The sequence below is a fragment of the Capra hircus genome, chromosome 6, assembly GCF_001704415.2.
Source record: "Capra hircus breed San Clemente chromosome 6, ASM170441v1, whole genome shotgun sequence".
NCBI classification, from domain to species: Eukaryota; Metazoa; Chordata; class Mammalia; order Artiodactyla; family Bovidae; genus Capra; species Capra hircus.
This window is the reverse complement of record NC_030813.1, coordinates 6,915,796-7,204,153: the sequence shown is the minus strand read 5'-3', so window position 1 is coordinate 7,204,153 and position 288,358 is coordinate 6,915,796. Positions and strand designations below refer to the sequence as shown.

Below are 288,358 nucleotides of genomic sequence, written 5' to 3'. Positions count from 1 at the left end.
CATTGCAGGCAGTTTCTTTAGTGCTGAGCCACCTGGGAATCCCATAGTACACTGTACTCTGAAGAAAGCTTGAACATGACTTAAATGTTTATTGTTAAAACCTAATTCAGTTAGAAACTGAGTTAATTTCCTACACCCAACTCAAATAATCTTAGTTTAACCATTCTGAATCATCTTACTGTTTTCTTAATTTTTCATTCCTGTTAATGAAATATCAGAATTTTACTTAGTTCAGTTCAGTTCAGTCACGCAGTCGTGTCCGACTCTTTGCGACCCCATGAATCACAGCACGCCAGGCCTCCCTGTCCATCACCATCTCCCGGAGTTCACTCAGACTCCTGTCCATCGAGTCAGTGATGCCATCCAGCCATCTCATCCTCTGTCGTCCCCTTCTCCTCCTGCCCGCAATCCCTCCCAGCATCAGAATCTTTTCCAATGAGTCAACTCTTCGCATGAGGTGGCCAAAGTACTGTAGTTTCAGTTTTAGCATCATTCCTTCCAAAGAAATCCCAGGGTTGATCTCCTTCAGAATGGACTGGTTGGATCTCCTTGCAGTCCAAGGGACTCTCAAGAGTCTTCTCCAACACCACAGTTCAAAAGCATCAATTCTTCGGCGCTCAGCCTTCTTCACAGTCCAACTCTCACATCCATACATGACCACAGGAAAAACCATAGCCTTGACTAGATGGACCTTAGTCGGCAAAGTAATGTCTCTGCTTTTGAATATGCTATCTAGGTTGGTCATAACTTTTCTTCCAAGGAGCAAGCGTCTTTTAATTTCATGGCTGCTATCACTATCTGCAGCGATTTTGGAGCCCAAAAAAATAAAGTCTTACACTGTGTCCACTGTTTCCCCATCTATTTCCCATGAAGTGATGGGACCGAATGCCATGATCTTCGTTTACTGAATGTTGAGCTTTAAGCCAACTTTTTCACTCTCCTCTTTCACTTTTATCAAGAGGCTTTTTACTTCCTCTTCACTTTCTGCCATAAGGGTGGTGTCATCTGCATATCTGAGGTTATTGATATTTCTCCTGGAAATCTTGATTCCAGCTTGTGTTTCTTCCAGTCCAGCATGTCTCATGATGTACTCTGCATATAAGTTAAATAAGCAGAGTGACAATATACAGCCTTGACGTACTTCTTTTCCGATTTGAAACCAGTCTGTTGTTCCATGTCCAGATCTAACTGTTGCTTCCTGACCTGCATACAGATTTCTCAAGGGGCAGGTTAGGTGGTCTGGTATTCCCATCTCTTTCAGAATTTTCCACAGTTGATTGTGATCCACACAGTCAAAGGCTTTGGCATAGTCAATAAAGCAAAAATAGATGTTTTTCTGGAACTGTCTTGCTTTTTCCATGATCCAGCAGATGTTGGCAATTTGATCTCTGGTTCCTCTACCTTTTCTAAAACCATCTTGAACATCAGGGAGTTCACGGTTCACATATTGCTGAAGCCTGGCTTGCAGAATTTTGAGCGTTACTTTACTAGCATGTGAGATAAGTGCAATTGTGCGGTAGTTTGAGCATTCTTTGGCATTGCCTTTCTTTGGAATTAGAATGAAAACCCACCTTTTCCAGTCCTGTGGCCACTGCTGAGTTTTCCAAATTTGCTGGCATATTGAGTGCAGCACTTTCACAGCATCATCTTTCAGGATTTGAAACAGCTCAACTGGAATTCCATCACCTCTACTAGCTTTCTTCGTAGTGATGCTTTCTAAGGCCCACTTGACTTCACATTCCAGGATGTCTGGCTCTAGATGAGTGACCACACCATCGTGATTATCTGTGGGTCGTGAAGATCTTTTTGTACAGTTCTTCTGTGTATTCTTGCCACCTCTTCTTAATATCTTCTGCTTCTATTAGGTCCATACCATTTCTGTCCTTTATCAAGCCCATCTTTGCATGAAATGTTCCCTTGGTATCTCTAATTTTCTTAAAGAGATCTCTAGTCTTTCCCATTCTGTTGTTTTCCTCTATTTCTTTGCATTGATCGCTGAAGTAGGCTTTCTTATCTCTTCTTGCTATTCTTTGGAACTCTGCATTCAGATGCTTATATCTTTCCTTTTCTCCTTTGCTTTTCGCCTCTCTTCTTTTCACAGCTATTTGTAAGGCCTCCCCAGACAGCCATCTTGCTTTTTTGCATTTCTTTTCTGTGGGGATGGTCTGGATCCCTGTCCTCTGTACAGTGTCACGAACCTCATTCCATAGTTCATCAGACACTCTATCAGATCTAGGCCCTTAAATCTATTTCTCATTTCCACTGTATAATCATTAGGCATTTGATTTAGGTCATACCTGAATGGTCTAGCAGTTTTCCCTACTTTCTTCAATTTAAGTCTGAATTTGGCAATAAGGAGTTCATGATCTGAGCCACAGTCAGCTCCCGGTCTTGTTTTTGTAGACAGTATAGAGCTTCTCCATCTTTGGCTGCAAAGAATATAATCAGTCTGATTTCGGTGTTGAGCATCTGGTGATGTCCATGTGTAGAGTCTTCTCTTGTGTTCTTGGAAGAGGGTGTTTGCTATGACCAGTGCATTTTCTTGGCAAAACTCTATTATTCTTTGCCCTGCTTCATTCCACATTCCAAGGCCAAATTTGCCTGTTACTCCAGGTGTTTCTTGACTTCCTACTTTTGCATTCCAGTCCCCTATAATGAAAAAGACATCTTTTTTGGGTGTTAGTTCTAGAAGGTCTTGTAGGTCTTCATAGAACCGTTCAACTTCAGCTTCTTCAGCGTTACTGGTTGGGGCATAGACTTGGATCACTGTGATAGTGAATGGTTTGCCTTGGAAACGAACAGAGATCATTCTGTCGTTTTTGAGAAGTGGACAAATGAACAATATTAGGCATCCAGTAATGTTTATCAAATCTTTATTTGATATGTTTTACTCAAGATGCTTTTACCCACTGTTTCATTTTTTTTAAACTTACACTTTTCTGACTCCTAAAGCATAGTTAAAACTGTACTTGGCGAGAAAGAGTAAAGTTAAAACCCATATTTGGGGGAAGTTGATTTACTTATTTTAGAAGGGGTCAGCAGAATTCATCAATCGCAGATTCTTTTTTTTATTTAACCATTGATTTGTACACTTTATTTTTTAATTACCTCTTTATTTTTCTTTATTGGTCTGTGCTGGGTCTTAGTTGTAGCACATGGGATCTAGTTCCCTGACCAGGGATTGAACCCAGGCCCCTGCATTGGGAGCATGGAGTCTGAGCCACTGGACCATCAGGGAAGAATCACAGATTCTGACAAATCATAGATTCTTTGCCTATAATAGGTGACAGTTCTAAAGGGAATCACCCTTTTTCTTCAAAACTGAGTCTCCGCCTTCTGCCACTCACATGATGGTCCAAGAAAGGCTCACCTGGGGATTCTGAGTGGCCCGCTTAGCCCTGCTGCCCTCCTTTCTCTGCGTGGCTCCTACACCCAGGCTTTCACACTTCCTGGGAGCCTGAAGGCAGACCCAGTCCCAGAGCACCTATGCACCTTGGAGAGAGGAAAATAACAAGAAGTGAGTAGAAGAGAAGATGGTTGGAACTGAGCTCAAAAGAGGAGGGACCCTGGTGTGGCCTATTCTCCACCTCGTTTTACACCTAAGAGGAGCTGAAGATTTTCCAAGGTCTACTTAACATTTTGGAGAAGGAAATGGCAACCCATTCCAGTACTCTTGCCTGGAAAATCCCATGGACAGAGGAGCCTGGTAGGCTGCAGTCCATGGGGTCGTGAAGAGTCAGACATGACTGAGCGACTTCCCTTTCACTTTTCACTTTCATGCATTGGAGAAGGAAATGGCAACCCAGTCTAGCATTTTTGCCTGGAGAATCCCAGGGTCGGAGGAGCCTGGTGGGCTGCTGTCTATGGGGTCACACAGAGTCAGACACGACTGAAGCGACTTAGCGCTTAACATTTAACAGGTTATGAAGCTGACACATACGAAGTGGAGTTAACCACAGAAAATTCCACACTGGATGTAATCGCTTCCATTTTAAAGCGTACCCTTTCTGAGTTGATAAAACAGCATGTCTGTAATTGGACTGCGAAGTCAAGGGCCTCGGTTTGGGTTTTGTCCTCTATTTTACAGGGAAAGTATGGCTTAAACAGACCTGCTCTTTACGCATTACTCCCCTCCTCTGCTAATCTCTTCCGTTCTTCTTTCATTCCTCCTGGCTGCTGCCAACATGCAGATGTTTGGGATTTCCAGTTCCCCATCCGATGGAGTGGATTCCCCATTCCCTGGCACGCGTTTCTCACTCCTGCCTCTGACACATTACGGTACCTGTGCTGGGGGCTAGGGGAGAAGTCTCCCTCCACCCTGGAGAGGCGAGGCCCCACCCCGCCACCGCTTTCCCCTCAGACGCGCCTCACGCTGTCACACACAGCAAAGCCGAAGGAAAGGGGGCGGCAGCTCCATCGTGTTACAGCTCCAAGAAGCCCACTGTGGATTCTTTCTTTGCCTTCCCGTCCCTTCAGCAGCACTAAAGGAGCAAGGAGAAGGAACAGAAGGAAACAGATGACACGCGGCAGGCCGTTCCCAGCAAAAGTCTTGAAAGCCCCCTGAGGTCCCCCAGTCTCTCTTGTCACCTCTGCAGCTTCTAGCTCCATTGAGCAACCTGGGTTACAAAGGCTCAAGAGCTCAACTGTCCCCAGCCTCCCAGCCAAAAACCTAGCAAGGGAAGTGAAGGGGGTGTGTCCCTGCCCACCTCACAGCAGAGAGGAGCTGCAGCCTCGGGGGTGGAGCGGGGCGCGAGGACTGAACCCATGTGCATACTTGCACTTTACTGTGGCAGCTGTTACACAGGGACATTGGGCTTTACGGTCATTTAGGCGATCATTATGCTTTACCTACTTAATGGACTGAATATACAGGGTTCTAAAACCAATACACCAAATAACTTTTGGATAAGTTTCCATGTACAGTTTGGGTCCTGCCTATATTTGGAAAAGCTAAAAGCAGTATTTACTTGAACAATTCCAAGTGCCAAAATATTGTTAGAAAAGAAACACTGGGCATTGTTCTTTCACATAAAAGCAAAAATATATTAAATAATATCAATAACATAAGTCCCTGTCTAGGGACTGTGGAAGATTTAAAGTTATAAGACATTATCAGGCCTTTGGTCAAGGGGAGTGGATACAGTGAAAGAACATGTACTATTTAGTTTAAAGTTCTAGGAAATGAAAGATCCAGAAAACAAGTAATGAATTGCTAAATGAGTGGTTTGGGCAAAGGGCCTCTGTTGGCAAGAAGTCTCCGGCAGTAGAGGTCAGGTTTATACCTCTTCCTTGTATTGGTCACACTCTTCTTTGCCAGCCCTCTGCCATGAAGATGTCTGAGGACCCACAATTGCAACAGCTGTTCCATATTTAACCATATATACCCACGTGTAAGGGCTGTTGCCCTTACATATGGTGGCCGAGAGCCAAAGAAAATTTCTGCGTGACTCACTGTATTCATAATGCTTTTAAGAGGCATTTGATCTCTATTTTCCTTATTGTTTCAAATAGAATTTTATAAAACAGAATACTTGTTTCCATTTATTTTAAAAAGCTCATCTAACCTTGGTGTAATCCCTACATGGAAATTAATTCTATAGATTCATTTTCAGGCTTACTCAAATTATACGTAGGATATATGAGGAATATAGATTTTCATTGTTGTTTTGTTGCTAAGTCATATCTGACTCTTTTGTGATCCTGTGGACTGTAGCCCACCGGGCTCCTCTGTCCATGGGATTTCCCATGGAATGGGTTGCCATTTCTCTCTTCAGGAGATCTTCCTGAACCAGGGGTCAAACCAGCATCTCCTGCATTGGCAGGAGGTTTCTTTACCCCTGAGCCCCCCACAAGAAAAAAGGTTAATTTGGCCTTAAAATATCTTAAGTGAGTTCCCTTAGTTTCCTAAGTCAAAGGCTCAGCATCTTTGAAAAAGGGATAGTAATCATGTTTCCAAGATAGATCTGATGGGGGGAGGTAACTGAGATAATGCCTATAAACGGATGAGCAGAGCACTCAGAAAGTGCCAACTATAATGTGGTAGGTTAGCCTCAGTAACTGCCTTTGAGTTCTTAACTCCTCAGAGTAAGTCACTCTGTGAAAACCTGCCTCCACAAAGCAGAAAATCCCCTCACTACCATGCACCTGTCCCTTGCTGCACCCCAGCATCTCCCCCCTAAGATGGACAACAAGCATGAAGCCACCCTCGCTCTACTCTCCTGAGCACTAGTCCTGTCCGATGGGTTTTCTCTCTCCTTCCCCCACAGGTTTGGTCCCTGAAAGCCAAGTCGTTGCAGACAAACCCAAGTGAACTTTCTGGTCAACCCAATACTAGATATTTTGAGTTAAAACTCTTCCTGAGCAGTCTGCCTAAGGATTATGAGTAGTTTTCAAATCTCTCAGTTGCAAGCGAGCTGTGGTCACTGGTAAAAGGAATAAACAGATATGAAGAAAAACCTCTCTAGAACTGTTTGCCCGTGATCTGGGAAGCACAGAATCTCCACGCTGAAAATGACTTAGAGCCCCAACTCTCTGTCAAATGCAGGAAACCTTTCTAGAATTTCCTAACAAGTAGACTTCCAGGTACTTTTTTAAAACTGTGGGTGGGGGAAATTTCTACTTGGAAGCCAGCTCACTCTGTCTCTAGAAAATCCAAATTGTTAGGAAAATCTTCCCATCTGCTAAGCCACAGGTTGCCTCCAAGTGGAAACCTACTTTATCCAGCTATGATGCTGGTTGTACTCTCCTACTGATTTAGAGTCCAGCAGACCTGGGTTCAAATCCCTATTAAATTATTTATTAGTTTCCTGGCCTCCGGGGGTAGAGTGGTATTAAAGACTCCTTTCTCCCCAGCTTCTTTCACGTTCAGGAAAGAGATGTCCCGATTTGGAGTGTGCAGATCCAAGAACAGCAATTGATTCGCATTACTGGACTCCCTTAATAGTATTATTGTGGGAGGTCTAAGTCTGTACAAGCATAAATGGTCAATGTCCTGTTTTCCCTCCTTTTGCTTACTGTTTTTCCTACTTCATCACTGGAATCTTAGGGACCATAAAGTTGAGATTTGGGTTGAGGTTGGAAGAGAGGGAGAGAAGCAGTTTAGCTCTTTGGTCGTTTGCCTACCTGGTGGCTCAGATGGTAAAGAATCTGCCTGCAATACAGGGTACCTGGGTTCGATCTCTGGGTCGGGAAGATCTCCTGGAGAAGGCAATGGAAACCCACTCCAGTATTCCTGCCTGGAGAATTCCATGGACAGAGGAGCCTGGCGGACTACAGTCTGTGAAGTCACAAAGAGTTGGATATGACTAAGCGACCAACACTTCCACGACTACTAGGAAACTACTTTGGGGTTTGGGATCAAAGCCTCAGCTGATTGTAAAAGTCTGCATTTGCCGGCTTGTATACTATGCATAAACGTCCTCTGGGGAACTCATTGCCCGAGGATGGGAGAGAGTGGGAGCAGAGATAGGATTTAGGGTCCTGGCTGCCTGCTCATCCATCAATCACTGCTAACCTCTTTGAAAATAGAGTTTCCCTGTCTGCAATATGGAGATAACTCTATTTTACAAAGCTATAAGAATTAGAAACAGTATATTAAGGGCTGGACAGTGAGCACATGACTATCATTTAAGTATGTGAAGACAATTATCAGGACAAATACGGCAGTAAATGGCAACTCACAGAATTAAAAGCGGTACCTCAGGTATTATTTCCCCATTGCAGATTTCAATGGGAAAAAAGTCACTCTTATTCCATATACCACACTATGATTACATTAACTTTTCCACAGCTGCATAATATGTGGTCGTTATACAATAAACACAGTCACTCTTGTATTTGAGTTTACTCTTAAACTTTTGTCTGTCTGACAAAATTCCCCATAGCCATTAAAACCCTGTTCAAACTATGAAATCTTCCCTAATCAAGTTCTGCTCTTGGAATATGGGTTAGCCTGGCATGCCATACACACAGGATTTCTACAGTCACAATCACATTGTTCCAGACTTGCTTTCATTGTTAAATCCCCAATGGAAAGAACTATGCATTCTATAGTGATTGGTCCTTAAATGAAGCCAATAGGCAATGGAGTATTATTCGGCACTGAAAAGAATTACTCAGCATGAAAAGATGTGGAGGGATCTTAAAAGCATATCACTGCGTGAAAGAAGCCAGTCCGGAAAGACTATATACTATATGAGTTCAACTGTTTGACATTCTGGAAACGACAAAACTGTTGAGACAGTAAAAAGATTGGTGGCTGCTAGTGGTTGAGGTGTTGGGGCAGGAATGAACAGACAGAGCATGGAGAATTTTTAGGACAGTAAAAATACTTTATATGATACTATCATAATGCATCCATGTCATTATACATTTCTCCAAGCTCATGGAATATATACTACCAAGAGTAAACTCTAATATAAACTATGGACTTTGGGTGATTATCATGTATCAGTGTAGCTTCATCATTTGTAGCGAATATGTCACTCTGGTGGGGGATGTTGATAATGGAGGAAGCTATGCATGAGTGATGAAGAGGATATATGGAAATCTGTGTACCTTCCCCCTCAGTTTTGCTGTAAACCTAAAACTGCTCTAAAAATTTTAAGTCAAGTTTTTTAAAATGTCAGCCAATGAACAGTGAACAAATGAGATCCTCAAATAAAATGCAAATGAGCTTATAATGCTTTTTTCTAATATGATCAGATAGTGTCTACAAGAGAGATCACAAACTAGCCACCACCAAGATGGACATGCCATCCAGATATATTTTGTTTAGTGAAGCATTATTTTAATAATTGAACTGTATGTATTATTGAAAATCAGTAGCTCATCCATGAAATTATGGGTTACCAGCCTTCCTTGTGTGTGTGCATGTTAGAAAGCTTTTGGCTGCAAGTAAAAGACGCTTCAACTCAAACTGGCTTAAAGTCAGGTATTTTCAAGGATTATATGATCTCATTCAGTAGGAAGTACCAAGCAATCCAGGTTGATTGCTTCAGTGCCTAACCATGCCTTTGAGGTGGCAGGCTCTTTATCTCTCTGTGTGGCTATCCGAGTGTTGGCTTCATCTTCAGACTGCCAACAAAGAACAAGACATTACATCTAGATAGAGTTCATGTCCGGAAGAAGAAAAGAGATTTGTTCCTTCTGTGCCCCTTTTGAGGAGCAAAATAATCTTTCCCAGAGGCTTCCAGGGATATTTCCCCTTGCGCTTTGTAGGCCATTCCTGAGCCCCATGCCTGAACCTATGGTTTCCCTGGTGGCTCAGTGGTAAATAATCCACCTGCCAGTGCAAGAGAGCAGGAGGCACAAGTGTGATCCCTTGGTCAGAAAGATCCCCTGGAGAAGGAAATGGCAACCCACTCCAATATTCTTGCCTGGAGAATTCCATGGACAGAGGAGGCAGGAAGGCTGCAGTCCGTGGGGTCACAAAGAGTCGGACACCACTGAGCATGCGTGCACACCTGTTCCCGCAGCAATCACTGACTGAAAGAATAGACTTAGCTGTGATTAGCTTGGACTAATTTTGTAGGAACTTGGAAAGAGATCAACTGATGTATACTACAAATTGAAAAAATTAGAAGCTCTGGCACTATCACAACCCTAGTTCCCACACAGTGACAAATGTCTATGGCTGTTTCCATCCTAAACTTAGGGAACAGTCCTCTATTCACCATGGGTCCTACCTGCCTGGCCTTTGTAAGCATTTGCGTTTACTACACCCGGTTTATAATTTTTTTATCTGGCAGCAGTTTCATGCTAAGTTATGATATTTCACAGATTTTAGCCTATGGATTCTGGAGACACATGATAAATGTCTACAGTGACATGACAATGTTTTGTCCCACAATTTAGTGGTTTAAAACAATAAGCATTTATTATCTCACAGAGTTTCTGGGAGTCAGGAATTTGCGAGTTGCCGAACTGGGTGTTTCCAGCTTAAGATGTCTTATGAAGCTGCAGTCCAAGTGGTGATGGGACTGCAGTTATCTGAAGGCCTGGCTGCGCTAGAGGAATTGCTTCCCAGATCACTCACAGGCTGTTGGCTGGAGGCCTTAGTTCCTCAGCACAGGGAATTCTCATAAGGCCATTCCCAATAAGGCATTGGCTTCCACCGGGGCCAGTGATCCAAAAGAGCGTGAGTGTGACCAAGACAGAAATCACGAAGATTCTTATGATCTAATCTTACAACTGACATACTGTCACTTCTGCCATATCCTATTGCTCACAGAGTAAACTAGAGTAAACTAACTGTGCTACAGTGCAGGAGGGGTGTGAGTTCCAGGGGGTGGAGACGGCCGGGGCAGGGGTGGGGGGGTGGGGTGGGGCTGTCTTTGAGATTGGCTACTATAGCTGCATTCTATAAAACTGTTCTATGAAGGAAATGTGTATATATATTAGGAATTTATAAAGTACTTATTTATTTATTTGGCTGCGTGGGATCTTAGTTGCAGCACGCAGGATCTTTATTACATTGAGCCAGATTGTTGCAGAGCCTGGACTCTCTAGTTGTGCGCACAGGCCGGGTTGTCCGGCAGGATATAAGATCTTCGTTACCCAAGCAGGGTTCGAACCCTGCATTGCAAGGCAGATTCCTAATCACTGGACCACCAGAGAAGTCCCAGACAGACAGATACTTATTTGCAGTGTGACTACATGAATTTTCCCCAAGCTAAATATCTTGGAGGTGTGTTGTCAATTAAACAATCACTTCAGTGAAACATAGGGTCAGCTGTAAGCAAAGATGTCTTAATATCCCTAGAATTATCTCCCACTCTACATCATAAGCTAAGTCAGTCTTGTTTTTTATCTGTTTGCAAGGAAAAAAAAACCCAAAAGATTTTATCAATGAATTCAAGTCTCCAAACTCCTAGTAAAAGACTCCCAAAGTGTACCAGCTGCCTGATAAGACTTAATGTATCAACCAGTGTGGAGATATTAACATTGTAACAGGGACAAAAGAATGCATGGAATGGACAAAGGAATTATGGGCTTTCAGGCATCCCCTGAACGGAGTCCCAGGAGAGCAGGAATTTGGATAAGGAGGCAGCCTCCTGCAATTGTACCACATGTAAGATTGTCCCTAGTAGGATACTGATAAAGAAAAAGAAACATGAAACAAAAATAGCCCTGGTTTAATTTGATGAGAGCGCTTCTCAGTTGCCTCAGTGGTGAAGGATATGCCTGCCAAGCAGGGAGACCACAGCAGGTTTGATCCCTGGGTTGGGAAGATCCCCTGGAGAAGAAAATGGCAATCCACTCCAGTATTCTTGCCTGGGAAATCCATGGACAGAGGGGCCCGGCGGGCTACAGTCCATGGAGTTGCAAAGAGGCAAACACAACTTAGTGACTGATCAACAACAGCAATAACAATTTGATGAGGAGATCACAAAACTTCTCAGTTAAATTGTATTCACCACAACTCCCAGAATTTTGTAATGCAGTGAAGTTTCTTGTCCAAGACATTTAAGCTTCACACATTGCTGTTGCTTTCCTACACACCCTCAAACCAAAAACCCCAAAGCATTAAAAAGGCTCACACTCATGCATAACACTGCTATAACAACTAGAAATAAAATATGCTGGTGGAGCTGAAATTAGAAAGAATTTCTTTTTTCCCCTTCCATAAAACAGTTACATTGTGAAGTACAGTTTGCCCTCATTTGGAGAATGAAAGATAGATAACAGTCTTGAAACAGAGATTCATTGGCAGTATTTATAACTGAGTTGTATAATAAACTCGGGGCATTAAAAATATGATGCTTCTCTAGACTAGTCGTTATTTTTAGAAGGCTTAGAAAACCTCTATCCAGTGTTAAAAGTCTCTACATATGACTGAATGTTCTTTGCTATCCCATGGTCATTAGAAAAATGAAATATGGTCAGTCAGTTAACAAGAAAAACTAGGCACACAGTATCAGTTCTGTTGGAGCTCACTTCTGAGCCTGAGCAAAGGCAACTTCATGGATGTTTCTGGGTTCCATGTAGGAACCTGAAATAAGAAATGTTAACTCACAAGGTTTTGTTCTGTGAAAGAACAGCTATTAATGTAATGCTTATGTCTTGTGAAATGTTTGTCTTCAGAAATGTTTTAGGTAAATTATTTCAAAGACTCAACAATAACTTTGAATAATATTAACCTTTGGAACTTAACTAGCTCAACAGGGCATATAATAATGAAGGCAGAAAGAAGAAATCTGTTAAGAAATAGATCTCTTGAAGAGTTTTTAAATGCTTGAACACTGGAAATCAACACAAAAATCTGAGCAATAACATTAGTTTTAAGAATATAGATAATGCCATAATTTTGGTTCTTGATTGTGATACATAATAGTGTTTGAAAGTTATGATTTTATGCTTCATAATTTTCTATATTTTATTTTCAAAATATGTTTGATAAAGATTTACAAAGAAAGCACAAAGGGCATATTTAGTGGAATCCAAGTGAGCACTTAAAAATATATTGTCTTTTCCGTAATGAATTTTTCTCAAGTGGTTGGATGGATTTGTGCTGGGCTTATATAAGCTCTTGAGTGAGGTACTGGATCTTATTCGTTTCTGGATCCTCATTACTTAGTATAAGCTTCTCAATAAATATTTTCACTGACTCTAGTCTCTTATCTAGTTCTCTTGATGGTTAGTTGTTTATCTTTGTGAGATGGTTGCCTAGAGTTAAATGCACAGAAGGCAGTGAAATGCAGAGTTTTTTCCCTGCAAGTTAAATGAGTTTTTATGGAAAATGTTAATAAAAACAAAGAAACTGACTTTATTTAGAACATTTTATTTTGCTACAAATATGTATCTTCCCATTATATTTTCTTTTTTATGCCCTTAGATGATAGATTGGATTAGCAAATCTAGAGGGACTGTGACCAAACAATTTTTAAGCATCTGGAGATGACTTTGGAGCAACGGCAATTTTTTAAAGTGTTTTTGGTGGTCAGAGTAAATCATGTGCTTAGTGGCTCAGTTGTGTCCGACTCTTTGCAACTCCATGGACTGTAGCCTGCCAGGCTCCTCTGTCCATGGGGATTCTCCAAGAAAGAATACTGGAGTCAGTTGCCATGCCCTCCTCCAGGGGATCTTCCCAACCCAGGGATCGAACCTAGGTCTCCCACATTGTAGGCAGATTCTTTACCATCTGAGCCACCAGAGAAGCCCATCATACAAGTGCAAAATCAATCATGGAATTCACACAACCACACTACTGGAGAATGCTGTGATTTCAGTTTTCATAAATGTCACACTCTAGACCACAGTTCTCATGAAGCTGCAGGATATTAAACAATCTTAAGAAGGATACTGAATGAAAAAGAAATTGTTCTATATAAATCAGCAAAAATGAATATATACTATGTTCAGGAAAAACAAGTAAATGGATCCCATATTTCAGGAAGTCATAAAGTTGAAAAAGAAATGTTATTAACAACATTGCTATATTTAGAGAAGAAAGATATGGTATTAACAATGCTGCTGTAGATGGTCCCTGACTTACATTGGTTCAACTTAATGAATTTTTAACTTAATGGCAGCACAATATGCATTCAGTAGAAATCATACTTCAGATTTTGAAGCTTGATCTTTTTTTCAGGCTAGCGTTATATGGTATAATCTCATGATACTCGGTAGGAACAGCCGCCTTCACGATCATGACAGTAAACAGCCAACATAACGTTAATAACCGTTCTGTCTCCACACAGCCATTCTGTTTTTGACTTTCAGTACAATATTCATATACATGAGCTATTCAATGCTTTATTATAAATTAAACTTTGTGTAGATGGTTTTTCCCAACTGTGGGCTAATGTAACTGTTCTGAGCATGTTTAAGGTGAATGAGGCGAAGCTCTGATGTCCAGTGCATTAGGTGTATTCAATGTATTTTCAACATGCAATATAGTCAGCTTACCCCATGGTCAGTATATAACCCCATGGTCAGTCGAGGAATCTCTGTTGGCAGTTGAGGCATATCTGTATTTCAAAGAGAAACTCTTATTCTATAAACTTGACTATTCCTAAATCTAAGTGACTCTGTAGGAGTTGAGAATTTTTATGGTTGCTTACTTTGTAAAAAAGGGCTTCTCTGGTGGCTCAGTGGTAAAAAAATCTGCCTATGTATGCAGAAGACTCAGGTTTGATCCCTGGATTGGGAAGATTTTCTGAAGAAGGAAATGGCAACCCACTCCAGTATTTTTGCCTGGGAAATTCCATGGACAGAGGAGCCTGCTAAGCTATAGTCTATGGGGATTGCAAAAGAGTTGGACATGACTTAGTAACTAAACAACAATAACTTTAAAAAATGTATTTATTCGGCTATGTTGGGCCTTAGCTGCAGCACACAGGATCTTTGTTGCATCATGTGGGTTTTTTTTTTTTTAATCGAAGGATAATTGCTTTACAGAATTTTGTGGTTTTCTGTCAGACATCAATAAGAATCAGCCATAGGTACACCCATGTCCCCTCCTCCCAGACCTCCTTCTCGTCTCCTTCCCCAACCTGCCCTTCTCCCAGTCACAGAGCCCTTGTTTGAGTTCCTGTTGGCTATCTATTTTGCATACACTATTGTAAATTTCTGTTACTTTCTCCATCCATCTCCCCTTCTCCCTTCTCTCCTCCTCCATGTCCATAAGTCTGTTCTCTATGTCTCTTTCTCCCCCTGAAAATAAATTCATCAGTGCCATCTCTTTAGATTCTACATATATGTGTCAGTATACTGTATTTATCTTTCTCTTTCTGACTTACTTCACTCTGTATAATATACTCTAGGTTCATCCACCTCATTAGAATGGATTCAAATGCATTCCTTTTATGGCTGAGTAGTATTCCATTGCATATATATACCATAGCTTCTTTATCCATTCATCTGTTGATGGACATCTGGGTTGCTATTGTAAACAGTGGTGCAGTGAGCAATGGGATACATGTGTCATTTTCAATTTTTATTTCCTCAGGGTATATGCCTAGGAGTGGGATTGCTGGGTCATATGGGGGTTTTATTCCTAGCTTTTTAAGGAATCTCTATACTGTCTTCCATAGTGGCTGTATCAGTTTACATTCCCACCAGCAATGCAAGAGTGTTCCCTTTTCTCCGCACCTTTTCCAGCATTTATTGTTTGTAGACTTTTTGATGGTGGCCATTCTCACTGGTGTGAGGTGGTATCTCATTGTAGTTTTGATTTGCATTTCTCTAAAAATGAGTGGTGGTGCGCATCTTTTCATGTGCTTGTTAGCCATCCGTATGTCTTCTTTGGAGAGATGTCTCTTCGGGTCCCTTTCCCACTTTTTGATTGGGTTGTTTGCTTTTCTGGTAATTGAGTTGTATGAGCTGCTTGTGTATTTTGGAAAGCAATTCTTTGTCAACTGTTTCCTTTGCTATTATTTTCTCCCATTCTGAGGGTTGTCTTTTCACCTTGCTTATAGTTTCCTTTGCTGTGCAAAAGCTTCTAAGTTTAGTCAGGTCCCACTTGTTTACTTTCATTTTTATTTCCATTACTCTAGGAGGTGGGTCATAGAGGATATTGCTTTGATTTAGGTCATTGAGTGTTCTGCCTCTGTTTTCCTCTAAGAGTTTTATAGTTTCTGGTCTTAACAGTTATGTCTTTAATCCATTTTGAGTTTATCTTTGTGTATGGTGTTAGGAAGTGTTCTAATTTCCTTCTTTTGCACGTAGCTGCCCAGTTTTCCCAACACCAGTTATTGAAGAGGCTGTCTTTGCCCCATTGCATATTATTGCCTCCTTTGTCAAAAATAAGGTACCCATATGTGTGTAGGTTTATCTCTGGGTTCTCCATCATGCAGGTTCTTTTGTTGCAATGCACAGACTCTCTAATTCTGGAGTGTGGCTTAGTTGCTCCAAGGCATGTGCAAGATCTTAGTTCCCGGTCCAGAGATCAAACCCACATTATCTGCACTGCAAGGGAGATTCTTAACCACTGGACCACCATGGAAGTCCCAGTTGCTTACTTTTTATTTGCAAATAATAGAGGCAGGAGTTTCTGTTTTTTGTGTGTGTCATTAAGTATCTGCCACAATTTGTTCCAAACTGAACTTGTTATGAATGCCAACTCGAACTTTACATGAATTAATATGGAGCAAAGTATGAAGACTTATAAATAATAAACCTAATAAGTACTAGATCAAAAACACGTGCTTAATTCTTCAGATCTGTCTGCCTACTGAACCCTGACATTCAAAGCTTATGTTGCTGCTGCTGCTAAGTCGCTTCAGTCGTGTCCGACTCTATGTGATCCCATAGACGGCAGCCCACCAGGCTCCCCCATCCTTGGGATTCTCCAGGCAAGAATACTGGAGTGGGTTGCCATTTCCTTCTCCAATGCATGAAAGTGAAAAGTGAAAGGGAAGTCGCTCAGTCGTGTCCGACTCTTCGAGACCCCATGGACTGCAGCCCACCAGGCTCCTCGATCCATGGGATTTTCTAGGCAAGAGTACTGGAGTGGGGTGCCATTGCCTTCTCCAAAGCTTATGTTAGCAGTGTACAATTCTTAGGCAAAAGAAGAGTCAAAATAACTGTCTTGACAATTTAGGTTAAATAGTGAGTTAACATTAATTGAACACTTATGTTCACTAAGTGAACCACACTATTAACCATAACATTAACCAGATTATCAACCATATATTTAATGCATATTTATTAATATTTCCTAAATCCCATAATATAGGCATTATTATCCCACTGACAAGGGAAGAGAAAACAGGCTTAGAGAGTTTGTTGTTTACTCCCTAAGTCGTGTCTGACTCTTTGCAACCCCATGGATTGCAGCTCGCCAGGCTCCTCTGTCCATGGAATTCTCCAGGCAAGAATATTGGAGTGGGTTGCCATTTCCTTCTCTAGGGGATCTTCCTGACCCAGAGATCAAACCCACCTCTCTTGCATTGCAGGTGGGTTCTCTACCACTGAGGCACCAGGGAAGCCCATAGATTTCAGTACAAATATACAATTCACCAGTTCTCAAAACAAAGCAAAGATTCAGTAGATTTGATTAACTTACAATATTAAACTGAAGGCTAGAATCAGGCTTTAGTTAATTTCTGCTATGAAGCCATAGAAAAGTAGATTTCAGGGGCTTTTTTGAGTTCAGTGACTGAATTTATCAGATGGATCTTCACACTTTAGTGCCAGCCAGATACATAGATCTGACCTGTTGAAAGGCTAAAAAGTCAAATGAGAAGATGATAGCTCATGAGAGACCACCTGAGCTTTGCCTGATCAGCTTACGGTTTTTATCACACAGGTGGGTTTTAATGGCATGATTTGACTGTTATCAGTGCAAGCTCTGTATTCAGAGTTCAAATCCAGCCTAGTAGCTTACTATCAATTTGATCATTTGGGCAAGTTACATAACTTACATAAGCTTTATAAAATTGTTATGAGAATTAAGTGGGATAATGCTTATAAAGCATTTATTTGGGTCTGGCTCTTTGAGAAAGAAAAAGAGAGGGAAAGGGATCAAAAGAATATTAATTAAAAGTGAGAAGCATTTAGTTCATTAAAACAGGTATTTGAAAACTGCTGTTTTTAAACAAAAACATTTTTTGAAGGAATTATGTACATATAAGCAAGTTGCTTACTTCTTTTAGCTCAGTTTACAATTATAAAATGAGTTCAACTCTAATATTTACCTTGGGCTTCCCTGGTGACTCAGATGGTAAAGAGCTCGCCTGCAGTGTGGGAGACCTGTGTTTGATCCATGGGTCAGGAAGAGCCCCTGGAGAAGAAAATGGCGATACACTCCAGTATTCTTGCCTGGAAAATTCCATGGATGCAGGACCCTGGTGGGTTATGGTCCATGGGGTCACAAAGAGTCGGACACAACTGAGCTACTGACAACACTAATACTTACCTCAAGGACACTCATTGGTGATGATTAAATAAAATAATGCACTAACAGCATAATACCTGGCATACAGTAAGTTCTGGATAAATGATGGCTATTAATATTATTGCCACAATTATTTTTATTAAAAAATAAGTACAGAATAGGACATCTTAGGATCAGGGGAGGTGCAATGAAAAAGAACAGGGCTTTTCTGTACTACTTTGTTGACTTTGGCCCCAGATCAGGCCATTAGACTGTCTTCTGAGAACTAGGTAAGAAGAAAGTTTGGACATGTTTTAGAGAAGTCACAGGTTCACTAACAGTTAGACTCAGCCTTCCCAGGAGCCGAGTTAATATTAGGCACTCGGGTTTCAAGTGGTCCATGATTAAAAGCAAGCACAGCAGTCTTCTTCCAAGCAAAAATACAGATCCATAAACCTAAATGATACCTGAAAGAACTCCTACACTTCTGTATTTATTTTTGTGTAAAGAAAGACAAAAGAGATTGCTGGTTTCTGGAAATTTTAAGGAGCTCACCCTAGGCTTCTGCCTGATTTCTTGAATAGTATAATAACAGGCCAAAGGAAGTGGTTTCTAAAAGATGGCAGAGTAAAAGGACGTGCGCTCATCTTCTCCTGTGAAAACTCCAAACTTATACCTCGCTGCTGAACAACTGTTGGCAGGAGAATGTTCAGTTCAGTTCAGTTCAGTTGCTCAGTCGTGTCCGACTCTTTGCGACCCCATGAATCACAGCATGCCAGGCCTCCCTGTCCATCACCATCTCCCAGAGTTCACTCAGACTCACGTCCATCGAGTCCATGATGCCATCCAGCTGTCTCATCCTCTGTCGTCCCCTTCTCCTCCTACCCCCAATCCCTCCCAGCATCAGAGTCTTTTCCAATGAGTCAACTCTTCGCATGAGGTGGCCAAAGTACTGGAGCTTCAGCTTTAGCATCATTCCTACCAAAGAAATCCCAGGGTTGATCTCCTTCAGAATGGACTGTTGGATCCCACCAAAAAAACATATCCCACATCCAAGGGCAAAGGAGAGGCACCAACAAGACAGCAGGAGGGGCGAAACTGTGTTTAGAATCAAACCCCATACCCACTAGAGACACTTGGAGGGCTCAAACAAAACCTTGTGTGCACCAGGGGACCCCACAGAAACTGAGCCAGACCTGCCTTTGAGTGTCTGAGTGTCTCCTGCAGAGGCATGGGTCAGCAGTGGACTGCCACAGGGGCAGGGGCTCTGGGGGCAGCAGCCCTGGGTGTGGCATAAGCCCTCTTGGAGGAGGTCACCATTAATCCCGCCATAGAGCTGCCAGAACTTACACAGGATTGGGGAAACAGACTCTTGGAAGGTGCAAACAGAACCTTGTGTGCACCCGGACCCAGGAGAAAGGTACAGTCTCCCCCATGAGACTGATCCAGACTTGTCCGTGAGTGTCCAGGAGTCTCTGGTGGAGATATGAGTCAGGGGTGGCCTGCTGCAGGGCTGGGGGCACTGAGTGTAGCAATGTATGTGTGGGATCTTTTGAAGGAAGTCACCATTATTTTCATTACCTCCACCATAGTTTGGCCTCAGGTCAAACAAGAAGGAGGGAATACAGCCCCATCCATCAACAGAAAATTGGATTAAAGATTTACTGAGCATGGCCCTGCTCATCAGAAGAAGACCCAGTTTCCGGAAGCTTCCATAAGCCTCTTATCCTTAACCATCAGAGGGCAGACAAAATGAAAACCACAATCACAGAAAACTAATCAAGCTGATCTCATGGACCACAGCCTTGTCTAATTCAATGAAACTATGAGCCATGCCATGCAGGGCCATTCAAGACAGACGGGTCATGGTGGAGAGTTCTGACAAAATCTGATCCACTGGAGAAGGGGAATGGCAAGCCATTTCAGTATTCTTACCTTGAGAACCCGTGAACAGTATGAAAAGGCAAAAAGATACGACATTCAAAGATAGACTCCCCAGGTTGATAGGTGCCCACGATGCTACTGGAGATCAGTGGAGAAATAACTACACAAAGAATGAAGAGATGGAGCCAAAGCAAAAACAACACCCAGTTGTGGATATGACTGATAATGGAAGTAAAGTCCAAATTTGTAAAAAACAATATTGCGTAGGAATCTAGAATGTTAGGTCCATGAATCGAGGCAAATTGGAAGTGGTCAGACAGGAGATGGCAAGAGTGAACATCGGCATTTTAGGACTCACTGAACTAAAATGGACTGGAATGGGTGAATTTAACTCAGATGACCATTATAGCTACTATATGGGCAGAAATCCCATAGAAGAAATGGAGTAGCCATCATGGTCAACAAAAGAGTCCAAAATGCAGTACTTAAATGCAAACTCAAAAACAACAAAATGATCTCTTTTTGTTTTCAAGGCAAACCAGTTAATATCAGGGTAATCGAAGTCTATGCCCCAACCAGTAATGCTGAAGAAGCTGAAGTTGAACAGTTCTGTGAAGACCTACAAGACCTTCTAGAGGTCAGTCATGTCGGACTCTTAGCGACTCCACGAATCGCAGCACGCCAGGCCTCCCTGTCCATCACCAACTCCCAGAGTTCACTCAGACTCACGTCCATTGAGTCAGTGATGCCATCCAGCCATGTTATCCTCTGTCGTCCCCTTCTCCTCCTGCCCCCAATCCCTCCCAGCATCGGAGTCTTTTCCAATGAGTCAACTCTTTGCATGAGGTGGCCAAAGTACTGGAGTTACAACTTTAGCATCATTCCTTCCAAAGAAATCCCAGGGCTGATCTCCTTCAGAATGGACTGGTTGGATCTCCTTGCAGTCCAAGGGACTCTCAAGAGTCTTCTCCAACACCACAGTTCAAAAGCATCAATTCTTCGGTGCTCAGCCTTCTTCACAGTCCAACTCTCACATCCATACATGACCACAGGAAAAACCATAGCCTTGACTAGATGGACCTTAGTCGGCAAAGTAATGTCTCTGCTTTTGAATATACTATCTAGGTTGGTCATAACTTTGCTTCCAAGGAGTAAGCGTCTTTTAATTTCATGGCTGCAGTCACCATCTAGACATGCAGCGATTTTGGAGACCCAAAAAATAAAGTCTGACACTGTTTCCACTGTTTCCCGATCTATTTCCCATGAAGTGATGGTACCAGATGCCATGATCTTTGTTTTCTGAATGTTGAGCTTTAAGCCAACTTTTTCACTCTCCTCTTTCACTTTCATCAAGAGGCTTTTTAGTTCCTCTTCACCTTCTGCCATAAGGGTGGTGTAATCTGCATATCTGAAGTTATTGATATTTCTCCTGGCAATCTTGATTCCAGCTTGTGTTTCTTCCAGTCCAGCGTTTCTCATGATGTACTCTGCATAGAAGTTAAATGAGCAGGGTGACAATATACAGCCTTGACGTACTCCTTTTCCTATTTGGAACCAGTCTGTTGTTCCATGTCCAGTTCTAACTGTTGCTTCCTGACCTACATACAGATTTCTCAAGAGGCAGGTCAGGTGGTCTGGTATTCCCTTCTCTCTCAGAATTTTCCACAGTTTATTGTGATCCACACAGTCAAAGGCTTTGGTATAGTCAGTAAAACAGAAATAGATGTTTTTCTGGAACTCTCTTGCTTTTTCCTTGATCCAGTGGATGTTGGCCATTGATCTCTGGTTCCCCTACCTTTTCTAAAACCAGCTTGAACATCAGGAAGTTCCTGGTTCACGTATTACTGAAGCCTGGCTTGGAGAATTTTGAGCATTACTTTACTAGCATGTGGGATGAGTGCAATTGTTCGATAGTTTGAGCCTTCTTTGGCATTGCCTTTCTTTGGGATTGGAATGAATACTGAACTTTTCCAGTCCTGTGGCCACTGCTGAGTTTTCCAAATTTGCTGGCATATTGAGTGCAGCACTTTCACAGCATCATCCTCCAGGATTTGAAACAGCTCAACTGGAATTCCATCACCTCCACTAGCTTTCTGCGTAGTGATGCTTTCTAAGGCCCATTTGACTTCACATTCCAGGATGTCTGGCTCTAGATGAGTGATCACACCATCGTGATTATCTTGGTCGTGAAGATCTTTTTTGTAGAGTTCTTCCGTGTATTCTTGCCACCTCTTCTTAATATCCTCTGCTTCTGTTAGGTCCATGCCATTTCTGTCCTTTATCAATCCCATCTTTGCATGAAATGTTCCCTTGATATCTCTAATTTTCTTGAAGACATCTCTAGTCTTTCCCATTCTGTTGTTTTCTTCTATTTCTTTGCATTGATTGCTGAAGAAGGCTTTCGTATCTCTTCTTGCTATTCTTTGGAACTCTGCATTCAGATGCTTATATCTTTCCTTTTCTCCTTTGCTTTTCATTTGTCTTCTTTTCACAGCTATTTATAAGGCCTCCCCAGACAGCCATTTTGCTTTTTTGCATTTCTTTTCCATGGGGATGGTCTGGATCCCTGTCTCCTGTACAATGTCACAAACCTCATTCCATAGTTCATCAGGCACTCTATCTGTCAGATCTAGGCCTTTAAATCTATTTCTCACTTCCACTGTATAATCATAAGGGATTTGATTTAGGTCGTACCTGAATGCTCTAGCGGTTTTCCCTACTTTCTTCAATTTAAGTCTGAATTTTTCAATAAGGAGTTCATGATCTGAGCCACAGTCAGCTCCTGGTCTTTTTTTTGCTGACTGTATAGAGCTTCTCCATCTTTGGCTGCAAAGAATATAATCAATCTGATTTCGGTGTTGATCATCTGGTGATGTCCATGTGTAGAGTCTTACTTGGGTTTCTCTTCCCTTGGGTATCTCTTACCTTACTTGGGTTTCTCTTACCTTGGGCGTGGGGTATCTCTTCACGGCTGCTGCAGCAAAGTGCAGCCACTGCTCCTTACCTTGGGTGAGGGGAATCTCCTCAACGCTGCCCTTCCTGACCTTCAATGTGAGATAGCTCCTCTAGACCTTCTAGAACTAACACCCAAAAAAAGATGTCCTTTTCATTATAGGGTACTGGAATACAAAAGTAAGAAGTCAAGAGGTACCTGGAGTAACAGGAAAATTTGGCCTTGGAGTACAAAATGAAGAAGGGCAAAGGCTAATAGAGTTTTGCCAAGAGAATGCACTGGTGTTAGCAAACACCCTCTTTCAAAAACACAAAAGAAGATTCTACACATAGACATCACCAGATGGTCAATACTGAAATCAGATGGATTATATTCTATGCAGCTGAAGAGGGAGAAGCTCTATACAGTCAGCAAAAACAAGACCAGGAGCTGACTGTGGCTCAGATCATGAACTCCTTATTGCAAAATTCAGACTTAAATTGAAGAAAGTAGGGAAAACTGCTAGACCATTCAGGTATGACCTAAATCAAATGCCTAATGATTATACAGTGGAAGTAAAAAATAGATTCAAGGGATTAGATCTGATAGACAGAGTGCCTGATGAACTATGGACAGAGGTTCGTGACATTGTACAGGAGACAGGGATCCAGACCATCCCCACGGAAAAAAAATGCAAAAAGGCAAAATGGTTGTCTGAGGAGGCTTTACAAATAGCTGTGAAAAGAAGAGAAGCTAAAGGTAAAGGAGAAAAGGAAAGATATACCCATTTGAATGCAGAGTTCCAAAGAATAGCAAGGAGAGATAAGAAAGCCTTCCTCAGTGATCAATGCAAAGAAATAGAGGAAAACAATAGAATGGGAAAGACTAGAGATCTCTTCAAGAAAATTAGAGATACCAAGGGAACATTTCATGCAAAGATGGGCACAATAAAGGACAGAAATGGTCTGGACCTAATAGAAGCAGAAGATATTAAGAAGAGGTGGCAAGAAAACACAGAAGAACTATACAAAAAAGATCTTCATGACCCGGATAATCACAATGGTGTGATCTCTCACCCACAGCCAGACATCCTGGAATGTGAAGTCAAGTGTGCCTTAAGAAGTATCACTATGAACAAAGCTAGTGGAGGTGATGGAATTCCAGTTGAGCTACTTCAAATATTGAAAGATGATGCTTTGAAAGTGCTATACCCAATATACCAACAAATTTGGAAAATTCAGCCATGGCCACAGGACTGGAAAAGTTCAGTATTCATTTCAATCCCAAAGAAAGGCAATGCCAAAGAATGCTCAAACTACCATATAACTGCATTCATCTCACATACTAGCAATGCAATGCGTAAAATTCTCAAAGCCAGGCTTCAGCAATACATGAACCGTGAACTTTCACATGTTCAAACTGGATTTAGAAAAGGCAGAGGAATCAGAGATCAAATTGCCAACATCCATTGGATCATTGAAAAATTAAGAGAGTTCCAGAAAAACATATACTTCTGCTTTATTGACTACATCAAAGCCTTTGGTTTTATGGAACACAACAAACTGTGGAAAATTCTTCAAGAAATGAGAATACCGTAACACCTTACCTGCCTCATGAGACATCTATGTGCAGGTTAGGAAGCAACAGTTAGAATTGGATGTGGGACAACAGACTGGTTCCAAATTGGGAAAGGACAAGGCTGTATACTGTCACCCTGCTTATTTAACTTATGTAAGGAGTACATCATGAGAAATGCTGGGCTGGATGAAGCACAAGCTGAATCAAGATTGCTGGGGGAAGTATCAATAACCTCAGATACACAGATCATACCACCCTTATGGCAGAAAGTGAAGAACTAAAGAACCTCTTGATGAAAGTGAAAAGGAAAGTGTAAAATTTGGCTTAAAACTCAAGGTTCAGAACACTAAGATCATGGCATTCAGTCCCATCACTTCATGGCAAACAGATGGGGAAACAATGGAAACGGTGAGAGACTTTATATTTGGTGGCTCCAAAATCACTGCAGATGGTGACTGCAGCCATGAAATGAAAAGACGCTTGCTTCTTGGAAGAAAAATTATGACCAACCTAGAGAGAGTATTAAAAAGCAGAGACATTACTTTACCAACAAAGGTCCATCTAATCAAAGCTATGGTTTTTCCATTAGTCAAGTATGGATGTGAGAGTTGGACTCAAGAAAGCTGAGCACCTAAGAATTGATGTTTTTGAATTGTGGTGTTGGAGAAGACTCTTGAGAGTCCCTTGGACTGCAAGGAGATCCAGCCAGTCCATCCTAAAGGAAATCAGTCTTAGTATTCATTGGAAGGACTGATGCTGAAGCTGAAACTCCAATACTTTGGCCACCTGATGCGAACTGACTCACTGGATAAGACTGATGCTGGGAAAAATTGAGGGCAGGGGGAGACAGGGACGACAGAGGATGAGATCTTTGGATGGCATCACTGACTCAAAGGACATGAGTTTGAGCAAGCTCTGGGAGTTGGTGATGGACAGGGAGTCCTGGTGTGTTCCATGCCATGGTGTCCATGGGGTGCGTCCATGGGGTCACAAAGAGTCAGACACAGCTGAGTGACTGAACTGACTGATTGAAAGGAATTGGAAGAATTCCCTTTCCTCAAACCCTAGTGGATAATCTTCCTAGGCTCCCATGCAGGCTGTTCTTACCCTCTCCCTCCTTTCTCCAGGCCTTCTGCATCATAGACACTCTGTGAGAGGTGCCTGTTATTGTTTAGTCATTAAGTTGTGTCTGACTCTTTTGTGAGCCCCATGAACTCCTCCGTCATGGGATTTTGTAGGCAAGAATACTGGAGTGGGTTGCCATTTTCTTCTTTCGGGGTCTCTCCTACCCAGGGATCGCACCTCCATCTCCTGCATTGGCTGGCAGATTCTTTTCCACTTAGCTATCAGGGAAGCCCAAAGGTACCTGTGTTGTTGTTCAGTTGCTCAGTCTGACAAAAGTTTCTGACTTTTTGACCCCCATGGACTACATCATACCAGGCTCCCCTGTCCTCCACTGTCCCCCAGCATTGTTCAAGTTCATGTTCATTGAGTCCGTGATGCTATTTAACCATCTCATGCTCTGCTGCCCTTTTTTCATTTTGCCAAGGTACCTGTATCCTTAGGCAATTTTTAATAGGTAACTTTTCCATCAGAAAAGGGGGGTGTTACAGTTAATGTGACCATTCATCTGTTGCATTTATTGATTTTTCTTAATGTCAGTAAACAAATTTTTATCATCTCTGTTGCTAACATCTAAATAAGGGGATGCTGCGTAGCCTGGTGGACAGCACAGACTGTCAACCAAAGGGCATTATATCAAATTCCTCCTAGCCGTTCAACAACTCAGATCTTTGCTAGTTTCTCTCCGAGTTGCATCTGGGGGTGTCAGCACCACCTCAGAGTGATGTTGTGCAGGAACAAGAAAAATGCTGTGCTGACTACTTCATGACCACTGAACAAATGGTACATTTTCTGTTTCTTTTTTTTCTCCCTTTGTCTAACCTCATCCTTTGTTCAATATTATTGAAGGACTAACCGTCTTTTCCTACCAAGCATGTTGAGTCAAGCTGCAGCTTTACATTCCAGACTGAAGCAGAACAGTCAGGGAAAGTTGCTACACATCCTTGAGAACATGCTAACCTTTAACAAAACAAAACAAAACCCTTACCCAGTGTGCATTTGTGGCTCTGAAATCTGGTAAATAATGTGTAGTTAAGTAAAATCTCAGCTTCTTTGGGAAAGAACTGAACTTCCTTTGCCTTTTAAATTGGTAGACAAAGGAATTCAGACCAAATTAAAGTGTTGCTAAGCCTTTGAAACATAAAACAAGTAAGATATTACCTCTAAGGGCTAAATTATGCACTGATACTCTTGGGTTCTCACACGAGAATTTTAACTTTTTTTACTTTATTAAAAGTCTAAGATATTTAGGCCATTAAATTTTATCTATGCAAGTCTGTTGTTCTTGTTTAATGAAGGTATCAGTGGTAGTCATTTCCCTCTTCCTCTTGATTTAGAATTCCAGCTGTGGTGACTGTAACACTGTAGTCTGGGTTGATCCCTGAGGCTCCTTACCTATGCTGCAGCCGCAGCAAGGTTTTTTTTAATACCTTTCTTTCTGGAGCACACGCTTGTAAACCAGAGCTTGCTGACATTGCGTATCACCCAGGCTTTAGCTCTTGTCTTTACAATTTTAGGGGCGCTACACCCAGGATTGCCCTCTTTTCTCTACGTCCTCAAAAACGCTGTTTTAGTGGATTCTGTCTGACTTTCCTGAATATCCTCTGGATCAGAACTGGCCTCTACTTTAATCTTCCCTTTAAATTCTCTTTACAGTTAAAGAAACTCTTTCCACGCGGCCTAGCCTGCTGGCTTTGTCTTGGACTTTTTGCCCTTTGTTTACTTTCTTTGGCCACATTCCTTTTCATTGTTGTTGCTGCTGATTTCTTCCCCCACTGTATCAAGTTCACTGATATTTCAGGCCTCTTGTACTTGCTACTCCCTCTTCAAAGAATGCCCTTCTCTGGGTCTTCACAGAGCCACACTTCAACTCTTGGGTCTCAATCAGATACCACCTCTCCAGGTGGCCTCTGGATCTGCACTGTCTAGCTAAGAACTCATCGTCAGCCTCCCCCCAGGTCACTCTCCATCCCACTGAACTGCTCTCCTCCCTTCACAGCACCTACTGCTCTCTGAGGTGATCTTTGTCTTTTACTGTGTTTGTTGCCTGACTCCACACTCAGGAAAGTACGCGCCGTTAGGGCAGGAACCTGTCACTTCTGCTGGCCACAAAATCCCTAGTGTGTAGCACAGTTCCCATAGAGGCTTCATGAGTAATTTCTTGAAGAAATAAATGAATGAATCAATGACTGTCTTCATCCTCTTCTCCACCTATTTAATCTTACCAATTAATCAAGGTCCAATTTTTTCCCCTATAAATATCCTTCGAGATGACTCTAGTCCACAATGTTGTTTAAAACAACGGTCCTCACTTTAAAAGTACTAGGCTACCTGTTATTAATAGTATTCCTCATGACTCTGCCCTAAATTTCAGTGGCTAGTCCTCTCATCTGAATGATTAACCTTGATTTAGGTTGGAATCAATCAGTTTGACCTCATTCAGTTCTGAGAGACTTTTTGGTGAATGAATGTGTGTGTGTGTGTGTGTGTGTGTGTGTGTGTGTGTGTACATGCATGTGCTTAGTCCCTTGGCCATGTTCGACTCTTTGCAACGCCATGGATTGTAGCCACCCAGGTTCCTTTGTCCATGGTATTTTCCAGGCAAGAATACTGGAGTGGGCATTATCAGAGAAACGCAAATCAACACCACAATGAGGTATCATTTCACACCAGTCAGAATGGCTACTATCCAAAAGTCTACAAGCAATAAATGCTGGAGAGGGTGTGGAGAAAAGGGAACCCTCTTACACTGTTGGTGGGAATGCAAACTAGTACAGCCACTATGGAGAACAGTGTGGAGATTCCTTAAAAAACTGGAAATAGAACTGCCTTATGACCCAGCAATCCCACTGCTGAGCATACACACTGAGGAAACCAGAATTGAAAGAGATACATGTAGCCCAATGTTCATCACAGCACTGTTTATAATAGCCAGAACATGGAAGCAACCTAGATGTCCATCAGCAGATGAACGGATAAGAAGGTTGTGGTACATATACACAATGGAGTATTACTCAGCCATTAAAAAGAATACATTTGAATCAGTTCTAATGAGGTAGATGAAACTGGAGCCGATTATAGAGTGAAGTAAGCCAGAAAGAAAAACACCAATACAGTATACTAACACATATATGTGGAATTTAGAAAGATGGTAATTATAACCCTGTATGCAAGACAGCAAAAGAGACACAGATGTATAGAACAGTCTTATGGACTCTGTGGGAGAGGGAGAGGGTGGGATGATATGAGAGAATGGCACTGAAGCATGTATAATATCATATAAGAAACGAATCGCCAGTCCAGGTTTGATGCATGATGCAGGGTGCTCGGGGCTGGTGCACTGGGATGACCCAGAGGGATGGTATGGGGAGGGAGGTGGGAGGGGGTTCAGGATGGGGAACACATGTACACCCGTGGTGGATTCATGTTGCTGTATGGCAAAACCAATACAATATTGTAAAGTAATTAGCCTCCAATTAAAATAAATATATTTATATTAAACAAAAAGAATACTAGAGTGGGTTGCCATTTCCACCCCAGGGCATCTCCCCAACTCAGGGATTGAACCTGTATATCTTGCATCTCCTGCACTGGCAGATGATTATTTATCACTGGGCCACCTGGAGCTCAGGCATTAGCCCCAAATATAGCTCAGGATTCTCAAGAGTACTACCAGCCTCTTCAAGATAATACATTCTAGTGTAATCCCCTCGCCCTCTTTTCATACCAGCCTGCTCCCGACAGTGAGGATTCCAACCCAGACCCACTGCAGAATGGCTATTAACTGATATCAAACCAAGTTAAGCCCTATATGAGGTAGATAAAAAGAAATAAATTAGGTACTTCTTGCTTTTCCATATTCTTTACTTTCAACACCCTCTGTAGCAGTGTACCTCCTGAGTGCGATTCCAAGACCTCCTCTCCTAGGTCCGGCACTTTCCAGCTATTCATCCCTTCATACCCAGAAGATGGCTTCAGGAATACAGCCTCAAGGCTGCAGGTTCTCCTCTCTGCAAGTCTCCTATCACAAACACTGCCTTATGGACAGTGCGTGCCCCCTAAATTGCTTCAGTCACGTCCGACTCTTTGTGACCCTATGGACTGTAGCCCACCAGGCGCCTCTCTCCATGGGATTCTCCAGGCAAGAATACTGAGTAGGTTGCCATGCCCTCCTCCAGGGTTATGGACAGTATCAGATCCTGAGTGTTTGCCAGCAGTTGATTTGATACATTCCTTTGTGCTGGACTAAAAGAACCCTCAGGGCCTCTTCTCCACCTCCAGGAGTCTTAATTGTAGTAGCTTTTTAAGATAACCATCCACTCTGGTGTGTCACCCACAGGAATGAGAGGAAAGGTTAAAACTCTAGACCAGGTAAGAGGTGAAGGAGCGTCAACAGGTTGAGACTGGTGCTTCTGATGAGGAGCTTGTTGAGCAGCTCACATTCTGCTATGTGTGTGGCCAAGGACTTTTTCTTCCAGTTCCCCAGAACTGGATAAAGAAGCGACTTGAGCACAGAGGGTGCAAAAAAACAAAATGATCCACTTGAGCTGTAGATTTCCTATGGTTATTTCTAAACGTCTGCATTCCCGATTGCTCTCTCAGCTTTTCAGCCATTTTCCCCCGGAAGGCTCTCTTTGTCTCTTCCCACACTCATTCCAGTGGTGGTTTTTCTCCACGTCTTACTCAGTCCGCAGTTGCTCTCTCCCTGCCCCATTTGTGTTTTCCCCGTTCCCTTACATGCTCTAACATTTAAAAAAAAAAAAAATCCCTCTTTTGGAATTTGTTATGTATATAATGGACATACCACCTCTGAAATATTCCCTTCAGGAAAGGAATAGAGGGAAAAACAGGGGGAAGAATGTTCAAAGAAGCTTGGATCTGTTTCTCATATTCCTTGTGGGCAGAGGGAAGGGCAGAGTCCAGGCTCTCCTCTCTACAAAAAAACCTGCTCACCTTGAAGGTTTCTCATCTGCCTTGATGGACTGGAGCCTAACTGTCTGTCTCAAGTCATTCAGTTCATTTCAGTTCAGTTGCTCAGTCGTGTCTGACTCTTTGCGACCCCATGAATCGCAGCACGCCAGGACTCCCTGTTCATCACCAACTCCCAGAGTTCACTCAGACTCACGTCCATTGAGTCAGTAATGCCATCCAGGCATCTCATCCTCTGTCGTCCCCTTCTCCTCCTGCCCCCAATCCCTCCCAGCATCAGAGTCTTTTCCAATGAGTCAACTCTTTGCATGAGGTGGCCAAAGTACTGGAGTTTCAGCCTTAGCATCATTCCCTCCAAAGAAATCCCAGGGCTGATCTCCTTCAGAATGGACTGGTTGGATCTTCTTGCAGTCCAAGGAACTCTCAAGAGTCTTCTCCAACACCACAGTTCAAAAGCATCAATTCTTTGGCACTCAGCTTTCTTCACAGTCCAACTCTCACATCCATACATGACCACTGGAGAAACCATAGCCTTCACTAGACGGAGCTTTGCTGGCAAAGTAATGTCTCTGATTTTGAATATGCTATCTAGGTTGGTCATAACTTTTCTTCCAAGGAGTAAGCGTCTTTTAATTTCATGGCTGCAGTCACCATCTGCAGTGATTTTGGAGCCCCCCAAAATAAAGTCTGACACTGTTTCCACTGTTTCCCCATCTATTTCCCATGAAGTGACGGGATCAATTCTTCAGTGCTCAGCTTTCTTCACAGTCTAACTCTCACATCCATACAAGATCACTGGAAAAACCATAGCCTTGACTAGACGGACCTTTGTTGGCAAAGTAACGTCTCTACTTTTTAATATTCTATCTAGGTTGGTCATAACTTTCCTTCCAAGGAGTAAGCGTCTTTTAATTTCTTGAATGCAGTCACCAACTGCAGTGATTTTGGAGCCCCCCAAAATAAAGTCTAACGCTGTTTCCACTGTTTCGCCCTCTATTTCCCATGAAGTCATGGGACCAGATGCCATGATCTTGGAGAAGGCAATGGCACCCCACTCCAGTACTCTTGCCTGGAAAATCCCATGGATGGAGGAGCCTGGTGGGCTGCAGTCCATGGGGTCGCAAAGAGTCGGACACGACTGAGCGACTTCACTTTCACTTTTCACTTTCATGCATTGGAGAAGGAAATGGCGTCCCACTCCAGTGTTCTTGCCTGGAGAATCCCAGGGATGGGGGAGCCTGGTGAGCTGCTGTCTATGGGGTCGCACAGAGTCGGACATGACTGAAGCAACTTAGCAGTAGCCGTGATCTTCGTTTTCTGAATGTTGAGCTTTAAGCCAAAGTTTTCACTCTCCACTTTCACTTTCATCAAGAGACTTTTTAGTTCCTCTTCACTTTCTGCCATAAGAGTGGTGTCATCTGCATATCTGAGGTTATTGATATTTCTCCCAGGAATCTTGATTCCAGCTTGTGCTTCTTCCAGCCCAGCGTGTCTCATGATGTACTTTACATATAAGTTAAATAAGCAGGGTGACAATATACAGCCTTGATGTACTTCTTTTCCTATTTGGAACCAGTCTGTTGTTCCATCTCCAGTTCTAACTGTTGCTTCCTGACCAATATGCTACTGGAGATCAGTGGACAAATAACTCCAGAAAGAATGAAGGGATGGAGCCAAAGCAAAAACAATACCGAGTTGTGGGTGTGACTGGTGATAGAAGCAAGGTCTGATGCTGTAAAGAGCAATGTTGCATAAGAACCTGGAATGTCAGGTCCATGAATCAAGGCAAACTGGAAGTGGTCAAACAGGAGATGGCAAGAGTGAACATCAACATCCTAGGAATCGGCAAACTAAAATGGACTGGAATGGGTGAATTTAACTCAGATGACCATTATGTCTACTACTGTGGGCAGGAATCCCTTAGAAGAAATGGAGTAGCCATCATGGTCAACAAAAGAGTCCGAAATGCAGTACTTGGATGCAGTCTCAAAAATGACAGAATGACCTCTGTTCATTTCCAAGGCAAACCATTCAGTATCACAGTAATCCAAGTCTATGCCCCAACCAGTAATGCTGAAGAAGCTGAAGTTTAACAGTTATATGAAGACCTACAAGACCTTTTAGAACTAACACCCAAAAAAGATGTCCTTTTCATTATAGGGGACTGGAATGCAAAAGTAGGAAGGCAAGAGGTACCTGGAGTAACAGGCAAATTTGGCCTTGGGGTACAGAATGAAGCAGGGCAAAGGCTAATAGAGTTTTGCCAAGAAAATGCACTGGTCATAGCAAACACCCTCTTCCAACAACACAAGAGAAGACTCTACACATGGACATCACCAGATGCTCAACACCGAAATCAGATTGATTATATTCTTTGCAGCCAAAGATGGAGAAGCTCTATACATACAGTCAGCAAAAACAGGACCGGGAGCTGACTGTGGCTCAGATCATGAACTCCTTATTGCTAAATTCAGACTTAAACTGAAGAAAGTAGGGAAAACCACTGGATCATTCAGGTATGACCTAAATCAAATGCCTAATGATTATACAGTGGAAGTGAGAAATAGATTTAAGGGCCTAGATCTGATAGATAGAGTGCCTGATGAACTATGGAATGAGGTTTGTGACATTGTACAGGAGCCAGGGATCCAGACCATCCCCATGGAAAAGAAATGCGAAAAAGCAAGATGGCTGTCTTGGGAGGCCTTACAAATAGCTGTGAAAAGAAGAGAAGCAAAAAGCAAAAGAGAAAAGGAAAGATATACGGATCTGAATGCAGAGTTCCAAAGAATAACAAGGAGAGATAAGAAAGCCTTCCTTAGTGATCAATGCAAAGAAATCGAGGAAAACCACAGAATGGGTAAGACTAAAGATCTCTTCAAGAAAATTAGAGATACCAAGGGAATATTTCATGCAAAGATGGACTGGTAAAGGACACAAATGGTATGGACCTAACAGAAGCAGAAGATATTAAGAAGAGGTGGCAAGAATACACAGAAGAACTGTGCAAAAAAATCTTCATGACCAAGATCATCACAATGGTATGATCACTCACCTAGGGCCAGACATCCTAGAATGTGAAGTCAAGTGGGCCTTAGAAAGCATCATTACGAACAAAGCTAGTGGAGGTGATGGAATTCCAGTTGAGCTGTTTCAGATCCTGGAGGATGATGCTGTGAAAGTGCTGCACTCAATATGCCACCAAATTTGGAAACCTCAACAGTGGCCACAGGACTGAAAAAGGTCAGTTTTCATTCCAATTCCAAAGAAAGGCAGTGCCAAGGAATGCTCAGACTACTGCACAGTTGCACTCATCTCAAGTCATTAGGCTATTAGATTGTTAGTTTACCTCTTACTTGTGCTCTTCTCTGTTAATATTATCATTATTAATATCAATCATAAGAAAATGAAATTACCTATATTCTTTGTTATTATAACCTCCTCTAATCTTGAATTAGGTCATTAACTTTTTGCTGTCATGAAAATAGGGTAGTATGAAATATCAATATATTAAAAGATGAAGAAAGCTATTGCATCTTTTAATAGGCATTCAGTGGGTATTTTGACCAAAGAGAAATGTAAGAATTTTTATAAAATTAATTGATTCCAGTATAACTTTTCACACAAACGAAATGAAATGTATAGTTTCAGCTTTTTGAATGAAACAAAACCTCTTTGAGGTTTGAATAATAAACTGTGTGTGGTGTAATTATAAGATTGTATCTCAACTTTTCTGCTAAGTCACTTCAGTCATGTCTGATTCTGTGCGACCCCATAGACAGAAGCCCACCAGGCTCCCCCATCCCTGGGATTCTCCAGGCAAGAACACTGGAGTGGGTTGCCATTTCCTTCTCCAATTCATGAAAGTGAAAAGTGAAAGGGAAGTCGTCGCTCAGTCGTGTCCAACTCTTAGCAACCTCATGGACTACAGCCTACCAGGCTCCTCTATCCATGGGATTTTCCAGGCAAGAGTACTGGAGTGGGGTGCCATTGCCTTCTCCATCAACTTTTCTAGAAAACATGAAAAAATGCAGCTGCATTTTTTACCACAGTAACATTACAATCACTTGGTCTGTTGAAGTTACAAGTCAAGAAGAAGCCTTTTGTTTCTGCGTATAGATGAACTCTGTGGAACGGCACTGTACTTTTTCAAGCTGTTAAAAATGGGCTTGTTGCTAAACAGATACAGGTTACTATTTAGTGAGGTTTAGTTAGTATCATAATGAGGGCCCAAGGGGGAATTTTCCAAGACAGTTGGGTTTTAAATACACAACGTGAACTTAGCTGGGAAGAAGCATAGACCTTAAAAAAATAAGAGCTAGTACAGTGTATGGATGTGAGAGTTGGACTGTGAAGAAGGCTGAGCGCTGAAGAATTGATGTGTTTGAACTGTGGTGTTGGAGAAGACTCTTGAGAGTCCCTTGGACTGCAAGGAGATCCAACCAGTCCATTCTGAAGGAGATCAGCCCTGGGATTTCTTTGGAGGGAATGATGCTAAAGCTGAAGCTCCAGTACTATGGCCACCTCATGCGAAGAGTTGACTCATTGGAAAAGACTCTGATGCTGGGAGGGATTGGGGACAGGAGGAGAAGGGGACGACAGAGGATGAGATGGCTGGATGGCATCACGGACTCAATGGATGTGAGTCTGAGTGAACTCTGGGAGTTGGTGATGGATAGGGAGGCCTGGCGTGCTGCGATTCATGGGGTCGCAAAGAGTCGGACACGATTGAGCGACTGAACTGAACTGAACAGTGTTCTAACAGCACAGTGGTGAAAGGTAGCAAGAAATGAAAAGCGAATGCAAATGTGCACCAAGTCAACCCAGAGTGCCAAAGCAGTACTCACATTTCTCTAATTAGGGTTCAAATGAAAAGGTAGGGAATCACTTATTTTTTTAGAAACATAATAACTATGAAAACATAATTAATTTCTGGTGGAGAAAAACCCATGAGCTCTATTCTGACTTGTAGCTTAAAAGTCTGCTTTTTGTTTTGTGCCATTCGGATAACAGCTCCCATTACTTCATTCCTAGCGATGATAAGTGAAGTTAATGTGTTGTCTTGTTTGATCTTGTTGAATGATAGACATTTTACATGAGGATACAGAAGTTTGGGGAGGTTAAGTAAGCTGTGCTGCAGCTTAGGAGGTGAAACCAGGACTCAAACCAGAGCACTTGCCCTTCTCCATGGCCCTGTGCTGCCCCTTGTATTGGCAGTTTTCATGCAGTGAAAAGGGCACAGCCTTTCAACCTGCAAACAGATGTGTACAATACTTTGTGAGCTCACTCGTGAAAAACTAAACCAAAGCTAAAATATGAGAGCATTAAGGTTTAAGAAAGCCTAAACAAAGCCAGTGGAATTCAGTCTGAGTTTTTGTCTCATTTCTTTGATAGGTAATGAAATATGGTTATACTTGGGAGCCTCTCAGAAAAGTGGAGACATTCATGGGAAATATGCAAAACACGATAATCCTTTGGACTGTTGTTCTTATAAAATATAGCTATCTCTTTCAGACAGCAACAACAATTAGTCATGACTTACACATTCTTTTTAAGATATATCAGAGTCCATTTAAAGTTCCAAAATGTAATACTCAGCACAGAAATAGAGTAACAGATGTTATAACCAAATTAAGGGTTCTTTCCAGACATCTTTTATTGACGTTAGAGTGGTACAGAGACACATTAAAGCCTTTGAATTAAGTGCTACACTCTCAACCTGAGGATTTGGTGGAAAATAACTTTTGAAATTGATGTTTCAATTTCAACTGCTTGTATACATGCTGAATTGCTTCAGTTGTGTCCAGCTCTTTGCAACCCCATGGACTGAGGCCATCAGGCTCCTCTAGACATGGGATCCTCCAGGCAAGAATATTGGAGTGGGTTGCCATGACCTTCTCCAGGGGCTCTTCCCAACCCAGGGATGGAGCCCAGGTCTCTTAAATCTCCTGCATTAGCAGGCAGATTCTTTACCACTAGCTTGCCACGTGGGAAGCCCTCAATTTCAACTATTCGATTCAAATTGATGTTTCTAACAAGTGGCTTTCTAGTTAATGAATATGTTTACAGATTGCCTTCTTTCTACTCTGTTCTAAAATTTATCACATTTCTGCAATTATTTGCCTATTGTCTCCCTCCCTCACTAGACTGTGAGCCACTGAAGTGCAGGCACTGTGTGGGAACCTTCTTTGTATACCCAGGTCTTGATAATGCCTGGTAACAAGTAGACATTGAAATTTTTACTTTTTAAAACACATAACATAGAAGAGTTTTCAGCCTCAGCACTATTGATATTTTGGGTCATATAATTCTTATTGGGGGGTGGTGCTGTAGCATACATTGTAGGATCTATAACAGCATTCCTCACATCTACTCACTGGATGCCAGTGGTCCCCACCTGCCTACCCAGAATATCTCCAAAAGGTTCCAAATGTCTTCTGAGGGGGACAGGGAATCACCCGCAATTGAAAACCACTGACAGACAAGAATGCACACTCATGCACAGATAAAAACATGAAACTTTTAATATATTAATTTATTTTTTCAAATTTCTTTGATTAGGCGACAAGTACACAGCATACAAGAATCTAAACTATGAAAGGATATATAATAAAAGGTAAATTTGTCCCCCTCTTCCATCTCCCAATCAGTTTTTGTATATTATTCTAGACCTGAAATATCCAGCAGGTGCCACTAACTACATCCGATTGTTGTGAACTTAAGCTGTGGCCTGCTCTAACTGAGATGCGCTAAGTATAAAATCTGTGATGGATTTTGAAGACTAAAAAAGCGTAAAATATATTATTAATAATTGTTTTACATTTACATGTTAGAATGACAATATCTTGGATACACTATGTAAAATAAAATATATAGTTAAAATTAATTTCACCTTTAATAAAGCCATTTTACTACAGCTACTAGGAAATTTTAAATTACATATGTGACTTACATTATATTTTTGTTGTATGACACTTAAAAATAAATTTTCTATGGAATTATAAACATAGATATGCATATATAATGATAAACTTTAACATGTATACATTGTTTTATTTTATACTTAGCATAAAAATTGCATATGGTACTTAGCAAATACTTAATAGATACTCACTGAATCAACAAATAATTGAGTGATTATATGTATACATATACAATTGACCCTTGAACAACTTGGAGGTTAAGTCCAAAATCTGTGTATATTTTATACTTGACCCTCCAAATATGCTTGCTATTCCTCTGAATCCGAGGTCCCATATCCCCTCATTCAACCAGCCTTAGATAGTGTAGTACTATAGTATTAACTGTTGAAAAAAATTCTCATATAAATGGACCCAAACAATTCAAATCCATATCACTTCCACATACTTCATTTTATTCAAATGATATAAATATTTTATTATGATCTTCATTTACTTCATCTGTAAAATGGGCATAATAACAACATTGTTGTGAAAATTAAGTATTTATATAAGAACTTAGAATAGTACCCATCAGATTACTATAATCACATATCACTACCCTTCCCTTCTTTGTTATCATTATTGTTTTTGTTGTTACTATTATTTTAAGTAACTATTTTAAAGATGAGGAAACCAAATATCAGGGAAGATAATGCCCCTAGGTTACACAGCTGGCAACTTGCCTGGTCGAAACTGGAACCTTGTGCTTTGACTTACAAGTTCATGCACTCATCTCCATCTCAGGATGCCTCATTATAGTCACTTAAAAACACACAAAAAAGAGAGCATGCAGTGACTAGATCCTGTTTATAAATTCCATTACCTTGTATCCAGTATTCTTGCCTGGAGAATCCCATGGACAGAGCAGCCTGGCGGGCTGTCGTCCACATGACTGAAGTAAACAGGCACCTTATAAAAGGTACCAGCGCTTCCCAGGTGGCACTAATGATAAACCACCCACTTGCCAATGCAGGAGACGTAGGAGACGTGGGTTTGATCCCTGGGTTGGCGAGATCTCCTGGAGAAGAAAAGGACAACCCACTCCAGTATTCTCAGCTGGAAAATTCTATGGACAAAGGAGCCCCATGGGCTACAGTCCACTGGGCCACAAAGAGTCAGACCCAGCTAAGCGACTGAACACACACACATAAAAGGGACCAAGATCCTTAGAATATTGTGTGTCTCCACGTCAGGATTAGGAAAGTGCAAATCTGAAATATTTTGATATGCCAGTCAGGAAGTGCTCAAAAACTGGATATGCAGGAGCTTTGTGTACCTTTCTGAAACTTTCAGGTAGATTTCTAGTAATTTCAATTATTTCAAAATATGAAGTCTAAAAAATAGTAAAAGCAATGGGGAAATTTAGTTAGGAATGTCAAAACACATATCTCTGTAATTTATGGGTTAAAGAAATTATAGTGGAAGTTGACATTTAGGATTGAGTGAAATGAATTTACTTATCCAAATTTGTGGGATAAAGCCATGATGGCAGTTGGAAGGAATTGCAAAACTTTTAAAACTTATGTTAAAAATAGCATGAATATAATGGGACAAGTGGACATTATGTACCTCCAAATGTGATACATTTCAGGAAGACATGATATCATCTTTTTAGTATTTTTGTCAAGAATATTTCAACTGCTTCTAATTGTGAGGAAGCAGTCAGACAAACTGAAATTGTGGACATTCTACGAAACACCTGGCCTAGATGCTTAAAAATGGTGGTCATGAAAGTCAAAGAAAAAAGCCCAGAACCCTCTTATAGGTTAAAAAAAAACAAAAAAAAAACCACACCTTTTTTTACCTAGAGTAAAAGAGGCTAGGGTAACCTATCACCTAAATGCAATGCTTGATCCTTGTTTGGGTCTTGAATTAAACAAACAAATGAAAAGCTATAAACATTATTCAGACACTTGGGGAAATTTGAATATAATATTCTGCTGCTGCTGCTGCTAAGTCGCTTCAGTCGTGTCCGACTCTGTGCGACCCCACAGACAGCAGCCCACCAGGCTCCCCCGTCCCTGGGATACATAGTATTAAATTTCTTGATTGTGGTAATGGTATCATGTTGGTGTAGAAGAGTGTTTTTATTCTGTGTGGGTGACCTATGACATGGGCAATGATATAGATAGATGATGGTAGAACCATGTGACAGAGGTTAGCCCTTGGACTAGAGGATGAGCACTCTGGTTTTTTTGTTTCTTGAGTGGCTCAGTCGTGTCTGACTCTTGCGACCCCATAGACTATAGCCCGCAAGGCTCCTCCGTCCACGGGATTTTCCAGGTGAGAGTACTGTTCCAGGTGAGAGTACTGAAGCTGGTTACCGTCTCCTTCTTCAGGGGATCTTCCAGGCTCAGGAACTGACCCTTCATCTCCTGCACTGCAGGTGGGTCCGTTACCACTGAGCCTCCTGGGAAGCCCTGCTGTGCTGTGCTGTGCTTAGTCGCTCAGTCGTGTCCGACTCTTTGTGACCCCCTGGACTGCAGCCCACCAGGCTCCTCTGTCCATGGGATTCTCCAGGCAAGAATACTGGAGTGGTTGCCATGCCCTCCTCCAGGGGATCTTCCCAACCCACAGATCAAACCCAGGTCTCCCACATTGCAGGCAGATTCTTTACCATCTGAGCCGCAAGGGAGGGTCCAAAGCCCTGAGAGTTGGGTGTTAGTTATATTGTGAGGTTTTTTTTTTTTTTTAATCATCTCAAGCTTTGAAATTTAACAAACATTTGTTAAGCTCTATGTGCTGAGAGTATAAAGATAAATAAACAAGGCTCTCTTCCCCAGGAAATCCCAGTTTGGTGGAAGAGTTAACATGATCATTGCTGCAGTACCTGCTGGTACTATAGATGTCAAAAAAATAAAAAACACACAGAAAATAAGGAAGAAATTTTGTTAACAAAAGTTATTATCACTATAAAAACTCAAAAATAAAGAAAAACTTAGAAAATTAAATTCTTATATGCCATTGCCCAGAGGTGATTTCGTCAACATTTTGCTGATCTGACTTCCTTTCAATGCTTACTGTGCATTTTCCGTTCTTCCTTTCTCGCTGTCACTCTCACACTCTCTAACGCCAGTGGAGGATGGAAATACTAAATTGAAGTCACCTTGTATTTTCAGTCTTGTTCTCTGACTCCTCCACCCATTAGATCATTGTAGAATCTTTTCTGTGCCATTGAAAATTTCTTTGAAATGTCCATTTTAATGGCTTCATAGTATTCAATTACATTGTTGAAGATTTTTACCATTTCCAAATATTGTCTATTGTAAAGAATTATAATTAGGAAATAATTCAGAGAAAAAGAGTCTGAATGTCAAAGGAAAATGCTACTGTTCATTTGAAAATGGGTGAAATTTAATGTACTCCTTTCATTTATAATGTAGCATGTAATCCTTATCTAATTTTCCAGTTTATAATCCTTATCTAATTTTCTAGTTTATAATACTGCTATATTCAGGTCAGTTGCTCAGTTGTGTCCAACTCTTTTCGAGCCCCTGGACTGCAACACGCCAGGCCTCCCTGTCCATCACCAAATCCCAGAGCTTGCTCAAACTCATGTCCATTGAGTTGGTGATGCCATCCAACCATCTCATCCTCTGTTGTCCCCTTCTCCTCCTGTCTTCAATCTCTCCCAGCATCAGGGTCTTTTCAGATGAGTCAGTTCTTTGCATCAGGTGGCCAAAGTATTGGACCTTCAGCTTTAGCATCAGTCCTTCCAATTAATATTCAGAACTGATTTCCTTTAGGATGGACTGGTTGGATCTCCTTGGAGTCCAAGGGACTCTCAAGAGTCTTCTCCAACACCGCAGTTCAAAAGCATCAATTCTTTGGGGCTCAGTTTTCTTTGTACTCCAACTCTCACATCCATACATGACCACTGGAAAAACCATAGCTTTGACTAGACAGACCTTTGTTGGCAAAGTAATGTCTCTGCTTTTTAATATGCTGTCTAGGTTGGTCATAACTTTTCTTCCAAGGAGCACGTGTCTTTTAATTTCATGGCTGCAGTCACCATCTGCAGTGATTTTGAAGCCCAAAAAGTTAAGGTCTCTCACTGTTTCCATTGTTTCCCCATCTATTATCTACTAGTGGCATTTTATACTGAAATAACAATATAACTTAATGTAAGCTTATCTATTAATATTATAACTTAATGTAAGCTTATATATTAATATTGGGGCTTCCCTGGTGGCTTAGACAGTGAGGAATCTGCCTGTAATGTGGGAGACTCTCTGGGTCAGAAAGATCCCCTGAAAAAGGAAATGGCAACCCACTGCAATACTCTTGCCTGAAGAATTCCATGGACAGAGGAGCCTGGCAGGCCACAGTCCATGGGGTCACAAAGAGGGAACACAACGGAGCAACTAACATTTTTATCTTTTTACATATTAACATGAAATATTTGTTAAAAATATAGATATAGTTCTCCATTTGATTTTTCAACTCCCCAAAGGAAATTTTAATGTAACAATGTATTTCAAGGGAAACATTCTGTAAACATTTGCAAATTATTAAAAATAATTTGCTGTTTTTAAAATTTTTCTCCCTCTAACCTTTACCCCTAAAACTTCTCTACTATGGGTTTTATCCCTTTAAATGAAAATGTCTTGTGCATTTATGTAAGTTTATTTGAAAGATAAATTACTGGAAAGATTTAACAGTTAAATTCACCCATCTTTTTGGGAAAAAGATGGAGTGTTGTTTGGAGAAGTTTAGAGAGGGAAGCCACGCACATGCACCATTCACGGGGAATAACAGCTGATGAAACTGTCTTATAGGATGATATAGCAATACCCATTAAAAACTTAAATATGTATAATCATGTTGCTGGGGATTCCCCTGTGGCTCATGGGTAAAGAATCCACCTGTCAGTGCAGATGTGGCAAGAGTCACAGATTTGGTCCCTGGGTCAGGAAGATTCCCCTGGAGAAGGGAATGACAGCCCACTCCAGTATTCTTGCCTGGAAAATCCCATGGACAGAGGAGCCTGGCAGTGTGCAGTCTGTGGGGTCACAGAGATTCAGACACGACTTGGCAACTGAGCAACAACAACAATAGCCTTGTTGCTGTGGGCTGAAAGTTTATGTTCAATCATTTATATACTGAAGCCCTAACCCTCAAAGGTGATGTTATTAGTAGGGGGGTCTTTCAGGGTTGATGAGGTTATGAGAATGGAGCCCTCCTGGATGGAATAAGTGTGTTTACATCGAGTTGGCCAAGAAATTCGTTCAAGTTTTTTCCATAAAGAAGAAATCTCACCGAGCCCCCCAGCCCCTTGGGCTATAGCGGGTTACAGTGAGTTCTGCAGTCAGAGAGAGTTGTCACGCTGATCTTGGACTTCTAGCCTCCAGAACTGTAATAAATTTCTGCTGTTTATAAGCCACCCAGTCTGTGGTATTTTATTATAGCATCCTGAACAAAGTAAGATACATGTTCTTATTCTTAACATTTTCAAAATGCATACAGCAAACTTTTAATTGTCCTCGGGAGACAAAGAATAAGATGGATAATGAAAACATTAAATTCCCCTGATTTACACACAAGCTTCAGTCCCCCACATCATTAAAGATTTTACTAAATCTTCTAAGAAATGGCAAAATGATGGATCACAGTGTGATCCTCTGCTTTACTCTATCCCCAAACTACTCCTAATAGACATGCTGATTAGTGAAATGGCTAAACAGTTAGCAGCAGTGAGACAGAGTAGAAACAAAATGCTTGCATAATCCCCTAAGAGGACAATCCGTCACTAAATAATTAAGGTTGACTGTGGAGTAGATGTAAATTACGTTTAACAAATCCCTTCTGCTCAGCCCTTTCATTATATCATGCAAAATAGATTGTATGGAGGAAGTCTTTCCATAAATGGTTCATGGTGGAGGAGGTGCTAGTGTTTCAATGGGGATTCTAAATGAATTAAATGGTCTAAATACAGAGAAGAGAAAAATGGTAATTAAAAAGTTACCAAGTGGTTGGCCAGTACTGAAGTCTCCAATCCTCTTGAGAGACTCCCTTTATGTTATCTTTATTCCTACAGAGAAATAGTAACAAATCAAGTTGACTAGCTACATTCACAGAACACATTTATAATCATGCAAGTGTCCTTAAGTGAAGTAAATCAAGCTTTTTACCTCACAGAGTCACAACTCACTATTTTCTTAATGAGCAGGACTTTCTATTGGATAGTTACAGCTAGTCCTGTTTTGAATCTCTGAAAACATGAAATGTGTATTTTAACCTGGGCTCCCCTGGTGGCTCAGTGGTAAACTATCCCCCTGCCAGTGCAGGAGACACAGGTTCGATCCCTGGGTCAGGAAGATCCCGTGGAGAAGGGCATGGCAGCCCACTCCAGTATTCTTGCCTGGAAAATCCCATGGGCAGAAGAGCCAGGCAGGCTATAGTCCATGGGATCACAAAGAGTAGGACGTAACCAGTGATTAAACAACAACAGTTACCTGCTACATTTCCTAAAATTTTTACTTAAGTATATCCGAAATATTACATATGTATGTGTGTGTGTGTGAGAGAGAGAGAGAGAGAGAGAGAGAGAGAGAGAAAGAGGAAAATTGTGACAGTCCCGGAGTGGGTCAGGAAATTGGAAAAGTAAACTTACCTCAACTTCTAAGGTCTATTTCCTCTAACATATGATGGTTGTTTATGTTCACGATCCTGAAGTTTATGAAAAGAAATCAACGCTGTCCTTTTGATGTTACTTTTTATATCAGGATTCATGTCTCATGTTTAAATCCAATTGCCAAGTTAGATAAAATTTATTTTATAGATACCATAGTGTCTGAAAGCATTTCATCTTCTCATTAAATTATTATGTGTTTTAATTTATAATTTCAGTTGTTATTTTTAAATGGAATTCCTTGATGTAAAGTGTTAATTTTTGGAGTATAATATTTTTCTTAGCAATCAATCATTACTGTATTATCTTTCCTTTTCCTTTAACAGATTCAACTTAAAAATTCAACAAAATTTATTGAGAGCCAGCTACTCATTTGCCTAGAGTAGGGAAAATGTCACGTAGTTCAGTTCTAGAAGCTCTTCTATAGAGTGGAAATCCCTCTGTGATGACCTGGAGGGGTGGGATGAAGTGGGATGAAAGGCAGGCTCAACAGGGAGAGGATAAGTGTATACTTACAGCTGATTCACTTTGTTGTATGGCAGAAACCAACACAACATTGTAAAGCAATTATCCTCCAATTAAAAATAACTTAGGGACTTCTCTGGTGGTCCAGTGGTTAGACATGCAGTTTTCAACGTACAGGACACACTTCCATCCCTGGTCAGGGGACTGGGATCCCACACATCATGGGGCAGCTGAGCCCAAGAGCTGCAGCTAGAGAAAGCCCTAGTGCTTTTTCTGCAACAAAGTCCCAGCACAGCCAAAAACTTTAATTAAAATAAATAAAAATATATTGTAGAGATGGAAAAATATATATCTTCTCCTAAGAAAAGTAAAGTGGAAATCTATAAAGGAATCTCCATGCTCAAACAGGTGGTTACAATTTTATAACTTAAGTAATATCAAAGAACTTAACATTTTAAAAAGTGAAGAAAAATATGTTATGAACATCCAACAATTATAAACATGTTAAACTAGTAAAATTGAACTCTAAATTATGGAATTATAGATTCGATTGTTGGAAGGGACTTTATCAGTTTATCTAATTTAATCCCTTTGTTTTGCAAATGAAAAAACTGAGGTACAAACAAGTTAAACAATTCTTTCCAAAGTGAAAGTCGCTCAGGTGTGTCCGACTCTTTGCGACCCCATGGACTATAGGGCCCATGCAATTCTCCAGGCCAGAATACTGGAGTGGGTAGCCCTTCCTTTCTCCAGGGGATCTTCCCAACCCAGGGATAGAACCCAGGTCTCCCACGTTGCAGGTGGATTCTTTACCACCAGCTGAGCCAGCAGGGAAGCCCTTCTTCCCAAAGCTATACAAATTAAATAGTAGCAAAGATGAAGCTAGAAACTAAGACTTCTAGTTTAGTGCCACATACTGACTACCTGATACGAGTGAGTGTGAAGTCACTCAGTCGTGTCCGACTCTTTGTGACCCCATGGACCTGATATGAGCAGTGTATAATTTGTATCCCCCCCAAAACTTTAACCTCTAAAAACAAACAGAATAATAAATAGTACATAAGTAAGTAGATGCTGATATATTAAAAAGATACCATGTAAAGCATGGTTATTTACCTGGTAACTATGTTAAACCAACTGTGTTAAAGTATATTAGACCACAATGTTTTAGGTTATGGCCATCTTAAAATTTAAAACTGCTTTATAAATTTCTTGTCTTTCAGTAATCTTCTAGGAGCAAGAGGTAAGGAGTTTTTTAACCAATCACTCATTTTCAAAACAATAGCCTTTGCAACACATTAGAGCAGTCAATAATACTTACTGAACATTTTTTACTGCTGGGCCAGAGACTATTCTAGGCCATGGGGATGCAGTGGTTAAACAAGACAACGAAAATGTCTGTTCTTACAGAGTTTATATTCTGAGGAATGGGCATGCACAAGTCTGCACATATGCATACATGCATGTGCAAGCATGTGTGACGGGGGCAGACGAAAAATAAAGCGGAGATATCGTAGAGTGATAAGGGCTGTGAAGAAAAATGATGCTGTGATAGGCTACTTTAGATCGGATGGTCAGTAAAGGTGTCCAGAGGAACTGAGGCCCAAAGGAAATAAAGGGCGAGTCAGGAAATATCCCAAGCCACAAAACCAGACACTATTGTAAGGGATTTAAATGGCAGATAAAGTTGGCACACTAAAGAAACCATAAAAGAAGGAAAATAATCAGTATAAGAGCAGAGATAAAATAGAGGCCAGAAAAACAATGGAGAAAATAAACAAAGCCAAAAGCTGGATCTTCAAAAAGAACAAAATTGACAAATCGAGTTGGTGATGGACAGGGAGGCCTGGCGTGCTGCGATTCATGGGGTCGCAAAGAGTTGGACATGACTGAGCGACTGAACTGAACTGAACTGAAGCTAGGTTGACAAAGGAAAAAAAGAGACAGAGAATACATAACCAATATAAATAAAAATGGGATCATTATTACCAATTATATAGGAGTAAAAAGATGATGAGAGTGCTATGAACAATTATATACCAACAAATTAGATGACTTAGCTGAAATGGATAAACTCCGTTTATTTAGAAACACAAAACCTACCAAGGTTGAAACCTGAGAACTAACTAGTGATGAGATTGAATCAGTAATCAAAAATCTGACAAAGCAAGCCCTGGACCGTGGCTTCACTACCAAACCTTTAAAGATGAACTAACACCACTCCTTCTCAAACTCTTCCAAGAAAGTGAAGAGGATGGAACACTTTCTGACTCAATCTATGAGGTCAGAATTACCAAAGCCAAAGACCAGCAAGAAAGGAAACTACAGATCAATATCCTTTATGAGTACTGATGCAAAAATCCTCAATAAGATACGAGCAAATAGAATTCAGCAGCATACGATAAAGATTAAACACGATGACCAAGTGGGATTTATTCCTAGAATGTAAGGATAGTTCAACATATGAAAATCAGTTAATAATTAATCAATGTACACCACATTGGGCTTCCCAAGTGGCGCTAGTGGTAAGGAACCCTCCTGCCAATGCAGGGGACATATAAGACGCGGGTTTCATTCTTGGATCAGGGAGATTCCCCAGAGGAGGACATGGTAACTCACTCCAGTATTCTTGCCTGGAGAATCCAATGGACAGAAGAGCCTGACAGGCTATGGTCTATAGGGTTGTAAAGAGTCAGACATGACTGAAGTAACGCATCACAGACACATGCCCAGACACCTCTCTAACAAAGTGAAGGAAACACACACACACACACACCACACACACACACACAATTAATTTCCTTCAAGAACTTTTCCTTTGCATTCACAGCTTCGCTAAGTGGTCAGTGCAAGAGGCTTCACTTTTGGCCTGTCTTGGCTTTCTACGTGCCTTCGATACTACACTTAATCATTTCTAGCTTTTACTTTATTTTTAACATTTATTTATTTATCTGCATCAGGTCTTAGTTGTGGCATGCAGGACCTTTCTTTGGGGTGCAGGCTTCTCTCTATTTCCCGCAGTCAGACTTAGTTGCCTCGAAATATGTGGGCTCTTAGTTCTCGGACAAGGGATCAAACCTGTGTCTCCTGCATTGGAAGGCAGATTCTTAATCACTGGATCATTAGGGAAATCCCTTGATTTGTTTTTTAGTGTTTTATTTGTGTTTAAAGGTGCTACATATTTTATTATACACATATATTATTCATTCATTTCTTCTAATTTAGTACAATTTTTTTTGCTATTACAGAAAATAATCTTGTATACATCCTGAACATGTCTCCTTGTACACACTGGTGATGATTTCTTCAGAGTATATATCTAGAAGTTAAATTCCTGAGAAGCAGTGTGTGTGCATCTTTAATTATACTAAACATTGCCAGATGCTCTCTAAAATGATTATACAAAGTCATACTCCCACCAGCTGTACTTGAGAGTTTGTTTTCCTATGTGCTTGACATTCTTGGTATTGCCAGAATTTTCTTCTCTGTTAATCTTACAGGTTCACAGTGGAACCACCTTATTTTTTTCCCTTTTTTATTGACACATAGTTGATTTGCAACATTGTACAAAACTCAGCAGAGTGACTCAGTTTTACACATATATACATTCTCTCTCTCTCTTTTTTTTTTTTTTTGTAACCAAAACTGTAATCCCAAGGATTCTCACAAAACATATTACAAATGACAGCATGAAAAAAGAATCTTGCACTGTAACTCAGTTCAGCTCTACAATGTACCCTTAAACTGGCAGGACATTCGGTATTTTGAGTAGTCTCAAATTTCCAAATAAAGAACATTACAAAGAGCTATGTATTCTTATACAGCAATCACAGAAGGAACTTACAACCTAAAGCAAAGGGAAACTAACTTCTTTGAAACTTCTTAGATTCTACACCAACTGGACAACCTTTTGTCCAGTGTGAAGACTAGTGGAATTTTTAAATCTCTAATCTAGTTTAAGGGTGCAACTTTAATTTTTCCAGCTTTTGAGTTCACAGCAGCTTTTAAAAACCACTTAACTATAGCTGCATACCGTATCCCAGCTATGTTGAAAAAAATCTTCCAAGTTTTGCCAGTTTTTGTTTCCATAATGTTAAACATCAACTTTACCTGGGCAGGAGTTAGAGGTTTATTATCAGCCTATGCGAGACTAAAATTCAAAGCAAATTAAATTTTGTTTAAGGGAACATTTTAAAGTAACAATTTTTGATATTACATGCCTCATATGATCCATTTCAAACCATAGAGAATTACACCTTTGTGTGTCACTGTTGAAACAGACAAACAAATGTGAACGGCTAAAACATTTAAAAAATGCACCAAGCTTATGCAGTCTCAAACAAAACTTGAATTTTCTGTACTTACTGCTGTCAAATGAAGTTATTTCCTGTACACCACTCCTCTTGCAAACTGATCTTCTATTTCCTTTCATTTGACCTAGATCTGCTGTGAGACCTAGAGAAAGATCAGGATGGCTTTGTGACTTCTCTCCCGGGACAGTGATCTCTCTCTTCTCCTATCTCTGGAAAGGGACCAGCTCCGGCTGCGGGAGAACCTTCTCCATCTTGGAGATCCGCGTGGAGGTGGAGGACTCCTCCCCCGATAATCATCTCAAGGGCGACGACCCCAAGAAGGAGGTGCGCCACGATTTCAACTTCCCTTTTCACCATTGGATAGTTCCACTCTTCTCGACAGCCCCTCAGTGTTCTCTCCGTCTAGCTCTGGGACAGCATCAGCTGCATCTGGGGGATCTTCAGATTCAACAAAAGCAAAGCCAGGACGGTTTCTAGCAACCCACACACTTCGGAGTGGTCCATAATAGCCAAAAGCTCGTTCCAATTCAGTCTTGTTACCATTGTTTCCAAGATTATCTACATAAAGTTTACAGTCCAATGGACAGGAATCGCGATGCATTTCGAGATCTTAGGTTAGAAATGCAGAGGTTCAAATCCACAGAACTTAAGCTTGGTCTTCCCGCTCCTCTCCCGCCAGCGTTCCCAGATGCGCCCGCACACCTGACGTCCACGAAATAGCCTACATTCTCTTTTTAAAACATTCTTTTCCACTATGGATTATCCCAGGAGACTGGATATAGCTCCCTGTGGTGTACCGTAGGACCTTGGTGTTTATCCCCAAATTCCCAGACCAACTCTCTTCCTTTTCTCCTCTCCCTTGACAAGCACAAGTCTGATCTCTCTGCCTGGGAGTCTGTTTCTGTTTTGTAGACAGGTTCATTTGTGCCATATTTTAAGTTCCACCTATAAGTGGTATCATATGGTATTTGTCTTTCTCTTTCTGGCTTACTTCACTTAGTGTGATAATCTCTAGTTGAATCCATGTTGTTGCAAATGGCATTATTTTCTTCCTTTCTTCCTTTCTTATTTTATGGCTGAGTAGTTGTAAATGTGTACCTCATCTTCTTTATCCATTTATCTGTCATTGGACATTTTGGTGGTTTTCCTGGTTTGGCTGCTATGAATAGTGCTGCTATCTTTTTGAATTATAGTTTTGTCTGGATAGTTTTGCGGGGTTCCCTGGTGGCTCAGAGGTTAAAGCGTCTGCCTGGAATGCAGGAGACCCGGGTGCGATCCCTGCGTCGGGAAGATCCCCTGGAGAAGGAAATGGCAACCCACTCCAGTACTCTTGCCTGGAGAATCCCATGGCAGGTGGAGCCTGGTAGGCTACAGCCCATGGGGTCGCAAAGAGTCGGACACGACTGAGCGACTTCACTTTAACTTTCTTTCACTTTTGTCTGGATATATGCCACAGTATCTTTGAAACACAATAAAGCAAAGCGCAATGAAACAACCTATGTCTGTACCAAGAATAACCTTTAACACTTTTGAGAACGTAGTGAGATTTTACTAATTCAGACAACAGTAACATCATAATTCATACACTGAAATAATATTTGCATTGATAGTACATATTTTTTGGCATTCTTTGGCATTGCCTTTCTTTGGGTAATGAGTTTGAGTAAACTCTGGGAGTTTGCGATGGACAGGGATGCCTGGCATGCTGCAGTCCATGCCAGGTCACAACTGAGCAACTGAACTGAACTGAACATATTTTTTACAAAAGAACATACTTTAGAAACTAAACATATAAATCTGGCTCCAAAGAGCATTATAAAATATTTACCTTTACAACTGCCTCTGTGTTCAGCATTCAGTCGTGTCCGACTCTTTGCACCCCCATGGACTGCAGCGCACCAGGCTTCCTTGTCCATCACCATCTCCTGGAGCCTGTTCAAACTCATGTCCATTGAGTCAGTGATGCCGTCCAACCATTTTATCCTCTGTCGTCCCCTTCTCCTCCTGCCTTCAGTCTTTCCCGGCATCAGGGCCTTTTCTAATAAGTCAGCTCTTCACATCAGGTGGCTGAAGTATTGGACCTTCAGCTTCAGCATCAGTCCTTCCAATGAATATTCAGGATTGATTTCCTTTAGGATTGACTGGTTGGATCTCCTTGCAGTCCTAGGGACTCTCAAGAGTCTTCTCCAGCACCACAGTTCAAAAGCATCAATTCTTTGGCACTCAGCCTTCTTTATGGTCCAACTCACATCCATACATGACTACTGGAAAAACCATAGCTTTGACTAGATGGACCTTTGTCAGTAAAGTAATGTCTCTGGTTTTTAATATGCTGTCTAGGTTTGACATAGCTTTTCTTCCAAGGAGCAAGTGTCCTTTAATTTCATGACTGCAGTCACCATCTGCAGTGATTTTGGAGCCCAAGAAAATGAAGTCTGTCACTGTTTCCGTTGTTTCCCATCTATTTGCCATGAAGTGATGAGACCAGATGCCATGATCTTCGTTTTTTGAATGTTGAGTTTTAAGCCACCTTTTCACTCTCCTTCATCAAGAGGCTCTTTAGTTCCTCTTCTTTCTGCCAAAAGAGTGGTGTCATCTGCATATCTGAGGTTATTGATATTTCTCCCGGCAATCTTGATTCTAACTTGTGCTTCATTCAGCTGGCATTTTGCATGATGTACTCTGCATATAAGTATAATAAGCAGGGTGACAATATACGGCCTTGATGTACTCCTTTTCCAATTTGGAACCAGTCCGTTTTTCCATATCCAGTTCTAACTGTTGCTTCTTGACCTGCATATAGGTTTCTGAGGAGATAGGTGAGGTGGTCTGGTATTCCTATCTCTCTAAGAATTTTCCGGTTTGTTGTGATCCATACGTCAAAGCATGGTCAATGAAGCAGAAGTAGATGTTTCTTCTGGAATTCTCTTGCTTTTTCTCTGATCCAGCAGATGTTGGCAGTTTGATCTCTGGTTCCTCTGCCTTTTCTAAATCCAGCTTGAACATCTGGAAATTCTCAGTTCACACACTATTGATGGCTAGCTTGGAGAATTTTGAGCATTATTTTGCCTGCATGTGAAATGAGTGCAATTGTGCAGTAACCACCTCCATACAGACAGTTATATGTTGGCAGTTACCTCTGAAGCTGGCCACAGTAAATATTCAATAATCGTTTGCTGAAAGAATAAACATTTTAAGTTGTAGTCACAGAGCAGCATAATCCATTAATGAAGCAGTGGATCTTCTGTAATCCTCTACTCAATCTTGTGCTTTGGTTATAAAAGTATGTTGTGGAGAATTAGACTATAAATCAGATGTTTTCACTACATCTAAATGCCTCCAGCAGGTTTGAATGAATGATGCTTCTGTTGATAGAAATAAGGAAATTTTAAGACTAGGATAATAAGAATCTATTAGCTAGTTCACAAGTAATTCTTTTTTATTTTTCTTACCTTTGGACCTCTAATACCTATTCTTACCACACCCACCCCCACTTCTGACAATCACCAATTTGTTCTCTCTATCTATGAACTGTTATGTTTATTTTTTAGATTTCACATAAAAGAGATCGTAGAATATCTGTCTCTGACTTATTTCACTTAGCATAATGCCCTAAAGGTCCATCCATGTTGTTGCAGATGGCAAGTATTTTTTTTTTCATTTTTAAATTTGTTAAGCAATCTCAACATACTTGACACACATATTTGTTTGTATATATACACCACATCTTCTTTACCCATTCAGTTAGATTGTTCACATATCTTGGTGGTGTAAAAAATGTTACAATGAACATGGAGTTGTATATCTTTCTGAATTAGTATTTTCATTTTCTTCTGAAAATACCAAGAGGTGAAACTGCTGAACCGTATGGTAGTTATATTTTTACTTTTTGAGAAAACTCCATACTGTTTTCAAAGTGACTGCACCAATTTGCATTCCCACTGACAGTTCAGAAGGGTTCCCTTTGCTCCACATCCTTGCCGACACTTGTTATTTCTTGTCTTTTGAAAACAGCCATTCTAGGAGATGTGAGGAGATACCCTACAGTGGTTTTGATTTGCACTTCCCTGATGATCAAGGCGGAGAAGGCAATGGCACCCCACTCCAGTGCTCTTGCCTGGAAAATCCCATGGGCGGAGGAGCCTGGTGGGCTGCAGTCCATGGGGTCGCTAAGAGTCAGACACGACTGAGCGACTTCACTTTCACTTTTCACTTTTCTGCATTGGAGAAGGAAATGGCAACCCACTCCAGTGTTCTTGCCTGGAGAATTCCAGGGACCGGGGAGCCTGGTGGGCTGCCGTCTGTGGGGTCGCACAGAGTCGGACACGACTGAAGTGACTTAGCAGCAGCAGATGATTAAGGATGTTGAATATCTTTTCTTGTACCTGTTAGCCGTCTGTATGTCTTCTTTGGCAAAGTCTCTTTTTAGATATTCTGTCCATTATTTAATCACATTGTTTGTTTTTTGGCTATTGAATTGTGTGAGCTCTTTACATTTCCCGGATATTAACTCCTTACCAGGTGATTTGCAAAGATTTTCTCTCAGTCCATAGGTTGCCTATTCATTTTGTTTATGGTTTCATTTACTGTGTAGAAGCTTTTCAGTGTGATGTAGTTCTACTTATTTATTGTTGCTTTGTCACTTTTGCTTTGGGTGTCATTAAAAAAATTGTACCCAAGACCTATGTCAAGGAGCTTATCACTTATATTTTCTTCTAGAAATTTTATGGCTTCAGGACTTATGTTCAAATCCTCAGTCTATGTTGAGCTAATTTTTGTGTGTAGTGTAAGATAGTAATCCCGTTTCATTCTTTAGTATTTCCCTGTCCAACTTTCCCAACAACATTTGTTGTAGAGAGTGCCCTTTCTTCGTTATATATTCTTGGTCCTTTTATCAATGGCCCCTGTGTGTTGGTCTGTTTCTGTGACCTCTGTCTTGTCCCATTGATCTATGTATGTGTTTTTTTCCCAGTACCATGTTTTTATTTGTAATGCTTTATATTGCAGTTTGAAATCAGGGAGCATGATGCGTTCAGCTTTTTTTTTTTATTTATTGAAGAATAATTGCTTTACAGAATTTTGTTGTTTTCTGTCAAATCTCAACATGAATCAGCCATAGGTATACCTATATCCTCTCTCTTTTGAACCTCCCTACCATCTCCCTCCCCATCCCACCCCTCTAGGTTGATACAGAGCCCCTGTTTGGGTTTCCTGAGCCATACAGCAAATTCCTGTTGGCTCTCTATTTTACACATGGTAATGTATGTTTCCATGTTGCTCTCTCCATACATCTCACCCTCTCCTCCCCTCTCCCCATGTCCATAGGTCTATTCTCTATGTCTGTTTCTCCATTGCTTCCCTGCAGGACCATTTTTTTATATTCCATATATAAGTGCTAGTATACAATATTTATCTTTCTCTTTCTGACTTACTTTACTCTGTATAGTAGTCTATAGGCTCATCCACCTCATTAGAACTGACTCAAATGTGTTCCTTTTTATGGCTGAGTTGTATTCCATTCTGTGTATGTTCCACAATTTCCTTGTCCATTCATCTGTTGATGGATATCTAAGTTGCTTCCATGTTCTAGCTATTGTAAATAGTGCTGCAATGAACAATGGGATACCTGTGCCTTTTTCAATTTTGGCTTCCTTAGGGTATATGCCTAGGAGTGGGATTGCTGGGTCATATGTTGCTTTTATTCCTAGATTTTAAGGAATCTCCATACTGTCTTTCATACTGGCTATATCAATTTATATTCCCACCAACAGTGTAAGAGCATTCCTTTTCTCCACATCTTCTCCAGCATTTATTGTTTGTAGACTTTTTGATGATGGTCATTCTGACCAGTGTGATGATGTTTTGATTTGTATTTTTCTAATAATGAGCGATGTTAAGCATCTTTTCATGTGTTTGTTAGCCATCTGTCTTCTTTGAAGAAAAGTCTGTAAAGGTCTTTTCCCTGAATATTCTGGAAATTAATCATTTTCCAGTTGTTTCATTTGCTATTATTTTCTCCCATTGTGAGGGTTGTCTTTTCGCCTTATAGTTTCCTTTGCTATGCAAAAGCTTTTAAGTTTAATCAGGTCCCACTTGTTTACTTTGTTTTTATTTCCATTACTCTAGGAGGTGGGTCATAGAGGATCTTGCTTTGATTTATGTCATCAAGTGTTCTGCCTGTTTTCCTCTTAGGAGTTTTATAGTTTCTGATCTTACATTTAGATCTTTAATCCATTTTGAGTTTAGCTTTGTGTGTGGTGTTAGGAAGTGTTCTAATTTCATTCTTTTACATGTAACTGTCCAGTTTTCCCAACACCATTTATTGAAAAGGCTGTCTTTTCTCCATTGTATATTCTTGCCTCCTTTGTCAAAAATAAGGTACCCATGTGTGCATGGCTTTATTTATGGGCTTTCTATTTGTTCCATTGGTCTATATTTCTGTTTTTGCACCAGTACCATACTGTCTTGATGGCTATAGCTTTGTAGTATCATCTGAAGTCAGGAAGGTTGATTCCTCCAGCTCCATTCTTCTTTCTGAAGACTGCTTTGGTTATTCAGGGTGTTTTGTGTTTCCATGTTAACTGTGAAATTTTTTGTTCTAGTTCTTTGAAAAAGCCATTGGTAATTTGATAGGGATCACATTGAATTTGTAGATTGCGTTTGGTAGTATGGTTTCACAATATTGATTCTTCCTACCCAGAAACATGGAATATCTCTCCATCTGTTCCTTCTATGCCCATTTTTTGAAGAGTTTTAATCATAAATGGTGCTGAATTTTGTCAAAGGCTTTTTCTGCGTCTGTTGAGCTCATCATATGGTTTTTATCTTTCGATTTGTTAATATGGTATATCACATTCATTGATTTGTATATATTGAAGAATTCTTGCATTCCTGGAATAAACTCAACTTGATCATGGTGTATGAGCTTTTTAATGTGTTGTTAAATTCTGTTTGCTAAAACTTTGTTGAGGATTTTTGATTCTATGTTTATCAGTGATATTGGCCTGTGGTTTTCTTTTTTTGTGTTGTCTCTGTCTGGTTTTGGTATCAGGGTGATGGTGGCCTCGTAAAATGAGTTTTGAAGTGTTCCTTCCTCTCCAATTTTTTGAAGGAGTTTTAGAAAGACAGAATTCTCCTGTGAAGCCATCCTGTCCTGGGCTTTTGTTTTGGGAGAGATTTTTGATCACAGCTTCAATTTCAGTGCTTGTAACTGGGTTGTTCATAATTTCTATTTCTTCCTGTTCAGTCTTGGAAGATTGATCTCTTCTAAGAATCTGTCCATTTCTTCCAGGTTATGCATTTTATTGCCATGGAGTTGTTTGTTAGAGTCTCATAATCCTTTGTATTTCTGCATTGTCTGTTTTAACCTCTCCTTTTTCATTTCTAATTTTGTTTATTTGATTCTTCTCTCTTTTTTTCTTGATGAGTCTGGCCAAAGGTTTGTCAATTTTGTTTATCTTCTCAAAAAACCAGCTTTTAGTTTTATTAATCTTTCATTTGCTTCTTTCATTTCTTTTTTCATTTATTTCTGCTCAGATCTTTATGATTTCTTTCCTTCTGCTAACTTTGGGGTTTCTTTGTTCTTCTTTTTCCATTTGTCTTAGGTGTAAAGTTAGGTTGTCTATTTGATGTTTTTCTGTTCCTGGAAGTAGGATTGTATTCACGTAGAACTGCTTTTGCTGCGTTCCATAGATTTTGAGTTGTCATGTTTTCATTGTCATTTGTTTCTAGAAATTTTTTGATTTCCCTTTTGATTTCTTCAGTAACCTGTTGGTTATTCAGAAATGCATGGTTTAATCTCCATGTGTTTGTGTTTTTTAGTTTTTTTCTTGTAATTGATATCTAGTCTCATAGCATTGTGGTCAGAAAAGATGCTTGATATGATTTCAATTTTTTTTAAATTTACTGAGGTTTGATTTGTGACCCAAGAGGTGGTCTATCCTAGAGAATGGTCCATGTGCACTTGAAAAGAAGGTGTATTCTCCTGCGTGTGGATGGAATGTCCTGAAGATATCAGTGAGATCCATCTCATCTAATGTATCATTTAAGACTTGTGTTTCCTTATTAATTTTCTGTTTTGATGATCTGTCCTTTGGTGTGAGTGGGGTGTGAAAGTCTCCTACTATTATTGTGTTCTTATCAATTTCTCCTTTTATATCTGTTAGTGTTTGTCTTATGTATTGAGGTGCTCCTATGTTAAGTGCATAAGTATTTACAATTGTTATATTTTCCTCTTGTATTGATACCTTGGTCATTACATAGTGTCCTTTGTTATCTTATAATCTTCTTTATTTTAAGCTCTATTTTGTCTTATATGAAGATTGTTACTCCAGCTTTCTTTTGCTTCCATTTTCATGGAATACATTTTTCCATCCACTCTATTTCAGTCTATATGTGTCTGTAGGTCTGAAGTGGGTTTCTTGTAGACAGCATTTATATGGGTCTTGTTTCTTTATCCATTCAGCCAATCTGTGTCTTTTGGTTGGAGCATTTAATCAATTTACATTTAAAGTAATTATTTCTATATATGTTCCTATTGCCATTTCCTTAATTATCTGAGATTTGATTTTGTAGATCTGTTTTCTTCTCTTGTATTCCTTGACTATATAAGTCCCTTTAACTGTGGAAAATTCTGAAAGAGATGGGAATACCAAAGCACCTGACCTGCCTCTTGAGATACCTATATGCAGGTCAGAAAACAACAGTTAGATCTGGACATGGAACAACAGACTGGTTCCAAATAGGAAAAGGAGTACATCAAGGCTGTATATTGTCACCCTGCTGATTTAACTTATGTGCAGAGTACATCATGAGAAACGCTGGACTGGAAGAAGCACAAGCTGGAATCAAAATCCCTGGGAGAAATATCAATAACCTCAGATATGCAGATGACACCACCGTTATGGCAGAAGGTAAAGAGGAACTAAAGAGCCTCTTGATGAAAGTGAAAGAGGAGAGTGAAAAAGTTGGCTTAAAGCTCAACATTCAGAAAATGAAGATCATGGCATTTGGTCCTATTGCTTCATGGGAAATAGATGGGAAAACAGTGGAAACAGTGTCAGACTTTATTTTGGGGGGCTCCAAAATCACTGCAGGTGGTGATTGCAGCCATGAAATTAAAAGACACTTACTCCTTGGAAGAAAAGTTATGATCAACCTAGATAGTATATTCAAAAGCAGGGACATTACTTTGCCAACAAAGGTCCATCTAGTCAAGGCTATGGTTTTTCCAGTAGTCATGTATGGATGTGAGAGTTGGACCATGAAGAAAGCTGAGCGCCAAAGAATTGATGCGTTTGAACTGTGGTGTTGGAAAAGACTCGAGAGTCCCTTGGAATGCAAGGAGATCCAACCAGTCTATCCTAAAGGAGACCAGTCCTGTTCTTTGGAAGGAATGATGCTAAAGCTGAAACTCCAGTACTTTGGCCACCTCATGCGAAGAGTTGGCTCATTGGGAAAGACCCTGATGCTGGGAGGGATTAGGGGCAGGAGGAGAAGGGGATGACAGAGGATGAGATGGCTGGATGGCATCACCGACTCAATGGACATGAGTTTGAGTGAACTCCGGGAGTTGGTGATGGACAGGGAGGCCTGGAGTGCTGTAATTCATGGGGTCACAAACAGTCAGACACAACTGAGCGACTGAACTGAACTGAACTGAACTGAACATTTGTTGCAAAGTTAGTTTGGTGGTACTGAATTCTCTTAACTTGGCTTGTCGGAAAAGCTTTTGACTTCTCCATCAATTTTGAATGAGATCCTTTCCAGATAGAGTAATCTTGGTTATAGACTTTTCCCTTTCAGTACTTCACATATATCTTGCCGTTCCCTTCTGGCCTGCAGAGTTTCTCCTGAAAGATCAGCTGTTAGACATATGGGGTCTCTCTTGCACGTTACTTGTGCTTTTCCCATGCTGCTTTTATATTCTTTACTTGTGTTTAATTTCTGTTAGTTTGATTAGTATGTATTTTGTGTTTCTCCCTGGGTTTATCCTGTATGGGACTCTCTGCACCTCTTGGACTTGACTATTTCCTTTTTCGTGTTGGGGAAATTTTCAACTATAGTCTCTTCAAAAATTTGCTCACACCCTTTCTTTTTCTCTTCTTCTGGGACCCCTATAATTCGAATGTTGGTGTGTTTGATATTGTCCCCAGAGGTCTCTGAGATTATCCTCAGTTCTTTTCATTCTTTCTACTTTATTCTCCTCTTCAGAAGCTATTTCCACCATTTTATCTTCCAGCTCACTGATTCATTCTTCTGCTTCAGATATTCTGCTATTGATTCCTTGTAGAGTATTTTTGGGAGAAGGCAATGGCACCCCACTCCAGCACTCTTGCCTGGAAAATCCCATGGACAGAGGAGCCTGGTAGGCTGCAGTCCATGGGGTCGCTAAGAGTTGGACATGACTGAGAGACTTCACTTTCACTTTTCACTTTCATGCACTGGAGAAGGAAATGGCAACCCACTCCAGTGTTCTTGCCTGGAGAATCCCAGGGATGGCGGAGCCTGGTGGGCTGCCATCTATGGGGTCGCACAGAGTCGGACACGACTGAAGTGACTCAGCAGCAGCAGCAGAGTATTTTTAATTTCAGTAATTGTGTTGACTCTGTATGTCTATTCTTTAATTCTTCCAGGTCTTTGTTAATTGATTCTTGCATTTTCTCCATTTTGTTTTCAAGAGTTTTGATCATCTTTACCATCCTTATTCTGAATTCTTTTTCAGTTAGTTTGCCTGTTTCCTATTCACTTTTGGACTTCTGTGTTTCAAGTTTGTTTCTTCATTTGTGCAGTATTTCTCTGCCTTTTCATTATTATTTTTTTTAATTTATTGTGTTTGAGGTCTCCTTTTCCTAGGCTTCAAGGTTGAATTCTTTCTTCCTTTTGGTTTCTACCCTCCTAAGTTTGGTGCAGTGGTTTGTGTAAGCTTCGTATAGGGTGAGATTTATGCTGTTGTTTTTTTTTTATTTTCCTCTGATGGGTAAGGCTGAGTAAGGTGGTAATCCTGTCTGCTGCTAATTCTGTTTGTGTTTTTGTTTTGTTTGTTCTTTGGATGAGGCATCCTGCACAGGGTGCTACTGGTGTTTGGGTGATTCTGGGTCTTGTATTCAGTGGTTTCCTTTGTATGACTTCTCACTATTTGATACTCCCTAGGGTTAGTTCTCTGGTAGTCTAGTGTCTCTGAGTCAGTGCTCCCAATCCAAAGGTTCAGGGCTTGATTTCTAGTCAGGAACAAAATTCCACAAATGATTTGTTATGCCATTAAGTGAGATAAAAACACATGGCCAAAAATGAGAAACCAAAGATGAATCCCAGACTAACGGCAGTTACATAATCAGCAAATAATAATTAAAATCATGGACTATACACGTATACAGATACATCCGTAGGCAAAATCAAAACAGTCCAACAAAAATCAAGCACAATAGAGTGAGTGACCTGGCGAACAAAGGAAACCAAAAATTATATCTATCAGTTAAGAACAAAGCTAACTAAAGCACAAACTGGAAAACAAAACTAAAGGAAGGGGCCAAGTTTGGAATAAAGCAATGAAAACAAAACTAACATATGTTGAGAGGAAAGGTAAGAAAGAAAAGAAAGAAAGAATAGGTATGCAAAGCTAAATAGAGATAGATAAAGAAGATTTATATACATTAAAGATAACTGCAAGGGGAAAAGAACAGTAGGAAAAGCAAGCAAAGTAATAAATGCAGAAAAAACAATAATAAGTTTTAAAAAATTAAAAAAGAAAAAAAAGAGGAAAGAAAAAAAAAGGAAAACTCCATATAACTGCAAAGGCCCAACATAGAGGCAGAAGTTTATAACAGCAATAAAAAGTGTGATTGGAAGAAAAAAAGAAAAATCTCAAAAGCGTAATTAGATTTCATAGCGCCAATAAAATCGACAACTACAACGGATGTTGGCAATTTGGTCTCTGATTCCTCTGCCTTTTCTAAATCCAGTTTGAACATCTGGAAGTTCACGGTTCACATACTGTTGAAGCCTGGCTTGGAGAGTTTTGAGCATTACTTTATTAGCGTTTGAGATGAGTGTAATTGTGCAGTAGTTTGAGCATTCTTTGGCATTACCTTTCTTTGGGATTGGAATGAAAACTGACCTTTTCCACTGCTGAGTTTTCCAAATTTGCTGGAATATTGAGTGTTTCACAGCATCATCTTTTAGGATTTGAAATAGTTCAACTGGAATTCCATCACCTCCACTAGCTTTGTTCATAGTGATGCTTCCCAAGGCCCACCTGACTTTGTATTCCAGGATGTCTGGCTCCAGGTGAGTGATCACACCATTGTGGTTATCTGGGTCATGAAGATCTTTTTTGTATTGTTCTTCTATGTATTCTTGCCACCTCTTCTTAATATCTTCTGCTTCTGTTAGGTCCATACCATTTCTGTCCTTTATTGTGCCCATCTTTGCATGAAAAGTTCCCTTGGTATTTCTAATTTTCTTGAAGAGATCTCTAGTCTTTCCCATTCTGTTGTTTTCCTCTATTTCAGTCAAACACTGGCCCCCACATTGAAAGTGCTGCATCTTAACCACTGGACTGCCAGGAAATTCCCTAGTTTTCAGTATGTAAGCTTTTCACCTTCTTGGTTAAATTTGTTCCTGAGAACTTTATTCTTTTTGATATAAATGAGATTGTTTTCTTTAGTTCTCTTTATATTAGTTTATTTGTGTACAGGAACACAGCAAATTTTTGCATATTGATTTTATATCCTGCAGCTTTACTGATTTTGTTTATTAGCCCTAACAGTTTTTGGTGGCATCTTTAGGGTTTTTTGCATATAATATCTTGTTATCTGCAAGTGACAGGTTTACTTCTTTCTTTCCAATTTGGATGTCTTTTATTTCTTTTTCTCACCTAATTAGTCTTGTGTAGGATTTCCTATACTGTGTTGAAAATAACTGGTGACAGTGAACATCTTGGTTTTGTTCCTCATCTTAGAGGAAAGACTTTCAGCTTTTCACCATTGAGTATGATGTTAAAGGTCCATCTAGTCAAGGCTGTGGTTTTTCCAGTGGTCATGTATGGATGTGAGAGTTGGACTTTGAAGAAAGCTGAGCACCGAAGAATTGATGCTTTTGAACTGTGGTGTTGGAGAAGACTCAGTCCTGGGTGTTCATTGGAAGGACTGATGCTGAAGCTGAAACTCCAGTACTTTGGCCACCTCATGCGAAGAGTTGACTCATTGGAAAAGACTCTGATGCTGGGAGGGATTGGGGGCAGGAGGAGAAGGGGATGACAGAGGATGAGATGGCTGGCTGGCATCACTGACTCGATGGACGTGAGTTTGGGTGAACTCTGGGAGTTGGTGATGGACAGGGAGGCCTGGTATGCTGCGGTTCATGGGGTCGCAAAGAGTCGGACACGACTGAGCGACTGAACTGAACTGGTGATGGCAGCTGTAGGTTTGTCAGCCTTTATTATGTTGAGGTACATTCCCTCTATTCTCATTTTGTTTAGAGATTTTTTTGTACATAGATGTTGACTTTTGTCAAATGCTTTTTTTTTGGTTTCAGTTTAAATGATCATAGTTTTTATCCTTGATTTTGTTAATGTGGTATGTCACGTTGACTTCATTGCAGATATTGAATGATGCTTACACCCCTGGAAAAAGTCCTGCTTGGTCATGGTGTATGATCCTTGAAATGTATTGTTGAAATCAGTTTGCTAATATTTTGTTGAGGATTTTTGCATCTACATCCAACAATAATGCTGCTGCTGCTAAGTCACTTCAGTCGTGTCCAACTCTATGCAACCCCACAGACGGCAGCCCACCAGGCTCCCCCATCCCTGGGATTCTCCAGGCAAGAACACTGGAGTGGGTTGCCATTTTCTTCTCCAATGCATGAAAGGGAAAAGTGAAAGATAAGTCCCTCAGTCATGTCCAACTCTTAGCAACCCCCACCCCATGGACTGCAGCCCACCAGGCTCCTCCATCCATGGGATTTTCCAGTCAAGAGTACTGGAGTGGGGTGCCATTGTCTTCTCTGATCTGTCAATAATACTGACCTATAATTTCTTTCCTTTGGTATCCTATCTGGTGTTGGTATCAGAGTAATGCTGACCTCTTTAAATGAGTTTAAAAGAGTTTTCTCCTCTTCTATTTTTGAAGAGTTTGAGAGGGATTGGTTTAATTGTCTTTTGAATGTTTGGTAGAATTCATCAGTGAAGTTTTAAACTTTTGTTTGCTGGGAGGTTTTTAATTACTGATTCAGTTTCATTACCAGTTAATTGGTTTGTTTAGATTTTCTCTTCCATCATGATTCAGTCTTGATAGGTTGTATGTTTTTAGAAATTCTTCCATTTCTTCTAGGTTGTCCAATTTGTTGACATGCTATTGCTTATAGTAGTCTCTTATGATCCTTTGTATTTCTGTGGTATCCGTTGTAATATCTCCCTTGCATTTCTGATTTTAAGTAGTCCTCCTTTTTCTTTACTTTTTTAATATTAAGCATGTAAAAATCAAGAAAGAAAATGTAGTTAGAGCTGACTAATTCCAGTGGTAGCACAATGATAAGAGATTCTAGGAATTCCTGCAGCTCTGACCCACTCTAGGGTTGTTTCTTAGCTCCTATCTGTTCCTGAAGCTGTTTTACAAATGTGCCATTAAATTTATGACTTATCTTTTCAACAAATTCTCCTACTTGCTTAATTTACCTTGAATTCATTTTGTTGCTTGCAGCCATGCTTGTATTCATAATTTTCACTATTTTAGAATATTTTCTTAGGATAGATTTGATAGCATTGGGATTATTGAGTAAAATTTCTTGATGGTTTTCTGGCCATTTATATAAGTACTTTTTGTTGTGATTGCAGAGGCCAAACTAAATAGAAAAACTTTTCTTACATCTGCCGTGATATGAACATTCTGATAACACAGGAAATGGCAAAAGTAATTGCTCTCATTGCAGTCTATGCAATTTAGAAGAAGAAAAGGGAATTACTTTTTTAATCATTTGCGCACATTTCTGTGGTAATAGGCAGCTGTTGTTTTAACTTTTCTAATGAGATCATTGTAACTGGGTCCATTAGTAAGATGAGTTACCAATAACCCTAAGATGCTTCATAGCAAAGACAGACTTGTGCATGTGCGTGAATGTGTGGGGTGACTGTTGGGAGAGGTGGAAGGGGTCTGAAAAATGAAGGGTAGGCTGGAAAAGAGAGAGAAAAGAGATATAGTGGAAATGTGCAGGCCATAGATACACTAACCAGTTTACCTCTCAGGCATGCATAAAATAAAGGCTTCAGTTCTAAAACTGATTGATGGTAATGATTCTTTCCAACCTAAATTGTTCCTTCTATAAATTAAAAAAAATTTTTTTCTGTTACTATGTATTTAACTTCATTACTCTGCTTTGAAGTTCCAGTTACCAATTGTAAATACAGTTGTGGATCTTAATAAACATTTGTTTAAAATCTATTCTAGTTCCATTCCCTCATTTACCTTTGGGAACTTCTGTTAAACACTATGACAAATGCCTAAGAGTTGCTGGGGGGAAAAAGCCAGACTAAATTTGACCCTGGTCATCTTATTATTTCTTTGTAGCCTTACCCCTCCATAAAGACTAACGTTTATCTTTCAATCGTTGAGAATTCTTAGCTTCAGAATTCTTACCTTCAGAAGACAAAGTAACCTTTGTCTAAGCGTAATTTTTATGGTGTGGGACATTTAACTTACTTATTAAGAATAAAGCAAATGAAGTCTGTATTAAATGAAAAACATATTTGTGACTTTCCGTGAAGGTCAGGGCAACCACATTCTAAAATCATCAGCAATGCTGCTTGGTTTAAAGAGTTAGGTCTATTTCACATTTTTTTAAGACAAAATTTTTTAATTTACTTGGAGAGAAAAAGATACACATTTTGTAATGTAAGCTTTGAGAGTCACACTTCTTTTCTGTACAGACACAGCTCAAAATTTGACACACTCAGTATTTCAAGATATTATTTATATGTGTAATCTAAAATATGACACAAATGAACATATCTATAAAACAAAACAACTCACAAATACTTTGGTAATAAAAATATGAAACTTGCAATTTTTAAAATTGGGCTTATTTATAAAATTTTCAATATTTTATATGTTATTTCTGTTGTATCAGATCTGAAACAATCTTCACATTTTATTCACACAATAGTCATTCATTCAAATAAGGCATTAATTGAGCACCTACTACATACAAGACAGTGAATAAAGCAGAGAATGAAAGAAATGACCTGCTCTCATGACGCTAATACTCTAATGAAGGATGGAATTTTAAATAAAAACATATAAATATATTATAAACCAAGTGATAAGTGTTATGAAAAGAAAATAAAGCAAGATAACAACACTGATGACTATGCTGTTGTGCAAAATTTGCTCAGGATTGTCATTGACACAGTTTATAGTCTCTTTCCGGAAATCAACATAACTTAAGGGTCAGCTAGTAATTCCAAGTGCCTAAATCCTTCAAAGAATCTATCATATCTAATATTTAATGCACACACATTTCTTAGAGAAGAGATTTTCATATTTGACCTGATGAACTATATATCAAAGTACAATGGTGTTTGGTAATATCTGAATAATGAAACGAAGTTAACCAAATATGTTTTACTTTTTGAAATACTGAACATCCTTTACCTGTAAGCAAACTGTGTTGTTAAATTTTATTTTTAAATATGTATTTGAATCTCTGAATGCATTTTCTCATAGAAACAATATTAGGTATAAAGATATATGTCGAAGCTTGTATATTCAGCTGAAGTACAGTTTATTGAAATAGTAGAAAATAATATTGCCTCCAGTTACAGTAACTGAATAAAGTAGAAAATCTATATAAGAGAACCCGATTCTCTTTCTTGAAGAATGACACTGTAGAAAATTATGTTCATTAAGAGGAAAACAGAGAGAACATGAACAGAACATTGAGGGGACTAAAGGGCATGAAAACTTTAGAGGTTTCTTGAATTGGTTATTTTTTATATATAATTTTATTTTAAAGTTATAATTTTCTTTAATTTCTAAGAAACCATGTCATTTAGCACTACTCATATTTAAGTCATAATTAGACTTGACTTTTTTCCCCCTCTCACAAATTAAGAAGAGACAAAAAGAGGGTAGGACTTCTCTTAGTTTTGGAAATAATCAAAGAGGCAAAAAAAAAAAAGCTTATTTATAAGAATATTATATTTTAGCTTTATTTAAAATTACATGGTTGGAAATAAACTCAATTTCCAACAGCAGGAAAATGGTAAAGAAATTTAGACTTGGAATATATTGAATCCACCAAAAGGAAAGTTTCTGAAGAATATTTAATGAAGTAGGAAAAAAAAATGTTCATTGGAGGATAAAAGCCAGTAACAACACTGTATACTACTGTAAGATTTTTCTATAAACTTTTCAACCAAAGATTTGAAATTATTATCTCTGGGTGTAGAGTGATTGGTATTTTAAAGATTTTTTTTTCATTTTTTATTTCTATGATCTGCATTGTTGATTTTCGCATTTCTGAAGCTATTTTTCAGAGTCTGATTTGCATATGAGGAAAAGTAAATGAGGAAAGGGTTTTAGAATAACTGTTAAGCATATTTTAAAGATTGAGTGGGATAAATAATACTCTTAAGAAAAAGAAACAACCGGAAAATATCTGTTTTTACTTAATTCTTCCCTAAGTGAAAGAAATAGCCCGATGGTAAAGACACTCTGGGCAGAAAATCATGGTGGCCCCAGATTTCATGACCTTTGTAACAGGCTTCTATATAAAATTCCTCCTATTGAGCCACATGGTGTGGACCCTGTTTTCCTGATTGGATCCTAATAGTGGTACTTTTCTTCTAAGAAGTACTAAGAAGCGGTACTCCCTCAATAACAAAAATCTGATGTATGAACAAACATGCTTGTTGTGCACTGATCACTTATCTTTGTCTCTTCCTCTGCACCCAAACCCAGCCCCCCATGCCTTTGCGCAGTGTCTCTTTCTTTTCCTTGCATCTACCGCTGGCCATCCCCAGCCAGCAACCAGTGGTCCTAGGGTGAAATCTGAACTTGGATCAAAGGAGTTTGAATCTCTTTCACACAGAAGATTACGGAGGAAGAATCCTCACTTAAATGTTATCCTAGACTCACAGATTTAGAGAACTTATGGTTGCCAGAGGGCAGAATGCAGGGAAGGGATAGGGAGCTTGGGATAGACATGTCCACACTGCTATATTTAAAATGATAACCAACAAGGTGCTACTGTATGGCACATGGAATTCTGCTCAATGTTATGCGGCAGCTTGGATGGAAAGGGAGTTTGGGGGAGAATGTGCTCAGTCACGTCCAACTCTATGCCACCATACGGGACTGTAGCCCACCAGGCTCTATGCCACCATATGGGACTATAGCCCACCAGGCTCCTCTGTCCATGGGATTTTTTCAGGCAAGAATACTGGAGTGGGTTTCCATTTCCTCCTCGAGGGGATATTCCACACCCAGGGACTGAACCCATGTCTCCTTTGTCTCCTGCATGGCAGGTAGATTCTTTACAACTAAGCCATTGGGAAAGCCCATGGATACTATATGGATGGCTGAGTCCCCTCACTGTATACCTGAAAGTATCACAGTGTTGTTAATCGGCTATACCCCATTACAACATCAGTTCAGTTCAGTCGCTCAGTCGTGTAAGACTCTTTGCGACCCCATGAATCGCAGCACGCCAGGCCTCCCTGTCCATCACCAACTCCCGGAGTTCACTCAGATTCACGTGCATCGAGTCAGTGATGCCAGCCAGCCATCTCATCCTCTGTGGTCCCTTTCTCCTCCTGCCCCCAATCCCTCCCAGCATCAGAGTCTTTTCCAATGAGTCAACTCTTCACATGAGGTGGCCAAAGTACTGGAGTTTCAGCTTTAGCATCATTCCTTCCAAAGAAATCCCAGGGCTGATCTCCTTCAGAATGGACTAGTTGGATCTCCTTGCAGTCCGAGGGACTCTCAAGAGTCTTCTCCAACACCACAGTTCAAAAGCATCAATTCTTCGGCACTCAGCCTTCTTCATAGTCCAACTCTCACATCCATACGTGACTACTGGAAAAAACCATAGCCTTGACTAGAGGGACCTCAGTCGGCAAAGTAATGTCTCTGCTTTTGAATATGCTGTCTAGGTTGGTCATAACTTTCCTTCCAAGGAGTAAGCGTCTTTTAATTTCATGGCTGCATTCACCATCTGCAGTGATTTTGGAGCCCCCAAAAAATTAAGTCTGACACTGTTTCCACTGTTTCCCCATCTATTTCCCATGAAGTGATGGGAACAAATGCCATGATCATCATTTTCTGAATGTTGAGCTTTAAGCCAACTTTTTCACTCTCCTCTTTCACTTTCATCAAGAGGCTTTTTAGTTCCCCTTCACTTTCTGCCATAAGGGTGGTGTCATCTGCATATCTGAGGTTATTGATATTTCTCCCGGCAATCTTGATTCCAGCTTGTGTTTCTTCCAGTCCAGCGTTTCTCATGATGTACTCTGCATAGAAGTTAAATAAGCAGGGTGACAATATACAGCCTTGATGTACTCCTTTTCCTATTTGGAACCAGTCTGTGGTTCCATGTCCAGTTCTAACTGTTGCTTCCTGACCTGCATACAGATTTCTCAAGAGGCAGGTCAGGTGGTCTGGTGTTCCCATCTCCTTCAGAATTTTCCGCAGTTTATTGTGATCCACACTGTCAAAGGCTTTGGCATAGTCAGTAAGACAGAAATAGATGTTTTTCTGGAACTCTCTTGCTTTTTCCATGATCCAGCAGATGTTGGCAATTTGATCTCTGGTTCCTCTGCCTTTTCTAAAACCAGCTTGAACATCAGGAAGTTCATGGTACATGTATTGCTGAGGCGTGGCCTGGAGAATTTTGAGCATTACTTTACTAGCATGTGAGATGAGTGCAACTGTACGGTAGTTTGAGCATTCTTTGGCATTGCCTTTCTTTGGGATTGGAATGAAAACTGACCTTTTCCAGTCCTGTGGCCACTGCTGAGTTTTCTAAATTTGCTGGCATATTGAGTGCAGCACTTTCACAGCATCATCTTTCAGGATTTGAAACAGCTCAACTGGAATTCCATCACCTCTACTAGCTTTGTCCGTAGTGATGCTTCTAAGGCCCACTTGACTTCACATTCCAGGATGTCTGGCTCTAGATGAGTGATCACACCATCGTGATTATCCGGGTTGTGAAGATCTTTTTTGTACAGTTCTTCTGTGTATTCTTGCCACCTCTTCTTAATATCTTCTGCTTCTGTTAGGTCCAGACCATTTCTGTCCTTTATCGATCCCATCTTTGCATGAAATGTTCCCTTGGTATCTCTAATTTTCTTGAAGAGGTCTCTAGTCTTTCCCATTCTGTTGTTTTCCTCTATTTCTTTGCATTGATCACTGAGGAAGGCTTTCTTATCTCTCCTTGCTATTCTTTGGAACTCTGCATTCAGATGCTTATATCTTTCCTTTTCTCCTTTGCTTTTAGCCTCTCTTCTTTTCACAGCTATTTGTAAGGCCTCCCCAGACAGCCATTTTGCTTTTTTGCATTTCTTTTTCTTGGGGATGGTCTTGATCCCTGTCTCCTGTACAATGTCACGAACCTCATTCCATAGTTCATCAGGCACTCTGTCTATCAGATCTAAGCCCTTAAATCTATTTCTCACTTCCACTGTATAATCATAAGGAGTTTGATTTAGGTCATACCTGAATGGTCTAGCGGTTTTCCCTACTTTCTTCAATTTAAGTCTGAATTTGGTAATAAGGAGTTCATGATCTGAGCCACAGTCAGCTCCTGGTCTTGTTTTTGTTGACTGTATAGAGCTTCTCCATCTTTGGCTGCAAAGAATATAATCAATCTGATTTCGGTGTTAACCATCTGGTGATGTCCATGTGTAGAGTCTTCTCTTGTGTTGTTGAAAGAGGGTGTTTGCTATGACCAGTGCATTTTCTTGGCAAAACTCTATTAGTCTTTGCCCTGCTTCATTCTGCATTCCAAGGCCAAATTTGCCTGTTACTCCAGGTGTTTTTTGACTTCCTACTTTTGCATTCCAGTCCCCTATAATGAAAAGGACATCTTTTTGGGGTGCTAGTTCTAAAAGGTCTTGTAGGTCTTCATAGAACCGTTCAACTTCAGCTTCTTCAGCATTACTGGTTGGGACATAGACTTGGATTACCGTGATATTGAATGGTTTGCCTTGGAGACGAACAGAGATCATTCTGTCATTTTTGAGATTGCATCCAAGTACTGCATTTTGGACTCTTTTGTTGACCAGTACAACATAGAAAGTTTTAAAAAAAGTTGTCCAAAGCTTCACAGTAAGAGCAGTATGCTCCAAAATACAGCACCTGTTCTTACACATATTGTCTGTGTCACAGGTAATCAAGACCATCTGATCTGGGTTCTGTGCTTCTGCTGGGCAGCAAAAATTTTTACTGGCATTCTAACATTAAATGAGCCCCACTGAACTGCAGGAATCAAAAGATAATTGTCATGCATTTCCTTGTATTTGAAGTACCTTTAAATGAGCCTCAAGAAGAAGCAAACTTTCTTTTTTTAATCATGTGGGTGGTTTCTCAAAAATGTCAAAGATTCAATAGATTGCTTTGTTCAAAACACTGAGATAGAAACATAGTTTCTCCTGTGATTCTTTCTCTTATTATCTTTCTGAATTGAAAAGAAAGAAAATACAATAGTAAAAATTAATTAAAGATAAAAGTTTCAAAGCAATGTGCTTCATTCTGTCCCTCCAGTGCACAGAGCATGAAGTATTTCACTCAGTGGACTAGTGTGACAAAATGGAATTCACAGCCACCCTTGATCTAAAATGCATTGCTGCCTCTAGGCCTTATCTTTCCTTTTATACTCCTTGTGGTGGAAAATCAACAATTACATTGATGTCAAAATGGTGTAGAACCAGATAGGATAATTTCCAGAATCAAAACCCCAAAAGTATATGTGCATCTTTGAGCTAGACCATCACCGACTTGATGGACGTGAGTTTGAGTGAACTCCAGGAGTTGGTGATGGACAGGGAGGCCCGGCGTGCTGCGATTCATGGGGTCGCAAAGATTCAGACATGACTGAGCAACTGAACTGAACTGGACTGAAAGCAATAGTAGGCTTTGTCTCAGTGAACACAAGCCACAGAACCTCTGCCATGAGAGAATGTTGATCTATGTAAAATGCAGATAAACATCAACAAGAGGCAGGCTGGACATCCATTGTCTCATCAGAGCTGCTGCTGATTATTTTAGAATTTTAACTCTTTATAATTTCCCTCAAGGTTTCTCAAACTTTAATTCACTGAAGATTGAACTGATTGTGTCAGTAGCAAAACACTGTTAAATTGTGTTATTATAAACTTGGAGATTTTTTCCAAAGAACTTTCACTTTTATGTAGGCAGTTACATCTTCATCTCTTTAGTCATCCAGAAAACAGTATTTTCCTATTTTAATTTCCTGTGAGGTAGGTGCAGTACTGTTCCAGTTTTATGGAAGACTTTCAGAACAGGTCAGTGACTTAGTGAAGGTCCCATGGGAGGTGAAGGACCTACTGACCCTAGGCCCTGTGGAGGTTTATCTGCTGCTTCACTTTAGATGCTTACAGTGTTGCACCACTTTATTATCCAGGTGGCAATTAAATCTCTTTAAAAAACATGTTTATTTGTCCTTATAATAAATTCCTAAAATGCAGAAGTAGAATTCAGAGGGCCCTCGCAGTTGAATTGCATAAAGCCCCATCACTCCAAGATAATTGTGGTTATATTTTGCACATTTCCTTCCAGTGTCTTAGGACCTTATGTTTTACATATCATATAGAAAAATATAATTAAGTCTGATTTTTCACTGTAAAAGCAATATAGAAAGTTAGGAAAGCTATAGTGTACAAAGAACAAATCAGCAAAAAATTCAAAACAATTGGGTTAGTGACAAAATTTTCTTGTGCTTGTGCTAAGTCACTTCAGTTATATCCTGCTCTTTGTGACCCCCATGGACTGTGGCCTATGAGGCTCCTCTGTCCATGGGATCCTCCAGGCAAGAATACTGGTGTGGGTTCCCATGACCCCCTCCAGGAAATCTTCCCAACCCAGGGATCAAACCCACATCTCTTATGTCTCCTGTATTGGTAGGCAGGTTCTTTACCACTAGCGCCACCTAGGAAGCCCAAATAAAATTTACTATCAACTGAAATTAACTTAATCAGTTTTATTAATTTCTAATTTGCTACATTTTCTTAAGCACATTAAAAAATTAATATTACACATAAAATTAATACTAACAGGCTATAAAAGCCATATATAACTTTACACAAACTTTTTTTCCTGAATAGCAAAAAATTGCAACCACTTGAAAAATTGATCGAATTGTTTAAAATGTATGACATCATCTCATATAAATTGAGAAACATGTCACAGATCTATTTGTATGACAACTTTGTATATTAAAAGGTTAGAGGTGAAAAAGGAAAAACACTTCTATTGATCCAACTTCAGGACAGGTTACTATCATCAGTTAATAGTTTTCAAAGTTGGTATATATACTTCCAAAAATCACATTTAAAGGCAGTAGGTTTACTCTCATCTTAGAAAAAAACCCTAGTGTTCTGAGGGGGTTAATAATATATTTTGAGAAAAAAATGAAGTAAGTGCACATGGCCAAACACACTTGAGAAAGAGTGTATATTATAGTTTGCTCATCTGAAAAAAGATTTGTGTTACTATTTCCTTCTGGAAACATACGAATAATAGCAGTATATTAAAGACTTAGAAATCAAGCATCAAGTGTAACTTTATCTCAGAATTTCTCACATGTATTTGATAAAGAGATTCATCTTTCCCCTGCCCCTCCAAATACTTACGAATATGTCACAAAGATGTCCTGAAGAATGCACTGTGGAAAGTGCAGACAGATCAGTCATTGCCTATTCAGGGTTTCATCCAGTTATCTTGGACACAGAAAGACTGAGCAGTTTGTGAATCATTGCTCTCAAATAACTTTGTCTCACCTGCAGTGTAGTCTCCTATGTCCACCCCAGTATTTCCAGGTGCCCTGTCCTGCTTGCCTATCACCTTTCTGTGTCTGCCGCATTATAGCATCCCTTAAAAACTATTAAATCTAGACACATATTGACATCATGATTCCAAATGTAAATCATTATACTAGTAGTAGTAGAAGCAAAAAGTCTCCGGAGATTTTCCCTGAATCTTCCCTACTCTTTGAAGGGCCATACAACTTACCATCCTTTATTCCTTCTTTCTGTATAAAAGAGGAGGTCTCACTATGCTCTAGATTTAATCTTACCTCTAGAGGCTGGGAAAGAAATTATTTCATCTAAAAAATTTAAAAGCATTAATTCCGAGCTTTCCAATCTGCCTGCTGGAACACAGAGTTGTTAAATGTGTAGGAAATAGCTCCCCCTTCAGCTCCAGGATGGTGGGGCAGGACCTTCAGGGCAGGGAGTTGCCTCTGGCTACAAGTGGCTTCCCGTAACCTTCTCTGGGTGCCTTATAAATGTTATCATATTTTAATTTACCAAGGACTTTCCTGGTGGATCAGGTGGTAAAGAAATCTGTATGCAATGTGGAAAACTTGGGTTCAGTCCCTGGGTAAGGAAGATCCCCTGGAGAAGGGCATGGCAACCCACTTCAGGATTCATACCTGGAGAATTCCATGGACAGAGGAGCCTGGTAGACTACAATCCATGGGGTCACAAAGAGTCAGACACGACTGAGTGACTAACACATAAGGCATGAAAAACATCTGAAAGAAGAACATTAATATGCTAAGAACTTTTGTACACTGAGCCACTTTCCAGTTAGAAAAGAACATGAAATATTAAATAAGAATCACAAAATTGTGGAACAATAAGACATACATAAGTATATATATAAATATAAATATATACATCTATAACATTATTAGAAACATTTTTGACAAGCTCCATGACATTTTAGTAGAGATATTTGCTATGATTAAAGAATATTATTTAAAATATTAATAATGAAAATCATATTACTTCTAAAATATGAGTGATAGGAAAAGATGGTTATAGCAAACATTTTCTATTAAAACATGCATGTGGTTAGGCCATCAAAAAATAGTGCCTTTGAATATTTAGCACCTAGAACTTAACCTTTATTTAATTATATAGTTCACATTGCTATGATTTATTAAGTACAATATGGACAAAAGTGACAGACTACCCAGAAAACTTTAAAGAGTTTTAAGATTAATACCGAGAATACCAAAGCAATTGAAAAAATGCAATATGCTAAGCATGACAGAGCAGCATCTACAAGCTATAATTTGTAGTATATTGTTCACACAAGAATTAATGATAGGGAAAATTTTATTGAATAAAAGGTTTAGTCAGTGAGTATGTACAATGAGATAATACCATCGAACAAAACAAACTGATGCTTTTTAAGCTACCGCGTGACAGATTACATGAAACTCAACAAAAGGCAAAATTTTCACAGAGTATTTTGTACTTTCCAGATTTACAGAGCAATTCTCTCTGAATATTAAACAGTCACATTTTCAAATTTTCACTCCTTTCCTAGACTGATTGATTGCTGGAGGCTAATTTCAAACTAATTTCTAACACTGTCAGTGGAGAACTGTATTTAAAGCAAAGATTTATGCTAGTCAGATATCCATCTGTCTTCTACATAAGGCCATTCAAATCCTCCCAGAATCTGTTTTAAAATATGTGCATCCTTTTTCTGGGAACATTACTTACTCTTCTCCCAAATTAGGACAAACGCTGATTATTCATGAGTCAGATGGCTCTCAAATACACAGATTGCATTTTCTACTCGTATTATAAAGTCCATGAAATGCTCCTCTTGTTTTATTTCATTATTCTTGCCCCTTCGTCCTACCTATTCTCATTTACATTGTCCTTCTCATCAGAGATGTTTACAGTAGTATATTCAATATATGTCCTTAGGCATCCAAAACTATAACCCTGAGAAATAATATTACTTTCTATGTGTGTGTTTTGAATGTACATAAATTGTTTAGCCCCATATAATTCATTCTTTATTTCTAAGATCTATCCATATTGCTATAACTTAAAATGATTAACTACTTACTGCTGTACTGTATTTCATGGCATGTATTTATCACATATGCTGATAATCCATTTCCCTAGGGACAGATATGAAGGCTTCTTATAACTTTCTGCTAACACAAATAATGCAATGATATTATTGTCATAAATGTTCCCTTAAAAACTTGTACACAGTGTAAACCCAGATGAAGGAATGATATGTATGCAGAATACATGGATAATTAATTTCACTAATGTTATCAGTTTGCTCTCCCAACAGTGCACAAAGTTTCTCATGACTCCTCATTCTAACCAACATTGGTATTAGCTGACTTTTAAATTTTTCCCAATACTAGGTTGACTTAATTTGAATTTCTCTGACTTCATGTGAAGTTAAGCATCTCTTCATGTCCATATTGGCTATTTAGACTACTTCTTCCATGAATAGTCTATTTTTACTCCTTGTCGAGTTTTTGTTTCCTTGACGATATTAGTAGTTCTTTATATATTCTATTTGTTAATAATCATTTTTCAGTTTTAAATTTTGAAAATATCTTTTAATCTTCCACAAGTTTGTTAAGTTTGTCTATCATATCCTCTTTGTATAGAAATCTTATGAAAGATTTCTATATTAAGTTATATATGAATTAATTCATATACCACCTACATATTTTTGGGGCTGTGCTGGGACTTCATTGCGGTGCTTGGACATTTCACTGTGATGTTTCAGCCCAAGGGTTTAGTTGTCTTGTGCATGTGGGATCCTAGCTCCTCGACCAGGGATCACACCCAAGTCCCCTGCATTGGAAGGCAGATTCTTAACTTCTGGACCAGCAGGGAAGCTAAGTTTATAATTTTTTAGTCTTGTCTAAACATCCTTACTGGTGATAGAAGCAAGATCCAATGCTATGAAGAGCAATGTTGCATAGGAACCTGGAATGTCAGGTCCATGAATCAAGGCAAATTGGAAGTGGTCAAACAAGAGATGGCAAGAGTGAACGTCGACATTCTAGGAATCAGTGAACTAAAATGGACTGGAATGGGTGAATTTAACTCAGATGACCATTATATCTACTACTGCGGTCAGGAATCCCTCAGAAGAAATGGAGTAGCCATCATGGTCAACAAAAGAGTTTGAAATGCAGTACTTGGATGCAGTCTCAAAAATGACAGAATGATTTCTGTTCGTCTCCAAGGCAAACCATTCAATATGCCCCAACCAGTAATGCTGAAGAAGCTGAAGTTAAACGGTTCTATGAAGACCTACAAGACCTTTTAGAACTAACACCTAAAAGAGATGTCCTTTTCATTATAGGGGACTGGAATGCAAAAGTAGGAAGTCAAGAAACACCTGGAGTAACAGGCAAATTTGGCCTTGCAATGCAGAATGAAGCAGGGCAAAGACTAATAGAGTTTTGCCAAGAAAATGCACTGGTCATAGCAAACACCCTCTTCCAACAACACAAGAGAAGACTCTACACATGGACATCACCAGATGGTCAACACCGAAATCAGATTGATTATATTTGCAGCCAAAGATGGAGAAGCTCTATACAGTCAACAAAAACAAGACCAGGAGCTGACTGTGGCTCAGATCATGAACTCCTTATTACCAAATTCAGACTTAAATTGAAGAAAGTAGGGAAAACCGCTAGACCATTCAGGTACGACCTAAATCAAATCCCTTATGATTATACAGTGGAAGTGAGAAATAGATTTAAGGGCTTAGATCTGATAGACAGAGTGCCTGATGAACTATGGAATGAGGTTCGTGACACTGTACAGGAGACAGGGATCAGGACCATCCCCATGGAAAAGAAATGCAAAAAAGCAAAATGGCTGTCCGGGAAGGCTTTACAAATAGCTGTGAAAAGAAGAGAAACGAAAAGCAAAGAAGAAAAGGAAAGATGTAAGCATCTGAATGCAGAGTTCCAAAGAATAGCAAGAAGAGATAAGAAAGTCTTCTTCAGTGATCAATGCAAAGAAATAGAGGAAAACAACAGAATGGGAAAGACTAGAGATTTCTTCAAGAAAATTAGAGATACCAAGGGAACATTTCATGCAAAGATGGGCTCGATAAAGGACAGAAATGGTCTGGACCTAACAGAAGCAGAAGATATTAAGAAGAGGTGGCAAGAATACACAGAAGAACTGTACAAAAAAGATCTTCACAACCCGGATAATCACGATGGTGTGATCACTCATCTAGAGCCAGACATCCTGGAATGTGAAGTCAAGTGGGCCTTAGAAAGCATCACTACGAAGAAAGCTAGTAGAGGTGATGGAATTCCAGTTGAGCTGTTTCAAATCCTGAGAGATGATGCTGTGAAAGTGCTGCACTCAATATGCCAACAAATTTGGAAAACTCAGCAGTGGCCACAGGACTGGAAAAGGTCAGTTTTCATTCCAATCCCAAAGAAAGGCAAGGCCAAAGAATGCTCAAACTACAGCACAATTGCGCTCATCTCACATGCTAGTAAAGTAATGCTCAAAATTCTCCAGGCCACGCTTCAGCCATACATGAACCATGAACTTCCTGACGTTCAAGCTGGTTTTAGAAAAGGCAGAGGAACCAGAGATCAAATTGCCAACATCCACTGGATCATGGAAAAAGCAAGAGAGTTCCAGAAAAACATCTATTTCTGCTTTATTGACTATGCCAAAGCCTTTGACTGTGTGGATCACAATAAACTGTGGAAAATTCTGAGAGAGATGGGAATACCAGACCACCTGACCTGCCTCTTGAGAAATCTGTATACGTGTCAGGAAGCAACAGTTAGAACCAGACATGGGACAACAGACTGGTTCCAAATAGGAAAAGGAATACATCAAGACTGTATATTGTCACCCTGCTTATTTAACTTCTATGCAGAGTACATCATGAGAAACGCTGGACTGGAAGAAACACAAGCTGGAATCAAGATTGCCGGGAGAAATATCAATAACCTCAGATATGCAGATGACACCACCCTTATGGCAGAAAGTGAGGAGGAACTAAAAAGCCCGTTGATGAAAGTGAAAGAGGAGAGCGAAAAAGTTGGCTTAAAGCTCAATATTCAGAAAATGAAGATCATGGCATCCGGTCCCATCACTTCATGGGAAATAGATGGGGAAACAGTGTCAGACTTTATTTTGGGGGGCTCCAAAATCACTGCAGATGGTGACTGCAGCCATGAAATTAAAAGACGCTTACTCCTTGGAAGAAAAGTTATGACCAACCTAGATAGCATATTCAAAAGCAGAGACATTACTTTGCCTACTGATGTCCGTCTAGTCAAGGCTATGGTTTTTTCCAGTGGTCATGTGTGGATGTGAGAGTTGGACTGTGAAGAAGGCTGAGCGCTGAAGAATTGATGCTTTTGAACTATGGTGTTGGAGAAGACTCTTGAGAGTCCCTTGGACTGCAAGGACATCCAACCAGTCCATTCTGAAGGAGATCAGCCCTGGGATTTCTTTGGAAGGAATGACTCTAAAGCTGAAACTCCAGTACTTTGGCCACCTCATGCGAAGAGTTGACTCATTGGTAAAGACTGTGATGCTGGGAGGGGTTGGGGGCAGGAAGAGAAGGGGACGACAGAGGAGGAGATGGCTGGATGGCATCACTGACTCGATGGACGTGAGTTTGAGTGAACTCCAGGAGTTGTTGATGGACAGGGAGGCCTGGCGTGCTGCGATTCATGGGGTCGCAAAGAGTCGGACACGACTGAGCGACTGAACTGAACTGAACTGATAATAAATGTAATATATTATACTATATATAAATGACATATATTATATATATTAAATATATATAATATATAAATGATATGTATTATATACATTAAATATATATTATATAGCATATAATATCAGAGAACGCAATGGCACCCCACTCCAGTACTCTTGCCTGGAAAATCCCATGGGTGGAAGAGCCTGGGAGGCTGCAGTCCATGGGGTCGCACAGAGTCGGACATGACTGAAGCGACTTAGCAGCAGCAGCAGCAGCAGCAGCATATAACATATATGTATACTCTGCTGATTGTAAGATTCTATTATCTTCATTTCAGTTTATAAGTCATGTTATAATTTTGTATAGCATTGATTTTTTGAAGACTTATTCAAGTTTTTTTAGAGGGATGACTTAAAATCTCCAGTTTAAATTAATTTATTAATTTCTCTCAATAGTTCTTTTCTGCTTCCTTATATAATTGAAAGTTATGCTGTCTGTTGCTGAAATGTTCATATTATATTTTTATAGTTTATTGGTATACTGTTATTCTAAAAGTTACTTTTAACTTCAAATTCTATTTTACTATCATGGCTTCTTTTAAAGGAGATTGTTTCATATTTACGTGATATCCCTTTTTCTTAACATATACCCTTTTATAAACACATTTGAGGTAAGTTACTGAATTGTTTCCCTCCTCCAATATAAAGCCACAGGTCTTGCTTACAGACACTTTAAGATCTACATTATAAGTATATAGCTTCATAGAGGCAGATGAGATTACATGATAATTCTGAGTCAGACACAAAATCTACATTCTTCCCCCAACATGTTCCAGGTACAAGCTTAGTTTCCAGGTTAGCAGTTCTAATGAATCATGGAGACTATCAAAAGGTAAATGGGCAAAAGAGGAGGTAATTATGCTATCTGGGGCTACCTGCTTTTAGAAGAGGAGCAGAGGTCTTATTCAGTAATACTTGTCTATGGAACTTTTGGTTTCTTTGTTGCCGGTTGTACTTGGCCAAGCACTTAGACTGGAACAGGGATGGCCTTGTGCTGTCCGTGTTGACAACAGTAATATCTCAGTATCTTTAGAATTATGGGAAACCATGAGAATTCACCTTTTGGACTGAACCAAACAGCACACCTGAAAACACTGTTTCAGAGCTGATCTGATTCACTGTGAGCAGAAGGCAATGGCTTGACTTTTCATCATAGCCTTGGAAATTTTCTTGGGGCTGGTCACTATGAGATCTACTCCTACCACCTGGAAAATAGTATGCTAGGGAACTTCTTTCAAGTTTCCTAGCCATCCTTATGAAAAGGATGTTAAATAGACAACAGCATCTCGCCACCAAAGCATCCTTGATGAAAAACTTGCACATGTTTGATAACTAGTCAGATAAGATATACCAGCTAGAGTTCATAAAAGACTTGAAATCTGGGTCATATCTCCAACTCTGGAAGAACCAGAGGTACTTTCATCTATGTCAACAACTCTATCCATGTATGCAGCCTTTGCAGTGATGATCTTTAACAGGACCAGGGCTTCATGATTCTCAGGGGTGTTTAGAGGAAACCCTCTCATGCCCCTTATTGGTGCATCTTTCTTTATTCCTCCTTGATGAAGTTCTTTTGTTTTGTTAGACCTCAACTCTAGTGCATTATCTGAGGTTTGCATCACTTCAGAAGTTTCAGAAGTTTTATGAAACACTGCGTCGTGAGCTTGTTGCTATTCTTGATCACACTGAAAACTGGAACTGACTAGGTGACATCTGAGTGGCCAGATTAGTTGATAATGAGATGGGAGAGAAAGGCCCCCCTACCCCTTTGACAGTTTCAGCCTTGACAGCAAGGGGAATACTCAGTTTGACAATATTTCTATTTAAATTCCTTCTCAGTGCCAATTTGTCATCAGTTTGTCAACCTCCTTTACATAACACTCAGTCCCTTGTTTACTAGGCAGTTCCAGTAGTTTAGCTTACGTGTTTGACAGCTTTGGTGGTACTTTTTTTCATTGTTTCCCAGAGCTTGAGGGCCATGTATATACACACTGATTGACATGCTATTAGAGGAGCTCTGAAGAGAAATTTTCAGATGGAAAGCTTAACCTCAACACCAAGTTTCTAGGAAGCTTTGGCAATGATCTTGACAATGGATATGGTGAAGATCTGGATGTAGGTTCTTGATGCCCAGAGGGAAAACAGATGCAGCCTCCAATGGGATGCACAGCTCACCCATGTATCTCTCTGAGAAAAGAAACGGTCTCTTTTAAGAAATGTATTTTTTAGAAACTGTTATATTTTTAATACAGTCTGAAAATTTCTGTCTTGTAATCTGTAAATTTAACGTACTGACATTGATTGAAATTATTGTGATATTTGGAATGTTTTCTGATCCCTTATTTAGTGTTTTGCAATTGCCATATTCTTTTCTTCCTTTTCTACTTCCCATAGGATAATGCATATTATCTTTTGCTAATTTAAAAGTTATATATTTTGTTAAAGTGTTGCACTCAATATGCCAGCAAATCTGGAAAACTCAGCAGTGGCTACAGGACTGGAAAAGGTCAATTTTCATTCCAATCCCAAAGAAAGGCAATGCCAAAGACTGTTCAAATTACTGTACAATTGCCCTCATTTCACATGCTAGCAAGATTATGCTCAAAATCCTTCAAGCTAGGCTTCAGCAGTACATGAACTGACAACTTCCAGATGTACAAGCTGGATTTAGAAAAAGCAGAGGAGCCAGAGATCAAATTGCCAACATCCACTGGATCATAGGAAAAGCAAGGGAATTCCCCAAAAATCTACTTCTGCTTCATTGACTACGCTGAAGCCTTTGACTGTGTGGATTGCAACAAACTGGAAAATTCTTAAAGAGATAGGAATACCAGACCATCTTACCTGCCTCCTGAGAAACCTGTATGCAGGTCAAGAAGCAACAGTTAGAATTGGATGAGCAACAATGGACTAGTTCAAAATTGGGAAAGGAGTACATCAAGGCTGTATTATGTCACCCTGCTTATTTAACTTTTATGCAGAGTAACATCATGCGAAATGCTGAGCTGGATGAAGCACAGGCTGGAATCAAGATTACTGGAAGTATCAACAGTCTCAGATAGGCTGATGATAGATACCACTTTAATGGTAAAAAGTGAAGAGGAACTAAAGAGCCTCCTGATGAAGGTGAAAGAGGAGAATGAAAAACCTGGCTTAAAACTCATTCAGAAAACTAAGATCATGGCATCTGGTCCCATCACTTCATGGCAAATAGATGAGGAAAAAGTGGAAACAGTGACAGATTTTATTTTCTTGGGTTCCAAAATCACTGTGGATTGTGACTGCAGCCATGAAATTAAAAGACATTTGCTCCTTCAAAGAAAAGCTATGACAAACCTGCGTGCTGCTTGCTAAGTCACTTCAGCAGTATCCGACTCTTTTTGACCCCACGGACTGTAACCTACCAGCCACCTCTGTCCATGGGATTCTCCAGGCAAGAATACTGGAGTGGGCTGCCATGCCCTCCTCCAGGGGATCTTCCTGACTCAGGGATCGCACCCATGTCTCTTACATCACTTGAATTGGCAGGGGGATTATTTACCACTAGCGCCACCTGGGAAGCCTATGACTACACAACATATTAGAAAACGGAGACATCACTTTGCCAACAAACGTCCATGTAGTCAAAGCAATGGGGTTTTTCTAGTAGTCATGAATGGATGTGAGAGTTGGACCATAAAGAAGACTGAGCGCCTAAGAATTGAGGCTTTCAACTTGTGCTGGAGAAGACTCTTGAGAGTCCCTTGGACAGCAATGAGATCAAACCAGTCAATCCTATCCTCCCAAAGGGAGATAGTGAAGGATAGGGAAGCCTGGTGTACTCCAGTTCTTGGGGTCGCAGAGAGTCAGACATGACTTGGTGACTGCATAACAAGAATAACTGTATTATTTTGTTCTTTATTGTCTCTTCCTAAACCCGAAAGACTAGACTCAATTGTCTCTACAAATTAGTTGTGCTTACCAATAGGTATGTCTTGCCTCAAACAAGATAAGGACCTTAGCATCAGTCCATTTCTTCTGTTCTGCCTCAGCCCTTCACCAGCACATATTGGTATCATCTAGCATTTTTGTTCAGAATTGATATAAATATATTTTAAATGCTTCTTTCTCATTCTGTTCCTCAAGTCAGTGCTTAATGAACTTATTGTTTATCTTTATATTATTTTGTTCATCTCTAAATATAAATATAAAGTTGTTTTCTCCAGAATTTATTTCTCTCGTGATGGAGTATTTCCTCCAAGAGTCATTGCAAAGAAGATTTCTGAGGGAAAAAGTTTTGCCTCCTTGTATTATCAAGCCCTTACAAATGTAGTTTTCCTAGAAGTAAAAAGTCTAGGTTAAAAGTTGTTTTGCTAAAATCCTTTGAAAATATTAACTCTCTTACCTTCTTGCACCCAGAGTGGCTAATGAAAGGCTAATGTCAAGCTGATTTTTGTTTCTCTATGGGTGATATGCATTTTCTCTCAGAAATCTTCTAAGATGTTTTCTTTATCTTTGATGTTGCAATGTGAATTGACCACTCCCCATCTCCACCCTTTCCATGATCTACCAGGCAATGCTATCCCTTAGGAAACCTTCTATCACTTTTACCAACGTAGGCACTGTTCTTTGCAGCAACTGTTTCCTTCAGCTGGAATTATCTGGCCAGAGTTGGGGTGCAGCGGGTGAAGGAGTAGGGTGCACGCTCAGGGCATAGTCAGCTTGCCTGCCTTAGTTGTTACATGCCACTGTATCATTACCCTGGGCTGGCACTGAGCCGGAGCTAGTGTTTTTCTGCCCTGCAGAGGCAGTGGGATGGGAAATAATCAGCCAGAACAATGTAGGAGAGAGAAAAGGACAACTCTTCCTCCAAGCAAATCTCCATCCCTGATGCCTAGCTCTCTTCACCTGGAGGTCACTGTTCCCTGTGATCATCTCCTTCCTCTTCCAGACACACACACACACACACACACACACACACACACACACACACACACACACACACACACACACAGCTTTTGTTTCTTGAAAGAGGTAGATACAGCCTTAGAAGAAAGCTTTTGTAAATATCCTCAGGTGATTCTGAGACATAGAGAAGTATTTAAACCTTTGGAGCATAGATCAAACTTTTTCGCTCATGATTAAGAAAGTAATAATTGGGCTAAAGAGAGTAAGAGAATGCAGGCACAGGAGTATCTTAGACTGAGAGAAAATGAAATCAAGAAAGAGAGTAAGGTGACCAAAATTCTGGGTGGGAAGTTTCCTGGAAAGAAGTCCAAAACATGAACCTCTTGAATAGTCACCAGCTACCTATATAGTGAAAGCAAGTGGGCTGCTAACTTCTGCTAAGTCGCTTCAGTTGTGTCTGACTCTGTGTGACCCCATAGACGGCAGCCCACTAGGCTCCTCTGTCCCTGGGATTCTCCAGGCAAGAACACTGGGTTGCCATTTCCTTCTCCAATGCATGAAAGTGAAAAGTGAAAGTGAAGTCGCTCAGTCATGCCCAGCTCTTAGTGATCCCATGGACTGCAGCCTACCAGGCTCCTCCGTCCATGGGATTTTCCAGGTAAGAGTACTGGAGTGGGTTGCCATTGCCTTCTCTGGCTAGCTGGATCTATTCGCTTGAAAAACTGTACAGTTCATTAGAAGGGCAGTGCCTGGCTGAGCTACTTTGGATAGCTGTTCCCTAGGGCAGTTGTAAGGTCCTTAAATCATCAGAGAACAAGGTCTAGTCCTTTACCTCTCAGCTAGAGTGTCAGATTGAGAAGAAGCTCTCAAAATGAAGAATGGAATAAAGCCATTTTGAGGAGAGTTATTTTATGTCTGTCCTAATGGCATAGAACAGACGGGGAACAGGATGCTCCCTCTCTGGATTTCATTTTCTCTAGGTCCCAGAAATGTAAGGCATGTTAGTCGTTCAGTCATGTCTGACTCCTTGCAACCCAGTAGACTCTAGCCCTCCAGGTTCCTCCGTCCATTGGATTTTCCAGGCAAGAATACTGGAGTGGGTTGCCATTTCCTTCTCCAGAGGATCTTTCTGACCCAGGGACCGAACCTGGGTCTCCTCCGTTGCAGCAGACTCTTTGCCGTCTGAGCACCAGGACTCTTCAATTCGGGTAAGAACAGATGATTAGAGATCTGGTGATACAGGATGCAAGAGGCCGTCATCACCAGAAGTAGAAAGGGAGGCTGCTGAGAGAGGACCGAGAAGACTCAGATTGTAAATTGATCTAAGAGACATTTTGAACACGTCTTGATCCTGAAAGAAAGGTTTAGAAGCTAGGTTCCCATGATGCTGCTGGTACAACTGAACTGAGCATTATTCTATTATTACTACTACTGTGACTGTGCTGAACCACTAACTCTGTTCCACCCACTCCCCTCCCCCACTGATCTTCGTCTATCTTTCAGTCGAGACAGACTCACAGAATCTGATTAAATTGATGATATTCAGTATTCATCATTTTACTGTGCTATCTATTAAACTACCTATCTGTTTAGATTGCTTAGCTATATCTAGTCTTAAGAAAATTCACCGAAAATAAACTTTTTTAAGACAATGAAAGAATATTCACTAATGAAAAGGGGTCAAGTAAAGAAAAAGGAATAAAAAACTCTCATCACATCACTCTTAGTGGTAGACTAAAAGGTGGCATAATCTCTATTCATTTTCAAGCCACTCTCCAGAAAGTTGTTACTCTTTGATATGAAAAATTCATTGCTATGATTACAGATTTCACATAGCAGCTGGGCTTTAAAAAAATGATCGTGTATCAAGCTTCCATGTGGTATGAAGAAAAATATCCATAATTATCTTAAAAGAATATTAAAGTTTTAAAGGTTTAAACTCCTTTCCAAGTATCTACATGAGACCAGATTTTCTTCATAGACTTTAATCAAGACAACATATCACAGGAAAATCAATGCAGGGAAATATCTAAGAATCCAGCCATTCTTTATTAAGCCAGACATTAAATAGATTTTTTTATCATGCAAAACAGTGCTACCCTTCTTAAAAAAAATATTTTGTTTTGGAAACCATAGTTATTTATCATAAAATATATTGTTTATGCTAACATACAGTGAGATAGTTATTTTTAAATGAATACATTTTTTCTCAAGTTTTTCTCAGTCTTAATTTCTAATTTTGTAATAATGATTGATATAATCCTCACAAATACAAATTGAGCTCATTGAGATCACCTGTTTTAAGAGAGTAAAGAAGTCCTTGAGAGACTTCTTTGAGAAATCTCAAAGAACCACTGAATTATTTGAGAACCACTGAATTATTTCATTCCTTTTGCACTGCAGTTTAGGAACACAGGATACAAATGGTTAGATGACTTGACCCATGCCATAAAGCTACTTCTTTTTCATAGCTCAAGAATTTTTAAAGCCTGGTTTACATTTATAAATAAAAATTCTGCTTTTATAACTTACATTTTTTATTTTACTGAATTCTATTACAATATTACTCCTAGTTATATTAAGGTAACTATAAGTCTCTTTTGATATTTTAAAATTCTTTTAAAAACTCTATACAATGCAGTTTATGAAACTTATCATATATTTTAAGTTTCAGTTTCTTTGAAAATCCTTTCAGAATGAATGGATAAATGGACAACTTTTTTTTCTATTTGTGTGTTCTATTATTATGTTGAGTTCCACAGAGTTTCAAGTAAGTGAATGCTAATAATACCAGAAAGCTCTTTCATTCCAAAATAAGGAATATGCCTTCAATATTCTAATTATGTAACAGATACATAAACTATAGAATTTTAAGTTTATAAGATGTATTTCATTGATTTTCTACTAAAGTTTTGAAGCTATCCTGATATATCTAAGAGTCTTATTCTAAAGACACAATTTAAAATGGTCTGAGACAATTTTTCATCGTAGCTAAATTCCAAATTTATCTTTCGACTTATTTGCAACCCAAAATTAATTTAATAGATGTAATAGAATCCCACCAGTATCTCTAAGAATGTGGCATCCTTTGTGGCATGAACTCTTCTGACGCCATCATGTAATAAATGTGCTGTTCCATACAAATATAGACACAAAATCACACAGCACTTAGAACAAATAGAAACTGTTTTACATAGCATCTTGATGAGGTAAGCTTGTGTTATATCCTTTTAATACAACAAAACACAGCGCTGTGAAAACCTGTTCAGACTTGCCTAGGTTAAATCACAGAATTACTGATGAAGTCAAAGGATAAAAATTCCCATGGTTTCTGGAACTTGTGAAACACAACAATATGCTCTCTTTCATTTAGAATCAAGACATGTTTGAGATATATTAATATATGGTTCCACGTTTTTTATTTACTTCATGCAGCATGAATAGAGGACTTGACTTAGTGGTAAGTAGCATGAGTAGAATTTATCTGAAATCAGAGCTCACTTTTCTTTGTTTCTGTAATTAATTAACAACACTATAAACAGTCCCTTTTGAGGATATACTGAATCTACCAGTAGTTGAATACTCAAAAAGAATTTGCATTTTGAAAAGGAAATAGAAATGTTAAGCATGTAATAAATATTAAGTGACCCCTATGTGCTGGGTATTTGAGATGTGATGAATATGACAGGCAAGGTCACACTTTGAGTGAGGGAAGATGAAGTAAACAAATAATTTCAGCTAGTCTAATGCAAAAAAATAACACACAACAGAGTAATGACAAAATAAAAAATTTAACTTTTAAAATTTAACTATTGTATAGGATATATTAAATTTTTAGGATTAAAAGATGCTTATTCCTTGGAAGAAAAGCTATGACAAACCTAGACAGTGTATTAAAACGCAGAGACATCACTTTGCTGACAAAGGTCAGTCTCTTCAAAGTTATGGTTTTTCCAGTAGTTGTGTACAGATGTGAGCGTTAGACCATGAAGAAGACTGAGCACTGAAGAATTGATGCTTTGGAGATGTGGTGTTGGAGAGGACTCAAGAGTCCCTTGCACAACAAGAAGATCAAACCAGTTAATCCTAAAGGAAACCAACCCTGGATATTCACTGAAAAGACTGATGCTGAAGCTGAAGCTCTAATACTTTGGCCACCTGATGTGAAGAGCCAGTTAAGTGGAAAAAACCCTGATGCTGGGAAAGATTGAGGGCAGGAGGAGAAGACAGCCAGCAAGGATAAGGTGGTTGGATGGCATCACTGACTCAGTGGACATGGGTTTAAGCAAACTCCAGGAGATAGTGAAGGACAGGGAAGCCTGTGAGCTTCAGTCCATGGGCCACAAAGGGTCGGACACGACTGAGTGACTGAACAACATCATAGGATATATCTTTCACTCAAGTGTACAATAGTACTTGTGGAAGTTTTGGCTAGGACTTCCAAAGTTTCCAAAGTGTGGATCACAACCACCCTGTCAGACATGTAAAAGAAGCAGAAGAAAATTGGCTATAGGGCTCTAAACTATTCTGTCTGCTTCTGAGTCCTCAAATGATCAAGAAGTGGTGATTGGGGAGAGAATTTTCAGAATTCACTGTATTCACAGAGTTCAAGGAAGGGAGAGAGAGCTTAGTCCTGCTTAACCTAAATCAACAAAGGAGGCTTCAAGGAGACTATGAGGGAACCTGAGGTCTGGGGAATATGGGACTGTTTACTTTCCATTTGGAATGGTTGGTTAGTTGCTCAAAGGGTCATGTGGCCACTTTGTAATAGGATTTCTGGTTTTCCTGAATTCTGGCAGTAAAATACTTCTCCCAGAGGCCAGTGGGGTAAACAATGTGGTTTTTCCATGAACCAAATCTTGGAAAGCCACTCACTTAGGAAGCCAGCATGGGGTCTTCTTAGATTAAGCCCAGAAGAATAGCCAAGAGGTAAACATAGTCCTCTGCAGAAAGAAGCCAAGTAAATAAAGAAAGCTAAAGAACAGTAGAAAACAGAGATACATTAGCTCTTGTCATGGGAGCCCACGGGGAGAGTAGAGTGGGTCTTGGAAAAACCCATGAAAATGCAAAATGAGAAAGTGTCAATTTTAAGAGACATCCATTGTGGTCCAGTGGCTAAGACTTCACTCTCCACAAGGGAATGAGATTCCACATGCTGCAACTCAGAGTTCACATGCTTCAACTAAGAGTTTGCATGCCGCAACTAAAGATTCCACATGCTGCAATGAAGAGCAAAGATCCCACATGCCACCACTAACAAGTGGCGCAGCCACTTTATTTACATAAAATAAATATTTTAAAGAAAGAAAAAGAGTCAGTTTTAAACATCTGCCAAGTCCAGAAAGTTTCTATACTAGATCATGAATGGTACTGTTGTACCAATTTAGTAAGAACTTTTCCGGTAAGCTGTCCATTAAGTCCCTTCGATCCCCACACTCCTACCTTAGGGGTGGGAGTCTGCAGGTCTTACTGAGATGTGGAGCTGGAGCATCCCCAGGAGGACAGAGAGAAGCAGCAGACAGCACGCTCCTTTCTCTGCCTCTGCAACGGTGAGCTTCACGCCTGCAACTGGCCTGAAGACAGAGGGTAAGGAGACAAGCCTTTACCAGACAGCCAGAATTAAGTTGTGACTTCTTACTTTGATTGTTATATGTATGTGTTAGTCACTCAGTCATGTCAGACTCTTTGCGACCCCATGGACTGTAGCCTGCCAGGCTCCTCTGTCCATGGGATTCTCCAGACAAGAATACTGGAGTGGGTTGCTATTCCCTTCTCCATGGGATCTTCCTGACTGAGGGATCAAACCCAAGTCTTCTTCATTGCAGGCAGATTCTTGCCAACTGAGCCCCCAGGGAAGGGCCCACCCCCCCACAACAAGCCTGTCTCATTGATTGTTATAATGAGATGAAAACTTCAATAACCAGATAACTGTTTCTAATAAACAAGAATGACCAGGAAAACTATGAAGACTGCTTAAGTTTTCATCCAAGGACAAGGGAAGAACCAGTCTCACAGAAAGAGTAGTAGAAGACGATAATTAATTTGCTTTATGAATATATGCTACAAGCCTTGCTGGGTCAGTATTCTAAATACAAAGGTAATCTTCTACGCTTGCAGGCTCAGTGTCCGACTCTTTGCTACCCCATGGTCTGTAGCCAACTAGGTTCCTCTGTCCATGGGATTCTCCAGGCAAGAATACTGGTGTGGGTTGCCATTTCCTACTCTAGGGGATCTTCCTGACCCAGGGATCGAATCTCTGTATAGTGAGCCTCCTGCATTGACGGGCAGATTTTTCACCATCTGGGAAGGCCCAATCTTCCTATACATCTTAACAAAATTTTTCCAAATTATACTTTGCCATATATGAATATGTGTGTACACGTACATACAGAATCACGTGCTTTCCCCCCTGCTATGAAGATGATACCTGTTTTCAAAAACTACCAATTCAGAATTGGGTACAGATGTGAAAGAATTCCTTATATATAATGTCATTTCCAGTTTTCCTGAATTAGTTGACTTACAGAGCAGTAATACTGTGCTACAAATATGGAAACTGTTTATTTTGGCCTAAGATGAGACTACCTAAGTAAGGTCCAGCCTTTAGAGACATATTGGAAATTGAAGTTAGAATCCTATCCAGCTCCTCTCCAGGATGAGAAAATGTCCAGTTTTTTCCCTTCAGTAAAGCTCTTCAAGTTTCTGTGGCCAAAGCTGTTTTTCTCAGCTAAATTTCACCAGGATCAACATGCTTAGAGTTATTGTATATTTGACCCGTAAACAGATGAGAGGAAAAAAAAACAAAAACAGTTGAGATCATTCAAATCGGAGGGAATACTGCATAACCAGTGAGCAGCCAGTGAACGCTAATTCTGCACATTCCTACGTCTTCTGACATAAATGCCCAGAGGAGAAGGCTGGGAAGGAGAAAGTAGGGCGACGCCAGTGATTTCTCTTGGATGCACTGATTTATAATCTAAAACAGATTTAGCATAATAGCCATAATTTGGTCTTAGTATCTGTATTTTTGAGCACATATACAATAATTACTTTTTCATATTCATTTGAAACTTAGTTCTTTGGAATTTAGAAATTTAATTTTAAATACTGTAAAAATTACAGCATTTGCATTGGCTACAAAAATCTGTCATACTTTTTTTTTAATTGGCATATAATTGCTTTACAATGTTGTGTTAGTTTCTGCTGTACAGCAAAGTAAATCAGCTGTATGTGTACTCGTATCCCCTGCGTCTTGAGCCTCCTCCCACTCCTACTTCCCCCATCACACCTCTCTAGGTCATCGTGGAGCACAGAGCTGAGTTCCCTGTGCTATACAGCTGCTTCCCACTAGCTATCTGTACTACACAAGTGTGTAGTATACGTCAATCCATTCCCCCCTCTCCCGTGTCCACTTATATATTATCTACATCTGCATCTCTATTCCTGCCCTGCAAACAGGCTCATCTGTACCATCTTTCTAGATTCCATACACGTGCATTAATATACCATGTTTGTTTTTCGCTTTCTGATTACTTCACTCTGGATGAATATGTCGCCTGTTTTAAAGAATGTATCCAATGAAATCTGTAATTATGGTGCCTGAGTGCTAAGTCGCTTCAATCATATTCGACTCTGTGCAATCCTATGGGCTGTAGCCTGCTAGGCTCCTCTGTCCATGGAATTCTCCAGGCAAGAATACTGGAGTGGGTTGCCATGCTCTCCTTCAGGGGATCTTCCCAACTCAGGAATTGAACTCGCGTCTCTTAACCTCTGTTACACTGGCAGGCAGGTTCTTTGCTATGAGCGCCACCTGGGAAGTTTGGGTATAAAGGTACAAAAATAGTTTTTAGCATTTTTCTGATCCAAATTTCTGGAACAGTGGATTCCTTTATAATAGTACTTTGTAATTTCTGAGACCAAATCTTGTACAGTTTGTATGTGTGTTTTATAAAATACTTTAAATATTTAAAAATCCACCAAATTCCAAACAATCACTAAAAAGTAAGCAGCACTTACTATTATATCATCAATTCCTCTTTGAATATGAGTTTTACGCATTTATTATTTTTGGCCGCACTGGGTCTTCACTGCGCCGGCTTTCTCTAGTTGTGGCAAGCAAGCTTAGCTGCCCAGCATCATGTGGAAATTCGTTCTTCAGTCAGGGATAGACCCTGCGTCCCCTGCATCAGATTGTGCGTTCTTAACCACAAGGAAGTCCCTATAGGATTTATTTTGATTCATTCCAGAACGTACTTTCTTTTTCTAATTGTTTTTAACATTTCAAATTCTGCAGAGAGAGAATACTCAAAGTAAGAATTAAGCTGTAAAAACAAACACATTTAAAAAACAGTATAAAGCTTTAAGGCTGTTAATTGGAGTGAGCTACAGAACAAAACTTCCTATTCTTTAAAAACCACTGAATAAGCTCCCAAAAGTATTTGCTTCATAAACAATTTCATTTCTAACGTAAGTATAGTAACCTTCTTAGAGAAAACCCTACATGCAGTTACAGGTATTTCAAACTTTACAGATTTTTAACTGAACATTTTCTGTGTTACATAGAGACACCTGCATGCGTGCTCAGTGGCTCAGTTGTGATCGACTCTTTGTGACCCCATGGACTGTAGTCCACCAGGCTCTTCTGTCCATGGGGTTTTTCAGGCACAAATCCTGGAGTGAGTTGCCCTTTCCTCCTCCAGGATATTAAGATACACTGACCTGTTAAAATAAATTATAGGAGAGATAAATTAGGGGGATATTGCTTTCATTTCATAGAGATATTTCACTTTATTAAATATTTTATCCCACGGATCTTTAAAATTGCACTATTAGTGTTTTTGAAATAGGAATAAAGATACAGGGAATGTTGAAGAAATTGTATAGAAATAATAAAAGAATTCATAGAAAGTAGAACTATACTGCACTGCCTCCTAATTATGTGTTTTTAAAGCCTCTTACTTTTCTCTTTTCTTGATAATGTAAATGTTTTAAAATATCAGTTCAGTTCAGTTCAGTTGCTCAGTCGTGTCTGATTCTTTGCAACCCCGTGGACTGCAGCATGCCAGTCTTGCCTGTCCATCACCAACTCCTGGAGCTTACTCAAACTCATGTCCATCACGATGGTGATGCCATCCAACCATCTCATCCTCTGTTGTCCCTTTCTCCTGCCTTCAATCTTTCTTTCCCAGCAGCAGAGTCTTTTCCAATGAGTCCGTTCTTCACATGAGGTGGCCAAAGTATTGGTGTTTCAGCTACAGCATCAGTCCTTCCAATGAATATTAAAGACTGATTTCCTTTAGGGTGGACTGGTTGGATCTCCTTGCAGTCCAAGGGAGTCTCAGGAGTCTTCTCCAATACCACAGTTTAAAAGCATCAATTCTTTGGTGTTTGGCTTTCTTTATAGTTCAACTCTCACATCCATGCATGACTACTGGAAAAACCATAGCTTTGACTAGACGGACCTTTGTTGACAAACTAATGTCTCTGCCTTTTAATATACTATCTATGTTGGTCATAACTTTTCTTCCAAGGAGCAAGCATCTTTTAATTTTATGGCTGCAGTCACCATCTGCAGTGATTTTGGAGCCCCAAATATAAAGTCTCTCACTGTTTCCATTGTTTCCCCATCTATTTGCAATGAAGTGCTGGATCGGATGCCATGATCTTAGTTTCCTGAATGTTGAGTTTTAAGCCAACTTTTTGATTTACTCTACTTTCTTCAATTTAAGCCCAAACTTGGCAATAAGGAGTTCATGATCTGAGCCACAGTCAGCTCCTGGTCTTGTTTTTGTTGACTGTATAGAGGTTCTCCATCTTTGGCTGCAAAGAAGATAATCAATCTGATTTCAGTATTGACCAGTGGTGATGTCCAGTTGTCTCTGCTTACTCCTTGAAAGAAAAGTTATGACCAACTAGACAGCATACTCAAAAGCAAAGACATTACTTTGCCAACAAAGGTCCATCTAGTCAAGGCTATGGTTTTTCCAGTAGTCATGCATGGATGTGAGAGTTGGACTGTGAAGAAACCTGAGCGCTGAAGAATTGATGCTTTTAAACTGTGGTGTTGGAGAAGACTCTTGAGAGTCCCTTGGACTACAAGGAGATCCAACCAGTCCATCCTAAAGGAGATCAGTCCTGAGTGTTCATTGGAAGGACTGATGCTGAAGCTAAAACTCCAGTACTTTGGCCACCTGATTCGAAGAACTGACTCATTTGAGAAGACCTTGATGCTGGGAAAGATTGAAGGCGGGAGGAGGAGGGGACGACAGAGAATGAGATGATTGGGTAGCATCACCAACTCAATGGACATGAGTTTGAGTAAGCTCCAGGAGTTGGTGACGGACAGGGAGGCCTGCCATGCTGTGGTCCATGGGGTCACGAAGAGTTGGACACGACTGAGCAACTGAACTGACTGACTGAAGCCAACTTTTTCAGTTTCCTCTTTCACTTTCATCAACAGGCTCTTTAGTTCTTCAGTTTCTGCCATAAGGGTGGTGTCATCTGAGGTTATTGATATTTCTCCTGGCAATCTTGATTCCAGCTTGTGCTTCTTCCAGCCCAGCGTTTCTCATGATGTACTCTGCATAGAAGTTAAATAAGCAGGGTGACAATATACAGCCTTGACGTACTCCTTTCCTGATTTGGAACCAGTCTGTTGTTCCATGTCCAATTCTAACTGTTGCTTCTTTACCTAAATACAGATTTCTCAGGAGGCAGGTCGCAGGTCAAGTGGTCTGGTATTCACATCTCTTTAAGACTGTTCCACAGTTTGTTGTAATCCACACAAAGGCTTTGTCATAGTCAATAAGCTGAAGTAGATGTTTTTCTGGAACTTTCTTGTTTTTCCAATGATCCAAAGGATATTGGCAATTTGATCTCTGGTTCCTCTGCTTTTTTAAATCCAGTTTGAACATCTGGAAGTTCACGGTTCATGTACTGTTGAAGCCTGGCTAAGATAATTTTGAGCATTACTTTGCTAGTGTTTGAGATGAGTGCAATTGTGCGGTAGTTTGAATATTCTTTGGCATTGCCTTTCTTTGGGATTGGGATGAATACTGAACTTTTCCAGTCCTGTGGCCACTGCTGAGTTTTCCAAGTTTGCTGGCATATTGAAGGGCCACACTTTCACAGCATCATCTTTTAGGATTTGAAATAGCTCAACTGGTATTCCATGACCTCCGCTAGCTTTGTTCATAGTGATGCTATGACTTCACATTCCAGGATGTCTGGTTCTAGGTGAGTGATCACACCATCATGGTTATCTGGGTCATGAAGATCATTTTGTATAATTCTACTGAGTATTGTTGCCACCTCTTCTTAATATCTTCTGCTTCTGTTAGGTCCATACCATTTCTACCCTTTATTGTGCCCATCTTTACATGAAATATTCCCTTGGTATCTCTAATTTTCTTGAAGAGATCTTTAGTCTTTCCCATTGTGTTGTTTTCCTCTATTTCTATGCATTGATCATTGAGAAAGGCTTTCTTATCTCTCCTTGCTATTCTTTGGAACTCTGCATTCAAATGGATGTATCTTTCTGTTTCTCCTTTGCCTTTCACTTCTCTTCATTTCTCAGCTATTTGTAAGGCCTCCTCAGACAACCATTTTGCCTTTTTGCATTTCTTTTTCTTGTGGATGGTCTTGATCACTGCCTCCTGTACGATGTCATGAACCTCCATCCATAGCTCTCAGGAACTCTATCAGATCTAATCCCTTGAATCTATTCGTCACTTCCACTGTATAATAGTAAGGCATTTGATTTAAGTCATACCTGAACACCAGACCACCTGACTTGCCTCTTGAGAAATCTGTATGCCGGTCAGGAAGCAACAGTTAGAACCGGACATGGAACAACAGACTGGTTCCAAATAGGAAAAGGAGTACGTCAAGGCTGTATATTGTCACCCTGCTGATTTAACTTAAAAGCAGAGTACATCATGAGAAATGCTGGGCTGGAAGAGGCACAAGCTGGAATCAAGATTGCCGGGAGAAATATCAATAACCTCAGATATGCACATGACACCACCCTTATGGCAGAAAGTGAAGAGGAACTGAATTTCAAGGAGCCTCTTGATGAAAGTGAAAGAGGAGAGTGACAAAGTTGGCTTAAAGCTCAACATTCAGAAAACGATGATCATGGCATCTGGTCCCATCACTTCATGGGAAATAGATGGGGAAACAGTGGAAACAGTGTCAGACTTTATTTTTTGGGGCTCCAGAATCACTGCAAATGGTGATTGCAGCCATGAAATTAAAAGACACTTACTCCTTGGAAGAAAAGTTATGACCAACTTAGATAGTATATTCAAAAGCAGAGATATTACTTTGCCGACTAAGGTCCGTCTAGTCAAGGCTATGGTTTTTCCTGTGGTCATGTATGGATGTGAGAGTTGGACTATGAAGAAGGCTGAGCGCTGAAGAATTGATGCTTTTTGTGGTGTTGGAGAAGACTCTTGAGAGTCCCTTGGACTACAAGGAGATCCAACCTGTCCTTTCTGAAAGAGATCAGCCCTGGGATTTCTTTGGAAGGAATGATGCTAAAGCTGAAACTCCAGTACTTTGGCCACCTCATGCGAAGAGTTGACTCATTGGAAAAGACTGATGCTGGGAGGGATTGGGGGCAGGAGGAGAAGGGGACGACAGAGGATGAGATGGCTGGATGGCATCACTGACTCGATGGACATGAGTCTGAGTGAACTCCGGGAGTTGGTGATGGACAGGGACGCCTGGCGTGCTGCGATTCATGGGGTCGCAACGAGTCGGACACGACTGAGCGACTGAACTGAACTGAACTGAATGGTCTAGTGGTTTTCCCTACTTTCTTCAATTTAAGTCTGAATTTGGCAATAAGGAGGTTCATGATCTGAGCCACAGTCAGCTCCCGGTCTTGTTTTTGTTGACTGTATAGAGCTTATTACTTTTTGGTTGTAAAGAATATAATCCATCTGATTTTGGTATTGACCATATAGAGTCTTCTCTTGTGTTTTTGGAAGAGGGTGTTTGCTATGACCAGTGTGTTCTCTTGTTAAAACTCTGTTAGCCTTTGCCCTGCTTCATTCTGTACTCCAAGGCCTTACTCATTACCTGTACTGAACCTATCCTATAGGATTCATCCACCCTCTTCTGTGCGCTCCAGCAGAACTGATTTTTGCAAATAATAGTCATTTAACATCACACTAACCAATACTTAAATATTTTTCTTCATTTATTTAGTTAAGTGTGTTGACATTACTTAAACTGTCTTCGCATTATTTTATGCTCTTCTCTTTGCCTTGTCTCACTTGATCCCTTATTTTTGTCATTTTGAAAAGACTAGGGATTTTTTGTGCTAATTCTCCAGGTAAATCAAACATACTCCATTCTCTATATTTTGCCAGTTAACACTGACATATAATCTGTGAGATATTCATCTTTATATTCCAGAAAATGAATCTTTTATAAAATATTTTATGTATTTTTAAAAATTTACTTGATTCCACCAGGTCTTAGTTGTGACACATGTGATCTTTGACCGTCATTTCAGCATGCAGGATCTTTCGTAGCAGCATCCAAACTCTTTAATTGTGGCATGTGCAATCCATTTCTCTGGCCAGAGATAGAAACTGGGCCCCCTTCTTTGGAAGCGTGGAATTTTAGCCACTGGCCCACCAGGAAAGTCTCCAGAATAATTTAATCACAATGCCTTTAAAAAAAATCTATCGACAGATGATAAGAAAAACCATCTTAATCCCTATTTCTTATGTAGTCCATTCATTTGACACATGAGGCTTGCTAAATATTCTCTTGTGCTACAGCTGCACTAGATCTTAACCGTTGTCCTGTTGGGCACAACACATGTACAGACTGAGAAACCTGCACCCAATGCCTGTAAATGAATTTCCACGGATGACGTGGAAAATGTCAGATGCTAACTGGCTGTCTCCCATCCCTCCCAAAACAGCTACTTACAACCAACCTTCCCAGTGAAACTCAGAAAAATTAGAGAGTTAGCCTCAACCAGTTCATCAATAAACATTTGTTGCGTTTGTTGCACGTTTGTTGTTTCCAAGGCACGGGGAGAAAGCATTCATTTCTAGTTCTTTAGCTCTTTCCCAAAAAGTTTCTTACCAAATGTATTTTTTAAAAGTCTTTTAAGAATATCTCTTTTTATTTTAGGAGATTTTCTTTCACCCAGTTATAAGTTCATAAAAAGTACAAGAAAAAAGGTATGTTTTAGGAAAATAGATAAAAATTTCAATATACTTGGAAGATTGGGTACATAAAGGAGAATAGAATGGAAATGGGAGGGGTAACAGAGGATTGTTTTGCATATAATGCTGGGTAGTTTAGATTTTAATCCCCTTGAACCTAGAGCTGTGTTATGTAATATAGTAGCTGATAAACCAAATATGGTTAATTACATTTAATTAATTAAAATCAAATAAAAATTTTGTTCCTTGGCTACACCAGGCACAGTTCAAATCCTCAGTGGACACATATGGCTAGTGGCTTAGTGCAAATAGCACATTTCTATAATTATAAAAAATTTTCTTGGACAGCACTGCCCCAGACAGTGGCTGCTGCTGCTAAGTCGCTTCAGTCGTGCCCAACTCTGTGTGACCCCATAGACGGCAGCCCACCAGGGTCCCCCGTCCTTGGGATTCTCCAGACAAGAACACTGGAGTGGATTCCCATTGCCTTCTCCAATGCATGAAAGTGAAAAGTGAAAGTGAAGTCACTCAGTCGTGTCTGACTCTTCACTATCCCATGGACTGCAGCCCTCCAGGCTCCTCCGTCCATGGGACTTTCCAGGCAAGAGTACTGAAGTGGGGTGCCATTGCCTTCTCCACCAGACAGTGGGGAAGCATGTAAAAATATTTAGTGGGGAAGCATGTAAAAATGTTTAGTAGAGTTGGAAGTGATAAATTTTAATTTTTCCACAAATCTCTAGTAAGAATTTGATAGACTGAAAACTGATAGGAAAATTAGCATATGAATCAGGATACGTATCATCCAAGGTTGTGTTTACAGAAATGAAGACTGTGTCTGTGTGAGTGAATGAATGAAGAAATGTCTGTGTGAGTGTTAAGGTCAGGGAAGAGATTACAGTCACAAAGCAGATAAGGAGGCTGAAGGAGAGGTAAAGTGCTTCTTATTTAGCAAAATGGGTGACTGCAGCCATGAAATTAAAAGAGGCTTACTCCTTGGAAGGAAAGTTATGACCAGCCTAGACAGCATATTGAAAAGCAGAGACATTACTTTGCCAACAAAGGTCCGTCTAGTCAAGGCTATGGTTTTTCCAGTGGTCATGTATGGATGTGAGAGTTGGGCTATGAAGAAATCTGAGCCCGAAGAATTGATGCTTTTGAACTGTGGTGTTGGAGAAGACTCTTGAGAGTCCCTTGGACTGCAAGGAGATCCAACCAGTCCATTCTGAAGGAGATCAGCCCTGGGATTTCTTTGGAAGGACTGATGGTAAAGCTGAAACTCCAGTACTTTGGCCACCTCATGAGAAGAGTCGACTCATTGGAAAAGACTCTGATGCTGGGAGGGACTGGGGGCAGGAGGAGAAGGGGACGACAGAGGATGAGATGGCTGGATGGCATCACCAACTCGATGGACGTGAGTCTGAGTGAACTCCGGGAGTTGGTGATGGACAGGGAGGCCTGGCGTGCTGCGATTCATGGTGCCGCAAAGAGTCAGATACGACTGAGCGACTAAACTGAACTGATTGATCCCACTCACTGAAAGAGGCAACATTTTCGGAGCATAATTAAAAAGACAGGCACAGGGAACTCTACTTAGTGCACTGTGGTGGCCCAAATGGGAAGGAAACCCAGAAGAGGGGGATATGTGCGTGAATTCATTTTGCTGTACAGCAGAAACTAACACAACATTGTAAAGCAACTATACTTCAATAAAAATTAATTTAAAAAAACTAATGGATGGGGGTAATTGATGAATTCACCTTATAGCCATCTCAACTTTGAGACTGTGAGGGACATGTTACTAAGATGGACAATAGGCAGTTAGATCCATAAGTTTGGAAGAGTCATCCTCAAGGAACTTAGGGGGAATGCATGGTCAGGCCACTGAAGACGTTTGCTCCCTTGCTCTCCGGACATCCCCTGCACCCTACTGCCTGCACCCTGATCACATGACTGAGCTTCCTGTGAACTTGCCTCAGGCTTCAGCTAGTGATTTAGTGATTGTTCTCATCAAAGGGTGGTGAGGGGCATGCCCCTCTACTGTTTTCCCTAGTAACTAATGAGCCCTTCTGACTTCAGTTCCCTTATAACTGGTTATATATTCCCATCCCCCCAGTGAAGATGGCCACCACGTCTTGCCTGCCATCTGCCATACACCATGAGGTGTTGCTCCAGGACTTCGCTTCACACTTTAGTTCCCCCTCCATTAAACCATTTGTGTCTCTGTTGCTAACTCTGGGCTTGAAGCTGGGTGAGCACAGGACTTGTAGGCCTATGGGATTGAGCCCAAGAAGGGAGATGCATTAATTGTTACCTAGATCTTTCATTTGTTGTTGTTTAGCCGCTAAGTCATGTCAGACTCTTTTGTGACCCCAAGGACTGTAGCCCACCAGGCTCCTCTGTCCATGGGATTTGGCTGGCAAGAAGACTAGAGTGGGTTGCCATTCCCTCATCCAGGGGAGCTTCCCAATCAAGGAACTGAACCCATATCTCCTGCATTGGCAGGTGGATTCTTTACCACTGAGCCACCTGGGAAGCCTGCATCTCTCATTACCTCCTTAAAACAAGTGCCTACAAGTAAAATTGCTTTTTCAAAGAATATGAATTATATTGGGGGAATTTTCAAATTTCTTCTCCCCCTACCCCTGCCACACACATTCCCTAGTGGCCCTTATTTTGTCGTGATGAAGAAATATTACTGATGCACATGTACGGTACTCTACAGGTGTGCTGGTGTGGTCTGGTGTTTTAAAATTCATTGGGAGACAGACTTCAGAGTTATATCCCTTTGTGAAAACTGCGAAAACTCTCTGCTACATGACAATGGCTTTGTAAATACTACAAGGTAGCATACATTTGCTTCTTTATCAGTAGACGTTTCAGGTAGAAAAACTAATCATACAGGGAATTCTAAAGAGACAGCATTTGCTATGGAGAAATGTTGAAGGCTAGAAGAGCAAAAAGTGGAAGGTGAGATTAAATAATAAATTCCTAACTTCAGGAATCAGCTGCCAGCCCTAGAGCTGGTAGGATAGAGTACGGAGATGGTATTTTCAGAGCCTAAGAGCAAAGTCACTTCTGGGGACACCCACCTGAGTGTAGGGAAAGGGAAGGTGGGACCACTAAGGAGGGGGTTTCTCAACTGGCCCTACAACTTTGTAAAGGCCACAGCCATTCCCCCAGATACAGAAGCAGAGAGGTGGAGAAATAAGGGACAATAGCTTTCCCATGTTCCACCTTCTAGTCTGCCTGTGCAGAATTCTTTGCAGAATCTTACAGGAAGCCATCAGACAAGGAAACCTGGGAAATTCAGTCTGTCAACTCAGCTCAACCATCATCACAGAGCAGAGTGTGGGTGAGAATGGGGCTCAAGTACAACTCACTGCACTGCGCTTTACCAGGAAAAAACATTTTCCCTCCTTTTGATAGTAAGCTCCTTAAACAAAAACTATCTGATTTGGTTTTTGGTCACTGATATACCCGAGGGTTGGAGAAGGCAATGGCACCCCACTCCAGTACTCTTGCCTGGAAAAATCCCATGGATGGAGGAGCCTGGTAGGCTGCAGTCCATGGGGTCGCTAACAGTTGGACATGACTGAGCGACTTCACTTTCACTTTTCACTTTCATGCATTGGAGAAGGAAATGGCAACCCACTCCAGTGATCTTGCCTGGAGAATCCCAGGGACGGGGGAGCCTGGTGGGCTGCCGTCTCTGGGGTTGCACAGGGTCAGACATGACTGAAGCGACTCAGCAGCAGCAGCAGCATACCTGAGGGTCCATCATCCTGTCTGTCGTATAAAACGCTCAGTTAATATCAATGCATATTTGAGTGAACAAAATGTCTATTTACATCATTTATTTAGATCAATAAAAGTTCAAATCAGTACTCATGTGACTGGCAAGTGTATTGTCTTTTACAGTATAGGGCCCTTGGAAGTTAGCATACTTTTTCAAGTAGTGCTGCCACTACTCAAAGGATTCTTAGGACTCCTTTTTTGAAACTGCCTTTCAGAGCTACTTATTGAGAAATTCATGATGATTGGTAGAGTCTAGTACTGGTTATTTCCAGCTAAGACAAATGGACATACACAAAAAGGCGATCCCTAGCATCTGACCTCTACAACATGAACCAAGACATGTTTTACGATGACCCACCTGTTACTGAGTTTAGCCCTTTTGGCCTAGCCTGGACCACTTGCTTTTGATCTGGAGGATTTAATACTATTTTCAAAAAGTAAATCCCCTCTTGAAGAATATAGACTTGTTACTAATGTTACTAAGTACTTGCTACAATTTCCAACTAAACATGGAGCTACATGACTTTCTTAGCCTACTTCTGCTAGTACTTTGAATTTGGAATAAGATGATAATATGGTGCATAGCTGTAATAACTTAAGACTTCGTTTTTGCTGCCTTCTATAAAGAGAGGAGAATCATTACTGAGCCCCCTTCTACAAGCATGTTATCTCAGTAGACTATGTTTTTATATCTCAGGGTTATTTCCAGCTAAGACAAATGCACAAACACAAAAAAGGGGTCCCCTAGCATCTGACCTCTAGAATACAACCAAGACTTGTTTTCCTTTGACCCATCTGTTCAAGTCTAAGCTCATACTGCTTGCTGCACAAAAGGCCAGTAATCAACAGGCAAGTAGTTGGGACAAGGAATGACTTCCTTTGGAAAGTCAGTTAAGCAAGAAGAGAGTGGGCTCATGCCCCAAAGAACCATCTTGCCTGAGTTAGAATTTAGGCTTCTTTTTATAGTAAAAGTGGAGGGAGTAAAGTCAAACGCTTTCTGTTTCCTATCAACCTCTGGAGAGGGATGTGTTAATCTCTTTCTCCTGGCAGTGATTCACAGGTGAATCTGCTCAGGATGTTTCCTATGAGAAGGATTTTAGCTTAATGCGCATTCCCTGGAAAGCAGGGTTCCCAGAGATAGGCCATTTATGTATAATTTAAGTGTATAGACAGCATCCCTTTAGTGATTTTTCTGGGCTCCAAAATCACTGCAGATGGTGATTGTAGCCATGAAATTAAAAGACATGTACTCCTTGGAAGGAAAGTTATGACCAACCTAGACAGCATATTAAAAAGCAGAGACATTACTTTGCCAACAAAGGTCCATCTAGTCAAGGCTATGGTTTTTCCAGTGGTCATGTATGGATGTGAGAGTTGGACTATAAAGAAAGCTGAGCCCCGAAGAACTGATGCTTTTGAACTGTGGTGTTGGAGAAGACTCTTGAGAGTCCCTTGGACTGCAAGGAGATCCAACCAGTCCATCTTAAAGATCAGTCCTGGGTGTTCATTGGAAAGACTGATGTTGAAGCTGAAACTCCAATACTTTTGGCCACCTGATGCAAAGAGCTGACTCACTTGAAAAGATCCTGATGCTGGGAAAGATTGAGGGCAGGAGGAGAAGGGGACGACAGAGGATGAGATGGTTGGATGGCATCAGGGACTTGATGGACACGGGTTTGGGTGGACTCCAGGAGTTGGTGATGGGCAGGGAGGCCTGGCGAACTGCAGTTCTTGGGGTCACAAAGAGTCGGACACGACTGAGCAACTGAACTGAACTGTAATAGAGGACAAAAAAAGTCAAAGTGAAAGTGTTAGTCACTTAGTCCTGTCCAACTCTGCGACCCTATGGACTGTAGCCCGTCAGGTTTCCCTGTCTATGGGGTTCTCCAGACAAGAAAACTGGAGCGGGTTGCCGTGCCCTCCTCCAGGGGATCTTCCTGACCCAGGGATCGAACCCGTGTCTCTTATGTGTCCTGCATTGCTATTCCCTGCCTAAAGGGAAATATAAGTAATAATAAAAATCTCAATAAACACCTTCATGGTGGTATGCTTTTAGCTCTGCTTATTCTTTCAATCTTCAGCTCTGTGAAGTAGGCCCTCTTATCGCTCCCACTGTACAAATGAGAAAACTAGAGGCACACAGAGGGTGATTAACTAGCCAAGGCCATTCAGCTAGTAAAGGACAGTCCCAAGTTTAAACTCGGCAATCGGACTCGAGTCTGTGCTTTTAGCAAAAAACCTGGTATCCAGCAATTTTTAAAACGCCAGCACTGGCCACTGGGGAATTACTGGAAAAGGGAATCGATAATACGGCCCACAACTCGGAAACAGTGCTAAAAGACCTAGGAAGCCTGCAGTCCCAGGAGAGGGCAGTGAGAAGCCAGCAGCCCGCGCTCTCGGAAGGGCGGTTACCTTCCGTGACGCCCCGGGCGCCGCAGGACACTCATTGGGCCTCTGCTAAACGGCGTAAAATCGCGGGCGTCCAGGGGGAGGCGGGACTTCCGGGGTCCGTGGCGCAAAATTCCGGCCGCGCCGGAAACACCTACTGAGGAGAGGGTATTGGGTACCCGCCTCCTGAAGCGGCTGGAAAATTTTGTGATCCACGGATTTCGAAGAGAAATTGGCGCAAGGGTTCATCCGCTAATTGCCAAGTTTTCGAGGTAGTGGAAAACAAGTCGGGACATGGACAGCCGCTTGCAGGAGATCCGGGAGCGGCAGAAGTTACGTCGACAGCTTCTCGCGCAGCAGGTCCGCGGCCCAGGGAGGGGTCGCGAATGCGCGTGCGCCGCGTTCCCCGTCCCATTCTCCCCGTTTTTCCGTCTCCTCACCTGCCACCCGGCAGCCCTTTCTGGTCTCGCGACTTTAATCCCAGGACCTCTCTACCCTCTCTACCCCGAATCGTTCCCCTTTCATGTTGTGGCCCTTGCGGTGGTGCTAAACCGACCGCCACGCCTGGTCTTCAGCATCATGTGTGGAATGCCCGCCAGGGGTCTGGCATCCTCAGTGATGAAGATACAAAACTTTGGTGTTTGTGTGTAAGTTATCGCAGTTCACGCGAGGAAAGGGGAGTCGTTAGCCCCTCAATTTCTCTTCACTGTTTAGTCTTTTGTGTCTTTCCTTTTCTTGTATCAGCGCCTGATTCATGAGATTGTGGCTTCATTGTGAAATAGGTTTACAGTGTTTTTTCCTGGGATAATATCTAAAGACCGCATTGGCAGTAGCCTGAGTGTAAATTTTAGGTTCTGCATCATGGGTGTTGCAGTCGACTGTGTTGTATACGGTATCCTCGTCATTACCCACAGCTAAATGTTTGAATTCTTTCCTCAGTCACAACAGATCTCTCAAAGAGGTAGCATTATCGTCACGTAATGAAACACGGGCGCCGGTGGCTAACGAATTTTTCCCTCGAGTCGTTAACCGCTGGGCCAGTAAGTTGAACCCTGGTTTGTCTCTCCAAAGCTTGTCTTCACCGCTGCTGGCGTGTAAATTGACACGTGCTGATTAGTAGAGTACACGTGCGGAAAATGCAGATGCCACCTTTGCTTAAAGTCAGAGGCTGTCTTTTCCTTTCTACCCCTCGGATCAGTAACAGTGATGGGGGAAATGCTCATAAGCTTTAATAAGGAATCTTAATAGTTATTCAAAAATAGTTATTTTTTTTTCTGTAATGAATCTTGGTTTTAGTAAATGAAAATCAAAGATATAGCTTCTTTTATGACATGATGAAAAGATTTATGGTATAGTGTTTAAAATATCGGTGTTTGGGGAACTTCTCTGTTGGTCCACTGGTTAGGACTCTGCGATTTCCTGGCTGTGGCCCGGGTTCAGTCCCTGGTCTGGGAACTAAGATCCCTTAAGCCCTGTGGTGTAAGCCAAAACGAAAAAAGAAAAAGTGGGTGTTTGGAATTAGATCTGTTTCTGTGCCTCTGACATTATGATTTTTTGACAAATCAGGTATCTTTTTCGAGCCTTCTTTATCCCGATTGCTTTTATCATATTATGTTTGAAAATGTCCAGTGGCTCTTTATTAAAACCAAGTAAGATTTTGACACTTAAGTTTTGAATTCAGACCTATATTTGACTCAAAATACATACATAAAAATTATTTCTTGAATGTCTTACTATGTACCAGGAACTCTTGAAGATGTTGGTAAGTCTGCTATGAATGATAGGTTATCCTACCTTTAGAGAATTTAAATAGTGTACAGCATTTAATAATGGCTGCCATTTATTAAGTCCATTTTATGTGTCAAGGGACTTGACAAATTTTTACGTATGTTATTTTATCATACAAGTCAGATGCTATCTGGATCTTATAGATGAAGAAAATAAAGCTCAAAGAATTTACCTTACATGCTGAAGGTGACAAAACTTAAGTTTGCCAGCTTCAGTCGTAGGCCTTTCTGTGCTCTTTCCAATACACCTGGTTCCCTCTTGGAATAACTGGTTAGATAACATTCCACCTGGGTGAGGATGGCCAGTATAATCAATAGTAGACTTCCACTTTACCAGAAGCCTTTTTTTCACTGACTATGTGAACAAGACAGACTGGTTGCTCTCCAGAAAGTTATTTGTGTGATGTAGACATTGTAATTTTTAAGAAGCATCCTTTCTTTCTGATTTCTGTCTATCCTTTATGGCACAGCCCAGGGCAGAACTTTGTGATGAAACTTGGTCTGGAACTCCCTGGTTTAGGCTTTTCTCGCTCTGTGCATCCATTGTCCTGACTGAATGTTGAGGCCACTGCTGTACATCACTAACTCGTACAGACAATTCCAGTTGGGTTAATCTTCTACCCTAATTTTGTTTCTTACCCAAAGTTAGTTTTTAATAAGTTTTTGTTGATTCGTGAACTTCAAAGTAGAGCACAACTCAACATATGTAATTTGCTTGATTTGCTTTTGGCTGCTGGATGAAGATATCAGATGCAATGTATAAGTAAAGTCGCTTAGTCGTGTCCGACTCTTTGCGACCCCATGGACTGTAGCCTATCAGGCTCCTCCGTCCATGGGATTTTCCAGGCAAGAGTGTTGGAGTGGATTGCCATTTCCTTCTCCAGGGGATCTTCCCGATCCAGGAATCAAACCCAGGTCTCCCACATTGCAGGCAGACGCTTTACCGTCTGAGCCACCAGGCAGTGTATAGGCACACACTATGATTGTGGCCATTGATGCTGCCACCAGTAATTTACACCTGCTCTTTAACTTGTAGCTTTGTTTTTAAAAGTAGTATACTTTCAGAGGATACCAAATTGTCATAATTATTCAAATAACATATTTAATCCTACCACAGTGGAAATGGCAACCCACTCCAGTATTCTTGCTGGAAAATTCCATGGACAGAGTAGCCTGGTGAGCTATAGTCAAGGGGGAATCACAAAGAATTGGACACGACTGAGCGCACACATATACACACCCACAATGGAAAGTCTGTTTAATTACTCCAGTCATTCCACAATTTAAAAGAAGTTGGAATACAAGAAGATGATTATGTATGTAAGCACAATTTGATTTAAAATGTTTGTCTTATAAAACATCGTATTCTAATTTAGGCCCTGGCAAGAAATCTCAGTGGTTTATTCACATATTTATTGAGCATCTAATATAAGTGAGACTTTATAATAGCTCCTGAACATTAGATATCAACAGGATAGAGTTCTTCCTCGGTGAGCTAACAGTTCAGTGGGGGAAGAAGAAGACAAAAGTCAACATAAAGTAATTGATGTGTACAAATATAAAGTATAAAATAATATAAATAGGGAATAAACAAAAGTAAAACAAAATTAGTTTGTATTTTGATCTGAATGAGAACTATGATCTGAATGAGAAAATGAGGAGGTAAGAGAAAATGCAAGGAGACTACCTGTTCTCTCTCTAGTGTTCATGGAGAACTCTCTGAGGAAGTGACATGTATTTATCTGAGAACTGAAGGGAGTGGAGTCAGTCACTTTCATGGGAAGAAGGTTAAAAGGCATTTCCCCTACAGGAAGTAGATGTGGTTTCCAATGAAACAGAGTAGGGGTCAGGAAAATTTTACGGAAGAGTTAAAATATCAGGAACAGTTAATATATTGGAAGAGATTTATCATTGGAAAAACCTTAGGGGAGTCATGGAATAGTGTAAAGAGGCAGTGGGAATTAATGTAATTGTGTAATAAAAATTGTTTAATAAAGGCTGGGCTCTAGTATGCTTTCTTTCCTTTTTTGAGCTCAAGGGGCTATATAATGTAGACTTCCTCATGCTTTTCTTGTGCTTAAAAATATTAAGTGATTCCTCATGGCTTGTAAATTGCTTTCCATACCTTTGGTTTGGTGTTTAAGTGTTCCATGAATTGACGCCACAGTTTGTAGCCAGACTTATCTCAACTGGTGATTTTTTTTACATTTGTATTTTGTAGAATTTACCCAACTGCCAGCCATAACTTGCATAACTATTTTTCAGATATTTGGAAAGTTTAGTATTGTGCCTGTAATCATTATATAAAGACTTGGCTTGAATAAAACCAAATAGTATTTATTACAGTATGGGATAAATAAGGTATAGCGCATGAAGTATATGTACTATATAAAGTAAATGAGGTGTGGTACACAGATGGATGAAGAGTGTTTAACATAATGCCTATCAAACTATAAACCCTGTTACCTGCTTTTTTTTTTGGTTACTACTGCTAAATCATATTTTATTATTTACTTTAAAAGAAGATTGGCTCAAGTTAATTGTTTTGATTTCAGTATAACTTAAAGCATAAAATACTTTTCAGCTGTGGAAATCATTCTTAAATAATGTGGTTTTGTTTCAAGGTACTTTCTGTTTTTCCTGGAAGGTAAATATTCCATTTGCTTGCTACGGTAGTTAGGGATTTTTTTTTTTTTAAATATTTGATGTATTAAATGCTGCTGCAAATGGCTGGAAAGGATGCTTAGTGCATTGTGTTCTAATGTTGAGTTTTGCCTTTTCTCAGTTGGGAGCTGAAAGTGCTGACAGCATTGGTGCTGTGTTAAATAGCAAAGATGAGCAGAGAGAAATTGCTGAAACAAGAGAAACTTGCAGGTCAGTAGAATAATGGCTTTTTATAAATGACATGTTAATATTTGCAAAAGGATCATTGCTTTAATAAACAATAATCTTTGGTATCAAGTATGTTGTTATGGTAAGCATCAGCATACCAATTTGGAAAAAATGGATTTTTATTGTCTATGAATTATGAAATGCTTATTTTCTGAATATAAGTAAGTTCTCATTTATGAACCAGTTAGAAAATGGAATATTAGACTGAGAATTAGCTTATGTACCATATATAATTTTATTTTAAAAATGCTTATTTAAAAAAGAATACCCTAAAAGTAGTATTCATTTGATAGTTCGTAAAGCATTTAGAATTTTTCAGTATTGTAGTTACCAGTTAGAACATCAATTTCACTCAAGACAGATTAGAATGATATGTAGAAATTTCTCTTTGCCATACATACCTTATAAAAACTTATTTTCTCATTTGGTTGCTTTCTCAAAAATAAAGTACAGAGTTATTAATCAGGTTATGATACTTCTAAAATTTATAAACCGAGTGAATGAATACTGTTTAGTTAGGAAAAATTTGCCTTATTCTGTCTCTGTAAAACTATCCTTTAATATTAATGAATACATGTATACATCTTATGTATTTGTGAGTGATATTTCAGTTTTAATTTTCAGGGCTTCCTATGATACCTCTGCTCCAAATGCAAAACGTAAGTATCAGGATGAAGGAGAGACAGATGAAGACAAGATGGAAGAATATAAGGCAAGTAGAGAATGGGACAATGTTTTGGTCAAGAAAAAAATAAGTCCTTACAATCTATAGAGTCTTATCTAGAAAAACAAATTTGACAAAAGTTGAATTTTGACAAAATACTGAATGTCAGTAGCATATATGTCACCGTTTATATCAGTGTACTCATTTTAATAGAAGAGGTATGTGGATTAAATCAGGTGATGTATATAAAGCACTAAGCGTAATGCCTAGTAAGCTCTAGGCAACAACATTCTTAAATAAGAGCAAGGAGGTAGATGTACCAGAAACGTTGGATAATTGGATCAGTTTTCAGGAGGCTACAGTACTATCTTTTATGAGTTGTGTTGTTCCATCTTAACAATATAGGATAGTGCAATTAAAATATTTTGAGAATTCATGGGCTAGATAGCAGTGTAGAAGCATTTCTAACAGAGGCCCAAGGGAAAAAACCCAACTTCTTAACTTGTAGTTGCATTATTTAGGTGAAAAAAAAAGTAAAGGGCAAAAAACCTATCTCCATTTTTTCAAATTAACTGTTATACAGCTATATTTAACAGAAGAGAATAAATAGTTTCAGTAAATCTCTTAAGTATAATTACCTAATTTCATAAAAACTATGTTGTGTGTGGGGCTTCCCTGGTGGCTTAGTGGTAAAGAATGTGCCTGCCAGTGCAGGAGACAGAAGAGATGTGGGGTCAGTCCCTGGGTTTGAAAGATCCCCTGGAGAGGGAAATGGCAACCCACTCCAGTATTGCCTAGGAAATCCCATGGACAGAGGGGCCTGGCGGGCTACAGTCCATGCAGTTGCAAAGAGTTGGACACAACTTAGTGAAACAAGATTGTGTGTTGGTTGCATTTGATATATCCTAGTATATAACTTAAATATTTGTGATTATGTTAGATTAAAGCATATACAGTTCCTCATATTTTAACATTTTTGACTTATGAAATAGTGATTTCTTTTGGTTTGCTCTACTGGAAGTAAAATTGCCCCATTGGTGGGCCTATCTTTCATGATTTAAGCTAAATTCTAATAATTTAAAGTTTTATATCTAAGGTAAATCTAGATAACTTAGTCAACAAAATTAGTAGTTATAGACAGGTATTGAGAATGAAAAGGAAATTTTTCTTATAAACATAGCTAATGATGAGAAAGCAAAGACTTCAATGTTTGACTTTAATGGTAATTTGAAAAATTTATGTCTTAGGGAAATAAAATATTTATGAGTGTTAATACTTACGATGTAATACATAAGATTCCTCTTATACATAAAATATCTACTTAATCTTCCTTTTTTAAGGATGAATTAGAAATGCAACAGGAGGAAGAGAATTTGCCATATGAAGAAGAGATCTATAAAGATTCTAGTACTTTTCTTAAGGTAAATAATTTTCAGATCTTTAAATTTTCATGTTTCAGCTTTGTGCCCAAAAAGATTTTAAATACTGATTTATGTTTAAGATTTTTTTTTCAGTTATTGAAGGATCATTATTGTTATAAAATAAAATATCATTTAAAATCATTCATGACATGTTCTTCTGATGCTTGGTTATTAATATCTGTAGATAACTGAATTATAAACTATCATTTCAGTAGTGATGTTTTTTATTTTTTAAATCTGTCAGTTAGCTTATATTTTGCTTGGCCTCATAGTAAACAATAAAGCTCCGAGTTAATGTATCTGCCACCAGAGTGAAAGCTATTAATTTAATTTTGACTTTTTCTTTAGGGAACACAGAGTTTAAATCCCCATAATGATTACTGCCAACATTTTGTAGACACTGGACATAGACCCCAGAATTTCATCAGGGATGTAGGTATGTCTGATTTGTTGGGGATATGTGATGGCTGGCTGTTGGTTACATGCATGTAATTTATCCATTTTGTGGTTTATTTCTAACAAAATTACTTTTTCCTGACTTGGCTTCACCTTTCCATTCATAGTACTTCTTGTAAATGCTCTTTTTCCATCAAACAGTGTAGCTTTTTTCCTTCTTCCTTCCTTTCCTTCATTTTGTTTCTGTGATTATCCCTCATTTTTATTTCGCCTTTATTTATTCCTTCTTTGATGCCCTTCCTTTCTTAAGGTAAATCTGATTTTTTAACCTGTGTCATTTTCCTTTCCTCTAAGAATTTTTTTTAACATTTCTTGCAAGATAGGCCTACTAGCAACAAATTCCCTTAGTTTTTGTTTCTCTGAGAAAGTCTTTATTTCTCCTTTACTTTTGGAAGATTAATTTTGTAAAGTATAGAATTCTGGATTGGTGTTTTCTTTCAGTACTTTAAATATTTTACTTCACTCTCTTTTTGCTTGCTTTTTTCCAAGAAGTTGGATATAATTCTTAACTTTGTTCCATAGTAGTGTTTTGTTTTTTTTTTCCTGGTTACTTTTAGGACTTTTATTTCTATAGCTTGAAAATGATATGCGTAGGTATAGTTGAGTTTTTCTTTTTTCTTTTTTTTGGTATGTATCCTGTTTGGTACTCTCGGAGCTTCCTACATCTGGGGTTTGATGTCTGACATTAATTTCTGAAATGTTTAGTCATTATTTTGTTTATTTTTGATTTCCTCAGATCTTAGTTGTGGCATGTGAGCTCACTGTTGTGGCTCAGCAGTGTGGCACATGAACTTAGTTGTCCTGCCGCATGTGGGGTCTTAGTTCCCCAATCAGGGATCGAACTGTCATCCCCTGAATTGCAAGGTGGACTCTTAACGACTGGCCCACCAGGGAAGTCCCCTCAGTTGTTATTGATTCAGATATTTCTTCTGTTGCTGTGGTTTTTGTCTTCTTCTGATATTTCCATTACACCTTTTGTAGTTACCTCATGTTCCTTGGATAGTCTTTTTTCCGCCCAATTTTTGTTCCCTTTGCTTTTCAGTTTTTGAGATTTCTGTTGAGATATCCTCAAGCTCAGATCCTTTCCTCAGCTGTGTTCGGTCTACCAGTATGCTCATCAGAGGCAATATCCCTGCAGTTTTGAAAATAGCTTGATTAAGATAATTTATGTACTATACAATTCACCCATTTAAAGAATATAATTTAATTTTTTAAAGTATCTACAGGTTTGTGCAGCCATCACCACCATCTAATTTTAGACCTTTTTTTAAAATTGAGGTATAGTTGACTTACAATATTATATAAGTTTTAGATGTACAAATAGTGGTTCACAATTTTTAAAGTTTATACTTCATTTATGGTTAATGTAAAGTATTGGCTATATTCTCTCTGCTGAACATTATGCTTGTAACTTATTATATAGAGAGAAATTTGTATTTCTTAATTCCCTCCCCAATTTTGCTCTACCTCTTCTATCCCCACTGGTAACCACTAATTTGTTTTCTGAATCTGTTTGTTATATTCGCTAGGTTGCTCTTTATTTTTTAGATTTCACATATGAGACACAATATATGGTATTTGTCTTTCCGACTTATTTCACCAAGTATATTTTCCTCCATGTTGTTGCAAATGGTGAAAAAAATAATCACGTTTTTATGGCTGAGTAGTACTCCATTGCATATGTATATGTACCACGTCTTCTTTATTCTTTCATATGTTGATGGGCATTTAGGTTGCTTCCATATCTTGGCTGTTGTAAATAATGCTGCTAAGAACATTGGGTGCATGTGTCTGTTTGAATTAGTGTTCTTAAGATACATACCCAGGAGTGGAATTTCTGTATTCATATAGTTACTTCTATTTTTAGTTTTTTGAGAAAGCAGTATGATAGTTCTGTACTGTTTTCCACAGTTGCTGCAACCAATTTACATTCCTACCAACAATATTACACATCCTTAGAATATTTTTATCTCCCCTAAAGAAACTCAGTACTCTCAGTCATTAGCAGTCAATTCCCATTCCTTCATTTTGGTTTTGATCTGCATTTCCCTAGTGACTAACGATATTAAAAATCTTTTTCTATGCTTATTTTCCATTTAAATAGCTATTTTGGAGAAATATCTAAAAGCTTTTTTTTGGTATTTGACTTTTATTGAAAGAGTTCTTTGTCTATTCTCAGTGTAAGTCCTTTATCAGATATATGATTTGAAAATATTTTCTTCCATTCTGTGGGTTGTCCTTTCACTTCTTTGATGGCGCCATTTGCCACACAAAACTTTTATTTTGATGTAATCCAGTATACTTTTTCTTTTTTTGCTTGTAAGAATGTTTCCATGGTCACAATTTAGATGTAGCACAAAAAGTTATAATGGTGAGATAGGCCAGTTACAGAATGACAAAAATGCACACACTTAAAGAGGTACTTAAAATATCAGTAGTACATATATAAGTACATACGCTTTTATGAGCTACCAAAAATAGTGATTCTCATAGAAGAAGAGAATACAGCAGCGGTTGTCAGAGGCTGGAGAGAGAGGAACATGAGAAGTTGTTGTGCTGCTGGCATAAAGTGTCAGTTGTGTGAGATAAATTAATTCTGTAGATCTTGTTCCGTCGCTCAGTCGTGTCTGACTCTATGACCCCATGGACCACAGCATGCAAGGCTTCCCTGTCCTTCACTGTCTCCTGGAATTTGCTCAAACTCACGTCCATCAAATTGGTGATGCCATCCAACTGTCTCAACCTCTGCCTCCCCTTTCTCCTCTTGCCATCAATCTTTCCCAGCATCACTTTTCCAGTGAGTCAGCTCTTTGCATCAGGTGGCCAGAGTATTAAGAGCTTCAACTTTAGCATCAGTCCTGATGAATATTCAGGGTTAATTTCCTTTAGGATTGACTGGTTTGATCTCCTTGCCATCCAAGGGATCTCAAGAGTCTTTTTCATCACCACATTTCAGAAGCATCAATTCTTCAGTGCTAAGCCTTTAATAGTGCAACTCTTGTAGCCCTGTGTGACTACTGGAAAAACCGTAACTTTGACTATATGGACATTTGTCAGCAAATTGATATCTCTGCTTTTTAATACACTGTCTAGGTTTATAATAGTTTACAGCCCAGGAAATAAAATCTATCACTGTTTCCATTTTTTTTCCCCATCTATTTGCCATGAAGTGATAGGACCAGACGCCATTATCGTAGTTTTTTGAATGTTGAGTTTTAAGTCAGCTTTTTCACTCTCTTTCACCTTCTTTAAGAAACTCTTTGGTTCCTCTTTGCTTTCTGCCGTTGGAGTGGTGTCATCTGCATATCTGAGGTTATTGATATTTCTCCTGGCAATCTTGATTCCAGCTTGTGATTCAACCAGCTCCTTACTTTCCATGATGTACTCTGTATATGAGTTAAATAAGCAGGGTGACAATATACAGCCTTGATGAACTCTTTTTGCAATTTGGAACCAGTCTGTTGTGCCATGTCCTGTTCTAAATGTTGCTTCTTGACCTGTATACAGGTTTCTCAGGAGGCAGGTAAGGTGGTCTGGTAGTCCCATCTCTTGAAGAATTTTCTACAGTTTCTTGTGATGCACGCAGTTGAAGGCTTTAGTGTAGTCAATAAAGCAGAAGTAGATGTTTTTCTGAAATTCCCTTGCTTTTTCTATGATCCAAAGGATGTTGGCAATGTGATTTCTGGTTCTCTGCCTTTCCGAAATACAGCTTGTACATTGAGAAATCTGGAAGTTCTCAATTCATGTGCTATTGAAGCCTAGCTTGAAGGATTTTGAGCATTACCTTGCTAGTATGTGAAATGAGCGTAATTGTGTGGTAGTTGGAACATTTTTTGGCATTGCCTTTCTTTGGGATTAGAATGAAAACTGATCTTGTCCAGTCCTGTGGCCACTCCTGAGTTTTCCAAATTTGCTGGCATATCATCTTTTAGAATTTGAAATAGCTCAGCTAGAATTCCATCACCTCCACTAGCTTTGTTTATATTACTGCTTCCTAAGGAAGAAGCACAAGCTGGAATCAAGATTGCCAGGAGAAATATCGATAACCTCAGATATGCAGATGACACCACCCTTATGACAGAAAGTGAAGAGGAACTAAAAAGTCTCCTGATGAAAGTGAAAGAGGAGAATGAAAAAGTTGGCTTAGGGCTCAACATTCAGAAAACAAAGATCATGGCATCTGGTCCCATCACTTCATGGGAAATAGATGGAGAAACAGTGGAAACAGTGGCAGACTTTATTTTGGGGGGCTCCCAAATCACTGCAGATGGTGACTGCAGCCATGAAATTAAAAGACGCTTACTCTTTGAAAAGAAAGTTATGACCAACCTAGATAGCATATTCAAAAGCAGAGACATTACTTTGCCAACAAAGGTCTGTCTAGTCAAGGCTATCGTTTTTCCAGTGGTCATGTGGATGTGAGAGTTGGACTATGAAGAAAGCTGAGTACAGAAGAATTGATGCATTTGAACTGTGGTGTTGGAGAAGACTCTTGAGAGAGTCCCTTGGACTGCAAGAAGATCCAACCAGTCCATTCTAAAGAAGATCAGTCCTGGGTGTTCATTGGAAGGACTGATGCTAAACCTGAAACTCCAATACTTTGGCCACCTCATGCGAAGAGTTAACTCTTTGGAAAAGACTCTGATGCTGGGAGGGGTTGAGGGCAGGAGAAGGGGATGACAGAGGATAAGATGGCTGGATGGCATCAGTGACTCGATGGACATGAGTTTGAGTGAACTCCGGGAGTTGGTGATGGACAGGGAGGCCTGGCGTGCTGCAATTCATGGGGTCGTAAAGAGCTGGACACGACTGAGCTACTGAACTGAAGGCCCACTTGACTTCATACTCCAGGAGGTCTGGCTTTAGGTGAGAGGTCACACCATCATGGTTACCCGGGTCATTAAGACCTTTTTTGTAAAGTTTTCAGTGTATTTTTACCGCTTCTTTTTATATCTCTTCTGCTTCTGTTCCATACTGTTTATGTTCTTTATTGTGCCCATCTTTGCATGAAATGTTCCCTTTATATCTCTGATTTTCTTGAAGAGATCTCTAGTCTTTCCCATTCTGTTGTTTTCTTCTATTTCTTTGCACTGATCACTTAGGAATGCTTTCTTATCTCTCCTTGCTATTCTTTGGCACTCTGCATTCAAATGGATACATCTTTCCTTTTCTTCTTTGCCTTTCACTTCTCTTCTTTTCTCGGCTATTTATAAAGCCTTCTCAGACAATCATTTTACCTTGTTGTATTTCTTTTTCTTTGGAATGATTTTAGTCACTACCTCCTATACAATGTTATGAACCCCATCCACAGTTCTTCAGGCACACTCTTATCAGATCTAATTCCTTGAATCTATTTGTCACTTCCACTGTATAATCATAATGGATTTGATTTGGGTTGTACCAGAATGGTCTAGTGGTTTTCCCTACTTTATTCAGTTTAAGTCTGAATTTTGTAATAAGGAGTTCATGATCTGAGCCACAGTCAGCTCCTGGTCTTGTTTTTGCTCACTGTATAGAGCTTCTCCATCTTTGGTTGCAAAGAGCTTCTCCATCTTTTCCATCTGGTGAGGTCCATGTATAGAGTTGTCTCTTGTGATGTTGGAAGAGGGTGTTTGTTATGACCAGTGTGTTCTTTTGGCAAAAGTCTCTTAGTCTTTGCCCTGCTTCATTTTGTGCTCCAAGGCCAGACTTGCCTGTTCTTTCAGTTATCTCTTGATTTCCTACTCTTTTCATCATAGGGGCATTCCAGGCCCCTATGATGAAAAGATTGTATAGATCTGCTGTATAGCAAATTGTCTATACTCAGCAATACTGCTGACCATAGTCAACAATACTTCAAAAAATTTAAGAGGGTATATTTTAACTTACTTAAAGATACTTGTTGGGTCACGAAGTTGTGTGTCTGACTCTTTGTGACCCCATGGACTGCATCACGCCAGGCTTTGATGTCCCTCACCATCTCCCAGAATTTGCCCAAGTCATATCTATTGAATTAGTAACACCATCCAACCATCATCCTCTGTTGCCATCTTCTCCTGCTTTCAATCTTTCCCAGCATCAGGGTCTTTTCTAATGAGTTCGCTCTTTGCATCAGGTGGCCAAAGGATTGGAACTACAGCTTTAGCATCAGTCCTTCCAAAGAATGTTCATGGTTGATTTCCTTTAAGATTTGATTTGGTTTGGTCTCCTTGCTTTCCAAGGGACTCTCAAGAATCTTCTCCAGCCCTAATTCAAAAGCATCACTTCTTTGGTGCTCAGCCTTCTTTATGGTCCGACTTTCACATCTGTACATGACTCCTGGAAAGACCATAGCTTTGATTGACTATAAGGACCTTTGTTGGCCAAGTGATGTCTTTGCTTTTTAACACACTGTCTAGATTTGCCGTAGTTTTCCTGCCAAGAAGCAGTTTCTAATTTTATGGCTGCAGTCACCGTCCATGGTCATTTTAAAGCCCAAGAAGAGAAAATTTGTCACTGCTTTCCCCTTTTCCCCTTCTCTTTGCCCTGAAATGATGGGGATGGATGCCATGATCTTGGTTTTTTTAATATTAAGTTTTGAGCCAGCTTTTTCACTCTCCTCTTTCACCCTCATCAAAAGGCTCTTTAGTTCCTCTTCATGCTCTGCCATTAGAGTGGTATCACCTGCATATCTGAAGTTGTTATTTTTCTTGGCCACCTTGATTCCAGCTTATAACTCATCCAGCCTAGTATTTCCAATGGTGTATTTTGTATATAAGTTAAATAAACAGGGGTGACAATACCAGCCTTGTCCTACTCCTTTCTCAATCCTGAACCAGTCAGTTGTTCCCAGTAGGGGTCTAACTGTTGCTTCTTGACCTGCATACAGGTTTCTCAGGAGACAGGTAATATGGTCTGATATTCTCATCTCTTTACTCTTCTACAGTTTGTTACGATCCACACAGTCAAAGGCTTTAGTGTAGTCAGTGAAACAGAGGTAGATGTTTTTCTGGAATTCCCTTGCTTGGTCTGTGATCCGGTGAAGGTTGGCAATCAGCCTGGTTCCTCTGCCTTTTCTGAATGCAGCTTGCTTAAATTTCTGGAAGTTCTTAGTTCATGTAATGCTAAAGCCTGCCTTGGAGGATTTTGAACATAACCTTACTAGCATGGGAGATGAGTGCAGTTGTCCATTGGTTTGAACATTCTTTAGTACTGTCCTTCTTGGGGGTTGGGATGAGGATTGACCTTTTCCAGTCCTGTGATCACTGCTAGATTTTCCAAATTTGCTGACTTATTGAGTGCAGAGCTTTAATAGCATCATCTTTTAGGATTTTAAATACCTGCTGGAATTTCGTCACTTCCACTAGCTTTTTGGCAGCAGTGCTTCCTCAGACCCATGTGACTTCACACTCCAGGATGTCTGACTCTGAATGAGAGACTACACCATCGTGGTTAGCCGGGTCATTAAGATCTTTTTTGTTCAGTTCTTCTGTGCGTTTTTTCCATCTCTTCTTGATCTCTTCTGCTTCAATTAGGTCTTTACTGTTTCTGTCCTTTTTGTGTCCATCTTTGGATGAAATAAATGTTCCTTTGATATTTCCAGTCTTCTTGAAGAGATCTCTAGCCTTACGCTTTCTGTTGTTTTCCTCTATTTCTTTGTACTGTTCATTGAAGAAGACCTTCTGCTCTCTTGCTGTTTTCTGGAACTCTGCCTTTAGTTGGGTGAACCTTTCCATTTCACCCTTTCTTTTTGCTTCTCTTCTTTCCTCAGCTATTTGTAAAGCCTCCTTCTTGCCTTTTTTTTTTTGGGATGGTGGTGTTTGCTGCCTCCTGTACAGTATTACAGACCTCTGTCCATAGTTCTTCAGGCACTCTGTTCACTGGATCTAATCATTTGAGTCTATTTGTCACCTCCCCTGATGTTCATAGGGAATTTGATTTAAGTCTTACCTGACTGGCCTAGTAGTTTTTGCCACTTTTCTTTAGTTTAGGCTTGAATTTTGTTATGAGGAGCTGATGATCTGAGCCACAGTCAGCTCCAGGTCTTGTTTTTGTTGACTCTGTACACCTTCTCCGTCTTCAGCTATGAAGAATGTAATCAATCTGATTTCAGTATTGACCATTTGGTGATGTCCATGTGTAAAGTCATCTCTTGTGTTATTTTGAAAGGGTGTTTGCTATGACAAGAGTATTCTCTTGGCAAAATTCTGTCAGCCATTGCCCTGCTTCATTTTGTACTCCAAGGCCAGACTTGCCTGTTATTCCAGGTATGTCTTGTGCTCCTACTTTGCATTCCAATCCCTTATGATGAATCAGTTCAGTTCAGTCACTCAGTCATGTCTGACTCTTTGTGACCCCGAACTGCAGCATGCCAGGGTTCCATGCCATCACCAACTCCCAGAGTTCACTCAAACTCATGTCCATTGAGTTGGTGATGCCATCCAACCATCTTATCCTCTGTCATCCCCTTCTCCTGCCCTCAATCTTTCCCAGCATCAGGGTCTTTTCCAGTGAGTCAGTTCTTTGAATCAAGTGGCCAGAATATTGGAGTTTCAGCTTCAGCATCAGTCCTTCCAATGAATATTCAGGACTGATTTCCTTTAGGATGGACTGGTTGGATCTCCTTGCAGTCCAAGGGACTCTCAAGAGTCTTCTCCAGCACTGCAGTTCAGTAGCATCAATTCTTCAGCACTTGGCTTTCTTTATGATGAATAGGACATCCTTTTTTTGGTGTTCTAGAAAGTCTTCTAGGTCTTCATAGAACTGATCAGCTTCTTCAGCATTGGTGGTAAGGGCATAGACTTGGATTACTGTGATATAGAAGAGTTTGCCTTGAAAACGAACTGAAATCAGTCATTTTTAAAGTTGCACCCAAATACTGCATTTCAGACTCTCTTGTTGATTATAGGGCTACTCCATTTCTTTTAAGGGATTCTTTTTTTTTTTTTTGAAGGATAATTGCTTCACAAAATTTTGTTGTTTTTTAATCAAACGTCAACATAAATCACACATGTCCCCTTCCTTTTAAAACTCCCTCCCATCTCCCTCCCCATCCCACCCCTCTAGGTTGACACAGAGCCCCTGTTGGAGTTTTCTGAGAAATAGAGCAAATTCCAGTTGGCTATCTATTTTACATAAGGTAATGTAAGTTTGCCTGTTACTCTTTCCACACATCTCACCCTCTCCTCCCCTTTCCCATGTCCATAAGACTTCTCTGTCTGTTTCTGCAATGCTGCCCTATAAATAAATTCTTCAGTACCGTTTTTCCAGATTCTGTATATATGTGTTAGAATACAATATTTATCTTTCTCTTTCTGACTCACTTCACTCTGTATAGTAGGGTCTACATCCATCCATCTCATCAGAACTGACTCAAATGCATTCCTTTTTTATGGCTGAGTATATGTAGCACAAATTCTTTATCCATTTTTCTGTCGATGGACATCTAGGTTGCTTCCCTTAGGGATCTTGTCCACAGCAATAGGTCCAATGATTATCAAAATTAATTTCACCCATTCCCAACCATTTTATTTCATGGATTCCTAAGATGTTGATATTTACTCTTGCCATATCCTGCTTGACCATGTCCAATCTACCTTGATTCATGACTCTAACATTGCAGGTTCCTATGGAATGCTATTCTTTAAAACACCCGATTTTACTTACATCACCAGACCCATCCACACCTGAGTGTTGTTTCTGCTTTGGCGCAGCCGCTTCATTCTTTCTGGAGCTATTAGTTGTACTCCACTCTTCCCCTGTGGCATACTGGACACGTTCCAGCCTGAACGGCTCATCTTTCAGTGTCACATCTTCTTGCCTTTCTATACAGTTCATGGAGTTTTCAAGGCTCGTGTCCTGGAGTGGTTTGCCATTCTCTCCTCCAGTGGATCACATTTTGTCAGAACGCTCCACTGTGACTCATCTGTCTTGGGTGGCCCTTCACAGCATGGCTCATAGCTTCATTGAGTTATGCAAGCCTGTTCGCCATGACAAGGCAGTGATCCATGAAGGGGTCTTACTGCATATACACACCAAAACCAGAGGAACACAAAGAAACTTCTGAAGGTTATTAATATGTCTTACCTTGATTGTGGTTATGGTTTCACAGCTATATGCATATGTTAAACCTCATCAGATTGCATCCATTAAATGTAAGTTTAATGTATAAGGTTTTTGTTTATCAACTATACCTCAATAAATTTATCAAAAAGACTTCAGTAAAGCTTTTTTTTTTTAAGGTTATAAGTAATATAGCCAAATTTCATTATTGGCCTTTCTGCTTTTAAGACATTTTATTTCTCCAAGGCAAAGAAAATGTACTTAGGAAACTATTATGGATTGAGAAAAAGTTGTACCTCTGTTTTGTAGATGATTGAGAGCTGACTCTACTGTGATTGAAACTCAAACATAATAAAATCTTCAAACTTGTTTCATTTGAAATTTGATCTGTAACCACTGATTAAGGATGCTTTACAAAATCTTTCATTTTTTTAATCTTTGATATTAGGGTTGTGAGATATACTTTTGGTTTTTAACTTAAGATGATTATTATTCTTGTAAGGAAGCAGGATAAAGTAAAATAAGATCTTTTAGGAATCTTTGATATTCAAAGCCCTACTTACCCCTACAGTTGTTTAAACAGGCATTATGCTGTTTTACCTACAATCTCTTCTGAGGTTCAAAGATTTAAATATTTTTGAGGACATAGAAACAATGAGGCTCCTGCTTTTAACCTTTCTGGGACTTGGAGGTGTTTTTGAAGATCCTAGGCTTGAAAATGTATATGAGGATTTGGTTTATAATATGTGGAGATCTGAGATCTTTAAAACTGTAAATACTGATATAGGATATGTTCTTAGAGAAAATGACTTGTCTTGGAGTCGGTAGTACAGTGTAGATGAGTAATCAGAGTGAGGTGAGAGCTAATCGACTAATAGGGACTCATTATCTTCCTGCCTAAATTTGTTCTGGGATTGTGTCCATAATTTAAGCCATTTAAGATCGTCAGTAGTAAGGATAAGAAATCTTCATTTTCTCTGCTTTGGATAACTGTCAAACTAAGGGAAAACTGAACAGTCACTAGATCTTTGGGAGAGTTGTTTTTTTGTTTTTTGTTTTTTTAGTGAAAATAAAAGGAAAAAAGCATGAATAAAAAAAATTTCTTTTCCTGAGAACAGAATGTCTAAACTTGATATTTTAAGCAGATTATTTAATACAGTAAGTTTGAAAAATTAAATGGTTAATTGACTTAAACCATCTTGCCTTTAAAACACCTGGGTGTTTGCCTACATATGAAATTAGGGTCATTAGGTATAAAATGTGTTTATGAAGTATTTAAAGATACTCAAAACTAACTTTTTTACAAAGGATGTGAGAATGATAAGTTGGTTGTGTCTTATTTTGTTTTCCTGAGCAGGCTTATCACCTTTGAATTCACTGATACTCAGTTGTATTGAAATTTGGAATTTACTATTTTTCCTCCCCAGGTTTGGCCGACAGATTTGAAGAATACCCTAAACTGCGGGAGCTCATCAGACTGAAGGATGAGTTAATAGCTAAATCTAACACTCCTCCTATGTAAGTGGGGTTTTTTCTTCCTGACTCAGGCTTAAAATATTAGTCTTTTGTCATGTAACCTTTTTGAAGTTTGAAAAAAATTCAGCATCTTTGAAAGGTTAACACACTCTTTCTTCTTTATAGTGAAATGTATTAGTTTGAAACCCTGGCACTGAGTACACAGTAGGTTGTCATTTTATTTGTTTACAGTTTACTGGATAATTTAGAGTATATTTAAGTTTTTTTTTTTTTTTTTTTAGAAAATCTTATTTGTTGTATTCTTAACTGTCTTTAAATGTTTTTACATATCTTTTCTCAAAAATTACGTATTGAAGAAAGTTAGAAAACTTAAGAGAGAGAAAATAAATGAAAGTTAATTATAACTTGGCATCTACGGATACTATTCTTAACATTTTGGAATACAAAAATTCATTTTAACCTTTGCTAACAGAATGATGTTTCCCTCAAAAAAAGTGTTTAATCCTTAAAATTGGAGACTCTTTAGCTTACTTTGAACATGTTATACACTTAACAATTTGCTAAAATGTATGTTATTAATGATTAGAAAAACCACAAAGATAACTGAGTTTGTAGAAAAATTTTTAACAGGCTAATATTTATCATATTTAGAAATATTTTACATTTAAAGTAACTTACGCATGCATGCATGCTAAGTTGCTTCAGTCATGTCTGACTCTTTGTGACCCTATGGACTGTAGCCCTCCAGGCTTCTCTGTCCATGGGATTATGCAGGCAAGAATACTGGAGTGGGTTGCCATGCCCTCCTCCAGGGGATCTTCCCAACCAAGGGATTGAACCTGGGTCTTCTGCATTGCAGGTGAATTCTTAACCGCTGAGCCACCGGGGAAGCCCCAAAGTGTTTTATATTTATATTTAAAATACCTTCATACTGTGTAGAAATAACCATTAAATAAAGGCTGGTAGTAATTTATACTAGATGGCTGGAAAGGACTGTTAATATAAACAGTTGCTAACAAACTAGCAAAAGAAAATTATGTCTAGCTTTAGAAACTTTTTTAGACGGAGGAATTTAAAACAAAACAATTTTTCTAAAGGACAATTGCAGGAAAAATAATGTGATATTCCTCGAAGTATTATGATGATAATGGAAAGGGACTCAGACACTCACATCTGAGTATGGATTTTCAGTATAAAAATGGGAGAGGTTTATGCTCAAGATGTTCCTGTGGGTTCATGGTTTTGCTTTGCAGTATGATTCTATCCATGTCCTCAGGAAGAACATTGGTAGAATATTTTACTGTCTGTACTGAGGAGAGAGATTCCTCCATAAAAAGGTATTTAGTTATTAGCTCATGATGACTTTGAAATAGTATTAGGAAATATTTAAGAAACTTTTTTTCATTACCATCTGTAATCTCTTACTTTTTATGTTTTAATCAAATAGGTACTTACAAGCAGATATAGAAGCCTTTGACATCAGAGAACTGACACCCAAATTTGATGTGATTCTTCTTGAACCACCTTTAGAAGAATATTACAGAGAGACCGGCATCACTGCTAATGAAAAATGCTGGACTTGGGATGATGTATGATGAAACTTTCTACATTGTAATGAATTATTTATTTTTCAAATGAATATATCTTTATTTGATCAGAGAATAATATTATAAATACTGTTTTAGAAATTATAAATATAGATTTATAGTATATATTATGGCTGAAGATGTAAGGTACAGTAACAATTATTATAATATCTTTGGTCTTTCTTTTTGAGGCAGAAGTTGAGCAGGGAATAAGTAAGTTGTCTGTAGAAGCCTTAAAATTCCAATCTTAGAGTCCTTGGATGTATAGCTAGAAATAAGTCTAAAAACAGATTGAATGGTTGATAGCTTTCTGTATTTGGTTAGTTTCAGTGAATGTCAGAGTATTCACACACACATATATATTAGCATAATTTTTACTCGTTAAAGAACTTAACAGTGTAATAGATTTAAAGTATATATAATCTCAGTCTTATATAGTTGCAGTAAAGTTCTGTTTTCCTAAATAAAAGTAAACAAACTGATAGCTTCAGTGAGTTACATAAAGTAATCTTTTTATTGGTCAATAACAAAAATAGCAAATATATATTTATTGAGTACCACTCTGTACTAGGCAACTAGGTACTGGAGATTCAAAGATGAATGAGACTTAGTATTTGGCCTTAAGGAACACACAGTTAAATGGGATAAGCAATGACCTAAATAAATAATTGCAGTATCATTTTGTTAGTTCAGTAATAGAGAATTGCATAAGGTGATCTGAAAACAAACCTGACCAAATTGAGGAAGCTGGGGGACATAAAGAGGAAGTGATGCATGAACAGATTAGCCAGAATTGACCACTGAGAATGGGCTGGGCTAGGAATTACAAGCCGAAGGCACAGCAAGAGCAGGAGGCAGAGAGGTGAGAATGGAGGTCTGTGTGTATATTGATTGTGTTGAAACACAGATGGAGACTGTCTAGAAATGCTGTCTTCTTAGAAGCTTGGACTTTTATCCTGAAGACATTAAGGAATCTCTGAGGGGCTTTAACCAGTTTAGTAAAATGGTCTAATTAGTGTGTGGAGAAGAGAAAATGAAGACTGGAGAGGGAAGAGCAGGTAGAAGACTGTTGTAGTAGTCCGGTTAGAAGATGAAGGTTCCTTGAATTAGGGTGATGGTAGTAAGGATAGAAGGGTGATAAATTCAGTAATGTTTTGTAGGTATGTCTGGTGAGATCTAATGATTGAGATGAAGGAAAGAGGTAAGGATGTTCAGAAGTTTGAGTCTTGGGATAAATGGGTTCAGTTATCACCGGGTGAGAGTCAGTTTAAGAAGAGGAGCAGGATTAGAGGGATTAGGATATGCTGAATGTGTTGATGAGAGGTGTATGAGAGACATTCAAGTGGAGGTTGGAATAGGAGTATGCAACTTAACAGAAAGATCTGGCCATCTCAAAAGACGGATTTTAAAGGGTTAGCATATTAAACCTATGAGAATAAATGAATATGTCTTGAGATAGTATCTCAATTAGGATACAATGTGAATTTTCTGTAGAGCCTCAGGAAACTAAACATTTAAGAGGCACATAGAAAAGATGTGAAAAGAATGGGTCACAGATGAATGAGATGAATCAAGATAGTTTGAATGTCATGGAAGCCAAGGACATAGAGAGCTTCCCTAATTGAGGAGGAGCATGTGATCAAAAGCGCTGAACACAGAAGAGAGGTAAGGAGGGCAGTGGACTCAAACTCTGGAAACTGATGTTTCACAGGAAACTGCTTTGAATCCTTGCATATCCCCTTCTGAGTTAATAGTCGTTACTATTGTTAGTATTACTTACTCTTCAAGATATAACTTCAGTTTTTCTTCCTTGAAGCTTTTCCTATCAGCCTCAATACCTCTGTCACATTTATTTACATTTGTATTTTATTTTACAAGTTTTTCCTCTCCTCTGATAAGTATAATCTGTGTTTATTGTTGAAACACAGAAATATATATTATCCCCAAAACTTAAGGTTAAAGACGTAGTGCTGTTGATATTTAGGGCTGAGAGGTTTTCCAGATAGGTTGTACAAGTTAATATTCGTTCTGATAGTGTTTAAGAAATATCTGTTTTTCCTCATCAAAATTAATATAGAAAATAATCTTTTTCAATTTAGGCAAAAGAAAGTTGAAAAATTAATCTTATTATGTCTATGGTTAGTAGTTAGGTTGAGCTTTATTTTCTCTGGCCAATCTCTAAGATTTGGTCAGTGAAATCCAAGAGTTTAAATTTTATATGATAAACTAATAGAGTTTTTGTAATAAAGAAATTCCATTTTATATGCATATTGAAAAGTTTTGTCTGGAGCCCTAAGAACTCTAAGCTCTTAACCTTTATGTAGTAATAACCTAAAGAAAGTGCCAATAGCTAAATATAAATTTTAAAAGTGAGTTTCTCAGGTATTCTTTTTCATGTTAGAGTCAGTGGAGGTCACTGTGTTTTAGTTAAGAATATAAGCACTTACTTAAAATACCAATATTTAGTATTTATAATTGTAATGTCAAGAGTTATTTGCTTAATGTTCTTCACTGTGTGCCATCACCTACCTTAGCTATGCCATGTATAAATGTGTGTAGGAATGTGTGTGTGTGTGTGTGTGTGTGTGTGTGTGCGTGTTAATGTTTATTCATATTCTTAAGAGAATATTAGATCAGGCGTTATATCAAGACAAAATTGGAAGTGTAAACTGAATAGGTTTATGCCTATTGTAATTTATTTCCACTATCACTCTTAAATAATGTTTCTTTTTACCTAGATAAGTTATAGGTGATATGGTTATGATGCACTCAGGTTAAAGTTAAGGAACTTCCCTTGTAGTCCAGTGGTTAAGACTCTGCACTTCCTCTGTGGGGAATGTGGGTTCTATCCTTGGTTGGGAAAGTTCTACACACCCGTGAGGTGTGGTCAAAGAAAAAAGGAAAAAAAATTTTTAAGTTAAAATTCCTTGATACATGTAACTAATAAGTATTAGCTTGATCCATGGTTTGTGGAACTTGTTAGCTGTAAAAGGAAGCAGTAGAATAAGAATACCATATAAAATGATTGCTTTTGTAGTCATTTATACACACTATGGTAGTGCCCAAATTTAGAGAGTTAATTATTAAAGACCTTTTTTTTTTTAAATTGAGATACTCAGCACATACAAAGTCAACAATTGTAGCCTATTTTTTTTTTTACATTTCAGACCTAAAGTGATCATTACAATGAAATGTGTATATTGATTTATTTTATTTAGAATTGTTCTGCTGGAAACATCATCCTCTACAAACATTTGTGGTTATGTTTTATTTTAAGTTTGCCCCTAACTTTGAGGTAATTTAATCCCTTTTCTTTTCAGTTTCTTTTTCTGTAAATGGTAACAGGTTGCTCTAAAGCTATACCTTATAAAATTCCATAATTCTATAAATATGGTTTCCTATAAACTTTTCATGGAGAAGGCAATGGCAACCCACTCCAGTACTCTTGCCTGGCAAATCCCATGGACAGAGGAGCCTGGTAGGCTGCTGTCCATGGGGTCGCTAGGAATTGGACACGACTGAGTGACTTCACTTTCACTTTTCACTCTCATGCATTGGAGAAGGAAATGGCAACCCACTCCAGTGTTCTTGCCTGGAGAATCCCAGGGACGGGGAAGCCTGGTGGGCTGCCGTCTCTGGGGTCGCACAGAGTCGGACACAACTGAAGTGACTTAGCTTAGCAAACTTTTCATATAAAATCAAGTGTATCTATGTGCATGTGTTCATCTGTGTTGTATTAATATAGGGAAGAAAACCCATAAGAACAAGTTTTAAGGATAAAATTTATTTTCCATTGTATTTCCTAAAGAAAATTAGTACACTTAAAGAACACATATACTGTAAGTGAAAAGGAAAGTGAAGTCACTCAGTCGTGCCTGACTCTTTGCAACCCCATGGACTGTAGCCTACCAGGCTCCGCCATCCATGGGATTTTCCAGTCAAGGTTACTGGAGTGGGTTGCCATTTCCTTTTCCAGGGGATCTTCCTGACCCAAGGATCAAACCCACATCTCCCACATTGCAGGCAGATGCTTTACCATCTGAGCCACCAGGGAAGCATATATTATAAGTATATAAACATATACTGTAAGTCCTGATAAATCTCAGTGCTTGTTCTTTTGGATTTAGAATGAATGGGAAACAAGATACTTCAATGCAATACTGTTTTGGTTTCTTCCAGATTATGAAGTTAGAAATTGATGAGATTGCAGCACCTCGATCATTTATTTTTCTCTGGTGTGGTTCTGGGGAAGGATTGGACCTTGGAAGAGTGGTAAGATGGTGGTTTTTTTTTTAAGTGTTTTTTTAAAATTCATAAGAAACAGCAGTATGTTGTATAAGAAATTTGAAGATTAAGTTTACATTGTTCTTCATTTATTAAATAGTACTCAAATATTCAGAAAGAAAAACTTTTAAAAAGAATATGTAAAAAAAATTTTAATTAAAAAAGAAAGAATATGTAAAAGACAGTACCCCTTAGTCAGTTAACTAGCTTTCGGGATGAAAAATGAAACTACAATTTACTACGATTTCAGGAAGAGAACAGTTTAGAGATTTGAAATTGAATTGCAGCTCCGAAGTGTGCAGCTTACTGTTGTATACTGTCCATTCAGTTCAGTTCAGTCGCTCAGTCGTGTCCGACTTTTTGTGACCCCTTGAATTGCAGTATGCCAGGCCTCCCCTGTCCATCACCAACTCCCGGAGTTCACTCAGACTCCCGTCCATCGAGTCGGTGATGCCATCCAGCCATCTCATCCTCTGTTGTCCCCTTTTCCTCCTGCCCCCAGTCCCTCCCAGCATAGTAGCTAAAATGTATTCTTCTGAGTAACCTTAAGTCATGAATTCGAAATGTAACCCAAATCACTTTGGATAGTAACACAGCATCTAGAACACATAGTTTGAAGGGATTAATGAGAGTGAGAAAGAAGTTTATTATCTGTTTTTTTTAGGTACCTTATATTTATCGTATTCAAAACTTTTTTTGTCTTTTTGGTTGGAGTGTTTTGAATTTCTAAATGGAAACAAAATACTAAAAGCTTTTTTTTTAATACTGGTAGCTTTGTGGCTAGTTTTGGTCTCAGATCTGCTGTCCAGCAGTGAAACTTTGGGTAAGGAGGTATTTACTCTTGTGTGTTTCATTTTCCTCACTTGTTATGGGGTAATATTTATGTTTTTAGGACATATTATTAATACTTGATATACTACCAAGATCTCATTTAATCCTGGTAATTTTAGGAGGTGTCCATTTGACAGGTGAAGAATTTAAGTAGGATTATGTTGAGATAAATTTGTGCTCAAATCCTGAAGTTCTGCAATTGCTTTGTATTTTTTGTATAAATAACAAGTTTGAGATTGTTGGATCACATCATTGCTTCCATCATTTATTAACTCCATGGTAAGACTATAACTGTATACTGGGAATATGTTTTATTGCTGGTATCTCCCTAAGATGCTGAAAAAATCTAAGAAAATAGAAACACGCCATATGTTTTTATAGATATATTGGTATATTTTATAGTTATATTACCCTGTTTAGATCAAATATCTAGCTTTGGGCTTTTCTCCTACCTCTCAGATTAGCTTGAAATAGATTAGGAGGCTTTATCTTATTTATTTATGCATCAGTTTATCATACTAGTGAAAGCAGATTTTGGCCCAAAATAATTACAAAAATAATACAGCATGAGAAATACTCATGAACTTGTGCTAAGTTGATTAAGACATGTTGAATTTAGGCCCTTGTGATACTTCATGAATATCCAGTGCTAAACGAATATTTGGCAACAGGAACAGATAGTCATTGTGATTTTTGAGATTTTAAGTTAAAAATCTAAGTTCCATTTTGAGGTGTATCTCAGTTTATACAATGAAAAGTACATCTATTTTATGCTCTACTGTGTCTTTATTTGTGCTTGATCATAGTGCCAACAGTGTTGCACTGCACAATTTACTTAATTCCTCCTACTTTGCGCTTAGTCAGTGAGGGGTAAGGACTGTATCTTACTCATGGTTTTAATCCCAGCAGCTAGCCAACACCTACATATGGTAGGGCTCAAAATGCTTCTCTGGGTACTCACTTAGCTGATATTTGTTATATGTTCATATATAACAGATTCTAAGACACTAAGATTCAAACCTCTCTATTGTCTGGGTTACATAAAGCTGAAAGTAAAGTTTTATCTTATAAAGAAATATACAGACAATTTTAAGTCTTTGGATTTTTGAGGTTTAGTTTTAAATATATAAAGATAACATTTTGTAAGACTCATTTGAAAGGAAGTTACTGATTAGAACTTCTTAACAGTTTTTAGCTTTATCAGAGGATAAAAAATTGAGGTGGCAAGAACAGTTTACCTTTTGAATTAGTTTAAAGAGGGGCTGATTGTTCTCATATTTAAAGGTCACTCTCTGTTGATGACAGTGGAAGGTAGTATAAAGAATTGGAGTATTATATAGTCTTTTCCATGTTTTGGTATTATATGTTTTTATAATGGCTGTATATTTAAAGACAAGTATTTCTTTTTTTCTGTTTCTACAGTAATACAAAATTATTATGACATCTTGGAATTTAGTGTCTCAAACCTCTAGGAAGTTTTTAATGCTAGTTGATTAAGTATTGTTTATTTCTTTTAGCTAAGGATTTTTAAAAAATTCTCTTATTCCTAGTGTTTACGCAAGTGGGGTTACAGAAGATGTGAAGATATTTGTTGGATTAAAACCAATAAAAACAATCCTGGGAAGACTAAGACTTTAGATCCAAAGGCCGTCTTCCAGAGAACAAAGGTACCGTTTTCTATATTTTAATTATTTTCTCTCAAGCTTTTACAAATGACTCTATGCTGTTTAATTCATTTTGGTGGAAAGGTTCTTCTCTCAGACTTGCACAGATGGCATTGAGCATTAAAGTAACACAGCCAAGTTCATTTAAAAAATTCTATTCACTCAGAGAAGCCTATGCTGTGCTGGAGAAGGTAATGTGTATTCCCATATATCCTATACTACTGTCATTCTCAGTCAGATGTGGGCTTTTGGTACTTCTGACCCCTATAGTTTTTCCTTTCTCTGGACTCAGAAAAAAAAAAATGGCAGCAAGACTCACAGCTGGCCATCTGAGATGAATATTTCTCTCCTCTTCCCTTCTTTTTTCTGGGCTTCCCTGATAGCTCAGCTGGCAAAGAATCCTCCTGCAGTGCAGGAGACCCCAGTTTGATTCCTGGGTCGGAAAGATTCCCTGGAGAAGGGGTAAGCTACCAAGTCGAGTATTCTTGGGCTTCTCTGGTGGCTCAGCTGGTAAAGAATCCACCCGCAATGCCGGAGACCCTAGTTTGATCCCTGAGTTGGGAAGATCCCCTGGAGAAGGAAAAGGCTACCCACTCCAGTATTCTGGCCTGGAAAATTCCATGGACAGAGCAACTTTCACGTTCCCTTCTTTTTTCTACATAAGAACCTGAAGAAACCCTGAGAACCTCTGATTCATAGAACTGCCCTCCTAGTTATCAGGGTTTAACAGTTTATCCTCCAGCCTTTCACTGTTCTGGGAGCTTCAGGGGGAGAGTCTTTTTGAAGTCTTTCTTGGGCTAGAAATTCTTTTTGAAGGGAATCCAAGCCATCCTTGCTATTATTGGTTCATGGAGTCAAGTGAGATTAAATTTATTTAAACTTTACCCTGTTGTCCAGATTAAATAGAGGTCAAAAAATAAACAACAAAAAAAGAAATTGTTTGACTTTCACATATATGTATGTTGAGTATTTTCAGTTTGTATCCTTGCTTAAAGTCTTCTCTCCATTTGAAAAGGCTTACACCTTGTGTGTAGATTTGCTCTTGGATCATGTGAGGCCCGATATAAAATCAGATTCTGAAATCAAGTGCCATGTTTCCATAACTTCTGGAAACAAGTTACTATCAAGAGTTGCAGAGGAAAACATCCCACAGTCATTGACTCAGTTATCTAAAATGTGATGGTCCTGAGTTTAATGTCTAGCTTCCCTGCCAATCTTCGAAGGTCCAGAGATCCAGGTTTTTCCTATTGTGTTTTTGCCAATAGAACTATATCGCAAAGATTCAGAGAAGTAGTATTGTTTTGGAATTTGAAATGTAAAATGTTGTGCAATATGACTGTTTATGAAAAGAAATTAATTGGCCTGTTTTTATTGTTACTTAGGAACACTGCCTTATGGGGATCAAAGGAACTGTTAAGCGTAGCACAGACGGGGACTTTATTCATGCCAATGTTGACATTGACTTGATTATCACAGAAGAACCTGAAATTGGCAATATAGAAAAACCTGTAGAAATTTTTCATATAATTGAACATTTTTGTCTTGGTAGAAGACGCCTTCATCTGTTTGGAAGAGATAGTACAATTCGACCAGGTAAGATCTCAGTGGGGGGAAATGTTAATAGTTCCTTGAGATATAGATGTTAAGAAAGAGTACACGGTCCTTTGTAAAATAAAATGCTTATGACACATTTGACCCCTCTTCTTGGTATATTTTAAGTATACTAAGCTCAGTCTTGTTTCAGTACTCTTTCAGGGTTCTCTTTCCTATCATTCTGATCCTGACAGACCTTTTCTCACAACACCGCCTAAATTAGCCAGTGTCACAGTACTATCCAGACCTTCCACCACTCTTTCCCTCATAGCACTATTACCTGAATTATAGAATCGTTTGGGCATGTTTATAGTCAATCTCTTTAGCACTGCAGTCTCACGGAAAACGAAGCTGTCTTATTTTCTTTTGAACCAGCATCTAGGTTATTAAGTAAATACTGTGTTGAAGAAATGCATAATGGACATTTGGTCCTGTCCAAAATGTCTGTAAGACATTTGGTCCACACCAAAAGGTTCTTGATATTTGGCCCTGTCCAAAATCATTTGGCAGGGACCAGATTTGCTCAGGTTTCAAGGATCTTTTGGTATGAACAAAATGTCTTACTTTTTAGATAGCACTAACCAAATGATCCTGTAGAAAATAACCATACGTTTGTAAAATAAATGACATATCTCAGCCTTATTAGTACTTGGCTTGTCTCCTTACATATATCATGATAAAGTTTTATCAAAACTTTAACTTTTTTACTAAATCTGTATAATATGAATTTACAATTTTGAGAAAAAAATGAGTAGAAAATAATTAAGCTGTTACAGACTGGAATTTTCTTTCAGAGGGGACAGCTTTTGTTTACAAAGTATTGTTGAAGTAATTATATATTCTGTTTCTTCTCGGAAAATATAAAAGTTACTTTTAAGGACATTGCATCATTCAATCACAGTATATAAAATCAACCTGTTTGGTTTTACCATGCTAGAAGTGTTGTTTAAAGCTGAAAGGAGCCAGAATCTTACTTGTTTTAAACAGTCTACATTTTATACAAGGTAAAAGTTGAAGAAGGTACAGTGGAATAATTGGCCTTCAAAGTACATAAGAATTTAAAAGAAACTCTGATGTTCATTCTAAAAAAAGTAACCCTTAAGTTGAGGTAGGTATAATGGGATCCATTCTCCCTTTCTTCTCCCTAGACTGGTCAGCTATTCTCTGTGGGTGTGCTTTAGTGAATACATAGAAATATCTTTGTTTGTAGAAACTGGTCTTGAATTTCATAAACTTCTGTAAAATGATAAAGGGAAAAATAAAAGTGCATTCTCTTTACAAAGAAATATTTTGCGTGTGAAATGTTTTTTCTCTGTGGCTTAGGTTTAGAGAAAATGTTTTCTGTAATTAAAAGTTAAATGGTTTTTCTCCTGGCAGTTTGTTATTCAGAATTGAGTTGCTTAAGTTATCATTTATCATTGCTTTTTGGCTTAATATTGTGGTCAAATAATATGTATCTTAAAACCACTAATTTGTAATTTGCTTTGACCGAATTTAGATAACTGAAAATAATGTAAATTTTTTGTTGTTGGTTGTAGTATTTGTGTATGCTGTTTCTGTCAGCCATGTCTTTACTGATGTTTTTAACTATTCTATGAGAAAGGTATGTTTAAATCTATTAAGATCGTGGGCTTTTGGTTCTGTTTAGTTGTCAGTTTTGAGTTTATGTCTGTTCAAGATTGTTATTAGGTGTATTTAAAATGTAGGACTTTTATGCCTTCCTTGTAGATTGATGCTCTTAATATTATGAATTGTCCTTCTTAATCCAGTTTCTTAACTTTAAATCCTACTTCATCTAACATTATTACAGTGATTCCAGCTTTTTTAGGGGTTGTGTTTACTCTGTATATTATTTCCATCCTTTATTTACAGTCTTCCATATCCTTTAACATACCTCTTGTGATCAAACACAGAGGTAGTTTTCATTAAGTAGGTAGGTTTAATCTTTATCTTTGAATTGGGTTTTTTTTAAAAAATAATTGATTGCTCCCTTTCCCATGTTTGGTTTCTGGGTTTTTTTTTTTTTTTTTTTTTGGTTTTTGTTTCTTTGGCTGAGAGACGTAGGATCTCAGTTCGCAACCAGGAATTTATCCCGTGCCCCTTGCTTTGAAAGTGTGGAATCCTGACCACTGGACCACCAGGGAAGTCCCTTAATTGAATTGTTTGGTGGTGGTAGTAGTGGTGGTTTAGTCGCTAAGTCATGTCCAACTCTTGCAACTCCATGAACTGTAGCCTGCAAGGCTCTTCTGTCCATGGGATTCTCCAGGCAAGAATACTGGAGTGGGTTGCTGTTTCCTTCCCCAGGGAATCTTCCCAACACAAGGATTGAACCCTAACCTCCTGCATTGCAGGCAGATTGTTGACCAACTGAGCTATGAGTCAAGTCTATATTTAATGTAATTTCTTTTAAAAAAATGTTTTTTTTATTCATTCTTGGCTGTGCTGGGTCTTTGTTGCTGCACAGACTTTTCAGCTAGTAGGGGCTACTCTAGTTATGGTGCACAAGCTTCTCATTTGAGTGGATTTTCTTGTGAAATAGAGGCTCTAGAGCAGGAGAACTTCAGTAGTTCTGGCATGTGGCCTCAGTAGCTGCAGTTTCTAGAATACAGGCTCAGTAATTGCAGACGGGCTTACTTGTCCCTCAGCAAGTATGATCTTCCAGGATCAAGGGCAAATTTGTGTCTCCTGCATTAGTGTGGGGTTTCTTTACCACTGAGCCACTAGGAAAACCTTTAATGTGGTTTCTGATATTTGTGGTTGTTCAGTCGCTCAGTCATGTCTGACTCTTTGTGACCTCATGGACTGCAGCACCCCAGGTTTCCCTGTCCTTCACTATTTCCTGGAGTTTGCGCAAACTCAAGTCCATTGAGTTGGTGATGCCATCGAACCATCTCATCCTCTGTCATCCCCTTCTCCTCCTACCTTCAGTCTTTCCCAGCATCAGGGCCTTTTCCAGTGAGTTGGCTCTTTGCATCAAGTGGCCCAAGTATTTAAGCTTCAGTTTCAGCATCAGTTCTTCCAAATTTAAGGTTGATTTCTTTTAGAATTGACTGGTTTGATCTCCTTCCTGTCCAAGGGACTCTACAGAGTCTTCTACAGCACCACAATTCAAAGCATGAATTCTCTGGTGCTCAGCCTTGTTTATGGTCCAACTCTCACATCTGTATATGACTACTGGAAAAATCATACCTTTACTTTGCTGACAAAGGTCTGTATAATCAATGTCTCTGCTTTTTAATATGCAGTCTAGGTTTGTCATAGCTTTTCTTCCAAGGAGCAAGTGTCTTTAAATTTCATGGCTGTAGTCATCATCCACAGTGATTTTGGAGACAGAAAATAAAGTCTGTCACTGTTTCCACATCTCTTTGCCATGAAGTGAGGGGACCGGATGCCATGATCTTAGTTTTCTGAATGTTGAGCTTTAAGCCAGCTTTTTCACTCTCCTCTTTCACTTTCATCAAGAGACTGTTTGGTTCCTCTTCACTTTCTGCCATAAGGGTGGTGTCATCTGCATATCTGAGGTATTGATATTTCTTCGGGCAGTCTTTATTCCAGCTTGTGCTTCATCCAGTCCAGCATTTCTCATGATGTACTCTGCATATAAGTTAAATAAACAGGGTGACAATATACAGCCTTGACACAGTCATTACCCAATTTTGATCCAGTCCGTTGTTCCATGTCCAGTTCTAACTGTTGCTTCTTAACCTGCAGACAGGTTTCTCAGGGGGCAGGTAAGGTGGTCTGGTATCCCATCTCTTAAGAATTTTCCACAGTTTGCTGTGATCCACACAGTAAAGACTGTAGTGTTGTCATTGAAGCAAAAGTAGACATTTGCTGGAACTCTCTTGCTTTTTCTGTGATCCAGTCGATATTGGCAATGTGATCTCTGGTTCCTCTTCCTTTCCTAAATTTATTTTGTACATCTGGAAGTTCTTGGTTCACATACTGTTGCAGCCTAGCTTGAAGGATTTTGAGTGTCATCTTGCTTGCATGTGAAATGAGTGCAATTGTGTGGTAGTTTGAACATTCTTTGGTGTTGCCCTTTTTTGGGATTGGAATGAAAACTGACCTTTTTCAGTCCTGTGGCCACTGCTGAGTTTTCCATCTTTGCTGGCATATTGAGTGCAGCACTTTCACAGCATCACTTTTTAGAATTTGAAATAGCTCAGCTGGAATTCTATCACCTCCACTAGCTTGGTTCATATTTATGCTTCCTAAGGCCCACTTGTCTTCACACTCCAGGAGGTCTGGTTCTAGGTGAGTGATCACACCATTGTGGTTATCCAGGTCATTAAGACCTTTTTTGTACAGTTCTTCAGTGTATCCTTGCCACTTATATCTCTTCTGCTTCTGTTAGGTCCATACTGTTTCTGTCCTTTATTGTGCCCGTCTTTGCATGAAATGTTCCTTTGGTGTCTCGGATTTTCTTGAAGAGATCTCTAGTCTTTCTCATTCTATTTTCCTCTATTTCTTTGCATTGAACACTGAGGAAGGCCTTCTTACCTCTCCTTGTTCTTCTTTGGAATTCTGCATTCAGATGGGTATATCTTTCCTTTTCTCCTTTGCCTTTTGCTTCTTTTCTTTTCTTGGCTATTTGTAAGGCCTCCTCAAACAGCCATTTTGCCTTGTTGCATTTCTTTTTCTTGGGGATGGTTTTAACCACTGCCTCCCTATGTAGTGTTAGGAACCTCCATCCATAGTTCTATACGCTGTATCAGATCTGATCTCTTAAATGTATTTGTCACTTCCACTGTATAATCATAATGGATTTGATTTAGGTGATACATGAATGGCCTAGTGGTTTTCCCTACTTTCTTCAATTTAAGTCTGAATTTTGCAATAAGGAGTTCATGATCTGAGCCACAGTCAGCTCCTGGTCTTGTTTTTGCCGACTGTGTAGAGCTTCTCCATCTTTGTCTGCAGAGAATATAATCAGTCTGATTTCGGTGTTGACCATCTGGTGACATCCATGTATAGAGTTGTCTCTTGTATTGTTGGAAGAGGGTGTTTGCTATGACCACCTTAATGTTTGCTTTACATTGATACAACCTGTTCTGTGTCCCCTTTTCTCTCATTTCTTTTGGATTAAGAATTCCTATATTATTCCAGTGTTTCTTTTTTATTAACTTGTTAGATATTCTTTTATTGTTCCTTCACTGGTTTTCTTGGAAATTGCAGCATGTACCCTTGAATTATTAAATTCTAAATTAAAGTAGCATATTGGTTTTTTTTTAAAGGGTAGGAAGGCTATGGTTTAAACTTCATAGTTTCTTTAGTCTTTTAAAGGCAATTTTTCTCTATATATACAGTCATGCCTGAGTTTTACACACATACTAGATATACAGCTACAGAATGAACTTTGAGTTGTTGAGACTTCTGCTGTACATATACATGAACATCTTGTTTGGAGGTTTAGTAGATGATTTTACTCTCTTAATCAAAGTAAAATATTTTGGCAACAGAGCTTGTGGCAAGCAAATATTTCCTCTTCACTGGCTTAAAAGAAAGTAATATGACTAGATGCTCAGCTGGAGTTGTATGTTTTTCAGAAAGTGTAGATGTCCATAGGTATTGAATATTAAGATTATGGCTGTAGTGTTTGAGGAAATAAGGAACAGATTTTTATCTTCTATCATTAACCTTTGTACTCAAAAATAGCTTTTGGATCTGGGAACAATCTCCAGTGGGAACTGCTATTTAAAGGAAGTAGAAAACTTTAAAGAAACAGCAAAGCTATTTGAACAATAAAAGGGAACATCAAACAGATGGTAATCTTTTAGTAATTGAAAAGCCAGTGTAACAGCATTGAAGAAAATTTTCAAGAGGAAAAAAGATTCAACCTCACTACTTCCAAAAAGTATTATTTTTTTGCATAATACTTTCCAGTCCTCTTGTGCATACAAATTTTTACATAACTGTGTCATTCATCATTTTTTATTTTTCTCAATATTATGTCAAAATATATGTCAAAATTATTTCTACTTTTAAGTAACTATAATGCTTTTAATGGCTTTATAGCATTATTTTAAGTTTTTTTTTTTTTTTAATGTGAGTGGAAGAACCTAAGGAGTAGAGAGAGTAGATAATTATTAAGTATAGCTATAGATATAAACCTAAACAGCAACTGAAATAAAAATACAAATTTTGGTGCCAGTTTGTATTTATAATATTCTATAACTATAACATAATGGGAATTTTCTCCATTCATTTAGCTATGGCCACTCTACCCAGTTTATTACTATACATTATATCTCTGATACCCTTCTGTCTATATCTATACCAGTTGTACAAAGTCTTAGAGATTTAGATTTTAGTTTTTACTTGTAAACTACTATCTGATTCTTTATCTTTGCCCATTCTTGCACAAATTATTTTAGTATTAAGAAAGAATATCCACTTTGGAAAATTATGTAGTAGAAAGTTAACCATGTGAATAATAATAGGAGCAGTTGAGAGAAGTCTGTTCAAGAGGCTATAATTTATTTGGGTCAAATCCTCAAATACATTTCTTCCTCAAGGAGATAGTCTAAGGTATATAACACATACCAGAGGAATAGTCTTTATTATTGCTTTAAATGTTTAAAAATTGATATATGTATCATATTCACTGAAGCCAGGCTAATTTAAAGTTACTTGGTTCTTAGAAATTAAGGATTCAAAATTTTAATAGAACACTGTTGCAGTGAAGAATTTGTGAGTGGGAGGCAGTGTCCCTTGCAGTTTACTTTCTAAAGGTTTACGTCTTATTTATGGAGGGCAATATAGCATGAAGGAGACAATATTAACTATTTTTATTAAATCTTCGAATTTTTTCTTACCTCTTGCTTGTGTGTTGTGTTCCACAGCACCATATGTATAGTAGAAAATAAACCAAAAGCAAGTAAAAGTCTCATAGGTTCAGTTGTCAGTGAGACCACATAGGTGTGCAGTGTATTCTTTCATCTCACTTTTATCAAGGTGTCTACTTGATGGGACATGAAAAGCATCATATGGTTTTATCTGTTATTTTTCTCCAGATAGTAACAGATTTTATCTGTGCACTGTTAGACGATTTAAATGATGAACACAGTTTTATACAAAAAAAAGGCTACTACATTTTAGAATGTGACTGCAGTAAAATATTTTCCATTTTATCATGGACCTAATAGTCTAAGTCCCATCACTCCATGGGAAACAGATGGAGAAACAGTGGAAACAGCGGCAGACTTTATTTTTTTGGGCTCCAAAATGATGATTGCAGCCATGAAATTAAAAGACGCTTACTCCTTGGAAGAAAAGTTATGACCAATCTAGATAGCATATTCAAAAGCAGAGACATTTCTTTGCCGATTAAGGTCCGTCTAGTCAAGGCTATGGTTTTTCCAGTAGTCATGTATGGATGTGAGAGTTGGACTGTGAAGAAGGCTGAGTGCCAAAGAATTGATGCTTTTGAACTGTGGTGTTGGAGAAGCCTCTTGAGAGTCCCTTGGACTGTGAGGAGATCCAGCCAGTCCATTCTGAAGGAGATCAACCCTGGGATTTCTTTGGAAGGAATGATGCTAAAGCTGAAAATCCAGTACTTTGGCCACCTCATGCGAAGAGTTGACTCAGTGGAAAAGACTCTGATGCTGGGAGGGATTGGGGGCAGGAGGAGAAGGGGACGACAGAGGATGAGATGGCTGGATGGCATCACTAACTCAATAGACGCAAGTCTGAGTGAACTCCAGGAGTTGGTGATGGACAGGGAGGCCTGGCGTGCTGTGATTCATGGGGTCGCAAAGAGTTGGACACGACTGAGCTGCTGAACTGAACTGAATAGTCTAAGAAATAATCTTGATAAGGCAGAAATTGTGTGAGATTAATTTTTCAGGTGAAGAACCTAATTCTTAGAGATTCCTCGACCTGCCCTAATGATCAGGAATCGCCACATGCAGGGAACCTCAAAGCACGAGATCTCCATCAGGCATTTACAGTTAATTTGTAGTTCTTCCTGTTGCAGATACAATGTAATCAAACAGAAACCATCCTTATAAGGAAAATTATCTAGCAATGAAATTGACAAAACCTTTTTACCTATAGACATATAATATGTAATGGAAATTCAGAGAGATAATTCATTTCATTAAGATACATGTTTAAAGTGGATGTTGAAGGATGAAATTTTCACCAGGTTGACAGGATAGAAAAAATTATAGGTACAAGGTGATCAGGTTCATTGTTTCAGCAGTGCGATTAGAAAGCTAGTTCAGACCTCATCGTATAAGGCTTCTGATTCCATGTTACTGAATTCTGGCTTAGTGGAAAGCCCAGAAGGTTGTGCAGAGAAGGAATGTGGTTTCAGCTTTGCTTTAGGCTTTCCACTTTTAGAGGAGGAGAGGTTGGGAAAGCATTACCATATACAAGTATGTCTGTTGTATGTGTAGGGGACAAAACTAGTAGAAAAACAAAAACTCTAAGGGTGGCAGAAGAAATGGAAAGATGGTAATAAGTAGGAGCAGCATGGTAGTAGGTTGTATTTCTAAGACCTGCCAGCTGGGTTAACGTGGTTGGAAGAGAAGAAGCAAAAGTTAGTTCCAGGATGTTAATTAGAAAACTGGAACCATTTCTACAAGTAGGAAGGTAATATAAAATTTAATAAATTTTTACTAAGCCAGAACTCAGTGTAGTGTCTAATATTTTCTAAATCCTATTCTCACAGAATGTGAAATATGGATGGAAATGATGATTATGTTATAAAAGTTTTTAAAAGGAAAAAACAAAACATATATGAAATCAAAGACCATAGTTAAATGCCACATGTTCTATGTAAAATATCAATATTGGGTAAGTGATAGGGGCATCTTTGGAAATACACTGGAGATTTGAAATGGCTCCTAAAGATAAGTAAGAGAATTGAGGGGAAGAAAAAGGTTAATGTTTTTTCCCTCCATTTCAGGGTGGCTTACAGTTGGACCAACTCTTACAAATAGTAACTACAATGCAGAAACGTATGCATCCTACTTCAGTGCCCCGAATTCCTATTTGACTGGATGTACAGAGGAAATTGAGAGACTTCGACCAAAATCACCTCCTCCCAAATCTAAATCTGATCGGGGAGGTGGAGCTCCCAGAGGAGGCGGAAGAGGTGGCACTTCTGCTGGCCGTGGGCGAGAGAGAAATCGATCTAACTTCCGAGGAGAAAGAGGTGGCTTCAGGGGGGGCCGTGGAGGAGCACACAGAGGTGGCTTTCCACCTCGATAGTTTTTAGGACACTGATCCTATTAATGCCCCTTCACCTTCTTTCCGATAGTTTGAATTTCACCCAGGAGATGTTTAGAACTCTGTTCCAGCTTGCACTTTGCTTTAGTTTCTCTAAGCTACAGGAATATTTTAATCAACCTCCCTTGCAGTTGTCACTGTCGCGTTTTATTCAGGGTAAATGAGTCATCCTGGCTTTTGTCCTGTGCATGTAACCAGAGTGGAACAACACAAATACCTTCGCTTTCAGAAACGGAATTTAGTCTAATTACAAAGGCTTTTGCTTTTTAGGAATAAAGTGAGCAGTGAAAAAGACCCAGTCTGAAGTATCATATGGGTGCTGACAGTAGTTGATCATGGGCATCCCACCACTGCTGTCACAGCAAATGGGAAGCTGTTTGCAGGCTTGATCGAGTGGAGTTGGGACAGATGGTAAACTTCTCTTAGGGTTTCAACATTTTCTCATTGAAACAATAAAAGAGACTTTTTTCTTTCTTTTTGAAAAATCTTGAGTAAACTCGTATAGTTTGATCACAGAAGAAATTAAGAGACTTGGAACAAAAGCCTCCTCCCAGGTTTAAATCTGATCAGGGAGGTGGAGCCACCGGGTGGGCAGAGAGGAGTAGAGCCCATAGACATACTTTTACAAAGAGGGAAAAAAGTGCTCATTATAATCTCAGTTGTGCAGCTACCGATGACTGTTACTCATGCTTCCTAAGAAGCTGACGAGGACAAATAGCCAAGCAGCTAAGGACAATAAAACTTTGGTGTGATCTTGGATTGACTTTCAAAGCAGTTTCATATTCCTTAGCAAAATAAAAGAATAAAAGCAACAGATACACCTGGTTATCAGGTGCTTGGTTTAAACATTTTGGGGAATAAAGTACTTGGTGATGGGAAAATGACATGCATCTTTAAACTTGTTATGGAGAAAAGGTAAAACCAATTACAGAAAACCCTCAGCTTAAGAAGAGAGCTTGGAAAAATGAACTGCAGTTGCCTTCTAAGGGACTGGTTTTCCAGATAAGTTGTATGAAATTTTATATGGTCATTTCTATACTGTCACTCATGTTTTGCATGAATCTGCTAAATGAAATAATACCATTATTGTTGATAAACATTTTTTATCTTATGTATGATTTTTCTAATGAAACTTTAAACCTTTGAACTTCGAGAGTCTCTTTTCTGTGAGTGGAGTTGTCGTTACCAAATGAAAAAGGATTGACCTCAGATGAGACTATTCTCTTGGTCTGTGAGTAGTCCTTTATGTGTATTGGCTCATAAAATGAGGTTATGTTATATCCTTTAAAGACTCAGTTTGAAGATAGGGACTGAATTATAGGAATATGCTTGAGATCCTTAAAAGCGTGATGAATTTTACTTGCTCAACCTGTTAGACCTTTCTAGTACAGGTAGCATTTGACTAATGTTCTTCTTGATGTAGATATGATGTGGAACTGTTGGTTAGAATTTTTACTGAAATAGTGGTACATTTTCAGCTCCAGTAATTAATAGAGAGAACTCTATTTGTTAAAGGTGACCTGGGAATGAAGAAGACAGATACTCAGTTGTCTAGTGGGAGTCCTTAGACACACCAGCTAGGGAGTGATTCTGTCCTTTAAATAGGACTCTAGCCTGGTTCCTGCTCTGGGTCAGCTAGAACAGAGTTCGTGGTGGGGAATATCGTACCCAAACACTACTGAACCATATTAGACCAGGAATTGTTGCGATGTCAGTCACAGTGTAGAATGAGATAGCACAGTGCACGAGGTGTCGAGCTTTTTAGTGGGGGATCAAGTGTGGAGTCAGACTCCACAGGCTGCATATCCAGAGTTGGATTGGGAATCAGGGCTGCACCAGAGTTGGAGTGGGAATCAGGGCTGCACCAGCTAATACTTTGGTAAGTAGAAGAGCTACCTCCTATAAGTCCTTAGCTCATAAAAACTACATACCTCTCTTATTTGTAAACCAAGTAATTGCTGTGCCACAGTTTCACTTTAAATTGATGGGATTGTAATGGTTGGATGCCTGGGACAGCACACTGTAACTGAGAATGATTCCTTTGCATGTCTCTTAAAATACTTTCTACCCATTTTAGTTGTTAACTTACAATGCTCTGATTACAGCACCTGATTTTTAAAACCTGTACTTTTTTCATTCTGAACTTAAGAACGTAAGATTTAGTCTATAGTTCTAGATTTTATTGATTTGGTATAATTTTTATTAACTTGACAAAATGATACCCCAGTTGGGATTCATTCTAACTGATAATCTTTGATCGGAAAGTCTCTTTTTGAGTGCGCTGTTAAAAACATACGCTTTTGTGTATAAGAAAGGCTTTTCTTAGAACAGTCCTGTATAATCTTGGGGTCCATATAGGACATTAGCATTATCTTTGATGTTCAGGATAGGGACTTAAGTATATGCTGTCAGTTTTTAAGCTATAAACCTGGGACTCTCCAGGAGGTTAGAACATTTATCTGGCAAATTGAGCCCATTGAAGACTCCCATTTCTGAAAAGTCACATTTGCTTCTGCTCTCAAGACGCCCAGTCAGTTACTCATATGAACATTGTTAGGTATACTGCGCAGACAAAATACTACCTCATTTAATCTAGATGTTCTTTTTCTGTAAACCCTTTTTCTAGAATTTGACAAAATATTAAAATGATCAGTTTGAGTCTGTGTTATAGTTCTTCTGTAACTAGAGGGGCTGATGAACAATGAAATCAAATAAGGTAGGTTTTTTCCAAGAATACTTCTAAAAAATTAAATTTTAAGTCAGTGATATAAAGTGCATATAGGAATTAGGTATATAATGTGAATCAGTGAAGCAAGCCATGAGTTCATTTTATAGTGGAATGATGACTGCAGCCATGAAATTAAAAGATGCTTGCTCCTTGGAAGGAAAGCTATGACCAACCTGGACAGCATATTTAAAAGCAGAGACATTACTTTGGTTTTTCCAGTAGTCATGTATGGATGTGAGAGTTGGACTATAAAGAAAGCTGAGTGCAGAAGAATTAATGCTTTTGAACTGTGATGTTGGAGAAAACTCTTGAGAGTCCCTTGGACTGCAAGGAGATCCAACCATGCCATCCTAAAGATCAGTCCTGGGTGTTCATTGGAAGGACTGATGTTGGAGCTGAAACTCCAATACTTTGACCACCTGATGCGAAGAACTGACTCATTGGAAAAGACCCTGATGTTGGGAAAGATTGAAGGCAGGAGGAGAAGGGGACGACAGAGGATGAGATGGTTGGATGGCATCACTGACTCAATGGACATGAGTTTGGGTAAACTCTGGGAGTTGGTGATGGACAGGGAGGCCTGGCGTCCTGCAGTCCATGGGGTCGCAAAGAGTCGGACCACGACTGAGCGACTGAACTGAACTGAATTCTTTTTTTAGACATTTTGAGTGACTTTGACAACGCTATTTGCATATTTAATGTAGGACTATTTACTTTCATTTACTGTCTCCCTTTTGTCCTGTCTTTGCTGCTTTCCCACATGGGTGGATTTTCTTAGCTCCTCTCTAAGTGAGCAGAACAGAGCACCTTAATAAGTAGTCATTGACTTGATCTCAAGGCCATGGAGATCTGAGAGAGAGGTGGCAACAGAGCTCACAGGTAAGGCAGACATCATACCCAGCGCCAACTGATTGTCACCACAGAGGGAGGATGGTAAGTCTGAAATGTTCATGTGAAATCTCCCTAGATGTTGGCAGTTAAAACACTTTGTGTCCTTTGCTTACATTTTCCTTTCAAAGAACTGAAAGTTTTAAAAATTAGTTTGGCTAGCTAAATTCTGCATACATTTTAAATTCTGGCTTCTAAATACTGTTACCAAAGTCACTTAAAGAGGAAGGAAAAAATTTACTTGATTTGGACAGGAAACATTCACTTCGAGAATGTTGTTGGTACACTTTGAAATACACTAAAGAGATTGCAGACATGGACTAATGTTTTAAAGTTGGATATAGGGCTGTGACTACAGCCATTCATCTGTCCGGTGGAGGGAATGTGGAGGCTAGGCCTGTTTGCCATACTTCCTTATAAAACCCCACATCTGCCCCATCTTTTAGCTTAGAATTATAGCTGTTAATGTCATAAAAGAGTACATCATTCTGTGGGGGTTTTTTTTGCATGTTTTTTTAAAGTAGAGGACAAAACGTCAAACTATTTTGCTGGGATACCCAGTTCAGTAGTTTATGCTGGTTAAATTTCCAGGGTAATTGCTTGGATGTCTTAAGGAATTTGCTGTCATTTTATAGGTTTATGCTTTTCAAGATGGTAGGAACATACTTTGATATCAAGTACAAGGAGAGAGTTTGGATGTAATAATGTTGCCCATGATTCAGATAAGCTGCACGGGTAGAGGGATTATTTTGCCTTGTCCAAAAAGCAAGGTATTTATAGTGGTAAATAGGATCTCAAGATTCTAGCTTACTTTTCTACTACTGTATCTTACTGAAATAAAAATCTTACAGCATATAAGTATGATTAAGAGTATTATGCTTATAAATCCAAAGCAAAATTTCAGAAACTATAAGCGCGCATGTAAGCTTGTCAGCTAATTGACTCTCTGAATTTTATTTTATTCTGTTAAGTATTTGTTCATTTGGCTGCATCAGGTCTGAGTTGTGGCACATGGGATCTTTGATTGTTTCTGTGACATGCAGAATCTTTTAGCTGCACCATGCAGGATTTTAGTTGCAACATGTGAGCGCTTAGTTGTGGTGTGTGAACTCCATAGTTGTGGCATGTGGGATCTAGTTCCTTGACCAGGACTGAACTTGGGGGCCCCCTTGCTTGGGTAGTGTGGAGCCTTAGCCACTGGACCACCAGGGAAGTCCTATGACCCCCTGAATTTTACATCCCATCACTTCCTTGAGATGATGCTGATAACATATTGGGTCAGAATGTCATTAGAACTTCGTTGGAGAACATTCCCAATTCTGATTGCTTTAGAGTGATGTTTTTCAAGTGAAAGATTGCCATTCCATCTGGTACCTGCTTTTGCGTGCTCATTTGGTTCTGAACTAATAACTGCTGCTCATGCTCTTAGCAGTTGGTCTTTGTCACAGACTCTGTAATGGCAGCAATATGCTTTCTCAGATTCTAATGTGCAGCACATTGCAAGTGCTCAGTAAATAAATAACCCTTTACTTTTTGTTTGACTAATAATTGGAAGTAATTCCCAGAGGATTTTTAAAATCGTTCACATTTCACTTCTTTTCCCTTTTGCTGTTTCTTTCTTGCTCCGTAAGAGGACTGATTTTCTAAATAGTAAGGATTTTTTTCCTTTCAAGTATTAGAACATCGTCTTTGAGGCTGAGGAAATGAAGTAATTTTCACTGACTTACTACTTACCAGTGGACTTAACAGAATCAATTTCCTTTGGTCTGAGTTTAAAGGCATCTGACTTCCCTTAGGACATTAGTCTTTAAAATACTGTGTCAAATGCAGCCTATTAAAGTAAGGCAGATTAATTAACCACATCTGTATCACCTTGTTGCTAACAGCTTCAGTAAAAAATTAGACTCTTCCTCCTATTTATGAGAGTGGACCTGAGGGAGAGTAGGTTGCCTAAGAGTGAGGAGAGCACAGGATGACTGTGGATGGGCATAGGGAGGCCCCTGGGGGTCTTGGGAAACTGCTGGGGGTGAGTTTCCCTCAGGCAGAGAGGACCTCAGGCAGAGAGCACCTCACCGGGAAGTAGCTGAGTGGCGCACACAGGAAAGTTGGCCCCCGGGCTGCACATTTATTTCTCCCAAACACAGTGTGGAAGCAGAGGAGCCCTGGACTTAAAGAGACTGTAGGGTTTCGACACTAGTCATCAGTGTGGACTGAAGACAGGAAATCTTCCCTGCCAGTTCTATGAAATAGAGATTCTGACTCAGGTTGATTTTTACACTTGATCTTAGCCATAAGGCCAAGAAGCAATTATGCTAATTTTTAAAACATGGGTTGGTTTTTTTTTTTTTGGTATACTAGAGTTTACAGCTGCAAATTTATGTCAACATGCCAAATCTGATTTCCCCTAATTCATAAATGTAATAGCCTTCTTGCTGAACAGGCATGATGAGTCCCTAAAACATTGATTGGGTAACATTAAACCTCATGGGGTATTCTAAAACCGTATTTTTGAAACAGTATCTTTAAAGAAGAGTTTTTCATGGACCTAAGGTATACCCTAGTTTGAAAAATATTTGCTTCAGTCTTATTCTGTAAAAGATCTTAAAATAGAAAATTCTTATCATATAAGAGCTCTGTGTTTATAACTGTTAATATTTTTTAATGTCATGAAAATAAAAATATACCCTGAAAATCCTTGCACAGCTCATACTCTTGAGACCGGATCTGTAGTCACTATTATGATAGTTTCCTAAACTAGACATTAGTATTTTGCTTCCCAAATTGACTTCATTCTTTATGTAGTTTGAAACTGAATTTTCATGGATGACAGTGGCTCCGGAAATCATATTCATAAGGACATACTTTGGGAATTGGAGTTTAGCCTAGACAAGGGACATGATAGGGATACATGGTAGCCTTTGAACTTTCTGAAAACTGTCATCAAGTGGAAGAATTCACCTGTGACCTCAGACGAGTTTGTACAAAAGGAATGAAGTCTGCTAAATTTGATTTTCTAACAGAACTATTCATAAATGGCTGCTTGGCAAGGAGTAAGCTTCTTAGCACATTGTTTCCAAGCAGCGGCCAAGAAACATCTGTTAGAGATGATGACTGGGGATTTCTGTTGCTTCTTTCAACTAAGATTTTTTTTCTTTTTATCCAGATTATTCAGTGTTATGTCTTGTTTTCAGCCATTATAATTTATGTAGTTAATTCTCCCCCAAAGAATTGTCTTCTCTGAAAAATTACCAACTAAACTTTTTGGAAGGTTTCCAGACCTTCAGTGTGTAATGCCTCCTAGTGGAGCTGAAGTTACCTTTGAACATGATCTAAATTTTGATCTCTACTTTTCATGGTTTTATTAATAGAGAAACATGTTTCCATCCAGCAGCATTTTTAATAAAGACTAATATACTACTCCTAATTATTCTCAATCTTATTAGGTTAGATTTCTAGGAAATGAAGGGAGTACCATTTAGTAACATCCTTAAAGATGTGCCTTTTTGAGTGAGTGAACTCTTATTTTTCTCATAGTGATTCTTCAACGTTCCAAATACAGATTCTTGTTTTTGGTTTATATATTAACTAAAGTTTTGATTTACCAGTTAACACAGGTTAGTTTAAGTTTTGGTTAAACCTAAAGCAGCTTGGTTTAATATTTTTCTCATTGAAGAGTTTATTTCAATCTCTGAGACCATCTTTTAATTGGATACTTCTGTAGAATTTAAAGATGCTTGGTTTTAAGGACATAAATTAAGATATTCATGAGACATGTAGTTTTCTTGATTCTTAGCAAGTTTAATGTAAAAACCTAATATTAATAGCCATGGAACTGTGGTGATGGGATACCACTGTGTGCCAGGAACTGTTCTAAGCCTTATATTAACTTAATCCATGAAACAGCTGAAAAGGAAACTGAAGCACAGAAAGGTGGCTAACTTAGCTGTATCACACACCTGTGTGGAGGAGCCATAATAGAAATCCACATGGCTGGTCCAGAGCCTGTGCTCTTAGCCATTATGCCCTCCTGCCTCTCAGGGTTTGGGGCATGGGCTAACTTGCAGAACACTATGGGACAGCACTCACACCATTTTCAGCAAGTAGTCATTTGGGATTCACTGGCACACCTCCATTGTATATTGGGTTCTTCTACCATTGAAGGGTCTATCTAGGTGGCACTAATCACAAAGAACCTGCCTGCCAGTACAGGAGACCTGAGATGTGTGTTCGATCCCTGGGACAGGAAGATCCCCTGGAGGCGGGCACGGCAACCCACTCCAGTATTCTTCCCTGGAGAATCCTGCAGACAGAGGAACCTTGCATGCTATGGTCCGTAGGGTCACAAAGAGTCAGACCAACCGAAGCAACTTAGCACATGCACCGGTTGATCAAAATCTAGTCTCTGTTGTACTCTGTATTATATTCCTTCCTGTGCTCTTGAGTCTGACTCTTGTAAGGGTTTTGTTTGTTTCTGTTTCTGTTTTTCTGTTTTCAACCTTCAGCATTCTTAGAGTTGAATGAAACAGTACTGCCACTTTTTTTTTCTTTCCAATATAATACTGGACTGCCAGTATTTAAATGTCAAATCCCTACCTGTCTTAAAGAACAAAATCCTTCCTTCTGTCTGTGACCCTCTCATTCCTTTCTTGAGCTGCCTCCATCTGTCTCCTATTCCTTAACCTTTTCTCATCTAGCATTTAAGCTTATTGACCCAGTAAAACTGCTCTTACCAGTTCCCCATGACTTTTTTTTCAACTAATTCCAATGTCCCTCTTAGTCTTTATAGCTTGCCTTTGGGAAGCATGGAACTTGCCTGTCCACCTCCATGTACCCCTTTCCCTTGGTGCTGTGACAGCCTCCTGCCACATCATCCACCTTCTCTGGCACTTCCTTCTCAGTCTCCAGGTTTCTGTTTTACTGTCTGTCAAGGATTTGTTGTGCTCTTACTACAGGATTTCCCTATGTTTTTTTTTTTTTTTTTTTTTTTTTTTTCCCCGTTTTATCCACCTGTGTGGCTTTTCCCCTCGGTGTGTAGATGGCTTGCACATTTCCAGCCCAGAGTTCTTTCTTGAGCCTCAGACCCATATTTTTAGGTGCTGTAGTTGGTCTCACTTGCATAACTTACAACGTACCTTCACATACAGATGTGAACTACCCGTTACACACACAGACACACACATATATACAATCTGTTTCAACTCCATGTTTCCTTTTTTAGGGAATGGTCTGTCTACCCAGCTATCCAAAGCAGAAATCGTTTTCAGACACTTCCTTCTCCCTCACTAACTCCAGTTCTTCCCTACCCTTTTCTGTCAAATACCATCATTTTAGTTCAGGCCACCCTACGTGTCCTCAAAGGGACTATTCTGAGAGCTGCCTAAATGGTTTCTCTGCTTTAGTTCTGCCACCTCACAGCCCAAAGTGATCTTCCTAAAGAATGATCTTATCTGGCTTGCCAAAGTTACTTTAAATGTATGCAGTTTGCCTTTAGGCTTAAGTTCAAACTTCCCCTTGACCAGAACTCACTCAGTTTTCTCTTTTGCTGCTTTTTTCTCCTTAGTAAGTAAGTTCCAGTCAACTTTAAACTTAAAATCCTTTAGGTTTATTGGAAGGGTAGTATATGCTGTCTGTCACTGTGGGCCTTAATGCATATTTTTTTCCTTTTCTGGAATATTTTACCAGTACTCCCTATGACCTGGCTAATGTCTACCAAATTTTCCAGGTCTCAGCTTCAGTGTTTTTAAGCACTGTGAAATCTTTACTGACTATACCCTGCCCCCAGCTAGATTACATGAGATATCCCTAATATATATACTATATCACACACGTGCCTGCGTGCTCAGTCACGCCCGACTCTTGTGCAGTCCCACAGATGGAAAGCCCACCAGGCTCCTCAGTCCATGGGATTTCCAGGCAAGAATACTGGAGCAGGTTACCATTTCCTTGATCTTTCTGACCCAAGGATTGAACCTGCGTTTCTTGCATTGCCGCAGATTCTGTACCGCTGAGCCACCAGGGAGCCCATATATGATATATATACATACAGACATATGTGTATATAGCGTATATATATGAGATTTCGTTTGTGGTCTTACTGTTTGTTGTTTGTCTCCCCAGTAGGGGTATAGTGCCTGACACATTGCACACAGCAACTGTGAAATAAATACCTGTTAGGTGAGAACAGATGACCTCTTTGAATAGCACATTGTTTGAGCACCTACCTAATTACTGAGAAGTTTCTTCTTTCAGTTGAGCTGCACCTTGTCACTTACATTTATTGGTTCTATTTTCTATACCCTTGGGAACACACAGGGCAATAATTAGACTTAAAAAAAATTTTTTTAAGTTGTACCTCATGTATAGTTATTATGAAATATTGGCTATATTCCCTGTATTGTTCAATATATCCTTGTACTTTGTTTTATGCATAGTCGTTCATATCTCTTAACACCCTATTCCTATCTTATTCTTTCCACCCCACTTCCCTTTACCTACTGGTAACAGTTGTTCTCTATATCTGTGAGTCTGTTTCTTTGTTATATTCACTAGTTTCTTTGATTTTTTTAGACTCTACATGTAAATGATAACATGCAGTATTTATTTTATGACTTAATTTCACTAAGCGTAATACCCTCCAAGTCCATCCATATTGTTGCATTTGGCAAAATTTCATTCTTTTTTTGCTGTTGTTGCTGAGTAGTATTTCATTGTGTGTGTGTGTGTGTGTGTGTGTGTGTGTGTACCATGTATTTGTCTGTTCATCTGTTGATTAACACTTAGGTTGCTTCCCTAGCTTGGCTATTGTACTGTTCCTTAGCTTAGCTTTGCTGCTGTGTTATATCGGGGTGCATGTATCTTTTCAAATTAGTGTTTTTATTTTTTTTTTCAGATAGATACCCAGGAGTGGAATTGCTAGGTCTTAAAAAAAAAAAAAAAAAAAAGGAATTGCTAGGTCTTGTGGTAGTTATGTTTTTAGTTCTTTGAGGAACCTCCATACTGTTTTCCACAGTGGCTGTACCAGTTTGATTCCCACTGGCAGTATTTGAGGGTTCCCTTTTCTCCATCTTCACCAACATTTGTTATTTGTTATTTGTGTCCTTTTCAATGCTAGCCATTCTAGTAGCTCATTGTGGTTTTGATTTGCATTTCTCTGATTAACAGTGTTGAGCAGCTTTTCACGTTCCTGCTGGCCATCTTTATGCCTTGGAAGAATGTCTCTTCAGGTCTTCTGCCCAGTTTTTATTTGGATTTTTTTGTTTGTTTGTTTTATGAGCTGTTTGTATATATTTAGATAGCATTCCCTTATTAGTTACATCAGTTGCAAATATTTTCTCCCATTTAGTAATTACCTTTTCATTTTATGGTTTCCCTTGCTGTGCAATAGCTTTTAAATTTAATCAGGTCCCATTTGTCTAATTTTGCTTTTATTTCCTTTAGGAAACAGACAAAAAAATTACTGCCCCACAACTTATGTCAAAGAGTGTTTGTCCTTTGTTTTCCCCCAGGAGATTTATGGTTTCTGGTCTTAAATTTAGGTGTTGAATACATTTTGAGTTTGTTTTTGTGTGTGGTGTTAGAGAATGTTCTAATTTCATTCTTTAACATATAACTTTACAGTTTTCCTACCACTATTTATTGAAGAGATTGTCTTTTCTCCATTATATATTCTTGCTTTGACCATAGATGCGTGAGTTTATTTCTGGGCTGTCTATTCTGTTTTATTGATCTATTTGTCTATTTTTGTTCCGGTACTCTAGTATTTTTATTACTATAGCTTCATATTATATGCTGAAGTCAGGGAGTGTGATTCCTCTAGCTCTGGTTTTCTTTCTCACGATTGTTTGGGGCCTTTTATGTTTCCATACAGATTTTAAAATTATTTGTTCTTTTACTGTGAAAAATGCCCTTGGTATTTTGATAGGGATTGCATTGAATCTGTAGATTGCCTTAGGTAGATAAGTTATTTTAACAATATTAATTCTTCCAATCCATGAACACAGAATACCTTTCTATCTGCTTGTATTGTCTTTAATTTCTTTCATCATTGTCTTGTTGTTCAGTCTCTTAGTCATGTCCTACTCTTTGCTATCCCATGGACTGCAGGCACACCACACTTCCCTGGCCTTCACTGTCTCCTGGAGTTTGCTCAGACTCATGTCCATTGAGTCAGTGATGCCATCCAACCATCTCATCCTCTGTCACCCTTTTCTCCTTCTGCCTTCAGTCTTTCCCCCAAATCAGGGTCTTTTCCAATGAGTTGGTTCTTCACATCAGGTGGCCAAAGTTGTGGGCCTTCAGCATTAGCCCTTGCAATGAATATAGAGTTGATTTCCTTTATGATTGATTGGTTTGATCTCCTTGCTCTCCAAGAGACTCTCAAGACTGTTCTCTAACCCCACAGCTCGAAAGCATCAATTCTTCGGTGCTCAGCTTTCTTTATGGTTGGTCCAACTCTCACATCTGTACATAACTGCTGGAAAAACCATAACTTTGTCTGTTCTGACCTTTGTTGGCAAAGTAATGTTTCTGCTTTTTAATACGCTGTCTAGGTTTGTCATAGCTTTTCTTCCAAGGAGCTAGCATCTTTTAATTTCATGGCTGCAGTCACTGTCCACAATGATTTTGGAGCCCAAGAAAATAAAGTCTGTTACTGTTTACACTTTTCCCGCCATCTATTTGCTGTGAAGTGATGGGACCTGGATGCCATGATCTTAGGTTTTTGAATGTTGCTTTCAACCACCTTTTTCGCTGTCCTCTTTCACCTTCATCAGGAGGCTCTTTAGTTCCTCTTCTCTGTCTGCCGTTAGGGTGGTATCAACTGCATATCTGAGATATATCTTACTGATATTTCTCCTGGCAATCTTGATTCCAGCTTGACATTCATCCAGCCCCACATTTCACATGATGTACTCTGAATAGATGTTAAATAAGCAGGGTGATAATATACAGCCTTGATGTACTCCTTTCCCAATGTTGAACCATTTGGTTGTTCGATGTCTGGTTCTAAGTGTTGCTTCTTGACCTGCATACAGGTTTCTCAGGAGGCACGTAAGAGGGTCTGGTATTCCCATCTGTTTAATATTTCCCACAGTTTGCTGTGGTCCACAACAAGTGGATACTCAGAAGCTTTAACGTAGTCAGTGGACAGAAGTAGATGTTCTTCTGGAATTCCATTGCTTTTTCCATTGAGAGGGTAACAGGCATGAAGGTCAGGGGTCTACAAATGGAGAAAATAGGCTGCAAGTCTCAAGACATTTTTTCTCTCTCCCTTAAGCAGCAGGAGGAAACAAACTCTATGGAATTTTTTTTTTCCCTTAAGCTATGCTAGTGAAACTATGTATTTGCTTTGAAATTTGCCCTTCTTCAAAATGGTTCTGCCTAAAACTAACTTTTCTTTTCTCTTGGGCTGATAATAGCTCAACAAACCAGTATTCATATCAACTGTTTTATGGCTGGGGGATGACACACCTCGTGCCGTCCTATCTCAAAAAAGCATATTGTGGGGGAGGAGCCTGGTGTCTAGCAGGGGGGCACTCTCCATCCCCTTCTGATGCAAGTCTATGTCAGAAGCTTCTTCTGTCTCTTTTCATACTTTAATAAAAACTCTGCTACCCAAAAGCTCTTGAGTGATCAAGCCTGGTCCCTGGTCCCGAAGTTAAATCTTCAGAGATCATGAATCTGACACCGTTCACTGTAAGCTATCTTCTTGGGGGCTCATCCGGGATGTTCAGGACAAGGTAAGAACACTCAGAGCTGTAGTCTCTTTGCTTTATCAGTATACACATTTTCTGCTTTATTAACTCTTCAGTGTGCTTGTGTGACTGAATGACACACCCTGCGTGAAACAAGTGATGAGCCCTGCTCTGTGGTTTTGTGGTGCCTTGTGACAACTGAAGGCAGCCCCCAAAAGGGGAACCTTATTGGGGGTTTATACTGAGCTGCCAATGCCAAGAGACACCCAACCTCCCTGCGAGGGGAGCGGCCAGAGATGGGCAAAGCGTGTGGACTGAACTTTCCTTTCTCGGTCACCTTTTCCTGGTCTCTTTGACCACTTCATAATCACCTGGGAAGTTAGAACTACTAACCTAAACTGTCGGACCACAGACTTTCAAGAGACTTGTGATCTGTGCTGTTACTGTGTGCTGTTACTTAGGTCCCAAACTTAGTTGGTAGTCAGGAAGTGCCTCGCTTCGCTAGGAGTTGAAAGTTTGGAAGCTAGACGAAGCTCTAGCTCCAAGAGTATCTCTTGGGTTCCAGGTTACTCAGGAAGTACAGTGGGCCTCTTCCTTTGCTAACACTAGCTATTAGTGGACCAGAGGAGGCTCTCCGGTGGCTTTTGTCCCAACTCCTTGGTTATTCTTTCTGTGGAATCTGTGAGAATACTGGTTTGATGATGCTCAGAAGGAACAGTTTGGTTTTATGTTTATACTGGTCTTATTGTGGTCAGGAATATACTCAGGGTCATGCACAGGCACTCAGGAGACAAATGTTTCCCCCAGTGGTCTTAGCTAGGGAGGTATTCTGGAAGGTTACTTAGATTGCACCCTGGGTGGCATCAGAGGCAAGCAAGGCTTTAATGGTGAGGAACTGGACACTAGTCTGGGATGCCATCAGGTCTGCCCCTGGTGCATCCCCACCCCGTCTCTGTGGTGGAACTGGGAGGGACGAGTATGGTGCCTGTGTTGGTAAGGGACAGACTGTGTCCGACCAGGGAAGGAAAGCTTCAGTGAAAAGTCTGTCTACACCCCCATCTAGAGCAGGGAGGTATGCCTCCAGTAGAAAGAGGGTGCTGGTCGCTTTTTTCTCTCTTACAGATGGTAGCTAACAATTCCAGCCTCACTCCTGTGAACTGTATCTTGAAAAACTGGGATAGATTTGACCCCCAGAGCTTAAAGATGACATGCCTGGTCTTCATATGTGATACTGCATGGCCACGGTACCCACTGGAGGACAGCGAACGGTGGCCAGTTGGATGGTCTCTTAAGTATAATACTGTTTTACAATTAGACTGGTTCTGTAGAAAACAAGGGAGATGGTTAGAAGTAGCATATGTGTTGCCCTTTTTCTCTCTGTGATACATGCCAGATTTATGTCCTAAGGGTACAGATTTGGGTGTGAAACCTTCAGCTCCCTCCTGTCCTCCTACTTTGCCCCTGATCTTGTGGCTCCAAATTGGGCAAACTGAAAGTCAGGGAATCCCCCCAGGAATGGTTGCCTTGATCTCAGTAACAACCCAAACTGAGATCCAAACAGCCCAAGTAGGGTAGAGGTCCAAACAAACTCTGTCTCAGTATGACCTCAAGAGTACTCTGGTTTCAGTAGAAGTTTTCAAGAAGACCATCGAAGTAAGAGAGGCTCAGATAGCAAAAACTAAGGGTGAAATACAGGATGAGATGGAGAACAGAAGACAAAGAGAAAAAGAAAAGCAGATTTCTCCTATCTATCCCTGGGATCGTATGCGTGGAGCAGCCAGAGAGGCTGAGGAACAGCTGCACAAGCTGTTGCCTCTTCATGAAACACCCACTGGGAGAAATAATCAATCTATACGAGTTAATAAGCCCTTTTCTTACCAAGAAATACAAAGAATCAAGGAGGAAGATGGTGGAGGAACAGGGTGAGGAGACCACTTTATCCCCCACAAATTCATCGAAAGAACATTTGAGCGCCAAGCAAATTCCACAGAAAAACTTCTGAATGCTGGCAGAGGACATCAGGCACCCAGAAAAGCAGCGCATTGTCTTCGAAAGGAGATAGGACAAAATATAAAAAGATAAAAGAGGTAGGGATGGAAATCCGTCCCGGGAAGGGAGTCTTGAAAAAGAGAGACCAGGAAACACTCTGGTGGGTCTGTGGCAAGCCGTGGAATCTCAGAGGGCAAAATAACCGGGAGGAAAAATAAATAAACAATTAAAACCTACAGATTACATGCCTAACAGCAACTCCCAGTGGTCCAACAACCCAGATGCTCACATCCCCTACTAGCAAGCCGGAAAGGGACAGGGAGGAGCACGTGGCATTGCTTACAATAAGGACCAGGCCTGAATGCCCTGAGGACATCGGAGGGAACTAGCTTGAGATAGCAACCCAGACTGTGGGATAGCTATCCCGAGATCCCACGAAAAGCCCTAACCACCGCCAGGCACGCTCACAGAACAAAGGACTGAGCAGAACTAGCCAGCTGTGGACTGGCCATCCCCTGCTGGAGACAGGCAGGCGAGGGCAGCCAGAGCCATAAGAGGGCAATCGCGGTCCCAGAGAGGCATCCTGTACCAAACTGCAACCAGTCTTTGTTGCTAACCAAGACCTCTTGGGATTCTGGACGGTTGACATCCACGGAGAGGGTCGCAGCCAGAGATCAGCTTCCCAGAAGAGACACAAGGCTTGCCTGTTGTATACCCAGAAAACCGAGCTGGGACGGGGGAAGGGATAAGTCGCAGACTTAAACTGGGGGTGACTATGCGCACCAAGGAAATGGTCACCTGAGCTGTGCAAAACGCAGCCCCAAGTAAGTCTGTGCCTTTGTAGAGTACCCGAGAACCTGAACCTGAGGGGCTTAGACCTGGGAAGTGCATGCAAACCAGGGCCCGAAGCAGACAGTTTCCAGCAGAGCAACCTAGAGTCTGAGCAGGGAAAGCACACATGCCGTGAGAGAGGGCAAACCCAGTGTGGCTGGATCACTGTGAACACACGCCAGTGATATTTGTTTGCAGTGTTCCTCCCTCCCCAAAGCACGACTGAACAAGCAAGCCTTAAAAAAAAGTGCTCACCACCACGCCCCTTGTGTCAGGGCAGAAGTTAGACACTGAAGAGACCAGCAAACAGAAGAAGCTAAAATAAGCAGAGGGAACCACTTGGGAAGTGGTGCAATAGATTAAAACCCTGTAGTTAGCACTGACTACATAGGAGGGGGCCTATAGATGGTGAGAAGTACAAGCTGGACCAAGGAACTATCTGAAAATGAACTGACCCCACACTGTCTGCAACAGCTCCAGAGAAAGTCTTAGATGTATTTTTACTATTATCATTTTTTAAATTAAAAAAATTATTTTTTTATTTTAAGTCCCCATTACTCCTTTAATTTTCATTTTTATAACCTATAATTACCTTGCCAAAAAAGACCCTATTTTTAAAGCAAACTTCATATATATATTTTATAATTTCTGTGACTTTTTGTTTTTTGTTTTCTTTAATACCGTATTTTCTGACCTCTACTCAAAATTTTTAATCTTTGCTTTTTGGTATCTGTTATCAACTTTGTACCTTTAAGAACCCAATCTTCAGTACCCATTTTTACTTGGGAGCGAGATCACTGGCCTGATTGCTCTCTCCCCCTTTTGACTCTCCTTTTTCTCCAACAGGTCGCCTCTATCTCCCCTCTCCCCCTTTTCTTCTCTACCCAACTTGGTGAATCTCTTTGTGTGTTCCAGGCTGTGGAGAACACTTAGGGAACTGATTACTGGCTGGATCTGTCTGTCTCCTTTTGATTTCCTCTTTTGTCTTCCTAGCCACCTCTGTCTCCTTCCTCCCTCTTCTCTTCTCTGTGTAACTCCATGAACAACTCTGAGGGGTCCAGACTGTGGAGAGCACATTGAGAATTGATTACTGGCTAGCTTTCTCTCTCCCCTTTTGATTTCCCCTCTTCTCCTGGTGACCTCTATCTCCCTCCTCTCTCTTCTCTTCTCCATGTAACTGTGTACCTCTCCAGGAGTCCCCCACTGTAGAGACACTTTTCATCATTAACCTAGATGTTTTATCAACGGTACTGTATAGATGGAGAAGTCTTGAGGCTACTGTAAGAATAAGACTGAAAACCAGAGGCAGGAGGCTTAAGTCCAAATCCTGAGAACACCAGAGAACTCCTGAATCCATGGAACATTAATCAATAGGAGTTCATCAAACGCCTCCATACCTACACTGAAACCAAGCACCACCCAAGGGCCAACAAGCTCCACCCAAGGGCCAACAAGCTCCAGAGCAAGACATACCATGCAAATTCTCCAGCAACACAGGAATATAACCCTGAGCCTCAATACACAGGCTGACCAAAGTCCCACCAAACCCACTGACATCTCAACTTATTACTGGACATTTCATTGCACTCCAGAAAGAAGAAATCCAGCTCCACCCACCAGAACACCAATACAAGCTTCCCTAACCAGAAAGCCTTGACAAGCCACCTGTCCAACCCCATCCATAGCAAGGAACCTCCACAGTAAAGAGGAATCACTAATGCCAGAATACAGAAAGGCCACCCCAAGCACAGCAATATAAACAAGACGAAAAGGCAGAGAAATACCCAGCAGGTAAAGGAACAGGATAAATGCCCACCAAACCAAACAAAAGAGGAAGAGATAGGGAATCTAGCTGATAAAGAATTGTGAATAATGATAGTGAAAATGATCCAAAATCTTGAAAACGAATTGGAGTTATAGGTTAATAGCCTGGAGACAAGGATTGAGAAGATGCAAGAAAGGTTTAACAAGGACCTAGAAGAAATAAAAAAGTCAGTATATAATGAATAATGCAATAAGTGAGATCAAAAACACTCTGGAGGGAACCAACAGTAGAATAACGGAGGCAGAAGATAGGATAAGTGAGGTAGAAGATAGAATGGTAGAAATAAATGAAATAGGAAAAAAGAAAAGAAATGAGGACAACCTCGGAGACCTCTGGGACAATGTTAAACGCCCCAACATTTGAATCATAGGAGTCCCAGAAGAAGAAGACAAAAAGAAAGACGATGAGAAAATACTTGAGATAATAGTTGAAAACTTCCCTAAAATGGGGAAGGAAATAATCACCCAAGTCCAAGAAACCCAGAGAGTCCCAAAGAGGATAAACCCAAGGCGAAACACCCCAAGACACATATTAATCAAATTAACAAAGATCAAACACAACAAATATTAAAAGCAGCAAGGGAAAAACAACAAATAACACACAAGGGGATTCCCATAAGGATAACAGCTGATTTTTCAATAGAAACTCTTCAGGTCAGAAGGGAATGGCAGGACATACTTAAAGTGATGAAAGAAAATAAACTACAGCCCAGATTACTGTACCCAGCAAGGATCTCATTCAAATATGAAGGAGAAATCAAAAGCTTTACAGACAGGCAAAAGCTGAGAGAATTCAGCACGACCAAACCAGCTCTCCAACAAATGCTAAAGGATCTTCTCTAGACAGGAAACACAGAAAGGGTGTATAAACTCGAACCCAAAACCATAAAGTAAATGGCAATGGGATCATACTTATCAATAATTACCTTAAATGTAAATGGGTTGAATGCCCCAACCAAAAGACAAAGACTGGCTGAATGGATAAGAAAACAAGACCCCCTATATATGTTGTCTGCAAGAGACCCACCTCAAAACAAGGGACACATACAGACAAAGTGAAGGGCTGGAAAAAGATATTCCATGCAAATAGATACCAAAAGAAAGCAGGATTAGCAATACTCATATCAGATAAAATAGACTTTAAAACAAAGGCTGTGAAAAGAGACAAAGATGGACACTACATAATGATCAAAGGATCAATCCAAGAAGAAGATATAACAATTATATATGCACCTAACATAGGAGCACCACAATATGTAAGACAAATGCTAACAAGTATGAAAGGGGAAATTAACAATAACACAATAATAGTGGGAGACTTTAATACCCCACTCACACCTGTGGATAGATCAATTAAACAGAAATTAACAAGGAAACACAAACTTTATATGATACAATAGACAGGTTAGACCTAATAGATATCTATAGGACATTTCACCCCAAAACAATGAATTTCACCTTTTTTTCAAGCGCACACGGAACCTTCTCCAGGATCGATCACATCCTGGGCCATAAATCTAGCCTTGGTAAATTCAAAAAAATTGAAATCATTCCAAGCATCTTTTCTGACCACAATGCAGTAAGATTAGATGTCAATTACAGGAGAAGAAACTATTAAAAATCCCAACATATGGAGGCTGAACAACACGCTGCTGAATAACAAATCACAGACGAAATCAAAATATGCATAGAAACGAATGAAAATGAAAACACAACAACCCAAAACCTATGGGACGCTGTAAAAGCAGTACTAAGGGGAAGGTTCATAGCAATATAGGCTTACCTCAAGAAACAAGAAAAAAGTCAAATAAATAACCTAACTACACCTAAAGCAACTTGAAGAAATGAAGAACCCCAGGGTTAGTAGAAGGAAAGAAATCTTAAAAGTTAGGGCAGAAATAACTGCAACAGAAAAAAAAGAGACCGTAGCAAAAATCAACAAAACCAAAAGCTTGTTCTTTAAGATAAAATTGACAAACTATTAGCCAGACTCATCAAGAAACAAAGGGAGAAAAATCAACAAAATTAGAAATGAAAATGGAGAGATTACAACAGACAACACAGAAATACAAAAGATCATAAGAGACTACTATCAGCAACTATATGCAAATAAAATGGTCAACTTGGAAGAAATGGACAAATTCTTAGAAAAGTACAGCTTTCCAAAACTGAACCAGGAAGAAATAGGAAATCTTAACAGATCTATCACAAGCATGGAAATTGAAACTGTAATCAGAAATCTTGCAACAAAAGCCCAGGACCAGACAGCTTCACAGGAGAAATCTACCAAAAATTTATAGAAGAACTAACACCTATCCTACTCAAACTCTTCCATAAAATTGCAGAAGAAGGTAAACTTCCAAACTCATTTTATGAGGCCACCATCCCCCTAATACCAAAACCTGACAAAGATGCCACAAAAAAACTACACAGGCCAATATCATGAACATAGATGCAAAAATCCTTAACAAAATTCTAGCAAACAGAATCCAACAACATATTAAAAAGATCATACATCATGACCAAGTGGGCTTTATCCCAGAGATGCAAAGATTCTTCAATATCCACAAATCAATCAACATAATACACCACATTAACAAATTGAAAAATAAAAACCATATGATTATCTCAATAGATGCAGAGAAAGCCTTTGACAAAATTCAACATCCATTTATGATAAAAACCCTGCAGAAAGCAGGAATAGAAGGAACATACCTCAACATAATAAAAGCTATATATGATAAACCCTCAGGAAACATTATCTTCAATGGTGAAAAATTAAAAGCATTTCCACTAAAGTCAGGAACAAGACAAGGATGCCCACTCTCACCACTACTATTCAACATAGTTTTGGAAGTTTTGGCCACAGCAATCGGAGCAGAAAAAGAAATAAAAGGAATCCAGATTGGAAAAGTAAGAAGTAAAACTCTCACTGTTTGCAGATGACATGGTCCTCTACATAGAAAACCCTAAGGACTCCACCAGAAAATTACTAGAGCTAATCAATGAATATAGTAAAGTTGCAGGATATAAAAGTAACACAAAGAAATCCCTTGCATTCCTATACACTAACAAAGAGAAAACAGAAAGAGAAATTAAGGAAACAATTCCATTCACCATTGCAACAAAAAGAATAAAATACTTACGAATATATCTACCTAAAGAAACAAAAGACCTACATATAGAAAACTATAAAACACTGGTGAAAGAAATCAAAGAGGACACAAATAGATGGAGAAATATACCATGTTCATGGATCAGAAGAATCAGTATAGTGAAAATGAGTATACTACCCAAAGCAATCTATAGATTCAATGCAGTCCCTATCAAGCTACCAATGGTATTTTTCAAAGAACAAGAACAAATAATTTCATAATTTGTATGGAAATACAAAAAAACCTTGAATAGCCAAAGCGATCTTGAGAAACAAGAATGGAACTGAAGGAATCAACCTGCCTGACTTCAGTCTCACTACAAAGCCACAGTCATCAAGACAGTATTATACTGGCACAAAGACAGAAATATAGATCAGTGGAACAAAATAGAAAGCCCAGAGATAAATGCACACACATATGGACACCTTATCTTTGACAAAGGAGGCAAGAATATACAATGGAGAAAAGACAATCTCTTTAACAAGTGGTTCTGGGAAAACAGGTCAACCACTTGTAAAAGAATGAAACTAGAACACTTTCTAATACCATACTCAAAAATAAACTCAAAATGGATTAAAGATCTAAATGTAAGACCAGAAACTATTAAACTCCTAGAGGAAAACATAGGCAAAACATTCCGATATAAACCACAGCAGGATCCTCTATGACCCACCTCCCAGAATATTGGAAATAAAAGCAAAAATAAACAAATGGGGCCTAATTAAAATTAAAAGCTTCTGCACAACAAAGGAAACTATAAGCAAGGTGAAAAGACAGCCTTCAGAATGGGAGAAAATAATAGCAAATGAAGCAACAGACAAAGAACCTCAAAAATATACAAGCAACTCCTGAAGCTCAATTCCAGAAAAATAAAAGACCCAATCAAAAAATGGGCCAAAGAACTAAACAGACATTTCTCCAAAGATGACATACAGATGGCTAACAAACACATGAAGAGATGCTCAACATCACTCATTATCAGAGAAATGCAAATCAAAACCACAATGAGGTACCATTTCACACCAGTCAGAATGGCTGCGATCCAAAAGTCTACAAGCAATAAATGCTGGAAAGGGTGTGGAGAAAAGGGAACCCTCTTACACTGTTGGTGGGAATGCAATCTAGTACAGCCACTATGGAGAACAGTGTGGAGATTCCTTAAAAAACTGGAAATAGAACTGCCATATGACCCAGCAATCCCACTGCTGGGCATACACACTGAGGAAACCAGGATCGAAAGAGACACATGTAGCCCAATGTTCCTTGCAGCACTGTTTATAATAGCCAGGACATGGAAGCAACCTACATGTCCATCAGCAGATGAATGGATAAGAAAGCTGTGGTACATATACACAATGGAGTATTACTCAGCCATTAAAAAAATACATTTGAATCAGTTCTAATGAGGTGGATGAAACTGGAGCCTATTATACAGAGTGAAGTAAGCCAGAAAGAAAAACCCCAATACAGTATACTAATGCATATATATGGAATTTACAAGGTAATGATAACCCTGTATGCAAGACAGCAAAAGAGACACAGATGTATTGAAGTCTTTTGAACTCTGTGGGAGAGGGCAAGAGTGGGATGATATGGGAGAATGGCATTGAAACATGTAAAATATATGTGATATGCAAGTTTGATGCATGATACAGGGTGCTCGGGGCTGGTGCACTGGGATGACCCAGAGGGATGGTATGGGGAGGGAGGTGGAAGGGGGCTTCAGGATCAGGAACACGTGTATACTCATGGCAGATTCAAGTCAATGTATGGCAAAACGAATACAATATTGTAAAAAAACTAAATTAATTTAAAAAAGAATCAAGGAGGATCTGGGAGACTATTTATAGGACCCAGAAAAATATATTAGAGCTTTTAAGGGTATTACTCTGCTTTATGACCTTGATTAGAAGGATGTGATGTATATCCTGGTATGAATGCTAACCCCCAACTCAAAAACTTAAGTTTTGGGAAAAGTGGTTGCTTATGGAGATGAATGGCTTGGTAATGAATCAGTAGGGAAGAGGGAAGATGAGATAGCCACCCTCCCCACTGGGAATCAGGCGGCCCCAACTATAGAACCAGGCTGGGACTACAACACGGTAAAGGAAGATGGGATCAGAGTCAGACTTGCCTGTCAGTGTCCAGGAGTCTCTGGTGGAGGCGTGGGTCAGCAGTGGCCTGCCACGGGGTCAGGGGCACTAGACATAACAGGGCTGTCATAAGTCCTTCTGAAGGAGGTCACCATCACTGCCATTACCCCTATCATAGTTTGGTCTCTGGACAAACTACAGGGAGGGAACATCAGCTGAAATTTGGATTAAAGATTTACTGAGCATGGCCCTGCCCAGCAGAGCAAGACCCAGTCTTCCCCACAGCCAGTCCCTCCCACCAGGAAGCCTCCACAGTCCTCTTATCCTTCTCCATCAGAGAGCAGATAGAATAAAAACCACAACCACAGAAAACTAACCAAGTTGATCACATGGATCACAGCCTTGTCTGACTCAATGAAACAATGAGCCATGCTGTGTAGGGCCACCCAAGATGGATGGGTCATAGTGGAGAGTATTCACAAAACGTGATCCACTGGAGAAGAGAATGGCAAACGACTAGTATTCTTGCCTTGAGAACCCCATGAACAATATGAAAAGGCAAGATATGACACTGAAAGATGAATTCCCCAGTTCAGTAGGTTGAAGCCTAGCTTGAAGAATTTTGAACATTACCTTTCTAGCATGTGAAATGAGTGTAATCGTGCAGTAGTTTGAACATTCTTAGTCATTAGTCTTCTTCAGGATCAGAATGAAAACTGACCTTTTCCAGTCCTGCGGCTACTGCTGAGTTTTCCAAATTTGCTGGCATATTGAGTGCAGCACTTTCACAGCATCATCTTTCAGGATTTGAAGTAGCCCCACTGGAGTTCCATCACCCCCACTAGCTTTGTACATAGTGATGCTTCCTAAGGCCCACTTGATTTCACACTCCAGTTCTGGCTCTAGTTGAGTGATCACACCATCGTGGTTATCTGGGTCATTAAAACCTTTTTCATACAGTTCTGTGTATTCTTGCCACCTCTTCTTAATATCTTCTACTTCTGTTAGGTCCATACTGTTTCTGTCCTTTACTGAGCCCATCTTTGCATTAAATGTTCCCTTGGTAGCTCTAATTTCCTTGAAGAGATCTCTAGTCTTTCCCATTCTATTGTTTTCCTCATTTCTTTGCATTGATCACTGAGGAAGACCTTACCTCTCCTTGCTCTTCTTTGGAACTCTGCATTCAGGTGGGTATATCTTTCTTTTTCTCCTTTGCCTTTTGCTTCTCTTCTCTTCTCAGCTATTTGTAAGACTTCCTCAGACAGCCATTTTGCCTTGTTGCATTTCTTTTTCTTGGGGATGGTTTTAACTGCTGCCTCCCTATATAGTGTTAGGAACCTCCGTCCATAGTTCTTCACACTGTATCAGATCTGATCCCTTAAATGTCTTTGTCACTTCCATTGTATAATCACACTGGGTTTGATTTGGGTCATATCTGAATGGCCTAGTGGTTTTCCCTACTTTCTCTAAGTCTGAATTTTGCAATAAGGAATTCATGATCTGAGCCACAGTCAGCTCCCTGTCTTGTTTTTGCTGACTGTATAGAGCTTTTCCCTTTGGCTTCAAAGTCTGATTTCAGTCTTGACCATCTGGTGATGTCCATGTGTAGAGTCATCTCTTGTGTTGTTGGAAGATGACGTTTGCTATGACCAGTGCGTTCTCTTGGCAAAACTGTTTGCTTTGCCCTGCTCATTTTGTACTCCAAGACCAAACTTGCCTGTTACTCCAGGTTATCTCTTGACTTCCTGCTTTTGCATTCCGGTGTCTTATAGTTGTCTTACAGTTTTTCAAGCACAGTTTTTATTTCCTTAGGTAGTTTATTCCCAGGAATTTTATTCTTTTTGATTATAAGTGGGATTAGTTCCTTAGTTTCTTTTTGTTTGTTGCTAGTATATAGAAAGGCAACAGATTTCTCTATATTAATTTTGTACCCTTTACTGGATTAATTGAGCTCTAGTAGTTTTTTGGTGGCATTTTTAGGATTTTCTTTATATAGTATGATACCTGCAAGTAGTGTTAATTTTTTTTTTTTTTTACTGCTTCTTTTCCAGTTTAGATTTCTTTTATTTCTTGTTTGATTGCTGTAGCTATGACTTCCAGGAGTGTTGAATGAAAGTGGTGAGAGTGGGCCTCATTGTCTTGTTTCTGATCTTAGAGGAAATGCTTTCAGTTTTCATAGTTGAATATGATGTTAGCTGTGGGTTGTCATGTATGACCATTATTATGTTGAGGTATGTTCCCTTTGCCCACTTTCTGAATATTTTTTATCATAAGTAGATGCTGAATTTTGTATTTGTGTATCTTTTTAGATAATCGTGTGTTCTTTATCACTTTGTTCATGTGGTGTATCATATTGATTTTGTGGATATTGAAAACATTTTGTATCCTTGGATTAAATCCCACTTGATCATGGTATATGACCCTTTTATTATTGTATTTGGTTTGCTGGGTTTTTTTTTTTTTTTTTTTTTTTTTGAGGACTGTTTCATATATGTTCATCAGTGATACTGGCCTGATTTTTTTTTTTTTAATATTTTTGTCTGGTTTTGGTATCAGGATGATACTGGCATCATAGAATGAGTTCGTAAACATTCCTTCCGTTGAGTTTTTTTGGAATAGTTTTAGAAGGGTAGGTGTTAACTCATCTAAATGTTTGATAGAATTCACCTGAGAAGTCATCTGGTCGTGTACTATCCTTTGTTACTTTTTTTTTTATTAGTGATTCATTTCACTACTGGTAATTCATGTTTTCTATTTCTTCATGTTTCAGACTTGGGAGACTATTTTTTTTAGGGATTTGTTCATTTTTGCTAGGTGATCCATTGTATTGGCATGTAGTTCTAGTAATCTCTTATGATCCTTTGCATTTCTGTGGTGTTGGTTGCAACTTCTCCTTTTCCGTTTCCAATTTTATTGATTTGGGCCGTCTCCTGATAAGTCCAAGAAAGATTTATTGATTTGTTTTTTTCTACCTTTACTTAGCTCAGGTCTGGGTCACAGGGTGATTGACTGCAGAACCCTAGGGGGGGCCCTGTGGCTAATGCTGGCTCATTAGTGGGTGGAGTCTGTCCAAGAGACCACAGGCTGTTGCCCATCCACTCGTGGGTACAAAGGTCCTGGCTAGTGCTGACCTACTGGCAGATAGAACAGGTCCTGAAGTCTGATTGCAGGGCCCAGGTGTCCCAGAGCTAGGCTGGATTGCGGGTGATCAGGCTGGTTCCTGTTATGGTTGAGTGTAGGGTCGTGGGGGGTCCTGAAGTTTGTGTAGCTTGCTAGTGGGTGGTCAGCTATCAGAGTTGCAGTTTTCTTTTGGCTGGTGTCTGCTTCTTGGTGGGGGGCAGGGGGCGGGGGTCGCTGGGTCCTAGGGTCTCTGGCTTGAAAGCCCTGGTGGGTGGGGCTGGTCCTGGGCCATCTAGTGGGCAGTGTTGTGCCCTGAAGGTCTTCAGTCAGCCTGTCTCCTGGTGGTGAAGCTGTCAGCTGCTGGGCTTGAGGCATCCCAGCCTGACAAGTACAGGATGTTTGGTGGGAGCAGGGCTAGTCCTGAAACTGAAACTAGAGGGAGGGTTCCACAGTGGTGCCCGCCAGCACAGTGTCCTCCTGGCAGAATAGGCCCTCCCAGAATGACTGCCCGTGTCTTCGTCCTCACGGTGGGGGAGCTGCATTGCCTCCTGCCTCTCTGGGAGACTCTTGTAAGTCGGCCGAAGTTCCTACCAAATTCCTGCTTCTACCCCAGGGTCCCGGAGCACGCCAGAGCCTGTGTGTGCCCTTTCAGAGTAGAGTCTGTGTTCCTCAGCCCTCGGGGACTCCTGAAAGGAAGCCCTGCTGGCCTTCACAGTCAGATACTCCAGGAGCTCCTGTTCCTAGTGTGGGGCCCCTGACCCCAGGAGCCCAGTGTGGGGCGCAGACCTCTGACTCCTGTAGGAGAAGCTCTGTGGCCGGCGTTCTCCCATTTGTAGGCTGCCCACCCAGAGTTATGAGACTTGACTGTATCTTGACTTCATCCCTCCTACCCATCTCCTTGTGGTTCCTCTTTATCTTTAGCTGTATATCCTTTCTGGTAGAGTCTGGTCTTTTTCATCAGTAGTAGTTCTGCAGATAGCTGTGATTTTGTGGTGCCAGTAAAGAAGTGAGCTCAGGGTATTTCTCCTCTGCCCTCTTGGCTGATTTATTAGACTATCTTCAAGTGAATTAAGGGATGTGGGCTGGGTTTCTGTTTCATGTAGAGCACGGTGCCTAGAACTGAAACTCACCTAATTGTGGTCTCACCTCAGAGTGGAGTGGGATGTTTGCTGTACTTACTTGATGAACTATCCTTGTTAAAAAAAATAAAGTAGCTCGGGATCATATATGCATTCATCCTCCTATAGGTTCATGTTGACAGACCTCCTACATTCTCTTTTAAATAACTCAGTTTCGTTTTTTTTTTTTCCCCCTAAGATGCAGCTTCATGTACATTTATTTTTTGGACACAAGTTCAGAATCTTACATTTCTTCTTATTAAAACTATTCCAAATTGATCTGAAGCATTATGCGATTAGCTGACTTGTGGGAAGATTTTAATTCTGTCAGTATATTTGTTATTTTTCTCAATTTCACGATATCTACAAATTTTAAAGCATACCTTGTTAGGCTTCTTCTTGTTATTCAGTTGCTAAGTCCTGACCAAATCTCTGTGACCCCATGTACTGCAGCACGCCAGGCTTCCCTGTCCTTCACTGTCTCCCATAGTTTGCTCAGACTCATGACCATGGAGTCGATAATGGTCGATAATCCAACCATCTCATCTTCTGCCACCCCCTTCTCCTCCTGCCCTCCATCTTTCCCATCATCAGGGTACTCTTTGCATCAGGTGGACAAAGTATTGGAGCTTCAGCTTCAGCATCCATCCTTCCAATGAATATTCAGGGTTGATTTCCTTTAGGATCGATTGATTTGATCTCTTTGCAGTCCAAGGGACTGTCTAGAGGCTTCTCCAACACCACAGTTTGAAAGCATCAGTTCTTCGGTGCTCAGCCTTGTTTCTGGTCTGGCTCTCACATCCATACATGACTACTGGAAAAGCCATGGCTTTGACTTATATGAAGCTTTCTCGCCAAAATGATGTCTCTGTTTTTTAATACACTTGTCTACTTTTGTCATAGCTTTCTTTCCAAGGAACAAGTGTCTTTTAAATTTCATGGCTGCAGTCAGACTGCCTACAGTTAATTTTGAAGCCCAAGAAAATAAAGTCTGTTACTGTTTCCATTTTTTTCCCCATCTATCTGCTATGAAGTGATAAGACTGTATGCCATGATCTTAGTGCTTTGAAAGTTGAGTTTTAAGCCAGATTTTTCACTCTCCTCTTTCACCTTCATCAAAAGGATCTTTACTTTCTTTTTGCTTTCTGCCATTAGGGTGGTATTATCTGCATATCTCAGCTTGTTGATACTTCTCTCGGCAGTCTTGATTCCAGCTTGTGATTCATCCAGCCTGGCATTTCACATGATGTACAAACCAGGAAATGGTGAAGGACAGGGAGGCCAGGTGTGCTGCAGTCCATGGGATCCCAAAGAGTCAGACATGACTGGGCAAACGAACAACTCTGTATAGAAGTTAAATAAACAGGGTGACAGTATATAGCCTTGACATACTCTTTTCCCAATTTTGAACCAGTCTGTTGTTCCATGTTCAGTTCTAACTTTTGCTTCTTGACCTTCATACAGGTTTCTCAGGAGATAAGTAAGGTGGTCTGGTGTTCCCATCTCTTTTAAGAATTTTCTACAGTTCATTGTGATCCACAGAGTCAAAGGCTTTAGTGTAATGAATGAAGCAGAAATAGATGTTTTTCTGGAACTCCCTTGCTTTCTCCGTGATCCAACGAATGTTGGCATCTTGATCTCTGGTTCCCCTGCTTCTTTGAAACCCAACTTGTATTATATACATCTGGGAGTTCTTGGTTCACATGCTGCTGAGGGATTTTGAGCATAACTTCACTAGCATGTGAAATGAGTACAACTCTGGTAGTTTGAGCATTGTTTGTCATTGCCTTTCTTTGGGATTGGAATGAAAACTGACCTTTTCCAGTCCTGTGGCCACTGCTGAGTTTTCCAAATTTGCTGACATACTGAGTTCAGCACTTTAACACCACCATCTCCTACAATTTTAAATAGCTCAACTGGAATTCCATCACCTCCACTAGCTTTGTTCATACTAATGATTCCTAAGGCCCACTTGACTTCACACTCTCAGATGTCTGGCTCTAGGGAGTGACATGTAATCACAGATGAAATCCTTAGCCATTTCAAGCTTATTTCTTCATCTGTGAATGGGGCTGATAATAAGATTATGGTTACTGTGAGGAATAAATGTGGAGATGTTCACAGAGCAGCCAGTGCAGTTCTTGGGACATTGTATGTATTCAGTGTACTTAGCTCTTATTAATTACTCACATCACTGACATCAGAGTTGAGCAGGAAAGAGAAGGACAGATACTTGTGTCACACCACTCAAAGCTACTCTCCTAGGTTTATGTATATTCATTAATAATGGTCCTGTTTTTATTTATTTTGCTCACCAAGACACATTGGAGAACTTTTAAATTGCCTTTCTTGAGTATACTGTCTGACATTGCTTTATTTATTTACCTAATTCTTCCCAACTCACCCCCAAAACTTAGTTTTTTAGTGATCCATCCATCCAACTTTTTCCAAGACACTGTAACTACCACTCTTATTTCTTTTAAAACCTCAAAATACCTAAATAATGAATTCTACCTGGTAGTTAAGAGCATATGAAGTGATTTATTGATACTGGTTAAGATCCATTATATACAGGTAGAAACCATCAAAATTGTACAGGGAACCATGAAGAATATTGATAAAGACTGTTTTACAGACAAAATAACAACTGGAAAATAGTCTTAACATACACAACATGTAATTATGAAAAAAACGTAGAACACAAATTGTTCCACAAAATAGATTCCAAGGTTATTTAAAAGTCTGCTATGCAAACCTTAAGTTGAGAAATGTTCAATGGGGTTATATTGTTTTAAAAAAATTAAGTATAATGTAAAAATTAAGTTTTTTTATCCCTTACTGTAAATGGGAGAGGAACCGAGACAACTTTTTACCCCAAATCTATACATTTTGAAAAATAATTTATATGTCTAGCACAAAGAAAATTGAGAATGTTTACAGTTCTGTAAACTATGCCTTTCATGAAATGCAAACTGCATCATTTTTTTTTTAATTGTGCAATCAGAAATAGACTGTTCCCTTTAAGGTACAACTGTACCTCAATTGGCTTTATACCTGAGCACCAAAGCTGAAGTTCTAAAATGCCGTCTTGGAAAGCTATTCTGAAAATGAGCAAGAAATCAAAACTAGACTGTTACTATCCAGAGAATTAGGCACCAAGAAGGAGAGTGTCTCCTTAGAAATGCAGTATTAACAATAGAGAAGTTTCTGTTAATTAAGCAGCTGACAGATCTCCTTGTGAACACAACAAAGGAAATCCACATAGGATGATCCTCCATAAAGTCCTTTGTCTTCTACCAGGAACTGTCGGAAAACCATTTCTGGCTGTTCTCGCTGCTTTACTATCGTCAGCTAGGAAGAAAACAACAAGGCAGCTGGTTATAAACATTTCCTGAATGTGGCTCAATTCTGTATGCTTCAGTTTCACCAGAATTGCATGTCTGTTGTCTATGAGGCCTTGGAGGAGGACAGGAAAATGCCTGTTACCCAGAGTAGAGAGAGGCAGCGCAAAGCCACAAAAATCAAGACATGTAAGTGGCAACAAAGAAACAAAAGCAGAATGTTATGGAAATGGCTTCACAATGGCAGTGACTCGCTGAACCTTAAAGGACAGGGTAGGATTTCCTTAAGGATGTGGGAGTATAGTATTAGGGAGCATTCTACTGGGGAACCACGTGCCAAATACACAGTCCTGGATGGCAGGTAAATTAGCACACACTTCTAGAAGTCCATGGGAGATGACGCGTTTGGGTTTTTGTAGAAAATGTGACTCAACAAAGGTGATGAAGAACAACTGGCTGTGGTGCATAGCATTCACTAGGGGGATGAGGGAAACGAGACAGGAAGCAGCTGCAAGCATCTAAGGTGGGAGACAGTCAAGACCTGAATGAGGCAGTGTAGCTGCTAAGAAGACAGATGGAAAAGATAATGTTCTTAAACTACTGAAATTAATCAAAAAATAATTTTACACCGGTTACATGTGGAAATGGTAATATTTTAGATAAGTTAAAACCTTATCAAAATTGTTTTTCATTTTAATTGTGGCTGCTACGAAGTATAGAATTAATGTGCAGCTTGCATTATTGGACAGTGCTGCTCTAGAGGGAGAGACCCATGGGGAGGAAGCCCAGAAAAAGGTAGTTTGTCATGAATACTCTCAGCTCTTCTGTTGACCCACTTACTCACTTGTATTTCAAGAAGTTAAAGCAGACGATCAGAATGGTCAGAATTTGATATCTGTTGAGCTGTGTGTGTGGTTAATGGAGACAGATGTGCAAAATATTGTCTCCATCTACCATCTGTACAATTAAGAAGAACCAGGGCATCATCTCTCACTTCCTTTTGCCTGGTGAAACCACCCAAAGTGCCTGCAGCTACCAGCTTCACACCCGCTACGGCGAGGAAGGCACGTTCCATATCGGCTGGGTGCAGCTACCGTTTAGAGCTGGCTAATTCCACGTGGATACGGACACATGTGATGTCTTGGCTGGTCCGTGCCAGGCCCTGACACTGGAACAGCAGTGTGCAAAGTCATATTCCATCTGATGAGGGGAAAGAAACTAGCCCCTCCCATAGGAACATCGCCAAGGAGTTGAAAGTGTGCATCCTGGTGAGCCTGAAACCAAGGCAGTTTTCTTGAAAAGAGAAATTTACACAAGTAAACTGTCTTCTCCACCTTTCTCCAGGTGCCGCTAGGACTCTGCCATTGTCTGCTATGGGCAACACCAATGTGGGTCTGGCCTCAGTGAGATAGCTCAGGCTGAGACTGGGCAGAATAAAAACACCATGGAGGGAAGGATTTTGAGGTCCTAGTTTCCTTAGAACTTAATTTTTCTATGGAAATTAATGGAAGTTCGTATTGCTCATCTGGAGGGTACTGCCATTCATTCATTTAGTTTTTGGTTTAAATGTAGTGGTCACTGTAAAACCTTCTCTGATGTGTTCATCTGGCCATGATCTGAAGTAGGAAACGGAAGAGGGGATGAATTTCAACCTTGGAAGAAACTCATCTTTAAGGTAAAGGAATTAATATCCTGCTATCGCATTTGAGTCTCTACAAAGCTGGATCACCCAGCACTTGGTGGAAAGTCTCAGGGAACTGCATTCATAGAAGTGGTGGATATGGCGTCTTGACATGCTGGTGGTCTTCTCATGGACACACCACCCACATCAGAGGAGAAAGTATATTGGGAGGGACTGGGAATCTGGATGTTATTCCCCTCAGTGTTTCCATAGGGAGGGGCGCGGCTCGGTGGGGTGGGGTGGGGTGGGGAGGGAGAGGACCATAAAATGGTCACTGCTGGTCTCCCCGCCACGTTCCTGTGTGCCCTCTCTGGAAGGACTGGTTAATCCAACTGGTCTAAATGGGAAATTCTCTGGGCCATGTTACCAGTGCTTAGAGAATTATTGTACTTCAAAATGCATTTTCTTCTCTCACATTGCCTGTTTCACAGGGCACAGATAAATGACGGCAGTGATCAGGATGGCCCAAAAGGAGTATGCTGAATGAGAGGAGAGCGCCATGGGTATAACTTAGGAGAGCATCAACTTGTCTTCAAGGGGCAGATGAATGAAGAGAAGCCAAAGGAAAAAGGTCAGTGAGAAAGAATCAGGAGAGTATGATGTCTTGAAAGCAGACAGAAGAGAAACATTGAGGAAAGTAGCAGTACTCAGTCCTGTAAAGGGGTTGAGAAGAAAATGTCTTTAGCAGTTTGGCAGTTCCAAGAAAACTGGAGCTGGGAAGGAAACTACAAGCAGTTATTAACATTTCAGGAAGCATGGTGGGAAAATGCCTGCTATGTTTCTAGTGTTCAGTACACATTTGTGGGATAAAAAGGAAAAGGAAGCAGCATCTTGGAGAAGCAGCAGCTTCAAAGAAGGAAGATGTGACAACAGCTTGTAAACTGGAAAGGAGCCAGTGGGGAGGGAGTATTCTAGGAAGCACAAGAAGAAGAAGAGATACTTTGGAGCCTGGAGAACCATGAGCAGGGCAGGGCTAGAATTTCAGTAAAGCATTTGATTTAGGTAATCTGGGAATACACTGTGATAGAAATCTCTTCTTTTCTTTTTTAATTCTCCCACAAATGTAAGACTGTGCTGACAGTGGGCTCCAAGAGGGCTGATTCTCTGAAAAACTAACTAGCATAATCAAGAAGGTAGCAATGCCTTCTGGTTTGATTTTGCTATCCTTGACCCTTTTCTCCTCCTAGTCAATCTGGACTCTTTCAAAGATATAAAGACTCTTTAAATGTGTCTTCATTTCCTTTGTGTGATCCATTTTCAAAGGTTGGAGAAGAAGATGTAAAACCAAGCTCATGGACTGAACAGCCAGGACAGGCCTGTGTCTGTCGTGACCTAGCTGTGCGCCCTGACCAGGTGAGCGCACTCCTTTTCACGTCTGCTAAGCAGCAATGGCAGCTGAGAGGCTGTGGGGGACCAGGTATCTCCTGGATTCCTTCAGCTCTCACATTTCTGGATTTTAATGAGTTTCAAATTCTTTGAAACCCTGAAAATATCAAGGATTTTTCAAACAGAGATACATTTGCAAGTAGCACATAAAAAAATCATTTAAGCGAAAATTAGTATTAATATTATATAATTTCTTATATTTTATTTACATATCATATTTGGTGACTACTCCAGATATTTTAATAACCACAGCTGACATGACCTTGATAAGCAGGTCATGAAGCAGGTGAGAGAAAGCAGAGGAGAGGAAAGGATTTTCATTTTTCCTGAAAGAAGGGGTTACTGAGCACAGGGGTGATCGCCATGTTTAGTCTGGCTCCTTCTCTGCAATTTGGGGCCAGTTGTGGAGATGCAGCCACTAGGACAAAGGTGGCTCATCCTTGCGGTGCATTCTGAACACTAGTTCTGGTCAATCTGTGTGTTGTAAGACCCTAAGATTTCATCACATGTCTCCAGGGTGTTCAGAGTGTTGTGTGAAGAACATGTTTAGTTTGAGCCTTCACTGCCGTCTCTAGGTCCTGCCCTAAAACTGAACCCAAGTAGTGATGTAAAAACAGTTCTGGAAAGGTTTTGTTTACCCAGATGTCCTAGAGATTATAAAGCCCTTTATTCAACTTTCCTAAGTTCTACTAAAGTTGATGCTTGCATGCACGAGTATCTATCATGGTAAAGAACATTGATATAAACTGATATAATATTTATGTTTTGGGGGAACAATAGCCCCACAATACCCTGGTTCTTGTAGAGGCCTGCCTGCAGCTAAGCGTCCTGCACCTCTGCAGGAAGTAGTACAGTAATAGACCACCGTCATCTGTACGTTCCAGGCAATTCTACTATTGAGCTTGAAAAGGAAAACAGGGGTGAGCACTTGGCACTTAGCAACAAGGCATAATTTTCCTGACTTAACAGACATTTTACATTCTTTTACTCACACTCAAAAAAAGCTTGGAAGGACTAGGATAACAAAATTTTTCAGAGATAATAAAAGCTGTAAAAGTCAAATTTAACAAATGCTTTTATACTTCTATAATTTTAAGCACTGAAGGAAAAGTCATTTCAAAGACTTAATAATATCAATTGTTTCTAAGTTAATACTAAGATAACCCATAGTTAATGCATGGTGATAGTTATTTTTGTATGTGTGTAGTTGACAGGTAAGTAAGTATACTCAGAGACTGTAAGTTTTCTATGAGAAATCATGTTATAAAAATACAGGACATGCATTTTAAAGTCTGTAAGGAAATCAAAACACTTGAAGAAAGAAGAAAATCTCATTCTTACCTTCATTGAATATGGCCGCTTTTGTTGGATAATACCCATTATCATTCTGAGTGTTTGTGAGTATGGATTTCCCACCTCAGGCAATAATGTCTAAATTTAAGGAAAATAAAGTTTAAGTTTCAGTACAAGTTATAACATTTAGATAGAAGCAGAATGAGATTATTAGAATGTTAAAGTTAAAAAATATCCTTCCACGCTGTTGGCTTAGTTCATGTACCTAAAAACCAAAAATGTGAAATAAAAATGCATTAAAAATGATTCATACTCATCAGCATAATTTGACACAAACAGTATATGATTTTTGCAAATAATGTCAAGTCACCATGATTTTAATTCCTTTGCAAGATGGATATTTCAAGGCTGTGTTATGAGAGAAGGATATACCTCATTCCTTCAGTGGATCAGCAGCAGAACCCTGAGGCATTACCCCACGTGGAAAATGCCATCCAAATACCACTGTCCCAACATTCAAACCACCAAATGCTGACTTCTCAGAGGGAATGTGGCCTCTTAGATTTCCCTGAAATCTGGGTAATGGTATATAAAAGATAGCACCCACGGCATGTGGCCCCCAGGGGACACGAGAGATCTGGACTTAGATTTCTTTCATTAAGACGTAAATGTTAATGCTTACTTCTAAGCAAGGAGATACCAAGAGCTAAGACAACATCTGTGAGTTAGCCACTGGAAAAGTGAACTGGAACATTTTACCAAAAAGTCACACATCTCAGGAAAAGATCATAGCCAATATTTTTCACAGGAGTTGTTAAAAAGAAAAAAGGCAAGAAATTAATTATTTATATTCACAATCCACACCCTGTATGTATTCTCTATGTGGTCTCTTTAAGACTATTTTTAAATTTTCATTTAAAAAACAAACATAAAATAAGTATACTTTATGTATATATCTCAGAGTGCCAACTGCCTCTAAAAGGAAAGCAATATTTGTTTTTTTGTCTTACTTTTTGAAGAAGGTTGAGAAGAAATATGGAGACATAAGCACAAACCTAGCAATCTGTTGCTTCGTGGTGGACAGACTTTGGCTACTTCATATGTATATTCAACAAATATGCATTAACATTTATTTCATATGTGAAATTTAATGTTTAATATATGACATAAGAGGAGGCTTCCTTAAATTTTATATAAACTTTCTTCACACTTAGTTCTTTGCCCACTGAATTTTAATTTTTAAGAAATTGCATTTCTAATCATTCTTAATTTCAACCACATGCAAACATCTTACTATTTCTAAATATTCATCTTAAAACTAACCTCTTAATGGATACCTTTAACTTCTTTAAAAATATATTTTTACATTCATAATACATATGCAGCTCTCTAAACTGACCACATATCTATTTAACCTGAGATTTTAATCCAGACTCCTCCTCCAGATGCTACGTGTCTACCTTCATACCAGAAATTAAAGCCTTAAGCCATCTGCCAAAACGTGAGTGAGGACTCAGGGAACAAATTCTCTGCTGCATTCTGCACCTGAATTCATAGGGAATCCAGTCAAGCAGAGGAAGACAACCATCACAGCAGTGGGGCTCACACGATGGTCTGCAAATAAGGTATGCAGTCAGTGTGATTCTCAGAGTATACTAGGAAAACCAACAATTATAGTTTAAGAAGAACATCATTTGTGTTCATTCCACATCAAATCTAAGGGTGCATAATTTCAGAAGGGTGCATAATTTGTTTTTGTGGGATGGTCATATCTGTAGCTAAACATGTCTGACAGATTCTACATCCTGGTGAATATGTAGTTCAGCACCAGGGATGAGCCCAGAGCCTAAGACCAAACTCACTTCCCACCTCTGCCACTCACTACTGAAAGAACTTGTCTCTACACCTCACTGGAGATGTCTAGAAAATGTTGATACTAGTATCTGTCTCAGATTTGTTACAAGAATTAAATTAAATAGTGTGTTTAAAGTATTTGGAGCACAGTGATTAACAAATAGGAAATGCTCTGGTAGTGTTGGCAGTCTCTATTAAAGCATTAATTTGGTTGTAGGATAACACTTTATACAAACAACTTTATGCTAGCTAATTGTTATTCATTAAAACATGAAATTCTCTTATATAGAACTACAGAGCTTATTGTTTTGTCTATAATACATGGTTGCACATGAACAAAAAGCATTTAAGAATTTATTACTGCAAAACAAAGAAAAAAATATACCTACCATATCTGTGTTGACATGTGCAAGAGATGGCACGTTAAAGATTCCTTGAATCAGTTCTGGTGGACTGCTTACTCCCAACCATAAGAACATGTTTAGACCATTGGCCAAGAGGAAGATTCCTTCTTCTGAAAGACGGGTCTCAGAGCAGCGAATAGCAGCAGGTAACGTGGTGCTCTTGACATCCAAGGTGTGCTGCGAGGCAGAGGTGAGAGTCAGAAGGCCCTCCTGCTCCCTCCTTCCTCTCCTACCCTTTCCCCCTCCTCCCTCTCAGCTCACATCAATGAGTCTTTGCTCTGCACCAGGCATTCTAGTCATTAGACAGTAATCCCCACCTTGTATAGCTAACCATGTTTTGGAGGGAAGAAAGGACAGCAGATAATCTAAGTATATAGAAATTTAGACGGTGTTAAGTGCTGTGAAGGAAATCTAACCAGTCCATTCTAAAGGAGATCAGCCCTGGACGTTCTTTGGAAGGAATGATGCTAAAGCTGAAACTCCAGTACTTTGGCCACCTCATGCAAAGAGTTGACTCATTGGAAAAGACTCTGATGCTGGAAGGGATTGGGGGCATGAGGAGAAGGGGACGACTGAGGATGAGATGGCTGGATGGCATCACCGACTCAACGGATGTGAGTCTGAGTGAACTCCGGGAGTTGGTGATGGACAGGGAGGCCTGGCGTGCTGCAATTCATGGGGTCGCAAAGAGTCAGACACGACTGAGCGACCGACCAGAGCGACCGACCAAACCGACCGACCAAACCGACCGACCGACCGACCAAACTAAGTGCTGTGAAGCAGGGCAATGGGATAGAGCACACTGGTGGTGGTAGTTTTAAACAGGGGAGTCCAGGAGGTTTGTTAAGAAGGTAACATCTGAGCCAGGGGCCGTGGGCATTCCAGACGGGGGGCATCAGGTGCAGAAGGCCTGAGGCGCAGGACTGTCACGGACGTTCAGGGCTCAGCGAGGAGCCCAATGTGGCTGGAGTACAGAGAGAGAGAGAATACGAGTCAGACAGAAAGCAGGGTGGGGCCCAGGCGGGAAGCAGGTCGGCTTCTCCTGAAGTGGGAAATCCTGAGGTGTTCTGAGGGGCGGAGGGCCATGAACCGACACTTATTTGAACAGCGTTACTCTGACTTCCGTGCCAAAAAGTGACTGGGGGGGCCACAGGTGCCAGCAAGCAGGCTTGTTAGGAGAGGCGACTCTGCTGGAGTCTGGGTGGTGACTGGGCGTGGAAAGAGTGCTGCCGGATGAGATGTGGTGGGTGAGGAAGAAGAGAGTCAAAGGGTGAGCGTGGGCCTTTGGTCCTGAGGAACCGGAAGGAGAGAGGATGACAGACGCATGGGGTGAAGACTGCAGGAGACGAGGCCCAGCGCGCTCAGGGGTGGTGCCCATCACAGCCCACAGAGACGGGCTCCAGGGGCTCCAGCGCCAGCGCTGCGGAGCTCAGGGCGGTGCCGGCTGCAGACGGGAGCTTGAGCGTCGGCACAGGCTGTGGCTGCCGGCCTGACGCAGGTCAGACCCCCGCAGGGCTGTGTGCTCAGACAGAAGAGTCCCGGGGCCTGAGCCCTGGGGGCCCGCACGGGGAAAGCAGGGTAAATAAACCAGCAAAGGCGGCAGAAGGAGAGGCCGGGGAAGCGGGAGGGCAAGCCGGGAAGCAGGTGAAGAGGGCGCTCTAGAGGGAAGGGCTGTCAGAGGACTGCGAGCAGCCCACACGGCAAGTAGGTCTTAGTGAGACCGTCATGTCCGTGTTCCCCAGGGCCCTAGCTTCTCTGGCAGAGTCCAGTTTTATCCGAAAATCAATTATTTGAACGGACGTTCACTCTTTCTAATTGCACTACCACTGAGAGCCTGGGCGTGCGTTTTGATCCAGGAGTCAGAAACCAGCCCTCGGCTGTCCCCGCTATGATCCCGCAGTTATAACCTGCTAGGTCTCGGGGGGGAAGAAGCCGAGGAAGAGAGCACTCAGGGCTATCTTCAGTAAAGAAGCAGAGTACATCACCAGGTAAATTCCCTGAGGGCGTCTGCACAAGGGTCATCAGAACCATTCTGATTAAACGTGGCGACTCTCAGACAATTAATACACTGACTAAAAAATATATGTGTGTTTATCAAAGTCCACACAGATATAGCAGTTGCCTTTCATGCCATAAAGTAGATTTCAACTGAAGCTGGCCTTCCTGACCATTCAGTCTGCCTAATCCGTCAAAGAGGACCCGTTTGGGAATGAAGGCAGAGACGCAGTCACCCGACAGTTCCGTGAGCTGGAGTGCCCCGCCCGGAGCCCGTCTCAGGCCTGCGCTGCGTGTGACACGGAAGTTTCTGGTTAAGAACAAAGGATGATTCTCTCCCGGACGTCTCCAGGAAATGCACCACCACAGCGCGCTGCCTACTTACTATGGGCAGAAGCTGTGGGTAAAAGAAGAGCTGCGAGTCGGCCACGCCCATGGTCATGACCAGCTGCCTCTGGTAGGCCCGCTCGTCCGTGGAGATCTCGGGTCTGCCGAGCAGCACGCAGTTCTTCAACAGGCAGTTCATGTACACTGGCAGGACTTTCATGGAATCCGGCAAAATCAGCTGGAAGAGAGAGACACTGGTTTCAGATGCTTGCTCTTTGCGGAGAATCCAGACCCACTGCACTTCACCTGTAAAAGAGAAACAAGATTTGCTCTCTGAGGATGCAGAGAGCATCCGGTAACCCACATGCAGCACCTGGAGCAGGGAAAGCAGCCCGGGGCAGGCATTCAGTGAGCGGCAGGTGGCTGTCACGCTCTCCAGGGCCCTGGCAGCTTGGCACAGTGTTCCTCAGCACAGCTCTCCGCGGGGCATGTGGTCCCAGCCATGACTCTTACCAGCTGTATGCCTTGCAAAAACTCCTCATCCTCTCTTTTCCTCCATTTTCTCTTCTAAAATAATAGCACCTCTACTTCATGATCCTGGGCGGGTTAGGAGAATTAAATTGTTTCTGATGTGTGCAGTACTTAAAGTAATACCCAGCACACAGTGTCATATACATGTTTATTAAATGAAATGAAATGTATAAGTTATTTCCTAATCTGTATTACCAGCTTCTTTCTACCTCTTGAGTTCAAGAACAGCATTTCCAGCTACCCCTGAGGTCTCTCTTCCTCTGTGCTCTTCCTGCAGCTTAAACTCAGTCACAGACTCATCAGACACTGAAGGAGGACTGTGTCACAGGTTCTATCAAAGCATCAAGGCCTCTGCAGAAGAATGAGCCATAGTCCACATGCAAGATGTCTAATGTGCACTGGGGATGATATACATACAGACAGATAAACCATAATAAGGAAAATTCAAATTACAATACCACTCAATATATATAGAAATTAAAACAGGAAATGTTTTGTGAATTTATTAGGTATGTCACTAAAATCAAACTCCTACAATTCCACAAACATGTTTTTCCTCTTATGTTTCCTGTTTTAGATACTAGAGCTACTAGATGAACCCTGATTTCATTTTTTCTTTACTTTCAATTAGAACACAAATTCTCTCCATTCCTTTATAATCCACCATTATAATCTTTAAAATCCACCTGTACCTTCTTCCTCTCCACCCTCTCTTTGGCTTATGTGAGCTCATTCTGACTTCATTCTAACTGCCTCCAAGTACATACCATAATATGATGCTCCAAATAGTAACACAATTCTAGAAACATGAGTAAAAAAATTACAAATTATTTGCCTGTGTGTTTAACCTTACCAACACAGTTTTACAAATATGGCTAAGAATCAAGAGAGACTGGCATTTCTTCCATTTATAGTAGGTCAGTGAACAACAAAATATCCAAAAGAAGAGCATATACAGGAGATAGATAATCTGCCAATATAAATACCTGGTCTATAAATTCATGATTTCTTTTTAGCTTTCTATCTTAATGATGAAAAAAATATGCACTTAACAGAATACACACTGAAAAGAAAACTTCCCTTAGGGCTCTGTTATTAATAGGGTTTAGTCCTCAAATCCCTTTATCATCACTTCTCATGATCTTCTAAGTAAGGAATATGTAAGACAGAACTTTCTAACTGGTTAAGGAAAATATATTTTAGAACAATTCTACTTTGCAGTTTGTTTTTCCTCTCCACTTTTATCTCTTTTCAAAAAAAACCAAAGACAGATAAATGCATGTTTCCTCATATGACAAAATGCACTTAGAATTTCTTCTCTAGCATAAATTTTTTTTAAATTGAGAAATACTGTTTAACATTATATTAGTTTCAGGTATATAACATAACAATTGATACCTGTATATATTGTGAAATGATCACAATTCTAGTTAACATCATCACCATGCAAAGTTACAGAATTTTCCTGTGATGAGAACTTTTTAATATTTACTCTTGGCAACTTTCAAACATGCATTAACTAGAGCAGCTATGCTGTACATCATATCTCCACTACTTACTTATTTTATAACTGGAAGTTTGTACCTTTTGAGCCCCTTCGCCCAATTTTGCCCACCCTCCACACCTCCCGGCAGCCACTGGGAAGAAGCAGTTTCTTCTCAGTATCTGAGCTAGGTTTTTGTCTTTTAGATTCCCCACATAAGTGAGACCATATGGTGTTTATCTTTCTTTGACTTACTTCACTTATTTAGCATAAAGTATTTTTATTTGACAGCATTTGGTGCTGGAATATGTTTTCAGCCAAGGAAAATTAGGATTAAAAAAAAAAAATTACAAGCCAAGGATACAGGACACACACCATGGCCACTGGAGCCAAGTGGCCCCAGGGCTACTTCTGGGCTAATCACCAGTTACGGATTAAAAATGTTCTTAGATCCCCATAGAGAAGCATGTACGTACAGTTTTTAAATATCTTGCAATTCACTGGCTGTTTCTCATTAATCAGGTCATATTAAGACAGTTTAGAAATTTGTTGCCCTAAATACCACGAAGAGTTGAGCGTGGCCCATGATGACTCTTTCAGGACTAAAAAGTCTGATTAGAGGAGACTACAGAGGGCAGGAGGTACAGAACAGAGAATGAAAGTAAGAAGGAAATTCTGTGATGAAGAAAACTGAGTTAGAGTGAAAGAAAACAGTCAGTCAATGTTTTCGAGGTAGGGAGGAAAATGTGGTAACAGATCAGTACTTAAAACCTTTCCTTGCCTCCCTGATCCTCTCCATAAATAGTGAAATTACTCTCGGGAAGAAAAGGTATGAGTGAGGAGGGAGTGCAAATTCATATGAATCCAGTTTGACTGAATTTGGAGAATTATCTGCTTTGGGTTTTGAGGTAACAGATGTGGTAATGGAAAAAAAAAAACAAACACCATTACTTTCTAGTTAAGGTGATGCAACTTACCTCCTCAAGTCAGTGTACTCCCATATGATGTAATATATTTAAGTTTGGGGCAGTGAGTTGTTATATTTAATAAAAAAGGAAGCTACATTGCTTATGTAAAGTTAAAAAATTGTTTTAATGTTGTTTTAAATTATATGTCTTAACCCAGCATCTATCCTATGACTTGCAGAATGGGTGCCTCCTAAAATTTTGCACCTTAAGCTCCTCTTTTGCATCAACCCTGTGCTGGCCCTGGCAATTCAGTAAAAGCGTATCTCCTGAGGCCCAGTATATATAATGCAAGTACACAGCTCCTTGACAGTCTTGCTTGGACCAAGGGAACTTTGGGCTCTGTAGTACTGAATAGAACAGTAGAATACAAATTTCCCCATGGAAATAATTTCTTACAAGTGAACTATGGAAAGACCACCAAATTTGAAGTTATATTCTCTGAGAAAAACCTCAAGTCTAGCCATTCTGTTAAATAATGGTGTATTTTTAATATATCATTGTTACTAACAGTATTATCATCTCTACATTTTCCCTACTCCCTGATGGATAACGGTACAACTGAAATGTGCTAATGGAGAAAGAAAAATCTCCAGAACAGGAATAATCTTTATCTACTTTTTTCAGAAACAGACTGGCATCAGAATGCTGTCACTCCAGAAATAAACTGTGCAAACAGATCTAGTAGTAAAGGCAAAGCTTATAACTTTAAACCAGAAAGAACCGACCAGTTTTATTTCTTCCCTTAAGCAGGCAACAGATTTGTTTTTAACATAAGGTTTTTTTGAATCCAATTGTTGTTGTAGCAAATAAACTTCCTTAGAGCTCGCTAACTGTACCTGTTCTTCTTCAGCAAGTCCTCCTGACGTGTGAGACACTCCAGACACAGAGCAATGTTTCCAGAGCTCCGAAACAGTGAGACTGGGGGGTACAGTGGTCCTGGCTGGCCTGTACCCAGGAGCTCCTGGGGGGCTCTGTGTAGGATGCTCTGAAATGGGACTGACGCTGAGTTCACTGAAGAGGCAAATCCTCTGACTAACAAAGTGGGCTCACTCACACAGATCTAAGAGTTGCTTCTGTGATTATCAGCAGGAGATGAAAGAATGGGTGGCTACTTTAATCCCTCTGGACAACAAAGGAATTTCTGTAAAAAGTCCAAACTAATAGTCTTTTAATTTCCTGCATTACCCAGATTATGCATTTGGCCCCCAGATATGTCTCCACTATTGTTGCTGCTGAAGGGTGGCTTTAGGTGGGGTTTCAGGTGTCACTGTGGACAAGAATTAACCAGAAAGTCTCCCACCTGTTGCTGTCTTCTTTGATTCTGTGTTCAGATGTTCAATACACAGCTATGAAAAATGGCATCTAGCTATGATGGGAAAGATGATGAAAAAGAGAACAGATGCAAAAATAAATGTGGGCCTGAGGTTCTGCCTTTTTTTTTTTTTTGTCTTTTGTTTTCATGAGTCAGATTTATTTAAAAGATCTAAAATTTCAAGTTATTAGCCAGTTTTTTTCAAAACTCTTCATACCTATTATTAATTTTTTTTTGTTTTTTGGCTGTGAGCATGGGGGGTCTTAGTTCCACAACCAGGGATCAAACCTGTGCCCCCTGCAGTGAAAGCACGGAGTCCTAACCACTGGACTGCCAGGAAATTCCCTATTATTAACTATTAAATACAAAGAACTTTAGAATTTATAAATTTTGTGTTTATAAAATATAGATAAGTCATTTCTGCCATTAGCTTGCGTCAACTTTGATTGTTAATATACCCAAAAAAGTATTTAAGCTTCCCCATTTCACAATGCAATATTCATCATCTATATGCAAAAGAAAACCTGATTTATACTGACATTTCTTACATACAATATTCTTTTGTTTTACATAACGTAGTGACTGTCAGCACAATATGCACACACATTTTGAGGTTCAAGCATGTTGCAAGGCCACTAAGTTTTTTCAGTGTTGGCTGTAAAAATACCATGGGCTTCCCTGGTAGCTCAGCTGATAAAGAATCCACCTGCAATGCAGGAGAGACCTGGGTTCAGTTCCTGGGTTGGGAGCATCCCCTGGAAAAGGGAACAGCTGCCCACTCTGGGATTTTTGCCTGGAGAATCCCATGGACAGAGAAGCCTGGTGGGCTACAGTCCACGCGGCTGCAGAGTCTGACATACCTGAGTGACTTTCACACATAAAAATACTGTGGTCCCCCAGTGGCACCCCCAGTGTTCTCGGTTGCAGTTCACAGGCAGCATCTCAGTACCCAGACGACAGCAGCCCTCAGCAGCAGAGGCCGCGTGAGCAGGGCCCTGAAGACAGCGGGTGGCTTACCTGGCTGGCTGCAGAGGGACTAGCACAGTTCTTCCGGTAGCAGGCCAACATGTGGGCAGTCTGGTTAACCAGAATTTCCCGAATGACCTTCAAGGGTTGGTGTAGAACGGCTTTAAAAGCTGTTTGCACAAAACAATGTAAAGGGCATAAAAGGTTTAGCTCGGAAATGGATCCCTCCAAATATAATCAAAGAACAAATTGCTATTATCTTCAGACCACTCAGCCAGGAATAACAGCATTTTAAATGTTAAAGTAAGGCTCTCCTCTTGACTAAGTATGGTGGTTTAGCCAGTGGAAAACAGCAGCCTACCTATAACAAAAGGTGGGAAATTGGTCCAGATTCGTCCTCAGAAGATTCGACACAGGACTCTACTCACAGAGAAAAGCAAGACCAGTTCACCATCTCTGATGTTCTGAACTCCTATGGACTGGACTGCTCTTCCAAAGCTCAGTGTAGAATTTCAGCTGGGGTTTGGGGCAAGGAGGGGAGGAGCAGCCAGGAAACTCCACCTTGGGCCTCTACCACTTCCTAATTATCTCGGCAAGACTAATCCAGTTCAGTCTCCTGTGAGGGACCCTATTCTTCCATTATCTCTATGTGCACACTCACCATCATGAGTCTCAGGATCACCTTCCTCAATTTCAACTCTGTTGCCCTGGGAAGGACTCAGTGTCCCCTTATTTGTCTAGACTTAGAAATGCTGAGTCGTATTCTTCACCCTCTGTTTGTATCAATTCTGAGTTTACCCACCAGAAGGCTACACCATCCCAAGACCTGTTAGCTACTAACTTGGTTTAACCCACAAGGCTGCTTGAACTACTAGGCAAGGTGCTCCGCACCCCAGGATCAGCAGAGAGTTACCTGACTTGGCGAAAAAGTTGATGAGGGCATCTGTCTCGCAGCTCTTATACAGATCCGCCAACTGGGAGCTGCAGTTCAAGCCCAGGTTGTGAATCCGAAGTCGTCTCTGACCGCTGACGGTTGTGTAGAGCACGGCGCACTGCAGAGGCAACGTGTTTCCTGGTTAGCAGGTCCACTCAAGCTAGCCTGGTCGTACATGCACAGGACAGCGTGCACAGCTCCAAGACCTCTGAACCCTCCAACAGGCCTTTCCTATTAGTGCTGAAGACTAAACAACACCTAAGGGAGAATGATGGCCAGTGATGCACGTGGTGTCCATGCAGCATTTAGCTGGTTTAAACTTAGGTTTTAATGGGGCTGTTCACATGCAAATACCTGTTTGTATTTCCACAACGAGGCTACACTTCCTAGCTTAGATTTTATTGCCAGGGATTCAGGTCCAGAAATAATACCTTCACATTATCATAGTCCTACTCCAGGCTCACTTCACCCAAAAAGAAACAGCTAGCTCTGGTGACAGGTTTTATACTAATGATAAACGTATACATTTTGGTAATGCGAACAAGTAACCATTTCCCCATTTCTGTGATTTTAAAGAACACATTAGTTACTAGAGTTCTTCCTCAACTTAATGTCAACCTTTCCCTTCTTTGAGAGTGAGACTGTTGTCTGAAAACTGACCATTAGAATTTCTCCTGTTTTATGTCAAAGTCTCCATGGCTTCTAGTTAATCTTACTTGCTACAAAGCCATGTTCTGTGGACACTTGCTTCTGATATGATGACCTGTCTCAGCACAGTGTCCGGCGCATGGCAGGGGTGCAGCAAACCCGAAGGGCTGAGGACCGATGCCTGTCGTCTGACCTCAGGTCTGTGGGCTCTCATGCAAAGACTCCACAGACATCATTAGTTCAGAGAAACAGCACAGGAATCAGGGTGTGCAGCATAAACCACAGAGCGCTCCAATCTAGTGGCTTCCACCTTCGGAGAAATGGAGCTGGACTTCCTTATGGAGAGACTGACACAGCTGATGGTCTTGGGAGTCTCCCCAGTGATCACTGTCAGTAACAAACTAAGCAAAAGATAGGAGTCCGTTCTGAGTCACCTGAATCAAGGCTCCAGTGTCTTCACTGAGCTTGTCATCATGCTTGAACTCCACAGTCACGGCCTTGTCACAGTCGATGGCTGCCATCTCTACGTCAGTGGTGTTGTTCATATAAATGCCGCCAAAGAAGTCAGTGGCTCTGAAACCTGAGGGAAAACAAACTTTGTTTCTCCTTATTTCACTGTCATTTTCTTTGTTGGCCTGTTGTCAGTTTCAAGAGGAAGCAATCACACATCAGAGACCTGAAAAACAGCATAAATGGAAAGTACCTGTGCTGGTACGAACCCGCATAATAGCATCAAATCCTATTTTCTTCTCAATATCATTTCTGAGGTCATTCAAAAACTGTTGGCTGTCCAAGTGCATCTAAAAAATAAAGGACGATCATGTCCACCAGGTGGCAGTGAAATACTGAAAACAATTCTTTTTTTTTAAAATCTTGATTAAAACTTAGTTTATCCAGAAATCTTAAAGTTCTGAAAGCCCTTTCAATGTTATTTCATTTGTAATCTTTGATCTTATCAAATCCCTTAGCTAGTTTACAATATAAGTATGTAGCTGTGCAATTAAAAATAATTACATTCATCAAAATAAAGATGATGAACATTTGTCCCATTTGTTGGGGGAACACTTGTTCCCTCTCCATGTTTCCATGTGGAGGTACACACATCAGAGGCGCCTCCTCACCCCTTCTCAGGTGAGGGCAGGTGAGGTCTGAGTTTGGGACAAGGAGCCGGGTGGGCAGAGCTCAGCCTCTTCTGCAGCCTCTGGGTAGGGCAGTGGGGCGGTGGGGGCAGGCAGCCTGCAGGAGGCACGCATCGACTGGCCCTCAATATTGGAGCTTGCAAGGGCCAGGGGTCCACAGGAGATGCTTCTGTCTGCACCCACCCTGTGCCTGGTGGTGTCTGCCTCACGGAGGGGAAAGGAATAGCAAGTCCCACAGACCTGGGTCCCTTCCAGTGCTGACATTCTGATCACCTCTTGACTCAGTTCAGGCTTGGGAGAGGGGATATAATGAACTGACCCCTTCAAACCATAACAATTTAAAACAAAACGTGGTCACTTTAAAAAAGCAATCTTAAATATACTGAATATAAAGGTTTATATAACATATAAACATTTTATAGAAAGTATTATTTCCCTCCAACAAGGAAGCTTACATTGATATTCAAACCTGAGGCTGAATTGAGCTCAGTCTGTTGCCATACCTTAGGAAGCAAGAAAGCACTTTTTTTTCCTTAATTTTTTTAAAAATTCCTTTTTGATTGAAGGATAATTGCTTTACAGTATTGTGCTGGTTTCTACCGCACAGCAACGTGAATCAGCCCTAAGTATGCTTATATCCCCTCGTCCTAAGCCTGCATCGCACCCCGCCTAGGTCGTCGCAGAGCCCCGGGCTGGGCTCCCTGGCCGCACCGCACGTCCCCGCTGGCTAGAGTCTGCCACACGGTCGCGTGTGTATGCCACACGCCCTCTCCTTCGCAGGAAAGCGATTCTTCACCACCGGTCCATCCTTTTCCATCGGCTCCAGAGGTCACATTTGTCGGTTGCCCACAAGGGGGCGCAGCTCTCTCAAGTTCCGAGAGGCAGGAGGAAACCCGGGGGCCCAGACAGCGGGCATTTACCTGGAAGCTGTTGTATTTGTAGAGCGTCCCCCCCGTGAGCTGAGGCACGAGCCCCAGGGAGGCCACGTCCACGTACTGACTGGGGAAGAGGAAGAGGGTCACGCAGCAGCCGTGAGCCACGCAGTCTTTGGCCAGAGAGTCGTAGACGTTGGTCTGAGGCTGGAAAAGTATCTGAAGAAAAGGGGGCACAGAGGCGGAATGAAACCCACGGAACGTTTCTGTTGTTAGTTTCTACTGCGTTCTCCAGGCTGAGGAAGCAAGCCGTGGTGTTCCCCAGGGCAGCGGCTGTGCGTCCGGCACCCCGTGTGCCAGGCGTGTGCCACGCGATGTGCACGCATGTGCGTGGTGTCATCTGACCCCTGATGACTCCAGGGACGCTGACGCCGCTGCCCTCCCTGCACAGGCCGAGACGAGGCGACCTGTCTGCGGTCGCGTGGCCCTGGCTGGACGCCCGCCTCACGGCTCACCCTGCCCGGACTGGGTCCCAGGGCAACACCTCAGAGGGTTTGAGCAAAGCGTATTCTGAGCCCCGGGCCCCTCAGGACTGCCGCCCAGGGGGCTGTCCATCACTTTCACCCTCTACCTGACCTTTCTGCATTTTCCCCCATTTCTCCCATCCCCGTAACAGTCTTACCAACCAGTGTCTTACATGGGTTATACATGAAAAAGCTTGAGATTTTATCTTAATGTAGGTCAGATATCACTTTCCCTAGGAACATATAGTTTCCTCAATTATTTACAATTCACAATCTTCCTTACAATGTACAGTACCCTGGATTTATACATGTAACTTTGCCCCCTTTCCTACACAAATCACACATGGCCTCTCTCTCTATTCCCTTGTAAGAACTGACATGACATTTCAAAGGGAAGCTGTTTACAAATACCTTTTCTTTGTCTGTATTAATCATTTTTTTGTCATCTCTGTTTTTGAGTTTCCCTGGGGCTTCTGCAGTTGGCAAAGAGGAATGGAAGATGAACAGCTTCCCAGGACAGTCTGCTGCCTTTAAAAAAAGAAAGAAAGAAAAAAGACTTCAGTGGGAAAGTTTTATTGTAAGGGACTCAGAAAAATAAAAGTCCTTTCTATGAGCCGAGCACTGTATACATCTCATTAATCCTCACAATAACCTTGTGCCTTATATAGACTGGGAAACGGGCTCAGGGAGGCTGAGAGATCTGCTTCAAGTCAAACAACCTGTAAATGAAAGAGACTATAAATATGTACATATTGGCTGCACTGCGAGGCTTGCAGAATCCCCAGCCAGGACAGAACCCAGGCCCCAAGCAGTGACAGCGCAGAGTACCAACCCCTGGACCACCGGGAATCCCCAGAGAGCCAATACTTAAATGTAGGTCTCTGTACCATGACATTTTAAACACCTGTTAAAATGATGTGTCCAAGTAAAAATACTTTCTCCTTTATCCAACACAAGTCTTTCAGAACCAGGTGAATCCCAAAAGTAGAAGTAAATAATACGATTCCCAGGATCCTGACAGAATAGGAGCGCTTCTTTGAAACCGCCAGTAAACACAGATGACACCTGCAGTGGTGGCCGAGGAGGAATGCGCAAGAACGCAGTGGTGCTGCGGCAACAAGAGGCGCAGGAACCAGCTTTCAGGCAAGAGGACAGAGGCAAAACTGTGGGGTCACGGTGACCCTGCCGACCTGCAGTCTTTGCGAAGTAACAGAGCCCAAGTGGGCGCCATGAACATCGACTCAGCATTAAGATTAAAATCTTATTTAAGGAGCTGAGAAGTAGCCTATGAGCAAAGCTTACTGAAAGTAAGTAACGTGGGTTACTGCCCCCCTGCAGTCCTGCCTCTCTCCAAGTCGCCTGGGCACATCGCTGCCTCGAAACGAAGACAACCATTCTGATCACAGAGGTGGCTCTTCTCCCTGTGATGCCTGAAGGCTTTCCATTACAGGAGAAAGTCCACGTCCCTTTATCTGGGCAGGAAGGCCAGGAAACAGTGGGATGTGTTGCACCAACATTTGCTGTGTGCAGCTCTGCCCCAGACCTTTGCACACATTTCTTATTTCATGCTGACAACCTGGGGAAGAAGGCAATATGGGCTGCATGTTAAGGTCAGGAGAACTGAGGCCCTTCCGGTCTGGCCCAGGTCACACAGCACGGAAAAACAGTTTCAAGGCCCTTTGGAGCCGAGTCTGAATCTGTTTTCCAGTCTAATCTTCTTGCCCTGACCATTCCCTGCACTGGAAGTTCTAACCCTTCCTGCTTTCCTGGAGTACACCATACACTTTACACACCTCTTTATCTTTGCACTGTTCCCTCTGGCTGGAATACATCTCTCCCTTTCTGTGACCTGGAGCGGTGTGTGCAAAGATGGGGTTCAGTGGCACACGCTGGTGTGCCCGGGTCAGCTGCAAAACTTGTTGGGAAGTTATTGTTAATAATAAGGTATGTGGGTTTGTGACTAACTTCCTCAAAAAGCAAATGAAGAGAACTCAAGGTTAGCCCGGTCCTAACGTGTCTCACCACGTGACCTTCTGATGTGCTTTGTGGACTGGGTCTCAGGGGGAGGGTCCCCGCTGACACCCTGGGGAGGGGAGGTAACCCAAGCCCCGTCTCATCTTTGCTGTGTGACTCAGCATGAGCAGCAGTTTTATCGTTGCCCGAGACTTCTACTGATAGTTACTGACAGACACAACATTAATGAGGAGGAGGGAAGCTTCCTTCTTCTTGTGAAGGTGAAGAGCATGGACAGTGGTCCTCCTTGTGCAGACACACAGCACAGGAGACGCACACTCTCAGCACTTTGGCCAAGAGACACACGTTACTTCCAGTAACCGAGTCCTAGTAACATTTCCAGTGATACTGATAACAACACATTAAAGGTTTTGAAATTCCGTGACTAAATTTTTTTCATTTTTATCACTCTTACGAAAGTATTTTTTGTCTTAATTCAAGTAGCAAAAAAGGTATAAAACCTTTCTTAAAAGTCTATCTTCTCCCTGACTTTTCTTGCCTTACCTGCCCAATTTCCCTAAGGAATTTATTGTCAAAAATTCTTCTATCCATCTAGATCTTTGCTACTCATGGAAGGATTGTAATTTTATACCACGGGAGTTAAGATCATGGGTATAGTTCCTATCTGCATGGGTTTAGAATCCCAGCCATTCTATTAGCTTAATGACACTGGGCAAAATATTTAACTTCTCTATGCCTCAATCGGGCTTCCCTTGTGGCTCAGCTATTAAAGAATCCACCTGCAGTGCAGGAGACCTGGGTTCGATCCCTGGGTTCGGAAGATCCCTGGAGAAGGGAAAGGTTACCCACTTCACTATTCTGGCCTGGAGAGTTCCATGGACTGTATAGACCATGGGGTTGCAAAGAGCTGGACACGACTGAGCGACTTTCTCTTTCACTTTCATGCCTCAATTATCTAATTATATGACATAGGAATCATCATAACTATTATACAAAAATATTGAGAGAATTCAATGATCCAGGACATGGTGTTAATCATAATTACACATAAATGATTGCCTAGTTAGTATTATCCATTGAGTAAAACTCTGACGGAAAAAAGATAAAGTATAATATTAGAGAAAAAAATTAAGAAGCCATATTTATCTTTTTTCTTTATATATATAATGGCTATTAATTTCAGACTTAATAATTTCATTAATCACATCCTTTAAAAAATGTTTGATCAGTTCAGTTGCTCAGTCGTGTCTGACTTTTTGCGACCCCATGGACTGTAGCACGCTAGGCCTCCCTGTCCATCACCAACTCCCGAGTTTACTCAAACTCACATCCATTGAGTCGGTGATGCCATCCAGCCATCTCATCCTCTGTCATCCCGTTCTCCTCCTGCCCCCAATCCCTCCCAGCATCAGTCTTTTCCAATGAGTCAACTCTTCACATGAGGTGGCCAAAGTACTGGAGTTTCAGCTTTACCATCAGTCCTTCCAAAGAACACCCAGGGTTGATCTCCTTCAGGATGGACTGGTTGGATCTCCTTGCAGTCCAAGGGACTCTCAAGAGTCTTCTCCAACACCACACTTCAAAAGCGTCAACTATTCAGCACTCAGCTTTCTTTATAGTCCAACTCTCACATCCATACACAACTACTGGAAAAAGCATAGCCTTGACTAGACGGACCTTTGTTGGCAAGGTAATGTCTCTGCTTTTGAATATGCTATCTAGGTTGGTCATAACTTTCCTTCCAAGGAGTAAGTGTCTTTTAATTTTATGGTTGCAGTCACCATCTGAAGTGATTTTGGAGCCCCCTCAAAATAAAGTCTGACACTGTTTCCACTGTTTCCCCATCTATTTCCCATGAAGTGATGGGACTAGATGCCATGATCTTCGTTTTCTGAATGTTGAGCTTTAAGCCAACTTTTTTACTCTCCTCTTTCACTTTCATCAAGAGGTTTTTTAGTTCCTCTTCACTTTCTGCCATAAGGGTGGTGCGTATCTGAGGTTATTGATATTTCTCCTGGCAATCTTGATTCCAGCTTATGCTTCTTCCAGCACAAAAATCTTTGATAGGTAGCAATAAAAGAAAGAGCTCCTATGGCTTCATACACCTTATGTCCCTACAAAATGTTATGTTTCTACCAGAATCTGGTTGTGCCCACATGAGGGTATCATACAGGATTAGACGAGTGACATGTCTTTCTCGTTTCGATGGAGAAAGGAGGAGGGCTGACCTGGAGAACCCACTGTTCAAAACTCAGCTCCAGCGTCCTTTCTTCCGAGAGAGGTGTTCTCATCGCCCTCTGCAGAGCTGCTTGCCTCTACCTCTCTGCCCCCACTCTGCTTTGTAGATGAGGCTTTTCTAGAATTCATGACACCTTATGTGTTCTGCTGTCTTCCAGAATCTCTGGTCCACGCAGAAGGCAGGCCTGCGGCTCTCCTCCCGTGTGTTTCCCTAGCCACAGCGCCCTCCCTGCGCCCGCCTCAGGTCCGGTCCCTCACCCTACAGGTGCCCCATGAATTCCTGTGGAGGGAAGGTGGCGACACAGCATCTTGAAACCAAGCTGCAGCGTTTATGAAGATGACTGAGAGATGAACTCCCCGCATCTAACGATGTATTTGAAGCATAACTGCTAAAGGCCTTTTCCCTCCAACTTTTTGGCAAACTCTGTTCATCTCGTTTTATGGGAAAGTGAGAGCTAACTCAGAAAACTGTTCCGAGGCCAACGTGAAAGACAATGCCAGCAATTCACATACAGTTGGGTTATGAGAGTCAGATTTTAAAATAGGTGCAGATTTTGAAAGACTATATATATGAAAAGAAAAAAACACTGACAGTGCAAGGGGCTGTCGACACGGAAGCGTGTACAACACAAAACAGAACTGAAGGCTTCAGCTGGAGAGTGTGTGTGAGAGCGTTCCAACAAGCCCCTTTTTATCTTTGTGACAGATCTGCGCGTGTTTTATGTCCATTTTTGTCTTCCGTCTTTGCTTCAAAAAGTTTATCACAACTAATCACATACAGCTTTGACTTGGCATCTGTCTGATAGGAGGTAAAGCTAGAATTCCAGCGGGGGAGTCTGGTTCTGCAGCATCTCCACTCGGACACAAATACCAAACGGTGCACTCTGCTGTCCTTTCAGCTTCTCCTCCTATCCAGGGGGATGAGACTCCGGGCTCTGGCCTCCTGGGCAGAATACACTGAGCTGTTCACTGACCTGCCACAGACCTGGACCCAACAGAGGTCCTCTTTGCTCTCCTGCCCCACACCCGTTTTTGGGGAATATTATCAATAAGCATCATGTCTTGCATTACAGAGTTACATCTCTTCTACACACTGTAAGCAACTTAGAAACAGGGACAGGAGTCCTAACACTGTCTCCTAACACACAGGCATTTAGTCGATCTCTGCTGACTGAAAGAACAAGTGAATGAATGATGTGGTCTCTCCAGCATTTAGATGCCACCCTGCAGATTCTCAAAGCTGTTAGCCTTCAGCCTGATGATGACTTCAGGCAGGAATTTTAGTCCCCTTATATATGTATACAAATTTAAGTCTGACTTTTAGCCACACAGGCCCTGAAAGATGATGAGATAATATGACTGTCAGAGGCAGCTGAACTATCACACACATCAGACATTTACACACTTTTACACAAACACACAACACATTTATCCTATTTTTTCTTCATCCAAACCTGATAAAGTTGCTTGAGGCAGAAAGTGCAACCCACAGACAAGCTCCAACTGCACTACAGTAGTTTCTGCTCTGATACAACAAATTATAATCACCTGGAATCTTCCTAGGAGACGCAGAAGAAACAGTTTCCATTAATTTGTTACTTATAGCAATAATCTACTTGTAAAAATACTTTTGAGGAAACAGACAATTAAAGGCACATAATAATAGAATTACTAAGGCAAATGTAGAAATCAGTAGAAAGGTCAGGGAAACTAGACCGTCCATCCTAAGCAGTAGTAGTATTTTTTATTGTAGTTAAGGCTAACACTATGAATTAGAATGCTTATCACAACTGACTCTAGGAAACCAGCTAGTGAATCTTTTCTACACGTTAAGGATTGAATAATGTCTCCACTCTACACAAGAAAGACGCTTTCTTCGTTGTGTTCTTTCTTAATTTAACCGATAGTTTAAAGCATAGAAGAGCTTCCCTGGTGTCTCAGTGGTAAAGAATCTGCCTGTTGATATAGGAGACACGGGTTCGATTCCTGGTCCGGGAATATCTTCACATGCTGCTGGGCAACTAAACCTGCGTTCCGCGGCCACTGAGCCTGCGCCCTGGAGCCCACGTGCCACAGTTAGCGAAACCTGGGGTCGCCAACAAGGGAAGCGACTACAACGAGAGGCCTGCACACTGCAATGAGGGTCGGCCCTGCTCACTGCGCCTAGGGCAACAAAGACCTAGCACAGCTGAACACATAAATTAAAAATAAATAAAAGCACAGAATGAGACATTAAATCATAGTTCAATGAAAAGCATTCTTAGTCCAAGTGTAATGTGAAGTTGGAAGGATCAGTATGCAATTTCCTGGGGAGCTAACTTAATGTGAGGCTATTCTGAGAGGCTGCAGAATGAGTAGCAATTCTTGATGCTGGTGGTTCCTAAATACAGATAATCAGCAAACTGTGGAGCTGATGAATCAGGATCTCTGGAAGTGGGGCCAAAAAGCTGTAGTTTTGAAAAGTACTTGCCCTCTAAACACGTGACTGCACTGACATGAGGTGGGGCGTGGCTGCCTCCCGGGCCTTCTGCAGCCGCGGAGTCCGTTTCAGGGCTGCGGCTGGGGGACAACCTGCCAGCAGGCACGAGGCAGTAACCGCCACCGACAGCATGTCCAACTCTGTCGTTTTGTAAAGGCAGTTCCTCATCTTCATAGGAAGACAGCTCTTTACCTTCTCCAAAAGGAGCTCATTCCACTTTGTAAGAACAGTGTACTTATTAACTCTGACTTCCGATTAGTTATATTTAGATGTTCGTTTCTTCTCTTTAAACGTCAGAGGAAAGGCATATGTTACTCTAACATTAAAACTGCAAGTATAATATAAAAATAAAAAGGAGATCAGCTGAAATGAACTGGCCCCTGCTCAAGGACAGGCAGCTGAGAACACTGACAGTGCGGTCAGCGTGGTGCTGAGTGACCTCCAAGAACACCCTGCTCGTTAAGAACACAGTGCTTTTCCGTCATGTATCATACACCACACTCTGGACACGTGGAAAGCACGCACACAAATTGCTCCCTACATTTCTTCTTTCTAGGATGCTTAGCAGCCTCTAGACCACCTGTGGACTGCCGATGTGGAACCCACTGTGACAAGACAGTATCGCTCCCTTCTAGAAATGATATATGGGGTTGAGCTGGGATTCTGTATGCATATTTTAATGAAGCCTAGATTTTCTTTTATGGATGAAACTTCCTGTGTGTGTGCATGCCTGTCTTTTTAAAAAATTCATTTACTAGCAACTAAAGAAGAGGCACTCTGCTGTCTTAACTAACGATTTACTGGCTTGCGATTCTCCACTCATCTTTCCTCTCAGGCACATGCATGTGAATATACTGTTGCTCCCAGGACGAACTCTTTAGGGTAGAAAGACCTGTAGGGTCATGTATACCTTATCACACATCAGGAAATGTACATATGAATTTCTAGACACCTTTTCGGAGGACAGAATAGCAACAACTGCAGAACTTTCAAACTGAAAGAGCTGGAATAAAATAGGAATTCCCAAAGTCTTTCTGTAGCCCAAACAATGATCCCATGCTGGCTTCCACGGGATGAAACTTAACATCTCCAAATTGCTTTCAGATGTAAAATTTATCTTTAACTTTATATTAAATTAACATGTATTGAGGCTTTTTGAGGGACACCTGCAGTCTTTAATCTCATCAGTAAATACTCTGAAGATCAAAAAACCCAGGCAAGCATCTATACTGGAACCAGACTAAAACGTCTGGACACAAAACTTATGTGGAAGTAGTTCATAAACTTAATTCTGTAGGGTTGTTGTTGCTGTTTGTTATTATTGCTAGCCATTTTATCTTAAAAATTAATTTAAGTGTAAGTTTACTAATAAGAATAAAAAAACCGATTTCAGGAACCAGCTGTCTAGGCCAAAGGTGACTCCTGTGCTAAGCAATAATGATCAAGAGTGAAGCACTTTCCAACCACTCTGCCTTCCTGAAATCACTGCCTTATTACCACGACAATGACCAGGGTCACTTGGGCCCAGCTTCCCAGCCAGAGTCATGCCAACCCCACACCCGCTGGCGTTCGGGAAGGCCCAGCAGCAATTGCTTCTGTCACTGACTGTTGCGACTTTGCCCCTGCATGTTTGAAAACCCCCAGGAAGGAGAGAAATGGGGGTTCTTCTCTTCATATCTGGTAGTTCAGATGTTGTTGCAATAATTTAAAAATAGATCACATAAAGTTCATGTGAAAGCCAAAGGGAGGAGCTAAACTGGAAACCTGACAGAATCAGCTGCTCAGATGCTAACAGCGCTGGAATGTAAACGCTGGGGGTGAGCTGCGGTCCGGCCATTTCCGCCTGAGATTTGCAGGCAAGTGGGGAACAGCCTCCAGCAAGCTGCATGTTTTAATGCAGGCTGTATTTTGTTCATGGATGAACCTTCCCATGTGCGTGTCACTTTTAAAGTTTATTTACTACCAACCAAAAGTGGCTTCTGCTCACCTTTAGGGCTTCCATGCCAGCCTGGATGACAGGGGCAAAGACAGTCTCATTTTCATTAGAGTCTGCAAACATCTCTGGAATCTGATCCAATAAACTATAAGAAATGAACACGCAAGAGGCTTTAAATACTTTGCATATTTATAAAAACATCGAGAAGTAACTCACGAACACATCAAAGCTAAACACATGAGGCGTTTATTTTACACCTGCGGGTGAATCTCACAGGTCCCTCCCTCAGGGAACGATATCCTGGCATGGTCTGGCACCAAAATTCCATGATCTGGTTGGAAAATTTACCAAAATCATGCTCTTTATCACTGCCACTTTCTATTCACCACATTTCTGATCTCTTAGACTCTGAATTATCGAACAGTGGCTACATCATCAGTGAAGATGCTCATCCAAGCACAGGAAATAACTCCTGGGCCGCCTTTCCAGCAAAGAGCAGGGATGGACAGGGCTGAGCGTGAGTCCTAAAACATTCCTCATTTTAGAGACCAGTCTATACTGAGAGGAGACAGACCGAACACAGAGTTTTATAATCCATGTGTTAAAACCCCCTTGTTAATGACAAAACAAAACCTATGTGATTGAATCAAGACATGAACGAACAGACAAGTGATCTGGGTCTAAATTATAAAGCCCTTGGTACTTGCTTGTGAATCACAGATTGAGATTCTTGATAGTTGACAAGGAAACCATCCAACAGAGGGACAAAGACCTCGCTGACGTCTGTCACCACCATCATCTGAGGCTGGGCCAAATTACTCTTTACGTTGAAGAAATGCAAAACTTTGTTATATGTGATAAAACCAACTCGAATTGCAGAAGTTTCTTCTTGATCTTCCCTGTGAGAGGGGGGAGAAAAAAAAGCTTGAGGCTCTTTCATAAATTTATGAGAGAGAGGTTTCTATGAGAAATTCAGTAAGGAATTCGAATTAAATTCAGTAAGGAATTCCATAAAATATATGGAAGATATATTTAAAGTTTTGTTATCATTTACCAGATGTAGATAATACTGAGTCACAGTGGTGGGGTGGGAGATATTTCAAAACTAAGTAAGTTGATAAAGAAAAAAAGTTCTCAAACATCTAGGTTAAAAAAATATTATGAATTTGTTTGTATTTTTCTAACATATTTATTCTCAAGCCATAGCAATTACAAAGTATTCCACCCCCACCACCATAAACAAGCTAGGCTTATTACATTCTTTATAAACAAAGCTCTCAGAAGTCACCAGAAGGTCAGAGTAACAGATGGCATATCTGAATAAAAACACACGTTCAGATGACAAACGGGACAGCTATTTTATCAAGCAAGGACCTGCTCCTCCCCTGTGACTTGTCTTACCCATTCTCAAGACTCAACAGGAGAAGGGCTAGATTTTGAAAGTTATATACCATATAATGGAGAAGGAAATGGTGATTGGCTCCACTATTCCTGCCTGGAGAATCCCACGGACAGAGATGACTGGCGGGCTACAGTCCATAGAGTCACAAGAGTCAGACACGACTTGGCGACTAACCCACCATGCCATATGAACAAACATACAGAGCAAACACATGAAACAGCCACATGTACGGACTGACGATGAAATCACTAGGGAACCGTTTGCGATACTCACAACCAGACAGTTAAAAGCAATACAGACTACACAATTGCAACAGAGAGTTTAAAATTTTTGCAGAATTCTGGGACAAGGCTCTACTCTTCCTGAAAGGAGTATACAGGTATGAATCTTCTCACTCAAGTCTGTCCTGAGTAAATTCAGAGTTGAGCGGTCTGGACTCCAGTTATTTTCTTTCTCCCTCCCCCTCCTGCTTCCTCACCCCTTTCTAAAATAACACACCTGGACACCACTGATGCTCTTACTGCTAATCAGCAGTGGACATAACACGGTGCTCAGGGACGGTATGAGAGCTATAGAACATGGATGCCACTTTCTCTGACCCTTAGATTTCAGTATAACTTACTCTGCTCAGGGAGCAGCTTTTTCGGAAAAGAACAGCTTGGTTTCTAAACTTTGCACACGGCCTGAAGACTTCCCTGGTGGCTCAGACGGTAAAGCATCTGTCTACAACGCAGGAAGACCTGGGTTCAATCCCTGGGTCGGGAAGCTCCCCTGGAGGAGGAAATGGCACCCCACTGCAGTACTACTGCCTGGAAAATCCCATGGATGGAGGAGCCTAGTAGGCTACAGTCCATGGGGGCTCAAAGAGTTGGATACGACTGAGCGACTTCACTTCACTTCACTAAAGAGTTACTTGAGAACAAGAGAAAGGGAAACGGAATGATGTGAAGTTCCAGCAGCTGGTCCCACCATCGACATTCCAGTTTCCGTGATGTTTCAGCAGAGTATAGGCTGACTCTTGACTTTAAATCCTCTTCTATTTTTCTGTTTACTTTGCTGACAGCAGTTGCTCTTCACTGTGGCCTTGATAAATGAGGGGGCAGTTTAAATAGATCCTTATAATCTCTTCCAGAAGCACTTGGTAAATGTTTGTATTCTGGACTCTGGCAACATTTTTAGAAATGGGAATCCTTACCTTTTGTAAGGATTACTACACATACGCAGACTCTCTTACACACACACATCCCCTCCACACCCTAAACCGTATGACCTCAGGCAACCATGACTATACCATACGGCGTCCATGTTCCCCTCTTCTTTCCTTTTTTGTTAGACTCTTATTCCTCAAGGCCAAGCACAAGCCCTCCTTCTGTGAAACTTCCCTTGATGCCACCAACCAGACCTTATTTCCTTTTCCTAACTTCCTGTAACTCCTTCTCAGCTGGCTCTCGGTGGATAGTGTCTTTCAGTTAACATTTCCCGAATCCTCGACTATAAACCAATAAAGGTCAGGGCTCAAGGCTTATGCTCTCTGCTCTGAGGGTCTAGCACAATGTGGGGGATTAGAGGTCTCGTTGAGGATGATTATCATGACGGTGAAACACGTGCTTGGGATGGCAGGTTAGAGCCCAGACTGATAAACTGATTGTATCTTTTCCCAGCTCCAGGTGAGTGATGTTGCGTTGGTAGCTTAAAATCCGCCTCCTGGAAGTATTCACACTACAGGAATGAGCAAACAATGCAAACAAAGGCTTTGCTTATTTCAGAGCACTTTTCCAGCACACCATTGGTTAAGCTCCTGTTTCCCAGTGAACCTCCTATTACACAAGAGAAAAATGTCCAGCAAATCATGCAGGCCATTTATTCTCCTTTAATAGTTGACTTGGAGTCAGCCGAGGCAAAAGACACAAAATTATAGAGAAGAATCTGGATTGCTACTCCCCGTTGGGATTTGGACATTTTTAGTGATGGGAAAAGAGTATCCTGGGATTCATAGGGTTCACTTAAATTCTAATGAACATTTTTTATAAATATCTAATCAGGACATCTCTCATTATTACAAAATAGTAGGAGTAGTGTTTTCACTGGACCAGTTGTTCTTAAATTTGAGAAACAAAGAACTATGCTAAAATTTTGTTCTTCAACAGGATAGCTGCCTTGATAAACCATATCCAGAAGAAAATGGAATCTGTCTCTCCTTCCTATTAATTCTATACAAATTCTGTAAAGTTACAGACAGGATATCATAAAGAACAACGCGGTTTGTCCCCTTTTTCAATGACCCTTTCCCTCAACACTCGCCCCTATTATAATGGGATGAATCTGACAGAGCAACACCGAAGATATCAAGTAACCTGAAGAACTAGAATATTCCAAAATCAAGCATTGTGAACATATTAGCTACACCAGCATTAAACACAAACAACTCAGAAAGAAAGCCAAGAGTTTGGCGTGAATACCAAGTAAAACACTTCAAATCTTTTCTGTCCTTTTCGAGAAAAAGTCAGACAGAGAAGTCTGTCACCCTGGCCATACCGAAGATGCAAATTCGAAGTTCAATAGTAAGGAACGGGCTTTCCCTTCTCAAAAGACTAGCCGAGAGATGAACACACCTTAGACACTCGTGGCAGTGGTGGGTCAGTTGCTAAGTCATGTCCGACTCTTGCGACTCCTTGGACTGCAGCCGCCAGGCTCCTCCGTGCATAGGATTCCCCAGGCAAGAACAACTGGGGTGGGTTGCCACTCCCTTCTCCAGGGGATCTTCCTGACCCAGGGATCGAACCCATGTCTCCTGCGTTGCAGGCAGATTCTTTACCACTGAGCTACCAGGGAAGACCTGACTTAGACATTAACCAAGACTTATACTGTGCTTTAAAAATGCTCTTTGGCACATTACCTGCTTTAATTCAAAGAATGAAACCAAACTGATGGCAATCACACCATCAAAAATATAGTTATCCACACGCACACACACATACAGCCCAAAACAGATTTCACGGAAGAAAACAGAAAATAGATTTGTTTTAACCTAAAAGATGTGCTCAGTCGTGTCTGACTCTTTGCAACCCCATGGACTGTAGCCCTCCAGACTCCTCTGTCCATGGAATTCTCCAGGCAAGAATACTGGAGTGGGGTACTATTTCCTTCTCTAGGGGATCTTCCTGACCCAGGGATCAAACCCACATCTCTTGCATTTCCTGCACCGGAATGGTCGCTCAGTCGTGTCTGACTCTGTGTGACCCAATGGATTACACAGTCCATGGAATTCTCCAGACTAGAATACTGGAGTGGATAGCCATTCCCGTCTCCCGGGGATCTTCCCAACCCAGACACTGAACCCAGGTCTTCCACACTGAAGGTGGATTCTTTACCAGCTGAGCCACCAGGGAAGCTCATTTTAAAAGATAAAGAGAAGGTATTTTGGCTTGAATAAGAACTTTTATGAGAAATATTTGAGAAGTGGCAGGGAATAGCCAGCAGTATATTTTTACTTTTCTCTTATCTTTTGCCAAAGTCACATGTCTGTTCCAATGGTATATAAAAGTTATGATGACACCTAATAGTGTAATTTTATAACTTACATCAATAGGTTATAAGCTGCATATCACCAGTGTGCTGAAAAGGCACCCGGGGCTGGTGAAGTGACTAGACATGTGAATAGTCATGTGAGAAAGTAATTTGAAGCAGTTTGAGAGAAGGGGAGAGAGAGAGACTATTTCCAGAAATCAGAGTAGCTTTCACACTCCTCAAGTGTGAAATTCAGATGTAGTATATTAAAGCGGCCCTGTGAGAGGTCTGTGATCAAAGACGTCATTTTCGGCAGAAAGTCCATCCTTGTGAAGTGTCCCCGAGAATGAGGTAACAGAAACTATAGTCACAACTGTTGGCAGGCAGCAAGGCCTTTTTTTGCCCCATCTTCATCTTGCTCCAGCTCATTCTTCACTGCAAGATTCAGTCTGAAATCACCTCCGTGTTTTTTTAAACATTCCCACTGCTTTTCCAAACCATCTCCTTGAGAATATGATGACTTCAGCTTCACAGATACAAACAAAACGACTCCTGGGAGGTCCAGCACCAGCGCTCACTCGGCTGAGCCTCACTCACGGGCACCACAGCCCCAGCCGCACGTGGAGCAGAGAGGAGGGGCGCCCGAGCACTCACGCAGCCGTGGGGGCTGTGGACAGCCCAGCCCGCAGAGCACCCTTCCAGGACGAGGCTGCTGATGTTCAGGGTGTGGGGAGGGGCGGAAGAGATCAAGACTGGCACACACACTAGGTTTCAGACGGTCTTCCACAGCCTCTTTTCTTCCTTAAGCATGCCTTCCATCGCATAAACAAAGGCTTTCTCCCTGCTCCAAGTCTCCTGCCTAGATGCTAGGTCCAACCCTAAACAAGCTAGTTTGCGTAGGATAAAACATAGTCATGTTTGCTAACACACTTTCCATCTTTCCTTTTATGCACTCCCCCTGCAATGACAAGACAAGTCACAGGTCATAGAGGCAGGAAGGCTGCCGAGGGGCCCGACAGGGAACCAGATGGACAGAAGGAAATTTGGCCACAGAGCCGCACTGGTTGCCATGAGGTCAGTTTTCCTGCGTCCCTTAGAAATACCTACCGCACCAGCAACTACCTGTTTCCACTGGAAAATCAGTGTTTTTGAAAAGGGAAAATGGACTGCCAAGGTTCCCGCCACACTGCTGGGATCTTCCTTACAACTTAGAATGGACTTCTATTAGCGTTTGCTTAATTATTCATTTGTTTGTTTTGGCTCCACCAGGTCTTAGAGACAGCACGCGGGATCTTCGCTCTTTCTTGGGACACGTAAGGGCCTTTTTGTTTTTCAGTTGTGGCATGCAAACTCTTAGTTGCGACACGTAGTTCCCTAACCAGGGGCTGACCCCGAGCCCCCTGCATTGGGACACAGAGTCTTAGTCACTGAGCCAGCAGGGAAGTCCCTAGAATGTGTTTTGAATGTTGCTTACTGTGGCGTTATTTCTTATCAGTTTTCTTTTTCTTGGTACAAAAGAGCACTCTGACTCTTTAAGGATTATTTGATGCTGTTTAAACAATTATCTAATGTCCCCAGTAGCAAAAAATCTCAATGGGCCATTCAGCACTTGTTTTCTGGCCAATAAATTAATTCGGCAATATTGTGTAAGTTACAAAAAGAATGGAAGTTCCCTTACTTTGGAAGTTTCTCCAGCACGGTTTTCAGCTCTTCACATATGAGCTTCACAAGTCCATTCTTGATGTTACTATATGACACATCAATCATGAAGATGAAGGCTGGTGGGTTGGGAGGCTTATTCTTCTACATGAAAGCAAGCAAATCACACACATATAAAGTTCATGCGTTTCATAATCAAATTAAAGCCCCTAGGAACTCTAGAAGGTCATCAGACCTTTCCTTTAATATTTTATGATATAACATCTGTGGAATCAAATCACTTTCTGGAACAGTCTCTGCCACTATAAAAAAGATAAAGCCTGTTTATTTTCCAGGCTGCAACCTGAGTCCCACTACTGAAGTAGACAGGATTATGACAGCTAGCAGAGAAGGTTCACTTTTGCAGGGCTCAGAAGACATTATGACCCCAACTGCCCAAAGGTGGGTACAGTCTTGTGGGGGCCTTGCTTATAACCCTCTGCCTTAGGGGAAGAAATGTGTCTAGAACCCTGGCAAACTGTGCCGTCAACAGTACAAAACTATAATTAGTGTTTGTTTTTAAAACTGAAGTTAAACTTCATAAACTTGATTGATATCATCATGTTCAACTCTTCCCTTATAGGTTCTTTAAAGATATGAAATTAGATACAAAAATATAATTGTATACTGAAAAATTTATACTATATTATCAAATACTTACCTGTTCCTTACATACTTATGGTAAAAAAAAAAAGGTGAATACTGGGTCTTTTTTCTATCTGCTTGAAATAATCACTGTAACATAAAGCAGCTGCTAAATACGTTTTGTAGCTTTTGGTTCCTTTACTGGCTGGTGTTCAAACAGCTCTTAGCAAGGGATTTGTCAGTTGGATTGTACAAAATATTTAGGAAATAGAACCACAGGCAAACATCTTTTGTGACACTAGAGAATAAAGAATTAAGGCTAATTAAATCTTAACTTTAGGATAAATGAAAAATGTTCTAAATTATATTTTAATTGCTACAGTTATAAAATTAGGTGATAATATCTCCCAATTATCTTACTAATTCATCCTATACCCAACTGTAGGGTTAGATGTAACATTTCTCTTATAAAAGTTGTTTGTTAAAAAAAAAAAAAGAAAAAAAATTGTAGGACTTGAAAACTACCAACCTGATTACTTCATAGTTTTGCCACATCCAGAATCAGACCAACAAAGAAATATAAGAATTCTACTGGACTTCCCTGTTTGTAGAGTGGTTAAGAATCTGCCTTGCAGTGCAGATGAGACCAGTTCAACCCCTGGTGGAGGAAGATCCCACATGCCTCAGGGCGACTACGGCTGTGCGCCGCCGCCGCCACTGCTGAGCCCAGGCTCCGCAGGAGAAGCCCGCTCACCGCAACCAGAGAAAGCCTGACGCCGCAACAAAGGCCCAGCTCGGCCCCTAATAAAACAAGTCAGAAAAAGAAAACAACTACTGCTGTCTACACGAGCAATCTTTATTGCCAACCTCTCGATTTCCACATAATCTAATTCCTGACATGCTTATGCCAATTTACACAGAATTAAAACAACAGTCATTCCCACTGATCGAACCAAAACCTGAGACCACGCCAAACACGCCCTACCGCTTTCACCCTCTCTCCGAAGTTCAGCATCCCCAGTTCCCCACTGAATGTCCTCCATTACCTCCAGTCTACACATTTCTACGTCATGCATCCCTCTCACCTGTTTTCTGCATCTTCTTCATCTTCGTCACCTTGTGTGTTAGACACTTCAGTCACGTCTGATTCTTTGCGACCCCATGGACTGTGGTCCACCAGGCTCCTCCGTCCACGGGATTCTCCAGACAAGAGTATTAGAGTGGGCTGCCGTACCCTTCCTCAGGGGATCTTCCCAACCCAGGGATCAAACCCAGTCTCCCGCACTGCAGGCAGATTCTTTACCATCTGAGCCATCTACACAAAACTAACACATCATTCCCTTAAGGAACATTGCCTTCCAACAGCTCTATCAACAACATCACTACACATCAACCCAAAGGCTTGGAAACGTGAAATTAGATGTGACGCTTCCTTTTGTTTTCATCAAGTTCCGTTGATTTATTCTTTCAAAATGCTTCTTTCACATGTCTTACCCCATCCGCCTCTTAGCCCCTGGGAAGCATCTCATCTCGGGCCTTAACACCTGTACTGGCCCCATCACTGGCTGCCTTCACCCAGCACTCCACCCAGGCACCCCAGCGGGCTTTGTCCAGCCTAGCCTTGCAATGGATGAACTCTATACGCTGGTTTACCGCATCATCTCACTAAAACTGCTCTCTTGAAGCTCACAGACCTCCTGGCTGCAAACTACAGCGATCTGAAATAAAACCCAGCTCTCCTCCTCAATCTCCGTCTCTGCAGCTTTCAGCCTGGCAGGCCACTTTCCCTTTTTCAGCTGCCCAGGCACAAGGTGTCATTTCCCCTCCCACTCGTCTGATCTCCTCCTCTGTTTCTCACTTTCTTACGTCTTCCCAAGACACCTTCCTCGCTCTCGCTACCACATGCTCCAGCACAGAATCTCATTTGCTCATTTTTAAGCGGCACCTCTCTATCGGCGACTCCTCAGGTTCCCTCTGCAGGGCCTGTTTCCTGAGCTCCCAGCCAGCATTCTGGTCAGCTACAGCACAGCACGCCTCCCCGGCAAGGCCCCACCAGCGCCTTACGCTCGGAAGTGTAGACAACACTTCTCCCACTGCCGCTAGTCTTCCACAAGGAACTTACAGAGAGCAAGATCCTCTCCAACAATCCGGGCTTTACATCCCTCTCTCTCTCTGGAACCGTCCACCTCCCTTACCAGCCACACGGAGTTAACTGTGAAGCCTCTGCGGCTCCTTCTCGTTCCAGTAACCAAATGTGGACCCTCATTTTCTTTCCTTTTAAAATGATTTTCAATAGCGGTAAAACACAGAAAACAATCTACCGTCCTAACCATTTGCGCTTCCTTGGGGGCTCCGTGGTATAGAATCTGCCCACTAGTGCAGCAGGCACTGGAGACTTGGGTTTGATCCCTGGGTGGGGAAGACCCCCTGGAGCAGGAAATGGCACCCCACTCCAGTATTCTTGCCTGGAAAACTCCACGGACAGAGGAGCCTGGCAGAGCACAGTCGATGGACACAGCCTAGCGACTAAACAAGAACAGCCGCCATTGTTAAGTGTGAATTCTGTGCTATCACGCGCACTCACATTGTTGGGCAACAGTCACCACTATCCGTCTCTAGCACGCGAAACGGAAACTTCATACGCGTTAACAATCGCTCACCACCCCCGCCCCAGTCCCTGTGAACTGCTGTTCTACATTCCTAATTTCTGTCTCTATGAGCTGAACCACTCTAGGTAACGCATATAAGTAAAATCCTACAGTATTCGTCATTTATGCGACTGGCTTCTCTAAGCATAATGTCCTAAACACGCATCCACGTTGCAGCACGTGTCAGAATTCCCTTCGTTTCTCAGGCTCGCTAATACTGCATGGTATGTACACACCGCGTTTCATTCATCCATTCATCCATCTACGGATACCTGGGGTGCTTCCACCTTTTGGCTATTGTGACTAATGCTGTTATGAACACAGATGTACAGATCTCTCTCTCTGAGACTCTCTTTTCAATTATTTTGGGAATATACCCAGAAGCGGAATTGCTGGACCATTTGGCAATTCAATTAAAAAATTTTTTTTTCCTGAGGAATTGCTAAATGACCCTCATTTTCTCTTGCATGTTAACTGGTTAACTACTACATTCACCAAACTCCCTCCTCTCAGGACATGTACTGCTGTCAGAATACAGTGCCCAAGGCACAACAAAGACCCCAGTGCTGCTCCTCTGAGGACAGGCAGCCTACCGAGCCTCCAGTTGGGCACCGAGCCATGTCAGAAGGGTGCTCAGTGCTGCGTGACACTTGAATGAAGGCGTAGATGGGTGGGTGGGTTAACAGCAACAGTTCCCTCTCAGCCTTTGACTGTCCTCATGGCCTACTGAATTAAGAAAATTCTTCAATGGCCTGGCATTTGAAACTCTCCATAATACTCATTCAGCAAACACATACAGAGGCCTAAGAGATCAAAGCTATGCCAAGCCTAGCGGAACATAAAAGGATGGTCTGGTCTCAAAACAACTTCCCAGCTTTACTTCCTATCATGCCCCCAAACACATTCCTCCAATTAAAGTGTTTGCCATTTTCAAAACATTTTCTATCCAGAAGTCACAACCTAGTGGGCCTGGGCCAAGAAAAATATTTCCTTGGCGGGAAAAAATATTTTGTTTGGCACAGTGTTTTTTAAAAATATTTGAATGTGACTGTGTTTTGGGGGAAAGAGGAATATACTCTCTAATTATTCTAGTCCCTCTACCAGGGCCCCACTGTTCATCTACAAAGCCCACCTCACCCCCAAAAGTGCTAACTCGCTTCAGTCGCATGTACTCTGTGCGACCCTATGGACTGTGGCCTGCCAGGTTCCTCTGTCCATGGGACTCTCCCAGCAAGAGTGCTGGAGTGGGTTGCCCAAAGGACCTGGAGTGAGCTGCACATACCCCTGAGAAGCTGCTTCTGCTCACCACTTAGTTTCCCCTTCCGTTTTCACATGTCCATCCTCTGCTCAAATGGCACTCACTTTCTAAAGCCCTTCTTCAATCCTCTCCAAATCAGAAATGACTGCTCATCTGTTTTCTCATGGGACTCCGATTATTCTACTCTCGTAGCATTTCCACTTGGATTTATAATTATGTATTTTTCTTATCAGGTCTCTATGCATGGTAAGAACTGAGATCAGGTTCATATCCTTGCTAGTTTTGGAATTACAACCAATAAGCCTTGGACATACTAAGTATAAAACAAATGTCAAAGTGAACCAAAATTAAATGGAGAAACTACATAAAAAAAAAAAAAAGACTAGTTTGGAATGAAAGTTTACCTTCCAGGTATACTATATGCATAGATAGATACATTCCATAAACTTCGAGGTAAAAAACTTCCAGTTATGAGACAGAGCTGGGTCTTTTTTTCTAGGAAAACTATACGGTGATTTTGCAAATACATGCCAACGTATCACAGCACACAGATAGGGAACAGGAGTTGTGCGGTCACACAGACGTGGTTTCCGGTCTGGCCCCATCATTTTCTATATGTATGGCCTGAGGTTGGCACTTGAGGTCTCTAAGCCTCAGTTTCCCCACATCATGGTGGTAACTAACCACATGAGTTGGCACAGAGCATCACTCACAATGAATGCTCATGAGTGTTGATTTTATTATCTAAAGTTGGCATTAAGATAAACTCAAATGAATAGTAAAAATGTGATTTTGTAATTCTCCTTTACATTTGTATCGTGTTAAAAAATACACATACAAATTACAGATTTTTTTTAAAAAGTGGACCATTTTTTTAACATCTTTATTAACTTTGTTACAATATTGCTTCTTTTTTTTCTGTTTTGGTTTTGGGCTGTGAGGCATGTAGAATCTTTAGCCCCCTTACCAGGAACTGACCCACACCTCCTGCATTGGAAGGTAAAGTCTGAACCACTGAACCGCCAGGGAAGTCACATACAAATTAAATACGCTCATACAAATTTGGATAATTTCATCATCCAAATCCCTAAGGCAATTCATTATTATGCTTCATTTACATTTTAAGTTATAATTAAATTTTAAGATATTAAGAGTATCTTTTTATTATGAACCTTATTTGGAATAAAAAAAGGAACATTAAACTTATTTTTAAAAACCCTTCAAAATGTACAGTTTTTATTTGGTTCCTTGCCCGCTGTGTGAGATTTCCCATCAATGAGATGTCTGGAGCATTTCCACATAGCAGAGTTTGAAGATACTGAGACTTTTGTTCCCAGAAATAGATTTGACTCCCTGCCTAGGTTTCTACTAAAAAAGCAGAAAATCAAGATAATATAGCCTTTTTGGCAGAGAACTGGAAACTCGGAGCATAGTTAGATTTATACTCCAGCTGCAAAGACCAGTGAATAAATTTTCTGTCACTAGGTTACAATAGCTCTATTATATTTAATTAGAACTTCAAATGTTTCTGTTCTGCCTAATCCTTTTCCTTCAGTCAGTAACAGTTAAAGGACAAATAAGCTGTCCAAAAGCAACTGGTACTTTAGGACACCTTTTTCGTGTGAAATAAATCATTTGTACCAAAAAATGTTTTCACGTTTCCCCTAAATATGTTTCAATGTTACACTTGAAACTAATAGAGCCTGAACTCTTCTTTGATAACTAGGTCTATGTCATGTGTGAAAAACTCATATAACACACTAAAATAAATGAAAAAGGCATATTAACCAGAAAACATTTTTAAATTCACTCAGTTGGAAAAGCTTCTAATTAGGAACAATGTTCTTTGCAATTTTTACTCAACACAAGTGGGCTGGCCCCCTAGCGAACATCTAGGGAAGACGTCTGTGGGTCAGAGGCTGTTTCCTGAGGACTGGGCCCTCGGGAGCACTCGTTTTTGGAAGGGGAAGTAAGTCAGAATGACTGTTTCTTCAAGTCTACGCATAGTACTTCAGATGCAAGCTGAAACTTGAAGTGACATCCAAGAAGACGTTTTCAAACCACGAAAGAATTTTAGAGACCTGCGAGATGCCCATAATGATGTCACTATCACTAGGAGGTTGGAGAAGGGCAACAGCTGATCCTGGGAGTAGGGACACACTTGCAAATTCATTTCCTCGTCCACTGACTCACGTGCCCACCCGTCCGCACACAATGATCAGTTGCCTACCCTGTGGAAGGAACTGTGGTAGCTGCCGTAAGGACAGCTAGGACAGGGCCTACCTGGTGGCCCAGTGGTTAAGAATCCACCTGCCAGGGCAGGGAACCCGGGCTCAATCCCTGGTCTGGGAAGATCCCACATGCTACAAAGCAACTAAACCCGGGTGCCGCAACTACTGAAGCTCACGGCTCTGTGAGCTGGGCTCTGCAACAGAGGCTGGGCTCACAGAGGCTGGGCTCACAGAGGCTGGGCTCTGCAACAGAGGCTGGGCTCACAGAGGCTGGGCTCTGCAACAGAGAAGCCAGCATAGGGAGGCGCCCTCACATCCCATCTGGGGAGTGGCGCCCACTGGCTGCAACTAGAGAACGCCCTGGGAGCAACAACGACTCAGCGCAGCCAGAAATCAAGCAATCAGATTCAAAAAAGCTAATATATTAAAAAAAAAAAAACATAGCGAGGACAAGATTCTTGTTCCCAGTGATATCAGAATCTAGGAAGAGGGAAAACATAGGAAGATTTAAATTCTATGGGGATAACTGCTAAAACAGATACACGGACCAAATTATGTGGAAGACAAATCAGTACATTTAGTAAATAACAACCACGATGAAGTCAGAGAAAGTCAGGCGAAGTCAGAGAGACACTCACATAAAATAAAATTTCAGCCAGAGATTAGAGAATAAGTAGGAATTTGGTGGGTGGGATATGCAGAGCTGTAACAAGAGGATGAAAACGCAGTCAAAGTCAAAAGAACACCTTAGATACAAGCATGGAGTTGAGCAGAGGCGTGATCCTTTCAGGGTATGGGAGCCAGAGTTTTGTACAGTTGAAGATGCAGCTGAGGTGGGAGCTAATGGTCTTATAAGGAAACAAACTTTTAAATTTAATTTTTTAGATTGAGGCAGTAGGAGGAGTCTCACAGTTACATTTTAAAGCAAGGAAGCCAGAGGACAGGATCCCGGGCTGCTGAAATAATCTAAGGGCGATTCTGAGAGCCTAACGTACAGTGGTGCCAGCGGGAGTGGAGAAGAGAGCCAGAGAAACACGCCAATAGCCTTGCCGACCATACTGGCTGACCTTCAGCCTGAGAAGGGAGATTCTTTGGGGATGACTGACAAAACAAATAGGGCAGAGGTGCTGCAGGGAACTGCTGCATTAAGAACTAGCATATTCTCTCTTAAAGGGACATAAAAATGAAATCATTATTTTTTTCTTCCTGTCATTGCAGCGGATGGTCTGGCTGTTTAATCACATTAACAGCCTAGACGGCTTGATCTGTGTCTTAGGGATTTCTACTTCCCCATGGCACCACTCAAATGCTTTGGTTGTGAATTAAGAGTCAGTTCATTAAACATGAAAGTTATTCACTTGTATCTGATATCCATATATAAACACTGTTAGTCCTGGGAGTACTTACCCTGCAGTAATCCAAAGTAGCAACATATTCATACGATCCTAGAGATAACTCTGGCTTCTCATAGTGGTCCAGTCTTCTCCCGATGTGGTCCAGATGTTGGAAATAGAATGGTGGAACTAATAAAAACAAAATAGGAAAGGGAATCTTTTGTTTTTACAACACAGACAATTTAGTAAGTTCTCAAAGTTTATTATGGGAGGAAAGGAGTTAGTATGAGGGGAAAAAAGCATTTTAAAGCTGGAATGTAGCATATTCTAAAAATCCACTAGTCCTTCTTTCCAGTCTTGGAAAGAATGAGGGTTTTCCAAAATATCTTCCTGACCCTTCTGCCAGTTACTGATGACAAAGAACATTAATGGTCTGGATCATTACAGAGAAGCAGCAGATAAAAGCACCGGAGTTTTTAAATCATCACAACCAAAAGTTAATTCTCCCTATTTAATTACCTTTTCTCAAAGGAATTCTAACTTTTCAAACTATTTAAATTTTCAATACCCCAGCAAATATACATTGGTTATTTGGACTATACTATTAGCTCTAATGTTTATTATCTTTTAATCAGAGATGTCTTCAGCCATGGGGAGTTTGCACGGTAATCTTTAATGTCTGGGCTTCAGAGTGGAGACGATTACTGTATTAGGGAAAGACTACACCATGAGATCTCAGCTCAGGAACTCTTAATTTGATTCAAATGTCTAAGAAGGTTAGTTCTGGCAAAGGCCTGGAAGTCATCCAATAGGACAGGAACACTTATGACTCACACACTGAACTCTTGGACAAATAAGGCCTGGTATCTCTGTGCAAACTCTACTGCCTTGAGAAGAACGGGGCTGACTATTAAGCCACTGACAACAGGGGTGCTTAGAATTACTAGCTGTGCTTTGGTTTTAAGCATTTCATAAAGAACAACATTTTCCTTTGTTAAACCGTGTAACTAATGACTTGTTTTAAAACCAATAACTCAGTATTGTTTATTTTTATTTATAAATTTAGCACAGGGGTTGGGCTTCCCTGGTGGCTCAGCTGGTAAGGAATCCGACTGCAATGTGGGAGACCTGGGTTCGATCCCTGGGTTGGGAAGATCCCTTGGAGAAGGGAAAGGCTAACCACTCCAGTATTCTGGCCTGGAGAACTCCATGGACTGTATAGTCCATGAGGTCACAAAGAGTCAGACACGACTGAGTGACTTTCACTATCACTAGCACATGGGTTACAAGAGGACTGTTTTCTTAGTTTGGACCTAAGAAAATAGTCACTAAGGCTTGCTTTTTTTTTTTCTATTTTCTTACTATATTGTGGCCATTTCTTTTTAAACAAGTTTTATAAGATTCACTTGTACATAGGGATCTCTGAACTTGGAATATTCACTGTTCTGAAAAGATTGTGGCAGTGGGAAGCTGATAGTCTCAGCTGAGCTAAGAAGGCTATGACGGCCTTAAACTGCTCTCCTGTTATGTTTAGCACGCTCAGTTACTTAGTCGTGTCCAACTCATCTGAAACCCCGTGGACTGCAGCCTGTCAGGTTCCTCTATCCATGGAATTTTCCAGGCAAGAATAGATGAGATGGATAATACTACACCAGCTGTTCCAGGATGTATGAGTGGTACTTTCTATACATTTTCTAGAATTTATTTTTATTCACACATCTACATGTAATTGGTGAAAAAAAAATTCCCCTTAAAATCAATTAGCTTTATATTTGTTAGCATTTAATATTACCTGCCATGTTTTATAAACCAGATTCAAGTCCCCCCATAAATTACACGCGGCCACGTGACACTTGTCTTCTGCGTTTTTGGCCTCAAGTTCTTCCGACTAAGAGAGGATCCCTGACGTTTTGAAGGAAAGCAGAGCGAACCCATTTGACAATGCCAGCAAGGTTCTAACAAGCCTTTGCCTTCTCTAAACCTAAATGAAGAATGCAGCTACCAGTGTATCTCTAAGGGGGTCTGGCTTTCTTGCAGGAACAAATATTGGAATCTAGTATTTTTGCTGACAAAGGTCCATATAGCCAAAGCTACGGTTTTTCCAGTAGTTATGTATGGATGTGAGAGTAGGACCATAAAGAAAGCTGAGTGCTAAAGAATTTATGCTTTTGAACTGTGGTGTTGAAGAAGACTCCTGAGAATCCCTTGGACAGCAAGCAGATGAAACCAGTCAGTCCTAAAGGAAATCAACCCTGAGTATTCATTGGAAGGACTGATGCTTAAGCTCTAATACTGTGGCCACCTAATGTGAAAAAGAGACTCACTGGAAAAGACCCTCATGCTGGGAAAGACTGAAGGCAATAGAAGGGGGTGACAGAGGATGAGATGGTTGGATGGCATCACTGACTCAGTGGACATAAGTCTGAGCAAACTCAAGGAGACAGTGAAGGACAGGGAAGCCTGGCGTGCTGCAGTCCATAGGATCGCAGAGTCAGACACAACTTAGCAAATGAACAACAATATGAACAACCCTATTAGCAAACGAACACAGCAGCTTCCTAGGAGTGGACACCTGAGGCACTCCCTTGGGTGTTTTTACTCTACCAGGAAGCGGCAGGGCCTTTTAAGGCTTCGCACGGACACTTTGGGCATGAAGCCAGAGAAAACAAAGATCCTAGATGCTCTTTGCGGATGGGTCCTGGATGGATCTCTGATCACCTTGTGAAGAAAGTTGAGGGCTTGAGTGAACACGCTGGGACTTGGTGGAGGCGTGGCAAAAATGCTCCAGGAAGGCCTTTGCCATCTCCTGACATCTTCCCCCAAAACGAAAGCACTTGGAAGCGTGTGCTCACAGGGTTCCTGAAATGCAGATCCCAGGGTTGTGTAGGATTTGGCTGCAGATTTCATGAAGCACGAGCAATGGAATAAGACCTTCCTTAGAAAGAGCAGCAAAGGCGGAGAACCAGCGGAGCCTGCTGGTACCAGTATACCCACTGTGTGCGGAACAGGGGCCACAGCCGCTGCAGGGCGAGAGAGCTCCCGGGGGCCCGTCCTCCAGACAAGGCTGGGAACCGAGATCCCACGCCACAGCACGGGGCTTTTAAAGGTCTTTTTGAGGAGGCCTCACTCTGTCAGTCTCCTGCACTGGGTGGGGGCTGGGAGAAGCCATGGGCTGTGTTTAGGGTGTGAGTGCACAAGGAGGCCAGCATTGCTCCCCCACCAGAGCACGCCCTCAGCCGAGAGGTCACGGACGTGATGACGCAGGCAGGAAACCACCGACGGAGCAGCCGGCTCTCAGACCCGCCGCGGGCACCACTCACCGTCATTCACGCAGCTGCAGAAGCCGCACTGGTACCTCCTCCCGCCTTCGATGAACTGCATGAACGGGCACATGTAGGCTTTGCACCTGTTGCATCTGACTGGTCCAGTCTCCCCGTGGTTTACCAGGTAGAGGGGCGTCTACAGGAAGCAAGCAGAAGCGAGAGACACGTGGGCACAGGGCTTCCAGGTTTCTTCAGAAGTCCTACCATTGTAGTCACTGAAATGTGAAAACTCCAGACTCATTAAGGAACTTAACTCAGTGTCCACGAGGGGAGTAAGGACGCCTCTCTTGAGATTGTGTGGAATTCAAGGCAATACCCACACAAAAATTACTTTGCATGTCTAGTGTATAAACATATTTGTACATTTATGTATATGTGTATTTACCAATGTGTGTGAAGACAGAAAGAGAAAAATAAAATACAGTGATGGTACCCTGAATATTCATTGGAAGAACTGATGATGAAGCTGAAGCTCCAATATTTTGACCACCTGATGCAAAGAGCCAACTCATTGGAAAAGACCCTGATGCTGGGAAAGACTGAAGGTAGGAGGAGAAGGGGGCAACAGAAGATGAGATGGTTGGATGGCATCACTGACTCACTGGGCATGAGTCTGAGCAAACTCCAGGAGACAGTGAAGTACAGGACAGCCTGGAGTGCTACAGTCCATGGGGCTGCTAAGAGTTGAACACAACTTAGCGACTAAACAACAATAATGCTTAATAACGCTTATGTTGAAAATGTCCTGGATACCATGTATCACATATCTTGCTAAGTTTGTTCATTAACTATAAATAAAGAAGGGAGCTAGGTCTGATTTTAAAATCAGTAGTTTGCACATTGGCATACTGCTTAGATAATTCCACCCAATATACAGAATGTTTCTTCAAAACAGCAACTCTCAGAAGTCTGCAGTGATTTTCACTTATTTAGGCAAGGAGGCTGATCCTGCCTTTTCTGTTTCTTTATCCCATGACAAAATGTCTCATGAAGGAAGTACTCTCAATGTAGCGGGTCATGCTTTGCCAGAACAAAAAGAATAAATATTTCTACAGCTTCTTCCTCATAAACATGTGTAGAACCCATTACACGTCCTTTACACCTTGAAAGTGAAAAAGCTCAGCACTGCCTTATTTCTCAGCACTTCCAGCTTTCAGAACAAAACCACAAAGATTCTTCTTGTTTTTATAAATCTCCTTAAAGATAACATTTCTAGAAAAGCTTGACAATACAGGGTTTGGCACATCAACTAAGTTTTTCTTTAAAGAAACAGATGTAAATAAAGCAGACTGCTGCTTAATGGAGGCTTGAAGAGCAGGAGGAAGGTGGCGATGAGGTGGGGTCATAAGGCCATTTTCCGCCATTTTCTTAGGGAAGAAAAGAGAGAGGAGAGATCTACAGTCTATCCCTGACCAGATGTCCAATGTGGAAGCTAATCTGCTGAGGTTTCAGAAATGAGTTTTGAGACCTCAGAACAGGAAAAAAACAGACAGTATGATACATAAAAGAATCAGGGAAAGGATAAAAAATACATTTAGAATTACTAGGCACTGTCCTCTCCCACCTCTTGCTTCAAGGAAGCCAGGAGATGGATTGAATTTTGAATGAGTTTTGAGACCCCAGAACAGGAAAAAAACAGATAGTATGATACATAAAAGAAACAGGGAAAGGATAATAAATACATTTAGAATTACTAGGCACTGTCCTCTCCCACCTCTTGCTTCAAGGAAGCCAGGAGATGGATTGAGATGTTTCTGGTCTCTCCTGGTCTGTAGCATGGGTATGGCTTTGGTGTCCGACTGGTCAGGTTGTGAGAAGGATTCAATGAAGAAAAAGTGAAAGTGTTAGTCTCTCAGTTGTGTCCGACTCTGCCAACCCATGGACTGCAGTCCACCAGGCTCCTCTGCCCAAGGAATCCTCCAGCAAGAATACTTCTCCAGGAGATCTTCCTGACCCAGGGATCGAACCCAGGTGTCCTGCATTGCAGCCAGATTCTTCACCATCTGAGCCACCAGGGAAGCCCCATACAATTAGGAGGCCGTGTGCAACATAGGGTGTTAAGCCAGGCATAAAATTATTGGATAAAAGGTATCTAACTGTTGTCATATCTGTACAGAACCACCTTTCCTCTCTTAAAACTACTCAGTGCAAGAGAGTGTGTATATTTAATAGGAGGGTTAGAGTTTGATAAGTTTGAGACAGACTTGAGTTTCTAAAGGCATTTATTCATATAAATATTTAAATCAGCTGATTTGTTATTATGAAATGTTATTGTAAAAATGATTTAGAAGACAAGGAATCTGCCTTTCAGGAGATTTTGATGCCATCTGACAGTTAAAAAAGTTGAGAGGCACACTAGATTTTAAAATTGTTCTATGAGTTTGATTTGCACACACATGTGCTATGCTTAGTCACTCATTTCCGATTCTACGCAACCCCACAGTCTGTAGTCTTCCAGGCTCCTCTGTCCATGGGGATTCTCCAGGCAAGAATACTGGAGTGGGTCACCATGCCCTCCTCAAGAGGATCTTCCCAACCCAGGGATCAAATCCACGTCTCCTGTGTTGCAGGATTCTTTACTATCTGACCACCAGGGACATCCTTGCATACACTCAAGGAATGCCTACTATATATGCATTCAAACACAGACCCATACAATACTTTCTCATATACACTGTTTGTTTGAAAGGCATAAAGTGATGGATGTGTGTTGTCTTCAACTAGAAATAATAGTTTCTGTACCGCAGAAACTAACACAACATTGTAAAGCAGCTATACTCCAATTAAAAGAAAAAGACAAGGGTTTAGGCCAATGAATGCAGAATCAGAATCAGACACGAAAGACAACAAAAATGTAATGATAAGGTAGCATTTTTCTGGGTCAAAAACCCAATCATCAGTCATTCTCTGGGTGCTGCTGAGGTCTACGGCTTCCACCTCAGAGGAAGAGGTACACCAGGGTTAAAGCCTGCAACATACATAAACTCCAGCCACGTGTACTTCTCTCATCCCTTTATCATCTTCAAAGAGTTCAGAGTCTATCATCAACTCGCTGAGACACTTTTGGAACAAAATCTGATGCAATTATTTGCTAGACAAAGCAGAGGTAATGGAAATTAACCTTATTTTTCCTGATGTGATTTACTCAAAGGCAAGCCCAACCAAAAATTCCTGTGAAATTGTCGGCAGCTACCATCTAAGCATTCCAGTCTGGGCAGATTCAAACTTGCAGAACTGAAAATGAATGTCCCGTCACAAACTGGAACTGAGTAATGACTGTATCGAGGCTGTGAAACTCGCGTGCATTTTTTTCCAATTTTCGCTCTTCTGGAAACTGAATGATGGATAGGTAAGGGACGGACTGCAGACAACTGAGGTGACAGAAAAGAATGTTAAAAGCTTTTAGACTGTTTACACTTTCTTTCTGGGCACCGGCACAAGGGTTTCCACATCACACCGTCCTGCTTCCTGTCTCTCAGGCTGTGCTAAAAGCCATCAGAGGCTTTCCTTGCTTTCTCCAGATGTCTGCTTATCTGCTCTACAGTAGCAAGCATGAGCTCATAAACAGCTAATCTCACTTGTAGTCTCAGTTCAACTTTAGAGTATACAGCTTTTAAAAAAATCAAATTACTTTCCCCAAAGTCCTAGGTTTCTTTTTTCTTCTTCTTAATAAGGACATTATATTACACTTACCTCAGAAATATTTTCAGATTTTGCAATTTTGTTTATAAGTGTGTTTTTTACTCTTTTGGCCTCTAGTATATTCCTGCCTGCTCTTTCTTTGCTGTTCTTTTCTTAAATGGAAAAAAGTGAAGGGATGGAGAGCCTCACTCTAAAACCCTCATTTGGCTCTGGTCCTGTGTGGCCTGAGTTTATATAACACGAAACTGATGGTGATGCTGGGGAAAGACAGAGGAGATTAGTATCTGAACCCCTAGTTTGTAGTTTTGATCTACCAGGGTTATGCCAAATACTTTATTGGTACGAATTTTGACTAAGATCCTTTAGTTGAATAAAAGGTATCTCCTTTGTATGCATATGTAACACCACAGTCCATCTGGACCACAAGAAAGAATATAATTCATGGAGAAATGAGGTTCAGCGTTAAAGGTTTTGAATACTATTCCATGTAAACGGCGTAGACAACAAAATGTGCCAATCAACAACTCCTTGGCACTGCTAATACAACTGGTAAAGTTTTCCTATATTCATATACCATCGGTTCCCAAGCGCTCCTGCCGCTCTCTTTACCATCCGTACATTCAGGGCTGGCTGTGTTGTGCGCCGTGGTGGGGTATACAGTCCAATGGGACGGAAAGGCATGAAACACGTAACATGCGATAAAAGAGCAATGTAGGAGCAGAAAGACTACTTGGGAAATCATCATTAATAAAAGCAACGTTAACGTAGTCACAGACTGTAACCCAAAACAACAACAACAAAAATAAATGCTCAGAAATGAAGCACAACCGAGAAAGATCGAACATGAAGAATTCTGATAAAGTTTATGGCCTAGGTACTTTTGTTTTGGCATCTCTATAACCAAAGTCTGAATACACAAGTCTTTCCAGATAGACTCTTTGTTTTAGCAAAGTGATAAATAATAGAAGGTAGCTATTATAGCTGCCTATACCTTTAAGCTGCCTATGGAAAAGTGAACGTCGCTCTGTTGTGTCTGACTCCTTGCAACCCCATGAACTATACATATACAGTCCATGGAATCCTCCAGGCGAGAATACTGGAATGGGTTGCCATGCCTTCCTCCAGGGGATCTGCCCAACCCAGGGATCGACTCCAGGTCTCCCGCATTGCAGGCAGATTCTTTACCAGCTGAGCCACCAGAGAAGCCTATAAGCTGCCTATAACTATACCTATAAACTAGTTACACCAAACCTAGAAATCTGGAGAAAATACGAAGGTGTTCTTATACCACATATCCACTAGGTGGCACTGTGCAACTAAAAATTAAAACTATTTCCTCAGGTAATACAATACTCAAGATAATTATGCTATATACATTTGATGTAGCTATCACCATAATTAACTGAATTTATGTCAGTTGTTACCATCACAAAATTAAGAAACCTATACTCTTGTTGAGAGAGTCTTTGATAATTGGTAAAAAATATTCTGGTGAAAACAAAATGTGTTTAAAGATGAAATACAGGCTATTCTAAGCATGAATTACATAGAAATTACAGACTTTGCCAAATTTACTGAAGATCATAGTTGAGAAAAATCTTTTTTAAAGGTTTCTAACGCTCTCCCAACTTCCGTGACTACATGTAGGAAAACGGGGGCCCTGCAGGGACTGCCGGCCCCGGGCACACAGGATGCTGCTGCCCGGCGGGGTGGGGGGAGAGGAAGCCCGCGCTCCTGCAGCCCTGCTGGCACCCACCCCGCTCCTCACACTTGCTCGCACGCACGGTACAAAGCAGCAAGGTAAAGACAGTGAGGTGTGAGGCACGGCGCTCAGCAGCACCTGCGATGGAGGGCTGACCTTCCTGCTGTTGGAACATCCAACCACCGGCCATGATGTGGATGGGGGAAGGCACAGTGTGGAGAGAGCGGCCAAATAGGGGATCCCGGGAGCGCGCTGACATAGGGAGGCTTCCTGCCCGGCTCCCCAGGCTCCTGGCTGAGGACAGCCCCTCTGCCTTTCAGCTAAGTTCTAACACAGGCACCTACGCATAACACACGAGCTCACTCTTAACCACCCACTTTCCCCTCTCTTCCAATGCTTGTTTACTGATTCTGAAAAAATAAAATACACATTTTGCATTTTCAATGTATACTTCTCTTCCTTTTTTCTCTCCTATTTTCTTCATGAGAAGTCTCCAGGAGAGCAGTCGATGTCCTGGGACTACACAGTTGTCCCCACACAAAGAATATTCAACTTTACTAAGTGCCTGAAGAAAATAGCTAGGCTAAGTAACTACTAGTAATGGGAAAGACAGTTTTGCCTACAGTGGCTCCTCAATGAAAACGCAGCATGGCCCTCCAACTTGATATAGGATCATATTCAATATCAGACTATATTCCCCAGTAAATTACTGTAAATATATATATGTCTAGCAGCAAAGACATATTGCATTGTCAAATGTGATCCTGGCACACAGCTACTTCTTTGGGCCTGGAGTGCTGCTTACAGTTTGGGTCTCTCTCAAGGCAGTTTCGGTCAGTAATTTGGATTAATCAGGGGATATAAATGGAAGCATGAAAACGGTATGTGAAAAGATAATCCAGAACTTGTGATGAACAACTACCCTTTAAAAATGTTAAACGTTCAGACTATTAAGCATGCTGAAAGACAAGCAGAGTCGGATTCCCAGAGGATTATGCCCAGCAGCTAAAATGAAGAGAGTCTATATCAACTTGCTTATTAAAGATATTTCTATAGGAAAGAGAAATGAGAAGCTTGTGTGTGTTTTCTATTTTCGGCTTCGCCACGTATGCCATTCGGTCAGCCTACACCAACAGAAAAGATTCAGGGCAGTAGGGTGCTTACTGAACACACGTTTTCTCAACAGCAGTACTATTTTGTTGGACTTTTAAAAATACCAAATATGGCATGAAAGAATAATATTTTTTGAATGCCTTTTAAAAATCATTCTTCTAAAATGAAACTGAGCCTAATAAAAAAACATTCAATATATTGAAATAACTATAAGAATATATTTACCCTTTTTAAAAGTGTTTTTAGTTGGCCCTAAAACTTTGTGTTTTCGTATTTCTGGAAAATTAACCTCTTGCTAGTTTGTGGCACTCAAGAGATTATTTTCCATTTTTTTCCTCTTCAATAATGCTACTGAGTAGTCATTTATTGGGAAAGACCGAAGGTAAGAGGAGAAGGGGATTACAGAGGATAAGATGGTTGGATGGCATATCCAACTCAAAGGACATGAGCAAACTCCAGGAGATGGTGAAGGACAAGGAAGTCTGGCAGGCTGCAGTCCGTGGGGTCACAAAGAGTTTGACACGACTAAGCAAATGAACAACAATAACAACAATATAATATTGTATATAATGTTATAGAACATTTACTCTTGTTATAACTATATCGAGAACTTATATTGGATGTTAACATGTCTTTAATTTGGAAACTGGTCTTTTTTGGTTTAGAGGGGGGTTGATTTTTGTGTCTATCCAGCATTGACAAATCCTGATTCAAATTTATAATACATGCAAGATCATAACTATCATCTGTATGATTTGTGGTTTAAAATGCTTTCATGTGTATAAAGATCTCGTGATGCTGAGATGTTAACAACCATGGGTGTGGGAATTATCATCCCGCTGTTGAGCAGGGAATGGCCATCAGCGAGGAACAGGGATTCATTCGCCCAATAAACTGCAGAGCAGGAGCTTGAATTCCCGTTCAGTTCCTGTGCTATGCATTCAGAAACTGCCTGCAGATTGCTTTGGTTGAGAAGCACACCGATTCAGAGAAAGCTGCCATCACCCACGGTCCACCACTTGAACCAAGCCCTCAGTGGTCCCTGGGACCCTTGAAGTGTCTCTTCTCGCTCTCTCTCTACAGGAGCTATTTTATGTCAATCCTTCAAATAAGCTCTCCTCCCATCTCCCTCAGCAGACAGCTTCCCCTGCTTGCTCACAAAGGAAAACAAAACCTCAGATAGGAACTCCCATGAACGCACCAGCACCTACTTCACGTTTCCTTTTCTCCCTCCTGCTACAATGAAAAGAGTGTCCGTCTCTCCTCCTGACACGGTCCCAGGGCCTTGATCTAAACCGGGACCGTTATGAAACGAGTCGCCAGTCCAGGTTCGATGCATGATACTGGATGCTTGGGGCTGGTGCACTGGGACGACCCAGAGGGATGGTACGGGGGGTGGGGGGGTTCAGGATGGGGAACATGTGTATACCTGTGGCGGATTCATGTTGATGTATGGCAAAACCAATACAACACTGTAAAGTAATTAACCTCCAATTAAAATAAATAAATTTATATTTAAAAAATAAATAAATAAACAAACCGGGACCAGGTCCCAGCCAGCCCCTCAGCACTGGCTCAGGCATTTCAGCTGTGCGTTGCCACTGGGCCTTGGGCCTGACAGCACCCTTCACAGCACTTTACTTCCAAGTGTTCACTACCAAATTCTCAGGCCTGTGCCTTACAGGCTTAACACCTTTTGTTTGTTTGTTTGTTTAACTGGTGTTTCTCCTACAGAGCAATTCCTGAGAGAATGGGCAGTTGACGGTTTTTGAATGAACAAACAATATCTACCAGGTATCCGCAAATATGCTGTCCCAAGCCCAGGGCAGTTCATGATAGATGCTAACCCAAAGGCAGAAATAGAAGGAACTGCTCCTTGGGAGAGGGGGGCGGGGAAAGGATTCTTTACGAGGACCTGCATTTCCACTGATGACAGAACAGCGAGAACTGCACGGCTCGGGAGCAAAAGCCTGAGCTGGGGGAAGGTGGTGGCCGGCAGGCCGGAGCCAGGCTGAGCTGAGAAGAAGGAAGATGGACAGGAGGGCTGGAGGGATCCTGGGGAGGATGCTCAAAGCCAGGCAGAGCAGCATATCCTGACTGCTCAGGCTTCGCTCTCCTCCCCTGCCTCCACTCCATCCCTCTCCTTCCCTCTCATCTCAAAGCCATCGGGATCTCACCTTTCACAAAGCTAAAACAATGGAATGGGAAAAATGACTGGTACTGGTTCCCAAACCTGCTTATTAGTAAATTCTTTACAATTACCGTGAGGAATTTTTAGAATTTCTCTTTGTTTCATCATCAGCTGTATTTTATTCAACCCTTAAAGTCTCTTTTAAAAATAAACTCAAAAGATGTTTGAATATTACTTCTAAATTTCTAACTAAAAAAAGTCCATTCCTTAACTGCTTAGGTAAACCTCAGGTTCACCACTGATTCCTAGTGGCACACGTTTCAGAGTCAATTCTCAAAAAATACTTGTTGGACGGGTGACAAGGAAAAGAGGGAGGGAGGGAAAGAGGGAGGGAAAAAAAGGAAACACTGAATGAAAAAGAAAAATGAAGGAAGAAGGAAAATACAGAAGTCACGTTTGGATATAGGTGCCAGTCCTTTCATCACAGAAGATCAGGTCTAGGTGTGAAAGACCCTAGGACGTTAAGTTGATCCCAAGGTATGCAAAAGTAAGTGGACCAGGAGCCTCTTCTCTTGCAGTGGCCACCAGCATCTTAAAGCACACACAGCTGTGACTTTCCTCCCAAGGCCCTCCAACACCACGAGGCTTTTCAGGGGGAAGGCCAAGTCAGGCCATGTGCTGCAGTCTACGAGAGGGCTGCTCCTGGAGACAGGGCACCCAGGGTTTCAAAGGGAAAACAACTGTCACTGCGGTTCAGAGAAAACCATCACATCAGTTTTCCTGAATGGAAGTCACAGTTCATGACAAAATTACAAACCATGAGAAATAACTCTTAGGCAAAAAAATGGTCTTTGGGGATTGGATTGTGTTGATGTAGTCTTTCAAGTTATGGCTGCTACTGCTGCTGCTGCTAAGTCACTTCAGTCGTGTCCGACTCTGTGCGACCCCTTGGACAGCAGCCCACCAGGCTCCGCCGTCCCTGGGATTCTCCAGGCAAGAACACTGGAGTGGGCTGCCATTTCCTTCTCAATGCAGGAAAGTGAAAGTGAAGTCGCTCAGTCGTGTCCGACTCTTAGTGACCCCATGGACTGCGGCCCACCAGGCTCCTCTGTCCATGGGATTCTCCAGGCAAGAGCACTGGAGTGGGGTGCCACTGCCTTCTCCATTTAAGTTATGGGTATATTTGCAAAGATCAATGCTACTATTACTACTGGAACACATGTTGAAAACTTGAGTAAGGCATTCCGTCTCAAGGAGCTATGTTATCCAGGGATTCTATAGTTAAAAGACATTTTCGCACATTTCTTTTAAACTTTGACCTATTATAATTTATCTTTGGTCCCTAAGGAAGAATTATATTTTGTTGTCTGATCACAGGCCACTGACTGAAGCCATGTTTCATTGCTATAAGAACACAGAGTGGCCCACAGATAATGAAAATATATTGTAGACTTAAAAACTCTATGAATCAAGCTTGTTTCTTCCATAACAAAATGATTGGCAGTTTTTTGTTTCTCAAAAAAAGGTAAAATGCTCCACTTTAAAGATGAAAGTATTAAAGACAATAAGCCCAGAGGCCAACTTCCTTTGTCTTTCTGACAGAATTACAAGTTAGCCAAAGTCTTCCCTCCATTTATCTCATTTCTTTATGGCTATGGAAACACTTCGAAACATTCCCCCCGCTAAGCATGAGCCCGGTCTGTATTCAAATGACACCTTCTCAATCAGGTCTACTGTCCACCCTATGCAATGAAGCCTGCACTCTGCCCCTTCCCCAGGCTGCCCCCATCCCCTGACCTGCTCCACTCTTTCCTTCCTCCATCTGTTCAATAATTTTCTTATTACTAGGTCCACTGTCTTTCTTCTTTCCATTCAAATGTGAGCTCCATGAGGACAGGGATTTTCATCTGTACTGTTCACTGACATATCCCAGGACCATGCAGAGTATATGGCACAAAATGGGTAAAGGGTAAACATTTGCTGAATTAAATCCTTGTTGAATAGGATAGAAAGAAAGAAACCCATGCACCTACGGTGGCTCAGATAATTAAAGAATCTGCCTGCAATGCAGGAGACCTGAGTTTGATCCCTGGGTTGGGAAGATCTCCCAGAGAAGGGCATGGCAACCCACTCCAGTATTCTTGCCTGGAGAATTCCACGGATGGAAGAGCCTGGTGGGCTACAGTCCATGGGGTCGCAAAAGAGTCGGACATGACTGAGCTATTTCAGAACAGACCAGACCAGACCTATGGTCAGTTAATCTATGACAAAGGAGGCAAGAATCTACGATGGAGAAAAGATAGTCTTCAATAAACAGTTCTGGGAAAGACGGACAGCTACATGGAAAAGAATGAAATTAGAATATCCTCTAACACCATACACGAAAATGAACTTAAGACAGATTAAAGACCTAAATGTTAAGACTGGATACTAAAAAATGCCTAGAGGAAAACATAGGCAAAACGCTCTTTGATATAAATCACAGCAATATCCTTTTGGCTCTTTCTCCAAGAGGAATGAAAATAAAAACAAAACTAAACAAATGGGACCTAATTAAATGCAAAAGCTTTTGCACAGCAAACGAAGCCATAGACAAAATGAAAAGACAACCTACAGAATGGGATAAAATATTTGCAGCGATGCATCCAACAGGGGATTGATTTTGGAAATATACAAACAGCTCATATAACTCAATGTCAAAAAAAAAAATACAAAAACAAAAAACAATCAAAAAAATGGGCAGAACATCTAAACAGACATTTCTCCAAAAGGTACAAGAAAAGATGCTCACCATTGCTAAATTACTAGAGAAGGCAAATCAAAACTACAATGAGATTTCACCTCACACGAGTCAGAATGGGCACTATCAGAAAGTGTACAAATAATAAATGCTGGAGAGAGTGTGGAGAAAAGGAACCCTCCTGCCCTGAAATTGAACAGCAACCATAAAAAACAGTACGGAGGACCCTTTAAAAACCAAAAACAGAGTTACCATATGATCTGACCCTGCAGTCCCACTCCTAGGCATATATCTGGACAAAAGTCTAATTTGAAAAGATACATGCACCCCAGCTTTCACAGCAGCACTATTTGCAATAGCCAAGACGTGGAAGCAGCCTAAACGTGCATCAAAAGATGACTAGATAAAGATGTGGTCCATATATACAATGGAGTATTAGTCACAGAGAAGAATGAAACAATGCCATTTGCAGCCACCTGGATAGACCTAGAGATTAGCATACCATGTGAAGTAAGCCACAGACATGTATCAAACTTATGGTTACCAAAGGAGAAAGGTGGAGAAGAGAGAAATAAGGAGGGTGGTATTAACATATACACCCTACTATGTATAAAACAGATAACCAACAAGGACCTACTGTTTAGCACAGGTAATTATACCATTTTATAATAACCTACAAAGGAAAAGTATTTGATAAAAATAGATATATGTGTGCATGCATGCTAAGTCACTTCAGTCCTGTCTGACTCTTTGAGACCACATGGACTGTAGCCTGCCAGGCTCCTCTGTCCATATGGATTCTCTAGGAAAGAATACTGGAGTGGGTTGCCATTTCCTCCAACCCAGGAATCGAACTCATGTCTCCTGAGGCTCCTGCACCGTAGGCAGATTCTTTACTGCTAAGCCACCGGGGAAGCCCAGATATATACGTTCAGTTCAGTTCAGCCACTCTTTGCAACCCCATGGACTCAGCACGCCAGGCCTCCCTGTCCATCACCAAATCCCAGGGCTTACTCAAACCCATGTCCATTGTGTCAGTGATGCCATCCAACCGACTCATCCTCTGTCGTCCCCTTCTCCTCCCGCCTGCAATCTTTCCCAGCATCAGGGTCTTTTCCAATCAATCAGTTCTTCGCATCAGGTGGCCAAAGTATTGGAGTTTCAGCTTCACTATCAGCCCTTCTAATGAACACCCAGAACTGATCTCCTTTACAATGGACTGGTTGGATCTCCTTGCAGTCCAAGGGACTCTCAAGAGTCTTCTCCAACACCACAGTTCAAAAGCATCAATTCTTTGGCACTCAGCTTTCTTTATTGACTTTCTTTTGTTATTGACTTACCGGGTGGCTCAGACAGTAAAGTGTCTGCCTACAATGTGGGAGACCCGGATTCTAATCCCTGCGTCAGGAAGATCTCCTGGAGAAGGGAATGGCAACCCACTCCAGGATTCTTGCCTCCCCTCCCCCAAAAAAGGGGCTCAAAGAAATATTTGGGCTTCCCTGGTGGCTCAGACGATAATGCATGTCTGCCTGCAGAGGGGGAGACCCGGGTTTGATCCCTGGGTTAGGAAGATCCCCTGGAGAAGGAAATGGCAACCCACTCCAGTACTCTTGCCTGGAAAATTCCATGGACTGAGGAGCCTGGTGGGCTACAGTCCATGGGGTCGCAAAGAGTCAGACACAACTGAGCGACTTCACTTTCAAATTCACTTCACTTTCTTTATAGTCCAACTCTCACATCCATACATGACCACTGGAAAAACTATAGCTTTGACGAGACAGACCTGTCAGCAAAGTAATGTCTCTGCTTTTTAATATGCTGTCTAGGTTGGTCATAACTTTTCTTCCAAGGAGCAAGTGTCTTTTAATTTCATGGCTGCAATCACCATCTGCAGTGATTTTGGAGCCCCCCAAAATAAAGTCTGACACTGTTTCCACTGTTTCCCCATCTATTTGCCATGAAGTGATGGCACCAGATACTGCAATCTTAGTTTTCTGAATGTTGAGCTTTAAGCCAACATTTTCACTCTCCTCTTTCACTTTTATCAACAGGCTCTTTAGTAGTTCTTCGCTCTCTGCCATAAGGGTGGTGTCATCTGCATATCTGAGGTTATTGATATTTCTCCTGGCAATCTTGATTCCAGCTTGTGCTTCTTCCAGACCAGCATTTCTCAGGATGTACTCTGCATAGAAGTTAAATAAGCAGGGTGACAAAAATACAGCCTTGATGTACTCCTTTTCCTATGTGGAACCAGTCTGTTGTTCCACGTCCAGTTCTAACTGTTGCTTCCTGACCTGCATACAGATTTCTCAAGAGGCAGGTCAGGTGGTCTGGTATTCCCATCTCTTTCAGAATTTTCCACAGTTTTTGTGATCCACACAGTCAAAGGGCTTGATATAGTCAATAAAGCAGAAATAGATGTTTTTCTGGAACTCTCTTGCTTTTTCAGTGATCCAACGGATGTTGGTGATTAGATCTCTGGTTCCTCTGCCTTTTCTCAATCTGGCTTGAACATCTGGAAGTTCACAGTTCATATACTGTTGAAGCCTGGCTTGGAGAATTTTGAGCATTCCTTTGCTAGCGTGTGAGATGAGTGCAGTTGTGCGGTAGTTTGAGCATTCTTTGGCATTGCCTTTCTTTGGGATTGGAATGAAAACTGACCTTTCCCAGTCCTGTGGCCACTGCTGAGTTTTTCAAATTGCTGGCATATTGAGTGCAGCACTTTCACAGCATCATCTTTTAGGGTTTGAAACAGCTCAACTGGAATTCCATCACCTCCACTAGCTTTGTTCATAGTGATGCTTCCTAAGGCCCACTTGACTTCACATTCCAGGATGTCTGGCTCTAGGTGAGTGATCACACCATTGTGGTTATCTGGGTCATGAAGATCTTTTTTTGTATAGTTCTTCTGTATATTGTTGCCACCTCCTCTTAGTATCTTCTGCTTCTGTTAGGTCCATACCATTTTTGCCCTTTATTGTGCCCACATTTTCATGAAATGTTCCCTTGGTATCTCTAATTTTCTTGAAAAGATCTCTAGTCTTTCCTATTCTGTTGTTTTCCTCTATTTCTTTGCATTGATCGCTGAGGAAGACTTTCTTTTCTCCCCTTGCTCTTCTTTGGAACTCTGCCTTCAAATGTGCATATCTTTCCTTTTTCCCTTTGCCTTTAGCATCTCTTCTTTTCTCAGCTATTTGTAAGGCCTCCTCAGACAGCCATTTTGCCTTTTTTTCTTGGATATATATGTATGAATAACTAAATCATTGTTCTGTACACTTCAAACTAACAGAACTTTGTAAATCAACTGCATGTCAATTAAAAAAATCCTTGTGGAAATAAATTGACTCTTCATAAAAATGGACACTGCTCATCATATCACATAACAATGTATTATTGCCCTCATTATGTATAGAACAATTGAAAAATTCCTAAAATCCATATGTGAAAAAAATAATAATAAAATAAAATCCATATGTGATTATACAATTATATAACCAACTCTGTATATAAGGATATCACAGAAGTCAAATTACCATTTTTCTTTTCACAGTTTACACCTACAGAAGCTCTACACTTATCCAAGATTATCTGAAGCTTTTTATATGAACTGCTTTTAGAGTGGGGAAAAAACACAGGACTGCAAGATTCACACAGTCCAACCCGCTGTCAGTGCCCATTGGAGGGCAGCCCCATGCCCTGGCCGGTCTGCTTCCAAGTGATGAGCCAATCATCTTTGGTGAGTTGATTTGATCTGGGCAAACAGACAAAAGCCATCTGGAAGTAAGACCTGAAAATAGGGTTGTAAAAAAAGTTAAGAAAATTTTAATTTAAAAACTGTGTGTGTGACCAATTTGAAAGCAACTGGGGAAATAAATACATTTATATATTTATTATGCATGAACAGGGAGCTGGAAGGAGAAGAAAGATGATTCTTAATGTATCAAATAATTAATAAAACCTGATAAATATGAGTCTATCCTTTTTCTACAGGAAAATGTAAAATGTAGATGAATTTGTAAGTTTGAAGTATTTAGATAAAAGAGTTTTTCAAAACTTTTTAAACTATGGAAGAGAAGACAGTATGGAAGGTAGCAAACAAAAAGAAATGTAAATCGCATCCCCTTGTTAAAGACTATGACATATGCCAATTTACGTCCAGAAGTTCAGTTCTGGATTAAGAGTGAGCTCTGCAGTAGATGAATCCATGATCTCTACATTCACTACAGTTTATTATTATGGCTTTTCTGTTTCACCATACCATATGGCTCTTCTGTTCTCTTTCTGTATTCTGCAGACATATTGTTCAAGAACATCAAACATGCTCTTATTTTCCCAATGAATAAACATTTCCAAGAGTTTAATCTTCTCTTTTTAACATGTCTCAGTTATCCTCCCTCCCAATACACAGACACACACACACATATCTTCACTTTATAGTGAGATGATATGAGAAGAAACACTGGAGGGAGAATAAAGTGAAATCTAAGCTAACCTTATGAAATTTTTTAAGCAGTTGTTATCCTAGTTGGCACAATTTGGCTCCTCAATTGTCAGCTCCTTCTTAAATTTCCTTGGAACTTGTTTAGTACCGAATGCAGCATTTCTATATAAAGTAGGTGTTCAGTAAGTGTTTGAGCATAGAAACTCTTGTCACCTCCAAACTGACACCTGCCATCGACCTCTACAAGAATTAAATCGTGCTGCTGTGGCTGACTTCAACACCCCTGGAAAGGAGTCCAGGGTGGAGAGCAGAAAGGAGGAGCTCTGTGCCCTGGGAAAGGTCGGCAGAACATGTCCTCAGATAGGTGTTTTCAGGAGCCATGAGCTCAATTCCTGTATCTCCTCTTCTCGAGAAGAGCACTCAAATTCTCCATGATGACGACTGCTCCACATGATCAGCAGACACCCTCACTAGACTAGGCGACACCCATACTAGATCAGCAGACACCCTCACTGGACCAAAAGACACCTTCACATGATCAGCAGACACCCTCTCATGGCCAGTGGACACCCTCACTAGACCAGCAGACACCTTCCCTAGACCAATAGAACTCTCACTAGACGAGCAGACACCTTCCCTCGACCAGCAGACACCTTCCCTCGACCAGCAGACACCTTCCCTAGACCAACAGACACCGTCACTAGACCAGTGGACACCTTCACTAGACCAAGGGACACCCTCACATGACCAGCGGACACCCTCACATGACCAGCGGACACCCTCACTAGACCAGTGGACACCTTCACTAGACCAGCGGACACCTTCACTAGACCAGCAGACACCCTCCCTAGACCAGCAGACACCGTCACTAGGCCAACAGACACCTTCACATGACCAGCAGATACCTTCTTCACAAAAACCTGTGCTTGATTCATGTACTCCCCCTTCACCAAAATCACATATATACTGGCCTTTCTCCCATCTCTTTGAAGCAGTTTCTCAGAGGTATATGAAGTGCTATCTCCCAGGCTATGGTCTTTATTTTGCCCCCAAATAAAACAACTCATAATTCTCATATTGTGCATTTTTTTTTTTTTTGTCAGTGAACTCTTCAAATTACCTGGTCTCAAAATTCCAATTTACTTCTATACACAAATGATACCATGTAATGAAACTATCAAATTAAATATTTATTTGGTGCAAAAATCCTCAGGAACTGTTTTAGGTCTTGGGAAATGAAATAGTGAGAAAAAATTACAGGTGGTTCCCACCCTCATGGAATCTAATGGGAGAAAAACAGGAGTCAAAAACATAGATTGACAATTGCAAACTGTGAGCACAGTACTAGAGCTCCAGCGAGGATAATGTGGGGAATTCGTGAAAGCTCTCCTGAGGAGGTGACCCTGAACTGAAATTTAAAAGGTGAACAGTAATTAACTAGGCTAAAAGGGCAGGATAGTGTGGAGGAGGCTGTGGGAAAATTATTCCAGCAAGTGCCCATGAAGCACCTTATGAAAAGACAAAAGCTAAAGACATTTTTATATAGTTATAACGGTGGGTGTTTTTCATTTTAATAGTAAAAAATAGAAAATAGCAATATAATATCAAATTACGAGACCATGCAACATTTCTTTTCAAAAATGTAAATGAGCAGCTCTCCCCTTCTTACATGAACACAAATTGTGGCATCCATGTCAGCTTGCTCCTTCTCACGTGAGACAGGTATTAGAATCACTGGGCGGGTTTGACTGTATCTCTCTTGGATGGGTACACTGCAGGTGCACGTAAGCTGCCGCAGTTTTCATACTTTTCTTCCTTGCACACAGGAGACACCCCAAACCAATGAATGTTGGATTAAATGACATTTTCCAAAGAAGAATTTAATACTGCACAGCAAACAGTGGTACCAGTGATAAAGATATTCATTTCTCATACCAGCTTATTTTTAAATTAAGTGTTAAGTGGTGCTATAATTTTATGAGACAAGTAAGGTTTAAAAACATTATGGAAAAATTTTTCACCATCAGTCTGTGCACCCAACTTCCTTTGACACCCAAGCTCCTCTGACACCCAAGCTCCTCCTATCTGTACCCCACTGCCCATATGACGTTCAACTCCTGCCAGAGAATCACTCCCCGATCACTCACACACCAGACAAGCTCAGGCGTCATTTTCATATATTCCATGAAACAATTCCAAACTACAGGTTTGCACAGGCTTTCTTTTTCTTCCTTCCTTAAAAACAGGACTTTATTTTTTTTTTAATTTTTTAGCCGTTTATTCGTGAGAACTTGTTGCTCAGGAAACTTTCAAATAAAAATCTTTAAATGTTTTACTTTCTCATACTTTACCACTGAGAGGACACATCATCTATGTAAACTTCAAGTCCCAGTATTATCTAAATGCCTACAAAACATACTGGAGTTAGAAATCATCAAGCAGGGTACACAAATGTATTTCAATTATTCTAAAATCCCATGAAAGCTTCCAACTTATCATGACATAATGCTAAAAAGTCACTATTAGTAAGACATACTCCTATTTTAGAAATGTTAAAATGCGAGAAAAGGCGGGCCTTAGAAGTGACAGTGATAGTGATAAATGATAAAATGATAGTGAGATAAATGATAAAAATGATAGAGGCTCTAAAATACTTCCTCAGCTGTGGTGGCTCTCTGTGGATGCCCAGGGTTCCACACCCAGGAAGCCTGGTCCTGGACACTGTACATATGAAGGGAACATTTCACGCAAAGATGGGCACAGTCGAAAAACAGAAACAGTATGGACCCAGAAGAAGCAGAAGAGATTAAGAAGAGGTGACAAGAATACACAGAACTGTACAAAAAAGGTCTCAATGACCCAGATAACCACCATGGTGTGACCAGTCACCTAGAAGCAGACATCCTGGAGTGTGAAGTCAAGTGGGCCTTACTATGAACAAAGGCAGTGGGGGTGATGGAATTCCAGCTGGGCTATTTCAAATATTAAAAGATGATGCTGTTAAAGTGCTGCACTCAATATGCCAGCAAATTTGGAAACCTCAGCAGTGGCCACAGGACTGGAAAAGGTCAGTTTTCATCCCAACCCCAAAGAAGGGCAATGCCAAAGAATGTTCAAACTATCGCACAATTGCAATCACTTCACATGATATCAAAGTAATACTCAAAATCCTTCAAGCTAGGCTTCAATAGTACATGAAATGAGAATTTCCAGATGTATAAGCTGGATTTAGAAAAGCCAGAGGAACCAGAGATCAAATTGCCAACATTTGCTGGATCATAGAAAATGCAAGGGAATTCCAAAGAACGTCTACTTCTGCTTCATAGACTACACTAAAGCCTTTGACTGTGTGGATCACAACAAACTGGAAAATTCTTAAAGAGACTGGAATACCAGACCACACTACCTGCCTCCTGAGAAATCTGTGTGTAGGTCAAGAAGCAAAGAGTCAGACATGAAACAACAGACTGGTTCCAAATCGGGAAAGGAGTAAATCAAGGCTGTATCCTGTCACCCTGCTTATTTAACTTATATGCAGAGTACATCATGTGAAATGTCAGGTTGGATGAAGCACAAGCTGGAATCAAGATTGCTGGGGAAAATACCAATAACCTCAGATATGCAGATGATACCACCTTAATGGCAGAAAGTGAAGAGGAATTGAAGAGCCTCTTGAAAGGTTAAAGAGGAGAGTGAAAAAGCTGGCTTAAAACTCAACATTCAAAAACCTAAGATCATGACATCTGGTCCCATCACTTCATGGCAAATAGATGGAGAAACAATGGAAACAGTGGCTGACTTTTATTTTCTTGGGCTCCAAAATCACTGTGGGCAGACTGCAGCCATGAAATTAAAAGATGCTTGCTCCTTGGAAGAAAAGTTATGATGAACTTAGACAGTATATTAAAAAGCAGAGACATTACTTTGCCAACAAAGTGCCCTATAGCCAAAGCTATGGTTTTTCCAGTAGCCGTGTACTGATGTGAGAGTTGGACCATAAAGAAACTGAGTGCCAAAGAACTGATGCTTTCAAACTGTGGTGCTGGAGAAGACTCCTGAGAGTCCCTTGGACTGCAAGGAGATCAAACCAGCCAATCTTAAAGGAAATCAACCCTGAATATTCACTGGAAGGACTGATGCCGAAGCTGAAGTTCCAATACTTTGCCCACCTGATGCAAAGAGCAGACTCATTGGAAAAGACCCTGATGCTGGGAAAGATTGAGGGTAAGAGGAAAAGGGGGCAACAGATGTTGGATGACATCATCAACTCATGTCCATCATCATGGACATGAATTTGAGCAAACTCCCAGAGATAGTGAAGGACAGGGAAGCCTGGTGTGCTGCAGTCCACGGAGCTGCAAAACACTGAACACAACCGAGCGACTCAACAACCACAACACTCAGTTGCCAGGCACCAAAGGTCATAAAACCCACTTATGGATTCACTGCAAATCAAACCAAGGAAGAACGCTTTCTCTTTTCTTCTTGTTTCTCCCAACATGATTCTCCATTTAATAGAAGAAATACTTATATGAATAATTTCAAGATTGAAAAAATAAGGTTGGTGTATTTAACTGTCTAAACTGTAACCTAAAATGGGATCCTAACAACCTTTGTCCTGACAAATGTGGAGCTCTGTGTGTCTGCTGTAACACCATTCTAAAAAGGGATAACATTCTGTTCTCCAGCTGCCAAGCTTTTTTTCATAGTACTTTCTCATAGCAGTATACAAACAGCGGCCAAAATCCTTAAGGGATAAGACTCAGTTTCTAAAGCAACTTTATACATTAAATATTTTAAATCTTATGTTCATAATTCTGTTTCTACATGAGTTCATACAATCTATGTTTCCAAGTTCTTATGTTAATACTTTTAAAATACTGCATTAAAGCAAACAATTTAAGATTATAATACACATGTTAAAAATAGATTCAGGCTTTTGAAGCTTTCATTTTAAAATAATTTAAGATATAAGTCTTTAAGTTCCTTAAAGGACACAGTCTTATGCAGTAATCAGTTTCACTTCAGAGCATATTTATCACTAAAGCTACCTAAATCGGGGTTAGATATAAAAACGCATAGTTTCACAATCTTCATGTACTTTTTAAGTAAATAATATACTATAGAATTCTTACACTAAAAATATAATATTAATGAAACCCCTTTGGGTTGGGTTGTGCAAAATGCTCACATGAATTTCTAATAACATACAGGATGTGTGACAAGTACATGGTAATCCATGCTGAAAACCTAAGAAAGAGTGGAAAAGGAAGGTAGACATTAGCCTTCGAGATTTTCAGAACATCAGAACCAGGCTTCTTCTTGGGAATGGAAGCTTAAGGTCACAATACAAGGCAGGGCACAGACCTACATTTCCTGCCTCCTGGCCCAGTGTTCCACACAACGCTCCCTATCTCCTGTGCTTTGGAGAAAGCAGTCTGTTTTTTAACATGGTTTCTCAAATACCTTTATATGATCAAAAATTCTTCCTAGGACTTCTCCAGTGGTAGAGAGGATAAGAGATTCCCCATACCATGGAGCAACGGAGCCCGTGCACCACAACCGCCACGCCTGTGCTCCGGAGCCTGGGAGCTCCAACCACTGAGCATGTGTGCTGCAGCTAACAGAGCTCGTGGCGCACCGACAGCCTGCGCTGGGCACCAAGGGCAGCCCCAGCAGTGAGCAGCCCGCGCACTGCAAGGAAGAGCGGACCCCGCTCGTCAGAGCTAGAGAAAGAGACCCAGCACAACCAAAAACTAAAGAAAAATATTGATTATTAAAATAGTCTCCCTACTTCCTTTTCTGTTCTGCTCTTTAAAATGAAATAGAACCTTTCTCATTAGTATGACAGAATATACTGCTATCACATTAATAGGTGATAGAATACATCAACAATCTCTGAAATGACTTTTTCTTTTCTGTATTCACAGAGTTTGTTAGAAGCCTAACATACCTAGAGAACTCAGCCACTGTTCGGCAGTTTGGTCTGTCTTTGCCTTTTAAATGTCTGTCCAGCCCTCAGGAGAATGCATGTGTTCGGCCAGGACCTCTACAGTACGCCCAGCCCACTGCCGCAGTCCAGATGGTCTCTGCCGTCAAGGAACAGTAAGCAGTAATGTGAAACAAAAAGACTTCAAGAAAAGAGGTCTAAGGTGGGCATGTCAAGCTAACCCACAAGTTTGCAGGAGCAAGAGATCTCTGCTAGCAAGAAAAAGGAATGCTATTTTATGTGTTTAGTAAATAAAACCTCAGTAAGCCAGACATTGCTGAAAGAACTTGGACTTTGATTTCGGAACCTTGATTTCCACGGCATTACTTATTAGCAATGATTTTACTGTGTGATTTTAATTGCCCCATAACCTGTAGAACTTCTTCATCTGCAAAACTCAGATAACACCTTTTTCACAAGCTGCTGGCTTCCTTTTAAAAAGCTTTTGACACACAAACTATGACAGTGAAGCAGATTTTCTTCCCTTTGATGGATTAAACAGCAGTGGAAACTCTGCCCAAACCCTGCCAACTCAGGCCAGCAAGACTGGCTGAGGCTAGTGCATGACCAAGCAATGTCTTCTGTAGGTGATGGATGTGGATGTATGTGCTGGTGTTCATTTATTCTCTGACAGTCTTTCCCTTTTTTGTTAACCCCATTTGTCAGCTCACTGACATCCAACCCTTTTTCTTTCCAGTGGCATATTCTTCATATCCACCAAATCTATCAGACTATGAACAATCATGAAGAAAAATAATTTAAACTATTTAATAACGGTACAAACTTCCTTATAGATTAAGTCATACTCAGTTCAGTTCAGTCGCTCAGTTGTGTTTGACTCTTTGCAACCCCGTTGACAGCAGTACATCAGGCCTCTCTGTCCATCACCATCTCCTGGAGTTTACCCAGACAGATGTCCATCGCGTTGGTGATGTCATTCAACCAATTAATCCTCTGTCAGCCCCTTCTCCTGCCCTCAATCTTTCCCAGCATCAGAGTCTTTTCAAATGAGTCAGCTCTTCGCATCAGGTGGCAAAGTATTGGAGTTTCAGCTTCAGCATCAGTCCTTCCAATGAATATTCAGGACTGATCTCCTTTAGGATGGACTGGTTGGATCTCCTTGCAGTCCAAGGGACTCTCAAGAGTCTTCTCCAACACCACAGCTCAAGGGCTTCCTTGGTGGCTCAGAGGTTAAAGTGTCTGCCTCCAATGCGGGAGACCTGGGTTCGATCCCTGGGTCGGGAAGATCCCCTGGAAATGGAAATGGCAACCCACTCCAGGATTCTTGCCTGGAGAATCCCATGGACAGAGGAGCCTGGTGGGCTACAGTCCATGGGATGGCAAAGAGTCAGACACGACTGAGCAACTTAACTTCACTTCCTCAGTTCAAAAGCATCAATTCTTTGGTGCTCAGCTTTCTTTATAGCCCAACTCTCACATCCATATATGACTACTGGAAAAACCATAGTTTGACTAGACGGACCTTTGTAAGCAAAGTAATGTCTCTCCTTTTTAATATGCTGTCTAGGTTCGTCATAGCTTTTCTTCCAATGAGGAAGCGTCTTTTAGTTTCATGGCTGCAGTCACCATCTGCAGTGATTTTGGAGCCCAAGAAAATAAAGTCTCTCACCGTTTCAATTGTTTCCCCATCTATTTGCCATGAAGGGATGGGACCAGATGCCATGATCTTTGTTTTCTGAATGTTGAGCTTTAAGCCAACATTTTCATTCTCCTCTTTCACTTTCATCAAGAGGCTCTTTAGTTCCTCTTCACTTTCTGCCATAAGGGTGGTGTCATCTGCATATCTGAGGTTATTGATATTTCTCCCCGCAATCTTGATTCCAGCTTGTGCTTCATCCAGCCCAGCGTTTCTCATGATGTACTCTGCATAGAAGTTAAATAAGCAGGGTGACAATATACAGCCTTGACATACTCCTTTTCCTATTTGGAACCAGTCTGTTGTTCCATGTCCAGTTCTAACTGTTGCTCCTTGACCCGCATACAGATTTCTCAGGAGGCAGGTCAGGTGGTCTAGTATTCCCATCTCTTTCAGAATTTTCCAGTTTATTGTGATCCACACAGTCAAAGGCTTTGGCATAGTCAATGAAGCAGAAATAGATGTTTTTCTGGAACTCTCTTGCTTTTTCCATGATCCAGCGGATGTTGGCAATTTGATCTCTGGTTCCTCTGCCTTTTCTCAATCTGGCTTGAACATCTGGAAGTTCACAGTTCACGTACTGTTGAAGCCTGGCTTGGAGAATTTCAAGCCTTACTTTACTAGCATGTGAGATGAGTGCAATTGTATGGTAGTTTGAACATTCTTTGGCATTGCCTTTCTTTGGGATTGGAATGAAAACTGACCTTTTCCAGTCCTGTAGCCACTGCTGAGGTTTCCAAATTTGCTAGCATATTGAGTGCAGCACTTTCACAGCATTAAGTCATAACTAAGGTACAATTTCCCTGAACCTAAACTCCAAAGAAAACAATTATTCCCACTTTTTCACACTGTACAAAAATTAGTTATATCCCAGATTTTCTACCTGTTTTAGACAAGAATAACTGGTCTTGTTGTTCCCTGTTTCCCTAAGTCCAGCTAAGTTCCTACAGAGTTAATAGTTGATTATAAATCAAGTGAAGTTTAAAGTCTTGGATAAAAAAAGTATCTGATTAAGTCAATAAGGAAATTACTTTGACTATTATATCCATTTCTAATATAAGAAAATTACACAGATACTCTTGAATCTATACCCAAATGGAGTAAAAGCTTCTGCCATCTGTTTTACAGGTGAAATTACTTAGTTTCATGTATAATTAGATGATGTACATACTTGCACAAAATGCAAAAGTTCCTATTTTAAAGAAAATGAAGAACTAAGTACAATTTTTGCCAGAAATCTACCATTTCCACCTTAGTTCTTAAAAGCAACATCAAAAATAAATTCACAGGTTACTAAGCAAAATAGCCTACAAGATAACTGATTACTTTTGCTGAATAAATACCTCATATCTAATTATATTAAATATAGTAATTAAAACAAATACCAAAAAAGTTAAAATTTATGATAAGGAGCATGAAATATTAAACAAAGATGATACAGATATGTCCTTGGAAATAGCGTACATCTCCAAAGCAAATGCTCACGGGGAACATTCTCGGGTAGTAACCACTTGGGTTAGGTTTATTTTTATAGCCCGTTGCTAACACAATGACATGCTTTAAAGGTTCTGTCAAACAACAGAACTGACTTAAAAAAAAAAAAAGCTATACTAAATGAATCCTTGCGATAGATGCCAAATCAGGGTATCTTGAAGGATATTTTTTTAATTGTAGCAATAGTGGCAATATTAGATAAGGAATAAAATCTTAAACTTTTACTATACCTAAAAATAAGCAAGTCATTTATTCTAGAGGAAAAGAAATTAGGATGCTATTCAGAAGGAGGATAATAGTATTCATGTGACCCATTTCCTTCAAGAAACAAACTTTAAAACTTATTTCCTTGATCTCAGGTTATAAATATAAAATATCAGGAACTCCCTGGTGGTCCAGTGGCTAAGACCCCATGCTCCCAATGGGGGTGGTCCAGGTTCGATCCCTGGTCAGGGAACTAGATCCCACATGCCACAATTAAGATCTGGTGCAGCCAAGTAAATATCTTTTAAAAATCAGCATACCCCTTATTCTCTATTATTAACTGTAACTGTTTAGCCTGGGGCTTCTGACATGAACTAAATAAATGATAGTGCCACTTATGGATATGTGGAAGAATGAACAGGTTTAGGGTGCAGAGATCAGAAATTCACTTTTGAACATGTTAAGTGTGAGGGTTCTAAGAGGTACCCAAGGAGATTCTAGAAAGGCATCTGGGTATGTGAAGGTGGGGCTACAGATGCAGGAAGGAATGGATGAGGGCAATAGTACAGGGACTTATAAGGACCCAGCTTCTGACCACCTGGCTTGGAATCCCAGCTCTGTTACTTAGTAGCCACTGGTCTTAGGTAACATTTATTAGCTACTGGTCTTAAGAGTTATCTAACTCTGTGCCTCAGTTTCCTTATACCAAAAATGGAACAATAAGTAGGCTGATGTGAGAATTAACTAAATGAACATATATTAAAAAGTTTCTGTGTTCACTAAGTGCTTTATAAGTTATGACTATTATTATTCTCATCAGTAACTGTTACAGACGATACTTAGTCTTTGGGGGGGTGCAGAGTCTAAGAGAAAAAAGAGGAGACCCCAAGTTATTTTCAAATATCTTTTGATACTGGCTTTTAACATAGTTCCACAGTGATAAGAGAACAGACTCGGCATGATTTCAATACCTTTAGACCAAGAAACTTTTGCACTTGTTTTATGTCCCTAGATATACTCCAGCGTCTCCCAGTTTATCCTACTGCTGTGTGAAAACTGTATAAATCTTAATTACGTTGAACTGGTTCATTGTGCTTTTCAGGTCTACTAAATCTACTCTTCTATATATTCATTCTATTAATTTTAAGAGTTTCATATTGAAATTCCAACTAAAAATCTTAATTTATCTACTTAAAAAATAATTGCAATATATAGTGGAACTATATGTAACTTTGTTCTGTATTTTCCAAGTCTCCTATAAATGTGTTATCATATTTTCATACTTTAAAAAATAGAAAAGGAGGAGGAAAGAAAAAAAGAGGAACCTCAAACTCAAGCCTCAATGAGCCCCAGGATTAGAAGTCAGGATGATAACAAAAGGAACTAAAATGCTCCCTCCCTCTGAGGCTGGAAAAAATACACCAGGAGGGCGTCACGGAAACCGCAAGAGGGAAGCCTGCGAAGAAGGCCTAAATCCTTGGTGACCCAGACTTTCATCCAGCCAGCGGTGGAGTGGAGTGGTGATAGTATGCTACACTGTCACTTATACATTTATTTTTACAGGATGGATATTGATATGCTGGTATATGCATACTTATTTCTAGAAGGAATCGCAAAGAATGAGTAAAAATTGTAAGGGTGGGGCGGAGGGGTAGGAAGGAACCTTCTTCACTGTATACCATTTTCATCTTTTGAATGTTTGTATGTTACCTATTTAAAAGTAATTGATTCATTAAAATGCAAAAAATACTACATACTGTTACAGACACATATATATGAAGTCAAATATATAAAATCTACATGTATAGGAAGGATACACACCGAATTCATTAGTGTTTGTGCCTAGAGTGGGATGAAAGAAGAGATATCCTATGAAGTTTTAATTCTTAGAAAATTATCTTAGTCAAATACGACAAAACGTTAACATCTGTTAATGATGGTGGCATGTACACTGATGTATTATTCACTAACACTTTAAATTTTGTTCAAAGGATCAAGGTTAAACTTTAAGAAATCTCTCTCACAGATACGACTACACAGCAGTCAGAATTGCTAAAATTAAAAAGACGACAATACCAAAGGTTGGAGAGAATGCAGAGAAACTGGAACTCTGACGCCGCATTGAAAAGACTACAAGATCATATAACCACTTTGGAAAATGGTCTGGCAGTTTCTTATAAACCTAAATAAACAGCAATCAGCCAGCAATCTACTCACAGCTATTAATCCAAGAGAAACGAATACGTGTCCATAGAAACACTTGTACTAGAATATTTATAGAAGCCGCTTTATTCACAAAAAAGCCAAAAAGCAGAAATAGCCAGATGTCCATCACTAAAAGAGTAGATAAACTGACGGAGTTCTTAGGTGGCAGAGTGGTAAAGAATTCACCTGCAATGCAGGACACTCGGGAGATCCCTGGTTCTGGAAGATCCCCTGGAGAAGGAAATGGCAATCTACTCCAGCATTCTTGCCTGCGACATCCCACAGACAGAGGAGCCTGGCAGCTACAGTCCATGGGGTCACAAAGAGTTGGACATGACTGAGCAACTAACACTTCCACTTCCACTCTTAAAGCATTATATGAAATTTCTGGGACCATCACAAAAGACACCATCCCTAAAAGAAGCAAATACTGAATGTACCTCTCAATTTATGAGACCATAACTGCATGTAAGACTGGCTTCCAGGAACAACGCAGTGCCTCTTCCATGCCCAACTCTAAGCCAGTTCACTGTGCTCTCAGTGGAGATGGTGGCATTCTGCTGCACCCATAAAAAGACTGAGTGAACATCTCAAAGAGAACGGAAGCCACTGTGCATGCGGACACTGCCTCTCTCCTCCTCCTTCCTTCTCTGAGGGGTCATAGAGCAGCCCCCCTACCCCTTCCCAGGTCACTTTACCCCAGGTCCCAGCTGGTGTGACAGGCCCAAGAAACAGTAGATTTGTTCTCTCTTAGAGAGGCTCTGGAGAAGGCAATGGTAACCCACTTCAGCACTCTTGCCTGGAAAATCCCATGGACGGAGGAGCCTGGTAGGCTGCAGTCCATGGGGTCACTAAGAGTCAGACATGACTGAGCAACGTCACTTTCACTTTTCACTTCCATGCATTAGAGAAGGAAATGGCAACCCACTCCAGTGTTCTTGCCTGGAGAATCCCAGGGACAGGGGAGCCTGGTAGGCTGCCATCTATGGAGTTGCACAGTCAAGCATGACTGAGCAACTTAGCAGCAGCAGCAGCAGCAGCAGCACAGAGACTCTACTCGCTCAGGTGCTACTAGGTAAGCATCAGGCCAGCAATCTCAAAGGATCAGAGCCAAGGTCAGGTTTAACTTGGGAAAGCATCTATGCTTCAGCTTTTAGCAAGCAAATAGAATCCAGAGCTCAGCCTAATTTACTGGACCACTGCGAGGTTACATCACAGCTCCAGCCTGAGTAAGGCTTCCCCTTCAGCCCCCACCTGACCAGCTTTGCTACAGGACCTCGTGTCTATCTCCCTGTGCACGTGGGCATCCACCACTCAGGGGCAACAAAAGGAGGAACGGCAGCTACAGAGAGCGGACGTCCTAATCCCAGGACCCACTAACAGCATCCTAATATCAGAGATCTTAAATACACATCACTTATCTTGTCGCCACTTAACTATAAACTGGGGGCTTCCCAGGTGGCTCAGTGGTAAAGAATCCACCTGCCAATGCAGGAGACATGGGTTCGATCCCTGGGTCAGGAAGATCCCCTGGAGGAGGAAATGGCAACCCACCCCAGTATTCTTGTCTGGAACACTCCATGAGGGGAGCCTGGTGGGCTACAGGCATGGGGTAGCAAAGAGTCAGACATGACTGAAGCAACCGAGCGTAGCATACAGCATGGCAACTATAAATTGGGAACACCTTTCTCAGCTGACGGATACAACTGATCTACCTCATGCTTTCTAATCCTGCTGAGTTTAGACAGGGGTTGATGAGCGCCCTGGCCCAGAGATTACTAAAGCAGATGTAGCAAGACCAAGGACCTCAGCCTGCATTATCCTCCTTTTACCAGAGCACCTCAAAGCTGCAGTACTGAGTGAGGGCATAAAGACTTCCACAAGAGGTGTGGGTACCTGTCATTTTCTGACAGTCTGTATTTCCTGTATATGTGCATTGCTGTTGCTGTTGAGTCACCAGTTGTGTCTGACTCTTTGCAATCCCATGGACTGAGCATGCCAGGCTTCTCTGTCCCTCACCATCTCCCAAAGTTTGCCCAAGTTCATGTCCATTGCATCAGTGATGCCATCAGGCCATCTCATTCTCTGACGCCCTCTTCTCCTTCTGTCCTCAGTCTTTCCCAGCATCAGGGACTTTTCCAATGACACAAACCAGGGGCTTCCCTGGTAGCTCAGCTGGTAAAGAATCTGCCTGCAATGCAGGAGACCTGGGTTCGATCCCTGGGTTGGGAAGATCCCCTGGAGAAGGGAACGGCTGGCTACCCACTCCAGTATTCTTCCCTGGAGAATTCCATGGACAGAGGAGTCTGGCAGGCTATAGCTCATGTACATTATTACAAAAGGCCAGATAGAGACCTACCCCATCTGTGTTTGGAATACAGGATGCCAAAAAAAAACACAGTTTATCAGATTTTTTTCTCTTTCTTCTTACTTTTTAAAAATTGGGGTTTAGTTGCCTCAGAATGTTGTGTTAGTTTCTGTGGTACAGCCAAGTGAGTCAGCTATATATATATGTGTGTATATACACACACATTCCCTCGTTTTGGGGTTTTCTTCCCATTTAAGTAACCATAGAGCATTACGCAGAGTCTCCTATGCTATACGGTCAGTTCTCGGTTTACCTAATGAATTGAATGGACTACATGTTTTTCACGCTCCAGTTTTCTGTTTACGATACAGAAAAATATACAGGAAAATAATGACAAAAGAGGAATTTCAGAGTTATTAAATTACTGAATTGCTATTTTCATCACTTACCTCATTTGAAGGGATCGTGGCAAAGGGCTTGATGATGGCGGCTAACGGGATCTGAGCTTGCTTGGCCATATCTGACGTGCAGGGAAAACAGTACGTGGTGCAGCGGATGTACCGAGGACTGGCATTGCCTGAAACGGTCAATGACGCAGACTCAAAATCTGCCCTGTATTTAAATATTTATAAAGGCACGTCTAGGCAATGCATTGCCTCATTTGTAAAGCTTCATGATTTCTAACAAATAAAAAGGAGCACTGTATAATTTTATGATCTGTACTCTAGGCACACTATAGTTTCTTGTAAAATAAGACACTAAATACTACTACAAAAACGTAAAAGATTTTAAATTATCATTTTCCACAAGCAGGATATTAACATAGCCATTAGAGATTTGAGAGGTATTTAGATTCAATGGGAAAAGTAAAGCAAAGACACAAAACATAAGAATAAAATTTCTTCTTCATCCTCTCCTATCAATACATCTGTGATGAGAAAGGTAAGCATTTGTATACCATTTCCTATCAGCTAGTTATACTGTGTCAAATAGAATTCCGCTTGACCATGTTCTCCTCCTTAACTTGTAATTCACTTTAGAAATTAAAGTTCTATTTATAACAGAAAAATTTTTTAAAACACCCGAATCTATTTTAAAAACACACCAAGTTTCCTGACCAACTGTTTTTTTCATAGCATGCATGAGTATTAAAACAATACCCATGGGAATGGCACTGACGAACTTATTTGCAGGGCAGGAATAGAGACACACAGAGAACAGACCTGCGGGCCCAGTGAGGGAAGGAGAGGGAGGAGCAGATTTAGAGCGTAGCGCTGGGACACATCACTATGCATGGAACAGACAGCCAGCGGACAGCTGCCGTATAACACAGAGAGCTCACCCCAGTGCTCTGTGAAAACCTAGGGGGTGGGATGGGAGAGTGGGAGCAAGGCTCAAGAGGGAGGGGATATATGTATACTCATGGCAGAAACCAACACAGCATTGTAAAGCAATTATCCTGCAATTAAAAATAAATTTGAAAACCCAATATCCATGGCATGAATATTTCTAAATCACTAGAATAACTTATCTAAAATAAACTTAACAATTAAATCATAGTATATTTTGGCAAAAGAACGTAATTATCAAACAAGCGTGTATTGATTGTCTGCTAGATACTGTCCTAGGTGCTTCCTTGTAGAGTTTACGTTCTTGCAGAGGACACAGACAATAATAGACCTAAAAAAAAAAAAAACCAATAAATTACACAGGACCTTAGACGATGACAAACGTTATGGGAAAAAAGCACCTCTCGGGGAGGGGTACCACAGTGGGGAAAGACTGCAATCTTAAACAGAATTTTACAGAACTGGTCTTCTTCAAAGGCATCACTGGAGCAAAGGCTCCAAAGTGGGAGGGGATTTGCTCGCAGGTGTCTGGGGACAGCGCGAGCCTGGGCTGGCAGAGGAATGTCGGGAGGCCAGTGAGACTGGGATGAGGCTCCTGGGGCAGCTGGGGAGGAATTCAGAGACGTCACAGAGATCATATCAGCTCGATGCAGGTGACTCCGAAGTTTCCAGCCTGAGGAATCAGAAGCATGAAGTTGCCACGAACTGACCAGAGGAAGGCTCCGGGAAGGGAAGGGGTTTTCTTGAGCCCGTGGGTGAAAACCAGGAATCTGGCTCCGGGCATGTCCATCCGGGAAATCCATTCGGTGATCAAGCAGTGACGCTGAGTAAGCAATCAGACACACAAGGTCTCGGCGCTGGGATGAAAGCTGAGACGGAGAAACACATTTGGGAGTTCTGGGCATATAAACAGTATTTGAAGCCAAGAAACTAGATTAAACACCACAAAGCGGCCAGAGAAGAGCAGAGCGAGGACCGAGGCCTGAGTCCTCTGACACAAAGAAGCCAGGAGATGAGGAGAAACCAGCAGAAGGGCCAAGAAGTGCAAAAATGAGGGAGTCTGGGGGTGCTGGAGGTGAAGAAAGCACACTGAGGAAGAGGCAGGACCGTCTGTGCAGGTGCTGACGCCAGGTCAACATGACTGCGGGCTGGAGGGGGCCGGAGAGCTGGGAGAGAGACTTTTGGTGAGACAGTGGGGTAAGGAGGAGGAGGAGGGTAGGGAGGCTGCGCACAGTGAGTTTAGGAGAGAGAGGCAGGTGCTGAATATGCAATAATCCTTTCAAGGTTTTTAATACAGTTACTTTAATTGGCAGATGATTACTTTACAATTCTGTGATGATCTCTGCCACACATCAATACGAGTCGGCCACAGGTATCCCTGTGCCCCCCACCTCCCCCCCACCGCGCCCCCAGGCTGCAGAAGGCACGAGCTTGTGTGCCCTCCGTAACACAGCAAAGCCGCACTGCTTATCCGTTTCACATGCGCCGATACGTGTGTTTGAACGCTATGCTCCCAAATCATCCCACCCTCTCCTCCCACCGCCTCCAAAGGTCTGTTCTGCACTTCTCTGTCTCCTTTGCTGCCCTGCATGGAGGATTACCCAAGAGCAAAGAAAGGGGAGTTGGTAAAGGAGGTGATCGAGAAAACTCTGTTTAAGATAGGAGAAAGCTTTGTAAAAGACGGGAATCATGTATAAAGAGAAACATTAAAGACGTAAGAGAGGGGGGAGACTTAGGGTAGCAGTGCACTTGAGTGGCACACAGTAGGGGATTTCAACTGCAGCACATTTATGGCCAAGAGTCAGAAGGCAGAGCACAAGGCCATATGATGAACAGGGGCTGATGCGATGGTGAGACTCCATTGAAGTTCTCTGGTTGTGTCCTCTTCTCAGAAAGGAGGAGGTAAGAGCCAGCTGAAAGAAGGATGAGCGGTCACTCTGCCGGGGGTCTGCAACCTCTCATCCTTTCTTTGGCCTTTCTCTGGCCACGCCTCACTGCACAGGTGGGCCGGGAACGAGGGGAAGGCTGGACCCAAGAAGCTGAGCTTCCTTTCATATTTAATCTATTTTACATTTTGGGGGGACCAGACAGAAATCTGGATTTTTACATAAAAATTTTGATTTTTATATAATGGCAACTAATTCAAACAGAAATAAATTATTCTGTATAACAAAATAATGTGTCTGTAGGCTGAATCCAGTTTGGGGGCCCTGCTGCAGAGAGTCTGATAAAGGGGAGAAATGTGGTACTAGCAACAAGGATAATAACAATCAATGCCAATGGATTAGGCATCATTCTAAGATCGCTATATGTAAATTCATTTTAGTCTCACAATTGCCTATGACCCTGATACCCTATGATCCCATTTTACAGAGGAGTAAACTGAGACACCGGGAGGTTAAGTGACTTACCAAAGTCAAAGGGTTAGAAGTGGCAAACATGGTATTAGAACCTACAGTCTCTCCTACGTCCCAGACCAGCTGGGTCCAGGTCATGAAGACGTGAATTTGGACAAGAGTTAAGACCAATCCTGTTTTCCCTTGGGCAATGATGGGACATTTTTCAGCAATGCGTGTGTGTGTGTGCTCAGCTGTGTCCTGCTCTTTGCGATCCCATGGTCTGCAGCCTGCCAGGGTCCTCTGTCCATAGGATTTCCCAGGCAAGAACACTGGAGCGGGTTGCCATTTCCTCCTCCAGGGGATCTTCCTGACCCAGGGATCCAACCTGGGTCTCCTGTGATTCCTGCACTGGCAGGTGGATTCTTTACCACTGAGCCACGCATATGATCAAATAAATAAATACCCAAAGAAAATTATTCAGAATGTACTAGATAGCTTCTGGGAGCAGGAAGAAAGATCAGAGACAGGTGGAGTCCAAGTGAATACTGACATAGGGTAAAACAAGAGTTCTGACATCAGGAATAGAAGAAATATTAGGTAATAAATGTAAACTTGAACTCTTATTATTGTATATCTCATATAACTTAGATAAAACCTTCCTCCTCATCATCACACAATGTTACACACAGTGGGAAATAAGAATTTTTGAATATTTTAAAGTGTACTTTAATTGTTCATTGTACTCAACTTCAGTAGTTAACATTTCCAATAATACACTGAAATTGAGCATTTGTTATCTTTAAAAATCTTATTTTTTACAATGAAATATGCACATGAACAAGTTCATGAAGGTGACTAAACAAACTTGTCACAAGAAGCTACTGCACACAAAGAATAAATTTTTAAAAACCAATGAAGAATTTGTTTCTTACGCAGGTATGCAAAAGTGGGGCATGAAAGGCATGTTTATAGCAACCTTGGTAATTAAGATCCAAAATCCCTTGATATGCTTAGTAAAGAAACATATGGGATAGACTGACTAAAAAACACTCAGTAACTTATTCATTCAACAAATATTTATGAAGGTAATTCCCAAGTTAGAGGCTTAGAGGCAGGAGAGGGTGAAGCCTCTGGCTTTAACGTCTGGTAGAAGAGAATGATAATAAAGCAGATAATTGGGGGCATCCCTGGTGGCTCAGGGGTAAAGAACCCACCTGCCGACGCAGGAGACACAGGTTCAGTCCCTGGTCCGGGAAGACCCCACGCGCCACAGGGCCTGTCCTCTAGAGCCCAGGGGCTGCAGCTCCCGAGTCCACCTGCCCGAGGGCCTGCACTCAACAAGAACGGCCACCGCAGTGAGCAGCCCACGCACCGCACCGGGAGGGCAGCCGCCACTCGCCACGAGCAGACCAACGCCCACGCAGCAATGCAGACCAACAAGCCAGCAATAAACAAACAGAGCAAGTGAAGCGGACAACCGCAACATGGCAGGTAGGAGTCACAGAAGCCCAAAGCGACTAGAGTGGCCCGGGGGAGGCAATGAGTTCTGCCCACGGGCCACAGGCGACTAAGCGAGGGATGCACTGCTTGAACAGGACCCTGTGGGCCAGGCAGAAGCACAGAATCAAGGGAGAAACGGACTCTTAAGGCAGACCCTGCGGCCAAAGGCAAAGAAGTGATCTTCTTAAAGCAGGTGCGCCTCTTTATCGGCTTCTCTGCTAACCAGCTGTGCAGCCCTGGGCGAATCACTTAACCTACCAGGACCTTAGTGCGCTCACATCTGCAAAGTGAGAGGGCAGGGCAGATGAAGTCCAAGGTTCCTTCAGTCTCAACACTTTACTTACATCTGTGAATTTCTATGTCTCTGAGACCCATGGGTTTCATACTAGAAAGACTACTAATGTCCAGAAATAAAACCATGCACCTAGGGTCAATTTATCTATGACAAAGGAGTCAAGAATATACAATGAAAAAAAGGCAGTCTCTTCAGTAAGTGGAGCTAGGGGAGTTCCCCGGTGGCTCAGTGGTAAAGAACCCACCTGCCAATGCAGGAGACACAGGTTTGATCCCTGCTCCGGGAAGATCTTATGTGCCACAACCGAGCCTGTGCTCTAGAGCCAGGGAGCTGCAACTGCTGAGGCCTGCACACCACAACCAGAGAAGTATGGCAGCAACAAGCCCACGGGTCGCAGCTGGAGAGCAGCCCCCCATCACGACTACAGAGAGAAACCTCGCAGCGACGGAGACCCGGCAGAGCCACAGATCAGTCGATAAAACCCGTGTCTGAAAAAGGTCGTGCTAGGGAAACGGGACAGCTACATGGAAAAGAATGAAGTTAGAACATTCTCTAACACTAAACAGGAAAATAAACTCAAAAGGGACTAAAGACCCATCAGTAAATGTAAGACTGAACACTAACTTTAAAACTCCTAGAGGAAAATATGGGCAGAATGCTCTTTGACATAAATCACATAAATATTTTTTTTGGATCTGTCTCCTACAGTATGGGAAATAAAAACAAAAAGAAACAAATAGAACCTGATTAAACTGAAAAGCTTTTGTACAATAAAGGAAACCATAAACAAAACAAAAAGACAACCTACAGAAAGAGAGAAAATATTTGCAGATGATGCAACCAACAGGGATTAATCTCCAAAATATACAAACCGCTCATACAGCTCAATATCACAAAAACAAACAACCTAATCAAAATATGGGCAGAAGATCTAAACAGACATTTCTCCAAAGAAAACTGAATCATTCTGCTCTACACTTGGATCTAACATGATACTGTAAATCAATTTAACTTCAATTAAAAAAATAAAATTTTAAGAAGTCTACTAATAAGTAACAGCAATAAGACAGACACATGGCTAAAAGCCCACATGAAAAGATGCTCAACATCACTAATCATTAGAGAAATGCACAACAAAACTATAATGAGGTGTCACCTCACACCAGTCGGAAAGGCCATATTAAAAAAGTCTATAAATAATAAATGCTAAAGAGGATGTGGAGAAAAGGGAACCCTCTACTCTGTTGGTGGAAATATAACTAGTACAGTCATTACGGAGAATAGTATGAAGATTCCTTTAAAAACTAAAACTAGAGTTACCACTTGGCCCACTGATGTCCCTCTTGAGTATATATCTGGAAAAAGATGAAAACTAATTCAAAAAGATACATGCACCCCAGGTTCACTGCAGCACTCTTTATAATAGCCAAGACATGGAAGCAACCCAATGTCCATTAACGACGAGTGGATAAAGACGTGGGACATATATATAACGGAATATTACTCAGCCATAAAAAACAAATACTGCCATTTGCAGCAACATGGATGGACCCAGAGATTATCACATGAAGTGAAGTTAAGTCAGAGACAAATATTATATGATGTCACTTATACGTGGAATCTAAAATATGGCACAAGCGAACTTATTTATAAAACAGAAACAGAATCACAGACATAGAAAATGAACTAAAGGCTACCAAAGCAGAAAGGGAGTGGCAAGGGATAAATTAAGAAGTTGGGAGTAACACATACATACTACTATATATAAAATAACCAATGAGGACCTACTCTATGGCACAGGGAACTATGCTCAAAATTTTATAATAAACTACAATGGAAAAGAATCTGAAAAAGAATATATATATAAAACTGAATCATTCTGCTTTATACTTGGATCTAACATGATACTATAAATCAATTTAACTTCAATTAAAAAAAATAAAATTTTAAGAAGTCTACTAACAAATAACCGCAAATAAGCCAGAGAAAGGGGCTTCACAGCAAACGGGTGTGACTTGCCCAACTGCAGGGCTCTCTCCATGCCAGGCAGCTCTCCGTTCTTGCCAAGGGCTGGGCTGCAGGCTGTGGAGAGCTGATGATAATCAAGACCTCGCTACCTCCTTCCTCCTCTTTCCACTCCTTCCTCCTACGCTTCCCCTGTATGGACTAGATGACCCAGCAGTTCCACTCCTGGGTATATACCCGAGAGAACTGGAGGAGGGACTCACAGAGACGCATGTATACCAGTGTTCGTGGCTACAGCTGCGCACTGTAGTCGAAAGATGGAAACAACCCAAACGTCCTTCAAAAGATGAATGGATAAACAAAAGGCAGTATATACATAAGAGTGAGTATCCTGCAGCCTTAAAAGGAATGAACCTCTGATACACGCTACGACATGGACAAACTTTGACAATACATGCCAAGTGAAGTAAGCCAGACACAAAAGGACAAATAGCACATGAATCCACTTACACGAGGCATCTAGACGGGGCAAATTCAGAGACGGAAAGTGAAACAGAAGGCCCCAGGGACTGGCAGAGTGGGGGAATGGGGAGCAGTGGTTTATTGGGTAGAGAGTTTCAGCGTAGACCGATGAAAAAGTTCTGGCAATGGATAATCATGATGGTTGCACAACACTGTGAACTGTATACTTAAAATGATTAACACAGCAAATTTTACTTTATATGTATTCAACCACAATTTTAAAAAATCACCTCTATGTTAAAAAAAAAAATACCAAAATGGAAAACTCTGCAGGTGTTGCTCCTTAACACACTGCCAGACCTCAGCACAGCTGTCTCTGCTGGCTGCCGACCTTTTCGCCCAAGCTCCCCACACGTGTTCTGGTCCACACCTGCTCACTCGAGGCTCAGCTTGGTTGGCCCCGCTCTAGCAGCACAGGCTGGGCTAGTTACTGCATGTCTTTAAGTTCCCACAGCAAAATGCATTTTATCCTTATAACATTACCATACTATTATAATGTAATATGTAGCTCTTTTCCCTGCCAGATCGTGCACTCATCTAAGAATAAGACCATGGGGCTTTCCCAGTGGCCCAGGGGTTAAGACTCGGCTCCCAGTGCAGGGGGCAGAGGTTTGATCCCAGGGCAGGGAACTGAGATCCTACACATTGCACGGCACAGCCAAACAAAGGAAAGAACAGCACCGTGTCTTTTACTTCTGAATTGAGGCAGCAGGTGAGTAGTTAAGAGCATGGCTTCTGGCATCAGAATGGAGATTGGGGGCAGGAGGAGAAGGGGACGACCCAGGATGAGATGGCTGGATGGCATCACGGACTCGATGGACGTGAGTCTGAGTGAACTCCGGGAGATGGTGATGGACAGGGAGGCCTAGCGTGCTGCGATTCATGGGGTTGCAAAGAGTCGGACATGACTGAGCGACTGAACTGAACTGAACTGAGGTGAGTATCTTGGTAAATTACCTAAGCATTCTGTGCTTTGGTTTCACATTCTGTAAAATAAAGATGAGATTAATGCCTATCTCAGTAAGTTACAGGGAGGATTAAATGAATTAATACACATAAAGTATTCAGAAGACATCAGATGAATTTCTAGGGATACAATGGTGAACAAAAACAGTACTAATCTGTTGCAGAGATTCTCACAAAGTGAGAATCAGTGACATGAGGGGAAGAGGGTGAGTTTAGTTTGGCTGAGGCAGATATAAAGAAAGAAACAGGTGAGAGATGAGGCTGGTAAGGAATATTCATTAGGCTTGTAAAGAGCCTCCAACTAAAATATTAAAAAATACAAATGTAACACTTACTATTAGGCTGAAATGAAACTGCCATTTTTGTCAGTCAACAAAACAGAAAAAATTAGCAATTTCATATAGCTCAACCTACCAGGTCTTAAGTACTGAATAAATATGAATTCATTTAACAAGTTTGGATGGATTCTGTAAGCAATCAGGAACAAATCACTTTTAGTAGAGGAAATGAAGTAATCTGAAGTCTGTTTTACTAGTAGTATCTCTAACAGTAACATCATCTGTAATCTATATCAACCCTTTCTACAGGTCAAGAATGTAGACCTTTATACACACATATAAAGATACTTCCATGCATGCACACCAGTCAGTCCTGAAGGAAATCAATCCTGAATATTCATTGGAAGGATTGATGCTGAAGCTCCAATACTTTGGCCACCTGATGCAAAGAGCTGACTCATTGGAAAAGACCCTGATGCTGGGAAAGACTGAAGGCGGGAGGAGAAGGGGGCAACAGAGGATGAGATGGTTGGATGACATCACTGACTCAATGGCCATGAGTTTGAGCAAGCTCCAGGAGATGGTGAAGGACAGGGAAGCCGGGTTTGCTGCAGTCCATGGAGTCACAAAGAGTTGGACATGACTTAGTGGCTGAACAACAACGCAAGCATACAGACACAGACACACACGGCACACAGAGAGTCACCTCTCATCCTCACGCTGACCCTGGAGGGCAGGTCTTAGTCCTCACATCTTACAGAGGGCAACGCTGAGGTTCACAGAGATGAGATAAGCAAAGCTCAGGACAGTAAGGAAGAGGACCTGGGTCTGCATGCAGGCATGCCAAACTCCCAATCAGAGCTCTTTGTGCCTCACGGTGCTGCACGCTCCGAAAGGACCGTGCTGAAGGCAGAACACAGGATGGACTCACAAGACGGGGGTCCCACCAGGAGACTGGCTGACTCAGCAGCTCTGAGATGAGAGCTGCTTGTGTACCAATGCTGTATTTCTAGAACCGAGTATATACTCCATTAAATTCAGAATCTGAGATGGCACACTGCATCAGGCTCTATTTTAACTTGCCACAAACAGAATAATATATTCCCTGATTAAACCTGGACAAAGTCTAACAGAAATATGAAACCATTAACAAACACGGAATAGAGTCAGTAGGGACAGAGCTCAGCCTCTCCTCATCCAGTTTTAAAATGGGAAACCAGAGCCCAAAACATTAAAGGACTTATTTTAAAAATGTCACTGGGGCTAGAACCAACTCTGCTGGCTTAATTAAGTCAAATATTTAATTCCCTACCGTCTGCTCATGCCACCCTGCCAGGTTCTCACTGTAGTAAATAAACCAAAGTAGGTCATGAACAAATTTAAACCCACAAATTAAAATTTTAAATTTTCTTAAACTTGTAGATTTTGACAAGAACTCAGCTGACAGTGCCTTCTCCATATTTGATTAATGACAAATTAGTTCCTGTTACCAGCTATAAAGGTGTGGCCCATCAGTGAAACCATTATTGGAGGGTATCTGTGCATTTGCTTTTTAAAAAAATGGTGAAAAATACTAAGACCTCAATCAGAAACGCAGCTGAGAGAAGAATACCTTGGTCTTGTATCACACAGTCTGTAGTGACCAGTGGCGGGATCTGGCCTCTGGCGTTGGTGGCGTAAACTTGTCCCCCTCGGGCGGCTCTGTCACTCTCGATCACCTGGATCTGTAAGTAAGAGATCAAGGGCAAGTTAAAATCAGTTTAGACCTCTCAACATTTCCCTCTCGTTATACACACACACGCACGCACAGGCATTTTCTAAATCCTTTCAGCTGATTTCAAATCAAACTCTCACTAAGAATCCATCATATCTTCAGCCTCACTTTTGTTTACTTTCACAGCCTTAAGCCAGTAGCTTCCAAATTCTATTCTGTAATACTCTTGAGCTCCAACTCTGATCTTTCATGGAAATCTATTTTTATTCAATTTGTTTCTTGGGATCACAGGTAAGACTTCTTTGGGAAAGGATTCTCACTGGAAATGAAATTGAAAATAATATTTAAAAAATAAAATACTTTCTGCGGTTAAAGAAAACTCTAAAAAGCTAAAAATAATTAAATTCAGAAGAAATGATTTGCAACATATAACTTAAAGAAGCCCTGACTTTTCTCCTCAAATCCCTCTATATCTTTAATTTGCCTTTCAAGTTTCCCCCACCACATCTCTGCTCCTTGAGACATAAGAAACAAACAATATCAAGTGTTCCCATGTGGTTTTTGCCTACCATATAGAGACGAGAAGAAAGAAAAGTCCCAAAGTTTTGTTCTCTAATTTGGAAACACCTTATATTTCTCTACTAAAACATTTATTGATGAAGATATAGGCACAAAATATTGTCCTTCTGTTGTAACTGTCCAGGGACTAGCTGCAAGGAATTCTAATAATAAAAGGATCTTTCTTTTTCTCTTCTCCCTGCCCTCACTTCTTTCTTACAGGATAAAAGTGACAAGAAACTTTAAGAAAAAAAAAAAGGAGTAAACATTTAGAGGGGAAAGTGGGGAGAAATGAGATGAGCATTCAGAGCGGAATATTTACATTGGGGGACATGCAGTTTAAAGACACTATTAACATGAGGGGAGATCAAGATGGCAGCGTAGAAGGACGTGGAGCTCACCCCCTCCCACACACATCAAAAATACATCTACTTGTGGGAGAATTCTCAGAGAGTACCAACTGAAAGCTGGCAGATCTCTTACACAACCAAAGCTGCGTGAACGATCCCCCCTGTGACTCGGTATAGGAAAGAATGAGGGTAGGGAGGAGGAGTCAGCACAGGCCCTGTGCCCCTGGGAGGTAAAACTGTTACTATATGCAGATGACATGATACTTTATACAGAAAACCCTAAACACTCAATACCAACACTATGAGAGCTAACAAATGAACTCAGGAAGGCAGCAGAGTACAAAATTAATATACAGAAATCTGCTACAGTTCTCTAACAATGAAACAGTGGAAAGACAAAGGGAAATGGAAAGACATCCAATCTCTTGGATTGGAAGAATTAATACTGTTAAACTGGTCATACTACTCAAGGCAATCTACAGATTTAATGTGATCCTTATCGTATTGCCCACGGCATTTTTCACAGAAGTAGGCGAAACAATCATAAAATTTATATGGAACCACAAAGGACCCAGAATTACCACAGGCAATCCTGAGGAAAAAGAACAAAGCAGGAAGCGTAACTCTCTCAGACTTCAGACCACACTATGAAGCTACTACAATCAAAACAGTGTGATACTGGCACAAAACCATACATGGATCAATGGAACAGAACAGAGCCCAGGAATAAACCCACACACCTACATGCAATTAACTCTGCAAGAAGAGAAGCAAGAATATACAATGGAAAACAGTCAGTCTTTTCAGAAAGTGGTGCTGAGAAGACGGGATCAGTTCAGTTCAGTTGCTCAGTCATGTTCGACTCTTTGCGACGCCATGAATCACAGCACGCCAGGCCTCCCTGTCCATCACCAACTCCCGGAGTTCACTCAAACTCACGTCCATTGAGTCGGTGATGCCATCCAGCCATCTCATCCTCTGTCGTCCCCTTCTCCTCCTGCCCCCAATCCCTCCCAGCATCAGAGTCCTTTCCAATGAGTCAACTCTTTGCATGAGGTGGCCAAAGTACTGGAGTTTCAGCTTTAGCATCAGTCTTCCAATGAACACCCAGGACTGATCTTTAAGATGGACTGGTTGGATCTCCTTGCAGTCCAAGGGACTCTCAAGAGTCTTCTCCAATACCACAGTTCAAAAGCATCAATTCTTCGGTGCTCAGCTTTCTTCACAGTCCAACTCTCACATCCATACATGACCACTGGAAAAACCATAGCCTTGACTAGATGAACATTTGCTGGCAGAGTAATGTCTCTGCTTTCTAATATGCTATCTAGGTTGCTCATAACTTTCCTTCCAAGGAGTAAACGTCTTTTAATTTCATGGCTGCAGTCACCATCTGCAGTGATTTTGGAGCCCCAAAAAACAAAGTCTGACACCGTACCCACTGTTTCCCCATCTATTTTCCATGAAGTGATGAGATCAGATGCCATGATTTTAGTTTTCTGAATGTTGAGCTTTAAGACAACTTTTTCACTCTCCTCTTTCACTTTCATCAAGAGACTTTTTAGTTCTTCACTTTCTGCCATAAGGGTGGTGTCATCTGCATACCTGAGGTTATTGATATTTCTCCCAGCAATCTTGATTCCAGCTTGTGCTTCTTCCAGCCCAGCGTTTCTCATGATGTACTCGACATATAAGTTAAATAAGCAGGGTGACAATATACAGCCTTGACGTATTCCTTTTCCTATTTGGAACCAGTCTGTTGTTCCATGTCCAGTTCTAACTGTTGCTTCCTGACCTGCATACAAATTTCTCAAGAGGCAGGTCAGGTGGTCCGGTATTCCCATCTCTTTCAGAATTTTCCACTAGCAATATTGCATAGAAAGCTGGAATGTTAGGTCCATGAATCAAGGCAAATTGGAAGTGGTCAAACAGGAGATGGCAAGACTGAACGTCAACATTCTAGGAGTCAGCAAACTAAAATGGACTGGAATGGGTGAATTTAACTCAGATGACCATCATATCTACTACTGTGGGCAGGAATCCCTTAGAAGAAATGGAGTCGCCATCATGGTCAACAAAAGAGTCCGAAATGCAGTACTTGGATGCAATCTCAAAAATGACAGAATGATCTCTGTTCGTTTCCAAGGCAAAGCATTCAGTATCACAGTAATCCAAGCCTATGCCCCAACCAGTAATGCTGAAGAAGCTGAAGTTGAACGGTTCTATGAGGACCTACAAGACCTTCTAGAACTAACACCCAAAAAGGATGTCCTTTTCATTATAGGGGACTGGAATGCAAAAGTAGGAAGTCAAGAAACACCTGGGGTAACAGGCAAATTTGGCCTTGGAATACGGAATGAAGCAGGGCAAAGGCTAATAGAATTTTGCCAAGAGAACACACTGGTCATAGCAAACACCCTCTTCCAACAACACAAGAGAAGACTCTATACATGGACATCACCAGAGAAAACTGGATAGCTTCATGTAAATCAATAAAGTTAGCACAATTCTTCAGACCACATACACAAACACAAAATAGTTTAAAGACTTAAATATAAGATATGACACCATAAGACTCCTAGAAGAAAACATAGGTAAAACATTCTCAGACATAAACTGTAGCAATATTTAAAGCAAAAATAAATAAATGGGGCCTAATCAAACTTAAAAGCTTTAGCACAAAAAAGAAAACCATAAATACGACAAAAAGACAATCTATGGACTCCAAATGATGTGACTGACAAGAGGCTAATTTCCAAAGTATCCAAACAGCTCAATATTAAAGAAACACACAAGCCAATCAAAAAACGGACAGGAGACCTGAATAATAATAGATATTTCTCTGAAGAAGACACACAGATAACCAAGAGGCACATGAAAACATGCTCGACATCACCAGTTATTTACAGAAATGCAAATCAAAACGACAATGAGGTAAATCACCTCACAGTGGTCATTATCAAAAAGTATAGCATCACCAAAAAGTCTATATATAATAAATGCCACGGAGGGTGTGGAGAAAAAGGAGCCCTCCTACATGGTTGGTGGAAATATAATTGGTAAGCTACTATGGAAAACAGAGTGGAGGTTCCTGAAAAAACTAATAGAGCTGCTATATGATATGGCAATGCCATTCCTGAGTACATATATCTGGAATAGATAAAAATGAATTAAAAAGACACCATGTACCCCAATGTTCATAGCAGCACTGTTTACAATAGCTAAGACTACTGGAAACAATCCAAGTGTCTACCAGCAGATGAATGGATAAAGATTTTGTAAATACAATGGAATATTATTCAGCCATAAAAAAGAATGAAATATTGCCATTTGCAGCAACATGGATAGACTTGGGAGATTTTCACACTGAGTGAAGGAAGACAGAAAGACAAATATATGATATACATCACTATATATAAAATAAACAACAGGATTTACTGTATAGCATGGGGAACTGTATTCAATGGGGAAAAAAATCTGAAAAATATGTAGAACTGAATCACTTTGCTGAATATTTGAAACACAATATTGTAAACCAACTATATTTCAATTTAAAAAAACTACTGTTAATATGAAAACTGTCTTTCTCTAAACTCTGAAACGTTACCTGCTCCATTTCCCCTTCCATCTCGTCCAATCCATACCCCAGTTGATATCACTGGTTTCTACAACATATCAGAGATAGATTTAGCCTGCTTTTAAATCCACACATTTCTCTTTAATTTCATAGGATTTAAATTCTTATTCAATTAATCTTACAACTACTGTAAGATACAATCGAGACTAAAAGCTACCATGGGCAAAGAAATGAAGCAAACAGGAAAATCAAGACACTGTAGTCACACCCTATATTTCAACCACAGGGGTCACCTGGTTTCCTCAAAACTGGAGTAGCTTTTCTATTATCAACATTTACTGTCACCATTTCAACCAATGAAGCGCCAAATATGAAAGTGAGGTAAAAACCACAATAATCTATATATTGAACATAGATGGTTCTCAGTCTCCAAATAGACTATGCTTCCAGAAAGTTTGTTTTAAATTAGCCATTTGCAACTTACAAAGCGCTGCCTCCAAAGAAACAAAGACAAGTGGTAATTATACACTTCTAAATAAATACACATCTTTGCTAGAATACTACAAAGAGATCGAGAATACTACAAAGAGAGTAAGAGATACAGCAGTTCTAGTGATTTCTAAATATATAGTTTTTATTGGATTAAGCAATGGTTTCTTTTTTTTTCTGTTAGGAGACTGTTGTTTTTTAAGTTGAAGCATAGTTGATTTATAATATCGTATCAGTTTCAGGTATACAGCAAAGTGATTCATGTGTATATATTCTTTTTCTGATTATTAAAAATAGAGCTTTTATTTAAATCTCACATCCATGTTCTCAGAAAACAGCTTAGACATAAAACACCACAGAGAAATCTCAATAGAGGTTTTGAGTGTGCCTCAGTTCTTAAAGGGTTTCAGCTTGATTGACAGCAACTCCTGATAATGTTAATGCCACTTCAAAGTTTACGGATTTCTTTTTCCTCCAGAAGATGTGCCACTAGAATTACTTTCACACCTCTCTGCTATGAATAGAGTATTTTGCTCTCATAAAATAGTATCAGGAGAGAGAAAAAAAGAAAGTGATTTTCCAGAGATAAACGAACAAGACAGATAAGAGAGGCGAGATACTAAGACGCATGTGTACCGCTAAGGCAGGCTGCTTGAAGCAGAGCCATCTGCACTTTGGCATGGTCAGACAAAGAGGGGGACGGGAAGAGCTCAAATTCTGGATAATCCTCCCGCTGATTAGAGAGCGAGGAAGAGTTTGATGGTTATACCAGTGTCCTCAACTTCAAAAATGTGGATTAAGACCACCATCCGAAAGTGTAGTGAGCCCTCACCTCAGGACTGGCATGCAACAGATCAGAAAATATGATTTCACATCTTTCTTTCCAGAAGGAAGAATTAATTTAGTTAGCAAAAGCATTCCACTTTGGTAATAAGAATATAAACAGGTTCCATATGGCATTTCTATTTCATTACTTTTAAGATAAAAATACTATTGGGCTGACTTGTATGTGTATATTTTAGGAGTCTGAAATAAACCACAACATATACTGCTTATTGCTTTTGTTGTTAACTTTCATTCAACAAATATGTGAGTGCATACTCTGTACTAGGCCCTGTTCTGTGTGTTAGGGACACAGTAGTGAACAAAACCAAATCCTGGACCTCTTGGAGCTGACATTCTAGTTTGGAAGACAGGAGATAAATGCATAAATCAGATACACCCTATGTGAGGTCATAAGTGCAATGGATATGAGTGATGTGGATAAGGGTGCAAGTGAGCTCAGGGATGAGCAAAAAGGATGTGAAGGAAACACAGAACTGAGCCATGCTCTGCATCTATGTTGGGGAAGAGATCTAGGCAGAGGGGACAGCATGTGCAAAGGCCTCGAGGCAGGAGGACATCTGGCTGAGGAATACAAAGGCAGCTGGTGCGATTGACGCAATGCAGAAGAGCAGGGAAGGCCCGGGACAGAACGGGGTGTCTGTGTATATATGCAGCTAGGTCACGGTACCCAGTCACAAACACCAATCCAGATCTTGCTGTGAAGGTATTTTTTTAAAATATATGATTAGAATTTAATCAGTAGACTTTGAGTGAAGCAGTGGGTGGGCCTCATTCAACCTGTTGAAGGATGAAGAGAAAAACAGCAAGGTCCCCGGAGGAAGAGAGAATTTTGCCTCCAGACACCTTCAGACTCCAGCTGCAACATCAGCTCTTCCTGTGTCTCCAGCATGCTGGCCAGCCCACCAGCTTTTGGTCTTGCCAGTCCCTGACAATCAAGCAAACCAATTCTTTAAATTTATTTCCATATAGAGACATATATCCTAGTGGTTGTTTTTTGTTTTTGAGAACTCTAATATAGTGGACATTTTCTGGGAGGCTATTCTTGAAAGGCCGTAGGGATGGATTCCCGGGCACAAGTGGAGGCAACGGCCTTGGTTCATAGTATGGACAAGCTTATTCACACAAACAGCGGGAAGAGGGGCAAACGGGCACAGACCCGTGGAGATGTGGAAATGAAGCATGCAGAGGGTCTCTTTGCATTTCTTCTATTTTCTCAGAAGCAAGGTGATTATTAAAGAGTCAGAATAGGGAAAAGTAGTATCAGAAGTTTCAAGACAGAAGAAATGACAGTCATCCAGAGAAATGTAAGGGGGTCAGTTGAGGTGGGTGATGGTATCCAAACTTGCTGCACATTTGAAAAACCCCAAGGTCCAGTACAAATAAATCATAACGTGGGGGGCTGGGAGCAAGGCATCAGTGATTTCATATATTTCACCAGTTAGTATTACACACAGTCAGGTTTTAGAAAAACACAACTAAATGTTCACTTGCTTAGTGGTTATGAATTCAAAGTGAGACCAGTAAGCATGGCATACATCTTTCTCGAGTTGTCTTCACCTAACCAGAGTAGGTGGAAAGTTAGTTTAACAACACATGGGAATTTTCTAGATGAATCCAGTGGAGGGAGGGGGCAAAGGAATTCAGAGCAGAAGATGCAAGGGACAGATTTCTAATTATGGATCGCGAAATCTAAGCTGCCTAAGAGAAGTGAGAAGATGAAGGTGATGGGAATCAAGAAAAAGTGGTAGACTGTAAATCCTGGGGGGTGAAGTGTTATGGGAGTTTGAGTCCTAAAGGGAACGCGCTGGAAAGAGAAGAGGCAGTGGTTGCAGGATGGGATGTTTTCAGCTGAGACTCTGAAGGTACACGGTCATTGGCAATGACAGAATGGTAAGACCAGATGCGGGGCATACGAAAAGCACGTCGGAAGAAAGAAAGATCAAGAACTGAGAGGCACTGGAGACGGAAGAGTCTACAGACGGATGATAAAATGGCCAATACCTGTAACAGAAACAGTACTGGAGAGATTAACAACAAACTGGGTGTCAAAAGCATCAGAGAATGAAGAAACGACCTAGAGAGTCTGCAGATGCTACATACAAGCAGAGAAATAAGAAGATAAACTGTAAATCACATAAATACATGATACTTCAAGTGGAATAATTTAATATTGGCTTGGCCAAAAAGTTCGTTTGGGTTTTTCCATACTATCATATAGGAACACGTGAATGAACATTTTGGCCAACCCAATATTAAGCTAGAAAGTAATGGCTGGAAATATGTTCATCAATAAGGGCACTGCATATGGGGCTTTCCCAGGGCTCAGAAGGTGGAGTCTGCCGGCAAAGCAGGAGATGCAAGTTTAGCCCCTGGGTTGGGAAGATCCCCTGGAGAAGGAAATGGTTGCCCACTCCAATGTTCTTGCCTGGAGAGTTCCATGGACAGAGGAGCCTGGTGGGCTACAGCCCACGGGGTCACAAAAGAATCGAACACAACTCACTGACTAAAGAACAAAAACACTGCATACAGCAGAATTTATCAAATTTGAGAATTTTGAGAGATGTGCTTATTCTAGACCATCTGGTGGACCCTAAAGGGAATCACACGAAACTTATGAGAGGCACAAGCAGTTTTGAGATTGACACCTGGAGGGAAAGACACAGAGACGAGGGAAAGGTGATGTAACCACAGAGGCAAGGACTGGAATGATGAGACGACAAGCCAAAGAATGAAGAGACAAGAACAGGCTCTCTCACGGAGCTTCCGGAGGGAGCAGAGCCCTGCCTACACGCTGACTTCAGACGTACCACCTTCAGAACTCAAAGACAAGAGAGTTCTGTCGCTTTAAGCTACCGAGTTCATGGTACTCGGCTACAGCAACCACAGAAAATGCAGACCATCCTAGACCATTCAGACTCCAGCCGAGCCTCTAGCTGACCTCACGTGCACAAAGCAAGCCCAACCAAAATCAGTCAGATCCAGCCCCGATTAGCAAACCTGCCCAGACTCATGAGCATTAATAAATAGTGCTTCTGAGCTACTAAGTTTTCTGATGATTTGTTAATACAAAAGTTCAGTTATAAATAATATAAAATATAAACATAATCTCTCTTAGTGCTCTTTAGTCTCTTTCTAAATTTTTCTACTCGTGTTTATAACACCACTTCAAAGATGAAAGCTAACTGTAAACAATTTCATTGTTACTCCAAAGGAGTTTACATCCCTGCTCACAGCCATAAGACGTCCAGTTTCTGAGGCAAACATTTATATCCCTCCGCCACTGACGTCAGGCTTTGATATATGACTTGCTTCAGCCAAGGACATGTGAGTGATTTTGATACACCTGACTGGAAGCTTTAAGAGCTATTGCACCTTTTAGCCAGTCTTCCTCCTTTTCATGATATACATGTCCCCAGTAGGGATGCCCCTTCACTTTGGATTCTGGAGTGATAAGGGCATGCGGAGCAGAATCTAAAATCAAACTGCAGCTAATGCAGCTTACAGGTAACCTAGGTGATACATAAATCTTTGTGGATGTAAGCTAAATTGAGGACTATTTGATATGCAGACTAAACCTAATAAAGCTGACTGATAACAGTTGCTGAAGAGTACTCTTCTAAAGAAAATCACTTCGGTGGAGGAGAGTAAGTTATAGCTGTAATTTTATTTAAAGCAGTTTTTAAAAATATGTAAAATACTTTGTACTTTCACTCCTATGGGTATCCTGAAAGGATCTTTTAGTTTCTGAAAATAGCATTTTTATATAGAATATATTCTTACCACAAATGAATCATTAAATATCAATAAATACTGCTGACATACATGAGAATAAACATCAGGGGATCCTGCCAAGATTACATGATACCACACAAGCCCACACAGGCTGCCCCTCTCATGGAGACCTCTGGTATACCATGACGCGCCCTCCCCAGCCCGTACATCCACAGAGGGAAGCGAGCCTCACCCACGTGGGTGATGGGTATTGTGCTTGGACGATAAAGGACAGGGTAAACGCTGACAGACTGAAGAGCTTCTGAGAACAGTGAATGAAGAGTGGGTTCTCCGTGAGGGAGACGGAGAGCAGAGCACTTACTGGGCTGGGAACGGAGTCGGGATCCAGCTTCTTCTGGGGCTGTGGTGGGCCAGCCATCTGCGCAGGCCCTCCCGGGAAGCCTCCCGGGTAGGAGAGCTGTGCACCTGCCACTGGGGGCCCGTAGTTGGCTGCTTGGAAGAAAATTTAAAAAGAAGTGACTACAACCCCAAAACGCAGACGGAGGGCTCACTGATAATACTATGCTGTTCAGCCAAGCATGCCGCATTTCTCGTATTAAATAAGGCAGAGAATTAAAAACAAACATCTACAGTTCCCCTCTTCTTTTCACTGGTTACACTATTCAAAAATAATGAGGGATAGATGTCTAGTAACATAGGAACAAACCTGATTCCCAATTAAGGGTACCCCCAGGTAACCCGAGGCGACCTTACCCTGCTGTGCAGGATATCCAGGGCCCAGTTTCTGTCCTGGGAGAGGTGCGGGCTGGTACTGGGTGTTCGGAGGAGCAGGCCCAGGGAGCCCATCTGGTCTGTGCGTTGATGGAGGCAAGGCTGAGACACCGGGACCGTTTAGCGCAGTGGGCGGTGGGGGCAGAATCTGAGATCCAGGCTGCAAGATGGACGGCTGTGGAGGCTGTGGAGGCCCCTGGAATGACGCTGCTGACACAGGGCCAGGCGGGCCCTGACTCGGGGGGGCCACCCCTGAACCTAGGCAAAACCAGAAGACCGGCCCAGCTAAATACCACACTCTGAAACTCTTTCACTTCTACCATATATATACAACAGGGACACTCCTTTTCCTGAGTAAAGCAAGAAGGCACTCTTACAAGTCAATTTTTCCCCCCACAAGAAGAAATCATCATTTGGAAAGTAACACAAATCCTATTTGGGGTATTTTATACAAGTGAAGAATTTTTAAAGAGCTACATTTATAATGATGGAAAATTAGAGGGATAAATTTTAACTCAGTTGCATCCACTTTTCATGACACATGGCATTAATTATCGTGAAAAGTGGACTGGAAGCGTGGCGTGCTGCAGTCCATGGGGTCACAAAGAGTAGGACACGACTGAGCAACTGAACTTTGTCTGGTACAGAGTATAGAAAATCATACAGAAGAAAAAAATTTTTTACATAACAAGCATTATTTACGCAGGTCAATAAGTTATTTGCATCCTGTGCTTGACTTGATAGAATGGATTTTGGAAGTAGGAAGAAGTAACGAAGGAAAAGGGACTGGCAACTAAAATTCTATCCAGTCATATTTGAAATTGTAGAACCAGATTATTTTTTCCTTTCTCTGATTATGTGAAACTGAGTTGCTGCTTTGAAGATTTGTCCATTTTGAAACCAGTAAAAGGAACTATTCTGAGGGGAGTTTTACTGATACTTTTAAGAAACTAACTATAAGTAATGAAAACATTTGTCATCAAGATCAATGGCTGACCCTGCAGCTGTCACAGTGAACATGTCCATGGCTCCTAAAATAGACAGCATTTCCACTGATGTACATCTCAGTACTGTAACTGTCTTCTATATTATTCTTTTCTGCCTCACAGCATCTGAGCTTCCATTCCTCCCAAGATCTAAATGCAGAATTTAAAATGCACTGTGAAACGAAGAGTATTATATTTTTGATTTGTGGGCCTCATAATAAACACAGGGTTAAAACTTACATTTCTTAAAGTAATTTCACTGTTTTAATGTTTATTTGTGAAGTCAGTTTGTTTGTTTTTTGGGGGGGGTGTAGTGTTGAATATAAGGCATTCTGTGGGTCCTTCACTTACCTTGAAATAAATGGCAGCATGATTTGGAAAAAAAAAAATTACTGCCATACAAAATACAGATAATTTATATGAAAATGTCCAAAATTAGTTCAATATGGTATACCAGAGATATGTCTATTTTGAATCTGAGGAAAAAGTTTCTTACTAAAAAAAGTTTCTTACTAAAATACTCATGAAAAATGAAATTGTTACCATAGCTGTTAACGTGCATAGCATTGAGCTGACTGCCCAGCTGGGTGATGGACGAAGCAGACCCTGGACTTGGATATGACGACTGCGTTGAGGGCGAGTATGGTGGGTAGGAGGGGGCCGCACTGTTGACAGGTGGAGGGCCAGGAAATCTGAGAGAGAAAAGGGGTGTTAATGTCACATGCAAATGACATACAACAACTTGCAAAGTTAAATCAGCCCGTCTAGTGGGCACTAGGAAAATGACATCTTTATCCTCGACATGAGCTCAAAATCAATCGTGTAGCACCATCCCATATTTATGGTCACATGCTAAAGCTATCAAGACACTTAGCCAAAAAAAAAAAAATTCTAATGGTAATCACTTAACAAGTTTTGGAAATCAATCTAGGAAGCTGAGTCCATTAGAAATAATCTATACTAGGCTTAATGATCAATAGGACAGGAACCAAGAAAACTGAAATGCTTTGTTTGTTAACTGTATCTTTATGATCACTTAGAACTAAGTTTTTGAGAACTGTGTTAAAGATGTGCTTTGTAAATCCATTGCTTCATAAAAAGAAATCATTTCTCTTTTTTTTTTAATTATGCTCTTTGTCTTTTTCTGAAAACTCATAACATGAAACACTTGCACACAGGCAGAATGCGCAATGCTATGGAACGTATTAGTGACTGTGGTGCGAGGTCCAGTAACAGGGTTTGGGCTAACCAGAGAAGGCGGGCAGTATTAGTCACTCTTTCAAGAAAAAACATTTCCCCAACATGTTCAGAAATATTTCATAGATGTTAACAATATTTTTAAAATATAAAATCCTGTGAATCACTTTCAGAGATAGTACAGATAGGATGAAATACGTTTCAAACAGAAGTAGGACAAGCACCCTCAAGTATTTTTTAACAGAAGGTTAATAAAGATTTAAAATACAGAATGAGAGACTAAACAACCATTAGCTATTATTTTTGACCCATAAATGCCAATTTATCATTCATTGCCTAATACGTATCCTAGGAGTCAGGCATCAGAAATTCACAAATTAAAAAAAAAAAAGAAATTCACAATTTTTTTTTCTGATCAACCTCTTAAACAGATTGGATTTTTTAAATTAATTAATTAATTTAATTGGAGGATGATTACAATATTGTGGTGGTTTTGCCATATGTCAACATGAATCAGTCAAGCAATATTATCAACTGAAAAGTAAAAATAAAATAGGATGGAAAGGATAACTTTTATTAAATAACTTTTTAATAAAAATATTTTAAAAGCTCTGACATACATATGAAAAGATTACCAAAACATCTTAAACATACAAAGTGGTTTAGTATTTTTCAAGTTTCCTTACTTTTCAAAATTAGTTTATTCAAGGCCCTGTGGATCTCAGAGCTTTGGTGAGAATCCAGGCCCCTGATTCCTAACCTAAAGACTTGCTGTGTGAGCTGGGACAAGCCACATAATTCCTCGTAGCTCTCAGTTTTCAATCCAGAAAAATGGAATGGTCCCTTTCCTGCTCTGAATATAATGTGGTTAGAATTAAAAATCATACAGATCTAAGTATTTGTCATTGATTACTCCATTTAGCATGTTTCTTGGGTAAGAAACATTCAATTACTTTTTTTTTGCAAAAATGAATTCTATTTCTATATACTTGCAACAAACAATGAGGAAGTGAAAGTTTAAAATACATCATTTATAATACCATTGAAAAACATACAATGTTGGCAATGAATTTAACCAAATAACTGTAAAACCTTTATATGAGAAGATATAAATTATTGCTAAGAGAAATTAAACTAGACTTAAATAGAGGAATATACTTGTTTATGAATCAAAAGATTCAAAGTTATTAAGATATCAATCCTTTTCAAGTTAAATCTATAATTTAACACAATTATAATGAAAATTAGAAAAGCTCCAACTACATATTTTAATTAACTGTTTCATTGAATGTCAGAAGAAAGAACTATAAAGAATTATAACCTGAGGATTAATAAACTATCAGAAGTGAGCCTCGGTTTCACCCCAAACCTCTCAAGAGATGACTCAGCTGTCCATGGTCTGGTGAACCTCAAAACATTTTTCATCTTCAAGTTAACAACAAACTGCCTAAGAAGTGAGTGACATGCTGAAGTTTGTTAGAATCTGGAGGTAAGGTACCAAATTTTTCAAGATAGCTGCTGCTACTCCTGATAAAAAATCTAGACTTTTAAATACTAAGCCCACTGAATAAAATAAAAGCTCTGCCAAATCGTCATTGCTTCACACATACACACAAAAAAGAAAAAGAAAACAACTATGTGTTCCTCTTTACTTTTCCACTGAAACCAATTTCTTGGTAGATTCACCCTAATAATAGCTTCAATTTGGGAAGACAAGTCTCCTTCCCACCTTCCTGCTCACGTAATTCCCCATTTCTTGGGTCAAAACAGAACACTTACAATTAAATTTTCTCTTAATAATTAAAAAATGGAACTTTAGGTCATAGATTTTATATAAGAAATTAATCCCACCCACCAGTAACACACTGTAGATAACTTTAATACCATTTACAATTTTAAGACATTTATTCTGCCTTAGCCAAGATAAAAAAGCCAAATGACTAGGTATGATTTTTAAGTTTTAGGAAACGTTGAAATAGCAATATTTAAAAATAAAAATTATGATTTTAAAATTTAAATCAGCATAATGACTCTGAATTGATCACATCTTTATTCAACAGTTTAGATGTGGTAAAAAATGAAAAGACTTCTAGGATGGGTCCTCTCAGGACAAATGACTCCTTGAAGTGCTATAATCATCACAAAAAGGCCACGTGTGACCTTTGCTTTCTGACAACCCCTGTCATCAGGCTGGAATGACTCACCAGCATGGTCACTGGGCCCTTTGCCCTGCACTGAACTGCAGACACAGAGATGCATCCTATGAGGCTAGGGAGTCTCACCACAAAGGCTCAGCCTGAACACCAGATCTCTCCTTTTTTTTAACTTTTTAGTTTGTGTTAGGGTATAGCTGATGAACAAAGTTGTGATAGTTTCAGGTGAACAGCAAAGGGACTCAGCCACACATAAACATGTATCCCTTCTCCCCCAAACTACTCCCCTATCCAGGCTGTCACATAACAGGGAGCAGAGTTCCCTGTTGTATACAGTAGGCCCTTCTTTGGTTATCCATGTACAGCAGTGCGTATATGTCAATCCCAAACTCCCTACCTATCTCTTACCCCCATCTTCCCCCCTCATCAACCACAAATTCAGTCTCGATAGCTCCATTTCCAACGTTTAATTCAGTTTAAGCTGAAGCAATTGAACAGTACAGGAGGAGAAAGAGATGGGGCAAAATCTGTCAGTGTCTCCCTAGAAATCACGATATAGGCAGATTCCTCAACTGAGCTGTGATAGGCAGCTACACTGAGCTAGCAGGCAGGCAAACAACAGACCAGAGGCTCTGCAAGCCCAGTGAACTGGTGTCGATTACGGCCAACGCACATTGCCTTTCATGGGCGCTGTGCACTGTGCGAGGCTCTCTGCATGGACTAATGACCAAAATCCTCACCAGCACATCTTTACTGTTGCACCTGTGATGAGGAAACCAAGGCACACAGAGGCAGAGTAACTTGTCCAGCCAGAACTGCCTGAGCCACGAGTATCACACACGCCCGACCCTACCGTCTCTGCTCCTCATCACTGAGGCAGAGGCCGTGCAGAGCACGCAGCCACACAGCCAAGATGGTTCTGATGGCCAAGTCCGTGACTTACCTGGGCTTCCCTAGTGGCTCAGAGGAGACCAGGCCCAATCCCTGGGTCGGAAAGATCCCCAGGGGAGGAGAACGGCAACCCACTCCAGCATTCTTGCCTGGAGAATTCCATGGACAGAGGAGTCCGGGGGGCTACAGTCCACGGGGTTGCAAAGTGTCAGACACGACTGTGACTAACACACACACACACAAGCAACCTAACTGAAGCAAAACAAAAGTTCAAAGCAATCTAGGCCATTTCTGGTGACTCAAATTTTAACTTCAAAGTGGCTGTTCTATTTTTGCATTTCTTTTAAAAAATAATCTGACCTGCCTGACAGTTCACAGCAATGTACTTCTCCAGAACTTCTCCCCTATATTCAGGACTGAGAATTCTATTTCCTCATTTTACTAGTGAGGCAAATGAGATCTAGAGGCCTAGGAATGTCACCAGCATCACAAGGGTAATGAACCAGAGGTAGCATCTGGGTTCAACCTTCGCGTCCTCCCCTCAGGCCCCACAGCCACACTGTTGAGACGAGGGGCCGGAGGGGCGTGTCCTGAACTGGGGCCTTGGACTTCATGCTCCTTGTTCAAAGCACAATCCCATGGAAACCAAATTACTTAGACTCACTCATTCAGTGATCCCTACAATAACCTTCACTGGATCTCAGAGCTACCATTTCAATGGAAAATGTTATCAGAACAAGAACCAGGAGATGACAGCCTCATGAATGCCCTGTCAGTAACGATTTAAAATGTGCCAGAGGGGGTTTCCCCATCAACAGGGACTAGGTCTCCTCGAAAGGGTAACCCAAGGACCTCACCATCGGCAGGGTCCAGAGCCCTCCAGAGGGCCCCCTCCCCTGCCAACCCCAACCCTGCAGCCTGACAACCTAGGGAAGGAACCTGGGAAACAAAGCCTCTGGGTAAGCCTTGGATAAATGCCAACATAAACACTATCTACTGCTTAGCACTGGGATTCTCAACAGTGACACCTCACAGGACACACGACAACGGGATTCCAGCCGGGAAGGTGTAAGGTGGGTTCCCCCCACAGGGCCCAGTCCCAAGGGGCTGCAGGGCTCCCAGCATGTCCCATATCCCACACCCTGGCTTCTCCAGGCCTGCCTCCCACTTCTCGCTTCCTTAATTTACAAACACAAACAGAATGATTTCCCGGGTTGTTTTTAGTATCTCCCTGCCTTTCAAGAGTCCTTCACTGGCATCTGTGTGCCTTCCACATCAAATGTGCAGTCTCCACCACTGGCCGCAATCTGAACTCAGTTCTGTAAAGGATTTAACAGAACAGATGATTTCAAATTTCACTGGAGAATATAAACCACAGACATCTGAAGGAATTAGAGATTCATACAAAACACTAAGATGAATACGGGCTTCCCTGGTGGCTCGGGGGTAAAGAACCAACCTGCGAATCCAGGAGACGTGGGTTCAATCCCTGGATTGGGAAGATCCCCTGGAGAAGTAAACGGCAATCCACTCCAGTATTCCTGCCTGAGAAATCCCATGGACTGAGGAGACTGGCGGATAGAGTCCATGGGTTTGCAGAATCGGACACAACTTAGCAACTGAGCACGCATACACACAAGATGAATATAATTCCAAACGAAAAGCTGCTGACACAAGTCATTTTCATTATTTTTTTTTTAACAGTATCGGTATTTTATCTATTAGTACTAGTATTTTAATGTCCTAACTTTTCTAAGCGCTTTGTTTCCTGACAGTTTCCAATAGATCCTTTCGAGGCATCAAGAGGTCAAAGTTCCAATCGCCAAACCTGCACGTGCAAAAGGGACCTGTGAGACAATTTCAGTGGGTTACACAGATGGGGGTTAGCCTCTAGCTCACCTTTGTGGAGGAGGACCTTGCGCATGAGCTCCGTTCTGGCCAAACTGATGGGGTCCAGGAGGCGGATGGCCCTGAGGCAACATCCCCCCAGGGGGAGCGGCCCCCAGAGGCCCCGCCGGCTTTATCATGCCTGCAAGGGAAGGACAGGAGTTTAGAAGAGTGTGAACGTGCAGGGACAGAGGACATGAAGGTAACAGGTCAAAAATGGAAAGCAGGAGGGGCAGAATGGGTTAGAACAGGGTCTCCTTCACACTTGCTTTCACCAGCAGACTCACCCACGCCAGGCTGCGGCATCATGGTGTGACTGTCACAGTGACGGGAGTGCGGACACCACTTTAACCAGAAACTAAAACCTTTGTGTCTGGTAGAGAGGCACCCCGCTAGAAATGCACCATCACATAAAGACTGCTAGAGCACACAGTGGAATGTGCCCACTGGTATCAGACTGCAAATCGGGGGAGAAAAACAGTATGAGGCCTCACAAAGCATAGTAATTCTAACTACGGGGGGAAAAGGACCTCTGAAAATGCCTGAGTTACAGCATGAGGAAGGTGAATGGAGAATAGCATCTGTTTCTCCCATGGAGCCAGAGTACGGACCTCAGAGTTAATCATTTTTCCAGGATTCCCACGGGCTAGGTGACAAACAGCTCAGGCCTGCTCAAGTCATCTCAGTTTCTCATACAAACTACGAGGCCACACGTGATGAAGATGTTCCCAGCAGTGCCCGTTTTAATTTACAAGCACCTCTTCTGCAACAGAGATCTTTAAAAGTTTCTCTCTAAAACTGTTCTCAAACATTTTTTCTCTCCTTCTTCTAGAGAAATGGTGGTACAGGAGAAAAATCAGTGAGCTTGGGTTAGAGCAGTGTGATGCCCCATCCAGCCACGCTGGGCAAGAAGTTTACCTCTGTGGGCCTCAGCTTCCCCTCACTGCAGAAGGAAAGGTTCAGACTTGATTACTCGTGACACCCCTTTCAGACTTCAGGAAAGAAAAAAGAAAAAGTGTATTTCTTCTGTGTGTTTGTCCCTACTTCCATTCTGCTTGTGTTTGCTCCAGACCATTCAATTTTCCTTCTAAGTTTTATTGGAGTATAGCTGGTTTACTATGCTGTGTTACTTTCAACGGCACAGCAAGGTGAATCGCTTACTACACATACCCCCACTCTTTCTAAGATACTTTCCCCATACAGGCATTACAGGACACAGCAGAGTTCCCTGTGCTGTAGAGCAGATCCCGACTAGTCACCTATTTTACGTGTAGTAGAGTGTATATGCGGACAAGGCACTGGCACCCACTCCAGCACTCCTGCCTGGAAAGTCCCATGGATGGAGGAGCCTGGGGGGCTGCAGTCCATGCGATCGCAAAGAGTCCGACACGACTGAGCGACTTCACTTTCACTTTTCACTTTCCTGCATTGGAGAAGGAAATGGCAACCCCCTCCAGTGTTCTTGCCTGGAGAATCCCAGGGACGGCGGAGCCTGGTGGGCTGCCGTCTCTGGGGTCGCACAGAGTCAGACACGACTGAAGCGACTTAGCAGCAGCAGAGTGTATATGTTAGTCTCGATCCCCCAGTTCACCCCGCCCCTGCCCTGCTTCCTGGTAACCACAAGTTTGCTTTCTCTTACTCGCTTTTCTTTTGACCCCATTCTCCTCTCTGGCACCATCACCAGTGACCTCTTGGCTGCCTTCTGTGAACTCTACCATTTGACCTCACAATGGTATTTCATATTCAACATTTCCTTTCTTCTTTCATCTTCCGAGAAAATTTATTCCCTTAGAGAGTAAGGAAAGTGACGGGATGACCCTACAGTGGCCCAGGAAGAATTTCTTACGTGGTCGTAATAACCCTCTGAAGGGCATGCTCTCAGATGCCTGGGGAATCCAGAATGAAACATAGCCAGTGAGGCAGCACAATTCATGAATAATATTAGTGAAACTTATACAAAGGTTTCTTTTCTTAAAACTGAATTCCTCAAACTTAAGAAGAAATTTCTATTCACCGTCACAGTTTATTTAGGCCATTTTCCATATACCAAGAACAAAAACAACAAATATCATTCTTATTTTTACATACGGTTTATACCTCAAATCCAGCAGAGTTAGAGAAACATGACACTTACAGCCACACAGACTGCAGTCTGAATTCTTCCTGCATCCTTCCTGCATCACTCAACACCTGTGACCCTAAAAAGATACTTTCTTTCAGAACCTAAACTTTTAACACTGTACCATGACAACAGAGCCCCCTGTCTCTGTGGATCATTCTGAGAATTAAACTAGGTAATGGGCATAGGAGCATCCAGAACAATGCCAGATATATAAAAGGAATCTCCCACAAAATCTTAGTTTCCTCACCCTGGTCACACCCTTTGTCCCCTTTTTTTCAAAGATTTATCAATATAGTCTAACAAGATACATATATCATAATTATATGCACTCTTGTATTTTCATTCTTAAAACATTATTTTGGACAAAAATAGGAAATCTACAATACTAGTGCCAATGCAGTAATAATTAAAGGCACTACAAGAATCCAAAGATATTTTCATTCCTTAAATAGGTACGCAAACAGCAGTTTCATCAGCAACCCTCATACAGCATCAAAAACTAGTTCTCAGAGTTACTCACACCCTGGTATTTTCATGTGTACATGAGATGCCTATATTTATAAACCTGTTTCTAAAAACCAAACCAAACCAAAAACAGTTCTTACATACTCAAGCAGAAATGTCTCACACAAATCTTACTAAAAAGATTCTTTCCCTTTTATTTTTGGAAATCAACTCTGTAGCAATGATTCAAATTCATTCTTGTTCAACATACATTCAGTGTGCCTTTAAGGCACGCAGAGCTCTTAGGGAAGAAACAACCATGTAATCAAACAGTTACAGTGCCTGGTAACAAGTGGAAAATGCAGAGGAACTACCTAACACCTCCTATGGGAATCAAGAAAAGTTCAGAAAGGAAGGCCGGCTCAAGCTGAATTCTGAAGAACAGGCGGGAGCTGTCTTAGCACAGAGATAGGACAGGGGGTCCCAAGGCAGGAGGCAAAGCTTAAGTGAAGATCTGAGAGAGTGGGGTGTGATCAGCAAAAGGTGAAGTGTTGACAGACGGTGGGGAATGGCCGGAGCAGAGGCTGTCCAGGTTGGCTGGGGTCAGACTACAAAGTCCCGGGTGCCATTTGGACTCTATTCTCGGGGCAAAGGAAACCAGTATCACTGTTATCTGCACAGTCATAGTCTTCGGTCACATACCTGGCATTTTCATAAGTGATCAGAGATAAAGAGGAATCAGGTTATGAGAATTTCAGTATGAGAACCTTAATAGGAAAGCAAAACCATACCATGAGAAAGGTCTAATTATGCTTATGCCCTCTTGATGAGGGTGAAAGAAGAAAGTGAAAAAGCTTGCTTAAGACTCAACATTCAAAAACTAAGATCATGGCGTCCAGTCCCATCACTTCGTGGCAAATGGATGGAGAGAAAGTGGAAACAGTGACAGACTTTATTTTCTTGGGCTCCAAAATCACTGCAGATGGTGACTGCAGCCATGATATTAAAAGATGTTTGCTCCTTGGAAGAAAAGCTATGACTAACCTAGACAGCACATTAAAAAGCAGAGACATTACTATGCTGACAAAGGTCTGCTTAGTCAAAGCTATGGTTTTTCCAGTAGTCACATATGGATGTGAGAGTTGGACCATAAAGAAGGCTGAGCACCAAAGAACTGATGCTTTCAAATTGTGGAGAAGACTCTTGAGAGTTCCTTGGACAGCAAAGAGATGAAACCAGTCAATCCTAAAGAAAATCGGTCCTGAATATTCACTGGAAGGACTGATGCTGAAGCTGAAGCTCCAATACTTTGCCTACCTTATGTAAAAAGCCAGCTCTCTGGAAAAGACCCTGATGCTGGAAAAGATTGAGGGCAAGAGGAGAAGGGGGTGGCAGAGGATTAGATGGTTAAATGGCATCGCTGACTCAGTGGACATGAGTTTGAGCAAGCTCTAGGAGACAGTGAAGGACAGGGAAGCCTGACGTGCTGCAGTCCATGGGGTTGCAAAGAGTCCGACACGACTGAGTGACTGAACAAAAGCGATGTCCAAAGAAAAATATCTAAAATCATAACCTGCCTTTAATGCAATGACATTTTTTACAGACTAGCTTACGTAATACCAATTCTAATTCCTTTCTGGCTTGCCTTTCCATGTGGTCCTGAGCTGGAAAGATGGAATCTCCAGTTCCTAGACTCCTTACAGACTGGGCTGCCACGTGCCCTAATGACGGCTCCCGGGGAGAAAGGCAACGCTTACTGGATGTCGGCTCCATGACCGCAGCGTCCCAGGCCTGGTTCTCTAACTCTACTATTCTCTTAGCTTCCTGATACCCTTTACAAATGTCTTTCTGCCAGACTGACCTCTGACCAAGACAACATCACAGAAAAGCGTATCTTGGATTTGGCCCTGGATCTGACAAACTGAAACCAAAATTAAAAACCATTTGGGAAAGAAAGAAGTTTATCTAAAATAAACAAACTCCCTATTATATGGGCAGAACCATAATGACTCGTTTCTAAGGTGCTGTGGCTGCTGCTATTCCTACAAAAGCTCACTATTTATTAGAAGCCTCACCACAGCCCCCAGTTCCAGGACGTCAACAGTTCCTGCTGCTCAGCTTCTAGACAAGTGGTCCTCCACCAAGGGTGATGCTGCTCCTGAAGGGACACTTGACAAGGTCTAAGACTTTCGGTCGCTATGGCTTGGGGCCAGGGGTGGGAGCAGGAGCGGGAGCACTGTTATCTGATGATCCGTAGAAGCCACGGATGCTGCTAAAGGCCCTAGGACGCACAGCACAGCCTCCCACACCAAAGAATCAGCTGGCCCCAAATGTCAACAGTGCTGAGGACCCGAAACTCTGCTCCAGAAAGCAGTGTGCCCACTGATTCCCTCCTCACACTCTAATGCGGAATATAAATAAACAATATACGTGACCCTTCCCCGCTTAAGATGCTTCACTGCACCCTTAGAGCCACGGTCAATCTCTTGCAGGTCCTCAAAGGTGCCACCTCTCCAACCCCAGGGACCTGCCTCCCTATGTGGCCGCCCCTCACTCATCTTTCAGGTTCTTCCTTCCAGGAAGATTCCCTTCACCGTAAGCCTTGGTTAGATGCCCCTGATGTGAGCTTCCATCCCACCCTCTACTTCCTCAAAACGGTGTTTCCCCTGCATTGTCACCATCAATTCCCTTAATGCGCGTCCCACTAGACAAGTCTGCACTACAGGACGGAGCCTGGGTTCATTTTATTCATTGCTGCATCGCCACAGGTATTTTGCTCACCCAATAAACCTGCTACATCGTCCCTGCATGGCACTAGCATCACATAATAGGCACAAAGGACAATATGGTATGTAAGAAATAGAAACCAAGCCTTGGCACTGGCCAGATCTATGGCAGAACAGATAGTTCAAGGAACTACAGCTAAGTTCTCTGAGTCCGTCACACACACAAAAAGAGGTACACCAAAAGACTAGAAAAGAAGGTATGTGATGTCTGAAGACAAAGAGATCTAAGGTCATTCAGCACAGAGAAAGATAGGCTAGGGTAACTTAGTGACAGTTTGAAATCATTAAACAAATATACCACAATTTATAGAAGGGTATGTATCCAGACAGAGTCTGATAGCCTGGTATCTGAGAACTGATAAGGAGAAAGAGGTTTAAATTAAAGCATGAAGGATCTAATTCAACAAAATGGTGCTTTGCCACCGGTGAACACCTGAGTACTTTGCTGATGAACACAGCAGCCAGTCGTCCACCCGTTCGTTGAATGAAGGCTGAGTGAGGACCTTCTGAACCGTTCAGGCACATCTGTTACACACAGTGTGGCAATGGGCAGCAAAGCCACACGGGGCTTGGAAAACACAGGAGAAGGTTTATGAATAAGCCTGAGGAAGAACGGGAAGTGGTCAGAAACGTCAGCAAGCCCCACAAGTGAACTGAGTCTGGGGGAGGAGGGCAGGGCACACCCTGTGGGGAGGATGGGGTAGAGGCACTGGCCAGAGGCGCAGACCCGCTTCTGGAGGTGCCAGAAAGGCCTGAAGCGGAAGAAAGTCAGAATTAGATTTGCAGGCTATAAAAGTCCCTCCAACACAGACCACCTGACCTGCCTCCTGAGAAACCTAAATGCAGGTCAGGAAGCGACAGTTAGAACCGGACAAGGAACAACAGACTGGTTCCAAATTAGGAAAGGACTACTTCAAGGCTGTATATTGTCACCCTGCTTATTTAACTTATATGCAGAGTACATCATGCGAAATGTCAGGCTGGATGAATCACAAGCTGGAATCAAGATTGCCAGGAGAAATATCAATAACCTCAGATATGCAGATGACACCACTCTTATGGCAGAAAGGGAAGAGGAAATGAAGAGCCTCTTGATGAAAGTGAAAGAAGAGAGTGAACAGCTATTAAAAAACCGAGACATTACTTTGCCAACAAAGGTCTACCTAGTCAAAGCTATGGTTTTTCCAGTAGTCATGTATGGATGTGAGAGTTAGACTATAAAGAAAGCTGAGTGCCAAAGAATTGATCCTTTTGAACTGTGGTGTTGGAGAAGACTCTTGAGAGTCCCCTGGACTGCAAGAAAATCAAACCAGTCAATTGTAAAGAAAATCAGTCTGGAATTTTCATTGGAAGGACTAATGCTGAAGCTGAAACTCCAATACTTTGGCCACCTGATGAGAACTGACTCACTGGAAAAGGCCCTGAAGCTGGGAAAGACTGAAGGCAGGAGCTGAAGGGGAAGACGGAGGATGAGATCGTTGGATGGCTTTACCGACTCAACAGACATGAATGAGTCTGAACAAGCTCCAGGAGTTGGTGATGGACAGGGAGGCCTGGCGTGCTGCAGCCCACGGGTTCTCAAAGAGTCGGACACGAGGGACCAACTGAATGAATGGGACAGGACTGGACTGTTTGGAGAAAGGCTGGAGAGAGGATGTGGTTAGGAGACAACGTTAGTCATCCAGGTGAGAGGCGGATGGCTGGAGCAAGAATAGTGACTACTGGGTAGAAAGGAGGAAGCAGGGAGGAAAGATTTATAATGGCCCCCAAAAGAATTTGGATTATAGAAGGTAAAAAGAGGGACCTTTTAAAACAGTGAAAAGTTCTAATTTAGGTAGCTGAATGAATGATAGCTGCTCGGTGAGTATGGAATGTCAGAAAAAACATGCTTCATGAAAAAATATACTGTGTTATTTTGGACATGATGAGTTTGATATACCCACGTAAACAGGCTGGCCACTGAAAATACAGATCTGGAGCTTAGGAAAGTCATCTGGGCTGGAGGAAAAGATCTGAGAGACTAGCCCTTCATATGGAATAATACAGTTAAGGGAAAAATCTACAGACAGGGAAAGAAGGGTGAAGCCAGAACAAAGAAGCAGAATCAGCACCACTTAAGGGTCATGTGGGGAAGTGGGAAGCCCTTAGAGGAGCTGTCCAGAAAGCCACTAAGAAAACTAACAAAGGACAGTGTCACTGAAACCAAAGGAGAAAAGAGTTTTGTACAAATAAAAGCAGTAAACGGTGTCAAATTCAAGAGCACAAGACAGTGTCTACTGCCTTTGGTAACAGGAGGTCACCAACAACCCTAGGCGGAGAAGGGGAAGGGTGGACGGGGCCCAGGCTATGGAGCAGAGGATACGCTGAGCCGTGGAGGGCTGCGAGGCAAGGATGGGGCGTGAGGGAGGGGACTGAGGACTTGTTTAAGAGATGGCTGTGAAGAGGAGGAGGAAAAGTGAGTAACACTGAATGTTTTACTTAGGTGTCTGTTCGAGTTTGCTGTTTGTTTTCTCAAAGGACTGCAGTGTGAATCCCAGTTACACCACCAGCTCTGTACCTTGGATAAATCATGGTATTTCAGACATCCAGTTTTCTTAGCTGCAAAATAGGGCTAATAATCTACTGAACAGCACTGAATGACAGTTAAAGAAAATTATACATATAATTCTTTTAGGACCAGTTTACAATATATGGTAAGCATTCAAAAAAAAAAAGTGATGCATAATTATCATTATATATAAATGCTGAGGGGGAATGAACCACCAGACAGAAAAGAAATTGGAGAAAGATGGGTGAAATGGTTCCTACAGGACCCAGATCAAGAAATGTTATGGGGAGGACTGAACCTGGACAAGATGATGATGCCTCACCTGGAGGTTTTTAAAACCTGGACTAAGTCAGAAGAGCGACTTCCCACAGGAAATTCAGTCTCACAGCATCTTCTGCTGCAACTGTGCGTGGCTGCTACCATCAAGCCTGCCTAGAGGCTTTCCTCACCCCTGGCTGACTCTGCACTCCACACAAGCTACCCAGCAAGGCCTGGATCCTATATGCCTGGGTTAGTCCTAGTAAACCGCCAGAGATACTCAATTATTTATACACATCCAGTTCCAAGAACTGTCTTTCACAAATATTTTTAGGGAATCTGGGGTTCCCTAAATCTGAAACAAGCTATTATTAGCCTCCCTACTGACCCTGAAACCTGGCCCCTCAGGGCAGCCCCTTGAAAATGGGAGGTGATCTTCTCATGTCAGCTGCCATCAGAGCAACAGGAGTCCCACTCCATGACGCCTTCTCCCACTTCTGCTCCAAACACCAAGATTCCTTGCTGGGTACCAAATTTTAGGGCAACCAATATTATTCAATAATGATTTTAAAACAAGGCCATGTTTTCTTATTATCATCACTGAATAAACTTCAGCATACAAATCTAATGAGATTTTTCCAATATTAGTATATGTATATATTTAACATACATATATTTAGTATATAGTGTATATATATAATTTGTGGGGGTTTTAGTGTTTGTAATAACCTCACACTACAGGTTAATAGCAAGAGCAAGTCTAACAGTAAAAACAAGACACTCAGGAAGTGTCTTGGTTTTCATCTATATGCCAGAAAGAAAATCACCAATACAGTATACTAACACATATATATGGAATTTAGAAAGATGGCAATGACGACCCTGTATGCAAGACAGGAAAAAAGACACAGATGTGTATAACGGACTTTTGGACTCAGAGGGACAGGGAGAGGGTGGGATGATTTGGGAGAATGGCATTCTAACATGTATACTATCATGTAAGAATTGAATCGCCAGTCTATGTCTGACGCAGGATACAGCATGCTTGGGGTTGGTGCATGGGGATGACCCAGAGAGATGTTATGGGGAGGGAGGTGGGAGGGGGGTTCATGTTTGGGAACACATGTAAGAATTAAAGATTTTAAAATTAAAAAATAAAATAAAATAAAGGCAAAGTAGCTGAAAAAATAAAATAAATAAATAAATAAAATAAAAATAAAAAATAAACTCCCTATGCAAAAACCAAAGTGATAAGGTAGGCTTTTCGAAATAATCCTATAAGCTCAAATCACTGCATCGCCTATAATTACCATTCAACTCTTCCAGAGCTGCTCTTTCAGAGTATCTTATGTCTCCGAGCTTGAGATTCAATAATCACACACGCGTCGAGATAATGCACCTTACCTGGTGGAGAACCTGCATGAGATGGGTCCCCATAGTGCCCATAATGCGGTGGAGAAAGGCCAATTCCAGCCTGGGACTGAGAATAGGGAGGTGTAGCCACATAACCTTGCTGGCTCATTATGAAAATATCATTCCAAGGAATAGTTCTATAAAAGAACCCTGTAACAGAAGGAAAAAGACAAAACATCAACACGAGAGTTTGAGTCACTTAATGTCATTAAAAATATAAACACTGTTAATAAATGTTTATGATAGTCTGAAGAAAGGTACAGTTATCAAGTGCACGAGACAGCTTCATATCAAGCAATATCACTTTCCCCTAAAAAGGCTCTAACCACAGCTCTATGGAACTCAGTAACTCACTTCCATAGGCGGAGGCAAATGCACAGGCATTAAATCCTGAATAACAGCTGCCAATCCCTTTCTCACCGTAAGCCCAAACCGTGTCACAGAGAGTCTCTCATAAATGTAATCCTGGTGCCTTTTGTTTCCAGGGCCCTGTTTCAGCATAGAGCATGTCACTGGCAATAACCACATGTCACTGTCTGACCAGCAGACTTGCCAGTAGCCTGCAACTGGATGTTCTGACCTGTGTCATTTTAGTACTATCCTAATTAGTAACTTTAACCAGGCAGTTAGGATAAAGGGGGAAAAAAAGTCCAACAGATACAGTAGAAAATAAGTTGACAATGGACTGATTTTATAAGTCATATATTGATGAAGCCAAGTGGCAGCCTACAACTGTTTGAGAGTTGTCAGTGGTTTCTCAGGCAAAGATGACAGACTTTCTTTCTGATTTAAATACCACACCTCTAAGAATACATGCACATATATTTAAAGAATGAAGGGGAAAAGTCCAATTGCACATGTGTTTAAGCACACACACACAGCTCACAAATACAAGAGACCCATCTTGATTCTGCTACTGCTGCTGCTGCTAAGTCACCTCATTCTACTCAGAACCAAAACATCAACATGTTTTTAAAGCTGGTATTTTCTCCAGGTTTCATAAAAGAAGAGACATTTCACAGAACTAGTCTTAAAAAGAAAAATTATAACAGAAAAAGCTCTGAATCCCAGCAAGAGAAGTGGGTTTACACTACACATCTGCTCATCCTTAGCTGTGTGACAGAATGAGCTGAAGAACCTCTCTGAGCGTCAGTTCTCTCTTACAAAATGAAGCTTCTAAAGCCTTTCCAGCTAAAAAAACAACGGTTCTACAATTTCTTTCCACTTCCTTCACCCAGCATTGGAATATTTTTCCTTTTGCTATTTTACGATGCTATCTTTTAAACTATAAGGTCAGTGAAACTGGCTAAGGTTTGAAACATATTCAGGAAACTGCATTCACTTGGTTTCAATTTCATGTTAAACTATACGATTCCAAAATGAAAGCAACTGAAGTAAAAATACTGTAAGATCACTTTCTTCTCCTTGGAAGGGGAGATCTAAAAAAGAGGATAGGCCCTTGGGTCCACTGCGTTACTGACAACACATCTTCCCTCCTCCCACTTAGCGGAGAGAGACGTGGCAGCCTGAGCTTGGGTCAAGCTCATCCAACCAAGCGCATTTAGGAAGTCAGCAGGAACACACCTACGCAGCAGCCTGTTGCTGAGTGACAGAAAGGAAAGGCAGGGATGTTCACTCCAAAGAGCAGGAAGCAGTCGGGTGCCTCTTCACCGGTCCTGGCAGGAATTTGCTTCCTCACTCAACCCAGTCTGCCACGTCAAACTTCCTCACACTGGAGCACCAAGTTACAGAAATCTGACTCAGCTTCAAGCGGCAACATGGCAGAAAGCCACTTGGCACGAGCAGGCCGAGCCTCAAAATCTGGGATTCCAAGCCCAGGACAACCCCCAGCCCGCTGTCACTCGACTGTTCTCACAGATGCACGTCTTACCCTGGACCCAGCTGGGATTCGGACAAATCAGTTTCACTGTCAGGCTGTCCCGAAGCTTGAAGATACATGTGCCATTATCACAAAATGAGTATTTCCAGCAGTCCCTCCCTCCAAGGAAGGGGAAATTAAGTTGATACGGAGATAAGAACACCGCGGGCAGTAACGCTGGAATACCGTGGCTACTGGGGACCCTAACCTGGGAGTTTCAGCATCCCCAGACACAAAGATAGGGGCGCGGGGGCGGGTAAAAAATGCCCAAGCCCACCCCCCGGTATTAAACTACCCGAAAGGGCTGCAGGAGCAAAGCAGGAGGTCTCCTCCGCTGCCCCGCCAAGGTGAGCATCCCGTCTCTCGCCACCGCCCCACCGCACCCCTGGCCTGGCACCGCACCCCTAGCCTGGCACCGCACCCCGCCACAACTGTGTCTGGCGAAGGGTCCCGCCGCAGCGCAGCCAGGCTGGGCGCGGCATTACCTGCTCGGCGCCCGCCCGCCGCCGGGCCTCCGAGAGCCCGCGCTCTGGCCGCAGTGCCGGCTGCCCGGGTGAGCCCGCTCCCGCGGCGGCCGCTGCTCCCGCCGCGCCGCGCCGCGCCTCGCCTCGCGCCGGCGTCCCCGCAGGCTGGTCTCGCTCGCCGAGTTGCAGCCGGGCTGGGAACTGCCACGTCAAAGCCTCTCCCGGCGGCGCGCCCCCGGCGCCGGGCTCAGACCAGCGGCCGCGCTCCCGGCGGCGCGCGCGCACAGACGCCGGCGGGGCGGGGCGGGGCGGAGGCGGCTCCCGCCGCCCGGCGCGGCGCGCGCGCCGGCTGCGCGTCCTCCTTTTTTTTGCTCTTTTGTCCCCTTCCTGTTTTGTTTGTTGGTTCGTTTCCCTCCAGCAGGTCAAAAATGTTAACGCTGTGGCTAAATTAGAGCCACAGTTTCAGCGTGGATTCCCGTAGGAAGGAGGGAGTTTGTATTGAGGCTACATTCATTCATTCAACAGGTGGCAGGTTCAGCTGTTCATTCAATACGTATTACTTGAGTCATAATAATATTTACTAGTAACAATGATGTTTATGATAATAATATTTACTAGGATATTTGGGGTTCTGCACTGCCGACATGGGAAGGTACACGCTTCGGGATCTTGAAGAGATTGCGGTCTAGAGGCGAATCTGGCACGTGTACAGAGACGACTCACTCCGCCAGGCACTACAGAGGAAGCAACGCCCAGGGCAGCCGACAACGCGGCGCAAAAACGGAGGAAAGGACGTCCCAGCTAAAAGTATGGGAAGAGGGGTCTTCACCAAAGCTAGGATTGCTAGATTTCCGTGCATTCCTTCAACGAATGTCTACATATCCGTTGTCTGTAAAGTAGAATGACTGATTCCACCCCAAAACAGGGATTGCTCCATGTATAAGCACTCCGTGTTCTGAGAGAGAGCTGAGAAAAGCAACCTGTGTGAGACGTGGAGCTTGAGCTCTCTCTGTAACCTTAAAAATCAGTACCATCCGGCTGCTTTCTCACAACCCCCCACGGCTAAACAGGCCTTCAGCCATCCAAGGCTTGGAGTAGTACCACTTGGCT

At 41.0% G+C, this 288,358-nt stretch overlaps 2 protein-coding genes, 1 long non-coding RNA gene and 1 pseudogene across 5 annotated transcripts; 2 read left to right on the top strand and 2 right to left on the bottom strand.

The window, feature by feature from the left end:
* LOC102171044 lies at positions 48,693 to 49,249 on the bottom strand (annotated as a pseudogene).
* Positions 103,860 to 142,781, top strand: METTL14 (methyltransferase like 14). Of its 2 annotated transcripts, none has more exons than XM_005681276.3 (11): positions 103,860 to 104,083; positions 108,296 to 108,384; positions 109,027 to 109,114; positions 110,407 to 110,487; positions 110,836 to 110,923; positions 122,391 to 122,481; positions 123,887 to 124,028; positions 128,205 to 128,297; positions 130,691 to 130,807; positions 132,187 to 132,397; positions 141,312 to 142,781. In XM_005681276.3, exons 1-11 carry the CDS (start codon positions 104,018 to 104,020, stop codon positions 141,614 to 141,616), a joined length of 1,371 nt encoding a protein of 456 aa, XP_005681333.1. In that variant the 5' UTR covers positions 103,860 to 104,017; the 3' UTR covers positions 141,617 to 142,781. The 2 variants fall into 2 exon arrangements, with proteins under 2 accessions (XP_005681333.1, XP_005681334.2); XM_005681277.3 differs by lacking the exon at positions 103,860 to 104,083 and adding an exon at positions 104,093 to 104,370 and having other exon boundaries at positions 141,312 to 142,778.
* Positions 171,594 to 287,533, bottom strand: SEC24D (SEC24 homolog D, COPII coat complex component). Of its 2 annotated transcripts, none has more exons than XM_018049180.1 (23): positions 287,270 to 287,533; positions 284,897 to 285,055; positions 275,347 to 275,476; positions 269,750 to 269,898; positions 268,203 to 268,478; positions 267,811 to 267,941; positions 257,796 to 257,907; positions 247,419 to 247,546; positions 217,341 to 217,479; positions 214,094 to 214,209; positions 205,945 to 206,069; positions 200,065 to 200,256; positions 199,409 to 199,502; positions 191,142 to 191,258; positions 190,255 to 190,425; positions 188,899 to 188,995; positions 188,630 to 188,775; positions 187,527 to 187,665; positions 186,665 to 186,783; positions 181,412 to 181,591; positions 179,017 to 179,208; positions 176,822 to 176,911; positions 171,594 to 172,423 (listed from the first exon to the last, which is right to left on the bottom strand). In XM_018049180.1, the coding sequence occupies exons 2-23, from the start codon at positions 285,012 to 285,014 to the stop codon at positions 172,283 to 172,285; spliced, it is 3,102 nt and encodes a 1,033-aa protein (XP_017904669.1). In that variant the 5' UTR covers positions 285,015 to 285,055; positions 287,270 to 287,533; the 3' UTR covers positions 171,594 to 172,282. The 2 variants fall into 2 exon arrangements, with proteins under 2 accessions (XP_017904669.1, XP_017904670.1); XM_018049181.1 differs by having other exon boundaries at positions 267,811 to 267,938.
* On the top strand, positions 172,430 to 179,002 carry LOC106502172. Its single transcript, XR_001295761.2, has 3 exons — positions 172,430 to 174,665; positions 175,358 to 175,447; positions 178,219 to 179,002. It is a non-coding gene; the product is annotated as an uncharacterized LOC106502172 (long non-coding RNA).

What these genes read in the sequence shown, in the direction of transcription:
- SEC24D (XM_018049180.1), bottom strand. Translation starts at nt 285,014, where the DNA reads ATGAGCCAGCAAGGTTATGTGGCTACACCTCCCTATTCTCAGTCCCAG. An exon ending in CTACTTTGGATTACTGCAGG is followed by an intron (nt 206,070 to 214,093) that starts GTAAGTACTCCC and finishes GCTTTCATGTAG; the next exon opens with AAGAATAAGCCTCCCAACCC. An exon ending in CACATGTCAACACAGATATG is followed by an intron (nt 176,912 to 179,016) that starts GTAGGTATATTT and finishes CCTTAAATTTAG; the next exon opens with ACATTATTGCCTGAGGTGGG.
- METTL14 (XM_005681277.3), top strand. Translation starts at nt 104,110, where the DNA reads ATGCGCGTGCGCCGCGTTCCCCGTCCCATTCTCCCCGTTTTTCCGTCT. An exon ending in GAAACAAGAGAAACTTGCAG is followed by an intron (nt 108,385 to 109,026) that starts GTCAGTAGAATA and finishes TTTAATTTTCAG; the next exon opens with GGCTTCCTATGATACCTCTG. An exon ending in ATTCTAGTACTTTTCTTAAG is followed by an intron (nt 110,488 to 110,835) that starts GTAAATAATTTT and finishes CTTTTTCTTTAG; the next exon opens with GGAACACAGAGTTTAAATCC.